At 42.2% G+C, this 264,086-nt stretch overlaps 3 protein-coding genes, 1 non-coding gene and 1 pseudogene across 6 annotated transcripts; 2 read left to right on the top strand and 3 right to left on the bottom strand.

The window, feature by feature from the left end:
• The first annotated feature begins 23,113 nt into the window (after nt 1-23,113).
• Nucleotides 23,114-77,117, top strand: SLC6A20 (solute carrier family 6 member 20). Of its 3 annotated transcripts, none has more exons than XM_036758343.1 (11): nt 23,114-23,274; nt 39,556-39,696; nt 43,823-43,914; nt 58,354-58,581; nt 60,510-60,621; nt 62,928-63,201; nt 64,713-64,875; nt 65,889-66,093; nt 67,324-67,483; nt 70,924-71,089; nt 75,468-77,117. In XM_036758343.1, the coding sequence occupies exons 1-11, from the start codon at nt 23,145-23,147 to the stop codon at nt 75,615-75,617; spliced, it is 1,821 nt and encodes a 606-aa protein (XP_036614238.1). In that variant the 5' UTR covers nt 23,114-23,144; the 3' UTR covers nt 75,618-77,117. The 3 variants fall into 3 exon arrangements, with proteins under 3 accessions (XP_036614238.1, XP_036614239.1, XP_036614240.1); XM_036758344.1 differs by having other exon boundaries at nt 60,510-60,620; nt 62,960-63,201; XM_036758345.1 differs by lacking the exon at nt 60,510-60,621 and having other exon boundaries at nt 62,960-63,201.
• LOC118850049 lies at nt 36,954-37,900 on the bottom strand (annotated as a pseudogene).
• A 9,474-nt stretch (nt 77,118-86,591) lies between the features above and the next one.
• On the bottom strand, nt 86,592-138,029 carry SACM1L (SAC1 like phosphatidylinositide phosphatase). The gene is made up of 20 exons (XM_036759769.1): nt 137,768-138,029; nt 121,368-121,465; nt 118,629-118,703; nt 117,060-117,187; nt 113,663-113,812; nt 112,818-112,877; nt 110,477-110,510; nt 108,404-108,505; nt 105,865-105,950; nt 104,686-104,772; nt 103,850-103,918; nt 103,682-103,761; nt 97,250-97,348; nt 95,867-96,005; nt 95,372-95,441; nt 95,181-95,253; nt 94,607-94,700; nt 94,422-94,514; nt 93,181-93,238; nt 86,592-88,496 (listed from the first exon to the last, which is right to left on the bottom strand). The coding sequence occupies exons 1-20, from the start codon at nt 137,797-137,799 to the stop codon at nt 88,360-88,362; spliced, it is 1,764 nt and encodes a 587-aa protein (XP_036615664.1). The 5' UTR covers nt 137,800-138,029; the 3' UTR covers nt 86,592-88,359.
• Nucleotides 138,030-138,212: 183 nt separating this feature from the next.
• On the top strand, nt 138,213-138,285 carry TRNAR-ACG. The gene has a single exon. It is a non-coding gene; the product is annotated as a tRNA-Arg (tRNA).
• Nucleotides 138,286-149,369: 11,084 nt separating this feature from the next.
• LIMD1 (LIM domains containing 1) lies at nt 149,370-223,016 on the bottom strand. The gene is made up of 9 exons (XM_036759783.1): nt 222,733-223,016; nt 220,454-222,313; nt 183,358-183,459; nt 159,608-159,675; nt 157,758-157,820; nt 155,543-155,673; nt 154,277-154,328; nt 153,212-153,280; nt 149,370-151,087 (listed from the first exon to the last, which is right to left on the bottom strand). The coding sequence occupies exons 2-9, from the start codon at nt 221,961-221,963 to the stop codon at nt 150,950-150,952; spliced, it is 2,133 nt and encodes a 710-aa protein (XP_036615678.1). The 5' UTR covers nt 221,964-222,313; nt 222,733-223,016; the 3' UTR covers nt 149,370-150,949.
• Nucleotides 223,017-264,086: the final 41,070 nt, after the last annotated feature.

Below are 264,086 nucleotides of genomic sequence, written 5' to 3' on the forward strand. Positions count from 1 at the left end.
GAACTGGACCATGATAGATTATGGTAGCCTAATTAGTGGCTAATACTCAGAGGACTTTTGGTTAAGATGGATGTGTGAATGGTCACAGGATCTCCTTGGTCAAGCATTTTAAGCATTTCCTGTGTGCCAGGTACTGTGCTAAGTGCTGGGGATACAAAGAAAAGCAAAAGGCAGTCCCTGCCCTCAAGGAGCTCACAATCTAGTGGAGGAGATGACGTGACAACCACATACAAACAAGCTAAATACAGGATAAATCAGCAATGTCATTAACAGGAAGGTTGTAGAATTAAGAGGCATCACGAAGGGCTTCCTATAGAAGGTGGGATTTTAGCTGGGGCTTAAGCCAGGAAGCAATGAGGAGGAAGAACATTCCAGGGAAGAGGCAGGAAATGGAGTGTCCTGCTCAAGAAACAGGAGGAGGCCGGTGTCAGTGGATTGGAAGGGGAGGTGGGGGGAAGAGGCGGTGCAAGGTATGAGAAGACTGGAAGGTGAAAAGGATGGTCACTGACAGCTGAGTGGAGGATGGACCAGAAACGAGGCAGGCAGACCAACCTATTGTGAGGTGGTAAGGGCCTGCACTAGGGCAGTGCTAGGGGGAGGGGGGAAGTTATAAAGGTGCTGTAAGGATAAAATTGACAGACCTTGGCAACAGATTGGATATGGGAAGGGGCGGGGTGAGAGGGACACCTAGGTTGCGAGCTGGAGGCACTGGGAGAAGGACGGTGGTGCCCTCGACGGTCAGGGTAAGGAGAAGGGAGGGTTTGGAGAGCGGTAGTGGATGAGGGGCGTCCTTCACCCTGTAAATGTTTACCCACTGATATCGTACTGCAAGGGGAAGTAGGAACAATGTGAACAGGGGCAAAGGACCCACATGGCACCCGTGGAGGGCACCCTGCCCCCCTGTCCTCTCTGGGACCTCCCCCAAAAAACTTCTGTTACATTTAGGTCTTTCGATTCTCTTTGGATTTTCGGTATCTCTTTATACTGTTTCCTACAAATCACCCTCAGCCGGGTTAATGAAGACTCTCCTAGACTGCCCCCCAAAGATTTGTGATTCCCTGAAGGACAGTCATTACTCCCCCCCACACATACACATAAGCATCAGTGCCTGGGCATGTCATTCGGCTTCCTCAGACTGCCCTTTCCTGCCAATCTCCATTAGAAATGGCATTAACCCTGCTGCATCTAGCCATTCATATCAAGCTTGTTAGAATTCCGTCTAAAATAAAAGTAAATGGCTCCGAGGGAGAGTTGGAGAGGCTCTCACCTTAGGTAGAGTGCTGAACATAGAAGTGCTCATCTCCTTTTGGAGCAACAACTCCTTCACTGTTTCTTTATCTCAATCAGGCTGGGGGGGGGGGAGGAGGAGAGGAGAGGCAGAGAAACACAGAGGTGGGGAGAGAGAGGAGAGAGAGAGAGAGAGAGAGAGAGAGAGAGAGAGAGAGAGAGAGAGAGAGAGACAGAGAGAGAGAGAGAGAGAGAGAGATTTTTCTAGATTCCACAGTCTCAAGACATTAAATCTTAGTTGAACTATTTTTGTGCTTGCGAAATGAGGCATGTGTGGTGTGTGTGTTCTGCGAACATGGGAGTGAGAGAGAGCCATTTCTCTTGGATTAAATGAGGGAGTGAACCCCAAGCCCCACAATAGGGCCTTGTCTGAGTCCATCAGGTGGTCCCTTACCAGACATAGCATCACAGCAGGGCCTGAACCATTTAGTTAAATGGTTCAGCGCACTTTGACCCCCCAAAATATTTTCAGAGGTCTCCGACATCTATTTTGCTCATACAAATTACAGTTTCCAGTTAATTCTGATTGCCTCTGCTGGGGAAATAAAATCAGAAATTTAGCCAAAGTCAAGGAAAGAATTTAAGGATTAATCAGACGTCTCTCTGCTACCCGCTGTTTGCTTCGAATTTCTTAACGAGTGGCTGTGACCCATTTAAAGTAGGTTGTCTTTGGGGTGGACTCAGAAAGAAGTCCTAATAGTTTTTCATTAAGCCAACTTTGTCCATAAGTTTCAGACGAGCTCCCCTGAATGCAATACATCCCCCTTGTAGCAGCCCCCACTGTTTACTGTTCTCACCAGTAATTTATGAGAACATAAGCATCAGTTTATGTAAAAAACATTCGAGGCCATGCTACATTACTTTCTCCAGGGGGTTTGGGGGTGGGGGGGTGGGTAGGGGACGTCCAGATTAGGGACAAATAGAAAGGGAGCAGGATGGAGAGACAGTGTTTCTAATTTCTTTTAGATTTTTGTTTAGATTTTTGTTTTTTCCTTATCTGTGTATATATATTCTCTCCCCTCTCCCAGCAGAAGTTAAGCCCCTTGAGGACAGAAATTATTTCCTTTTTGTCCCCAGGGACTAGTATAGTAGGTAGGGTTAGGACACAGCAGCAGATGGCACTTAATAAGTGTTGGTTAGATCAGATCAAAGTGAATTGAAGTTTCCTCTAGCCAGCTCCCATATCTTTCAGGCCCTGGGCATCCAGGCCAACACTTACTTTCATGGCTGTTGGAAGCATTTATTTTAGTCTTTGCATAATGTTTTACACATAGAGGATTCTTTGACTAGGATTATTAAAAAGCTCTTCCAAAAATCGCATTCTTGCTGATTTAAGTAGAATGAATGAAGTTGCCTGTTCGTTTTTCTAAAGTCTCCCAGAAAAATCAGGAGCCAAGCCAAAAATAGACTCCTGGCCGGGGACCCTCAGGTGAATCCCAGCTGCCTTCCACTGATCAAAGGCCACAGAGCCTTAATTTAAGACGCTCCTCCCAGGCCTTTTAGGCCAATTAGAGAACTGCAGAAGGCTGGGTTTGTTTTCTTACCCTCTTTTAGGTGTTTCAGAATATTTGTCTATAAGACCTATAGAAACAGATCAGTATTCCCCACGCCATTTTGTGAAGGAAGAAATTAAATGATAAGAAATTTGTACTCATGAGGATCAGAGCATAAGAGATCATATCTTGCTCTGTCCTCTCATTTTACAAACATGGAAACTGAGGCCCAGAGAGGTTATCCCAAGGTCATATGATTAGTAAATGGTAAAACTTGCTTCTTTTTGTAATTGTCTTCTTGTCTTTCTCTTGTTGAATACAGCAGCCTGAGAGTATGTGATTTTTAAAAAAAGGCACATCTCCCACTTGTCCCTTTAGCTTTGTGGGGTGGCGGGAGAGGTGAGGAAGACCCCCATGACCTCCCTCTTCTCTATCTACAGATCCTCCCAAGCTCCAGCTTTAGCGAGGAAAGCCCACACTCCATACTCACCTCCTGATAGCTTCCTCCCTTCTGACTGTGTGGATAGAAAGACAATTCCCAAGGTCTTTAGAAACTTAGACCCACTTGGAGGTGGCCCCGACAGGGCTGCAGTATCACGACTCCAAATCCAGTGCTCTTCTTTGCTCAACGTCTTTCTTCATTTTTGGAAAGCCAGTGACTATCAATCACAAACCCACTTGGATTTGTATACGACAACAAGGATATGCAACACCAGAAAAAAATGTGTCTCATGGAAAATATGAATTAAATTGTCCTCGAATCAATTCAATTAAATAGACGTTACGTACCTACTGAATGAAAAACAGTGGGCTAAGCTCTGAGGCCTTGTCCTCAAGGGGCTTCCATTCTTCTGAAGGGGAGGTAGGGAGACAAGATGTCAACATGTGTACATGAGCATAATATGAAATGGGAGGGGGGGAGATGAGAGAGAAATCAAAGAACTCCAGGCAAATTTGAGGAGAAAGTCTTTGAAGTGGGAGGACTGAAAAGCCATGGCCAGTCTCCTACCCTTATTTCCAGCTTTGTACAGTAAAGTTAGAGCCATTTTCAGAAGCACCTGTGGTTAAAATTATAATTTCTGTGCTAGAGCAAAAGGAGAGCTCAGTCAACCAAAAAGCATTTATTAGAAGTTTACTATGGACAGCTAGGTAGCACGGGCCTGGAGTCAGGAAGGCTTGCGTTCAAATCCAGCCTCAGACACTTAATAGCTGGTTGGCCCTGGGGAAGACACTTCACCCTGTTGGTCTCAGTTTCCTCATCTGTAAAATGATCCAGAGAAGGAAATGGTGAACTACTCCAGTATCTTTGCCAAGAAAGCCCAAATGGGGTAAGAAGAGTCAGACATGACTCAACAACAAAATGCCAGGGGCTGTGCTAAAGGACTGGGAATACAGTCCCTGTCCTCAAGAAGATTACCTGTAATGGGGGAAGACAACAGCTGAAAAACTGGGTGAGACAAGAAAAAGATACCTACCCCAGGGACAAAATAGAGGAAGTTGGGAGTATGCAGCCTCAAGGGGAATGAGACATGGCTGGCATGAGAACCATTCTTAAGTGGAAGTTCTGGGACAAGCCATTCCATGCTGGGATGGAGACAGTTCAGCCCAGCTAGAGAGAGCCTATGGTTAAATTTTCAATGTGAACATTCAGACCTTAGACTTTGACAAATCAGGGCTTGATTTATTGTTTTGCTGATTGTCTAGACTTTTAAAAAAGATAGAGAAAATGTTAACAATGCAGATTGAACTTACAAGTGTGTCCTGCACACATTTTTTTTTCCTGGAGAGCCGGTTGTTAAACACTTTTTTATCAGCATATTACTGAATCAAAGGAAAAAGCTGAGGAGGCAGAAAGTACTTCTGTTGTGTGAAATTCTAAGGTTACAGGGAGGCTTCAGAAGAAGAGCTGGGGGCATAGCAAAGAAGTAAAACCTGGAGAGGAACGAGCTTGGGATCTCTGAAATACTCGGGCCCTCAAACCTTGGTGAGTTTGACAGTCTCTGCTGATTATCCCTAAGGAAACGCACCGGCACAGTCTCTATGGTTTGAAGACAATTTAAGAGAGCATCCTCAAGAAACTGGAAACAATCCAACCCAAAGATCACTGATGCGTACAGATGGTCAGCGTATAAATCTTTTAGAGCTGAACACAAACAGCAAAATGTCATTTTATTCCTAGTTGCAAAAGGTGCTTGTTCAGGTGTGTGAAGCTGCTGAATTCTGACCTGACTCTCCTCGAGAGCCTGACCCCAAAACCGCCTCCTTCAGGAAGCCTTCCCTGATCCCCGCACCCATCAGGAACAATCTTCGCTCACAGAAGGCACCTTCTATTTTCAGTCATGCTTCTATTGCATTCCCTTCTCATGGAATGCTACATCCTAATGCCCTCCACCCCATGATGGGCAGGGACTGCATCTGATCTAAATTTTGCCCCAATATCAGCATCTCTCAAGTTCCCCAATTGCTAGCATTTATGCAGAGCTTTGAGGTTAACAAAATGCTTCATATGTATTAAATCATTCGTTCCTCAACAGCCCTGGGAAGTAGGTATCATTATCTCCATTTTATACATGGGGAAGTGGAGGTTAAATGACTTATCCAAGGCCACACATCTAGTATCTGAGGCTAGATTTGAACTCAGGCCTTCCTGACTCCAGGTCCGGTGTTCTGTCCACTATGCCGCCTCACCTGTCCTTCTTCTGAGAAGGTGCTCAATAAATGTTGAATGAAGGAATATTTGACTCCCAGCTATCCGAACGAGGCTAAAGGGGTCATTTTCTCAATTGAGGGGCGGATCCATCACATCCAGCCACATGTTTAAATGCTTCTTCCTATTTGTTGGTAGCACTTCTCATCGGATGGATTCCTCTTTGGTGGAAGTCCTTCATCCCCGGGCAGGCAGTGACGATGCTCTGGGATTCTGGAAAGAAGTCAGCCCTCGTATCGGGCACTGACCATAGAGCTGATCTCAACCAAAAAGGACCAACATCGGAAACCAAAAATGGCCCAGCCAGTCCTTCGCCATCCCTTCCCCCCACATTCTTCTCTTTGGGCTCGCCTTGCTTTTAACCAGGGCTGTCTAAGGAAGTCTGATATTATAGCGGAGGAAGCGCTGGCAGCGGGTCAGGGGTCGGGAGAGGGACACACGCAAATGCCATAGGTCAGATATTTTAAAGAAATGACTGTTTACTGCACGGACGGTGGCTTTGATGAGTTGCCTCTTACCACCTGAAAGGAGCATCTGGGCTTCCATCTATGAACCACATTGATGAGATCCTTCACTGTCGGCGAGAAGGAAATCAAAATGAATCATCTCTCGGCCACCCTGATGTTTATAGAGCCTTTTGGTTTATGATGCTCTTTCTTCACGATACCTTGGCAAGGGAGGCAGAGTTAATATTATCAGCCTCACAGCTATTGTTACTTCCACAAAGCTAATGATAAACGAATGAGACAACATTTACCAGGCACTCGCTACGCGTCAAGCACGGGTGAAGCGATAGGCAGCTGATGATGAAGTAGATAGAGTGCACGAGGAATCAGGAAGACCTGAGTTCAAATCTGGACTCAGACACTTATTAGCTGTGTGACTCTGGGCAAGTCCTTTAAACCCTGTCTGCCTCAGTTTCCTCAACCATAAAATGGGGATAGTAACAGTATCTTCTTCTCAGGGTTCTTGTGAGGATGAAATGAAATAATAATTGTAAAATGCTTAGAGTGCCAGGCACATAGTAGGTGCTAGAGAAAGGCTAGCTATCATCATCATCATCATCATCATTGAGACATTATTACTACTACTATTACTATTAATACTACTGCTACTATTACTACAACAACTACTACTACTACAACTATTACTACTACTATTACTTTTACTACTACTATTTCTACTATTACCACTACTATTACTACTACAACTACTGCTACTACTACAACTATTACTTCTACTTTTACTACTATTATTTCTACTACTACTATTATTTTTATTACTACTATTTCTACTATTACCACTACTATTACTATTACTACTCCTGCTACTATTACTACTACTACAACTATTACTACTACTATTACTATTAATACTACTGCTACTATTACTACAACAACTACTACTACTACAACTATTACTACTACTATTACTTTTACTACTACTATTTCTACTATTACCACTACTATTACTACTACAACTACTGCTACTACTACAACTATTACTTCTACTTTTACTTTTACTACTATTATTTCTACTACTACTATTATTTTTACTACTACTATTTCTACTATTACCACTACTATTACTATTACTACTCCTGCTACTATTACTACTACTACAACTATTACTACTACTATTACTATTAATACTACTGCTACTATTACTACAACAACTACTACTACTACAACTATTACTACTACTATTACTTTTACTACTACTATTTCTACTATTACCACTACTATTACTACTACAACTACTGCTACTACTACAACTATTACTTCTACTTTTACTTTTACTACTACTTTTACTACTATTATTTCTACTACTACTATTATTTTTACTACTACTATTTCTACTATTACCACTACTATTACTACTACAACTACTGCTACTACTACAACTATTACTTCTACTTTTACTTTTACTACTACTTTTACTACTATTATTTCTACTACTACTATTACTTTTACTACTACTATTTCTACTATTACCACTACAATTATTATTACTACAACTACTGCTACTATTACTCCTACTACAACTATTACTACTACTACTACTGTTACTACTATTACTACTACTGAACATACAAACACTTCCTGCCTAAATAAAGTAGGACATGTGAGACCTTCACCAAACTGAAGGATCCCAAAATAGGAGTTCTGGAGCTGAAAGTGTTAAGTCCTGCAGGACGTGGTGTCTGGTCATGCTTTATCTCTCCTTTCTCTGAACTCCACAACACTTAGTCAATCAACAGTCATTTATTAAGGCAGAGAAAGAAGGTGTTAGGGAGGGTTAAGAGTTAGTCTAGAATCCAAGCCTCCTGATCCCAAGTCCTGGGTTCAACAGAGGTACTGTCCACTCCTTCATTTCTTTCTGAGCTTTGCTCCTGACTCTCTGGATTTCTTTCTCTTATAGTCTCACCCCGGCAGACCCCTCTGCCTCCCTAACTTCTTACTCTGACTGGTAATTCCTCCTAGAACCCCCACATTAAGGAAGTGCCCAGGCCAGCCATGTTCATGCCTTCATTCCTCTCCCACACTCTATTTTTGACTTTCTGAATTTCTTTCTCTGTTAAGCCCCATCTTGGATGTTCTTACATTAGAATGTAAGCTCTTTGAGCATACAGACTGTCTATCTTTTCTTCTTGAATTTGTATTTCCAACATAGTACAATACCTGGCACACAGTAAGAGCTTAATAAGTGCATGTTGACTTGACTAGTCTCTCCTAACTTGCTATTGGTTATATAGAAAAAAAAATCTGTAAATGTATTCAGGACTAAAACAGCTCCTGGCCCTTTGGTGAATGGGAACCACACGATATATTACTTTTTTGTCCTTTTTAAATTGGTAATCGGGGTTAAATGACTTGCCCAGGGTCACACTGCTAGTAAGTGTCTGAGGCCAGATTTAAAATGAAGTCTTCCTAAGTCCAGGGCTGCTGCTCTATCCACTGTACCACCCAACTGCCCACACAGATTGTACTACAATCAAGAGAGGCATGTTCAAATCCTAGCTGACACAGGCTTTGTAACCATAGGTAAGTCACACTACCCCACCTAACCTCAATTTTGCAAAATGAAAATAACTATTTGTATCACTTATTTCATAGGGTTGTTGTGTGTAAAGCAGTTTGTCAAGCTTACAGCACGACATTAAAAAACATGATTTTGTTTGTTTTGTAGTTGTTGAGTCATTTTCAGTCATGTTTGATTCTTCATGACCCCATTTGGGTTTTTGGGGGGGCAAAGATACTGGAGTGATTTGCCATTTCCTTCTCTGGCTCATTTTACAGATAAGGAAACTGAGACAAACTGGGTTAAGTGACTTGCCCAGGGTCACACAGCTAGTAAGTGTCTGAGGCTGGTTTGAACTCAAGAAGATGAATCCTTCTGACTCCAGGCCTGGCACGCTGTGCGCTGTGGCGCCACCTAGTGGCCATTTCTTTACTTTTAATATTCTATCTCCCAGCTCCCTATCATTGTAGAGGCTGTTTCCTCTCTCCCCTTCCCTTCCTTAGAAGGTGGTTCCTCTTCTCTGTCTCTTAGAATCCCTCACCTCCTACAAAGCTTATCTCAAGCACTGCTTCCTGAATGATGCCTCTCTTGATACCCCTAGATGCTACCACCTTCCATCAATTCACTTATATTTACTTTGTATACATTTCTATGTGTATGTGCAATTAAGCTTCCTGAGGTCAGAGATTGTTTTGTCTTTGTATCCCAAGTATCTAGCACAGTGCCTAGTATATAATAGGTGCCGAATAAATGTCTGTTAAAAATTGCATTAGAGTTCAAGTATTTAAGTTACTATGGAAGTATTTTCTAGGAAAGGTGATATTTATGATCTCTGTTGGCTTTCTCTGACTTTAGATTTGTATTCTTAGGTAGTTATGGCGATAATGGGGAACACCAACTACTTTATTTCTGATATGTGTCTAGAAAGGCACTGGAGCTATCTTTGAGGAAATTGGCAGAAAACCCAATAACATCCTAGGTTCTTAAAGCCAGAAGGTGCCTTAGAAGTCCAACTCCAAGTTCATCAACTTGGGTCTTTCTGACTATCCTCGTGTGGGTTTTGTCAGAGGTAATATTAAGAAAACACCTTACCTCCCCGGAAGACTAAACAGGGGCTTGAGATGAGAAAATCACAACTAGTAAAACTAACAAATCTGCTTCCTAAATAAAAATCACCTCTAATGTATTAAATATGACATTGTTTCCAGTACCGACAGTCTCCTGGTGATCCTTTTATAGAGGGACCCTAGCTTCTTGATGTCAGCTTCATCCTTAGTGACACAATCATTGTAGCCTACAATGTTACCAGCTTTGTGGGACACCACACCTTACTGATGACTCACGAGGAAATTTAAGTCCGCTGAAATCCCCATGTCCATTTCATATAAACTGGCGTTATAGCATACATTTGGAACCTGAAGGGATCGTTGAGGCCATCAAGTCTGGACACGTCTCCTCCATTCTTCATCAGTGAACTGTGTTTACCAAACCAAAATGGAGACGTTTACATTTGCCCTTATTAAATTTCATCTTTTCAAATGCAGCGTGTCGGTTAAAACAGTCATGCCCTTTCTGGATCCTAATTCTGTGAGTCAATGTGCTTGTTATTCCTTTCTGTCCCATGCCATCTGCAGATCTGATAAGCACGCCTTCATCCAAGTCATTGATAAAAAAGGGGGGATTTTCAGGAGTTAAAGTTAAGTCCATATGGAATCATTTAAAAAGAAAAATAATACAAATTATAAAATGCAGTTTTAAAAAATAGTCCCCAAGAGATGTATGTGTATGTATACAGAGAGAGAAAGACATAGGTAGAGATGGATTTTTGTACACATACTTGTCTCACTAAGTTAGTCTTTTCCCCCTGTATGAGTATGAGTCTGGATATCCCAAGAGTTAATACAAACTGTCATTAATCCCCAAAACAATATATTCTTTGTGATCTCCCCCTAGTGGCCAGTTTACAATAGATCATCTCATCCGGGCCATCTGAAGAGAATGTGATGGAACCCAGAACAGAGGTAGAAATTTTGAATTGAAGGATCCATCGATATAATTGTCAGACCAGAAAAAATAATGAAATAACTGAGTAGGAGGTGAGACTTGAAGCTGTGACATGAGCACTTGCTAATGGAACAATGGCCCCAACCGCCCAGTGTAATAACAACTTTGGTTGGGCAGATACTATCCTTTCCGGCCTTATTATGTATTATACCCCTTCTCATACTCTGTGGTTCAGCCAAATTGACCTTGCTGTTCTGAGCACGTGACATTCCATCTCACATCTCTGTGCTTTCGACCATCCCTTGAATGTTGTAGCTCCTCACTTTTACCTCTCAGAATTCCTAGTTTCCTTTCATAGCTTCCCCTCTGGGATTGCTCCCCCAATTTATACTGCTATAGGGTCTCTATAGGGGTGACTGTTACCTTGGGTTCTAGGAGTAAGCCTATGGATGACTATTTCTAATGCTATAGCTCATGAGCCCCCATCAGTGTGCATTCCATTAAAAAAACATATACTATACTTTAGAACATCTAGGTGGCACAATGGATAGCGTGGTGGGCCTGAAGTCTTCCTCAGCTAAAATCTAGCTTCAAACACTTCCCAGCTGTGTGACCCGGGGCAAGTCACTTAACCCTGTTTGCCTCAGTTCCTCATCTATAAAATGAGCTGGAGAAAGAGATAGCAAACCACTCTAGTATCTTTGCCAAGAAAACCCCAAATGGGGTCACAAAGAATAAGACACTACTGAAATGACTGAAGAGCAAAACACTCATTTAGCTCTTAGAAAAGATATTTACTTGAATGGTATAGCAAGAACAGGACAAAACATTTTCCTTCCCTTCCTCCCTCCCACCTGGAGCACACTCTTCCAAACTACACAGTGAGTCCATGGAGAGAAGGTAGGAACAAATTTAAGGTACTATAATAATAGCAAGGCACATATGTAGGGAACACACGGCCGTGGAAATGCATGACCGCAGGACAGCAGGGTCTCAATGTCCTTTCTTTCTCCATAGAGGCCTCACAGCAAGGAGTGGTTTGGGTGATGAATGAGTAGCTCTGCTGTTTGGCTTGGCTGCCTCCTGGAAGGACACAGCATCTCTTCTAGAAAGGTCTGTCTGCTAGAGTCCCTGGGCTTCTTCTTTGATGGGCAGCTGCAGTCTTCATCAGTTCTGGTTCAACTGGGTGTTACTGTACTCTTTCTACTGCAATGCTCTTTCAGAAAGGACAAGCATCTTAGTCTAAGAAAGTCAGAACACTCTCCTGTTTGACTCTCTCAGGTTTGTCACATCCCAGGAAGGATTCTGGCCTCTCTTATTTGATGCTTCCACCTGGTTCAGAGCTGGAGTCCCTTAGTGAGGGAGTCCACTCTTCCTGATATGGACCAGTCAGTTAACATTTCCCTCATTTATGTTGGTGTCTCAGTAGCTAGGGGAAAAGGGATTGAAACAACTGCTTCCTTGGGCAAGTTCATTGTTTTTACTGTTCCATTCATAAAAAGTTGAGCTATTCAAGCCTCAGATCCCTTCCAAAGTGTAGAATGATTCACTTACACCTGAAACAGCCTCACCTTCATAATTTGTTGTCTCTGACTTTGTCCTTCATGACCTTTGAACTTGCTGAAGCATAAATGGGGCTCAGTTTGAGCTCTGCATCCAACCTTAGCCTATTCTTTAGTTACTTGTGCCTCTCCTCCCCCCTCCATATTGTATTTATTTTCATGAGTATGAGAGACAGCATGAAGAGGGAAAAGAAAGCTGGTCTCAGCCAGGAAGATCTGGAGTCAAGTCCTTCCTCTGATGCCTTCTGTGTATAGTGTGATCCTGGGAAAATCACTTAACCTGTCACTGCTTCAAGCAACTTTCACTTATATACTTAAATTCTTCAATTTTATTTAATGCAATTTTAACAGACATTTATTAGGCACCTACTGTACACTAGACACTGTGCTAGATACTTGGGATACAAAGACAAAATAATCCCTGACCTCAAGAAACAATTCTACTGGGGAAGATGACACACACATAAAAGTATATACAAAGTTAATATAAGTGAATGGATGGGAGGTGGTGCATCTAGGGGTATCAAGAGAGGCATCATTCAAGAAGCTTTGTAGGAGGTGAGAGATTCTAAGAGACAGAAGAGGAAGCACCTTCTAAGGAAGGCAAGGTGAGGTGGCATTATAAATGAATTATAAATTTGGACTTCTAACTGAAATGTAATATCTTTATGGTAAATTTCATGTTATGGTTTGAAGGTTTTTATAACTGCTAAAAATATCTTAATGGATTTTTGGAGGTTTGCAGCTAGGATTAGGATTAAAAGCAAACAACCTCTTCTCCTTGTTTGGAGGTGATAGATACGTTGTTCTAGCTATGATTTTACTTCCTAGAGAAAAAACAAATTTGAAGCTAGTTTGAAATAATTGTTTGAATAAATTAGTAGCTAAGTTGCCTGAATTATAATAGACTATGCAACTTAAGAAGTAAAAGTTTAGCAATTAATTGGTTATGTATAAGGAAATCTGTTAAGGAAAACATTCAGTAGAGAGAAGATATATAAAAAGAGAGTATGGGATATGACTGGGAAATAAAAATACTGGAATTGAGCAAATAGAAGCAAGTGAGGGAGCGGTATCAGATCAGAATATGAAAGGAAAATGAGAAAGGTCCTGTTTTGAGGGGCTTTAATTGAAGTCCACTGGAGAGATAGAGAAAGAGAAAGAGGAAGAGAGAAAGTTTAGGTAAGTATGGTCCAAAAGGTAAAGGGGTTTGGAATTTAGTAAAGAGAGATTTGAGAGAGTTTTTTGATCTCTTCAGATAAGAAGGGTATGAGAAATGTTACGTTTATTTTTGTGATATGGAAAGTATAGTAATAAAATTGCAGCATAAAATTCCCAAACTCCAAAACAGGAAGGATAGGAGTGTAAAGCTGCCGTGTCAAGACTTTCCCTATCTCTTGCCCAGGGTTGGAACTGAAAAACCTCCAGGAAAGGTGAGAGAGTAAGAGCTAGATTGTGAACACAAAAGGAATTGATTTGGTTTGGGGATTTTGGCTTTTCTTTCTTTCTTTCTTTCCTTCGTTCCTTCCTTCCTTCCTCCTTTCTTTCTTTCTTTCCTTCCTTCCTTCCTCCTTTCTTTCTTTCCTTCCTTCCTTTTTTCTTTCTTTCTTTCTTTTTCTTTCTTTCTTTCTTTCTTTCTTTCTTTCTTTCTTTCTTTCTTCCTTCCTTCCTTCCTTCCTTCCTTCCTTCCTTCCTTCCTTTCTTCCTTCCTTCTTTCCCTCCTTCCTGTTATTTAAAAGATAATAATGGGATAGTTATGGGGGTCAATATGCAGCTGTAGGGAGCCTTATGTACTATGTACTAATAGTCCTTTTGTACTATTTGAGTTTAACACACTGGGCTAGGGATTACATTCTCTCAGTGTCATTCAACCCAATTCAATTCAAAAAGCAATTTTAAGAATAGATCTTTAAAAAGTAGCAGAATATAAAGTAAATCTTTATAAATCATTAACATTCCTATATATCACAAACAAACCCTGTAAAAAGAGATAGTAAGAGATACCTTATTTAAAATAACTCTAGCCAATATAAAATACTCGAGAGTATACCTGCCAAAATAAACCCAGGAACTATATAAACAAAATTATAAAATAAAATTTATATACACAAAATCAGATTTAAATAATTGGAGAAATATTAATTGTTCATGGATAGGCAGCATCAATATAATAGAAATGATGATTTAATCTAAACTAATTTATACATTCAATGCCATCCCAATTAAACTAAAATTATTTTACTGAATTAGAAAAAATAATAACAAAATTCATTTTGAAGAACAAAAAAATCAAGAATATCAAAGGAACTAATGAAAAAAATTTAAAGGAAGGAGGCTTAGCAGTACCAGGTCTTAAACTATATTATAAGGCAGTAATTATCAAAATTATCTGGTACTGGCTAAGAAATGAAAAGGTGAATTAATGGAACACAGTAGACATACAATTTAGAGCAGCAAATAAATACAGTAACTAGTATTTGGCAAATGTAAAAACTTAAGATTTTGGGATAAGAATTCATTATTTGGTAATAATTGTTGAGAAAACCAGGAAGCAGTGTGGCAGAAATTGAGCATTGACCAATATCTTGCACCATTTACCAAGATAAGGTCAAAATGGGTATGTGATACCTATAAAGAGAGATATTACAAGAAAATTTAAAAAACATGAAACATATTACTTATCAGACTTATGGATAGGTGAACAATTTATGAATAAACAAGAGATAGAGAATAGTGTGATGTGTAAAATGGATAATTTTTGATTGCATTAAATTAAAAGGTTTTTGTACAAATAAAATAAATGTAGCCAAGATCAGAAGGAAATCAGGGAAAATGTTTATAGGGAGTTTCTCAGATAAAAGTCTCATATTTCAACTGTGTGAAGAACTTTGTAAAATCTATAAGAGTACACACCATTCTCCAGTTGATAAATGATCAAAGGATATGAACAGACAGTTTTTAGATAAAGAAATCAAAACAATTTAGTCATATAAAAAATGCTCTAAATCACTATTTATTAGAGAAATGCAAATCGAAACAAACTTGAGATATCATTTTATACCTAAAATGATTGAAGGGGAAAGTGACAAATGTTGGAGGGGATGTGGAAAAATTGGGACACTGATTCATTGTTGTGGAATTGTGAACTGATTCAACCATTTTAGAAAGCAGTCTGGTCGTTGTCCTTCATTCTCGAAGAGGACCAAATGACATCACTATGTTAGAGTTACAATTATGCCCAAAGAGTTGGTAAACTGCCCATACCCTTTGACCCAGCAATACCACTACTAGGTCTATCCAAAGATGATAAGGGAAAAAGGAAAAGAATCTACATGTTCTAAAGTATTTATAGCCGTTCTCTTTGTAGCAACAAAGAACTGGAAATTGTGGGAAAGCTGGAATGGCTGAACAAGTTGTGGTATGTGGTTGTGATGGAATACTACTGTGCTATAAGAAATGATGAGTTCAATGATCTTAGAAAAACTTGCATAGACTTACACAAAATAACAAAGAGTGAAATGAGCAGAACCAAGAGAATGTTGTATAAGAACAACTATGAGCAACTAAGATTACAGACACTCAAATCAACTACAAAGAACATATGAAGGAAGACACTGTCTGCATCCAGAGAAAGAATTGATAAATAGTAGTATGTATAGTGTCAGGATCTTCATGCCAAGACCACCCCTCTCTTTTCACTTCTCTCATTTTACTATGAGGAGACACCCTGTCTTTCAGAGCTAAGGCCCAACAAGTAAGTTGTGTCCTGAGCATAACAATGCTCTGTATTCACCCTCTGGATGAATTCTGCTGTAGCTAAATCACAGAATTGGTTCCTGTCAGCCCCAGGTGGTCCCTGAACTCAGACAAGCACCTGCAGGAACCATGTCATGAAGCTCTGCTATGAATGAAACTTGCCTCATTTTGCTGTTATCCCTGATTGCCACAGCTACACATCACTACCTGGGTCTTTGACTAGAGGCTACTATATGGATCAAGGCTTAGCCTTGCTGCCTTGGGTCTCCTCCTAGGAAAGACCCTGGCAACCACATCTACTTTGCCTTTTCCAGCAGAATAAAGAAAGCTTTTGGCTTCTAATCTCTGTGGCTCTTTGGCTTATTTTGTTTTAGTTTTTAGGCTTAACAATTGGTGTACAACCTCTCTGAGCTCTTTGATATTTTCAGGTTTAATAGTTGTTGCATAACCTCTGTGGCTCTTTGGTCATTTATTTTGAGAGTTTGACAATAAAATGATTTTACATGCATACACACACAAATATGCACATATACATATGTGTGTCTAATGATAACCATCTCTAGGGCGGGGGGAGAGGGAAGAAAAAAGAAATTTACATGATAACTTAATTATATATTTAAAAGAAAGAGCAAGTTGTATATAATAGATTTGCAGTTTCATGTGCAATCATTTTAAAAATTATACTATGTTATAGAAATTGTTTTATTCCATAAATTAAAAATAAAATTAACAAAAACATTTTTTAAAAAGAGTAGGTTTGACCAAGTCGCTCCCTTGCTTCATGAGTTCCCTATTATCTCCAGGTTCAATATAAAGTCCTCTGTCTGCCACCAAAAGCTCTCCATATCCTGGTCCTTAACTACATTTCCAATCTTCTGGTACCTTGCTCCCCTCCAGGAAGCTATGACCCAGCTGCACTATCCTGCTGGTAGTTCCTTGAACATAACACTCCATCTCCCATCTCTTTGCCTTTATTATTATTATTAATTATTACTACCTTAGTATTATTATTAGCTGTTCCCCATACTTGAAAAATTCTTCCCCTACCCCCTCACCTCTGCCTCTCAGTTGCTCTGGCTTCCTTCAAGACTCAACTCAAATCCCACCTTCTGTCCTTCTCAGCCTCTGTCTCCCACCCCTACCCTCACTCCTTTAATATCTTCTCCTTTGAGATCACCTTCTAGTTACCCTCTAGGTAGCATATCTATAACTAGTTATTTATATGTTGTTTCTCTCATTAAAATGTCTTCTTGTTTTCCTAGAGTTTAGTACAGTGCATGGTACATAGAAATAAATGCTTGTGGATTGATTGAAACATCTAATAAGCACCTGCTATAGTCAAGGTACTACACTAAATGAGGAAACTGACTCCAGGCCCTGAACTCCATCCACTTAACCACCAGGCACCTCTAACTAGTGGTCAGAAAGTTACAGGGATGGTGAATGGGGCTATAGGGGAGTATATTGACACACTCCATCCAGTAACAATGGCAGAGTTGATTCAATTATGTTTCCAGAGCAGTAGGAGGAAAGGATTGGAGCAGGGGAGAGCACCCAAGATTTGGTAAAGATACTTGTAGGCTATAGAGAAGATGGCCAGATAGTCTAGACTGAAGTCAAGCATAGGTAGGGTTTTTCTTGAAAAAGTAGTATGAGAGAATCAGCTACCGATCAGGAGAGAGGAACACCAAGGCTGAAGGAGAGCTGGTTATGTTGTGTCTGAGTTTCTGCTTTTTGCTCCCTGATTGGATCAATTGCATTTACCATCCATTTTATGGCAAAATGTTACCACATAAAATATTGTCAAATGAAAAATTAAACCAACAACTTTGTCTGGACTCAAGGGATGAGAAAGGTTTCATTAGGTACCATCTTGATAAACCAGGCTCATACAATGGTCAGCTTTGACCTTGGCTTCTTCCTCCTACCATCTGCGTTTGGAGCAGTGATTACCCTCCATTTTTCACATGGGGAAAAGTTGTGGAGGCAAAAGATTGACTGTTGTGTATGAGGAAGGTCAAGTAGGAATGTCCAGTTTGGATGGAGTATAGAGTATGTGATGGAATGTATTGTGAAATCTGTTGGAACCAGATGATAAAACACTTATATGTCAAACAGTGGACTTTGTGTTTTATCCTAGAAACAACAGGGAGTCATAACAGCTTCTAGAACAGGGTAGTGCCATGGCCAGATCTCTGCTTTAAGAAAACTAATTTTGAAACCCAAAATTTTATAAAAATAAATGTTAAAAATTGTCTTTACATATAATTGGAAAAAATAAAATACTATTTTAAGAAAAGAATACCAATTTGCCAGTTGTGTGGGAGATCGGTTAAAGATACTGGATGCAGGGAGACTAGTTAAGGAAGCTAATCGAGAAGTCCAAATGAAAAGCATTGAAGGCCTAGGCTAGGGTGGTGAGTGTCAGTAGTAAATGGAAAGAAGAATGAATGTAAGGGATGCTCTGGAGGGAGAAAATAAATCATGGCAATTAATTGAATAGGGGTGATGAGGAAGAAGTTGTAAACTTTGGTGACTGGAAGGGTTATACCCTCAACAGAAATGGGGAAATGACCATGGTAAATATTATTAAATCCATAAAAACAGACAAGTGGGTGGGGTGATGGGAAGAAAGGTTCTTTCACTGTTACTTGAAATTAGAGTATGAAGGGCAGGCATGAACATAGCCAAAGGTACATCCCATCATGCTTTGAGGACCTGGCATCATCATATGTAGAAAAAGCACCTGGTCTGGAGTTAGAGGACCTGGGTTTAAATTCTTCCATGTATTGCCTGAGTGACCTTGGACAAATCTGTGCCTCAGTTTTCCCATTTGTAAAGTGAGGGGTTTGGACTGGATGGCCCCTGAGATTTCCTCCCAGCACTAGATCCATGAGTCTACTGAAAAGAATTCTGGTGATCCCAGATGTAGGGTCACTGAAGTTGACGGTAGATTTTAAAGACCAAACACACTATGTAGTATGTGAAAGGTGAGGCACCTTGTTTTAACAATCCAGCTAGCAGCTGCCATGGGGACGTAAAACCAACAACAACTAGCTCACAGAACGATGCAAGCCCAGGTTCTTTTGGTCTGCTTTACTAAGGAAAGCAATGTTAAGGGGTTAACAATCTCAATTTAATCCAGCATACAGCTATCATTCACTTAGTTCAGGGGAAAAAGCCAGTACCCTGAACTTCAGAGAAAATATAAACAAATTACAAACACACATTTATAAACAGACCAAATGCAATTCATAGTTACTAACATTTGAGTTCAGCTGGGAGCTCGAACGGCTAGCAGCTCAGAGCTCCGAAAAAAAGAGAAGCCAACCCCTGGTTTTATATATCTTGTTCAGGGTCAAAGGTGAGTCACACATGTGAGTCACCCACGTGACCTAAAATGGGCACAAAAATGCAACTTATACCCACGTGGTCTAAAAGCCTCTGATGCCTCAAACATGTCACTCAAACCCATGTAAACTAGGCTTTCCCTTGAGACAATGAAGTCATCAGAGACTCCTAATTTAATCAAGGGAGCAAAGGCCAAACTCTTCAAGGGCACTTGGTTGAATAAGTGCTAAGAGCCCATCTTGATTCCCAATACACACCTGGATGTATCATGGCTAATCATACCACTCTTTTGGATGACATATCCTAGACCCTGATCTTTGCATGATCCTGCTACTAGCATTCCATATTCTATCCACACTTGGAATGTCCTCCCTCCTGGCCTTCACCTCTTAGAATTTCTAGTTTTCTGCAAAGCTCAGCTCATGGGCTGAGCTCCAGTGATCTATTCACTGTGCCACCAAGCTGCCCAGTAGGCACCTAAATGCGAATAGATGTAAGGGCAGCTAGATGATGAACTAGATAGAGTCCCAGGCCTCGAGTCATCATCCTGAGTTTGCCTGGGCAAGTCATTTAGCCTGTTTGCCTCAGTGTCCTCATCTGTAAAATGAGATGGAGAAGGAAATGACAAATCACTCTAGTATCGTTGCCAAAAAAGCCCCAAATGGGGTCATCTGGAGTCACGAGTTGGGCATGACTAAGCAACAAGTTGACTGATTAATACATCAAAAAGACCAGATGAATGAATCCTTTAAACCTCCTGGATGTTTCTTATCTGTTCTTGGATGAACCTTGACCTAAGACAGGATTCTAGTGATTCACCACACCCTCGCCAGTGATTCAAGGTTATTGCAATTAGAGTAATCTGGATTAGATTAGATAAGATTAGACATTGCATTTATTAAGCTTAGGGTCCAGTGTGCGGAGCACTAGGAATACATATGTAAGAAAAATACAGTGTAGTTGGGGGAAAGGCAATGCCTCACCTTCCCTATCTCTGCTAGGAATCAGACAATCCACATAAACTTGGCTTTTATAAACAAAGATCTGCTTGTTTATCCCTCATGAGGTCGAGGTGGGCAGAAAGGCCAAAGAGAATGTTCAAAGCGGCTTATCCTCAACTTTGGTGGCCCACACGAACAGTGGGGAAGGGTTTGTTCTCATTTCCCTGGCAGGAACCTTCTCTTCTGAACAAGCTGTTCGCTTCAGCAGCACAGCGCAGAGCAAAGGAAGGAACCAGGGGATCTGGGTCCTAGCTCTGCCTCTGCAGCCAATGACTTCACCTTCCCCACCTTCTTGGAGTCCTAGATAAAACCCCAGGGGCCGTCCCCCAGTCATCCAGATCTATATCTTGCCACTGAGGCTGGTAACTTTGTACAGCCCTCCCTCACATAACTCTAATTCACTCGCAAGTCCTGGCATCACCTCCCAGGTTGTTTTGATCCTCTTTGAGATCAAAGGACAAACAAGCAATTACAAAAACAACAAAAACCACAGCTAAAATCCTACCTTCCACAGGAAGTCTTTATCATTGCCTTCTAGCACTTTCCCTCTGCTGATCACTTCCTATTTACCCCGTACATGTCTTCTTTGTACTCTATTTGCATATTCTCCCCCCCCCCTTAGACTGTAAGCTCCCGGAGGGCAGAAACTGATTGACCTTGGGTAAGTCATTTCCCCTGCTTGGGCCTCAGTTTCCCAATCTGAAAAATAAAGAAATTGTAAGAAATTATGACTATGAGAGTTGTGTTTTTATTTTAAAGAGGAGAGATATAGTGAACTGGTGAGGGGGCAAAGAAAGCAAAACCATAAGGAAATAGACTATTGTTGTGTTGTTTTATTAGAAAAAGACAGTTAAAGGAAAGTGAACTCTGAGTAATTGTAATGATCAACCTTGGTCCCAGAGAATAGATAGTGAAGTGTACCTTTCTCTCCTCTTGCACAAGAGGTAGGGGGCCATGGGCACAATATTGGGTGAATTTGTTGCAGATATTATTAAGTGATCATTCAATAAACATGTATTAAGTGCCTACTATGTGCCTGGCACTATACTAAGCACTATTAATTAAGACTCCATCATGCTATCAGTCAGTTTTCCTTAAATATTTTTCTTTGTTACAAGAGAAGGTTCAATGCCAAGTGGGGGAGGCCATCTGAAACATAAGATATCAGAAAAAAAATTTTCTAAAGTTCAAGAGTTGGACAAAATAATCTCTAATCCCTTCTGCCTTGAACTTTTGGCTATAATATTTGCCATTCTTCATTACTACCTATTGCCTTTTATCAATTCCACACTCCAAGCTGTTCTCCACCTGGAATGGGTGTCCCAAAAGTCTTAGTGCAGATTTTTAAGCTTTGGACATCTTGTATAGCACTTTGTAATCTGCAAAGAGTGATGCAGCCATGTAGTGCCAAGTTAGGAAGACTCATCTTCCTGAGTTCCAATCTGGCTTCAGACACTTAAGCTGTGTGACCCTGGGACGAGTCACTTTACTCTGTTTGCCTCAGTTTCCTCATCGGTTAAATGAGCTGGAGAAGGAAAGGGCAAACCACTCCAACGTCTTTGCCAAGAAAATCCCAAATGGGGTCACAAAGAATCAGAAATGACTGAACAACAACAACACTCTGTAAGGAAATGACTTCATTTCAGTATCACATTATTTCATGTGGGCATCACAATGATTCTAAGGTCTGTAGGACAAGTATGATCACCCCCATTTTGCCGGTGTGAAAACTGAGGCTCATAAGGGCTAAAAATATGTTGCCTGTGGTCACATAGCTACCAAATGTCTACGTAGGTGTTGAACCCAGGTCTCCATGACACCAGGTTCAACATTCTAGCCTGTGGATCCTTGGTCAAGTTACTCACCTGTCTTCAGACCTCAGTTTCCTCATTTGTAAAGTAAAAGGTTTGGACAACATGATCTCTAAGTTTCCTTCCAACTTGAGATCCTGTAAAGTTTCATCCCTGGAGAGATGAAGGGCTAGAGTCATGATGCTAGTTAGTGGGAGCTGGGTGGTGCAATGGGCTGGAGTAGTAGGGTAAGTCAGAAAGACCCGAGCTCAAATCCTGCCTAAGACATTTAAATAAACTTGGGCAAGCGACTTGAATGGCTCTTGGCTTCAGTGTCCTAATTTGTAAAATGGGGAATAGCCAATCATGGCATGGCATCTGCCTCACAGGGCTGTTGCGAGGATCAAGTGCCTTTGAAAGACTTGAGCCTGTTTAAAAGTGCGATATAAAAGCTAGATATTATTATTACTGACCAAACAGGCTTGTGGTGAGGGAAACACTGTGCAAACCTTAAAAGCTGCTGGGGGAAGTACTGGGCTTGGTGCTGCGAGACCTACGCTGTTTGCTTTACAAAAAGTAGAAGGGACGGGCGTCTCAGAAAGCCTTTCCGTACCATGAAATGCCACAGAAAAGTGAACCCCCAAAATGGGCACAGTCGCCTCCAGGCCTGCCCTCTCACTGCCCCAGTGTTGAAGGAGAATGAACTTTCCAAAGGCTCTCCAGTTAACCAGGCCAATGAACAACCCAAACTCCAAGTGGCTCTGGAAGTTTTTTCTAGGACAAAGTTGGGGGCGAGGGGGGCGGGAGGGAGGGGGAGGGAGCCAGCTCTTTCATCCGAGTGTCCCTTTTATAGCATTGGTGGACCAGCCTGGGGTGGGGGACGGAGGGTATTTTATAAACTATTTACCAGCATTCCTACTACCGTGCATGCCCGTTAATAAGATTAGTAATTAAAATGCTTGATGACAATTGGCAAGTGTGTTTTCCTCTCTGTGTAGTGGGTTGGGCTGGTCTCAGGCTGGGCTGGAAGAGCACCTGAGACAACAACGAAGACACGCGGGCTCCCTGGAACCCAGACACCCGCGAATACCCGCGCAAGGAAGCCTCTAAGAAGCCTCGGGAGCCTGTATCCAGTGCGCAAGGAGCCGCTGCTAAGCGCGCTGGGAGCCGCGATGGTGGAAATGGAGAAAGCCCGACCTCAGTGGAGTAACTCCTTAGAGTTTGTGTTCGCCTGCATTTCCTATGCAGTGGGACTGGGGAACGTCTGGAGGTTTCCCTACTTATGTCAAATGTATGGAGGGGGTAAGTGAGATTTTCGCTTGTCCTCTCCGTGTTGGAAGGTTCCAGACATGATCGTGCTGCTAGTCTTTTATATGCAGTTGCTGGGTTGGTTTGTTGTTTTTCCTTTTTTAAGCCGAGAAGTACAGGTGTCCATCCTTCATCCCCCTTACCCGCTGGCTCTAAGTCTTTCTCCCCTTACCCTGGAGTTCTTTAACTTCCCTAAATAAACGTAGACCAAACAACCGCTCACCACTCTTCCCGTTCTTTTCAGCTAAGCTGTCGACAAGAGAAAGAAGAAAAAACGAATCTTAATAAGGTTCTCCGTATGCAACTGACACTTCCCTTCCTCTCCCCCTGGAGATCCAAGTCACTGCTGTTCTTAGAGCCCGGGGTGGCGGAGTTGGGACTTGGGGATACAGGTCGCTTTAATGAGCAGATGAAGGAGGCTGATATTTAAATTACAATGACCAATAGAAATATTGGATAAACCCTTACTTTCGGGGATAAGAGAAGAATGGGAGTATAGTCTTGGCTGCTACGTTGCCTTCCCTACTTTGAAACTTGGCCCCCAGCCTCCAGGACCCTGGCCAGCGGGCACTAGAGCCTCCTGCCAGCCTTTGAAAAAGAAAATAAATTGCATTGATCTTAATCCAATTTTTAAAAATTCAGTAAAGAGTTTTGGAATTTGGTGGGGCTTTGGAGTTCTAGAACACAGAGAAGGCAGAGATTCTCAGGCTTCTTCCACACATGTTTTCCGTACCATGTTTTTTTTTTTTGTTCCCTCTTTTGCATGTTCCAGCATAAGGAGAACAGCCAGCTCCCCCACAAGGGGCTGAAATAATGTTCTGACATTTCATTGAACAACCTATAATCTAAAGTAATCTTAAACCACAACATTCTCCAAAATTAAGGCATGGAATCTAAAACCCAAGCCTATACTTTTGTATTTGAAAAGCACAGATGATTGCAAATATCTAGGAGGTTGTATGGTACATTAGAAAGGATGCTGGGTTTGGAGTTCAGAGCATATAGGTTCAAATTGTGCCTCTGATACTTATCATCTGTGTGACGTTGGGCAAGTCATAAGTGTCCCTGAGCCACAGTTCTGGAAAATATGGGTTTGGACTAGATCAGGGGTTCTTAACCTGGGGTCCATTGGTTCTTTGTTTCAGGATGTCTGTGAACTTGGATGGCAAAATTTACATCTTTGTTTTCATTCGCCTTTGGTTTCCTTTGTATATTATTTTGTGCATTTAAAAACAATATTCGAAAAGGTCCATAGGCTTCTCTAGGTTACAAAAGGCTTCCAAGTAAGATTAAGGTCTCCTAGGCTAGATGAGCTCTGAGGTCCCTTCCAGTCTGAATCTATGATTCTGTGATTTACCCTCATGATAGGAAGTGATTCTAGGTCCCCATGGCCCAGCAACATAAAAAAGGTCAAATCTCAAAATTTGAGATAGATTAAACATTCACGCAATGCAGTTACTGGAACTGAAAGGATGTGACAAGCTACTCCACACACTTTTTTCTAAATCCTCTGTTAGCTGCATCTGTGGGTGAATGAGTCCAGGGAGATATGGGTCTATTTGCCCATCTTTGGGAGGCATTGAAATAAAATTCTGAATAAGAATGACATGCTACCTGGGAAACTTCAGGACCTCATAGCCCCTCCTTGGGAAAGGACCTAAGATTTACATCTAAGTATAAACCAAAGTATTTCACTGTTGTTGATTTGCAGGTGAAGGTAATCTGAGCTTATGGAAATAGTTCAAGGATCAACCTCCGTTCTTAAATGAAAGGAGATTACCTGACCTTTGTACAAGCAATTAGTTCTTGCCTAACTTTGGAGAGAGAGTAATACAGAATGGAATCAATTTGTACCACTAGATAGGGAGTCAGGAGACCCACGTGTGAATCCTGACTCGTGTGCTTTGTGACCTTGGGTAAGTCTCTTCACCTGTCTGAAGTGACTTATCTGAAAAAGACTTCTCTGAGTTTTTTCAGAAAATCATCTATAGAATGAAGGGGGTGCACCAGTTCATTGCCAAAATCTCTTCCAGCTCAAATATTCTTCAGTTCTAGGGGGAGAAGAGGAAGAGGTAGGGAGGTAGGGCTGTTCTTCAGAACAAAGTCTGAGGTTCTGTCATCCAGTGCCTGCTAAGGCGGTAATTTTTTCATGCATAGCTGTTAGTTTTTCAAGAGCCACCTCCTGCAGGAAGCCTTCTCTGATTTTCCCTGCTCCTGCCCCACGTAAGTCATGACCCCTTCCTCTCTGGTCTCTCATCCCTTTTAACTTCTCCATTACCTATGGCATTCTATGACTTGTGTCTGCTTACATCCTCTTGCTAGACTAAAAACTAGCAAGGACCTTGTCTGAATTCATCTCTGTCTCTCCAGCACTTAGCATAATGTGCTGCGTATAGTAGGTGTTTTAACCAATGTTTGATGGATTGGAATTTTCTGGCTTCACTGTAAGATCTAAAATTGTTGCCAGGTTTATATGGAAGTATCAGCCTGGTTATAAATGCCCTTACTTCCTCTCCCACCCCCACCCTCATGCCCTTGTATATAAATTTCTTCTGGAGTCAGAGGACCTGGTTTCAAATTCTACCTGTGATGCTTATATGATTTTGGATTGCTTCACTTCCCTGGGCCTCAGTTTCCTCATCTGTAAGATGAAAGGGTTTGGAATCAGAAGAGATGGGTTAAGATCCTAACAGCTCAGTACAAAGAGAATCACTTCCCATCTCTGGATCCCAGTTTCCTTATCTGTAAAGTGAAGGGGTGGGCTAGACGGACACTCAGGGCTCTTCTAGCCCTTGGTCCTTTAATCCTTCCTCTGAGGGTGTCATTGAGTACCTTGACTCCAGACACCTTTCTTTGTGCCTTGGGCCCCTTTAGCAGAGTCTGGTGTAGCTTGTGGACTCCTCAGAATAATGTTTTAAGTGCATAGAATAGAATGCATCAGATTACAAAGGAAACCAAAAGTTAGTACAAATAAAGATGTCGTTTTCCCCTATCCAGTCATTCTCAGTCATGTCCGACTCTTCATGACCCTTTTGGGGGTTTTCTTGGCAAAAATACCTTAGTGTTTTGCCATTTCCTTTTCCAGCTCATTTTACAGATGAGGAAACTGAGGCAAACAGGGTTAAGTGACCTGCCTAGGGTCACATTGCTGGTAAGACTCAGAGGCAGGATTTGAACTCAGGAAGACAGTCTTCCTGACTTCAGGACCAGCGCTCTATGCAATATGGCACTCCTTAGCTTCCCCTGAAATCCATCCACAGACCCTAGGTTAAGAACCTCTGATCTGGAGGGAGAGAGATGCCATTCTTCCCCAGGCCTTTGCAGTAGAGCAGCCAGCACCGGCTCCAACACGGACAGCTCCATCATGTTTTCCTTTGGAAATAACCTTTGCTGGAGACCTTGGGGCCATATTCTGCAGACCTGCTGACTTGACCAAAAAGGGATTTGATGAAGCCTTGGCTAGTTGATTTTTTGAGGTCACACTGATGTTCTTTATTTGGAGTTTAATCTCCAGAATTAACATTCCTTCCACTGGGCTGGGCCTTGGAAGGCCTGTGAAGGGATGGAAACCCAAAGAAATGAACCCTGAGCTCTAATCCATATTATTCTGGGAATTATGTGCTGGCTGTGTGGCTCACAAACAAGTCCTTTGTTTGGAGGCAGCATTAGGGGAAGGCCCACTCTGCAAGGCAGCTGCTTGCCACTGCCTTCAAGCTTCTCTCAATCTCTCTTGTGGTACGCTTGCATAAGCTTTTTGCTTTTTTGGCTAAGAGTGGGGTTACAAGTTCTCTGGGTTTGAAGCTATAGTAACAGTAACAGCTCACTATTACAAAGGCAACCTGGTTAGTTTCCATTGCATTTTACTTTATACGTTTAAAAACATTAGAGATCCATAGATTTCATGAGTCTGCCCAAGACATCCATGACACACAAAAAAATGAAGGACCCCTGGGGTTGGGACTAAATCTGTGGTTTCACTCATATAAGAACCTTGTGGTGGGAAGAAAAAAAAAAAACTTTCTCTCCCAATACAGGTCAGCACTTCTCTGCTATCCTAGATCACTAAGAAGTTCAGTGACTTGTTCAGGGTCACACAGCCAGTATGGCATCAGGATGGGACCTGTGCCCAGATCTTCCAAGCTCTGGGACCTGCTCTTTCGATAACACCAGGTTGCAGGATATGTGTCATTAAGCCTGTCTTTAAAGATAAGAGTGATTGCAGTGTCCTGCATCATATGTCTGAAGATGTGGTCCAAGGTAAAGTCAATAGAAAATGTATGTGTGTGAGAGACATCAAGATAGACAGAGAAACAAAGAGAGAAGGCGTAGGGGAGAGAAATCAGAGAGAGGAAAAGAAGGAGGGAGAGAGTGGAGGAGATGGAAAGAGAAGGAGGGAAGGAAGGGGAGAGAGAGAGAGAGAGAGAGAGAGAGAGAGAGAGAGAGAGAGAGAGAGAGAGAGAGAAGAATCAGGGACGGGATTCTTGGTCAGGATTGGGTTGAACTGGGTAGGGTCCTTTTCAACTCTAAGGCAGATGAGAGGCATAAGGAGGTATAATTGCAATCCAATCTAGTAACAAATTTAATCTGTCGAATGATGAATGAAAAATAATTAATAAATATTAAGTATTTGTATGCTAGCTAGTGGAGAGAAAGATAATACTACAAATAGTCCCTACCCTCGAGTAGCTTATGTTCTACTGGTCACACACACACACACACACACACACGTGTTTGTATGTATACATTTGTACTAATATACAAGCACATACATATGATAATATATATTAATGAAGAGATAGGTACTGGCCTTGTGATTTCATTGACATAGGGAATGTCCAGATGAGGAATCTCCCTCTACCAGAGCAAATCAAAACCATTCTGAAACTTACGCTCTTGGAGAGTTGCCCAGTGCATTGAGAGGCTATGTGTCTTATGCCAAGTCACACAGCTAGTATGTGTAAGAGGCCAGGTCTTCCTCCTCTAGAGCCAGCTCTGTGCCTTCCGTCCCCCTTACCTCCACCTCTTTCTGTCTCTCTTCTTTGTCTCTCTGTCTCTGTCTTTCTCTGTCTCTGCCTCTCTCCCTCTGTCTCTGTTTCTCTCTGTCTCTGTCTCTCTCTTCCTATCTATGAGTCAGCTAGGTAGAACACTGGGCCTAGAGGTAGGAAGACCCAAGTTCAGATCTGTCTTCAAATACTTACCAGTTGTGTGACCCTGCGCAAGCCACTTAACTTCTGCATGCCTCATTTTCCTCATCTGTAAAGTGGAGATAATAAAACTACCTGCCTCACAAGTTTGTTGTGAGCACCAAGTTGAGACGATCTTTAGCACAGTGATTGAGACAGCATTAGGCCTATCTAAATGTTAGGTATTAGCTGTTTAAAGAGAGCATTATTGTGGTTGCTGTTGGTCCTCTTACTACTAATAAAGGCTGGAGGACCACTTGGCTGGTATGTTGTAGAAGATGATGTCTGTCTGAGGTCCCTTCCAACTCTGAGACTCTGTGAACCCAGAATAAGTGAGAGCTGGCTGGGATAATTTGTGAAAACTTCCTAACCGAAAGTCTTGCCTTGAGCCCTGAAGGAAGTGTTGTCACACACCTGTGTACACACAGCCCTATTGTTACCAAGAAGGAATTAATTGGATCTTGTTTATTTAAGCTGGTTCCCTAATTAATAGTTTGTGTATCTTCCTGGTATAATTTTAATCACAATAGTAGCAATTATAGAGCTCTTTAAGGTTTACAAAGGGCTTTAACATATTATCTCATTTGACTTCTACAACTCTGTAAGGTAGGTACTATTATTATCCCCATTTTATAGACGAAGAAATTGAGGCTGAGAGATTAAGTGCTTTACTCGGGGCCACACAGCTAATAAGGGCCTGAGGCAGGATTAAAACTCAGATCTTCCTGAATCCAGGTCAGTCTGACATTGTTTTCACTGCACCATCTTGTTGTTGTTGTCGAGTTGTTTCAGACTCTTCATGACTCCATTGGGGTTTTCTTGGCAAAGATACTGGAGTGGCTTGCCATTTTACAGCTAAGGAAACTGAGGCCAACAGGGTTAAGTGACTTGCGCAGGGTCACAAAGCTAGTGAGTGTCTGAGACTGGATTTGAACTCATGAAGATGAGTGAGTTTTCCTGACTTCAGGCTCAGCACTCTGTCTACTGCCCAACCTAGCTGCTCCAATTTGCCCAGAATCACATAGCTAATAATAAAACCCAGATTTTCTTGATTCTAGGTCCATCCTTTTGTTCACTGCACCTAGCTACCTCTAAATAGGCAGTGTTCTAGGTAAAGTGCTGGACTTAGAGTGAGGGAGACAGCTTTGAATCCTTCCTCAGGTACTTACTATGTGACTCTGGGCAAGTCACTTCAAAAAGAAAAAAAAAATCTCTCAGTGCCTCAGTTTCCCCTGTAAAATGAGAGGGTTGGAATTCAAGATTCCTTCCAGTACATTATCCTCTCGACTTCATGTGACTCTAATGGAAAAGACTTCCCATGATGGAGATTCAAGAGCGAGCTAAGAATATAGGAGGGGGAAGTAATCTTGGGATGCTGGCATTTTCTCTCTCTAGAGGGATTTTCTATGGGGCTTAATATCAGATTGAGATGTGAAGGTCTCTGAAGCATCTTTGGGCCATTCTGTGGTTTGAAATCTATGGCTGGGATCTAAGTTAGGGTTAGAGTTAGTGGCTCAGTATAGCCACATCGAATGACCCTGCACCCATCTCCCTCCCATCCCCATCACACACAAACACACACACACACACAGAGAGAGAGAGAGAGAGAGAGAGAGAGAGAGAGAGAGAGAGAGAGAGAGAGAGAGAGATTTCTGGATAATTAAGCCCACACCCAGAACCACCACTAGAGATGACAGGGTTGGGTCCAATCAGAGTTTGGGAGCTCCCCTATCCCAACTTTGGACTCACTGAAATCTAATTAAGGTAAACATTTGGAGCATCCTTGAAGGAGGCAAGGAAAGGAGGAGATATCACTAAAGAGTGACAAGCCATTTGAGGGGAATGGTAGACGGGGATGGAGGACCTGACTGCCAGGATATGGATCCTGTTTGTATAGGGGCCAGCCACTCTTCTTACAGGCATCACCTATAAGTGATGCGATGCCTTCTTCCTGGAGCTGCTGCTGCTGAGGTTTGGTGGAGGGGATGCAGGGACCCCGCCCCTCAAAGACTGGAGTACAGGAGACGGTTGTCTGGAATGAATTCACAGACTCAAGCATTCTTTAAGTCAAAGCGGCAAAGGTTTATTGTGACGACAATATAGCGAACGCAGCTCCTTAGGGAACTTGCATACCTTAAGGAACTTGTCACTTAACAGGAACTAAAGCTTACATGGGAAAAGTAGTGGATTAACTGACAGATATGCTAATTGGGTGATTTACAGCCTTGGTCATGGGCATCATTTACTACTGGAAACTGGGAGAAGGGGCTTCTCAGGGGTGTATTCTTGCAGCAAAATAGCTTTGAGAGTTCACGTGTATATTTTGGCCTATGGATTAAACATGATAGCTTTGGGCATCAATACATGATAATTCTGTGGTTACAAGATAATCCTATTTTTATAAGATAATTTCTTCAAAGGTCAACTTGTTCTTGTGATAGGGAAAGATAGTTTGTTTTACTGGAACCTGCTCATGAGTGATTAATTGCTAGGCATAGTGTCCTTGGACTGGGGAGAAAACTCAGGGACAGCATTTCGAAGCTAGGGAGAAGTGTGATCTTGGAACTGGAGTCCAAGCACAAACACCCAAGCAGCCCATCATTGCCACCTTTCTATGTCATTCCAGCTGTCTGCTTTCCAGTAGTAGCATGCGGTCCCTCCAAAGCATGAGGTCGATGGGGACTATAGTGTGTGTGGATGCAACAAGCCAGTGAGCTAGAAGTCAGAAGACCTCATTTCAATCTGTGCTTTTCCACTTTCTAGCCATGTGATCTTGAGCAGATTGCTTCTTTTCTCTGAGACTCGGTTTCCTCAACTGTAAAATTCAAGTGATAGTACTTATACTGGATTTATCTCAAAGGGTAGTTGAGGGAAAGGTCTTGGTAAGCTTTAAAGCATTAGAGAAATAGGAGATGTCTTTGGACACCCTCTAGGAACAGTTCTATCTGGACCACACTGACCGAACTTCTGATTGGAGCAAGTGACCCTACTTGAGCCCCCTAGGAGGTTTTACTATCTAGAAGGAGAGTGGAGGTTCCACCTCAATTCTGCCATGTCTGGATCCCTAGATCAAGGCTCAGCACCAGTGCCATCTACTTTCTGAGGACTCTTGCTTATTCTTCCTGTTGTTAGAACTTGCCCTACCTCACCCCCACGCACCCCTTGCCCTTCCTTGCCCCAATTCACCAAGTTTTTCTCAAAGGATCATAGAATCAGACCTGGAAGGGAACTTAGATGTTACCTAGTCCAACCCTTTTACAGATGAGAAAACCCAGGACTAAAGTGAAATGGTTTGCCTAAGGTAACACAGAATATACCAGGATTTGAATCCAGGACTTCTGATTTTAAACCCAGTACTCTTTCTACTGTACCCCACTGACTTTTTATTTTCATATACCTTCTATTTCTTTATCTGCAAACATGTTTTATCCCCCAAGCAGAATGTAAGCTTCTTTGAGAGCAAGGGCTGATTCACTTTGGTATTTGTATCCCCAGGGCTTGACACGTAGGAAGGAGCACTTAATAAATGTTAATTGATTGATTCATTGATTGCTTTGTGTTAGCCCAGTTGAGGAAAGATGCCATTCTCAAAGTGGGATGAAGGGAATATGGGCTACTGCATATGATCAGAATCATATAACTCCACAGGTTGAAAAAAAAGTAACTCCACAGGTCAATTGGGCATTTATCTTGTGACCTTTGGCATGCCATGACTTCAGGGACTTTTAGAGCAGTGGAAATAGGAAGAATAAAACTAAGGCAGGGTGACTAGGACTTTGACTCAGGATGCTAAAATTTAGAAGACAGCCTTTAGTGTTTTAGTAATGTAAAAATAACTGAGCTTAATATCTAATTAGCAAAATTAGTTAAAAGCATAACCTCCAAGAGCTTTCTGCACTGACAGCTGTCTTCCCCAGGGGCTGTACTCACGTGAGTTCCTCCATAGCCCAGCTGTGTCCCCACCCCGTTGTGATTTGTGCCTCTTGTTCCAGGCACAGAAAGTACTAACTGCAGCTCTCGGCATGGGGTGGCAGTGATCTGTAACCCCTGGACGCTCCCTGGTGGCAGAGAGCCTTGGATTCCAGCCAAGTGCTTAGTGGATATTGTCCAGCCCCTTTCTCAGTTGCTAGCTGAAAGACTCTCACTTTTATTTCCTTGGCCCTGTCTTTCCTGGCCTGGAGCAAAAGTTCAATCAAGCTTGCTATAATCAAAAGTGAAATGTTTCTGTGGACATAGGAGCAAACCTCTTGTCAACCACCACTTCTGCCCACAGGAGTGTGGACTCATGGGCCAGGATACACCACTGCCCTTTCCACCAATGAAAACTTGGTAGAGACCAAGCAGGACCCAGGACAGAAGATGACATCAGCCACCTTCACCCTGTCCATTTCTGTGCCCAGGCTCAGCTGACATCACTAGTATCCTCTCCTTCAGACAATTGTGCTAATGTCCACATGGAAGGATGTAGGAACCAGCCCAATTGCGAATAAAGGGCACATAATAGCCATTGAGAATAAATAACTATTGACAAGTTTAAAGGAGAAGAGATGCCAGCACAAACCCAAGTGTATGTAAATCTATCTCATAGTAAATTCCTTTTATTAGATCTGTGTTAAGACCTCTCAGTGAGGATGCACTCTACTGATGCGCATCTGCACCCTGTCGTTTAATCCTTTTAAAGAGATAACTGACACACTGAGAGACTGAGTAATTTGCTTGGGGTCAATTGGCAGAGATCCAATGTAAACCCAAATCTTCTCATTCCAAAGACAGTTCTCTAGCCACCAGTCCATTCTGTCATTAATTTCTGTTATTTAATAAAAGGTTGTGTCTTAGAGAGGGAAAAAAATCTCACTATTTCCATGCCCAGAGGATAGGTAAGTTTAATTGCTGAAATGACCCATCTCTTAAGAGTCACCACAGCTCACCTGGTGGCAATGTGCGGAGAGTGCCTCAAAGGCAGTAAGCGTATGAGATTATTCAAAAAGCTATTTGGTGACAATATACACTGGTGGTTCTCAACCCTTTTGGTCTCAGGATCCCTTCATAATCTGAAAAACCCAAAGAATTTTTGTTCCCTTGGGCTATATCTAGCAATACTTATCATATTTGAAATTAAAGCTGATAAAATTTGAAAATATTTATTAATTAATTTTAAATAATAAAACAATTACATAACATAAATGAGATTTTAATGAAAAATAACTATATTTTCCAAAACAAAGACAATCAATGAGAAGATTGGCATTGTTTTATCTATCTTTAGGAGTCTCTTTAGTGTCTGGCTTAATAGGAGACAACTTGAGTCTCATATCTGCATTCAATCTATTGTGAAGCGAAATGTAGTTTCATTTCAAATATATGAAGAAAATTGGGCCTTGTAGAGCTATATAATTGAAAAAGGGAGAAGGCAAATAATGTAGTAGTAGTAGTAGAAGTAGTAAAGTGGTTTTGACTTTGCAGACCCCATGAAAGGTCTTTGAGGACCCCAAGGGATTCAGGGACCATACTTTGAAAACTGCCCCTCAGTGATATCTAGAATGTTTTCAGCTAGCACAAAAGTAATTGAGGGGTGGGGAGTGCTCAGAAGGCACTCTTGATAAGAAAGTGTTTCAGTAAAGGGATAATCTGGCTCTTCTAATCCAACCCTTGGGAAGGAAGTAGAAAAAGAAAACAGGTAGAAAGAAGCAGAGCCAGTATTTGAACTCGGGTACCACCCCGACATGTATCTCACCAGGTCTCCCTTCGTGACCAGGGGCACACATTTGTGAAATGGTTTATTGGAGTTGGAGAAGGACTCTTCAGCCAAGGACTGTCAATCAGTCAACAGTCAACAAGCATTTGTTAAGCACCTACTATGTGCCACACACTGTGCTAAGAGTTAATGAGAGAAAGAAAGGCAAAAAGAAAGTCCCTACCCTTAAGAAGCTCACATTGTAATAGGAGAGACAACATATAAACAACAAACAAAATATATACAGGGTAAATTGGAGGTAACCTCAGAAGAAAGGCACTAACATTGAGGGTGGTAGGCAGCGGCTTCTTTTTTTATTTAAGAAAAATGTTATCATTCTCCAATTGATAAATGGTCAAAGGATATGAACAGGCAGTTTTCAGATGAAGAAAGTAGAGCTATATATAGTCATATGAAAAAATATTCTGAATCATTATTGGTTAGAGAAATGCATATTAAAACAACTCTGAGATACCTACGGAAAACTATAGGACTATGAGAAAGAAAAAAACAAAAAGAAAAAAGAAAATAGTATCTGCATTCAGACTCCAAAATTCTTTCTCTGGTTGTGGATAGCATTTTCCAACATGAGCCTTTTGGAATTGTCTTAGATCATTGCATTGCTGAGAAGAGCTAAGTCTATCAAAGTTGATCATTACACAATGTTCCTGTTACTGTGGACAATGTCCTCCTGGTTCTGCTCACTTCATCCAGCATCAATTCATGTAAGTCTTTCCAGGGTTTTCTGAAATCTGCCTGCTCATCATTTCTTATTCCATTACATTCATATACCACAACTTATTCAGCCATTCCCCAATTTCCAATTTTTTGCCACCACAAAAAGCATTGCTATAAATATTTTTGTACATGTGGATCCTTTTTTCTTTTTCATGATTTCTTTAGGATACAGACCTAGTTGGTAGTGGTATTGCTGAATCAGATGGTATTGCACAGGTTTATAGCCCTTTGGGCATTGTTCAAAATTGTTCTCAAGAATGGTTGGATCAGTTCACAATACCACCAACGTTATTAGCATTCCAATTTTCCCAGATCTTCTCCAACATCTATCATTTTCCTGTTCTGTCATGTTAATCAATCTTGTAGTCTTTCCCTTTTGTTCTGATTCTTCTTTCACAACATGACTAATGTGAAAATATGTTTAATGTGATTGTACATGATAGCCTATTTCAGATTGCATGCTGTCTTGGGGAGAGGGGAGGGAGAAAGGGAGAAATAAATTTGGAATTCCAAATCTTTTAAAAGTGAATGTTGAAAACTAAAAATTAATTAATTTTTTAAAGAAAGAAAAATTTTAGTAATATATTAATATTTGGGCAAAGTTATTGCAATGGGTGTGAAAGGCAGACAGACTGTTAAAGGCTATAAGAAAACAAAAAGAGTTTTAAATAATGAAAACATTAAAGTGAGCATCTGGAATTTAGGTTAATGACTAACAAATCCATAAAAGAAGTTAAATTTGGGGCAGCTAGGTGGCCCAGTGAGTAGAACACTGCCCCCCCCCCCAGTCAGGAGGACCAGAGATCAAATCCAGCCCCAGACACTTGACACACTTACTAGCTGTGTGACTGTGGGCAAGTCACTTAACCCTGATTACCCTGCCTTCCCCCTCCAAAAAAGAAAAAAAATAAGCTAAATCTGAAGATTAGATCCCATATTAGCACCCACAGTATCCCTGGAAGAACTTTACTTTTCTCTTTCTTTTCTAATAAATCCCTTACTTAGCTCTTTCCAAGGAACGACACTCTCAAACCACAATGATTAACTTAATTTCAAGGTCTTGGGAAACACTATCATAAAGAATGTAGGCAGCAGAAAATAAATATTAACTAAAATTTGGGGGAATTTTACTCAGGAAACATCTATATTATTTTACCTGAATTAATTACAGGATCTATGGGCATCCTAAATACTGAGTTCAAGAAAGGTTTATGATTTATAAGTTTTACTAGTGGAAATAGTTTAAAATGAGCACATGGAATACTATTCCTACCAAATTTTTCCCCCATAAGTTATATTTACAATAAAGCCATAATGAAATAGTTCATTACACTTGTTTATTACACATTAAGGGAGAGAGCAAGGATGTCTATAGGTCTGATGGTTTAGCATCCAGTTTCTTGTTAGTTCGTAGTTTTAATAAAACAAGCAACACGTCCTCCCAGTGTTCAGGACAATGCAGTAATGATATAAAATTCTCCAAGGAGAATCAAGGTCAGTGGAAATCACGTGAAATACTGGTTCACTTAGGAATAAGTGCTACATTAAAAACAAATAATACTATGCATGATCTTTCTACTGAGCTCGGTATGAGAAACTAACAGTAGAAACAGATCTTCTGGCAATCCTGTGAACTCCTTGAAGTTTGGGAGATGTGTCAGCAGGCCACGGTCACGGCTTACTCCTCAACAAAAAACATGCCTGGAAGAAAGGGTATTCTTCAATGCAGGGGAAATGAAAGCAAACCTGGATATATCTGGCTGAAATTAAAAAAAAAAACACCTGGTGCTGATGAGAGCATAAATATTAAGCAGAGCCATAGTGCTGGCAGCAGCAAAGAAATGGATTTTGGATCGGGCTGATTTACATAGCTCGTTTTCTCAAATTGTCTTCAATTTAAAAAGTGAAATGCTTCATTATATCTTGTCAGAAATAACTACAAAGATGACAGAGTCCTACACAGTTTAAAGACACAAAGAGGATGCTGAGTGACTAGATGTCACTCCAGGAGCGGACTTTTAGTAAGTTGGTCCTGGGACAGATACCAAGGAGTGACGCTTGAAGGAGAGGAACACCGCGCAGTTGGCGGATGAACGGAACAACGTCCCATTCCGACACGGACTCTGAGACCCCAGTGTTTTATCTCCCACTGCTTCTGCCTCTGTCTTCACAAATGGCAATTTCAAAAGCACAAAGTCCTCTGGCGATTGGATCTGTCGGAAGGAGACCCTGGGGGGGGGGGGGGGGGCATATATCTAGCTTCTCATTCTGTTCCTGAATATATTTGATGTTTTCATAAAGAACCTTCTCATAAAGTGTTTCCATGCGCAAAAAGATAGTACATTCCGTCAAACAAGCTAAATAGCCTTCCAGGTAAGGTTGGCTCCCAGGCTTTCTGCTTCTGCACAAAGGTTATTTGGAGTACCAACAGTTTCTTCAAGCTGCTGCCTGTCAAGCCGGTTCTCCGGCTTGTCAGGGGACTTGGTCTGGAACTGGCACCGGCTGCTACTGCTGTAGCGTGATGAAGACTTTGCCGGACATGGGCGCAGGCTGAGGCTTCTTGAAGGGCTAGTGGGCTGGGCCAGGCTTGGGAGGACAAGACAACACAGGTCCCCTCAGGCCCAGGCGCCGACTCCAAATCCTCCCTTTTAAGACTTCGCCCAGCTCAATGGGAACCTCTTTCCTTTTCAGGCACCCAGGGCCCTGCCCCTCATCCAATCAAAGCCTACTCTCAGGAAAGGAGCAGACAACTCATTTATACTTCATAAGAGTCATACGGTTTGGGCCAAGAAGGGATATTAGAGATTGTCTAGTCCTACCCTCTTCTTTTTACACTTGAAGAAACTAAGGCCCAGAAAAGCTGAATTTGCCTAAGCTCATGCACCTGCTTACGGTCAGAGTTGGTATTCGAACCTGGGTTCTCTGATTCCAAGTCCGGGGTTCTTGCCGCTGGTGAATGCCTCATCTCTCCTAAGGGTATTGCATTTTCAGTCCATCATAGAATCAGTCCACACAGAAAGGCTCAATTGGGGTCATCTCTGAAATAATACCTAGTAAGTAAACACCTGTTATTGTTCAAATTTGCCCAGACCAAGAAATGCAGCAAAGCTATTGGTCCGACCTAGTGTTTGAATCTATTAACTTTCCCCACAAACCCATCGCTCTTCCAAAGTTCCATACACTGATGAAGGCACCACCAGTTCTTCCAGTTTTCCAGGTTCATAACGTCAGTGTTATGTTCCTCACTCCTCACTCTCCCCACCTATCAACCCCCGTATCAACCTCCGAATCCTGCTGTTTCTGCCTCCACATCTCTAAAACCCAGTCCATTGTCTTGACTCACATAAACACCCTTCACTTCTCACCAGATTGTTGCAACAGACTTTCAACTGGTCTCCCTGCTTTACGTCTCTCCCCACTCCATTCCATTCTCCACACATTCATCGAAGTGTTTTTCCTTGCCCATCACACCCCCTTACAGAGCCCGACACATAATAGACACTTAGCAAATGCTTATTGTCAACCGATTGCTTGATCTAGGATTCCCTTAGCATCACACTCTAGTCACCTGACCTTACTAGCTTTAGACCAATAATATCTTGAGTAACTGAGAGGAGACATTAGTTTGATGATTTAACAACCGTAGAAGTAGAAACCCTGAGCCCTGCATGACTGCCTCTTTTTTAAATTGGTGATGAATCTCCTGCCCCTAAGGCACGACGGATTTCCCCCTAGTGCCTCATTTTTGCATGGTAGAATCCCTCTTTTCCTTTAAAGCACAGCTGGAGGCCACCTCCTTCAGGATTTTCCACCTCCCCAGTGGGAAACACCCTTTCCCGCTGGAAATTACTTTGCACTGCTTACTCCTTAGCCCAGGATCAAAGGCTTTCCCTAACCTATACTTCACACCAATGCATGTATTGGGTGGTTCCTGCACATAATGAATTTTATTTTCCTTCACATAGTTATACACTATTTCTATATCCTTCCCCTTTACATACCTCCCACTCTGCTCAAACCAGACTACTCATTGTTCTCCAGACACATTTTTCCTTTCTCACCTCTGTGTCTTTGTTTATACTGTTCCTTGTGGCCCTTCCCCAGTTCAAATACTAACTCTCCCATACTGACCCTCTCCCTGCTAATCTGAAGTAATCTCCCCTGCTTTGAACTCTCATTTCACTGTTCTCTTGTATATTCCGATGTTTTGTGTTGTATTATAGTCCTTTCTGTCACCCCTGCTACAAGACTGTAAGCCCATTGAAGGCAGGGACTCGATCATTCTCATCTTTGTATTTTCCTCAGTACCTAGGAGAATCCCAGGCAGTCAGTGGTCAGTAAGCATTCGCTGAATTGAGCAGCAATTAAATTCATGTGGTCATTGCTTAGAGCTGGAAGGAACCTTAAATGATCGATTAATCATCGAATCCTCTCATTTGACAAATGAAGAAACTGATCCCCCAGAGAGGGGAGGTGACTGAGGTCAGAGACATTGCAAATAGCAGAGCTGGTATTTGAAACTAAGTTCTCTGCCTCCATTTGAAGCCCTTTTTCCAGGACACCACACTTGGTTCTCCTAACTGAATGGCAGAGATGACTTGTGCTTATTTTCTCCTGCAGGTGGGTTCCTGGTCCCTTATCTCATCATGCTCATTGTGGAAGGGATGCCCCTTCTTTTTCTGGAGCTGGCAGTGGGGCAGCGTATGCGGCAGGGGAGTATCGGGACGTGGAAGACAATAAGCCCCTATCTTCAAGGAGTTGGTAAGTCCCCCCTGCCATCCTTGCATTCTTGTCTTGTTTGCCTCATCATGGCAGGTATAGGCTGCCACAGGGAGTGCCATGCTCAATCTAACATAGAACATTGGGTTTTGTGTCTGTAAGTATATCTGCTAATAGTGGAAAGTCCCAAAAGACCAGCTTGGATATAATAAAGGGGAAAGGAAGGGATGAGAATGGATAGTAAGGGAAGGGCTGGATCAGAAGAAAAAGAGAAGGCTGGCTATCAACAGAATTGCTGAACTAAGCAGTCATTTGGATGCTAGGTGAGAATATTGGGGATGAGAGAGAATGTGTGACTTACTTGGTAAACTCAACCTCCCAATGCACCTGCTATGTAACTTATAGCCATAGATGGTTGCCTGTGTCACCAAGAAATTCAGTACCTTGCTCAGGTTCACTAGCATGTCAGAAGCAAAATTTGAACCCATGTTTCCTAACACTGAGGACAGCTCTTGCCACTAGGAAAGAAAGAAACAAGCATTTATTAATCTCCTGCTATATTTCAGGCGCTTGACAAATATATAATCCTTGCCACAACCATGGGAGGTAGGTGCTATTATGATCTCCATTTTACAGCTGATAAAACTGAGGTAGGTGGGGGTGAAGTGATTTGCCCAGGGTCAAACAGATAATAAGTGTCTGACTCCAGATTTGAACTCAAGTCTTCCTGACTCCAGGACTAATGCTCTATCCATCCCCTCCCCTAGTGGCTGCTGTACCATGTGCTAGTAATACTAACTCATATTTCATATAGCACTTTAAGGTTTGCAAAATACATTTCTCACAACACCCTTGAGACAATGAAAGTATTATTATCCTGATTTTACAAATGAGGAAACTGAGTCTTTGTGAGACCAGTCAGTGTGCCTAGGATTACCCAGCTATTGTGACTTTAGCTCAAATCTCTTGACTACGACTCTAGTTCTCCTTCCTTTATGTGTTTCCCCCTCCCAATGAGGAAGCAGCACTGCTACAGTGGGAAAAGAATGCTGGGTCTGGAATCAGAGGGCGTGAGTTCAAATCCCAGCTCTGCCATTTGTCAGTCACATCTTTTCTGGTCCTCAGTTTCCTCATCTCTAAAGTAAGGAGGTTGGACTAGTGATCTTGGGGTTCATTCAAGCTCTAGATTTGGCATCCCATGATTCCCTTCTAGCTCTGAGTCTAGGACCCTAAGTTCCCCTAAATGTCTTCCTGGGAATGAATGCTAGCAGATATAAATAGGTCAGTGAAAGAGCTCTCATTGCCTTGGCTGAAGAAATATGCCTCCACATCGAAGGCAAAGCCTCTGCCTCTGCCTCTGCTATGGTTGTCACTGAGTGACCTCTTCGGCAACCAATTTCTCTTCTATCCTGCCACCATTTTGAATAACCAGCTCATGGTCCACAGGCAAAGTGGCAGAGGAGTATTTCAGGTGGATCCATAATTTACCAGTAGCAGAAAAAAAAGTAGGCGATCCCAAGTCAGCCTGGATAGACTAGCCCAGGCAATGGGGGAAGCCCCCAAAACCCCTTCTGAAATCAGGCTGTATTTCATCATCAGTGGTCAAAGTCAATATTCTGCTCACCCTGTGCTCTAATTAGGAAAGAGAGTAGAAACAAACAGTTATGCACACCAACACTTGCATAAAATATTCAGGTAAAAGGCTGTGTCAGCTCCCGTGCCTGCTGCAAAATAAATCTACCTCTATGGCATTGGTGCCTGAGAGATCAAAGTGACTCTCCTCTGAATGACTGTTAATTTTTAACACTTGGATCTGTTGTTTTTCAGTCCATATTGAGCAATAAGTAATTATTAATAATAATCCCTAGCATTTATATAGAACTTCATATTTTTCAAAGAAATTTACAAATATTACTTCATTTTAATCCTCACAACAATCCTGAGAGGTTAGGTGCCATTAATATCACCATTTTACAGTTGAAGAGACTGAGGCAATCCGAAGTTAAATGACTTACCTAGAGTTACACAGCTACTAAGTCATGTCTGAACTTTGAACTAGATCTTCCTAATTCTAGGTCCGGCACTCTAGCCACTGTACAACTCAGCAGCCCACCTAAAGAAATCAGTAAAATAAGTACTGTGATAGGAATCCTCACCAAGAGCCTACATCTATACCTTGGCAACTTCCATTCATTATTCCTAGGTCTGTTCTTTGGAGCCAAGAAGGGCAAGGAAAATCCCTGTCATGTGACAGACATTCAAATGCCTGCAGATTGCTCTAGTGCTCTCCAAACATTCTTTTCTCTACATTTCTGATTCCCTCCACTAGTCCTCGTATGTTATGTCCCCTATGTCTTTCACTGTCCTAATCACTCTCTTTTAGACACATTCCAGCATAAAATGGGGCAATCACAACTGAACAAACATTCCAGATGTGGTTAGTCTTGGACAGAGTGCAGTGGGATGATCACCTCCCTCACTGTAGACACTAAGGTCTGATGACTGTGGCTTCAGATTCTGGCTGCCCCACAGGATGTTTCTGGTTTCATTATTCAGCATGTTTGCTCCTTCTCTCACAAACTGAATAAGTATGACATCTGTTGCCTTCTTCCAAGTCATTGGTAAAAATGTTGAATAGAATGGGAATGAAGATAGATTCCTCGAGCACTCCTTTAGAGACCTCAAAAGGAAACCATTACTCGCCATTCTTTGGATTAAAAATTGAAATCTACTTAACTATGTTATCATCCAGCCCATTTCTTTCCATCTTGTCCACAAGAATAGGAGGTAAGGCTTTGTCAGATGCTTTTCTGAAATTCTAGTATACTTTGAGTGACCCTTTAACTTAGTAACATTACCAAATGAGGGCAGCTAGGTGGCACAGTGGATGGAGCAATGAGCTTGGAGTCAGGAAGACTCATGTTCATGAGTTCAAATCCAGCCTCAGACACTTACTAGCTATGTGACCCTGGGCAAATCACTTAACTCTGTTAGCCTCAGTTTTCTCATCTGTAAAATGAGCTGGAAAAGAAAATGGCAAACAACTCCAGTATCATTGCCAAGAAAATCCCAAATGGAGTCACAAAGAATTGGACGCATCTGAACAACAAACCAAAAAATGCAACAATCATAATTAAGATGATAATAATAAAAGCTAGCCTTCATATAGAGCTTTAAGACTTGCAAAGAGCTTTACATATTTGATCCTCACAAAAATCCTGTGAGGATTGTTATTATCCCCATTTCACAGATGTGGAACTTGAGGCACATCTTCTTGATGAAGCCATGTATTTTGGCTTTTAGTGCTCACTGTTTTTCTTTCCAAAAGCTCACAAACCATTCCTTTAATATGTTCTAGAAGGAGAAGGAGAATTGGCCACAGTTTCAATAAACAAATATTTATTAAGCACCTGCTGGGTTACTATATGTAAAGAATCATGAAAGGCATTAGGGGGATATGAAGAATACAAGACAGGGTCTCTGTCTTCCAAAAGCTCGTGATCTCATTAGGAAGATGAAACACAATACAGTGGAAAGAGTGTTAGCTCTGAAGTCAGAGGGCTCAAATCCTTCCTATGAAGCTCAGGACCCATATGACTTTGGGCAAGCCACTTCACCTCTTTGGGCCTCAATCTCCCAACCTGTAAAATGAAGAGATTGGATTAGATGGCCTCTGATGTCCCAGTTCTAGAGATACAGATCATATGACATGTAAAAAGTAAACTAAGAACATAAGGTATTATGTAAATGTCCAATGGGTGGCACAAATATGAAGCAGGATGGTTGTTTTGAATATTGAGACATTGCCATGAACTGGGACGGTCAGGTTGCACGGAGGCTGGAGGCTGGAGTTAGGATGTGAAGGATGTATAGAAATGATGCCGAAGAAGAGAGAGGAGAGGAAAGGAGAGAGAAATCCTGGGAAGGGAAATGGTGCAAATGCTGGTGCATTACAAGATAAGAATGCATAAGGCGTGCTTGGAGTAACAGGGAGTAGACCCCACTTTGGCTGGCTCATTAGTTATGTGGGTTCCCTACAAGCTGACAAGCTCTGTAGGCTCATCGTGGCCCTAAGCCTTGTAGGACCAGTGCCATGTGCACAGCCATCATCCTGCCTGCAGAGCAGAAAACCAGCCCATCAATGCTTTGTCCTTGATCTTGCTTTCAGGCATGGCCAGTGTGGTCGTCTCCTTCTTCGTCGCCACGTACTACAATGTGATTAACTCCTGGGCCTTTTGGTACCTCTTCCATTCATTCCAGGTAACTAGGGAAGCTTTGGCACATGCACCAAGGCTAGGGGATAGAGTCCTACAGAAGCTGAGATCAGGGTCTATCCCTGATTTGTCCCCTGGGGAAAGGGAAGCATAGCATTCATCTGGACAGCATTATTATATTAGCAGCAGCACAAGGAGAATACTCCAAAACTTCTATTGCAATAAGCTGAGGGCAAAACACAATGTAATGAGGGGGAGGGATCAGAGTGGGAGGTCTGGGACAAGTGTCTCCATTTGAGGATGGATGGGCCCCCAAAGGAAGTCCTCCCCACACAGTTATATTTTTGTTTTCTCCATAACTTCTGGGGATTCACTGGTGCAAACTTCTTGCACATGGCTCCATAAAGGATATTTTAAATAAAGGGGAGTAGGAGAGAGTCTATGAGAAGATATCTGGAAAATATAATGAAATTTCTATCATCAAAGGGATGTGATGACCTTTGCTGCTCCCATGCTTTTTTCTTGTGGTCCTTCTCTGTTTTCTGACTTTGGGTAAGACGGGCTTCTTATCTCTTCTGTCCCCTTCCAGAGGCTAAAGCCAGCCCTCAGGGATAATATTTGTTATTTATGTGGGCTCCTTTCTGTCTCCCCATAGGCTTTCCTTCCTCTGACTGAACCTCTGCTTTTTCACTTCCCTGCCATGATACTGATGCCTATTCCTCACCTCCAATTTGATGGTTCGACTCAACAAGGCATTTATTTCCTATAGTAACAATAATAGGCAATACATTTATGATGTAACATATTATACATTATATAATACATAATATAATATTAAGATAAGATGTGATGTGATATGATACGATACGGTATGGTATGATTATAATATAATATAATATACATACATTTATATAGTGTTTTAAATGTGGCAAAATGTTTTGTGTATATTCTCTCATTTGAGGCTCACAATAACCCTGGAGTGTGGGTATTATTATCCCCATCTTACAGAAGAGTAAGCTAAGATTTAGAGGATGAATGATGGCTCATGGTCATACAGCTAGCAAAGTGTAATAAGGAGGATTTGAACCTAGGTCTTCCTGACTCCAAGTCCAGTGCAAAGGCCCATTAACATCTCCCTCCCTTTTCTTTTTCTTTTTTTCACCCAGCAAGGAAACAGAAAACAGGAAATACATTGTAATAGTCACTTGAGAGGAAGAAAACTTGGTCTCCTTTCCTTCAAGCCTGATCTAATGACAAAATGGACCAGCCTTTGGGCTCAGTGAGATTTGAGCAATCATAGATTCATGGCTAGACATCTCTGAGTGTAGCCTTGAGTTTTCTAGTGTCTTAAAAATACTCACATGCCTGACTCAGAAAACCCATACTTAGAATCTATATATTTGTCCCTTTGACAAAGTGATTAGGTCTATACTCCACAGAGAACAAATAAAGAGAAAAAAGACTTACATGAACAAAAATATTTATAGTAGCTCTTTTTTTGGTAGCAAAGAATTGGAAACTGAGGGGATGTTCATCAATTGGGGGATGAATGCTGAACAAATTATGACATACGACTGTGATGCAATACTATTGTGCTGTAAGAAATTATGAAGGGGATGGTTTCAAAGAAACTTGTGAAGAGTTATGTGAACTGATACAGAATGAAGTGAGCAGAATGAGGAGGACAATTTATATAATGATATTGCAATGATAACCACCTTTGAAAGACTTAGGAACTCTGATCAACACAGTCAAACCAAACACAGTTCCAGAGAACCCATGGTGAAACATGCCATCCATTTCCAGATAGAGAGTGACTCAGAGTGTATAGTGAAGTGAATATTCTTTTACATACACATACATATTTGTAATAGGTCATGGGTTCTGTTTTTTTTTCACTTCTCAATGGGTGGGGGAGGAAGGAGAATTCAGAACTGAAAAAAAATTAAATTTAATGAAAAACAAATCTATATTTACATGAAAGTGGGCTCACCCCTCTGGGCCTCAGTTTCCTCATCTGTAAAATGAGGTTAGATTAGGTGACTTCTGAAGTCCCTTCCAGCTTGAGATCTATGATCCTATAAATCTTGGGCAATGCTATATAATAAAAAGCACACTGGATTTGGAGTCAGAAGACCTGGGTTAAAGTCCTAGATCCAATATTTGTAGGCAAGTCCCTTGATGTGAGTCTCAGTTTTCTTATTTGTAAAATAGGATTAATAATATTTGCCTTATATACCTGTGATGAGGATCAAATAAGAGGGTAATATGTCTTTTATAAGATAATCTCACTTAGTAACCATAAAACACAAATATCAGCTATTATTTCTCCTCCAACATGGAGTCTTGGTCAATTGGAGCTTCTATTTGAGCAGATCCTCAAAAAGAAATTAGCTACTCTGAGGGCAATTTTCTTTGGAGTTGTCTTTAACCTCTTTGTTGATCCACTAACCCAAAATGAAATCTCATGATAATGAGCTACCACTCTGAGAAACTGTGCATACTTTAGCACACACATTACAAGCACCGAAGATTGTTGAACTTTATGAATCATTTTAATATTTATTTATTCAGTCAGTCGTAAGTAGAGTCTTCGTGGAGGGACTCCATGTTACTGCAATGCTTGGAGTCTTGTTGACTGGGGCAAATTATTTGAACTATACTTCTCAGGAGGCTGTGTGTGAGATTCGCAACATGGAGATGTCACCCAGCATGAATGCTGATTGAGTAGATAAGCTTCCAGTGCACCCAGTTTTCAGAGAGGATGAGAGTCTCTTGGGGAGTCTCTAAGATGCAGTTTTCAGTAGCTGGAAATGCAAATGGGAGAGATGTAAACCTATGGCAGGTGAAGTAGCAGAAAGAAATACAGTCAAGTTCTCTTCCGCACAGATTTAGAAAATGTAGCAGATGAAGTCCTGATATAGAAATACAAGAAATAATCACAGAGAGTGATTTTATTGCCAGCCCAGCTTGGCACAGGAAGACCAATAGTGAGGTCTGTAGTCATGGGGGATAGGGTCTAGCCAAGGATGGCTATTGGGAGTGCTCTAGAGCAGGGAAAGGTTGTATGTCAGGGCAAGAAGGGCCAGACACAGCATAGAGGAGTCTGATCTTATGCAGAATGCAGGAATAGGCATTAACTGATAGCTCTGTCACTCACTGCCCAGATCACAAATGTAGAGTGGACTGAAGAGGGAACTGTGCTGAGGGTGGCATTGTGTGATGAGAAGGTGTTATGTGTCCTAGGTCCTAGGTACTAAGCAGGGGACAAACTCAGACACAATCAGCAACTGTGTGGCTATGATGCCAGGAGTGAATTGAAGTATCACTTCCAGCTTCCAGCCCAGTCTGAAGCCTGTACAGGAATAATCTAGGCAGGAATCCCAGACCAAAGGAGAAGCTGCTCTTCTTTCCCTTGAACCAGTGGATCCTTTCAGTTGCTGATGATGGCTGAGTCCAGTAGTTGTCTACTGAAACTCCAACTGGGGCAAACCCACAGACATGTTGCTGCAAGCAACTTGCAGAGCTCAAACCAGAAGGCTAGAAATTCAACTTTGCCCTGGCCTGGACCATTTTAGGAGTGCTGAAAACTTGTAGGCCATCAGCAAAAGCTGACCCTGAAATCTTGGAGCAATGTAAAACTCAATATCCCAAGAAAGAAGCAGCAGAAGCAGCCCAAGCATTTCATAGGAGTGTATAAAGCTTGGCCTTAAGATAAAGTCTGAAGTCAGGATGTAGGCAGGAGCAATTTAAAAAAAGATTCCATCAGCAAAAACTATTGTGGTGATAGGAATACTGATGACATCAAATCAGAAGAAGAGAATAATGCCCAAACATATACAAATAAAGCCTTAAAGGAAAATACAGCTTGGGCACAAGTTCAACTAGAATTCCTAGAACAGATGAAACAAGACGGTTTTTTAAAGGCATTTAAAATGTTTTTATAAATAGAATGAGAATGCCAGAATAAAATATTGGAAAAGAAATCAAATCTATGGGAGAAAGAATTGGAAATAGAATTAACAGCTTGGCATAAGAGGTTTCAAAACCTTATCCAAACAACAAATTCTCAAAATTAGAACGGACCAAATAAAAGTTAATGATTCCATGAAACAAGAGATATTACAACAAAGTCAAAAAACTGAAAAAAAGAGAAGAACATGCAAAACACTTTATAGCAAAAAGAACTGACCTGGAAAACAGATAGAGGAAAGATATTTTAAGAATCATTGGTCAACCTGAAAGCCACACCCAGGTCAAAAGAAATCATATTTCAAGAAATCATAAAAGAAAACTGCCCATATATCTTAGAACCAGAGGGCAAAGTAGGAATAGAAAGAATGCATTAGTCTCTTGGGGAAAAAAAGCCTCCTAGGAACATTATAGCAAAAATCTAGAGCTTCCAGATCAAAGAAAAAAAAATACTGTAAGCAGCCAAAAAGAAAGAATTTAAGTACTGAGGAGTCATGGTCAGAATCATACATAACCTAGCAGTCGCCATTGTAAAAGTGCAGAGAGCTTGGAATACAATATTCCAGAAGGCAAAGGATATAGACTTACAACTCAGAATAAGTTGCCCTGCAAAACTGAATACAATCCTATTTGGGGGTGGGAGTGCGGCAGGGATTGGTCTTTAATGAAACAGAACACTTGCAAGCATTCCTAGTGAAAAGATCAGAGCTGTGTAGGAACTTGGAAGTGCAAACACAGGAGTCAAGAGAAACACAAAAAAGTAAACATGAACAAGGGCAAACTTGACAATTTAACATGGGGAGATGGTATATGTGTCCCGATCACAGAGGATATCTAATTCAACAGAGAGTCTGAGAGTAGTTGTGTTATGTTTTGATGATTTTAAAAAGAAGAGTGGAAAGGGAAGGGAAGAGGAAAACATTCTGGGGGGAGGGAGAGAAGGAGAGAAGAAAGATGGGGACAACTATGTCACATAATCGAGGTGTACAAGTAGAAGTCTATATAACAATGAATAAGAGGAAAGGGAAGTAGGTGAAACTTGAACCTTACTCTCATCTGAACTGGTCAAAGAAAGGAAATATACACACGCAGTTGGGTACAAAAACACATTTCACTTAATAAGGACACAGGAGGGAAAGGGGTAAAAGGGTAATGGAGAGAATAAGAGGGAAACTAGACTAAGGAAGTGATAAGTCTTAAATAAAACAATTTAATTGGCAAAATTGATAAAAAAAAAAAGAAAAATAAATTCTGGAGAGATTTTAGGAAAAACAAATACATTAACACACTGTTGATGGAGCCATGAGCTAGTCTAGCCATTCTGGAAAGCAATTCAGACCTATGCCCCCAAAGCTATTAAACAGTGAATAATACCCTTTCATCCAGTGATTTCTAGAGCAAATCTATACTCCCAAAAAGATCAAAGAAAGGACTGATATATATAAAAATATTTATAACAGCTCTTTTTGCAGTGACAAAGAATTTGAAATTGAGGGGGTGCCCATCGATCTTCAGTCATTGAAGAATGGCTGAATAAATTATGGTATATGAATGTGATGGAATATCATCAGGCAGGGCATGGTTTCAAAGAAACTTGGGGAGACTTATATGAACTGATGCAGAGTGAAGTGAGCAGAACCAGGAAAACAATGTTTACAATAGCCAAATATTGTAAAGACAAACAACTTAAATAGACTTAGGAATTCTGAACAATGAAGTGACCGATCTCAATCCAAAAGACTCATGATGAAACTTGTTACCTGCCCATCTGACAGAGAGGTCATAGACAGATGGAGACACATTATTTTTTAAAATGACCAACGTTTGAATTTGTTTTTCTTGACTATACATCTTTGTAATGGGGTTGTTTCTTTTTTTTTTTTAATTTTCTAATTGTGGGAGCTAGGAGAAAAAGGAAAGCAAAGGAAATGGGTAGATATTCATTGATTGAAAAAAAAAGTTAACAAACAAACCAAAAAGACCGTGGTGGCTGTATCTTGAGTCACAGCATCTAGTCTGGACTTGAATGATAATGACCAACCTTGCACCTTAAAATTTCAGTGTTTGTCCAATTGCTGTGACAAGAATCTAGTACCCTCTAACTGCCACTGTGCTGAGAAAAAAAGAGACATGACTAAGCAGAGACTAATTTGCACACTAGCTTCTAATACCCTTCAGTAAATGAACTGATGTGCCTCTCTCCTGCTGTGTTGAGGAGGCAGAGGAATTAGAGTTAGATCCAAATTAGTGTGAATCCTGAAAAGTGATAGCATTATTCGAGTTGACGCTGCTTTGTTCTATTTGGGCTAGGACGAATTACCATAGTTTACATAATTATGATTTCAAATAGTGTGAATCCAAATACATGTGACCACTTTATGAGATTCATTAGCAATTAACTAGTGCTCCAGAGAGACCTTCCTTGTTTTTCCTTGGCATGCTGTTTTATTAAATTCCTATTGTTCTGATTTCCTGAATCAGCTGCTTTGATCTGCCACTGTTTACTTGTTTTGTCCAAAGGGTGCTTCATAAATGTTCTTTGATGATGACGAATGTGGGTTTAAGCTAATTCCATCTCTAATTCGAGATTGTTATTAGAATTAGTCTATGTGTTTTCCTTGACAAGAACTATTGAGAGTCAGCATGGTGTAGGGCAGAGGTTCTTAACCTTTTTTGCATCATGTACCCCTGGTGAAGCCGTTGGATTCTTTCTCAGAATAATATTTTTAAATGCATAGGATTACAAAGCAAACCAATTCTTTTGAAACATAATTATAAAAATATTCTTAAGAGCACTGAAAATCAGAAGATCTGGGTTATAGCCCTGAAAATCTGGGCAAGTCACTTTTACGTCTCTGAACTTTGGTGTTCTCATCTGTGAGATGGGCGTAACAATTATAGATTCCCAAGGTTGTTAAGAATCGCTTTGAAAACCTTCAAGCCCTCTGTAGAAGTGGGCTAATGTTATGCTCAGGGCTATATCAGGGATTCTACTTGAATATCTGCCTTGGGGGTAGAGGAGCAGAAAGTAAAAGGAATCTGGAATTTCTGCCTCCCGGAGCTCAAAGAAAGTGACAGATTTTACACCTCAACACCCTGGGGCATAAGGAGAGGCAAGCACCCCCGAGCAGCAGGAAAAAGCAATTTCCGTCTAGGAAAAGTGAGGGAATCTGTGCAGTGCTACGAGATACCTACAGCAGAAGAGAGTGAAAGAGATGTTGAGTCTGGTTACACTATGTGATATTACTCCCTTTAAAAAAACCCAAGGGAGCTGCCTGTGCTTCCGGTTTATGTACTTCACCATGATCTCCAGGGGATGAGCTGAGACATTGGCATTGGATGCTCTCTAGAAAATCCAGAACCTATATACCTACACAAAAGTCTTTCCTTGGTTCTTCATTGTGGGGTGTCTTCATTGCAAGGGTGTCCTGAAGCTCCCTCCAGCGCCAAGAAACTTAAAAACCAGGGCTTGATTTATAGTTTTGTTTATTGTCTAGCCTTAAGAAAGTAATGGAGAAAAATGTTAATAATGCGGATTATCCTTAAGTGTGTCATGCACATTTTAATACCCCCTTCCAAGAGCCAGTTGCTAAACATTTACCAGAATACCCATGGGTGGACGTGACCTTCTTGGAAACACTGCCAGAGTGCAAATTCTGAAAGGTTCTCCCACGCTGGAAACAGCAATGTACCAGCCAGTATGTCTAAATTCAAAGAGCCTTATTGTAATGAATTTTTCAGCTAGAGAAATACTTAAAGATATTCTACTAAGTTTTAAAGAGGTTGTGATCTGCCTTTGGTGGAGGGAGTGCCCATAGCTAATGATGATGATAATGGTGGTGATGATGATGATGGTGGTGATGATGGCGATGGTGATGGTGATGGTGATGATGCTGATAGTGATGATGATGGCAATGGTGACAACTTCTTGGAGTATTCCAGTCTAAGAGTGGCTGGGAGTTGGAGTGGGGGGTTGGGATTTGATGGAAGAGGACTAGAAGGGAAGGCACTAGCAGATGGAGACATTTGAATAGGCTCCTCCTGCAGAAAAAGAAATTTGAGCCAACAAAGGAAGCTAAGAGTTGAAGATGAGGAAGACAGAGCATTCCAGGAATGGGGAACAGCCAGTGTAGACATTGACAGGGGGGATGGGCTCCTCATGTTTGAGGAGCAGCAAGCTGGTCAATGTGGTTGGGCCATAGACTGCCTGGAGGGGAGTAAGTTATGAGAAGACTGGAAAGGGAGGAAGGGGCCAGGTATGGAAGAGGCTGACAGTGGGCTTCATATGTATTGAAATGGCAAGATTTGGCAGTGGATTGAATGTGAGATCAATGTGAGTGAGGAGTTGAGGATAATGCCGAGCTTGTAGGCCTTGGTGATTAGGACACTTGAGTTTACAGGTCTAGGTGGTGACTTGAACTACTAGTAATGGGGGGAGAAAGCCAATTTCAATAACTTCACTTTCAGTGAAAGAGAGTCCAGTCTATGACAGCTGAAACACATTCATCCTTCGAGAACTTTATTTTGGTGAAATGAAAAGAGACAGAGAAAGACAGGTGAGCTAGTTTTCTCCCAAGTCATTGCCAGTCATTCTGACCTATGTCTTGCCATTGGACTTCAATGACTCTGAAAGAGAGAGTGAGGCTGATGACTTTGTTCAGCTCTGCCTCACTTAAATTCAATTCAAAAATGAGTCGAGACATCATCCCTGATGTCATTGGTCCTCTTTGAAAACGAAGTACGAACCATAACAATAGCCTCGAGGTCCCTCAACATCCTGGTCTCCTTCCAGCTCATCACTGTCCTTCCTAAGCTTCTGGGTGAGGACTCAAGCCAGCAATTAAGATTACATTACAATATGGCCTTCAAATTCCCAATGAAAGATGTAGTCAAGAGGGGTATGTGTGTGTGGTGGACAGGATATAAGGAACAAAATAAATCCACAGAAACCATCTGCAACCAAGAAGAATTGATAATAAAGTAAATTCCATTAAAATATCTACAGGGATAAGAAATGGACCAGTGAAGTTAGAGCCAGTTCATATGTTTTTGTTGTGGTGTTATTTTCAGTTATATCTGACTCTTCATGATCCCATTTGGGATTTTCTTGGCAAAGATACTGGAGTGGTTTGCCACTTCCTTCTCCAGTTCATTTTACAGATGAGGAAACTGAGGCAAGCAGGGTTAAGTGACTTGCCTAGAGTCACACAGCTAATAAGCATCTGAGGCCAGATTTGATCTTCCGTGTTCTTGATTCCAGGCACAAGCTTTATCCACTGTGCCACCTAGTTGCTTCATATGTTTATATGGTTAGAGAGAAGTAATTGCTAAATTTTCAATGTGAACATTTACATCTTGAAATATGGCAGATGCTATAACTCAGGGCTTGATTTATTCTTTTGTTTATTGTCTACACTTCAGAAAGTGATGGAAATATTAATAATGCAGATTAAATTTAAAAGAATTTCAAGCATACATTTTTAACTGGAGAGCCGGTCATTAAATATTTACCAGCACAGCCCTGGAATGGCCCTTTGTTTTCACTAATGTAGGGAACTCCCAACTAAGCAAATTCCTTCAACCAATACCATTCAGCACCTTTTCTATAACTTATAGTCTTGGAGAGTTGTGTAGAGCACTGAGAAATCCAAAGAAGTTCCCAGGGTCACCCAGCCAGTATGTATGTATAGTGGAGGCTGGCATAAGGGAGGGGTTGGGAAGGGGGAGGACTCAAACTCAGATCTTTCTGGCCTTAAGACAGACTCTCTATTGTCTATTCAACACTGTCTTTCTATAGTCCTACCAAGAGCAAAAGCATGAGATGCATGAGTTAACTTGAGATACGTGTAAGATTTATATAAATGCAACTATAAACCATTCTTTATACAAATGAAGGAAGAGAATGAGACTTAGATTTTTGCACTTGGCTAATGTGTGAATTTGTTTTGCTTAACTATATGTATTTACGATAGGAATTTTGTTTTTCTTTTCTTTTTTTCTTTTCAATTTAGTGGAGGGGGGAGGAGGGGGAGGAGGGAGATAGATTCAAAAAAAAGAAAAAGAAAAGTTGGTTATTTATTGAAGCATTTAAAAAAAATTCACAGGAGAGAACAGAATGAGGGCCAGAAAAAAAAATAAGTAGGACAGTTTTGAAAGTCATATATTCATTTTATTATTATATATTTATTATATTATACAACATATTATATATTTATTATTATCATATATTTGGAAAGAATTTCCCTCTTTTGTTCTACATCATATATGGAAATTTTCATTTTGTTTGGTGTTAAGGTCAAAATTTAAAAAATAAATTGCAAGAAAAAACAAGTGAAGGAAGACAAACAATTGGAGAGATTGTTTGCTGATGTGCTAATGTAATAAAAATCATGAGACTACCTAAATTAACTTTGAGATATATTGCTATACCAATCAGATTACTAGGGGTACATTTTTAGAATTAGACAAAACAATAATAATTCAGCTGAAAAAAGAAAAGGTCTAAAATCTCAAGAAAAAAAATTAAAAGCCATAATGAAGAGGGCATATCATTACCAGATATCATGCTATATTATAAAACAGCAGTCATATTAACTATTTGGGATTGCATTAAAACAACAACAAAATCAACAACAGAAAAGTTGATTAGGAGAACATACTGGATAATCAAGAAACAAACAACAAAAAACAGGTACCCAGTATTTGAAAAACCCAAGAACATAAATTATAGAGGGAAGGACTTCCTATTCAACAAGAACTGCTGGGAAAACTGGAAAGCAATTTGGCAGCTATTAATTAGACCAGCATCTTCCACCATATATCACAATAACCTAAACAAATGATGTGAGACTTGATTACAGATTACATCATTAAATAACCACAACTACCTAGAGAGCCAACTGTGACTGAGAGAGAATTCTTAGCTACACAAGTGATAAAGGAAATAAAAGAAAGAAAAGATTATGAAGGAAAGAAAATAGGCAATTTTGATCACATCAAATTTAAAAGCTTCTGCACAAACAAAATCAATGAACAGAATAAAAAGAGGAACAAGCTAGAAAAGTGGGGAAAATATTTTCATCAAATATCAATAAAATCTGATATCCAAGATATGGAAGGAGTTAATAGAAATATATGACATCATAAGAGCCATTTCCAATGGATGAGTAGACAATGGATATAAGTAGGGGTGTGTTGGAGCCAGCTCGTACAGGATTGGAAGAGACAATTGTCAAGTTTTCAGTGTGAGCGTTATGCCTTGGAAATCCACAAACTCAATAAAGCAGCATGTGATTTTTTTGTTATTGTTAATTGTCTAGATGTAAGAAAGTGATGGAGAAAATGTCAATAATGAAGTTTTTTCATAGAACTGGTTTTTAAACCAGTTGTTAAACAGCACACCCCTGGATATAAGCAAAGTTTTCAAAAGTATAATTACAAACTCTAAGTAGCTATTTGAAAAATCTGCTCCAAATCATTAAAAGTAAAAGAAATGCAAATTAAAACTCTGAGATTTCCTACTGCACCCTGAAAATAGACAAAAATGACAAAAAAAATTCAGGAAGAATAAATGTTGTATGTGCTGTGGGAAGACAGGTGCATCAATTAATTAGTAGTGGGTCTGTGAATTGGTCCAGTTGTTTTGGATATCAACCTGGAATTGTTTAAGAAAAGTGATTAATCAATTCATGCCTTTTGATCCAACTCTGTGTGTATATATCATGAAGAAGTCAAAGACAGATGTACTAAGATATTCATAGCCTTGCTCTTTGCATTAGCAAAAAAAAATGGAAATGAAATGTGTCCCCATCAAATGGAAAATGAAAAAGACTTTGGTATATGAAAGCAATAGAATATTATTGCATAGTAATATTTGAAAATAAGGAAAGATTCAGAGAAATATAAGATCTGTTGGACCTGAGGCACAGTGCACTAAACAGAGCCCTAACAACATCTTATGTAATAACTACAACAATATAAATGTAATAACCCCATTAAGGAATTAAAGACCAAGGAAACAAAAACCCAATGATAGTCCTAGAGATCAGATGATGAGACACACCTCACTCCTAACCACCGAGAGGCATAATGACTAGAGCACACTCTGTTTGGGTGTGTTGCTTTTCTCTCTCTCTCTCTCTCTCTCTCTCTCTCTCTCTCTCTCTCTCTCTCCTCTCTCTCTCTTTTTCTTTCTTTCTTTCTTTGTTTCTTTGTTTATTTCTTTCTTTCTTCCTTTCTTCCTTCCTTCTTTCTTTTCTTCTTCCTTTCTTGGAAGGCTTGGAATACGATATTCCGGATGTCAATGGAGCTGGGATTAAAACCAAGAATCACCTACCCAGCAAAACTGAGTATCATGCTCCAAGGCAAAATATGGACTTTCAATAAAATAGAGGACTTTCAAGCTTTCTCAGTGAAAAGACCAGAGCTAAATAGAAAATTTGACTTTCAAACACAAGAATCAAGAGAAGCATGAGAAGGTAAACAAGAAAGAGAAATCACAAGGGACTTACTAAAGTTGAACTGTTTTGTTTACATTCCTACATGGAAAGATGATGTGTTTGATTCATGAGACCTCAGTATCATAGCAGCTGAAAGGAATATGCATATATATATGTATATGCATATATATATACATATGTGTGTCTATGTATGCATATATGTAGGTGTATATGTGTGTATATATATGTATGTATGTATATATACATACGTATATATATATAAAATAGACAGAGGGCACAGGGTGAGTTGAATATGAAGGGATGATATCTAAAAAATAAAATCAAATTAAGGGATAAGAGAGGAATATATTGAGAGAGGGAGAAAGGGAGAGATAGAATGGGGTAAATTATCTCGCATAAAGCAGTTCTATAGGAAGGGAAGAGGGGGCAGGTGAGGAGGAATGAGTAAATCTTGCTCTCATTGGAGTTGACCTGAGGAGAGAATACCATACACACTCAATTGGGTATCTTACCCCACAGGAAAGAAGGAGGAAGAAGATAAAAAGGGGGGACAATAGAAGGGAGGGCAGACAGGGGGAGGAGGAAATCAAAAACAAACACTTTCGAAAAGGGACAGGGTCAAGGGAGAAAATTCAATAAAGGGGGATAGGTTAGGAAGGAGCAAAACATAGTTAATCTTTCACAACATGAGTATTGTGGAAGGGTTTTACATAATGATGCATATGTGGCCTATGTTGAATTGCTTGCCTTCTTAGGGAGGGTGGGTGGGGAGGGAAGAGGGGAGAGAATTTGGAACTCAAAGTTTTAAAGACAGACATTCAAAAACAACAACAACAAAAAAGTTTTTGCCTGCAACTAGGAAATAAGATACACAGGCAATGGGGCGTAGAAATTTATCTTGCCCGACAAGAGAAGAAAGGAAAGGGGGATGGGAGAGGAGTGGGGTGACAGATGGGAGGGCTGACTGGGGAACAGGGCAACCAGAATACATGCCATCTTGGAGTGGGTGGGAGGCTAGAAGTGGGGAGAAAATTTGTAATTCAGACTCTTGTGAAAAGCAATGCTGAAAACTAAATATATTAAATAAATTAAATATAAAAAAGTATATTAATCCGTATCTGTAGAAAGCTTTTCCTACCAGTGTATTTTCTCCTATGATTTCCAGCTGTTCTGGGTCATGCACAAACAAGTTCTGAACCCTCCCCTCTGGAAGATGAATAAGGGATATTTGGATGAAAGGAGATTGTTGGAATGGTAGCTATGTTCAAGTATTTGTCTCAGGGAAGCAGTGACCCACAGCCCTTAGTACCAACATCTCAAGTCCACTATATCCTGGGACAGTCCAAAATCTAATCCCCATTACTTTTTTACAGATAGTTAGTTAGAGCCTGCAGGGGGCTTATCTGCCCTATGCTGACAGTAGATACTGTGTATTGCCTCTGCTTCTCTACGCAGCTGGGTATTTTTGTCTGGTCCTCTCATCACTGATTGACTTGCTGCCTTTATTTTTTTCTCATCAGAATCCTTTGCTACTTTTCCATTTGATCCATCCCTGTCTCCTTCTTCTTTCTGAGTTTAGCTGGATTTGCCCTTTGATCTTCTGCCTCCCAAGCATGATCTTCATTCTTTGCTCTCTTGACAGATTCCCTAGCTCTTTGTCCTTTTTCCCTCTGAGCTCCCCTCTTGGTCTCAGGCCTGTGTACGAGACAGCTAGGTGGTGCAGTGGGTAGAGCACAGAGCCTGGACTCATGAAGACCTGAGTTCAAATCTGGTTTTGGATACTTACTAGCTGTGTGACCTTGAGAAATCACTTAGCCTGTTTGCCTCAGTTTCTTCAACTGCAAAATAGAGATGATAATGGCACCTATTTCTCAGGGGTGTTCTGAGGATTAAGTTAGATAATATTTGAAAAGCACTTAGCACAGTCCCTGGCAAACAGTAGGTGCTGTATAAATGCTTCCTATCTGCCCTCCATGCCCACCTTCCTCTCCCACATCTGTACTTTATTCCTCTACTACCCAGTGCTTTATATAATAATTGTTTTGATCCCAAAGGATCCCTTGCCATGGTCCAACTGCCCATTGAATAGTAACCGCACGGGTTATGATGAAGAATGTGAACAAGCCTCATCAACTCAGTACTTTTGGTACCGGAAAACCCTCAATATCTCACCCTCCATTCAGGAGAATGGGAGCATCCAGTGGGAACAGACTTTGTGTCTCATCTTAGCATGGCTGGTGGTATATCTGTGCATTCTGAGAGGCACAGAGTCAACTGGCAAGGTAAGATCTGTGTTTGTTACAAAATGACACTGGGATGAGGGTTCAAAAGGGTCCATTTGAGCTTAAGGGAATAGATTACAAGCAAGCAATTTTGAGTACAGAAGGTCATGGGTTCAAATCCCTTCTCTGACACACACAACTTGTATGACCATGGACAAGTCAACCAGCCTCTTTAAGCCTCAGATTCCTCATCTATAAAATGAATAATTTGAACTAGATGCCTTCTGAGAGCCTTTCCAGCTCTAGATTGCCAACACATCTCTCTAACCAGCCTCAGGAAAGTCTAAGGGGTAAGCTGGCACCAGGTAATCAGAGGTGACAGATCACAAGGGTGTAGACTTTGTTGACTTGAACCTCTGACCCAAGTCCCTTGATTAGTTCAGTAAGTCAGGCAAGAAGTGCCTGATAAGAACAAAGTTCAGTTAAAAACCTCATGTCCTAAATTTCCCCTTCCCATCACACAACCTACAATGAAAGAACTTAAGATGTTTCATATTTTGGAGCAGAACGGCGATCTGGCCAATCCGTTATTCTATGTCTATAATGGCAGAAAGGGAAATTTTATGAGATGTCATGATTGCTGTCTGTGAAGTGACCCCAGAAATATCAATCAGTTCCTTTAACACTCTGTTTTGGAGCCATAATGTGAATCAGCTGTGGCATTTGTAAATAGAGGCTTTGGAACCAGAAAGACTGGATAAAAAGAAGTCCTGGGTTCAATATTTACTAGGTGTGTGTGTGTGACTATGGGCAAGTCACTTAACCTGTTTAAGCCTCAGTTTCTTTATCTGTAAAATGGAGATGTTACTGGATGTATTACTTACCTCAAAGGACCATATGGCATTCCAGGAACCTATGTCAACTATAAACTTGAGTTTTTTATAGTTCTATCTTCTTTCATATCATTGTTAGATTAATTAAATAAGAATCATCTTGATTCTAGAGGAGGTGTCTCTCTAGCTTTCTCTCTACAGAAGTGCCCAAAATTTATCCCTACCATCTTTCCTAGATGTAAACCAGTTCTCTATTCCAGACAAAACATTTCCTCCAATCCTAAAATGACTCAAAGAATTCTATTAGACTAGTCAGGCTAGATTTCCACTACGGAATTGCTAGTGACAGCAGCAGCAGGAACATCAGCAGCAGCAGCAGCAGTAGTAGTAGTACAAGTAATAGTAGTAGTAGTAGTAGTAGTCATCATAGTAACACTAGTTCAGAGTCATGATCAAACTCATGCTACCCACAAACCCTATTTTTCACATTAATATGAGTATTCCCTACTTCGAAAAAAACCTATATAGGAAACCCCACAGATCCCTATAAATTCTAGGCCATTGTTAACATTCCCAAAGGATTCTCCATTTTACAAATTATTACATTTGTTATATTTTTTTACAATTTTACTATTATTAATATTACAAAAGAAATATTTAGTAACTTATTGCATTTGCTAGAATATTACAGCTGTTAACATTACAAAAAGATTCTTATAAATAACAGAGCTTCACTTATTCCAGTATTCTCATAGGGTCATAGATTTAGAGTTCTACAAATGGAGAAAACGAGGCACAGAATAGTTAAGTGATTTGCCCAATGTCACTCAGCTAGCAAGTGTCTGAGGTGAAATTTGAACTCAGGTCTTCCTAACGCCAAATTCAGTATCCTATCCACTACCCCATGCATGTTAGTGCCGCCTCTAAATGAAAATCACCAAAGCAGACCATAAAATAGGCCTGCAATGAAAATCCAAATCCATGGGGAAATAGACCTCTACTGACCAAAATTCACTCTGTAGGCAACTCTTAGGGCTTCACTGGAGGCATAGCAAGGTTTCATTTTCCCTTTCTTCTCCCATGGCTAAAGGGTTGGGGGCTGGTAACAAGACTCCTGTCTATAAGGGGCTAACCTAGATCTTCTGGCTCCTGTAGGTGGTCTATGTAACTGCATCCCTCCCTTACTGTGTTCTCATCATCTATTTGGTTCGGGGTCTCACCCTGCATGGAGCCACCAATGGCCTTGTGTACATGTTCACACCCAAGGTAAGGATGAACCTTCATTTCCCTTGATACTTAGCTTTCCAGTTGCCCACCCTCCCCACACATACATATACAATCCTATCGAACATCTTTCTATGTATTGTCTTCCCAAGGATCATCTTTACACAGGTCATTTTCAGATCTATATATCCAGCCCTGACCTTTCTCCTGAGCCACAGGCCCATATCACTGACTGCCATTTGGACATCTTGAAATGCACGTCCCATAGGTATCTGACTCACCACATCCAAAACCTTTACTCTCAGACCTCGCCCCTTTCCAAACTTCCCTATTTCAGTCAAAGCTGCCATCATCCTTCTAGTCCCTTAGGCTTACAACCTTGGTATTATCCTTAACTTCACTCTCATAATCACTGCACACCCAAACTATTGGCGAGTCTTCTTATCTACCTTTATGACATTACTCCATTAACACCCCTTTCTTACCACTCTGGTGCAGGCCCTCCCTACTTCATGCCCAGAAGACTGCTTCAGTCTCCTTCCAATTAATTTCCCTTTCTCAAGTATCTCCTCCCTCCCATCCATTCTCCACTAGGGTAGGTCTGATCAGGTCACCTCCCTACTCAATATACTAGAGTGACTCTCTATTGTTGCCAAGACCAAATATCATATGTTCTGTTCACAACCTTGCCCCTTCTTATCTTTTCAGTCTTCTTATTATATTAAATATTATCTGTGGTTCTGAGAAGCCAGCCAGCCAATGAATAAAGGTCAAAGGGCCAGCTTGCTTCCATTTTTAGGATCCTAGGCAGAGAGAAGACTTCTCTTCTTTCTTCAGTCCTCTCTGTCTGGGGCTCTCAATAAATGAAGGAGTTGGATAAATAAATGGTCACAAGATCCTAGGACTTGAGGCATAGAATGTATCTTAAAGATGTTCTAGTCCAACTCCCATGTTTTCAGATGAGGAGACAGGACCAGGAAAATGAAGTGACTCTGCTCAGGATTTGAACCTAGGCTTTCTGACCCCAAGTCCAATGGTCTTTCCCCCATGTCATTATAGTTACACAGACATTGCACGCTAAGGGGCTAAGAGAGAAAAGACACAGGAAATAGAAGAGGAACATAGACAGGGAAATGATAGGGCAGCCAATCCAAACCTTACTGATTTGGTGTTTTGTCTAATCCTCTAAATAAGTAAGTGGTACAATGATAGACTGTGGAACTTGGAGTCAGGAAGACCTGAGTTGGAATCCTGCTTTAGACACTTGGCAGCTGTGTGAACTTGATGAAGTCACTCATCTGGTCCCAGCCTCAGTTTCCTCATCTGTACAATAGAGACAATGATGGGACCTACTTCACATGGTGGTTGTGAGGATCAAATAAAACAACACATATGCTTTGCAAATCTGAAAGCACCTCCTAGCTGCTAGCTATTCTTGCTAATATTACCCCTCTCCTCTGTGCAAAGATCAGGTGGGAATCAGCACTATGGATTTGGAAGAGATTTTGCAGCTTATCCCCAAGGTGCAGCATCCTTGGCAAGTTGTCATCTAGCCCTTGGTTCAACTCCGCACAAATTAGGAATCCCTGCCATAACTTCTTGGTGCATACTCATCTCTCTGCTACTAATGCACCTTCTGGAAGAAAGGAGGTGTACTTCACGAGGCATCCCAGTTCCATTTTCAAGTTGCCCTGTTCTTAGCAGATTCTCCCTTTGGAATAGAGAGCCTCAGGGGAAGGAGCTTTCCATAGCTCCATTTTGCCCTGGAGAGCCAAGGACAGTGGTGAGAGTGCAGTGAGGACTGTCTTCTGGTATATAAATCCTAGGACATAAGGCTTCCATTTGCTATGGGTTCTAGCTTCATTGTGGTTGGAAAGAGGAAGAAAGGAATGTGGTGGAAAGATTCTGGATCTTAGGATCAGAAGCCCTGGATATGTGCTCTAGGTCTGCCACTTTCTAGCTGTTTCATCCTGGGCTAGTCCCCTAATGGCTCTGGACCTTCATCACTTAGTTTTCTCACTCCCCTACTCCAAAATCTGCCATGGCTCCCAGTTTCATCTAGGATAAAATATAAATTCCTCAGCCTGGAACTGAAAGCTCTCCAAAATCTGGCTCCTGCTTACCTTTCCCAATTGATAGCACACTATCCGAAGAATGTCCATAATTGGGTTTAGATATTCCCTGAGGGCAAGGACTGGGTTTTTAAAATTTGTTTGCTTGTTTTTTGCGTTTCTTTCTGTCCTCAGCAATATGGTGCCTGGCACATAGTAAGCATTTAATAACTTCTTGTTTATTTACTCTTATGTTACAAACCCTGGTGCCAAGGCAGCCAATGTGTCCTTATGCTCTGATCAGCTTCTCTTCCACCTTTGACTTTGCAGCTAGAGCAGTTAGCAAACCCCAAAACCTGGATCAGTGCAGCCACACAGATCTTCTACTCCCTTGGCCTCGGGTTCGGCAGCCTGATTGCCTTTGCCAGCTACAATGATCCGTCCAACAATTGCCAGAAGCATGCCGTCATTGTGTCCCTGCTTAACAGTTCCACGTCCATCTTTGCCAGTATCGTCACGTTCTCCATCTATGGCTTCAAGGCCACTTTCAACTACGAGAACTGCATCAATAAGTAAGAACAATGGGTAGGTCACAGGGTCATAGATTCAGAGGAAGAAGAGACCCTTAGAGGCTATCTAATCTAATGCCTTTATCTTACAGATTAGTAAACTGAGGCCCAGAGAGGATGAGCAACTTAGGATCATAGGATCATAAATTTAAAGATGGAGAGGACCTTGGAGGCCATTGGATTTATTTACCTATTTTAAAGATAAGGAAATTGAGGCACAGAGAAGTTAAGTGATTTGCCCAGGGTTAGTAAGTATCTGAATTTAAATTGGCCAAGGTCACATGGCTAATAAGTAACAGATTCTGGATTTCAGCCTTGCATCCTGGGCCATCTCCAGTCATCCTGGTGAATATCAGGTCGCTGGACCCAGATGGCCCTGGAGGAGAAAGTGAGGCTGGTGTCTCCAGTATTCTTTTCACTACATTATTCTGTCTCAGACCTCTATTGTCCTCATGTACCACCTGGAGGTTGTTGCCAACCCCCATGATTATAGTAAACTCAACTCTAGCCTTCCCTTTCCCTCTCCTCTGCCTTTCCATTGAACCCCAGGACCCCTCTTCATTGTTAATCAATTTTAGCATCAGGAGATTTGGAGCTAGAAGGAACTTTAAGAGGGCATTGAGTCTAGCCCCTTCATTTTACAAGTGAGAAAACTGGAGAGGTTAAGTGATTTGCTCATCATCACACACAAGTGACTCAGCTGGGATCTATCTTCCTGACACCAGATCCAGTGCTCTATCTACCAAGCTAGGCTTCTTCCCAATCAATGTGCTGGGCACTATTCTAGCTGAGGATACAAATACAGAAATGGACAAGTACCTGCCCTCAGGTACTTTCATTCTATCAACAAAGTTCCCTTCATCTCTAAGTCCTCCTCATTCCCCTCACATTCTTTCTATTTTCTAGAGTTCAATGCATCCTAGCCTTCTCTTGAAGAAGTCTTGTCTCCTGAAATGATCTTCAGAATTGGCTACTCCTTCTCTCCCAATCCCTGGCACACTGGACCAGTTGGCATGCTCCATGTGTCCTATGACCACTCTCAGGCTCTCCCTCTCAACAACTACCTCTTCTTACACTTACTACCTGTGTGACCTTAGACAAGTCATTTAATTCCCTGGGCACCAGGGTCCTCATGTTTAAAATAAGGGAATTGGATTGAGCAGCCTCTGAGCTCCTTCCAGCCCCAAATCTGTGATTCTGTTATCTTATGTCACAGCTCTGATTATGTGTCATTATTTGGGGGAGGATGAGGAATGTGTCTGCTGAGTCACATAATACAAATGTCTCTACATTTTGAAGGTACTTCTTATATAAATAAGTCAATAATCAAATCACAGGGGGAGGGTATAAAAATCATACATCCCCTTCCCCACTACAAAGCTAGAAAGGGCTGATGACATGGCAGCAAAAAGTCCTTCTCATCTTCCCAGGCACTGTAACCAAACTCTTCCACTATAGTGGGCTTTATAAAGTTCATATAAGTGGCAACTAACACAGTGAACTTGACTCTCCAGGGTGATCTTGCTGCTGACCAACACCTTTGACCTTGAAGATGGCTTTCTGACCTCAGGAAATCTGGAGGAGATGAAAGCTCACCTAGCATCTGCCTTCCCACAGGAATACAGTGAAGTGTTCCCACAGATTAAAAACTGCAGTTTGGAATCAGAACTAGATACTGTAAGTGCTGTTGGTATGGTTTGTGTTGTCTTTTCCACGATGCCTGTTGCCATAAGCCAAACCAGAAACCTCATAGACCCTTGTGAGAAAAGGTGAGCTCTGTCAATCATGAGCTCAAGAGGTTGATTCTATGTTTGTAAATCAAGAAAGACTAGAAATTTCCCACTAATATCATTCTTTTTTAAATCATCTTTTATTTTTATATTAGTTTAATATCTATATGTGTCCTTCATCCCTCTCTTCCCTATCCAGAGAGGTATCCTTTAGGACAAAGAATAAAAAATAATAAGGGGGAGAGCAAAACTAACCAAAACATCAAGTAGGTCTGACAGTATATGCAACATTCCATACCTATAGACTCCAACCTCTGCAAAGGAGGGATGAAGGCTCATTTTCTCATCTCTTTTTGGAGGGCCAACCTTGGCCAATAGAATAACTCAGCGTTCAGATTTTTTCATTGGTGGTGTTCTTTCCACTTACACTGTTGTAGTCATTGGGCACACTGTCTCCCCGGTTCTGCTTCCTTGACTTTGTATCAATTCATACAAATCTTCCTATGTTTCTCAGTATTTCTCATAGTCATTGTTTCTTACAATGCAGTAATGGTCCATTACATTCAGGTACCATAGGCTAATATTGTTCTCAGTGGAGAACAGAGCACAGGCTAACATTAGACCCTGACAATCAAACCTCAATCCCTAGGATCATGCCATGCTTCTACCTAAGAGTTCTCAAGATGATAGATAACTTTGAGCTTCTAGCATCTCGAAATTCTGCAAAGCATTATTAATTCTCATTTTTCATATGATTGGCTCACTTAGGCATAGTGCCGTTGAAAGATGTGTTTAGAGATAAAAGACAAAATAGACATGTAGCTCAAGGACTCATAAAGGAATGTCCTTGGAACCCAAAGAAGCCCAGGCTGCTACACGTTGAGCTCCACCCCTGTCCATTGGAATGATAAGTAGTGTTGGCACTCCTGACATAACGTGGCATCTTCTTATTATTGGCAGGCTGTCCAGGGGACTGGACTGTCATTTATTGTCTACACTGAAGCCATTAAAAACATGGAGGTGTCCCAGCTGTGGTCAGTGCTATACTTCATTATGCTGCTGACGCTGGGGATAGGAAGCATGTTGGGAAACACTGCCGCCATCCTCACTCCTCTGACAGACAGCAAGTTTATTTCAAGCCACGTGCCCAAGGAGGTGATCTCAGGTTAGCCTTTCACTGGGTACAATGTACTAAGGGCAGGCAGATCAGTGGCCTTACACTATAAAGGACCGTCCAGATGCAAAGTCTTCCAAAGTGATTAACAATCACTTCTTAAGCAGTTACTATGGGCCAAGCACTGGGTCAAGTGTTGGGAATACAAATACAAACAGGAAGAAAGGAAAATTATGTTCCAGTGGAGGGAAGACAACATAAAGAGAAACTAGGGTGGGGGAGAGGTGAGGGTACTCGTCACGAGGGCACAGCAGAGAAGAAAGCTCCTGGAGATTCGGCAGTGCAGCTTGGAGAGGGCAGAGGAGTGGCTGCTCTGGGCATCCTCCTTCCAGTGAAGGTTCTGGGAGTCACAAGCCAATCAGAGGGAGAGGCCACAGGGCAGAGTGTCCTTCCAGTACGAGCACTAGTCGGGGATGGAGTGAACTTCCAGGGGAAGAGGCCATTGATTTCTTTGAGAAAGTCCTGTGGAGTCAGGAGTATTGCCTGGCAAAACTCTTCTCTCTGGCCCTCACTTTCCTCATCTATAGAATAAGAGGGTTGGGAAAGATGGCTGTTGAGGTCCCCTCCAGTCCCAGATCTGTGATGTCCAGAATTATTAGAAAAGAGTAGCTGGGACCTCATTGATGCTGGGGCTGAATCCTTGCAGCTGAATGTTAGCAATTCACACGAGTAACCAAATGACCCTTGCCAAAGAGGCCAGTATTTATTCAGGAGGGGAAGAACCCTGATGGGACTGTCCCAGCCAGTAAATCTTAGATGAACTGATCGGCTTCAACCTTTCTGCCTCTACAAATGTATTGGTATAATATGCCACAATAGATAGATAGATAGATAGATAATGGATGGATGGATATAGAAATAGAGGTGGCAATAGATAGATAGATAGATATGGATGGATGGATGGATATAGAAATAGAGATAGCAATAGATAGATATGGATGGATGGATATAGAAATAGAGATAGCAATAGATAGGAAGAAAGAAAGAGAGAGAGAGAGAGAAAGAAAGAAAGAAAGAAAGAAAGAAAGAAAGAAAGAAAGAAAGAAAGAAAGAAAGAAAGAGGTAGTGGGTTTGAAGCTACAGATATTGCCTAGATGTTTGTCGTGTCAGCCAGCCCTTGGATGGATCACAGCTGATCCATTCAGTGGGCCTGCCTCCCCAAGACTCCTGAGAGATGCCCAGTAAAATGAGAAAGTTGAGAAGCTGCTCTTGTCTTCCCAGGTCTTATATGCTTCATTAGCTGTATCGTTGGGCTAGTGTTCACCTTGGAATCAGGAAGCTACTGGTTTGACATATTCAACGACTACGCTGCCACCCTCTCCCTGCTGCTCATTGTGCTGGTGGAAATAATTTCTGTTTGTTATATTTATGGCCTAAGAAGGTAAGATTCTAAATCCCTTTCCCAGACTAATCAGCTAATCTGGGTAAAAGGAGGTACAAAGAACAGTAACTGATTCACCCAGTTGTTGGCTTTTCTTCCTTTTTTTCTTCTAAGCAGCCTGTGGGGCTGGAAGTAGAGAGAAGTCCAGGGTCACCCAGCTCAGAGAGTCAAGAGTAGGGCTCTGACCCTGTCTCCTAACTCCAGGTCCAAAGTTCCCTCTCTATGCTTTACTGCCTGTAAAGCACCAGAATTTGGAATTCCTCAACACCTCAGGGAGGAGAACAAGCTATTTCCTAATAGAAATTAACACTGCTTTTACATCCAAATAATTTTCTGTTAATTCACCCCACTCCCCAGATTTAATTGTGCTTGATATTCCCTCTGCTTTTCACTTACTCCAAACTTGTTAGATATTCTGTAACATGGACTGATGAGAGCACCTACCTCCCAGGGGTGCTGTGAGGAGGAAATTAGATATTTGTAAAGCATTTTGCAAACCACAAAGTGCTATATAAATTCTAGCTATTATTATTATTGTTGTTGCAATTGTTCAATCAATTGACAAGAACTTATTAAGCACCTACTATGTGCCAGGCACTAGGGCTACAATGATAAAGGGGGAAACACTCCTTGCCCTCAATGAACTTTTATTCTTTCAGGGGAGACCACATGTATACTTATATGGGGGAGAGAGAGAGAGAGAGAGAGAGAGAGAGAGAGAGAGAAAGAGAAAGAAGAAGAAGAAGAAGAAGAAGAAGAAGAAGAAGAAGAAGAAGAAGAAGAAGAAGAAGAAGAAGAAGAAGAAGAAGAAGAAGAAGAAGAAGAAGAAGAAGAAGAAGAAGAAGAAGAAGAAGAAGAAGAAGAAGAAGAAGGAGGAGGAGGAGGAGGAGGAGGAGGAGGAGGAAGAGGAGGAGGAGGAGGAGGAGGGAGGAGGAAGGAAGGAAGGAAGGAAGGAAGGACGGACGGACGGAAGGACGGAAGGAAGGAAGGACGGACGGAGGGAAGGACGGAAGGAGGGACGGACGGAAGGAAGGAAACCAAATCAATGATTTCATTGGCCTGGGAAAGAGATTCTCCACTCTTCCTGTCGAGAGGGGCACCTGCTGTGCAACTTTTCATCTTGGAGGGTTGCCTGAGACACTAACAAGTTAAGTGACTTGTCCAGGCTCACACTGTCCATATGTGTCAGAGGCAGGACTTCAGTCCTGGACCCAGATCTTGACTCCAACATGACTCTTACATGACTCCACTATCCAACACTGCCTCTCATGTTCTCAACCTCTCCATCTCTCCCCCTCCCTCTCTCTGTCTCCCCCCTCCCTCTCTCTCTCTCTGACTGTCTCTCTCTTTCTCTCTCTCCCTCTCTCTCTCTCTGACTGTCTCTCTCTTTCTCTCTCTCTTTTTCTTTCTCTCTCTCATCTATCTATATACATGTATACAAATATTTGTATAAGAAGTATATTTATATAATATGCAAATATATATATATATATATATATATATATATATATATATATATATATAGAGAGAGAGAGAGAGAGAGAGAGAGAGAGAGAGAGAGAGAGATTTTGGAGGGGGAGAAGTCATCTAGAAGTCTTTCATGCCACAAAGTAAAGTCTACATGGAGTCCTAAGCTTTATGTTGAGTTTGTGTCTATGGCCAGGATGGGTTCCAATCCAGTCAGGGGCAGAGTCCTGAAGTTCAGAGTAACAAATGTCACTAGAGACCCCCTTTATACAAGTTCTTGTGGCTTTGTGACCACAACCTCTCCCCAGCAGGGAGGCTCTTTTTACTTCAACACAAAAACTTTCTGTGGCCACTCTAGAAAGGTACCATGCTCCTTTTAAGTATAACCAACATTCATGATGGGCAGCTAGGTGGCATAATGAATAGACTCATCTACCTGAGTTTAAATCTGGCCTCAGACATTTACTAGCTGTGTGACCCTGGATAGATCATTTAACCTGTTTGCCTCAGTTTCCCCATCTTCAAAATGGAGATAATAATAGCACCTCCCTCCCAGGGTTGTTGTGAGGATCAAATGAGAGAATACTTGTTAAGCCCTTAGCACAGAGCCTGCCACAAAGTAAGCGCTATACAAATATTAGCTACCATTGTTATATTGAAGTAAAGATACCATTTTTCCCATTCAGGACCCCTTGAAGTCTGTTCCCACCCCCAGGTTAAGAACCACTGGTTGAAGGATCTCTGAGGTCCCTTCCAGCTCAAAATCGTGTGATTGAATTTAATAGGCAATGGTAACTTGAAGAACCCTTCATCGATGGTTTTAATTCCCTATTTGTTCATCTCCCTAACCCCTCCAAATTCCCCAAGCCAGAGGTATTCTCAAGCAATAAACTGGGTCTCTTCTCAGTCTGCTCCCTGGTGGATTTGCTTACAAGCAGTGACACGGCTGGGGTACATCCGCACCAGGGAGGAGAAAGAACAAAGGTCTGAGCCATCTGCCAATTGGCTAATGAGGCCTTGGGTCACTAAGGAGTGCCACTGTTCTCTCTCTCTGTTTCCCTTCCAAGCCATAGCTTTCCACCTGAGCTCTTGCAGAGAGCCCCATTCAGAATTTATCTTTATCGGTAGGCAAATTCCTCTTGAACGTCCCCAAGTAGATGATTCTCTTCATTGGTTATTTGAGTTGTTAATACCAAGCCACATCCTGGGTACAGCACTTCCCACCCACCCCATCCCCGTGCCAAACTAGGAAGGGACACAAAGCTGGACCTAAATATAGATAAGTGAGAAGACTTGGGCATGGATCCTTGTACAGGGTGTCCTAAAGTCTGGACACATGGGCAAAAATGCATGTTTTGAAATATTTGGAGTATTAACAGACCTTAGCCCCCTTGACTTCTTTTTCTGGGGTATGCTAAAGGAGAAGGTGTACTGAATGAAAATCACAGATGCAACACACTTGATTGAACGCATAAAAAGTAAATGTGCTAAGATTGACGGCGATGTGGAGTTATTGCATCGAGTTCATGTGAATCTTGCAAAGCCCATCAACCTTTGCATCGCAAATGATGGGAGTCATATTGGAGATGTTATTTGTTAATATTCCAATTAAATAAAATGTTGTTAAAAATTTCATTCATTTATTTCTTCCTCTCCCTAACCCCTCCAAACTCCCAAATCCAGAGGTATTCTCAAGTAATAAACTTCTTAGTCTGCCCCCTGGTGAATTTGCTTATGAGCAGTGACATGGCTGGGGTACATCCACATTTTTGCTTTGTGTCCAGACTTTAGGAACACCCTGTATATGTGTGTGACACAAATATAAATGAAACGTTTGGTGGTATCTTCCAAAACAAGCATAAGAGATTTTTGATTGTCTATTGGGCTGAGCCTCTTCTCCTTTCCCTCAGCTGGGATGGTTCAGACCTTCTCTCTTCCCTACTCCTTATTTTCATTGTCTTTTTTTTCAATAGATTTGGAAATGATCTTCAAGTCATGACAGGGTACAAGCTAAACTGGTATTGGAAAATTATGTGGGCTATTGTAAGTCCCTTGCTTATCATCGGCCTGTTTATTTTTTACATGACGGACTATATCCTCGCAGGAACTCTGCAGTACCAAGCCTGGGATGCAAAACAGGTAATTCTCCCTTCCCAAGTGGGTCCAGATGATGAATTAGCTCCCAGCCCAACTGAGTCCTGGAGAAATCAAGAGACCCGCTCAAGGTCACACACAGGCATTTTTTTCCACAAAACTAAGAAAAACAGCCTTTTCTCTTAGGGTATAGGGCCTTCAAATTAGCTTCAGCAAAAGACAGACGCTTCTCACTTTATGTAAGTGGACAATTCCATTGACTCTGTGCTAGGAATGGAAATTTGCCTCCCAGTATAGGGAAAGGAGAGAAAGAGAAAAGAAGGGGGCCATGCACCCATGGAGTGCCGAACCAAGGGGCCGGAGTGGAGGGAGAAAGACAGAATAGTCCTGTACTGTCAAATTAATAGGGGGTTTGGGGAATGCAGATTTCTTTTAGAATTTTTTATTTAAAGTTGAATTTGGGTAATGAGAATTTATGTAAAGGGAGAACTGTCTATACAGCCTTCCTGTCTTCAGAGTAAAAGCCTTGGGTCTCAAAGTCTGTCTAAATGCTTTCCAAAAATGTCTTTTTTCTATTTTTTTAAAATATTTCTAAAACCTAATACACAATAAGGAAAGAAAAAGAAACATCATAAACTTAAACATTAAAACTTAAACACAAAATAAGAAAAGAAAAAACATGTCACGTGCACAGCAGAATGTGAGAGGACTCAGAATATATAGCAGTAAGTTTCCATTTCAAGAAAGCCTATGTAATAAATACTACGCATTGTGTTGAGAGCCATCCATCTTTTCTTCGCTTCCTTGTAAATTTTCTTTTGTTCTCTGCTGTGAACTTTTTACTTTGTTCTTTTTCTCCCCTTACTTCCCTGCCCTGAGAAGGCTACAATTAAGCATGGATATACTTATATATAGATTCCAAAATGTTTTACACAATTGCTTACCATCTCAGGGAGGGGGGAGAGGAAGGAGGGACAGAATTTGGAACTCAATACTTAAAAAAGCCCACAAATGTTAAAAAAATTGTTTTAACATGTAATTGGGGGGGGGGGGGATAAAATATATTTTTAAAAATGCCTTTCCAAGCCTGAATGTCCCTTTGAGAAGAAGGTGAGCTTCTTGGAGAGCATAGTACTGCCACCTACTGACCAATTTGGATTTCTGCAAGAATTTTTCAAGCAGCACTCTCCATCAGTGGTCCAACGGGTCTGTCTCCCCAACCTTGGAAGGGATTCCCAAGTTGGATTCTGCTCCAAACAAGGGCATAACTAAATTGTGAAACAAGGTACACCAGGCAAAACATCACGATGCCAAGGAAAGGCATCATGGTTCCAGTGGAAGGGGTGCTGCAATACAAGGACCTAGGGTTAATCCTAGCTCCACCTACTGACTGACACTGAACAAACCGCTTTGTCTGGTTGAGCTTCCATTTCCTACTGTGGAAAATGAAGAGGGGTGGCTTAGAGAACTTTTAAGGTGCCCTCCAATTCTAGATGGAGGATCCTACAAGGCGGCTTCTCCCTCCAGGGCAATGGCTTAAGGAAACCATGATTCTGGTGTGCTCTGTTAGGAAAATATGAAAGATCAGCTCCATTCGAGGATCCCTTGTCTCTGCTCCCTCACACTTCAGACCAGTATTTTATTATACGTGCTCCTGGGAACGTGCTCACATTTCTAAATCACATCCATCTCTCCTCAAATGAGATATTTGCAAAGAAGCAGCTGTGTGGTAGAGCACTGGCCCTGAATTCAGGAGGACCTGAGTTCAAATTCAGCATCAGACACTAGCTGGGTGACCCTGGGTGAGTCACTTAACTTCTGCCTGCCTTGGTTTCCTCAATTGTAAAATAGGGATAATAATAGCACCTACCTCTCAAGGTTGTTGTGTGGACCAAATGAGATAATACTCGTAAAGCACTTAGTACAGTGCCCGGCACATGGCAGGCATTTAATAACTACTTGTTTGTCTTCTTTCTTTACTAGAGCACTTTGCAGTTACTGGCACATAGTAGGTGCTTAATGAACACTCGTTTTTCTTCTTTTTGGGGTTTTGTGCCACTGATCTCTCTCAGTTGTCTTCCTATCTAACTGGCCCTTCTCAGTCCCTTTTGTTGGGTCATGTATATCACGCCCTCTAATTGTGGCTGTACCCCAAAGCTCTGTTCTGGGATATTCTTTTCTCCTTCAATACCTTCTCACTTGGTATCCTCACCAGTTCCCTAGAGTTTAATTATTATATTTAGACAGACGATTCCCAGAACTACATGTTAAGTCCTAGACTCTCTCCTGAGATGCAGCCATGCATTTCCAACTGTCTATTAGATATTCCAACCTCAAGCATTCCAAACTCAGCACATCCCAAACTGAACTAACCCCCAAACCACCTCCCTTCTGGACTTCCCCATCTCTTTCTCAGGCAGCACCACCTTAGTCACTCATTTTGCATTATTCTCTACTCCTCTCTCCCTCTCCCCAAATATCCAATCAATGAACCCATGTTGTTATTTCTAGTTCTACAAAATCCCTAGTATCCTGTTCCCTTCTTTTTCCTCACATATCTCCCACCTGAATTCAAGCCCACATCTCCTCTCATTTGGACTATTAGAATAGCTTCCTAACTGGTCTCCCTGCCTCAAATCTTTTCCCGGCCCAATTCATTCTCCACACATCAGCCAGTGATTTTCCTGAAGTGCTATTCTGAACATATTACAAACCTACTCAATAAACTCCAGTGGCTCCCAGACTTCTAGGAACAAGATTAAGGACTAACCTCTAACTTAAAACTACCCGAAGACTAATTTTTCAAATCTCTCCACAATCTGCCCCCAATTTGTCTTTTCAAATTTATTACGTATTATGCCCTCCCATATTCGTTCTTGCTATTACTAACCAGGGCACTTTATCACCCATCTCTGAGCCTTTACACTGGCTATGTCCCATGCCTGCAAGGTACAAACTTACATCTTTGCATCCTCTCATAATTTCACGTTTCCTTCAGAACTCAGCTCAAGTGACAGCTTCTACAAAAAGCCTTTCCTCCTTCACCTCAACTCCTAACACTCTCCCCCTAAATTTTCTTTACCTTGCATTTATCGTCTATGTATTCATTTATGTACATATTGCTGCCCCACCCCTACCATGTAAGGTCCCTGAGGGCAGAAGTTGTTTCATTTTTGTCCATGTTTCCTCAGCAGTGCCAGGCACATAGTAGGCATTTAATAAACGCCTGCTCCAAGCACACATTGTAATATCAATTAAGTTGGGGCTTTCTTACTGTTTTAAAATAATTAAATGTCTTTGATTGAGTCTTACTAGGTGCTAAGCCCCAGGCCCAAAGCCCTATTAGGTGCTAAACCTATGTGGGTGTGAACTGGTAACTAAGGTGGGGCCCCAGGTGGGGCTAACTAAGGGAGGCCTGATTAGATCTTTGCTTCTAAATTTGCCCCAAACCCCTAATTACTAGGTGCTAAGCCTATGTGGGTGTGAAGCTCCCAGGGTCCTAAGGGGAGGTGCTAACTCCAGAGTCAATCATAGAAGCCTAAGTTCTGGTTGCTCAGATGACATTTGATAATGTCTGAAACTGCATAAAAAAGGGAAGAGAGAGCCATTTGCTTAGGGCTCTCACTCTTGCTGGTGCGCTGATGCAGAGACTCCGGGGCAGCTGTAGTTAACAGCCCTCCAACTCGTAACCCAAATGTTGGGACTTTGTTGAACTCTGGTAACTATGTATTGGGATTTGAATCAGACAAGGTCTGTCTGTTGATGTTTGTAATTTGTTTGTATTTTCTCTGAAGTTCAGGGTACTGGCTTTTTCCCCTGAACTAAGTGAATGATATTTGCATGCTGGATTAAAGTAAGTTTGTTAATCCCCTAATGTTACTTTCCTTAGTAAAGCAGATCAAAAGAACCTGGGCTTGCATCATTCTGTGAGCTGGTTGTTGTTGGTTTTACACCCCCACAGCAGCTGCTAGCCGGATTGTTGAAACACACATCTAACTTCCCGTTTCCAGCTAATTGCAGGAACCTAGTTTCAAAACTAGGAAAGACCTTAGGGGCCAGTCCCCATCATTTTATGGTAGGACCAGGTGGTTAAATCACTGTCACAAGGACACACAGCCAAGTGGCAGCCCTAGGGACTACCCTCAGGATTTGACCCCAAATTCAGCACTTTTCTCACTGTATCCTGCTCCTCAATACTTCTCACTAGAATTCTGGGCAGAAATCCTCAGATTTCAACCACCAGATTCCCAAGGGGCTCTCAACATGGTAAGACATCAGTTACTCATGGCAAGACATCAGTTATTAAGCGTGTCAGTTGCCAAGGTACATTCCATGTCATCCAAGGTGCGGAAAGAGTGGCAGTGTTTCCTCTCCTCCCTGCATTGCTTTTGCTTCCTGGTCACATTTTGTTTCTTGCTTTCAGGGCCATCTGGTAACCAGAGATTATCCTGGTCAAGCCTTGACAGTGATTGGCCTTCTTGTGGCCTCTTCCCTCATGTTCATCCCCCTGGCGGCTTTGGGAACCTTCATCATGAACAGATGGAAAAGAGAAAACACATCTGCTATGGTGTGAGCAGCAGGATTCCCGAAGATGTCTTTTTGGAGCATTTGAAAGAACTGTGTACTCAGACGTCCGTTTTGTGTAGTTCACATTTATAGATTTACTTTCTTTGGATGCCTTTTTATTTTTATTTTTTAACATGCCAGTAGTACTCTGGAGAAAGTCTCTCAGCTTTCAGGGCTTTTAAGGAGGAAATAAGACCATATGGCCAAAGGACAACCATTCAAGAAACCCCACAAACTACTCATGACTTCCTCTCATTTGTCCTTTCCAGGAAGGTTACTTAGGACTAATTTGTTAGCAAAAGCACCTAAAGGAAAACAGGCTCTGTGAAGAGATTTGAAAGTGACTTCCTTATCATTTGTGGGAACGTATAGTCAGTATCCTCTGTTTATATGGGATCTGGTTGAATTCAAGTTTTCATTTTTCTCCTCCGGGGAAAAAGGCACAGCCCTAGGGAAAGTATGTTAAGGGAACCCAGGCTCTTTGATCAAGTTAGCATATTTAAGAATAGTCAAGAGAAGTACAGATGTCCTAGGTACAAAATCTTTTAGAATATAAACAAATAGGCAGTGTCCATTCTGTAATAGAGCATTCATTTCTTTTGGAGATTTAAGATGAAGTATGAAACTATTTCAGTGGTACAAGTAAGTGCCAGGTAAAGAAATTCAACCTACCAGCATTGCCAGGCTGGCACCTCTGCAGTTTGTAAGTTTTAGAGATCTAGAGCAGTAAGAGGTTCGGGTTACACAGCCAATATTTGTCAAAGGTGGAATTCGGACCTAGGTCTTCATGACTCTGAGTCTGGTTCTCTTTTTTATGCCATGGATGACTTTTTGAGGATTTGTCCTTCTGAATTTACCAACATGGTGTCAACAGCAAGGTCAGCTGGAACACAAAGCAAGAAGGTATCCATCTGGGTGGCCACTGGGAGCATCTTCTTTTCATTAAATCCACAGCTTTTTTCTTTTTTTTTTTTGGAGAAGTGGGAGGATTCTCTGGTCCCTTCCTGGACAGAGTACTCCCCCATCTCTAACAAGTCTGACTCTGCAAGCTGTCCCTAACTACTTGGGAGGGTCTGCCGTAGAACCCAAGGCTGATCCCATATCATGATGAGGCATCAGAGAAAGTTGTTAGTCATTTGGCATAAAGCATTCTCTAATACAAATAAATAAGACAGCCATGTGGCCTGACATAACGTAATACAAACCAATTATTGACCAGTATTTATTAAACACCTACTAACATTCTTATCATTATCATTTCTGCTCCATTTTTATTGTGATGAACTAGGAAATGATCATAGAATTAGGATTGTAGAATTTAGAAAGGGTTTCTGTGGGTAGATTTTGTTAAGGACATTGAAACTTTGGGAGAGACCAAAGTCCACACGACAACTTTTTGAGAAACTTACTCAACATTCATCCAACACATACTTGCTGAGGACCTAATACGTGCATAGGTAGTAAGGAGTATCCAAATATGAATAAGCTATGATGCTTGTCCTCAAGGAGCTTAAACTCAGGTAGGAGAGATAAGATAGGCACAAATAAATACGAGATAAGTAGAGAGGTCTCAGAACACAAGGGAAGCACCATTAAAGCTCCAAGGAAAGAGTTCCATTTGCGGGTGCAGGAATCAGGAAAAACTTCATGGAGGATTTGAGCTGGACCTTGAAGGATGATGGCATTTTAACAGGTAAGGAGGAGGGATAGAGGGGAAGGCATACCAGGCATTAACAAATGAAGGCACAAGCACTGGAAACTGCAAAATGTGTGAGGAGCAGTGAGTGGTCCGGTTTGGTGGTAGCATAAGCTATTTGAAGGGGGAGAGGGTGAGATAAAGTCCAGAGGGGAGACTGAAGCCAGTTGTGGAGGGTATTTGAGGCCAGGATCAGACCAGGTCCTAGGTGTCTATTTTGCTGGTGTCTATTTTTCTTCTCATGGGATATTCCTCTGGAGCAAGCAGAGGCACTAGAGATTCAAGTCTTGGTCTTTCTGTGTTTGAGAGTTAAATTGCCTTCTGCTCTTTGGATGCTTAACTCATCAGCACTCCTGGTGCCAATGCCTTGATGGTATATAAAAAGCACATCTGCTGTTAAAAATGCATGAACGAATCCTTTCTTGTGCCCGACTTTCCCTCCTCCTTGATGCCTCCTCATGCTGTCACTTCAAGCATCAAAAAGTTTCAAATTTTGGGTGGAGTGGTAGACGGCTTTGAACATGACAGCACAGTTTGATCCTGAATCCACTGAAGTCTTTCCAGCTCATCCACACCTCCTTTGCTTTGTCTTGGGGGATCCCATTCATCCTAAAATCATGGTCTTTCCCTTCCATCAGCTATTGTCAAGGACTGGACACAAATTTAGACTCTAAAGGAAAATGTTTTGTTTGTAAATCACGTCAAAATGAGTACTGCCCTCCAAAATTGTCACCTCAATAAAAACCCCTCTGGAATAGCCTGCAGAGAGAGTTTCCCAGCCACACAAGAAAAAAGAAAGTGAGATTGATGGGAGAAGAGTCAGGAAACTTGGCTTCTAGGTCTAGCTCAGCTGCTCGTTAGCTGTGGGATCCATTCTGGCCCTTAGATTTCTCAGCTAGAAAATGAGAGGGTTCAACTAGATTCTCTCTAGAGTGCTTTCCTACTCTGAAGTTCTCAGATAATTAGAATCAGTTTTAGTACTTGATTGTTAGTTTCTCTTTCTCTCTCTCTTCCCCCTATTTCCTTCTCTTCCCTCCTCCCAATCTCTTCTCTCCCTTCACACAGTCTTCAAAGTTGAAAGAGATTTCAGAAGCCAATCTGAATCCCAATCCATTGTTGAGTAAGAACCCCCACTATAACATGCTTAGATGGTCAAAGCCCTCCAGTGAAGAGGAGCCCAGAAATTCCTGGGGAAGCCCATTAGCACTAATTATTAGGAGGTTTTTCCTTTCAATAAACCTACATTTCTTTGTAACTATTACCCATGGCTCCTCATTCTGCTTTCTGGGGACAAGTAGTCTAAGTCTTCTTCATAACGACCCTTCAAGAACTTGAAGACAAATAACATGAACCCTCCAAGTTTCTTTTCTCCAAACTAAACATTCCTAGAGAACCAGTCTTGGGTTGTGCTGGAGGTGCTGTTGGGAAGACTGGGGTTTGAATCTTGCCTCAGAAACTTGCCAACTGTGTGACCCTGGGCAAGTCTCTTAACCTCTTTAGCCTTAGTTCCCTCACCTGTAAAATGGGAATAGCACTTACCTCAAAGGGTTGTTATGAGGGCCAAATGCATCATCTGGACAAAGTGCTTTGTAAACCTTAAAGTCCTGTGTCTTTTAGAAGTCCCTCAGTCGATCTCGATACAGTCCATACCATACCGGTCTTCCTCTTCTGGATACTACAAGTTCCTCTCTCTCTTCACTCTCTTCATCTTCTTTGTCTACTACCCCTTCCTTCTCTGGCATCAGGCTTGAGTCAGAAGCTCCCTCAGCCAAACTGGAGAGCACTGCGGTAGTGCCCGTAAGTGGCCGAGGCATTCCGGGGAGAGGAAGTGATGGGGCCGGGCACCAGGGGAAAGTTCTATGCCAGAGAAGCCAGGCAAAAACCAGATAGACATGAGTTAATCTTTATGCCACCTGCCCAAGTGCTTTGAACATAATTGTCTGAGAACCATCAGCGATGGCTGGAATTTGAAATTCCAGAAGTTACAAGATTGCTCAGAATTCAGAATGTTATGGGTACATCATGGAGTGGGAAGGAACTCAGAGGTCACCTCATCTAACCCAGACACAGAGAGATTAAGTCACTTGCCCAAGGTAGGCAATGGAAGAGTTGGGATTTGAACTCATGCCTTTTTGATGCCAAATCCCCAACTTTTCCCCTATAGGTTCTAAATAAAAATGTCTGGGATTTCAATTTAGCCTTTCATTTCTGCCATTTCTAACAGCTTTAAAAGAATGAGATTAAAGCAACACTAAATAAAGAACCCCCAGGTCTTCCTTGAGTCATGCTTATTTAGAAGGTGCCTGATATCCCCTTCCACACCACACAAAGGTGGCCACGGTCAAGGTAATTGTAATCATTTCTGTCACTGCAAGACAAAGGCGTAGGCCTGATAACTTAGGATAGGAAAAGAAGAGGCCAGCATTGGTTGATTATCAGAGTCGTGAGTTGCCTCTTACTAGTTGTGTGACCTTAGGCAAGTCACTTAACTTTTAAAAGTATGTTTTCCCCTCCATAAAATGGGGATAATTAATACTATTTACACTGCTTACCTCACAGGGCTGTTGTGAGGGTCAAATGAGATAACATATGTGAAGATGCTTTGTAAATTGCTTAAGGTATTTCATGAGTGGGGTGTCTTATCGCCCCAGGCACATCCTAACCTAAGTCTGTAGCAGACAGTACTGGCTTCCCAGAGACAGGGAACAACCTATTTTTCAACTTAGTTCTAAGAAACCTTACAGATAGAACTTTCCTAAATTTGTGTTTATTAACAACTGACATTGTAAATAAATCCTATATAAATGTTTTGAATTGCCTGATGTTCACTGATTGCATTCTTGGGAGACATCACCAGCCATGACCTCAACATCTGTCTGTCCCTGTAATTACACTAGACAAAAGCACTCACTGTATCTGAAAATGACCGCCTAGGGGGTCAGAGTATTAAGGGCATGAGTAAAACTTGGGAGGGAATGGAGGGAGGGTGCAGAAACTTTCTTTACTTTACCTTGGATGATTTTAACTAGGAGACAGTATACTCTGAATTTCTACAACTTTCTGAGGACCAGAAGACTGATCCTTAGAACCTACATGGCACCATTTTTTTTTTAATGGATGAGAGTCACTTGAAACAATCATGGCTTTAAGTGTGCCTTCAACAAATTCATTTCTGAGCGAGTTTAAAGAAACATAACACAGCAAGAGTGTGAATGATAAGCCATTTTTACAAGATGCTTCATGAGAGAAATCAGAATTATTTTTCCTGATTTAGATGGAAATTTAATTCAACAAACATAGTAAGTCCCTATTATGTGTAAGGCACTAGGAGGCAGATGGGACACTTTGATCTTGGACCCACAACCAACCCGTTTCCCGTATCTTGAGGAGCAACAGGAATACATGGGGGTAGAAGCGGCACTCCGTATAACCATTCTATCTGCCATGTAATAGGATTGCTTAAATTCAAATGTCTTTGTAGCTTTGGTTACTTGCAGGATGAACATGAAAACTGCCAGGAGGGAGCTAAAAAGCAGCCAAGTTTAAAAACTCCCAGGTGAAACCCTGGGTCAGGGCAAGAACCAAAGGATATTATTATTTTTTAAATTTATTTTGTGACTTGCCCAGGGTCATACAGCCAAGTGTCAAGTGTCTGAGGTGGTATTTGAACTCAGGTCCTTCCAACTGGAGGGAGAGCAGGTGCTCTATCCACTGTGCCACCTAGCTGCCCCATATATAATTTTTGAGAAGCCTCCAGGATACATACTCTAAAGGCTAGTCTTTACAGACATTTCACATTGGTTAGGTTATTCTGTGAATTATTTTTATTATGCAAATATTAATATCACAACCTTCACTAACTGAGTATACCAATGAGGCTAGTTCACTTACAGGATAAAAGAGAAAGAGCTCAGAAAGACCTCAGAGGCCAGGTGGTTCAATCTCATTTTACAGATGAGGAAACTGAGTTCCAGGGAAATTGTGTGGCTTGCCCGAGGTCACATAGGTAGATGTCAGAGGTAGGTTTTGAACCCCAAACCCTAGGACTCCAGTAAATGCTCTAGCCACTGAACCATGCCATTTCCTGACTGACCATTCTTTGAAATCAGGATTCCTGTCCCTACCTCCCCCACCCCGCCCCCACCCTTCCACCCCTGGCCTGGAATATGCTCCTTCCTCACCTCCAGTTCCTAGAATTCTCTGCGTCCTCTAAGGCTCGGCTCATCTCCTACTGGAAATCTTCCCTGATGCCATGTTAGTGCTCCCTCCCATAAGATTACATATGAACTTGGGGTCCCCCCAATAGAACACAAGGGTTTCAAGGCCAGAAACTATTTCTCATTCTGTCTTTGTATTCCCAGCGCCTAAACAGTGGCTTCCACCTAGTAGGCACTTGATAAGTATTTATTAGATTGGATTAAATTGGTTTGGTTCATGTAAGTCCATAGCTGGCTTGGACCAGTTATGTGTTTGCCTCAGTTTCCCCAACTGTAAAATAGAGATAACAATAGCACCTACTCCCCACCCCCAGGATTTCTGTGAGATCTAATGAAGTAATATTTGTAAAGTGCTTTGTATAGTACCCAGCATATAGTAGGTGCTATATAAATGCTAGGTATCATTATTGTTATCTATGATAACCTAGAGGTCAAATTTGGTGATAAAGACAAAAGGAACTAGTCCCTAGGAATTTCTATAGGGGGAGATCTTCTGTAATATATATATATATATATATATATATATATATGGGACCAAGATGACCATAGTAGAGTCTTTCTAGTTTGGTAGAGCCGATCAGAGCTCACATACCACTGACATAACCTGGATCACCCCTATATGGTGCTGAGATGCCAAAAGACTTCAGGGGAGGGATGAGGACATAAAATATTTAATGACAAGTCTGAATGCCATTTTACTCGTTTCTTGTAACCTCCTGTAGGTGGAGCACTAAAAGGGCAATTGATACTGAAAATGTATACCTGAGCTCATGACCAACATCATTCAGTTTGTAAGAGGATGTACTGAGAGCTAATAAGCATCTGGATCAGTTAACCTGGAATATTATTTAAATGAGTATACCCGAGAATTAATTATTTAAGCCGTTGTTTCCACCTACCCCCACTCAATCGATCTATGAAGGTGAATCATTCAAGGTGAGGTTCCTCCAATAAGCCTGATTCTAAGGGGCTGCCAAAGGTACTCATAGACTGTCAGAGCAAGAAGGGAACCTTGAAAGTCACTCATTTTATGGACAGAGAGAAACTGAGTCCCAATAATATTCCATTATATTCATGTACCACAATTTGGCCATTTCTTGATCCAGTTTCTAATGCTTAGCAGAATGCCTGTCACATAGTAGGCACTTAATAAATGCTTGTTGACTTGACTTTCCAGTTCCTTGTTACAACAAAAAGTACCACCATAAACATTTTGGTATATGTGAGACCTTTGCCTTTGACATCCTTGGGTATACGGCATGCCTTTTCCTGTAGAAGCCATGACACTGTCTCCTTGTAGTCACTACTTTACTATATATTGAATAATCACTCCTTAAATAAAAGTTCTGGAATTTGTGCAAGAATCTAAGTCAAGCTCAGTAGCCTTTAGTTCGTAGTTCTCATTTTTTTAAAAAAGGGAACATTGTTTATTTGAGTCTTCTCTGCTCCCTCTCCCATTCTCCATGATTTTTCAGTTGACACTGATTCCACATTCCCTTTGGTTCTCTTGATAGGCAGGTAGCTCATCTGGGTTGGGCCTGCTGATTCTAACCCAAAGGCAGCTGGGAGCTCTCTTACGATCTCTCCTTACCCTGGGTATCAATTTCCCATTCAACATCTTTGCTTGGTCCTCTCTGACCCAGAGATCATCCTCTTTGGTAGGGGAAAAAGAAATGAGTCTAGCAGCTCACCCTCCACCCTACCGAGAGTTATATAATCCCACCCACCAGAACAGGAATTGCCTATGTCCCTTCTTTGATGCTCTTTTCCCCAGCATAGCTAAAACAAAAACTTATTTTTAAAAAATCTTCCTTTAAGGGTAGGACTCTAGAAGCTATTCTTCATAGAATGTTTTTGTTTTCATCCTTCATCTTTACTATAACATTCAGAGCTAATTAAGTGTACAGAATTTTCCCCAAATTTAAATGGTCCCTTAGACTTGTTTTTGTTTTTATTCCACCACCACACTTTTTTTTTTTTACCTCCATTTTCTTTTAGTTGCTATCAACGTGCTTCTTATGGCAGGGGTCTCCTATCTACCCTCCCAAGTCAAATTACAGAACCTGGGATTCAAATCAGATCCTCTGACTTCAAATCCAACCCTCTTTCTCCTGAGCCTTGCTGTCCCCCCTCTCCCATTTAGTGGTCAGTTTGGGGTGTCTTCTGGGAAAAGGAAGGGGCCAGGTTGTGGAGGGATCATTTCAAGATGAATTTCATCTCAGCTCAAAGTATTTACATATTATTTAAGCACTTCCTGACTTTCTGGAAGGACATGCACTCCACTGTTGGGGAGGAAATTTTTGCCTTAAAAAACTGTTAAAGTTCCTCCACTGACCTCCTTAGATTTTCATTTTCAAGATGTAGCCACAAGCAAATTACTCCTAATGATTGTATATCTAAGACAATGCCTCAAGAACAGGAGCTTTCCTTGACGGATACTTCTTCCACCATAAATCATAATCTCTATAACACAAGGGGTACTGAGCACAAACTCATGACCACATGGCCAACTGGTAACAATCGCAAATTCGGCAAGGCTGGTCCTCAGACCATAGAAGAACTGAAGCCTTTCTAGGCTTGCCAGCAGGTCTAGGTAGAGTTTGCCCTCTGCTTGCATATCCTTGAAGCAGTCCAGTGTCACCTCTGCACCACATGATAAGGCAAAAGAGAAAAAAGACTTTAGATACAAATAGGCTGTTAAAATAAATAGAACACTTCGGTTCCACATTGCTAAAAAAAAAAAAAAATCAATGCTTTTCTATTTTTTGTACACATTGAAGAATTATGCTGTTTTCTCAAATGCTTACAAGAAACTACTATGAAGCATTTTTGTAAAGTGACAGAAATGAATTTGATTTGGGGTAAATGTACCGCATAGTAACACTGCCCTTTCTGAACAGAGAGGAAGGCTGAGCCAGAAATGGGACTTAAGAAAGGAAGGCATGAACAGAGGGCCAAAAAATGATGGATGGCAGTAGATTCAAATAATCTTAATAGAGGTGTGTGGTGGCTGGAGGGCTGATCTACACACTATAATCAAATGTTTGCTGCTCTCCCATGGTAAGATTCTTATTTAAAGGCTATTAAAACTGACTAAATGATGGGGTTGGATCACAACTGGGAAAAGGAACAGTGACCCCAACTTGCTCCCTAAAATGCCCATCATTTAAAAAAATACCAATATTTTTTCCAATGATGCTTTATGGCTATGAGTCACGGAACACTACTCTTTCAAAAGAATCAAAACTGCGGGTGACAAAAGGGCAACAGAAATATCCCAGGTGGGAAAAATATAAATGCTATGGAAGACTGTGTCCAAAGCTTAACTATCAATTTTATAATAAATTTTATTCATTTATTGACTGAATCAAACTTACTGCTCATTCATTAATAGGACATACAATGTGTGTGCGTTGTGTAAAGCCCGAGTTTCATTTTGGACACGATGAGTTTGAGATGTACATGTGTGTGTAAATTAAATCCTGCTCTGAGATGTTCAATGAAACTAAACCCAACAGCCTTTTTTAATGGAGGAAAAGGTCCAACACTGCAGCTCTTGGTCATTCTCCACAGCCATCCTCTACTCCAATCCTCCAGGAAGGATTACACCCAGGAGGAGCTAAGCCACTGGATTCCAACTCTGACCCATGAAATCTACCTTTGAAAAGGGCCTGTCATTCAAAAACAGCTTCACTCACTATCCCTGACTATCCAGATGCTCCCCCGTATGTGCTGTCTTCCCTTATTGTAACGTAAGCTCCATGGGAGCAGGGACCATCTCATTTTTGTATTTGTGCCCCCAGTGTTTAGCACAGTGCCTGGCTTGTAGTAAGTACTTAATCAATGCTTTTTCATTCATAAACTTGGCTCTGACATAGAAATCCACAGGAATGGATTCTAGAATTTTGTTTACAAAATACTAGCTAAAACAGCAAATACACTAGAAGCCATAGGCAAGAGGAAGGGGCAGCTGGGGGGGACAAAGCCTAATTTGTGTTCTGGCAGGATAAGAAGAGAAGGATCCTGGGAATCAGATCCAGGCTAAAGTAGGGTTCGGGTCCTAGAAGAAGTCAGGCATGATCCCTTCAATCCCCAGTAATATGATCAACAGTTCTTCCTGAAGAACAGGGAGCCAGCTGGTGGGATTTAGGAAAAGAATGTCTGTCCTCCTGATCCAGCAAGCCCCCATCAGGGCAAAGTGAGATCAGATTTGTCTTTGGAGTGGCTGTTCTGCACGCCGTAATTTCTCCTCTTGCCCCTGGCCCTGTAGTTAAGGCCTGAAAGTCAACAGGGCAGTACCACTTTTCATTTGACATGGCAGTGATGAGGCTCTTTAAAAGGTAGGGGCTTGGCTGAGGTAACACACTAAGACTTATTCACTCTAGAGTATAAATCAGTCAGACAATCAATCAGTGTAAATGACTGATATCTGATCATGTCTATTTTGATAGAGAACAGAGTTGGAAGGACAGAGACTTCTTGAAAGTAGAGAGATTATTACTGAGGGCAGAAATGAGAACAGAACGAGGAGGCTGAGGGCCCTCAAGATGGGAGGTCTGACCTTGTTCCTGTTGAACTGTACACTGTCTCTTAGAAGCTATGCATCAAAGTCATTCTGTCATGTAGAGCTGAATGGGAACATCACTGTTAAGTCACATGAAATGTCAACACAGCTTCCAAAGAGCATGATTCTGTACAACCGACACAACCAATGGTATTTAAAAAGAACTTTGTTCCAGAGAAGCAGGAATCATTGTACTGTTTTATTAATGCAAAAAGAAAGCCTTTGGGGACATTAGGACATAAGTCCTCCCCTTCGAATATGTGGCCTGGGGCAGGGGAAAGCACGTTCACAAGCTGGGGGATTAACGTATTCATAACTTATCAGTTGGAACCTAGCTTGCTAAAAACAAAAACAAGTACAATCCATTTTACAGAATGAGTAGCTGAAAGAAGGAAAGGAAAATGTCATTGTCACAATCTCTCCGCTATCTTCTTGATTCCACCTATAATTTAAAGGGGAAAAAACCCCATGGACCTTCAAATTAACAGTACAGGAACAACAATATCAGGAGTTAGAAAAGAAAGTGAAATTTTATTACCATTTGCAGATATACAGTATATGAAATAAAACCACTGTAGAATTTTGACAGAGACACCCTAGAAACTAATAAACCCAAATTAATCCATCTCTTCAAAGCAGCCAGATTTGCAGTTCAGATTTGGTCTTTGTTGTCCTTGGTGAAACAAGTGTGTAGCATGAAACGGCTAAAAGCTTTTGGATTATGTACTACAATAGACACAGGCAGATCCCATAGTCCATCGGTCTTTGGAGCAAATTACATTTATTTACATATTAAGAACAGGTAGCCCACTTGTAGCTTGGTCATTGTGCGCTCTGATGACTGATTTCAAACTACGCAGGATTTTTCAACTATTATTTCCATTACGGATTCTAAAAGCAACAGTTTCTTGTTATGAGTGCTAACAAAAGGTAATCTCGAAACAAAGGGGTTTTTAGAAACATTTAAAGATAAAATGAATCAGTACTCTTGAAACAAGGAAACTGTACATATTTTCAAGCACAACATTGACACACTGTAGCAGTGCATTAAATGAATTATCTCTTAAGCGGTGACAACTGTCCTATCTTACATAGTTTTAGAATGTTGGACTTCATAATTGCAATTCGAATATGCAGCTGTATTCACAATTAGAACTACGCATAGCTTTGAAAGCATATTTCCTGTCTGTTTTTGCACATCAAAGTTGGTCCTTGATTAAGAGAAGTTGGAAGTTCTAAATCTGAGACACACATCCATAACCAGCAGAAGTCACGAGCATAGTCAGTGGTGTCAACACTGACTGCCGTGGTGTCAATAATGGTGTCAACCACTGACAACCACAGATGGAAACGAGGCTGCTGCCCCCAATGCAAAGAGGAGGCCAGGTCAGCCTTCCAGCCCCTAGGAAACCTCTGGGGAAGGCTCAGGGAGCACATCTCCCCCACTGTGGCAACTGCTCAAACACAGGACGCTTTGGGCCTTTAGCTCAAGAGTAAAACACCACAAAGAAAAGAGATTTTACATTCCTCTTTGATTTCATGTACATCTTTAGAAAGAAAAGAGAATTCTACCTAAACTTTCTCATCACACTGAAGCGGTCAGTCTAACTCCAATGACAAAAGCATTGCCAGGAAGGTGTGGCAAGGAAGCAGCACAATTGAAACGTTCACTGGAATCTCCAGAGACCCCGGAAATGAAGACTTAGAAGATTTGAATCAAACTATCAGATGAAACAAGATTAACCTTTTCATAGAAGTTATTAGCATTTAACAAGTTCTAGCTCTTAACGAAAGTCCACAAACATATGTCTGTCAATTGTGATTGGTTCTGAGATGACGAGAATGAAACTCAGCTAGAAAAATAATTTTACTATTTTAAATAGTGAAAGAAGCTCCATTTAGTTTATACATTACCAATACTGCACCAGTTGGATAAAGAGATTCCTCCATCTCTCCATTCTGTTCAGCAGAATCCGGGTTGAAACTCTGGCAGGCTTGAAGCCAAAAGCATCACCACAGCTTTGGTCTGCATCGTTCTACTCATGAGGGTCCCATTCCCAACTGATGCACTATTTAAAAGATCATTCTGAAGACGGCTGTAACACCAGATCTCAACTGTATGTCACCATCGCTAAATAAAGTATAGGATTTGCTTTTTCTAAAGATAAAAAAGCTAAGAAGACACCCTGCTGGTGTGGAAAGCAGATCAGTAAAGACTCCAATTCTGAAATGTGGAATCTTCCAGGCCAAGCCGCTTTCCACAAATACAAATTCAGTCTATCTTTTCTTTTTGGACCAGTTTTGGAGCATCGACAAAATCCTTGCCATTGTAAATGATAATTAAAAATGTTCCAATGCTTGCAACAGCCCAGAAGAGCACATAGGCCAATGTCTCTGTCCATGTGTCACCTGTTTATATTTTTAAAAAGAAAGAAAATTATTACAATAAAGTCACTTTTCAATAATACCAGACCTATGTCAGTCCAGCACATTTATCCAATTAAAAGTCTATTAGCACAGTCATAATAAGCACATCTAATCACAAGCTAATTAGCATGGTCTTTTTAAAATTTAAAATGACATTTATATTATACCTCACAAGTAATTACTACTTTTAGAAGGTATTATAAGAAGCTATTTAAAGAATTTTACTTCAAACATAATGGATAATGACTGGTTATCAAAAGGTCAACAGATGCAACTCATTTTATACATGTATTCCTGAAAAAAATATCAAAAGTATAAACTACAATCCAACAGCCATACCAGGCCCAAAGTAGAAGGTCTGTTTTACTTGGCTTCCTATCTGAGGTTGAAACTAGTGTTGCTCTGACCATGAAACTAAGGAAACACATGCACATCTATGCACAGAGGGGAGGACAAGCCAGGTGTATATCCTGGTTTCGTATCTAGCAGGCTTTTATCCATCATGTGGTACTTCCTGTATCTTGCTCTTTTTAAAATCAACAACTGATAAAACACGCAATCAGACACAGCATATATAAGCATAAAACAATTCAATGAGAAAGCCAGTGAGATACTGCCGTGTTCAACACAATCGATACCAGTTACTTATCACGTTGAAAGCAAGGCAAAATTCAGTACCTGATGTACACACGATTTGATCTGGAATGAATTCAAGTCCTCCTTCCAGCTGAGAGTGGTCTCCCCTCCACAGAGGATTCCCAAATCTCCTTCTCTATCTATCTACATGTAAACCCACCTTCCTTATCTCTTCTCTCAGCTCTAGTTCCATACACCCAACCCCTAGAGGCATTACTCCAAACATGGAGCTCCCAAATGCCAAAGATTCCGAAGGTTCCTCCTGCTGCTTCTCTTCCTTTTTCTGTCAAGCACACCCACTATTCCCCCAACTTTACAGTTTAAAACCTTGGAGTCACCTCTCACAACCAGGCACAGAGCCTGTGAGATTCTTCCCCTCCTCCCAATCCCTATGGCCATCACCTTAATCTACTCCTTCCTCTCCCATCTCAGTACTGATGCCGCAGCTGCCGCCCACATGGTCTCCTTGTTTCTGGCCTCTCTTTGCTATAATTCTGCAAATCACTACTACTCTAACAGTCTTCAAATGTTCCTTTCATTATCATTCCTTGGCTTAGAATCGTTCACAGAACCCTACTTTTCCATTTGGCAAAAGTCCCAAGTCCTCAACAAGGCATTCCCAAACCTCTGCACCAGCTGGCTCTCCCTTACCTTTCCTCACTTCCTACTCCTCCTCATTAGGACCCCCCTGCCAGGCCTATTTCTTCTCTCTTCCATATATTCTATACGCCTTTCTTTATGATTATTCCATAATGCCTTCTCCTCCCAAACACTCCAAATCCCATCTAAGCTACAAGCTCCATCTCCTTAATGAAGCCTCCAGACACTCCCATGTCTCTTTCTACCTGAATCCTATAGTGTTTATAGGAACTTAGCATTAAGTTGCTTTCCTGCATTTTTCTCTGGATGTTTCATTTAATTAACTCTCATCCTTCACACTAGAATGAAATGGTTGGGTCTGCCCCTTCTACCCTCCATTCATATCTTGCACAGGACCTGGTACAGTGTTGAGCAATGACTGGATGCTTAATGTTTTTAGATGGAGTCAGTATTGTTCAGGTGACAGCTCTCCCCTGCGTGAAGGGCTAAACCTAGCTTAGGTCAGCTGTCAGGAGGATTTGCTGAATGCCCCACAGAAGTGGTAAGAGTTCCTGGCAGCAAGGGCTATTGCATTATCTTTTAAAGAGTCAAGTGGATAGACAACAAAGAGCAGCATGAAGCAAGGGGTGAGTCATAGACAGAAGAGAGGACTGGCTGGCATGCATTGCCTACCGCTCTTGTTTCCCAGACAACACAGGTGATGTCACCCTTCTGGGCAAAGGAACCTGAGAAAAGCTAATCAAAAAAATCTATGCTTCTACATTCTGAGGACATTGATTTCTTCTCGTCACTCCATCCTATCATAAATCCTCATTAGTCAAGTCAACACAGTCTTTCAACTGAGAGAGAAAAATGTTACAAAACTGCCCATTTCTTCTAGGTTGATTAATTTTGCCTAATTTAGTATGGATTACACACACACGCGCACACACACACACACACACACACACACACACACACACACCCCTCTCCCAAATAATTTCTACCTATCTAAATATATGTAAGTGTGCGCCTGCATACACACACGTAAAATATTCAAGCAGCCTTTAGCCACAAAGATTCCGTCCATGTGCCTAGGCAAACTGATTGATGGACAAAACCCTTACTGGATCAATCCATCCATGCTGACTATCACCCCCTAGCTCTCCTGCCTTTTGTGGCTAAATCTCTAGAGGAGGCCACTTCCTCTCCTGTCGCTCTCGTCTTAATGCTCCACAATCGGACTTCCAACCTCATCATACAAACACCAGTCATCTCTTAATCCCCAAGTCCACGGCCCTTTCTCCATGCTCACTGTCCGTGACTTCTGCACAGCCATCGACACTGTCAATCATCTTCTCCCGAGGGTCTTGGGTTTCCTCCTACCTCCAGGCTGCTCCTTCCCAACCTCTTCTCCTGGATACTCATCTAGGTCATGGCTGCTTACCATGGGTGTCCTACGAGGTCCTGTGCTAGGCCCTCTTCTCTTCTTCCTCTACACTATTTCACATGATGACTCAGCTCCCGTAGATTCAATTATCAGCTGATGATTCTCAAATCTATTGATCTAGCCCTAAGTTCTCAGTTGACCTCCAGTCTCTCACCTCCAAGTGACTATTAAGCATTTCAAAATAGATATCCTGTACACATCCTGAACTCAACAAGTCCAAACCTGAGCTCGTTATCTTTCCCCACAAACCTGCCCCCAATCCAACCTTTCCTATTACTGCTGAGGGCACCACCATCCTTCATATCCCTTGGTCTCACAAACTAGGAATCACCCTGGACTCCTCCCTCCTTCTCACCCCCCATATCCAGGCTCTTGTCAAGGTCTGTCAATGTCACCTTTGCAGCATCTCTCGAACGCACACTACTCTCTCCTCTAACACTGCCCCCACACCTGGTGCAGGCCCTCATCACCTCAGGCCTGGACCACTGCAATAGCCACTGGGGGGGTCTGCCCACCTCAAGTCTCTCCCCACTCCAGGCCATCTTCCTTTCAGCCACTGAGTGATTTTCCTAAAGCACAGTCAGATGATGTCACCCTTTTCCCCCTTACTCGATAAACACCAGTGGCTTCCTATTGCCACTACTGCTCCCTCTCCTACCTTTCCGGTCTTCTTACACCTCATCCCCCACCACAAAGACTCTTAGATCCAGGGACACGGCCAGGGACAAGACACCCTGTATCTCAGCTCCAAGCACTCTCTCTGGCTGTTGTTCCCTCATGGAATGCTCTCCTTCCTTATCTTCCCCTCCTGGCTTCCTTCAAGTCCCAGCTACCATCCCACCTTTTACAAGAAACCCTTCCTGATTCCTTTTAGTTCTAGGACCTTCCCTCTAGGATTATTTCCTATTTATGCTGTCTATAGTGTGTCTGTATGGAGTTGTTTGTATGTTTTTGTTTTTCATTGGACTGTGAGCTCCAGGACAGGGTGTACTATCAATTAAGTTGGGGCTTTTTTATGTTTTAGAATGATAAATTAATTGTCTTTGACTGAGCCTTACTAGGTGCAAAGCCCCAGGCCCAAACCCCTATCCACTGGGTGCTAAGCTGATGTGAGTGTGAAGTCCTCAGGGTCCTAAAGGGAGCTGCTAAGACCACAGCCAACACTAGGCGCCTAAGTTCTGGTCACTCAGGTGACGTTTGATGACGTCCAAAGACTGCATAAAGAGAGAGAACAGAGCTGTTTGCTAGGGGCTCTCACTCTTGGAGTGCTGATGTGGAGATTCTGGGCAGCCCTCCAGCTTGTGAACCCAGATATTGATGCCTTCTTGCTAACTATGAATTGTATTTGGTCTGTTTATAATGTATTTTTGTGGTTTGTTTGTATTTGCTCTGAAGTTCACCCTTTTTCCCCTGAAGTGAATGATATTTGTATGTTGTTGCTAACCTTCTAATGCTACTTTCCTTAGTAAAGCAGATCAAAGAACCTGTGCTGGCAGCATCCTTGTTGGGCTTGTGTTGGTCTTTCACCCCCACAGCAGCTGCTAGACGAATTGCTGCAACACAGGGACATTCCTTTGCCTTCCTTTATATCCCCAGGGTTTAGCATAGTGTCTGGCACACGGTAGGCACTTAATATGTCAAAAAATATAGGTCGCTCAATCATAAATATAAAAATAGGTCCCCTATTCTTCTCTTAGATGCTGACTTAACTAAAAGGGCAGTTTTTCCACTTAACTCTACCAATAAAATGGTGAATTGCTAGCACCATATCAGCCATAATCAAAAATGGATCTGTGACATCGCTTCTTTGGGGAGTTGAATCTCTTTTCTATTACTACAGCTAAAGAGCAAATTGATTAGGCCTTATTAAACTGAGTCAAAGTTAGAATAGATTTAAGTCTTGTTAAGATGCAGCAAAATATGTACATATATGTATATGTATATGCACATATGGTAATGTAATGACTTAAAGATTTAAGGATGGAATAAGAATGGACTTACCAGCCATAAGCAAACAGATAATGCACATTGAAAAGGCAACCACCATGATAATAGGCAACTGGGGAAAAAAATACAACCATTTAAGAATTCTACCTATCTGGTGTGAAGTCAACTACACACATTTTACGCTGTGCCCCACATTTCCTCCCCTCCTCCCACAAGAGAACTCAGCCTTGTTAAGTCTGAAATCAGTAAATTAATGACTCATTTTTTAAAAAGCCTTCTATCAATGGGACATGTAATCTTGGCTCCCAAGGTTTTTTGGTTTTGTTAAGAACTCGAATTTGAGGAGTTCCGTCCTGGTCTCCTAAGTCAAAGAATCATAGGATTTTAATGCTGGAAAAAACAAGTCTTCTCATATATTACTCTCATGTTACAGATAAAGTAACAGAGACCCAGAGAGGTTGAAATGCCTTAAAGGCAAAATTGGGACTAAAACCCAAGTCTCCTGGCTCCTAACCTAGTGTCCTCTCCACTACATCATTCCAAGTAATAAGATTTTTAAAAAATGGTTTCCACCAAGTCCTCTGTCCATAAAATGATAGAAAAGGCCACATTTACCATAAAATGATTTGTCTCAGCCTCCAGGATTGGACACTCCCTTCCTACTGGTTAAGCTCTGTCTAAAGCGACTGATAGCAAATCTAGAGGGATTCAGACTCCTACACACACAGACACACAGGCCTGGCTATGTGAGGAGATGGCTAAGTGGAGAATAACATGAGGGACAACAAGAAAGGCCCACCACTCCAAAATATTTGTCTTGCTGCTCTAAATTCAGAAAACTGAAATTCTACTGTCACAATATCCTCCTTTCCTTTGGGTTTGGTTTTTGAGTCTTAAGAGTTCTCTATTAGAATGCATATACCCGTGGGGAGGGTGGCCACTCCAGGGGTAGAAACTTGTGGACCTGTGGCCTTCTAGATCCTTAAGTGTGGCCTTTTGACCAAATCAGTCTCTGCTGCTGGCTGCCACCAAAAATAAGAAGCCAACACAAAATTCCTTTAAGCATGCACATCTTTATACCATAACAAAAAGTGTATAAGAGGGCAAGAAAAAAGAATGAAGACATAATAAAGGGTTTGTATAATCCCATGAAGGGAAATTTATATACGAATTCTTTTTAGTGCAAAAGATGTTTTGAAATCAAAAAGTTTTGGCAGTACCTTAGCAGAGTAGGAGTTACATAAGAAACGGAAAAATAAAGACAATTTCCAAAAGAAAAATGTTAATTTCCTTACAGCCAAGAATTTCCAATCCTTCTGTATACGTAGTGGATTATTATGCTCTACTTCATCCACTGCATAGTTTCCAAGAAATAAGTCTATGGAGTCCTAGAAGAGAGACGTAGATTAACTCATAAACATGCCCAAAACAACCCCATCATCCTGTGGCCATCTAGATCGCTCTTCAAAGCCCTCCTTACCTGTCGAAAGCCATCTGAAAAGTTGTTTTTGTAGTAGCGCACAAGTGAGTTCCAGCCATCCAGTACCAGCCCCCACTGAGTTCTCTTCCCAGTTCTATGTAAGAAAAGTGATTTGAGGATTATGTTTTTAACATGTAACATTATATAGTTTCATAAAAGTAGAAAGGAGAAAGATATGCAATAAGCCAAGTGAGCAACACTGCCATAATTTAGTTTATAAAGAATTTATATGTGTACACACACACACACCCCACTACTCAAAGTGAGAGAAACATTCAGGCCCCTACATCCAACCTACTGGCAGATGGGGATCTAGCTAAGTCACGAGTAAAGGAATAAGTAGGACTTGGACACTCCATGTTGCCATAAATAACACAAAAAAATTGAAAATCAAAATAACATAAGTTCAAAATAAAATCAATGATTTCTTAGCTCAGCCTATGAAGACAATTCTCCATGTGAAGTTGTTTTTCGATAAGATTCTGATGTGGAAAGTTACTTTGTTCAAAGGAGATCCTAAAACGCAGCAAGTAGGTGACCTTATAGGACCAGAGTTGTCTTTAGTGTGACTTGCCTGGTAAAATCAGTCTTCAAGGCACCAGTTCCGGCATATTGTTTGGCACAAGCATTTGCATTATCAGCCCATGCTGTGAACAAAAAAAGAAAAGGAAAAGACAAGTTCAAGTGACAAGTGAAATTCCTACCTACCAAAGGGACTATATTTCAAAGTAAACAACTTTCACTTCTGTCAAAGGGGCTACCTACCATTTTTGTAAATTTTTTCAAATTCAGCTTGTTCTTCAATCCTCTGTCCTACATGCAGAACACCGATTCTCTAGATTCCATACAAGCAAAACATGGAAGATGGGATTTTAAGGAGAAAAAGTGCAGATATTTATTGTCTCAACAAAATAACACACACTCTCTCTGTTTCTCTCTCTCTCCGGGTAAGAGGAAAAATGAACATAAGTGTGATACAGTATGACCATGCCTCTAGGAGTGCACCACCTTCTCCCCCAAATACCTTCCTTTACTACTCACTAGATGGTCAGACTAGAATAACTAAAGTTACTACTTATGATTTACTTGGTCATGAAACCAATGTGAAATATATTTAATGTGCATTCATGATAAATGCTGGTGCAACTTGGAAAGTCAGGCTCTGTTTGATCACTTCTCCAAGGTTCAACAGAAGACCGAGGCTTACTTCTTCAAGAACAGGCCTCTGCAGTCAGGCATCACCACTTGGAGAAGCCCTACCTGGAGCTGAGCTTGCAGAGAGCGGCGGGCCAGCAGGCTCTGGATCACATTGGTCCTGTCCAGACAGTCCATACAATTGCTACGGAATATTCCATCCTGATTTGTCACCACTTTGCCATTAGCGTCCACTAGAAAATAACTAAAACATTTGTGTATAAGCATCTCTATGGCTGGACAATTATCTTGTATAGATACAGTTTGCCTTCTGACATTCCCTAATATTTCAGAAAAGTTCAGTTGTCCAAGTAGGCTAGGCTAAAATGGATCTTGTAGTAGAGAGAGGGGGTGTTCCCATGGAAAAAAAGGAAGCAGTAAGAAGGGGTGTGGTCTCTGATGAGGAAGCCTTCACTAATTTGTGGTAGCAGTGAGGTAGGAACCCAAACACAAAAGAGGCACTGCGTCCCATTTCATGACAGATGTAATAAGAATTCAAAATTTTAAAAGTCGTGATTGTGTGTGGTGCCTCCCATATTGATCTATGTGGATGCCTGCACTACCTACTTCACTAAGAAAGTAATGCCATATAAGCACCAGAAAATGGAAATGCCACTCAAGCACCAGTTTTAAAAAGTTAAATTGTCTAAAAGGAAATTAGATTTAAGTAATTTTAAATGGTAGCTTCACATGTAAAAATCATCTGAAGTGTCCACATTTTTTTGCAACTATTCACCTAAACACACTATGCAAGTAAAACAAAAGGGTATATTTTAGTTACACATCTTCTAATTATCTAATAGTTATGGAAAGACCAACAGATGGCTTCTTCTAGATGGTTTAAAAACATGACGTGTTTTTATTGAGTCGTTTTCAGTCATTTCTGACTCTTCAGGACCCCATTTGGGATTTTCTTGGGAAAGATACTGGAGTGGCTTGCCATTTCCTTCTCTAGCTCATTTTACAGATGAGAAAACTGAGGCAAACAGGGTTAAGTGACTTGCCCAGGGTCACACAACTACTAAGTGTCTGAGGTCACACTTGAACTCATGAAGATGAATCTTCCTGACATCAGGCCCAGAGCTCTATGCACTATGGTGCCACCGAGCTGATATGTGCATAGGAAATCATAAATTGACATTTATACAGTTTGCAAAATGTTCTATTTAACGTTTCTAAGTTGAATATTGCCACAACCCTGGGTGGTAGGCATTGCATGTGTTATTCCCATTCTACAGATAAGGAAACTTAAGGTCAACTAGGTAATGTGGCAGTAATGGAATAAGATCCCAGCAAACTCAACACCATCTCCATCACACTGTGTGGCACCGCCCTCATCCATAATCTGACATCCTAGTTGGGTAACTAACTTTGGAAAGTCTGCCAGCCAACTGCTAACGGGGAGTTAGGCCCTGGGTACGTCACTACAGCAAGGCAACAGCAGCTTACCCAAATTCATCTTGAAGATCAGCTACTTGGTCCAGCAAAATGTGCAAACGATCCCACCTCATTTTACTACACTCCTTGTGGAAGTCAAATGCAACGTATCTATGCGAAAGACGAAGGTATTCAGAAAATAAACAAAACCTCTCTTATTAGCCCTTCTATGGCAGAACGCATATTTCCTGGGGAAAAGAAGAGTAAAGGGACTGTCCTCCTAGCCTTCCATTCACCCCTGGGGAAAAAGAACCTCGTGCCCATGATGGGGATGCATGTTCCCCCTTTCCTTGTGTATACGTAAGGCAAACAGAGGTAGAAGACCCGGGTGAGGTGATGTTCTGGAGAACCGACAGCAGAAGGCTCAAGCGAAACCTCTGGGCCTGAGGCCTCCAGATGTGCAGGGCTAAGCACAGTGGGGAGGCCCATGCCTATGGGAAAGAAAGTCTCTCAACTACTCCACAGGCATTGACAGCAGCTGGTTCTCTTTCCCACCAGGACATCTGAAAAAAGAGATTGATTAAAATCCCACAACAAATGAGATTGAGTTCAATCCAACAAGTATCATGCAAGGTGCTATGGGGAGTGCAGAAAGGTGGCTCCTCTTCTCAGGAGGTTAAAATCAGATTAAACAGACTGATCAAAGGTTCAAAAGTTTCAGAAATATATGTTGTAAGAGAAAATAGGATTGTCATAGAATTTTTAATATGTAGAATTCTATTTACAAAAATCAAATCTGATAACAATGTTGGCAAGTTTTAATTCGTGAATAGGAGCTAAAAGTGTTGGTAAGAGCTGCCTGTCTGTGCCCAAAAGGCTCTTTAAGGAGCTGAGGGTCCCAGAGGAGAAGGGCAGCAGGCATGCAGGGACACAGAGCCTCAGGGCAGTCAACCTGGGTCCAGTTCTCTCTGACAGGGAATTAAACCACATTGGGAGACAGGCAAATGCAAGGAAGGCCCTTGTTCTTCCTTCCTAGGTTCTTTTCTAGAAGACCTTGCATTGGAGATAAAAAGACGGCTTTTGTTTCCAGAATGAGACGATGACAGGGTCCTGCCACCTTCCTGAATGTCTACAGCATAAATGACTTTTTTAGAAATTAGTTTAGAATTGATTTAACTGAGATGTTGATATGTGTATAGAGGCTGATGAGAACTTCAAAGACAAGCCTGATGCTCCTAATTTCCACCACTAAAATGAGGGGATAATCTCCCAGGCTGTTTGTAGCTCTAAAAGTCTATGTCTACAGGAAGTGAAGTCGGAAGCACAAGAAAATAAGAAGGCTTCTGTCTAGAAGAGGGTTTAAATCTGTCCAGGTAAGTATTTAGATCATTAACTAGCTCCTAAGTGAGACTAGATATTCGTTTCATTCCTACTCAAAATAGTTTTATTTTCAAATAACTAATTATATAACTTAGAAATGTATATTTAGAAACAAAGACCTTACTTTCTTGAAGGAAAAGTTATTTCTGTTTCAAATTTATCTCATTTACTGCAAAAGAAGATATATTTGGACTGTGCCACCAATTGAGCAAGATCACCTTCTAGCAACAACTACTTTCAACAGCAGGCATGACTTAGGCAGATTCACCACATTCCCTATATGTGCACATGCTGCCTCTGGAAATTTATTATAGATATTGTGCAAGTAAACAAACATTCATTAAATGCTTATTAAATATGCCAGGCTCTAGGGATAGAAGTGCAATGACCCAAGTATAATGAATATCACACAAAGTCACTTGAAGAGAGAGCCCCCTAACAACTGCACGGGATGGTTTAAGGAAGGCTTGAAACAGAAGGCGGCACCTGATTCTGAGGAAGATAACTCCCCCGTGCTCTGCTTCAACAACAGTCACCTTGACTTGACCCTCAGACAACTGTCTTGTACAACAGCTTTCACAGTTCTAGTGAATCCCTTCAAGGCGAACCATACCTGTGTCAGTCACAATTACCTACGCATGTTTTTAAATGGTCCAGAAGGTACCTGCTGACCTTCTATTGCTTCACTAGAAAAGTCTAAGGTGTGTAACTAAAATGAATTTGAATTTCTTGTCTTCATGTTCTTACTTCCCACTCTGATGCTCAGGCATTCTAGCTTCCAATCCCATCACTCAAGCACAATGACTCTCCCCAAGGTCATGCTAAATCCAATGATCTGTTCTCAGCCTTCCTGATTTGAGGGTGGTGCTGGACACTGCTCCCCACCCTCCTTTTCTGGATGCCCTCTGCTCCCTGCTCTTTTTCTGGATGCCCTCTGCTCCCTGCTCTTTTTCTGGATGCCCTCTGCTCCCTGCTCTTTTTCTGGATGCCCTCTCCTCCCCTCTTTTTCTGGATGTCCTCTCCTCCCTGCTCTTTTTCTGGATGCCCTCTGCTCCCTGCTCTTTTTCTGGATGCCCTCTCCTCCCTGTTCTTTTTCTGGATGTCCTCTCCTCCCTGCTCTTTTTCTGGATGCCCTCTCCTCCCTGGGTTTTTGTGACACTGCTTTGTCATGGTTCTGTTCCTCTCTATGTCAGTTGGCCTTCTTGGCCTCCTCTGCTCATACCCCACCTTCATGTGTGGGCGTATTTCATGGCTCTCTTGGTCCCTCTACTCTTTCCTCTCTACCCAGTCTTCCTGTGGTCTCGTCATGGAACCCCATGGCTTCCATTCTCTTCTCTGCTAATAAGCCCCACCTCCATCTCTGAAGCTCCCTTTCTCCTGGTCTCCAGCCCACCATCCAGTCCTGCATGTGCCTCCTCCAGGGAAGGAGCATGTCCACATACAGCACATGATCTTTTCCCTCTAAACTCACTATCCTCCTAAGCTCCCTATTTCTGCCAAAATTCTTCAAGTCTCCTAGTTTTGCAATCTCAGAGTCATCTTTGCCTTTTCACCCCCTTACCTACCATATACAGGGATTAGCTGCCGTTTCCCACATGTGTCCCCTGCCATGCACAACTACCCTAGTTCAGATTCTTATCACTTGTCCCCTCATAATCACAATAGTCCCCATTTCATCCCTCTGCCTCCAGGCTTTACTCACCCTCCCCTACTCTAGAATGTTCAGATTCTCCATTTGCCTCTGATAAAACACAAAGTCCTATGTGGCATTAGAAGTCCCTCAGCCTGGCTCCAGCCTGGCTTTCCAAGCTGAGTGACCCATTGTTCTAGACAAGCTGGCCTGCTTACTTCTCTAAGTACCCAACTTCCCTGGTCTGTGCCTGTGCACAGGCTGCCCCCCCCCCCCGCCCCCACCTCCACCCTATGCCTGGAGGGCTTTCCCTCTCCCCCTCAGCCCCAGGGAACTCAAGGTCAAGGGCCCCCTCTCTCCAAGAAGCCTTTCCTGACTGCCCTAGTGCTGAGTCTCCTATTTATCTTATATAGATTCTGAATTTAAATGGGAACATGTTGTCTCCTCCCACCGTAACACAAACCCCTTGAGAAACTCTCATTTCTGAACTGCTATCCTCAGTCCCTGGCTCAGAGCTTCCTTACTGACAAGCACAAGCTTCCTCAGGTGCCAGCCTATACTTACAGGGCCCTTAAGGAGGAGGTCAAGTCTCTATTTCAGTGTTTGCAGGCTAACGAAGGTGCCCCTCTTTTCCCTCTTCCTGAAGCTATGTGGAAGGAAATACAGGAAGACATTTCTTTTAACTACAAAAACTTACTTCTTCACAGCAAATGCTTCCTCAGCACCATTTAAAATGGGCAACTCAACCCAATTCTTCTCTTCTCCCACTTCATCCATCCTTGGGGCCCCCCATAACCCCTAAGCCCCCCCAAAACTGATCTGGTGGTGAACTGACATGTAGTCCCATGTCTAAGAACCTCCAGTAATGGGCAATTCTGATTCTGTGGCCCTCTTGAAACAAAGCCTTAATTAAGGAAGGCTTCTCCTGAATTGTCAAAGTTCAACCAGCCTTCTTTGATCAGTCCCCTGGAAGGACTTTGTATTCACTCAGCATACGTTTCTATGTCCTTATTTGCCAAAAGGTCTTGTCCCAGGAGAATGTAAACTACTTAAGGGCAGGGTTTTTTTTGGTTGTTTTGGTAGCCTCAGTGCCTGGCCCACAGAGGGTGTTCAGAAATGTTTGTTTATCAAACTAAATAAACCACCATACCTGAAAGCCATTTTGGCCTTGAGCAGATATATTAACTTTCTGTTAGAAATAAGCATATTAATTTAATAGAATCAGAAAAACGTGACTTTTCTTCTTGCCTATGCTCTTGTGCACACGTGACTATGTCAGAGGTCACGGAAAGCTGAGGCTCTGCCTCTGGGGACCAACCATTCCCTCAAACATTTACTATGTGCAATGCACAGGGGGAGGAACCCTCTGAGACGCCTAGACCTGGGCAGGCAAATTCCAGGGTCTTGTGGCTCATCTCTGAGGCTGTCCCAGCTGGCAGTGAGCGCACATTCCAAATCCCTTCAATCACTTGGGGGGAGGAACAAGCACTTATGAAGCACTTACCATGTGACAGGCAATGAGCCCGTTACAATTATCATCTCATTTCATCTTCGGAGGGAGGTGCTGTTCTAATCCCCATTTTACAGATGAGGAAACTGAGGGGGGCAGGTTATGTGACTTGCCCGGGGTCACACAGCCAGCAATTATCTGGGGCTGGACTTGGACTCTGGTCTTCTTGACTCCAGGCCCAGCTCTATCCACTGAGCTGCCTCTATTTAAAACATTATTCTGAGAAAGGGCCCATAGACTCACCCAGGCTATTAAAGTGGTCTCTGGCACAAGAGGTGGAGCCCCCTGGGGACCAAAAGCACCAGACCCTCCTTGTGGGCAAACCATGAGGCCTTGAGGAGCTGCCATGGCTCCCAAAGGAAGAGCTGCAGTCCTCAATGAGCCCCAAGCTGCTCTCAAGTCTGGGCAGACCCTGCAAACCCACTGCTCTCCCCAAACATGCCGGCCTCCCCCCAGTGTTTTCTGCCTTTGCAAGCAGCCTGGTTCTGGCCGTGGGCAACCAGCACAGCGCTCGGCCCCTTCCCACTGTCCTGAGTACCACGGAGACTGCTTTGTCTGCCCGGGAAAGAAAGAGAATGGCGTGGCCCAGAGAGACAAGCCGGAGGCACTAAACCGGCAAACTGTGCTAGCTGGGTGCTGATGTGTAGACCAATGCCAAAGAGCCCCAAATCACGGATAGTTATGATTCTTTGGCCCTCTAAAAGCACTCTGAGTTAAAGGAAGGCTTCTGCTGATATATCAAAGTTCAATCAACCTTCTCTAACCAGGAGCTAAATTTTGATGAAAACGAGAAATAAACTAGGGTGCTCTCCATGAAATCTTGGATAAAGCTATAAAGATAACAAATCAACACAGATAACTAGAAAGAAGTTTTTCTGTGTGTCTAAACCTGTTTTTACTGAGTGGCTTCAGGATGTTAAAAAGGCCTGAATGAAGCAACATAAAAGAGAGACATCAGCTGAATCCTCAGTTCTAAAACCTTTTGGAGGAAAGGGTATACTGATAAATGTCACATAATCATCCTTTCTACTCACTGAACTGAAAAGAGTAAATCACCTGAAAGATGGGGAATAGCTCATTTTTTTTGTACTTTTGCTTAAAACAGACTTCCTTTGCTTCTGTATCTATTTTGAAATTATGCGGAGAAGCATCAGTGTTATGAAGCTCATCCCTTTCCTAAGACCTTCACAAGTCAAACACATAGCTCAGACAGGTACATGACTGTGCCTCACACCTAAATGTGTGTGTGCATGCATGCATGCGTGTATGCATGTGTGTGTGTCTCCCTCTCCTGTACTTTTATAGCCCACACAGAGCATAGGGAAATATGACTTAATAAGAGATAAGCTGATTTTGCTATGTAAACCTTACAAAAAAGACAAAGCCTATCTGCTTCAGGTGTATTGCAAGAGAGGAATCTTGCCTTTACCTAAAGAGGAGACCAACTACCGAGGGAAACCAGACTACGTTAAACTCTTAGGTGCTGACTGTGCAAACTGGGTGGGCTCTCTGGCCTTCTCCCAACTGCCTGATTGGCAGGTCTGCCTATTACCATCCTCAGCAACATGCAGTGATTAGGGAATAGGAGAGGAAGCCCCCTCGCCACCAGATGTGAGCAGTTATCACAAGAGCCTGATTATGAAGGATGGGAGCTGTGATTTCTGTAACTGTGTTCTCCCTGTATCCATGATGATGGTGGTGATGGTGATGATGAAGAAGTACTTCTTAACTCTCTGCCTTTTATAACTTGGTAAGCATAACCTAGTCTAACTGACAGAATCTAAGGTGGCGGGCAGTCAATGAAAACATCTGAAACCTTCAAAGAGATCAGCTTTGCTCTTCCATTCAAGACAGGCATAAAATGAGAAATGAAAAATGAAAAATGACAGCAGCATCAATAGTAATGTATGTTGTGCCTTCAAATATCTGTTTAGAAACAAGCACCAAATGGACAAAACAAAGGCAAGTCTCAATTTACACGTACCTGATGTTTCCATTTCCCAAGGAGGTTACCATTTTTGCAAATGTCTGTTCAAGTGGCTTCTCTGAGCCCTTCTGGTTAACCTGTGAAGAATTTAAACACCAATAGCTTTCTTTCAAGTTTGCTTAAAAGCAGATGTTGGGTTTTTTTCAAGATTTTCTAGATGCATACCAGGTTAATAATGACTTGTTTTCCATAAGTAATTATCTGTGAGTCAAAATGCCTTTGAAAACCATCCATCTGAAGGAAAAAAGGAAAAGAATAACAAATTTACTACCTGGTTGTAAGATTCATTACAGAAATTATTAAGTTTTTAAGAGTATCTGAATTTTCTGCTTACATTACACTGACTAAATTAAGGACCTGTCTTCTAATTCTCAATTAAGCTTATCTTCTAAAAGCCCAGAGAATCATTTCATTAAGAATTAATAATGGTTAATAAGAGATGTGTTATACATTATTCCTGTCTTCCATCTAATCCTGAATGGGCACTAAGTAATCTAAACAGTGGTGGGCTCTGAGCTTCCATACAGTCTCTGGAATCTAGACTAGAATCCTTTATGGATAACTCTTTGTTGGCACAGTGCCTTGAAACGTCATGCTGTTGATACACAGATTATTTCATTGGCTCTTCTCAACAACCATGCGGTGGCCAGGCAGATCCTATTCCCAACTAACAGATGAGAAAACTGCGGTCCAAACAAGATAAATCATTTGTTCACTGTAACACTCCTCATCCCCAAGTAAGGACTAGAATTCAGGTCACCAGGGCTATTTCCCATGACACTATGCTAGTTCTGCTGCAAAAGCTTGCTGTCTTAAGGTCTGTGTGGTCATTATAGGGAAGGGGAATTTGGGGCCTAGTCACATACTCTACATTTCTTTCCTTCTGCTGCACGCAGGTTTTAAGGAGATACAGAGACCCTCCCCTCTAGGCCAAAGGGAACTCCCCCCCACCCCGGCCATGAGGTTCCCATTTTCTGACAATAAGTGAGCAGGCCACCTACCTGATTGGCCACTTGGTTGATCTGTGGTTTTGGCTTATACTTGAGGTTTGGTCTTTGGGACCAGAAAAAGGGCATGGATCCTCTAGTCTGAAAAAATAAAAACAGAAACAGAAATGGGAGAGGAGGGGGAGATGGTGGTGGGGATCTGTTTCTCTTTTCTTTCCTCTCCATTTACTCCACCACTTTCCTCCCCTTACCTTCCATGAGACAGAGAGGCTGAGTCAGCAAGTCCTCCTTGAGAGGCCACCAGAGACCTTGAGTAATGGCCTTGTGACAGGCTCTATGCCTGTGGTCTAACGGCCAGCCTGTCTAAGGCAAAGAGGCTGGTCATAAGCCTAACCACAGGGGACAAGCGTCTTCCACAGACACTCTTTAAAACCATCCACTGAATTGTGGCAGAGTTGTGACTGGCATCCTTGACATCCTAAGGTGATTTTCTCATTCAATATTGATGCCAGAGTTACCTCAACATTGTCCTGGCCAAATAAACCACCTAAGAAACATGACAGGCATTCTAGCAGAGATACTCCTAAATTAAACACACTGTGTTCTAAGACGTCAGATGTATCTTTTTTAATAAGTCCTCATCTCTACTCCACGTATGATCTTATGTTATACTTTTACCTGTTTCCTCTGTAATCTAAAATAGACTACTTTCTTCAAAAGGAGGGGAGGACAGGCTATGCCTTGTACCTATACAAGATGCTCTGAAGAGTGGCAGCCCATGAAATGCATGTTTTAGGCATCCTTACATGAAAGCCCAGTCTTATTCACCACAGCTCTAAAGCAACAAGGCATTTAGGGTTCCTAGGAAGGTGACAAAGTGTTTGTCACAAATGAAACCCAGTGCCTCACTGCCCACTTGTGGACTGACCTCCTGGGTCACCTAGGGTAAACACAAAGTCAAAGTTAAGTGAATTTACTTCACTTCCTCTTCTCAGCTATTTGCCCACCGTCACTTCAGTTTTAAAAGGCTCAAGATGAAATAATAGAAATGTTTGTTCTCTCCTAAGTTCCTGCAGCCCCATTCTGCTCTGAGGGCTCCAATTTCAGCGACAGGGAAAGTACAAAGTAGGTAGGGGTGGCTTGTTTCAGCACTTTATTTAGCAATGAGTCAACACTAAACCAAACAGGGGTCATGCATGCCACAAGGACAAAGCAAAGCGGTCTTGTCCCCACCTGGACAAATGAAGCTTTGGTCCCATTGTAGTGCACGATTTGCTCTGTTTCAACAAAGTTGGCAGCATGGCCTTCGGAATCTATTCCTGCATGAGAAAAAACAGAGTTAATTAGGAAATAGCCACAGATCCACGCTAACTCAAGTAACTGGGGAGAGAATCAGTCGGAATTAGTGAAAAGTATTCATTATAAAACTGATTTTGGGAAATACAGTTTTATTATAGGTAATACAGTATTTTGAACAGGAAATTAAGCTAAAATCTCATTTCATCTAAGTCTTAAAGAGGTACAAACATAATGGCCACATTTTCTGAACCAAGAACAGACAGCCTGGCAAAGTCTTTGGCCATTTGGTTTACAGGGACAATGAAACATGGTATTTGGAATATGGCTGTCTTGACAGATCTGCCAAGCTTGGTTACTTATAAGTGGCTGGTTTAAAAAACATACAATAAGGAAGCCAAGGGAGTCATTAATGCATCAACACCTTATATGTATGACTGCTCTGATTCTTTTCTCCCTCTCTCCCAACTCAATCTCAGGCCCCTGCCTCACCCCTTCTGTTCCCATGACCAACACTTGAGTACAGACACAGCGGCTAGATGGGTCTTGTCCTTTCGTTCTCTACCCCCTCCAATCCATCTTCCTCCTCACTCAGACCTGGCCCTTGTCTGCTCAGACCCCTTCAGGGCTCCTAAGTCTATGGGTCCAGGTCCTCCATCCCTGGCTATCACCTTCCTTTCCAATTTTAGCCCAAATTACTTCCTTCCATGCACTTTACACTCCAGACAAACTAGACTTCTCACCAACCCTGCTACATGGCCCATTTTTCCACTTGTGTTTACATTGTCCCCTATGCTTGAAATGTTCTCCCCATCCCATATTACTAAGTAACTATAGTAGGAATTATACATACTTAAACTATTCCTACATTTAACCTTGGATTGGATAAGACACTGTCATAGTCAAGGAATTTATGAGATTGCAAAAATGTAGGGTGGGAAGACACACGTTTGAAACAATTAAAAAACCATTAGGTGTAAACCATGCTAAACTAAATGTAATGAAAAGGGAGTCCAAGAAGAGTGTTAAATTACTGACATAAGTCAGAAGTCAGGACAACTTTTAATAATTTTTTGGTATTACTGCCAAGAACATGTGATTTAACTTAAGGCAGAATATTTTGGTGAAGGAAACTTATTAACAATGCCAGTTGGTAAGCATGGTCCCAGGCCTGCCACTCACTAATTATGGAACCTTTGGGGGCAGGTCCCTTTTCCTTCCTAGGTAGCCATGACCTCATCTTTCAAATAAGAGGGTGGGCGATAGGCTAGGTACTCTAAAGCCCCTTCTGGCTCCTGATGTTCTTGAGCTCTTTTTAATGACACACAAGGCAAATGGTGCTAGAATTTTAAACACCACCATACATGTAATGTCCTAATAAGGACAAAAAGTCATGGCTGTGATTGGCATTTCTGGAGGGAACGCCCAGCTGGGTGAGCTTCCAGGACACTGAAGCACTGAGGCAGAGACTATATACAACCAAGCTTTCAAGCAGGACGACACAAATTTGAAACAGCTAACAAAAACCCAGATATTCCCACAGGGCAAAGGCCAAAGCAACTAGTAACGGAAAGCATAAGTCATGATGTAAGGCTAACACAATTCCTTTTTGGTAAATGGCTGAATTCATGGAAGGTAATTCTAGTTTTGATCCTGCTTTCATGCTCACAGTAAAACACAAGAATCCTTCTCTTCTAACAGTGAAGAGAAGCCTAAAGTTGAACATTAAAGCCAGCAGTATAATCAAACAAGTGAGCATTTATTAAGCACCTGCTGCATATCTGGCACTGAGCTAGATGCTCAAGATACAAAGACAAAAAACTTCCCACCACAAAACTTTCTGCCTTACACAGAAGCACAGAAGATGTAGGTATGGACCTAACCTTAACCCTGATCCCCACCCTGTACCAGCTGCCCAGCCTGGTTTCAGCTCCAGGGAACAAGCCACCCCTCTCAGGATAAGCTTGTCAACCCTAACCTCTTCACCTAGTTGCCAACTCCAGCCTTGACACCACACCCTTTGGCCTCCTCTCCCCTCCTCCCAATGCCTGGACTCTTAAGCTCCTTCACTCTCTGCCCTGCCTGGTTTCACTTCCAAGGGATAAGATGCCCCCATACTCCCTGGTGGTCCTCCCCTCCCAGCCAGCTTTCCCCGCCTCCTTTGGTGGGTTGTTTTCCCCTTTAGATTATAAGCAGAGCAGGGCCTATCTTTTTATTAATTGTATCTACAATGCTTCCCACCCAGTGAATAGTACATAGTAGGCATTTAATAAATGTTTATGGGTTTCGATTAGAGAATCTACCTAACTATGACCCTGAAGCACAAGATAAATAACTAGAGAAGTTACCTAATAACAATGAAAACAAGCTGAACATGCAAAATTAAATTTGTCAGCTCTAAACAACCCAAGAGCCCCATCATGGTTTCCTCCCTGTAGACGGTGACTTTAGGAAGAGCCAGAGAGACAAATCTTACCTCTCACATAATAGCGCACGCCAGCTCGAAAACAGCTCCTCCTTGAGATGAGAATCCAATCAAAATATTTTCCATTAATGGAACAAGAGTGCATAGTGATGACTTTAAAAGCATTAAGAAAAACACAAAACAGAAATGACACATGAACATGTTCAGGTTTCATTCAAATTTTGTTGTTAGCACAGGACCTTATTTTCAAAACTGAAAGGACAAAAAAAAAAGCAGATCTTCATGAGACCTTCCTTACAAATAGTCATAACTCTTTACTTTCCTCTTTGTGATAAACATTGCATGCCTATTTTTAAGAATCTGGTGGGCCTGCCCTTCACCTCAAGTCCTACAGTGACGTCTCCTCCCAGGGTGGTGGGCCCAGGTTCTTCAAGGCCATGTGAGCAACACTCAAGTTCTTCCAGGTAGGACATCAAGCTGGAATTAACATCCAGTGGCCAGCTTCATGGAGTTGGAAGAGCTTTATCAACTGAGGTTGGCCATCACAGAGTAAATTACCCCACCAATCAAATCACAGGGTTTTTGTTTGTTGGTGGTTTATTTGTTTTTATGCATGAAAGTAAATTAAACAACCCAGCTTAGGCATTTATAGCTAAACAAGGAAATATTACCCTAATTCATGTAATAATTATTTCAAAATACTATTTAGGGGAGGTGGTGTTTTGAGGTTTGGGTTTTTTTTTAATTTTTTATTGATTTACAAATAAAAGAAAAATCAGCAATTAGGTAAACCTTCAGAGAAAATAACACATTTCCCCAATTGAGCCTCCTTACCTATATCTTAGCTTATCTGTGTGAAATGGCTACTATATATATCATCTGCTTTGGGGGATAAGGCTTGAGGAGGGGAAGAGTTCACAGCTGTAAGATGCAATGCTCTCCCTGCTATCAGCTTGCCTAATATCCTCTCTAGTTCCCTAGAAGAGACTAAAATATTAAATTCATCAAGGAAAAGAGCCCTACTTTGAAAATCCAGCTGCCAGCTCATTAGCTCCAGTACATCCATTCAGGAAAATGTGAAAGCAATTTTAAAAAGAAAAAAATGGATTATCCAATATGAAACTAAAAATAGTAAGCATCATACCTAGCTACTGAACATGACAACACCAACTAGGTCACTATTCACATACTCCATGACAAAATTAAATCGGCTACAACAGCTGGTGTGCACATAAGAAAAAAAGCAAAGCAAATGAAAATTTATGGAGCAAGCTCTAAGTTGGGCAAGGCTATGCGGAAACAGGAATTTAACCTAGGTTTGCTCTATTAAACATGAAGCATAATCCCCATGTATACAAACACATGTATATGTAAATAAATTTATATGTATATACATATGGGGAGGAGGGCGGGAGAGAGAGAGGGAAAGAGAATGAACACAAACTCAAATTCAAATCTGGCCTCAGACATTTACTAGCTGTGTGACCCTGAGCAAGTCACTTAACCCTGTTTGCCTCGGTTTCCTCATCCGTAAAATGAGCTGGAAAAGGAAATGGCAAATCACTCTAGTGTCTTTGCCAAGAAAACTCCAAATGGGGTCACAAAGAGTTAGACAGGACTGAAAGAAATGAACAATAACAACAATTCAAGTCATTTAGTAATCATGCGATCTTGCTGGGTCACAAACTCTCTGGGCCTCAATGTCCTCATTCATAAAATGAGTATAATAATGCTCTGCCAGGCTGGAAAAAAGTTCCAAGGGGCGGGGGGGGGGGGGGGGGGGGGGAGCCAATTTTTTTTTTTTGACAACTCCGGATGTTTCTTTCTAAGGAAATTGGGGGAAATATCTTCAACTAAAACTTTTTTTCACTTTCTCCAGATCCTTCTCTATAAATACCCACAACAATTTTGACGGGCGATCAAAATAAGACCCGATCCATCTATGTCTACAGAGTGCGCTATTCTCCAATTTTGCATGCTGATGTTTCCCCACCAGCAACACTTTGTGATATCAATTCTACATAATTATACTGAAAAACAGGTATTTTGTAATATTTTCTCTAAATGGATGATGTGGATAAAAATCTCTAGATTGCTAAAAATCTCACAATCGTGTAAGGATACAGCCAAATAAGACAGGGAGAGCAAACCGATGGACCTGAAAGTTTAAAAACAGATGTTTTAGTCATATTTTTAAAATATAATATAGTAGCTCAATTTTCAACATAGAGATTTAACACACAAATGAGACCGAAAAGCTGTACAATATTTATACTTACCCTTTCTTCCCCCTGCCTTCCCTGCACATTATTAGAAAACACTTCCCACATGCTATTTACTGGTCAAATCACTTTTATCAATAAAGGATAAGAAAAATAAATTATGCAATTAGGTTTGTCTTTTTGGCACGCCAGTGTCACTCTCCCTCCACTGTGCCTCCTTGTCTACATCTGAGCTTATGTGAGTGAGGATGAGGAATGACAGACACTATTCACTATCTCCTCGGAGGGAAAGGTTTTGGAGTCAATGTGAGAAAGGTGAGGTAGGGTCCTCTGAAAGATGCAGGAACATCTTCTACCGCTACTCTCTTCTCCATTTAACCTATAACCACAATCTAATAAAAGGTTCCTCTCTTGAAACTCAGCCTCCCCACCCTAACTCTGCCAGCACTCTCCCCTGCAGCACCTACATCTTATGGCTGTCTGCCTGCAGCCCCCAGGACTAAAGGGAATATGGCAGCTGTGGCTGCAAATGCTCCAGCTGTTACCAAAGGCACGAAGTCAGTGCTGACACAAAAGAGGGCACAGGGTGGCTCCATGTTCTAGTCCTTCCTATACCAATATCTTCCCAGTTCCAGAATACCCAGACCCAGGGCTATCACTGGGTTCAGAAGGTTCTAGACTGAAAATACTGAGCTTTCAGCAAGCAAAGTGGTTGTCCTTGGTGCCTTAAGTTGATGATTACTTGTGATTTAGTAAAGTAAAAGCTAACTATTCACAGAATAAACCTGGAAAGCTAAAGGAGGTTTTTTCTCACTAATGCTATAAAATCCAAATAAGTTAAATATACTATCATAGTGATTGATTATATTTAAAGGGAAAATACACACATACACACACACCCCCAAGCCTTCCATTCATACTACACAGACTTATGTCCTTCTGTTACCCATTTGGTCCTGGAACCCTTTAAGTATCTGTTACCATGAGTGTTTCTCAAGATGACCTTGAGTTTACAAATGTTGAGCTAATATAACAATAAAGAGAATAATATGGATTGCAAAACTAGGTAGAAGAAACTCTAGGAATACCAGTGAAGCCTCTAATACAAAGAATAATTTTTTAAATTCCCAGGTAGTGGTGCTCAATGGAATTCCTGGTCCTAATTAACTGGGCTAACAATGTTAAAAACAGATTTAGAACAACTAGTTTTTCAACTATCTCAAATTTTTAACAATAATAAATATTACTTAAAAATCATAGGCTTGGGGCAGCTAGGTGGCACAGTGGATAGAGCCCTGGAGTCAGGGGGACCTGAGTTCCACTGTGGCCTCAGATACTTACTAGCTACGTGATCCTGCGCAAGTCACCTAACCATGTTTGCCTCCCCCCAAACTAAAATAACATAAAAATAGTAGGCTTTGAGAGAGTCTAGAATGAATCAAACAAAGTTAGCCACCAAGAAAAGAAGATTCCCTTCATGGTCACTGAGTTCCAATTATCATTAAAGTTTGTCCACCACTGATGACTCATTATGGAACAGAGGTAACCCTGAGTTCTGGCAAACAAGGAAGCGTGATCTACAGCACCATCTAATCTAACATGCCCAGCTAACAATAAAAACAACAGATATCTTACAACAGATGGAGCACACTACAATTTGCAAAGTGTGTGATCTCATTTGAGAATACCAGGTGTGACTGGTATTATCATTAAGAAGGTTGACCAGCAGCAATATTTTTAGGCACGGCAACTCATGAAAAATCTCCCTCTGCCACCGAGGCACTGGAATCAGCACAGACAGACCAACAAAATCAATGACCTTCTGAAGAACTGTTAGAGCTGAGGATCTAGGCTCATCATTGGCATTTGTTACCAACGGAATGAATCAGTTTTTAAAATCAGAAAAATAAAACAATTAGACAAACGCCTCTGGTTATACTAAATCAATCTTGAGACACGTTTCATAATTTCTACAAAGATCGATATGGCTGTCCTGGATGGGGGAAGAGCACAGACATCTGGATTTTACTGAGTTCACTAGAAAAAGTACAGTTATCTACTTATTACTCTGTTTCCAGTGATTACATGGTCTATGCTTCTTGTTACTTTTGAAGTCAAAGACTGCCAAGTTTCTAAGGTAGACCATATTCTATATACAAGATTTGAGGGTGACAGACTCTTTGTCTACTGACCATCTTAGAAATGTGTTAGAATTATTAACAAATATCTCTAGCACGCATTACCTCTGGCTGAGCAGATAATTCTCTAAGAAGATGACCGTTCCATACAAATCGCTGATCTGCCTATTAGAAGACAAAAGTCATAAAATGAAAAATTAATCATAATCTAATAAAGAGGATGCCAAACTCCTATGATAATCATACGGCACAATGGAAATTAGGGTTTTTTTTTTAAAGCTACAGTGTTAAGAACTTCTCCACAGTTAAAACTCTGAACTACTTGGTTCCTCAAGCAAATCCTAAAATTTACCCTCAGTAGTACTTTATCAGATAAAGAATAGTCTTTCATTTTTACAAAACGAAAGCAAATTCTATAGCTGTTTTAGCTACATTTAATATAAACTGTAAGTTTTACATACAATTTAAAATTCCTATCAGTAGTAATGTTCCTAATTGATAACAAGTGTAATGTAATTACCACATATTCCAACATCCAGAATTCCAACCGGCAGTAGGAAGCCCTAAACAGACTAACTAGATAAATAAATCACATTGCAAGTTTAACAAACTGCACTGTGAAATGACAGGCTTAAACTACTTCAAAGGCAAAAGCAGGAGGTAGGAGTAAAGAGTCATATTATGTAAGGTTATTATGTAAATATAATTATGTAGGCATTACAAATGAAAAATTGGAATTGGTATTTTTAGATTGAACTCTCAGGTGGTTAAAGAATACATTACTGGTAACCTCCTTTCAATTCTGTGAAATGAAAATACTGAGAAGGGTTCTCTTCTAATTGGCTACCCTACATATGCATTTTAAACTTGCATTTCCAATCATCTTCACCTTAACTATGCAAAATAAACTGATCATGACCAAGAAAATGGCTACTCAACAAGAAACTCACCCTTTCCAACAGACTCATTTCTTGAAATTCTGGACTGGTGTTGGATAACCGCTGTAAAGTATGTGTCAGATCATATGTTGTTGAAAAGTAAAACCCATCCATGCTCAAGACGTGGTTTATCATTGAAAGGAAGGTCTTGTTGTCCTGTAACTGGGGATAGGGATGAATGAAACAAGATGGTAAAGGGCTCTCATTATGTCTAAAGAAGAATGTTTCAGGAGGAGAAAGGAACAGTTAAACAAATTTTTATTTTAAGACACTCAGTCTACAAGTGAATCAATATTTTTGTGGGATTAAATTACAGAATGGGAGTGTGCAAAAAAAAGGGGAGAGAAAGAAGACAAAAGGAAATAGGTGATGATCAAATCAAAGGTAAACAGTGAAGGAACAATAACTCCCGTAACCTCTCAGGAAGAAGAGAGTCTATAAACGAACAAGAGAGGAGGCAAAGGGAGGGACTGAAATGGGGGAAAGAAAAAGGAAAATCTTGTTTCGGTAGTGAGAAGGTGTACCTCTGATGAGGGTTTCCATGGGGAAAGAGACAGAGATCCTATAAAGGAAGATGGGGACCTTACAATGGGTATAATCTGCAGTGATCTATTAGTCAGAAAGATCACTCACCCACCTAAGAAGAGGGGGCATCAGAGCTCCTAGGGGCAACTGACACCCAGAAGAATGAGAGGACACCCAGCTAGAGAGCAGATTTCATGGCAAATGGGAAAAGGTGGGGGGACGGGGAGAGAATTAGCATGGACAGGGCAAAGGGTAATAATGATCAATACAATCAGGAACGTAGAAAAATTCCTACCACGGGCAAAGTTCTCTTGAAACCTTCAGGATAAAGCACAATATAAAAAGAGGGTGAAGAGGGGAAATGAACATAGAAACTATAAGAAGAAACCCAAAACTGGTACTTTAGAAGTTTTAATTCCATGAAGAACATGGAGACTGAAGAAAGACTAAGTGAGTATAAGGACCATGAATCAAAGAAAAATAAAAGCCTAGAATAGATAAAAAGGTAAGATAAATAAGAGAGTGAACAAGGATAAATCCTTTTAAGAAAAAGGTACAGAAAATTATATTTAAAAAACAATGATCAAAACAAGTTGAGGGGGAGGAGAAGAAGGGAGATTTTACTTTATTATTTAAACGAGAAGGAAAAAGAGGGGACGAATCAATAACTAAATGAAAGGAAGAAATACAAAGGAACTAATAAGTAAAACTCCAGAACAATACAGGAGGGGAAGGGAGGTGTTGAGGAAGAGGGGAAGAGAGCCACTGGGGACAAGGTTGCCTTAAAGTAGATTAAACCAAAATACCTGAAGAGACAAAGTATTGACCTTACAGAGGAAGAGGAAGAAAAGATCCTAATTCAGAAAAAAAAATAGTATTAGAGATACTTGAAAGAAAATATAAATCTAACTCTCATAATGTGAATAAATTAAGTATAATCAAACCCAAAAAAGTGACAGAGAAGAAAACAAAATGTTACAGTTTGTTGCCTAAAAGAAACACATGAAAAAAGCAAAACATACACAGAACAAAAATGAGAGGCCAGGATAAAATTTACTACACATCAAGTGAATCCAGAAAGCAGGAGTTACAATCATGCTATCAGACAGAGAAAAAACCAACATTTGCAGCATAAAAAGAGAAAAACAAGGTGTACAAAATTCATTGTTCCTTCTTCGTCTATATGCTTAAATTGGTCATCTAGCTGGAAGTGACTAAAGTATGTGGTCCAAGATGTGAATCTCAATCTAGCTCTTGCCAAACTGCTAATGTTTTTTTGCCAAGTACATTTGCTAAATAATGCAACTTTCCTCCAGTTTTTATTTTCTATAAGTTTTCAAACATTACTTTTGGAGGTATGCATTTAGTTGGATTTCTGGTATATTTATTCTATCGATGTACTTTCCTATTTTTTGCCCAGTATAAGAGTTTTAATAATAACCATTCTGAAAAATCAAGTTTTAAAGTCAGAGTGCGACACTACCTTAACCTGCCCTCCCACCCCCCAGTTTTTCCATAGCAATTTTATCTAATTCTATGAAGAAACTTGTTGGTATTTGGACTGGCATTATAGTAAATGTCAGTTAATTTGGGAAACATTGCTATTTTTACTACATTAATCTAACCTATCTACAAACACTAAATGACTCCCTAAGCATTTAGATATTTCAGTCATTCTAGCTGGTAAAATATTATTGTCTTAGATGTTTCATTTAAAATAATTAATAAGTTAATAGTATATTTAAGGACCCTATAATTTCCTAAATGACATATTAAAAATCAAAAGGCACCTAGACTTTAATGATCATGTTGGTTATGGCAAGACCTCACAAATTTGTATGCCAAAAAAGAAACTATTATATGATGTCTTGAGAATAATGGAAATTAAGCATTATTGAGCAGTCATATGAACACAGGCCTTTTGTTCTTTTAAAATGTGCTTCTCATGAAAGTCTTCCCTTCCAAGAGCCATCTCCCCAGTAAGACTGTGAGCTCCTTGAGGGAAGGAACTGAGTCAGCGCTTCTAACTAACCCCAGCACTGATCACAGAGCTGTGCACACAGTGAGCATATAATAAATGCTCTTTTATTCATTCAAGTCCTAAATTTAGAACATAGATTAAAAAATCTGAGATTGATATTTAAAATATGAAAATAAGAAGGTCTCAAGGCCCAATGTTGAAAGTCTAATGAAGGGAAAGGGTTTTATAACAGCAACTTAACCCGCCTGGGCTGTATGGGCTGTAATTAGTAAGATATTGCTGTCTTACTCATTCTTAAACTTTGGTCATTTAGAGAAAGCCACAAGTAAGATTATTTAGAAGCAAAACAAAGATATCTTCAACTCATCCAATTTTTTCACTGTCAATGAAATAGTACTGATTTTTTTTTTAAAAAAGCTAAAAAAAAGTTTGGAAATTTATCCTATTAAAAACTAAGGTTTTTTTTTTTTAGGAGTGATTTTTCTTTTAAAAAAGACAGTAACTAAAAACAAGAAAAAGCTCTGTAATCTTAGTTCAAAAAAAATGTGATTTAGTTTACAGTAGTTGTAAAACTATGGATATTACATAAAATTAAATCTGGGATGAAGATGATCAGCAAACAACTACATAGCATTTTGTTATCCTTCATGGTTAAATGAATGAGTGTACGAATGTAAAAGCTATTGTGAAACAAATGTGTGGCACAAAAGTAGTACAATAAAATTAGTCTCTTGTAAACAATCTTAAAAATGCCCAAAGACCAAATATTTTAAACTGAACTTTAGGGAATGCTCGATAATTAGATTAAAAAGTCTTGGAAATTGTTTCTCACTGATTTTCCTACTTCCCCAGTCTTCAAAAAAAAAAAAAGGATAGAAATGTTTTTTATTAACAGGCTCCTACCTGAATATCAGTTAAGTGCAGCATAGTCTTCTTATAGGAAAGGATATCAAAATCTGTTGCTTTCCATATTACATGATTGAAAAATTCGCCTATTTTTTTCTTTTTGGTAATTACAATGAGATAACTACCTACAAAAGCAAAGACACATGAGCTATTCAAAAAGCAATGCCAAGCCATACAAAAACATCTTAGGAATTCTATGTTTATGAACATCTGAGAGACAGTATAGTAGAGTGAACGGGCAGAGGTGGCCCCGATAGCTGCCAGCTGTGAGATACTGGGTAAGTCACTTCTCCTCCAACTACTGGACCCAATAAATTCTCTACGTTACAGAACAGGTACCACCTGTTCTGCATTGACAGTTTCCTTACCAGTAGTTCTGTATCTTGATGAAACAATGGGCTAAACATCCCTCCTCCCCAAAAACAACCCAAAACATGAACTATCCATTTTGTCCATTTAAATGTCAAATGAAAGGTCACAGTCCCCCTCGAAAGAGAGCACAACATGCAGTAACCTAAGCAGACTATTATTTGGAAAGGAGAGACAAGGAAATCTGTCCCTTCCTTCAGCGCAGGGCACAGAGGACGAACGGCCACTTATTTCATGCAATTTGCTGCCCAGGGCACACAGGTTTGTTTGCGACATGGCTTAAGACATAAGAAGGACCCATGACTCCATCTCGATGATCCAATACCTCTGTAGCAAGATAGCCAACAGCCCATGTGCCCTCATGCTGACCCTTTCCTACAGAGTTTTCACAATAGTGGGTAAAGGTGTTAGAGCTTGTGGACCATGCTGTGTGTCCCCTGGCTAGGATTTTCCATCTGAGCTAGGTACAAGTTCAGGTGGAATGGAAAGTCTGGGTGGAAGGAAGAAGGGTTTGATCTCTCTTTCAATGGGAGATACATTATTGTATATCTGGAATGGGTTAAAAAGATAAATCCAACGGGCACCTAGGTGGCACAGTGAGTAGAACACCGGCCCTGGAGTCAGGAGGACCAGAGTTCAAATCCGACCTCAGACATTTGACACATTTACTAGCTGTATGACCTTGGGCAAGTCACTTAACCCCAATTGCCCTGCCTTCCCTCCTCCAAAAAAAAGAAAAAAATCCAAGTTACCAAGACTAACTAGGTGCAGCAGCCCCCAGTGTGAACATGAAAACTGTAGGAAGTTACAAAGAGGGGACAGAGTTGGGAAAGCCCCTATGACCTCTAATCAAACCCTTATTCTCTGTACCCATTCCACTACTATAAATCTTTTTTTTTCAATTTAAATTGAGAAAAAAAATATCTTGGGATTCACTAAGAATTTGAAGTTCACAGCCTAAGAATTCCAAAATTCCTGATTCAAATTAAAATCCCAAAGAAAATGTTTTAAAGGCATAAATCTTATATATGGCATTACTTTCAGGCATCAGCCTCAAAGTACAGTGATCACAAACTGCTAATCTAATATAGCAAATTACTACCCAAGACCCATACAAAAATGCAGATTACCTTATAATCTACTAGCAGCAACTTCTATTAATCCTCTCACTTGTACAATCCAGCTAATTTTTCTTACCTGCTACCAGTCGGATTGTGCCCAAGATACCAAATATTGTTCTTGTAACAGCTGATGGAGGAACATCTTTCTTCACTAGAAGGAAGGAGGAGAATCAATCAACAAGCTTTTATTAGGTATTCACTGTATTAAGTGCTAGGATTACAAAGAAAGATAAACCAAAGTAGAAACAGAAGACACATCTCCCTACTTCTTTTAGAAGAGTGAGACGTTCATGGGTGTAGAACACTGCAAATATTTTCAGACTGTTTTAAAATCTTGACTGGTTTTCCTGATTTTTCCTCCTCTTCCTCTTTTTCTTTTAAAAAATTCTTTGTTATATAGGATGGCTCTCAGAGAAGAAAGCAAAGGAATAGCGAGATATAGTAAGGCAATATACAAAAGACAACAATAACATTTATTTGAAAAAAAAAGAAACCAAAAGGCAAAACCAGTCCCTACCCTCAAGATGCTTACATGTAAAAAAACAAGTATCCACATGCCACATACAAAGATGGAGGGTCATTTTGGAGGGGAAGGCCCTAGAAGCTGGTGGAACTGGGAAAAGCCTCCTGCAGGTGGAGTCTGAGCTGCATGTTGAAGGAAGTCAGGGATTCTGAGAAGTAGAAGTAAAGAAGAGTACCCTAGGCATGGGGGCCAGCAGTGCAAAGCCATGGAGATGGGAGATAGTGTAGTGTGTAAAGAACAGCAAGTGGACCGTAGTGTGTGCGGAAGGGAGCAATGTTTAAGAAAACTGACAAGGTCAGAAGGGGCTGGACTGTATCAAGGGGACTCATTTCTGATCTCAGAGATCACAAGAGCCACTAGAGTTTACTGAGTAAAGAAGGGAGAACCATGGCCAGGCCCATACTTTAGGAAAACCACTCTGACAGTGAGGATTGAGACTCTAGGCAGAATGATCAATGAGAATGCCAACAAAAGACAATATTTAAACATCTGGAATTCAGATTTAGTTTGGTTTCAAATTAGTTTAATTAAATCATCATCATTAAATTAAAATGGCCCCATTTGGGTCAGCTACCAAAGGAAAGTTAATTCCACCAGCCTAGAAGAAAGTGCCAACCATAAGAATTCTTCAGTTGATTTTTGGTAATTTGTGGGCCACTTCCACACCAGCTTTATTCATCGGCTTTGCCAAAAGCTACTAGCCAGCAGCAACTGGAAAACAGATGGGAGTGAGGCTTGCACCTTAATCTCACCATGCAAATGATGTAGTACTCATGGCCAAACCTGCCTGAGCTTAAAACTGACCCCAGGAACTTGGACTCCAGATTCTTATCAGAATCCAAGTCACAGGCACAGGATTACGTGGGTTCAAAAAGAAAGTCCTCACCACAGGCATGCAGGGAAATCATGGAATTAAGCCTGCTGAACTATTTTCAGTTCCGGGCACACTTTAAGTCTGGGAGTGTCCATCAGATGACAAGGACAGTTCTAAAAGGTCTCATGACTTTCCACCTGACAAGGGAAGCTGCAAATGGGGAGATTTAAGTTTGATAATAAAGAAAAAGTTTCCAGACAACTATTTAAAACTAGAACAGAATGCCTTGGAAAACTGTGGTTCCCTCTCACGGGAAGTCTCCACCAAGCAAAAGTGGATGAGCACTTGTGGGATGTTCTGTAGGAGTGTTTTTGGTGCTGAGACAGGCTGGACTAATTGGTCTCTGAGGCCCCTCCCAGCTATGAGACTGTGATAATAAAAGATTGTGGTCTTCAACAAACATTTCCATTTGCTGATGCTCTTCATGATGTGAGAAGGGATTCTGGAAGAAAATGTTAAGCGCTAATGACATTGTTTTTATATTAGATATAAAATGCACAGATAGATGCACACCTGTATCGTGTAGCAATTCCTCAATGTGGAAATAAACTTAATTTCCTCTATTTTTTCCTAAGATTCTTCTAAGCCCTCTTATTCTGAGGATACTCCATACATCCAGCATATAGGTTCCGTTAATAGAGCAAAAGGTGCTCAGAGGCCCAATTAGTTTGGAAAGCACCATTTAATGATCTCATTTCTGTATACACATTTAAGCTTTTCGCCTCCAAGTTTTGTATTACAAAGCTTAATTTGTTAACAAATTCATAGTTTGATACAGAATCTTCTTTTTGCATTCTGCTCTCTATACAGAAATGCTTTTTTAATGTCTAAGTTCATAATAATTTTTTAAATTGTTAACAATAATTCTAGTTAATCTACTAATAAAATATTTAGTACATTTAACACCTAGAAAAGAAAAGCAAGTTCATCTCTTAGATACAAGATTGAAATATTCACAGAGAAGTAAGCCTGGCTACACAACAGTTTGTCGACATCGATGTGGCATCCGTGAGAAGGATACGAATTTTCATTTACTAACCTCATCATCAGTGGTCCTATATAATCATAAAAATGTTCAAATAAACAAAAACATGCTAAAATCCTATCAGCTAATGCTTTATAAATTACACTGGAGGAATGGTTGTCAATTACAACAATTTTCCTCATATAAGCACAGAAACAATTATATTTTTAAAAGATCAACTCAATAAAAGAAACAATCTGAAATTCTTCTCAACAATATTTTTCTTTTAGATACTATACTAAAATTATCTAAATACAAATATGTCTAAATATAAAAACATATATATAAAAATATAAGGCATCTTTAGAAAGCCATCCTTACGCAATTCAAAACTGTTTGGAATTTTCCTGACTGTAACATTTTAAGCAGCCTCCCCTCCCTGCTCTCCACATACCTGTGAGGGTCACCTCTGTGGAGACACGATCAATGGCAAGCACGTCATCCACTCTATCATCACAAGGCTCTACATAAAATTTTTCGGGGGTCACGTGCCTGAGAAGAAATTAAGAGCCAATAAGGAAAAAGAACTCATTTTAAAGTGTTTTAAGTTCTTTCCCACCACTTCACAGTTAATAAGAGCTTCTTTATTCATGGTGTCATTTTTCCAATGTCTTAATGAAGATTTACAATTTGCTGCAGCTTTCTTTCAATTATTTAAAACAATCAGGAAGTACCAAGGTTTTAATCATCTCCTGAAAAGGTACTGATTTACTTCAGACCTGAGCCCCTTAATGTCCAACCTGATTTAGTACCAGAACCATTAGTAGAGAAGTTTTAACAGAATATTTCCTTAAAAGGTCACTGTAATTTTTTAAAAGCATCAAGTGAAATTAGCTTAATATAGGATCCATTTTCTTGGGTAACTCAAGTGAACTCAATCTTGCTGTTCTTGAGTTGTTTTCACTTGTTTCTGACTCTTTGTGACCTTATATGAGCATTTCTTGACAAAGACACTGCAGTAGTTTGCCATTTCCTTCTCCAGCTCATTTTACAGATGAAGAAACTAAGGCAAACAGGGTTAAATGACTTGCCCAGGGATACACAGCAAGTAAGTGTCTGAGATCATATTTGAACTGAGGAAAATGAGTCTTCTTGACCCCAGGCTTGGCACTTTATCAACTGTACCACCTAGCTGCTACCTATACGACCCTGGGCAAGTCATTTAACCCTGTTTGCCTCAGTTTCCTCATCTGTAAAATGAGCTGGAAAAGGAAATGGAAAGCCACTTTAGTATCTATTTGCCAAGAAAATGCCAAATGGCATCATGAAGAGTTGGACACAAGCAAACAGCAACTCAATCTACTTGCATGCAAACCATACCTGCATTCAACAAATATGTATTGGCTGGAGAATACTAGGAGTCCCTGAATTGTGTTAGACACTGCATGAAGATACACAGAAGAACAGAGAATGTCCCTGCTCAGATGGTGATTTATACATATTGGGGCATCCAACTCAAACAGAATGAAGGCCTGAAGGCCACATACTGACTTGAGAAAACCACAAATTGACATTAACTATATTGTATTGTATTTTTTTTATTTTGTTAAACATTTCCCAATTACATTCTAATCTGATTCCTGCAGTACTCAGTTCTGTTAGCCCCCTGCAGGCAGGTGAGTTTGATACCTCGGATTTACAGGCTAGGACAGCCAAGACATTTGCACAAATATGTTTAATGCAGTACAATGGGAAAGAGGCACTGATAAGAAGTGCTTCCAAGAAGAGGTTACTCCAGCTATAAAAGATGAGAAGCCTTCAAAGGAGGCTAGAATTGGATTTTGACAGATGATTTAAAATTGGACAGGGGGTGAGAGAGGTAACTGTGAACAAGATCACTGTGATGGGAAACTTCTGGACATGTCATGATGGGTTCTGAATCCCAGGTGAAAGAGTGAGGCTTTCCAGCCATGTGACCATTTCACCTAACCCTTCCAAGCCTCAATTTTTCATCTGTAAGATGAGGAGGTAGGTCTCTGTGATGTCCGAGGTTCCTTCCAGGTTTAGCAACATATGATTTTTGTTCACGGTAGTTCGAAGGTTTCTGAGCAGGAGTAAGGTGAGGAAGGTCAGAAAGCAGGTGGCAGAGAGTGGCATCATCAGAGCTACACTTTAAGCAGTTTAACGTGGGAGCAGGAAGACCAGTTGGGAGTCTACTGCAGGAATTAGTATACTGCCAAGCACATCTCTAGACTCTTCAACATCGTTCAATGTACGGTCGGCACACTGACGATCCACGATTGTGTCAGTGTGGCATCTCCTTCAAATGACATGTATTAAAACATCTACAATGGGGGAGGTTAGTCTTCGAGAGCTGTTTCAGGCTCAGAGAGGTTAATTCACTTGCAGAACATATTCTGTGTAAGTATAAATTGCACTGATTCAGCCAATCACACCAGGCATTACACACAGCACCATATAAGAGAGAGTGAGGCAATAATCCAAATAACACTGCCTCAAAAAGCTCACAAAGTAAGAACACACACTAAAAAAACCAGGAAATTTGGGGAGCAAGCAGTGTCTCCAAACCTTCTATGGTTGTCACTCTTCCACATTTTAAAGTACCTTTGATATGAGACTTAGCCCTCCCCGCCCCCCACAAACATCAAAATAACTTAGACATTTCAAGACAGTCTGTAATGGTAGCAGATATAACAAACATCTTGCCGTGTTACTCCAGGAAAAGCAATGTGGGGGAGCTTTCAGACTGCGATTCGTACTTTGCTGCCTATCACTGCACAATTTGTCTCTTTAAATGGCTCCAATTTGTTGTGTGAATCAACGTCTTGTTTTGTACACATCTGCACACTTCTCCACCTACAATTCCCTGACAGCAAGGACTGCAGCAATTTTATCTTTGAACCCCAACAGCTAGCATGGTAGCTTCCATATAATATAGGTGTTCAATAAAATGTTTGTTCAAACAAAATGAATAGAACAAAACCCCTCCGAACACTGCAGAGTTACTTGAATGTTAAAGTCACTCTCATTTGTCCCGATATAAACAAACACACGTAAGTAGAATCCACAGGAGCCCTCCGCTCTGGCTCCAATCCACCTCATTTCACATCTCCTACATTCTGGAAAAAATGCAACAAGCCTAGGTCAGCTCAGCTTTTCTATTCTGGATGCTCATTTCCTGACCCTTGCATTCACCTACGCTGTCTCCAAGACTGAAATGTAATCCCGCCCAGGTGTGCCTTTAAGGAGCCTTATCTTCCTTCTCAAGTGATGTGGCTCCTACCTCCCAAGTTAAGTTTTCCCCATGCCCTATACCTATTCTCAAATTGCTTGAACTTACTTTTCTGTGCACATGTGTATCCTTTTAGCAGAATATAAACTCTTTAAGGAGAGGGATTATTTCTTTTTTTTTCTTTATATCTCTAGCTCCTATAAAAATTCCCAGTGCACATTAGGTTTTAGTAAGTGCATGATAAATAGAAAAACAAAAACAAGTTACACATGTTTTGTACAAAAAAATACTGCTGCTTCCAGCCAACAAGAATTATCAGTTAATAATGGCTAACATTTATTCCGCGCCTATTCTATGCCAAGTGCTTTACAAATATTATCTCATCTGATTCTCAAAACAACCCTGCTGGGTAGGTACTAATATTATTCCCATTTTATAGATAGAGGAAATGAGGCAAATAGAGGTTAAGCGACTTGCCCAGGGTCACACAACTAGGAAGCGTCTGAGGCCAAATTTGAACTCATGTCTTCCTGACTCCAGGTCCAGTATTCTATCCATCGGCCACCTGGCTCTGCTCAATTGTAGTGGTCTAATGGGAAAAAGGCTTGCATATAAGAGCCGGGTAAATAAGGTTCTAGTCTCTCAATCTATAATTAACCTCTTGTGGGACCTTGAGGCCCAATTGATTAATCTCTGACCCTGAGCTTCCATATCTACAAAAATAGGAATAAAAATTCCTATTTACTCCACAGAGTTCTTGTGAGGATTAATGAGAAAAGATGTAAAATTGTTTTACAAAGAATGAAGGGCTAAGCAAGTATGATATATTTTTTATTGTTATTAATAAAATGATGTCCTTTATTTCACACATTAAACATAAGCCACCAAAGTATGTGAAAAGACTCTACTAGAGGAACTAGAAAGAAGTTATTTAATTCAAAAGAGAACCATGGTCTCTAATTATCAGTTTAAAAATGCAATTAGGTATTTCAAATTTTTTTTTTTGTCATTTGTACATTCTCAAGCTGGTTTTAATTAACTTCTCAGAGCCTCAGACCGCTCAAAGACTTCTCAGTGGAGGGCATTCCCACACTGACAAAATTCCTTTTAACATAAAATAATTCTTCAAAACAAAATGACAAAACTTTAGTATATCATCTTCCCTTATAAAACACACAAGCAGCTTTTAGAAATATTTTTAAAATTTTATATAAAAAGTCAGTCAAAATTCAATTCCATAACCATTTATTATTTAGTCCCTTCTATGTGTTACTAAATGAGACCCACAATCAACCACGCATTAACCTTGTGCCAGGCCCTGGGCTTAGCGCTGGGGATACAATCCCTACTCAAATGAGCTTACGCTAATGGAAGATAAGTACATACATAAACGTATACAGCATAAACATAAAATGAATAAATGCAAATATTGACAAGTTCAACACAAGGGAAGGCACTAGCAGTTGGAAAGCCTTCATGAAGAAGATGGCAGTTGAGGGGAGCTTAACAGAAGTTAAGTTCTGTCTTAAAGGAAGAATGGGATAGGATGCATGCCATTGCAGAGGTAAGAAGGGAGGGCACAACATGCATGTGGGACAGCCAGTGCAAGGCACAGAGACCACAGTGAGGAGCAAAGAGAGGACCATTGGGCTAGTGTGGGAAGGAGTGCAATGTCTCACGGCACCAGAAAGGTAGGTTGGGTCCAGATTGTGAAGGGTGTTAAAAACGAAACTGGAGGTCCTAAACAAGATTCATAATCACTCAAGAGTTTGCCCTTACTCCCCACAGAGGAAAAGCTGGATGAATAAAGAATGTCTACTGCCTGGACTATTACATGTAGTTGGGTCAGTATATGTATATTAGAGTGACACTGCTACGGACAGTAAGCTGAGTCCAGAACGGAGCAGGAGGAGGAGCACAGGCTGGACTGCCTTTGTGAAACTGCACAATGTGTGTAAAGACCGCAGATTTATCCCCGAAATGTGGGCCCTTCTTGTGACACCCATATTCTGTTTTATGGCTAGGAGTCATGTGGCACATCCTACATTCTCCAAAGAACTCGAGTTGAGGGTCAACCCCAAGGGCAAAGAAGTTCACGGTGGGGATGAGCAGAGCAGAAATACTACAAATGAGGAATTATGCAAACATGGTTACAAAGGAAGTCCTCAGTGAAGTAAATGGTCAGGAGAAAAGATGGGCAGGTACAAACTAAGAACAAGACAGAGCACAGTCATGTTTATTACTATGTTTCAGGCATGGGTAGATGGGTAGCCCATATTTGCCCACGTCTTCACACTACAGCAAGAAGATCCCCAGCATGTTGGGTGAAGCCCCTGTTACAAGTTTACGGTAGCCTAGAGTAGGATGGACAGCAATCTGATCACTGAAGTGAATGCCCAAATCAACAATATCACACAGTTCCACAGAATCACTGTGATGTGTCCAAGGCCCAGGCTAAGTGCCAAGGCCACAAAGAAAAAAGTGAAAAACAGTCCATCTCTGCCCTCAAAGAGTTTACAGTTCTGCATAGCCAAGACAAATGGACAATACATATTCTGATCAAAAAACACGGTTAATAATGATTAATAGAAACATCATAGTTTATTATAAAAAGTATAAAACACTTTAATGCTAAAATCAATATTAACATATCATCAGGTAGGTAGGAAGAGTCTCAAATGTGGAGATATACACATACTTTTTTACCATAACATTTATCCTGAACAACCTACAAATTTAGGTAACTGAGCTTTAGGTAGAACCAAAGATTTAGAATATTAAAATTCCATTGAAAGAATGTTATTCTCTGTCACACACACAAAATTAATCTGATGTATCACTTATGAGTTCTTATGAATCACTTTTGTTTAAATAACTATAACCTGATGATATTATTATGAACCACTTCTGTATAACTATACAATGAATCCTCCTTTTAAGTAGTATGAACAGAGAAATTAATTTTCCAGATAAACGAAGTATCCCTCTAAATGCCAAAACATTTCATCAGTTTTGATGGAAATGTCTCTAAATATTTTATGTTCTTGCCTTCTTCAACCACACATACAGAACACATCACCAGCTTGTTCTTGCATTCCCTTTTCGAACAGCCACGATCGTACCAGACTGTAATAAGGCGGTACCCTCAGGGTTAGCCAGTGACTGCCAGGCTTCGTGAGTTTGCTACTTCCTTCCACTAATGTCGGTTACCACTTCACACTGCTGTAGGTGGACACTGATGGCTCTCACAGGTCACTTTATAACTAAGTGAGGAGCACAGAAACCAATTAAACTAAGCAAGGATGTAGGCTCCATGATGCCTCCTAGACCTTTGTCCTTCACTTTCAGGTTCTTTGCTGTGTTTCTGAGAGATGAATACAGTTCAACATGGGCTGTGCTCCTGTTACCCTTTGCAAAGATTATTCAAAATAACCAGAAACCTATTTTCTAATATACTTCTGGATAAAGACTAGCACGGCAGGCTCGATACAGTGCTTGAAGCAGGATGTTATGTCTCCTTCCAGAAGTCTGAACTCTGCTGGCTGCTTACATGCAAGAGCATCTAAGCTCTTAACTTAATATGTTATTGGCATTTAAAGTTGACTAACTGGAAACTATACTTTCTTATAAAAACAAGCACTAGGTTACTTAGCATAATTGCTGCATTCCAAAGTTCACCCATAAAGTAAATCTCTGAAAGGTGAATCCTACATCTTATTTTCATTATAAATAAAAATCATACAGGGCTATGTTTCCAAAGTGGGAGAAAATCCCCTAACAAACTTGTTCTGGCAAAGCTCCCCCCAGGAGCGATGTGTTTTCTCCTCGTAGCTGAAGCCTGCACCTCTAACTTCCTTTGGGCAACATTCTCCTGCCTGTAGGATCTCCTCCTAGGCACTGGCCACCCTCTAAAGCCTTTCTCTTTCCCTCTGTCAGATAACAGGAATTACTCTTATCCCTCAGTACCTCCAGCTCCATCCTCACAGCAATCTATTGGCTCTTTCTCCCATGCACAACACTTGTAAGTGTCTAGCAGAGCTAGGATGCCCATTACACTTTCCTCACAGATGTGAGGGAGATTCTTTCTCTCCATTCCAGAAAATCACACTGGTTGGCTACCCCTATAAATTCTGCTTAGCAGCCTGGAATCATGGAATTTACCTAGCTAGCTTTACAAACGCCATCTAATACTTGTCTCAGATGATATCACACTAGGAAATTTAAGGGGAATATATTTATTACAGAAGAAAAGACAGTTAAGAAGTCCCAAGTTTTTATGCCCAAAGGGCTATAAAAATGTGCATACCCTTTGACCCAGCAATACCACTTCTAGGGCTGTATCCCAAAGAGATCACACAAGTGGGAAAGGGACTCATATGTACAAAAATATTTATAGCAGTTCTTTTTGTGGTCGCAAAGAATTGGAAATCAAGGGGATGCCCATCAATTGGGGAATGGCTGAGCAAGTTGTGGTATAGGAATGTAATGGAATACAATTGTGCTATAAGAAATGGGGAAGATACGGACTTCATAATAACCTGGAAAGGCCTGATATGATGCTGAGTGCGGGGAACAGAACCAGGAGAACATTGTACACAACCACAGATGTACTGATTCTGTGATGACTAACTTCAATAGACTTGGCTCTTCTCAGCAATACAAGGTTCAAAGGCAGCCCCAAGGACTCATTATGGAAAGAGCTATCTGCAGCCAGAGAAAAAACTATGGAGTCTGAATGCAGATTGAGGCAAACTATTTGCTCTCTTTTTTTTTGGTTTTGTTTCTTCTTTCTCATGATTCCTTCCGTTGGTCATAATTCTTCTTTACAACTTGACTTCTTCATATTAATGTTGTTACATTGTGGTGAATTTTCTCAAACCAGACTCACTGGAAAGTGGGATTCAAATAAAGATGCTGGAATTTTTCCAAGGAAACATCTGAACTAAGTTGCTCCATGTAGGTGGCTCTGATTGCTCCGCCAACCCCCCCCCCCCATACTATTCCATTTTTTCTAAAGGAAGGTCTCAACCTTAGTTTTGTTTTTGGGCGTCACTAATCCTCTCAGATAAGGTGGTAGAGGGTGGGAGCGGGGGAGGAAGAATTACAGAGAATGATAAAAATCTTTTCATTGAAGACAACAGTTTAAAACAAGACTTGAAATTGTAGGTAGCTAGGGCAATGGAGAGAAATAGAACCATATTTCCTAATCTCATCAGAACTGCCAAATTTTATACTAACTGTAATATTTTATGTGTTCTTCCACAAAAATATGAGTTAACATGATATCAAATCCCAGCTATAGTTTGTGGACCAGCATTATTTTCACTTTAGAAACACAAACTGAAGACTTAACAAGTAGTTCCAAGACACGTATACAAAAATATTTGGTCAACGGGGATGTTGAACTGCATGCTCAGTGTCCTAGGCAACTTTATTGAATAATTCTCTTTCATATTATAAGAATAAAGTCCTTTGAGAAGTGGAGGGAATGAAATATTTTAAATACTTTCAGATATAGCTGATGTATTAGTTGGTTTTATTGAACATTTTTTTTTTCTTTAAGAAAATCTTTATTACAAGAAAAGACCTGCTGGATAGGGGACAGGGAAGGATATATCTAGAAATCAAAGTGATATGAAAAACAAAGGCATCAGTAAAAAATAAAGATCCTTTATAATATACTATCATATTTCCACAAGATGCTATCAGTACCATAATTTTTCATAAAGATCAAGACAAAAAATACCATCAAAAGAAATTGTATTAAGTCACCGAAAAGCTAATGATAGTAATAGCCTACCCAATTTTTCTCCTTTGCCTGACCTAAACAAGCCACCAGTTAAGAGGGCTAGTGCATCCAACTCTGTGAGAGTTTACAACAAACCTTCTGAGAATTTTTTATTTCCTTTTATTAAATTTCATTATTTGGGGCTGAGGGCTGTTTCTCCTGGATATTTGGCTGATAAAGCCTGTCTCCTGTTAATATTGCCCTCTCCTGGTTAAAACTTGACTCATGAAATGATAGCAATAAGGGAAGATTTGTTTAACATTTCTGAAATAAGAATGAAAAAGAAAGGAAGAAGGGAATATGACATCAAAAAAAAATTTTAAACCTTTCAAGAAGAGGGTTAAGCTACTTGATTTGTGGAAGGATCCTCCTGTATCTGACCCTTTGGTTATCTTTGTGACACTTAAATCTCCCTCTGTTAGCTCATTGTGAATTCTTTAAATGTATACATTTTTGCAAACTCAGTGTTTAAATCTGTAACTTAGTTTGTTAATAACTAAATAGGTCCAATTCAGTTTGTTTAACTCTAATGACATTTGAAGAAGCATAAGTTTGTAACTCTGTTTGACTAGACCTATGTGACCTTTATGGCTTAAGAGGTCATAAAGATTGCTATATGTCAAAAATGATTTCTTTGTCTGACATCATTTTTCTCCATAAAAGTTTTTTCCAAACCCCAATATTGATTCAGGATGCATAAGCATAATGAAGCCTAGGCTTTGACCCCTGGAATTTCTTCACTGTGATAAAAGTTATCTGAAAGCAGTTGCCTATTTCATGAAGTCAGTGGGAAATATTTTTCCTATATCTGGTTGAAGAAAACAAAGGCAGTAGGTACCAAGTACTAGCTGTCTAAACTTAACAGAAGGTCTTGATCTTTCTTTCAAGAAAGGATTCAAAAACTGATTCAGAATTCTAGCTTCTCTTGAAGAATTTTTGTTATGAATTTATTTCAGAACACTATAAAATCACTTATGTGCTGTGGGTTAAGTCATGTCCAACTCTTCATGATTACATTTGGTGTTTTTTTGGCAGTGGAGTAGTTCATCATTTTCTTCTTCAGCTCATTTGACAGATAAAGAAACTGAAGCAAACAGGGTTAAGTGACTTCCCAGGGTCAAACAGCTAGTAAGTGTCAGAGGCTGGATTTGACCTCAGGTCTTCCTGACTTCAGGCCAGGTGCTCTATCCACTGCACCACCTAGCTGCCCTTCACTTATACGATTAACAACTTTCCTACACTGATCTTTAGAAAAGCATTTTGAATGAATGAACAAAGCATTTATGACGTGCTTACTATATACAAAGCACTGTGTTAAACACTGGGGATATAAATAGAAGAGTAAGACAGCCCCTGCTCTCAAGGAGCTCACATTCTAATGGGAAAGACAACACATGGAAGGTTTGAGTTTTGAATCTGATGGAAAGGTCAATGGTCCCTAGGGGGCAGCAGCAAAGCAGATGTTAATTAATGACTTTTCTTTAATGTAATTTCCACTGACAAAATAATATCACTTTCTGATATTGAGCCACTGATAGCACCAAGGACTTTGGTGGCAGGAACTTTCTTTTCTGGGTCTCCAGTGGCTTTCCTAAAGAAGCAGTTGCCAGGCAGCACCTTCAAAGGATGATGGCTGGAGGCACTGGGCTGGGAACATTGCTATTCTAAAGGCTCTTAGGCCCGGGTTCCTAGGGATACCTCCATCAGGGTCTAAAGGGAGACTGCGATCCAAGTGGTGGAGGTGGTGGTTTGACCCGCTACACAGATGCCGCTTCCTTTCCCTCCCTGTGGGTGCCCTACCAGGCTGACTTGTCTGTCCTGTGGGTGGTAGCTGGTTGGCAGCTGGTAGAGATCACTGGCCCTTTCTCTGTGGGGAGAGACTATCTCTGATTATCTTCAAATGGTACTAAAGATTAAATTATTTTGTTTTGCTTTTGAGGGTCATTGTCCAGAAATGGTCAAAAAATTACAAGGAATACAAAAAGTGAGGTTATAGTAAAACATTTGGGATATTGCAAAGAAACTAAAATATTTTATTGCCCAACAGCAGATGTAGTAATTCCCATTTTGCAAGTTGTTCCATAAGAGCAAACAAATTTCCAATCCCGTCACTTTACAGATAAGGAAACTGAGGCCCAGAGAAATGACTTACTCAAGGATACAAATAACTAAGAGGGTCAGAATTTGAATCCAGACCCTCTTGTTCCAAATCCATTTCTTTTTGCACCATACCATGTTGTCCCCTCTTTTAGCTGCTAATTGCTAATCCTTGAGCAAAGAAAGCCATCTATTTCATTTCAATCCAAATGCTGAGCATTATTTTTATGTAGGACATGCTTCTCATAATTGGTAATAGCATCAACCTCAAAATAGATATTTTCTGCTGTGCACTTATATTCTCATTTATTTCAGGCAGCCCTGTGACAAGTGCCCTCTTCACGATTCAGCAAAGCCATGAGGATTCTATATTATCACTTATTACCTATATCTAGTCTACATATTACATTTTTATGTAAGTCATAGAGAAAAAAAAACTTAACGAGAAAAGTTTACTCAAAAGCCTTTGAAGCATGAAGAGCTAAATAAATGTCTCAACTATCAATTCTATATAATAAACAATCATAAGAAAAAGTGCTTCAAACTACGACTACTACTACTACTACTACTACTACTACGAAAAGTGCTGATGCCATTATTACAGAAGTTTCCCCTCAAACTTATTAAATTAGCATGAAGGATAAAAGCCAGAAATAGCCAATGTAAGAAGGTCTGCAGGAAGAAGATAATCACTGGCTGTGAAATTTGTATGTGAAAAGTTACTAAAGTGGTCATACCCTTTGACTTTAAAATCTCACTACTAGATAGATATCTCAAGAGGTCAAAGACAGAAAGAAAGGTTTCGAAATATTCATGACAGCAAATAAATTGGGACACACACTGCTTGGGGAGTGACTAAACAAAATGCAGAATATCTAAGGAATAATAAATAAGAAAGAAGAGGAATTCAGAGAAACACAAGATCTCATCATAGAAAAGGAAAGTAGAATCAGGAGAATAAAATACCCAATGACTACAGTAACAACTAGAATTCTAAAGACACCAGAAGCCAATCTTGGTGCCAAAGGCTAGCTGATGAAACACATCCTTCCTTTATCTAAGAAGTGAGGGGACAGGGTGTGGAATGGCACGTACAGACTCAGATGAAATCACTATGTCAACTGTTCTTTCTTAAGTTTTATTTTGTTGCAGGGGAAAGTCCCATAGGGCTCAGGATACAGGGGGCTGCTGGCCCTGGTCCTTCCACGGGCCAGCCTCGACAGAGTTGGGGAAGAGGACAGGAAGATGCCTCGTGGTTCCAAGGGCTGTTGGTGCTGGCCTTTTTGGTAGTCTCACATTGTTGCATATACACATGCCAAAATGAATGATGTTAGTGGTGCAGTAAACAGTAAGACCTCTTGGATCCCTAGGCTTTAAAGGATGGGAAGGATTTGAATAGGAGAGGGAAAGGCAGTTCTTGTTCAAGAGAATGACCTGAGCAAAGGCTGGTAGTCCAGAATGAACACGTCCCACTGGAGGTGCAATGAAGAGACTAGTCTGGCTCCAGGCAAGGATGTGATGAGAAGGTACAATTAATGAGAAGTGGTACTGCACAGGAGAAAGAGAGCAAGCTGGTCTTGCCTTTGATACCTCCTGGGTGACCCTAACCTTTTCAGAGTCCCAGGCAGCTCTCTATACATGAGTGGCAGAGAAGACACAGCTCTGCATTAGGAAAGGAAACTCCCTCCGGTGGGTCAGTTGACATTAAGTGCTTCAGTGCACCAGGCACTCTGCTAAGTAATGGAGATCCTTACGCTAATGAAATCTGAGAGTCAAGTTTTAAAAAGTTATGGTTCAGTAGAAGAAGAGAGACTGTGGAGAACTCCTTAACGCAAGGCTCCTAATTTTGAGTTTTCGCTGATGTGCAGTGAAGCCATTCAAAGATTCATAGAGGCAAGTAAAAAGACAAAAAATCAGTGAATGTGATGAGAGAGGCAGGAAAAATGAAAGATTAGAAGACCAGCCACTGCATAGAGAAGGGGCAATGAAGAGGGAGAGACTTAAAAATCATCATGAAAATGACTGACCAGAAATCAGGGGAGGGGGTACGTTGTGGAACGGAAAGAGAGAGCTGGATGTGAGTCTCAGCTCTACCACTAACTACCTAACTGCATGAATTTGATCAAGTCACTTCAATCTCTGGGCCTCAGTTTCCTCTTCTGTAAATATGGGCAGGTTAAGTGGCACCATACTGCATAGAGTTCTAGGAAGACTCATCTTCCTGAGTTTAAATCTGGCCTTGGCCACTTCCTAGCCATGTGACCCTGGGCAAGTCACTTAATCCTGTTTGCCTCAGTTTCCTTATCTGTCAAGTGAGCTGGAGAAGGAAATGGCAAACCACTCCAGTATCTTTCCAAAGAAAACCCCAAAAGGTTCACTCATGAAGAGTGAAACAGGACTGGACAAGAACAACAAAACCGAAAGGAGTGGATGAGACTAACTTCAACATCCATTTTAGCTCTTTTTTAAAAAGAACAGCCAAGAGGTCACAAGCTCAAGATTAGAGAAGGATTTGTCAGTGGTGCCAAAGATGGAAATAAGAAAGTTATTATGGAGACCTGGTTTAAGAAAGAAAGTAAATTCAATTTTGAGTATTATGCTTATTGTTACTACCATTTTTAATACAGCAAGTAGTTAAACAATTCTTTCAGGATGGCAAAGAGCTTGACATATCTCATTTGACATGCAGGGACCTCAAGTTCATTGATCACTTTGACACAAGTTCTTTAAGAAAAGGTTTCCACAGGAAATACTTCCTATGATCTTTTTTTGCTAATCTGGATACATTTTACTTTTTAGCAATACAGTTATAGGATGAATTTATAAGTGAATACAATTTCCATGAACAGAATGTTACTTAAAATGCTACCCAGCTTGATATTTAAACAATAGTGCTGTTATAAAAAATAAAACAAAAATTATCCTTTAAATTATCTACTTTGTAAATTCAGATTTTAGATAGGGGTCTATCCTTAATATAATCTCTTACATGTATAAACATTTATTTTTGCAAACCATCATGTTTATGCTCCAATTCCACTGGCTATTTATGGTTCAGAGGGCCAGATTTACTTCTAGGATGCCTCACTCAATAAGGGAAGATTAATGCTGTACTTCCAGAGAGTCTATGAAAGAAGGCATTATGGGCAAAGTGAAAAAAAGCAGAGGACCTAATAGTCAAAATAATTTGATGAAAGAAAAACTTGTCCACAAAGTAAACACAGTAATGTAGTTAAGGGGTTGGAGGGGGATTAGGGAGAATATATATATAGTAACCTATTAAGCAGACAAAAAAAATTTTTTAGAAAGAAGTTCATTTAATAAAACAGATAAAACAGAGTGACTTTTGTTGAGTACGGGACTTTAAAAAAAAAAACCACGAAAAGTATTTATGGTCTCCTCTGACAAAAAAAAGAAAAAACAACCAACCAACAGCCAAAGCAACAGCTTCTACCACTCAAAGGCCAAATGCCCTTGTCCTTTTTTTATTCCTTTCCCTGATGCCAAACACTTAAGCTATGGATGAGACTTATTGAAAACGACTGCATTTCACAGTCCCTCCATCCGCTTTAAATCAATGCCACTCAACGATGATTTAATGGAATCTGTAGTTTAGCGGGAGTTTATAAGGGAAAAAGCTTCCACGAGGCTTAAATACTTTTGAGAGGTGGTATTATTTGACATCCACTCTCTTATCCCTCAGTAATGATCATCATCCGAAACAATGACATTTCCTACGTGCAACTAGGTCGTAGTCAAAGAATAAGCTTAAACTCATTCAACCACCAAAGGGCTCACCTTTCAGATAAGGAAATACGTGAGAAGCCAAGGTGGAAGGAAAAAAAGGCATAGTCAGTTTTAAGGCCGTAGTGGGAACAAAACAGAAGTGATACAAAGCTCAGAAAATGTATCATTCACATCACAGCCACAATGTTGCAGAAGACTCAATAAACCCCACACCTGATTTTCAGCTCCCAACTTTACCTGTATAAGACAGTGCTGAGAAGCTCTCCCCCATCCTGCCCACCCTAGAGGGCCAGCACACCTTATCTCTGATAAGTGATATTGACAATTCCATGCCAGCTTCCCAAGCACATCCGTGTGTGTCTGTCTATCTTGTGTTGCAGGCACCCAATCGACATGGCTAAGAAAATTCCAAATATCTCGGAGGCAACTTATTAAGAAGATATTCAAATACCGGCCTCAAAGTATGTGAAAGGTCAGGAAATTATGGATTGTTCCTTCTGGTGTTTTTGGTGAGGCAGGCCAAGGAGTTTTGTAAAGCCAAGGAATACAGAAGAACTTAATTTTCCATTCTTTTTTCCCTGAGGGATCATTAATGTGTCTTGTCCTGTAAACGCAATAAAAACCTAAGATAAAAGTATCAAAAAAACCCCTCATGACCAAAAATCATGGACAAAGGAACAAGAACAAGACGTTTATTTATAGCAGCACAAGCCAGGAATTTACAGAAGTCACTGACCAAGTGGCCGGGTGACCCCGGGCCTTAGTGTCCTTCTCTGTACCATGACAGGTATGGACTGGATGGCCCCTGGGTGACTCGCAGCTCTGGGGAACGTATTAGGCCTAAGGGCTGGGAGTCAGGGGATCCAGGTGCCAGGTGTGCCACTGACGCTCTGCCTGCCCCGGCCTCAGTTTCTTCCAGTAGAATGATGGATTTTCTGGCCGAGCTGGATGCACCGGTGCTGGCCCATGCAGATGGGAGGGTGGACGGCCAACCACACCGGGACCTGCTGGCCTGCCCTCTCGGAAGTGAGTCTGGAGAATGCTCCGCAGCATCAAAATCAACCCATTTAAACAACGACGTTGCACAGCCCGGAGTCAGACCCCCTGCACTGGGGTTCCTGGCCTCACCCAGGCCGTGCCCAGGGAGCCCCTGACGTTCCCGGGGGCTTGTTTTTAAGGGACCGTTTGCAAACTCGGATATGAATCAAAAGTCACTTTTTCTTCCTCTGGAATGAAGCAGACTACTGAAAAGCGGAAAGGAATAAAAAAGAAAGAGAGGTGGGAAGGAGGGAAAGGGAAGAAAAAGGGAAAAACAGAATGAAAAGGAAGGAGAAAAAAATTAGAAAGGAAGAAAGAAAGGAAAAAAGGGAAGGCAAGGCAGAGGGAAAGAAGAGACCCCGGAGGGAAGGAAAGACAGAGGGGAAAAAAGGAGAAGGAACACGAAAGGAATTAGAAAGGCAAAAGTAGGGAGAAGAAAGGGAGGAGGAGGAAGGGCCGGAGGGCCGCTCAATGACAGGCCGGCCCCGGCCCCGCACAAGGGCACGCACCAGCGCGGCCCCTGGCTCCGGCCCTCGCCCGGCAGGGCACTCCCTCCCTCGGGCCCCGGGGCCTGCTCCTCCGCGGCCGCCGCGTCTCCGGGCTAGATGCGACTCCCTCGGCACCCCAAGGGGCGGAGGCGGGGACCGGGGCCAGCCCCCGGGGCACCCGCCGTCCAGGGGGAGTCCTCGGAGAGGAGACGGCCTGGTCCGGCCCACCCGCGTCCGGCCCGGCCCAGTCTAGCCCTGGCCGGCCCTGCCGGCCGGGCCGTACCGGGCGGGGCGTGCGCCCCGCGGCTGCGAAGCGAAGGAGGAGGCGGCGAGAAAGGGCCCCGGCCGGCCGCCGTCCACGGCCGGGCCAATGAGGGAAGGCGGCCCGACCCTGTCAACTGCCGCCGGTGCCACCCCGCTCCCGGATGCCCAGAGCTACTTACAGCTGCAGAGTCTCGTAGGCCACCGCCGCCATCCTGCTCCGCCGCCGCTCTGCTCTCAGGGGTCCTGCCGGTCACCCTCGGAGGCGGCAGCCGCAGCTCCCAGCCCGGCGCTCTGAACCTCTCCTCAGCCCCACCCCCGACCCGCCCATCCCAGCCGCGGACGGGGCGCGGACGGGGACAAACTTGGCAAGAGCCTCAGAACGCGAAGAGATTCTTGGGCGAAACGGGGTGGTGGGCAGGAAATGAAGGAGCGAGGCGCCCCAAAGAGCGGAGTGACGCAAGCCGCGCGCGGCGAGGATTGGTTGCGTGCCTGCTCGCTGGCGAAAGGAAGCCGAGGCTGGCAGAGGGGGAAGGCGCTTCCGCGGGAAGTCTAGCGGCTGGTTGGAGCTTAATGCGACTGCGTGCAGCCTGATAAGGAGCCGCTGCGAGGCGTCGTGCATGTGCAGGGCCAGTGGCGCAATGGATAACGCGTCTGACTACGGATCAGAAGATTCTAGGTTCGACTCCTAGCTGGCTCGGCGCGGATTTTTTTCACTGGTTATTTTTAGGGGAGCGAACTTACGTTCCCTGAGTCGAAAGAAAAATCAGGAACCTGCAACTTTAATCCTTGGATCAGTGACGTGAAATCCTCATGCACGCTATGAGTAACCTGCCCAAGGCTTGGCCGCAGTCAGAAGCTTCGTTTGGTTGTAGCTGGCCTTGGCCAGCTCACCCAAGTGACCTGGCTGTGCACCTGGGCATGCCTGCATTCATTCCACCCTTCAGATACTGAAATGGAACAGTGTCTGCCCTCAAGGAGCTTGCTGTCTACTTGGGAGCTACATGGTGGGCGCTAGATCCACCCATCAGTCAAGACTTTTAAAGCGCCTACTGTGTGCCAGGCGCTGCACTAAGCACTGGGGATACTTAAAAAAAAAAGAATCAAAAAATAGTCTGCCCACAATAAGCTTACGTTCTACTGCAGGTTGGAGGGCTAGGTCCAGCAATCAATCAATCAACATTTATTAAACACCTACTATGTGCTGGGAACTGTGCTAAGGGCTAGGGATATAAAAAGAAGCAAAAGATGGCCCATGCCCTCAAGGGGGTCACACTCTAATGGGGAGACCACACGCAAGCAAATGTATACAAAGCAAGTTATGTCCAGGATAAATGGGAAATAATTAACCGGGGGAAGGCACCAGAATTAAGAGGGGTTGGAGAAGGCTTCCTATAAAAGGACGGGTTTTATTTGGGACTTAAGGAGGTCAGTCTGGAGTCTCTTGCAGCTCCAACTCTTAAAAATAGTAATAGTTTTTTATTTGGGGAGGCTTGGTTCCTGTAAGGTAGTCAGCATGTATTTTTTAAGCGCCTGCTCTTGTGGGGGGCTGTGTTCAGCATTTTCCCAAGGGCGAGGCGGCCCCTTTCTCTACGGGCTTTGCAAACCCTGTTTCGTTGATGTTCACTCGTTTTTTCAGTCTTGCCCGACCTCTCTCGGACCCTGTTTGGGGTTTTCTTGGCCATTTCCTTCTCCAGCTCATTTTACAGATGAGGAAACTGAGGCAAACAGGGTTAAGTGACTCTCCTGCCTCCCCCCCACCCCTTAATAAATAACATTTTGCTTTTAATTTCCTTCTGCTGTTTGGTGGAGTGGAGGGAAAGCTCAGCTTTGTGGGGGAGGAGGGTCTGGGTATATATAGTAGTTCTGCTCCTCTTCCTGCTTGTGTGACCCTGGGGACGCCTAGGACCTTTCTCCATTCTGTTTTCCTTCACAAAATGATGGCCTTGGATCAGATGACCAGTCACACCTGTGTCAATGCCTTTTTCACCTTCCCACGCTGGGCCAATGCAGTGAGGTCAGGCAGTCATAGGATCTTTAGAGATTAATCCAGTCCAAGGTCTGTCTTTTACAGTTGAAGAAGCCAGGGCCGGCAAGTGAAGTAACCCAGCATCCTTCTCTTTCCACTCCCTGAGGTCTAGGCCTAGCCCCTTTCCCTGCTGCCCTGAGCATCAGAGTCATCTCAGTTCTAAGCCTCAGTCCCCAGCTCTGTAAAATGGGGAGAAGCATCCTGGCTATGGCCTGCTACACAGCTCTTGTGAAGGGCAGATGAGGTGGAGTTCAGAATGCCCAGGGCTCCTGACTGATGGGAGTCCCTTTCAGGCTCTGGCTGAAAACACCAAGCCACTGAACATCAGCCTCAGCACAAAAAATCTGGGATAGTCCTGTCTAGCGCCCAGCACAAGGCTGTGGCCCAACCTACAGCTGCCACCTCCCTTCCCTCCACCTCCTAACTAGCTTGGATCTCAGGAAGCTAATGACTTGTTTGCAGTTCTATAAAAGATGGAGTATAGAGATAAATATGCGTCCCTCTATAGGGTTAGCTGGGTGGTACAATGGTTAGAGCACTGGGCCTGGAGTCGAGCAGACCTGAGTTCTAATCTAGCCTCTGACAGGTACCCTGGGTAAATCACTTAATCAGTCTCAATTGTAACATGGGGATAATAACAACATCTCCCTCCTAGGGTTTTTTGTGAGGATCATGAGTTATTTGTAAAGCATTCAGCACAGTGCCTTGCATGCAGTAGATGCTTAATAAATGCTTCTTCCCTCCCTCCTAATAGCTTTATGATTTATACCACACAATCTAGAGCACTTCATCTTGTGTTCTTTTATATGGTTTTCATTTGCTTAGTGTCTTAGTCATTTTTCCTCAGCTAAGATCCTTATAAGGTTCTGGAGGTTATACTTAAAGTCCCTTCCAGGTCCTCCATGTATAATGGCACCTGATACTGGAGCCAAGCTGCAGACACACACTGTTAGGGAAGGACTGAGGGAGCCAGGGTCTCACTGCTACAGGAGCCTCCCTCCGCTTAGCACCCAACTATCTATCTGTCTATCTGGCTTGTCTACTGTCTTATCAATCAATCTTTCCGTCCATCTGCTTCTCGCTCTCTCTCTCTGTCTCTCTGTCTCTCTTTATCTCTCTCTCTCTCCCTCCCTCCCTCTCTCCTCTCTGTGTCTCTGACTCTCTGTCTCTTGTCTCTCTCTTTCAGTCTCTATGTCTCTGTCTCACTTTGTCTCTGTCTCTCTCTTTAGATAGATAGATAGATGGATAGATAGATAGATAAATAGATAGATAGATATAGATACAGATATATCTCAAGCTTACATTTACCTCTTTGCAGCTCCCAGCCACTGCTCCTGTGAGTCAATCTGGGGGTGGGTGGGGGTAAACAGGACCAATCAGAGCTGTCCTTTCCATGACCGGCCCCTCACATAGCTGTCATTTCCCCTTGAGCCCTCTCTTCCTTCAGTGATTCCCCACATGCCGTGGGCTCAGGTCTCATCCCTGCTCTGGCTGCCCTCTTTGGGAAGAACTGAGCCCAGTCCTCAAGGCAAGGCACAGTAGCACCATCACATGAGTGTTTTTGGCTCCTGGTTCACATTGCCAAATCCCAGGGAGCTGTGGTCCACTAAAATCTCCAGATCATCCCCCCCCCAACTCCTGCTGTCCCCCTTCTTGAACTTGGGAAGCTGATACTGCCTCTAGTGGATGCTAAGCAGTGCTGGATGTGGGTTGTCCATCTGTCGTCCCTCCCTCTTGCTCAATGATCAGCTGATTTCCTTTTCCCTCAACTCCACTCTGGTCACAAAACCTTAGTGACAGGCTGTTAAGAAATGACATATACTAGCGATAGCATATTGCTTGCCTTCTCAAGGGGGGTGAGGGGTAGGATGGAGGGAGAGAATTTGGAACTCAAAATTTTAAAAAATATAAGTATTGAAAACAATTTTTAAAAAGAAGTACCTCTTACATTTGCATGTGCCCTGCATCTCCAGTCTAAGACTTGTCCTCTTGGGACTGACCTCTGACATCCAAGCCCTGGGACAATGCCGAGTACTACCCGTCCTGTGGAGGCCTGAAGAGGGCCTGGCTTCATGAATCTGATGACATTCTTATGTTTCATTTACCTGAGTGATGCTTAGCCAGAAAGATGGGTAATCTAACCCACAGTGTGGCATGCTATTCAGAATGCCAGGAAACCAACCTGGGATCATGTAAACATCTGCTTTGTTAGTAAAATCCAGAACGTCAACGTTCATCTCTGGGGGCTGTAGCCATGGTTACTGGCCCCAGACACAAGGAACAAGTGCATCTCCTCAGGGCTGCTACTGCTACTAACATTAAACTCACAACTCCAGCATGGCTCTAAAAATGGAGAGATTCTGGCGTCTTCTGTGAAAATGTCAAGCATCGGACAAAGTCAATGGGATTTCAATGCAATGACCAACTATGATCCCAGAGGATGGATGATGAAGCAGCCTCCTCCCTCCCCACCCCACCACCAACAGAGGGGGGTGGACTTAAGACTAAGAATGAGGCCTATCGTTCTTTACATTCATTTTTCTTAAATCCCTCCCTCTCTTCCAGATTCCCTCCCTCCGTCTAGCCCTTCCCTCACCCATTGAGAAGGCAAGCAATTTGATCCCCATTATACAGGTGAAGTCATGCAAAATAGATTTCCATATTAGTAATGTTGAAAAGAAAAGCAAGACAAATAAAAGAAAGTGAAAAAAAGGCATATTATGTTCGAATAACAGCCAATGTGGGAATTTGTTTTGCTTTATTCTGAGTTACTTATTACAAGGGATTCTTTTTTTTTTTTCCCTTTCTTCTCCTGGGGAGAATAATGAAAAGCAGAGAGGAGGGATTAGGATTAGGGATTAAAAGAGGGCTATTAAAACTTTATTATATACATACACACACACATATACATATACATATACATATATGTACAGAGAGAGAGAGAGAGAGAGAGAGAGAGAGAGAGAGAGAGATGAGATCAGAAGGCAGGTCAGAAAGAAGCAAGACAAGCACAACTACTTTGAAAACTATCGGTTGAGCTTACTATATACTTAAAAAGAAAAATAACGTCATATTCAACCCATATATAAGCCCTACTGTTTCATGTACAATCGTTTTTTTTTATCCTACTACTTCTATGGAAGTACCTGCTTTATTTTATGTTTGCTAAATTAAATTAAAATGAAATTTTAAAACAGTTAAAAGCAAATGTGATTTTAGGCTTCATTAAAACAGGCAAAAGGAGTTAAGGAAGAGGAAGACCCCATTTGTACTCTGTCCTGATCCAGTGTTTTGTTCAATTTGGAGTGATATGTTTTAGGGACAGGTTAAGAAACTGGAAATTCAGGGAAGGGCACCTGGGATGGTGAAGGGTCTCTGGTTTGTACCGTATGTAGGAAGAAGGGACATTTAGTCTGGGGAAGAGGAGGCAGTGCAGTCATGATTGCTGCTTTCTAGTACCTGCAAAGCTGTCCCATTGTGTGACTTGCTCAGCTTGACCCCACTAGAAACAATGGGTAGATGTTGCAAAGAGGTAAGATTGGTTTTGGAATATTATTTCTTGTTGTTCAGCCATGTCCCTTTCCTCCTCCAGCTCATTTTTTTTTACAGATGAGGAACTGAGGCGAACAGGATTAACTGACTTGCCCGGGGTCACACAGCTAGTAAGTATCTGAGGTCAGATTTGATCTCAGGAAGGTGAATCTTTCTGATTCCAAGCCCAGTCCTCTATCCACTTGGCCACTTAGCTGTCCCGGGTCTTAAACTAATTCTATGCTATCCCAAAGGAGAAAAGAGAGACCTGGGGGGATGGGCACTCCCTGGCAGAAAGTCTGCAAACAGACTGGATGGTCACTTGTTGACCATATTTAGAGGACATTCTTGATCATGCCCAGGCCCAACAAGGCCTCCCAGGGCCTTCTCTGCTCCGTAGTTCTTTTTGATAAAGATGGAATGAACCAATTCAAAGTGTACATGCTGCCAAAGTGAGCTCATGAACCAGCCATGAGAGATTTTGAATTTAAAATTGCAATATAAGAAAGCATAGCCTGCAGAAGAAATAATACGTATATATTTTTTTAATCAACAAGGAAGCCAAGAATAACCCATGTAGTCCTTGCTGCTGAGGGGGCTGAGGCTGGGGGAATCTTTTGAGCTCAGGAGTTCTGAGACACAGTAGGACTAATGCCAATAAAGTGTCCAGTCTATGCCTGGCAGCAGCACAGTGCACCCCTGAGAGTGGAGAGTAGGGGGGAAGGGTACCTGAGGAGTGAAATGGCCCAGACCAGAAAAGGATTAGTTCGAAATTGCAGTGGGATTGGGCTGTGAGACACCTCCGACCAGGAAAATATCCATAGAACCAATCTCAAAAAAATCCAACCTGGAAAGCCCTGTCTTTACAAGTCAACTCTGATGACTTTCCAGCTGCCCCTTGGAAGTGGTTGGTCTTATCCTCAGTGTTTCTCTGTGCAGGTCAGTTGGCACCAGGGACTCAGGAAAGAATATAGATGCCCTTGGACTTTGGGACAGGCTGGAAAGAAGTCCTGAGTCAACTCCAATAGAGAAATCTCTTCCCTGATGTCAGACCTCAGGCTTCTTTCATGCACACAGTTAGGGTCCTGAGGATCCTCTGTGCTCTATACAGGATTTTGTATGAACCTAAAGTTCAGGGTCAGTTTGGACATGGGAAGGATATAGGAAAATATGAGTCCAGGTGCAGCTTCATGATCCTCCAAACAGGTGGAGCCTTGGGAGCACTCTTATCAATGACACTTGATCCCCTGGCCTTACTGCTAGAAAGTGGCATTTTAAATGTGTATCACCTGTCAGTCTAGCATTTAGTATAGTGCCTGGCAGAGAGAAGGAGTCTAATAAATGTTTATTGATAAATGGAAAGAAGAGAAATCCCAACATTTTATGATATTAATGGCCAAGCTTGAACCCAAAGAAGAGACAAGAAAATGACACCTTCCTCCCTTCTCTGCAGAAGCAGGGGAATATGGGTGCATATAAGAACAGACTCAGCTGAAATGTTAGAGAAGTGAATGGCAAACCATCTCAGTATCTTTGCCAAGAAAACCCCAAATGGGGTCACGGAGTGTTGCACATGACTGAAATGACTCAACAACAAAACTTAAAATATTGGTTAATTTTATCAAATTGCTTTTAAAATTCTTTGTTACTGGGGATGAGTGAGGGAATGGAAGCAAAAATGGATGTTAACACAAAAGACATAGATAAAAATTTAGAAATTTATTTTTACAAAAAGTATTACCTGTGACTTCATCAAGACATTTCATTTGCCACTGCCTACATGAGGCCTTTTCTCAGTTATAAACACGCTGTCCCTTTTGAAATTCTTTTTATTTATTAGTGTGTATATTATATTCCTGCCCAATGCCTGGAGCATAGAAGGTATGTGATGTATATGTTGAATTGAAACAAATTGAATCACCAAAAAGGAAAAAAGTAGACAAAGGAAGCACATCCAACCTCGACGGAGTCGCATTTATTTATTTGAGTAATTCAAAATCGGGCCAGGTTTTCCAATGCTCTGGCCCTATTATATCATAAATATTTAACAGCTTAAAAAAAAGACAGCATCCATCCACCCCTAGCTGAGATTAGTTATATCACCAGATGGACTAACAAGCTTTTTTATTTTATTTTTTTTGGAACTGAAATGTTCTAGAAACAAACAAAATGAGTACCATTCAGTATTGTAGGCCCTGACCAGCTTATTTCAAGCTGTTGGGGTTTGAAAAGTGTGAGCATATGTACATATATAGCAGACCTGCTGCATCGAGAATGCCGATTACTTTAAAGGAAGAAACAGCAATTTCAGGATTAAGAAACAAAACGAAACAGAATATTTTTCCATTCCTTCACCAAGCAAGGGCATCAGGGCAATGGAGAATCTTAACCAAGGGCAATGGAGTAAAAGGAGCATCTGACTTTGAATGAGAAGACATGAATTTGTGTTCTGTAACTGGGAGAGATGGGGGGGGAGGGGAGAGAACTCTTTCTGAGTCTTAGTTTCCCCATCTGAAAAATGGAAATAATAATACTTAAATCACCTACTTCCCAGGATTGTTGCAAGGTTCAATGAGATGGGAAGCAGCTGTATTAAGCCTGAGAAGTGTTCCTCAATATAATTTGTTCAGGGGTGTAACTTTCATCAATGCCCCTGTTCTCAGCCGTCCCAATAACAGTCTTCCTAATGAACTAAGTATTTTTCTTCTCTACAAAAGCAGGCTCAGAGCTTGAAATATTCAAGAGTCACCAGAGCTTGGGAGCCTTCTGAACACGTTAATGACAGCCGCCCTCAATCTATCACACTCAGCATCTGTAGGTGGAGGTATTGGGTTGCTTCACCCCCTTGTGGGTCTTGGCCATCATCTCAATAAAAGGGAGTAAAAAGGAAAGGATCACTGCTAAGAGTGAGATCTTGAAGGTATATAAGCTGACTCTGTGGGATTTATGGGAGACACCTTAAAGATATAGGACAGTTGTTCCTATGGGAACACAGAGCCCCAAGATGGGCCTGCCTAAATCCCCCTCCAAAGAGCGATCTTCTGCAGGAAAGGACAATAAATGTGTTAGGAAAACAACAATAACGTGGATTAGTACTTTAGGATTCTACACTTCACACCTGTTATTAATTTTACAATAATTTGAATCATGCTACAATAATAGAACAAAAGATAAACACCGAGGAAAATACTTCCCCTCACAGTGAGCTTTTCATACTCAATATAGAAATTCGTTCCCTCAACTCTGCCAAGTTCTGGCTCAGAAAAAAAAGATGTCAAAGACATAGCATCTCAAATGAGAAAATATGTAGAAAGAGCTCACCATTAATGCCTGACAACAGTAGACACTTAATAAATGCTTGCTCCTGCTTCCCCTTCATTTTGTCTTTTCTTAAGAAAAAGATTTCACTCAAGAGTAATTTCAGATGTTCTAGAATAACCTTGGATTTCTTGGGTGGCCCTTTGGGATTTGCTCCTGAACAAAGGAAGGAGAAAAATAAAGGACCTTTGTTTATGAACAAGGCTACAATGGGTCCATCAGCCTGCTGATGTTCTGCTGTGCTGGCCTTTCTAAAGAACCATGAGATTTCAGGTGTCCATTCTATTTGTACACATTTGAGGATGAAAGAGATACAAATTACCTTCTCAAGATCGCTGTGTTTTCCCAATCACATCAATAATGGCCAGTGGTCCACCCTGTTAATATCCCTGTTAATTTCAATCTTTCTTTCCTTAGTACTGAAATACCCGAGGAGGCAAGCCAATAATGGATCTGAAGAGCAGATCAACACTCCCCACAGCCCGCAGAAGCCTCTGTTCATTTTTATTCTACCAAGAATTCTGAGCCCAGACCTCCACACTCTTTAGAAAGCTGCTGCAGTAAGTCAGATGTGGCATGGCAGAAATGTCAGCACTCAAAGTGCAAGGGGGAGGAGAGGCAAAGATCTGGAAGGACCAGCTTCAACATTTAGAGGCTAGCAAGACTACATTTAATAAGAAATGTTGGTCAACATCAGAGAGCAGGATTCTGCTTCAGTATACTACAATTATATGAAGTTCACTATGAGAACTAATCTGACTCGAACCATCCGAATCATTTTTAAATGCCTCAAGCTACGAAATGAACAGACTGAGAGGTGGCCACAAGCTCTGAGTCAAGCAGAAGAAGAAGGATTAACAAGGTCCATGTAATTTAAATGGAAAGCACCAGTATGAATGACTGATACCAGACCATAAAGTCATAGACCAGAGGATCTGATACTTAAAATGGGGGGGGGGGGGCAGCGTGCTTTAGGAGATCTGCAGTCTAACCCCCTCCTTTCACAGAGGATGGAACCGAGGGCTAGAGAAATGAAGTGACTTGTCCCAAGTCACAGAGATGGCAAATGGCAGCTGCCCTTTTTTTGCTACATATAAATACAAGTCAGGTAGTTACCATGTTATATGTGTATGAGAGAGCATGCACATACACATGTGCAGACATACATATATGTACGTGCATACATATGTGTTTTATGGCACACATGTGTGCCATGTTCCATGTATATACTACATATGTATGCACATATACATGTATAAACAGTCACATGCAATGCCATGTTGCATATATTTGTGTATATACATGCATATATAGATGTGCATGTGTGTACTTATGTATATAGACTGGACCTTTTATTTTTTGGGCAGAGGGAATGATGAGTGAAGAAACTCCCTGAACCCAAGCAAGTCTACACCTGTCCTACAACTTACACAGTCCTTGAAAGTCGCCTGAGGGCCTTTGACTCTGGTGGAAGTGGGAGTGAAAGGACATAGGGGTCATGGGGAAGGGAGAAAGAAAGAAGAGAGGGAAGGAGGGAGGAAGGAGAGAGACCGAGAAAGAGAGAGAGGGAAGGAGGCATGGGGGAGGGAGGGAGAGAAAAGAAAATCATTGAGGCATCTTTTTAAAAAATGCAGAGAAGAGACAAGAAGGAAGATCAGTAAGAAGCACAGACAAGCAGGACAGCCCTAAAAGCATTGGTCTAGTTGGCTGTACTGCCTATTTTTGGAACTTTAAAAACAGCCATGGGTACTGATCATCAGTGGCTTCTTTGGAGAGAGCATGAAGGGGAGTAAGAGTTCATACTAAGCCAAGCACTGGGTCCGGCACTGAAGACAAGGGTTCTTCTCCAAGTCATGCAGCTCCATCTTTACCAAGGGCACCTCACAACTGGGGGACCCCAAGGAAGCCCCCTCCCAGAGGCATTCCTATCAATCCTCCCTGTAAACTTTCTTGTCCCAGGAAGTAAAGAACCACATCAGCAGAGCCCAGCTGGCATTGGAACCAAGAAGGACCAGAAAGTCATTTTGCCTTTCTGTGTATCACTAGCACTTAATATAGGACTTGGCATATAGTAGGGACTTAATAAATGCTTGTTGACTGATTGCCTGACTCTCCCTTTTGTTTACCGAGTTAATTCTTAATTTTTAAAAAATCACCTGTTTTAAGTGAATAATTACCTAGTCAAGCACAAATTCTTTTTCTTTTTGACTATAACCCTGAATCAGTTGTATAGACTCCATTCTGACTGGAAGAGGACCAAAAGTCTTCCTGTTAACATGCATAGCCAGTCGGCAGTCCCGAGCTAGAGCAAAGAGTTTGAAGGGCTTGTCCCTAAAGTTTTTCAGTGACCAGGGACCCAGGATTCATTAGAGTTGAGTTGAATGACCCTGGAGAGAGAGATAACACAAAAATGCTCTCCCCTAGCTATTTAGGGGTGCCATCAAAACAAACCAACCAACTCCGATTCTGGACTCAGAGCTGTATGTATCTTGCACGTATCTGTCGGCTCCTCAGTTAGAATGGAAGCTCCCTGAGGGCAGGTACCGGTTTTACTTTTTCTTTGTATCCTCTCCCCAGTGCTTAGCACAGCCCTTAATCCATCAATACCTGCTGACTGATTGGGCTCAAATTCTGAGGTTGCTACCTCCTCCTTGCGTGACTTTGGACACATCACTTCACATTTATGGGCCTTAGTTTCTTCCTCTATAAAATGAGGGTATTGGACTAGATGATTTCTAGAGCCCATTGTCTGAGGAGCCATCCATAGTGTAAGGAAGCAGTTATATAAAAAGTATCCCTTATACTGGTTTCTTCAAAGCTAAAGCTTGTAGATTTAGAACTGGAAGGGGCTTTGGAAGTCATCAAATTCAACTCTTTTATTTTACAGATGAGGAAACTGAGGCACATGGTGGCTAAGTGACTTGCCCAGGGTCATACAGCTGGTCAGTGTTGGAGGCAGCATTGGAACCCAGGTCTTCCTGACCGTAAGAGTATAGCTCTATCCACTAAATGATGATGCCTCTCTGAGGCTATGGCACTGAGTATCATAGCCAGCGGTTTCATGTCTGAGGTAATTTTCTCCAAGAAGATGGGGAGCATGTTCCTGAACAATCTGGTCTTCCAGAAAAAGGATCTTGCTTTATATCCATAAAGGTGTTAGCTCTTAGTCTGACTCTGGAACCCTGTGTAAACCCAAATACAAAATGGCAGCCAGGCTAAAGAAAAGCCTCCCACCCTCCTGCCAATATCCATTTCATAGCGACAGGAGCCTTGGAGCTCCAGGGCCTAACCCTGAGGACCTGGCATGAGCTGAATGGTGCCTGCACCAAGCTCTTCTCTCATGGTAGATTTGGCAGGAAAATTCTCAAGGCAGGAAAAAAGAAGAAAGGATCTACATGGACTCCTGCCTCTTGGGAGGTTTTGAGGGAGGGGAGTTGAGGGAAAGAGAGGTCTGAAGAAATTCAACAAAATGTTAGACATTCATCAAAGCATTTACTATGTATGTGCTAGGTGCCAGAAATAGAGATTTTGGTGCTAGGAAAACCAGTGAGAGGCTGGCATGGCATGGTGAACAGAAAAGTGGCCTCGAAATCAAGAAGATCTGGGTTCAAATGGTGCCCTAAAAGTCATTCAAATCTAAGTGCATCAGGAAATTCTCCCGGACCCTAAGAGGCAGAGCAGGGGCAGATCTGCACTGGTACAAGATGTTTTCTCACCAGACACTCCCAAAATATGGGTCCAGTTGAAAAAAACTACTCTGAGGACAAAATATTTCTATGGTCATCTTTCTTGGCTTCATAAAAAATCCTGGCTCTAGTTTACATGGTTGGCAAATCCTTCCTATGTCACCAATGAAAATGTCACCTATGCCACCAATGTTATGTATGTCAACAATGAAAATGTAGAGACTGCCTCTCTTTGTAACACAACGACCACTTTCAGAGATGACTAAAGAAGACCGAAAATCTCACTTCTGGGGCAAAAGGAAGATCTGAAGGTTGCTTTATACATGGTTCTTATTTTCCTAAGAAAAAAGAATGACCGTGAAGGTCTGTTATCAATCTGTTGGTGTCCTGAGTGGGGAATGGGGGGAGATCTTAAAATAGGCTCAACTTGAATCACCTAGAAGAATGCACAGTATCCTCAGCAGGCAGGTCTCAGGATGTCTAATTGCGGTTTCCACGAATGAATCCCCCTGTGCCTTTATAATGATGCATTCTCCCAAGTAATCTGAAGACCTCCCGAGTAAGGAGGAAGGCACTTGGAAGATAAATGTACCAGAATGGATAACGTTTCACTTTCCTGGCCAAGGAAAAACAAAACCACGCGCGCGCGCGCACACGTATCCTTTTCCTTTATCGCCTTTCCACCTCCCCCAACCCAAACATACCCCAGTCTCTGTAACCAAAATCATGATTTGCTGATTAGACATTCCCTGCTGCTGAGGCAGGGAAACGGCACCAAAATTGGTTCTGCCCAAGTTAGACTAGTAGGGATGCTGGTGTGTGGCCACCGAGGTGGCCCCCTTCTCAATGTGCTTCAGATGGCAGGCGTGGCAGAGCAAGTGGTCTTCCAGAGGGTAGCACCGGTGGCCGTCTTCGTCGTTGAGTTCCATTCCACAATCCTAGAGTCAAGGTGTACGATTTAGTCGGGGAGTGGGAGAAACTAAAAACCATTGATTGGCGCTCCACAGCTTCCCACCCTAGGAGGCCTGGTGGGAGAATCAGGACAGAGACAAAGCTCCATTTTTAAAAAAAATGTGCAGAAGAGAATGGAACAGGGTCCAGAGGGAGACAGCTAAGCAGGGCAGCTTGGAAAGCAGCATGTGGGATTGATTATATACTTAAAAAAAATAAAAGCAAGCTGATTCTCCTTTTCTTTATTCTACTTTGTATATGGAAGTGTTCTCTTTTTTGTGTGTTTACTAAATTCAGAATAAAAGCAATAAAGTTTTAAAAAGAAAGACGGAAGAAAGGGAGGGAAGGGAAAAAGAAAGAAAGGAGGGAGGAAAGCAAACAAGCAAGAAAGAAGGAAGGAGGGAAAGAAGAAGAAAGGAGGGAGGAAAGGAGGAAAGCAAGCAAGAGAGAAAGGCAAGAGGGTGGGAGGAAAGAAGGAAAGAAAGATGGAAGGAAGGAAAGAAAGCTGGAAAGGAAGAAAGAAAGCAGGAAAACAAGCAAAAAAGAAAGAAAGAAGGAGGGAAAGAAGGAAGGAAGGAAGGAAGGAAGGAAGGAAGGAAGGAAGGAAGGAAGGGAGGGAGGAAGGAAGGAAGAAAGGAAGGAAGGAAGGAAGGAAGGAAGGAAGGAAGGAAGGAAGGAAGGAAGCTCCCAGAGACTGGGTGTCTAAGAATTTCTGGCTTCTTGACCAGCTAGTAAATCTCTCCACTTTTTCCTTACACAAAATAATTGCTAATAAGCTAACATTAATATAGCACTTTAGGGTTTTCAAAACACTTCACACATTAACATAATGTGAACATTAACATATCCTTTTGATCCTGATAACAAACTCTGTGAGATAGGTGCTATTATGTCCATTTTACAGATGAGCAAATTAAGGCAAAGAGAGGCGAAATTGTCCAAGATTACACATCTAGTAAATGTGGGAGGCAGGATTTGAACTCAGGTCTTCCCAACTCCAAGTTCAGGACTCTATCCATTATGCCACTAACCAAGTGCTCTCGTCATCTCCTATGTTCCTGCTGCAAAGTTCTGCTGTTGCGCTCCTTCCCCTGGATTCTGGAGGCACCACTGTGGATGCTTCTGGGGGCAGGCTCAAGATAAATGATGCCACAAAGATGGTCAGTGCCTGAATCTGGCCACTTCTGAGTCTGCAGCTGGCCTTTGCAAAATGCCTTCTTCTAGCTGGGAAGGCTGCCCCTGGGTGACTACTGAAGGGCTGCTCCCCTTTGGAAGAGCCCACCCTGAGCATAAACCACGCTCTCAAAACATGCCTGGGGCAGCACGGGACAGCCTGCAAAGCCCTGAACTGGGAAACAGGAAGAAGGAGGTTCAGATCCCACCTGTGCTACCTTGGTTATTTGTGTCACCATGTGTAAGTCACGTAACCTCTCTTCAGCTTTCAAATCTCCAAAAGGGGAATCATATCTGCAAATATCTATCTCACAGGGTAGTTGTGAAACTCTAACATCTTGCAAACCTTAAAATGATTTGGGAATTTCAGTTGCTGTTACTTCGATCAGTGTGTCCTGTGTAACAGAGAGGCTTTAAATATGCTCCAATGACTGGCTTAACATGCTTGGCCTTTGGCACAAGATAGGTAACCAGTCAGGTTTTTTGCATTTTTTCTTTGTCAATCCCAAGATTGTGCTGTGAGATCTGACCTGCCTGTTGTAAGAATACACAGACAGCAGGGTGGGGAAGATTATGGTTCTCCGGATCACGCAGGGTTTCAAAATCATCTCCCTCAGAAACTGGATCCACAAACATGATCCAAAACCTGAAGCTTGGCCAACATGGCCCGGTAACACCAATACAGCCTGCCCTGGTGTTCACCACACAGGGACCAAGAAAGCTCAGGTATATTAAAAACAATGACAAATTTCACACTTGTGAGCTGGCAGAGGAAACAAAATCACCCCCAAAAGCAAACATTCACTCCTCTGTCCTGTTTCCTGCTGGTCACACTATTCAGAATATTAATTTTGGGGGATGGGAGATTTTTCTCTCCCTCTTGTTTTTCTTTTTTTAATCAAGCCGCCTAGCCCTTCCCAAGAAAGCAGCTGGCCTACCTCACAGTGATAACACTCCACGTGGTAATCTTTATCCATTGACACAACACGGATGGTTTCGTCAGAGCCCTGCATCAGAAGGAGCAAGAAGGAACATCAGATACAGGAAGAACGTCAGAGCAGAGATGCTCAAAGACCGTGGGAAGCATGTCAGGAGGAAAGGGGCATTTTTCCTCCTGGGAGAAATCCTGGGCTCACAACAGAAAAATGCAAACATATAGGCCGTGAACACACTTTTAGGAGAAAAAAATACATTACTTTCTCTTGAAAACTAGAAGGGAGGGGAGGAAGTGACCTGTGGCTTTGTTTAAAATGGGCCTTGTGAGAGGAGAATGGGAAAATAGGCAGTTGGGGCGTTTTACAAATAATAATAATGATGATCTTGTGATCTTTTCAGTTCCTTTTTCTCTCTTCTACTTATTATATTATATATAATATATAAATACATATTACTGGGCATTAATGTCTAAGAGAAAAAAGGACCACTGGGGTCAACACTTCCTATGGTTGGGCTGCTTCCTTCTCCACAACTTTTCCCATGGCCTTGTTTCTGAGCTGGTGGAAAATTAAAATAGTCGAGGGGTGGAGGAGAGGAGATGGGACCCCTGTGTTCAAGCCTCCTGGATGGACAAACATTCTATTTGTTACCAAGTTAGGGTTTCCCACGGTTTAAGAAGAAAAGATGACAAGAGGGCTGAGAAGAAGAAACCAGTTGGGCTTTATGGAGACCTTCACGTCTAGGAAGAAAGACCCTTAGGTAAAGGCTGGAGAGTGGACTCTTTCTTTATCTCTTCCTAAAGGTGTTGTTGTTGGGTTGTTTCAGTCATGTCTGACTCTTCGTGATGCCTTTGTGGTTTTCTTGGCAAAGATACTGGATTTGTCATTTCCTTCTCCAGATCATTTGACAGATGAGGAAACTGAGGCACATACGGTTAAGTGACTTGCCCAGGGTTACACAGCCAGGAAGTATCTGATGCCTGATTTGAACTCAGGTCTTCCTGACTCCAGGCCTGGAACTCTATCCACTGCATCACCTAGCTGCTCCTCTTCCTACAAGTATCTTACCTCAGATGGAAGAATAGGGAGTCCACATGCTGCACACTTGGGTGCCAATACCCTAAAAAACACAAGATGCAGAATACTGGTAATGAAGGACCAAGGGCCAAATCTTCTTCTGGGCCAAGCTTCAAAATCTTCCTGAAGCCTTCCCAGATGAACAGCACCCATGCCGTCTGAACTCTTATTCCAAAGTCCTTCTACATCTATGAATAGGATCTGCCCCTATTTCACTATCTGTCCTGTGCTCTTAGATTGACTTGGGATTGCCCTCCAAGAGTTCAGTGGATGTACGACTTGCCTATCCAACTAGAAATCCCTGTCTTCTTTTGTTTTGCCTAAAATGGAGCCGTCCCTTTGGTGCTAGTCAATGAGTAAACAGGCTATCTGTTTACCACACTTCATAAATCACTCCATTATCTCATCAATGTGAGTATTCCCTCCACTGGGAGACTGAAACTTCTTGTTGTCCAAATCTTCCAGGAACTCCCCCATATAGGGCCTACCCAATGGGGTAGGAGCCTTCCTTTAAATGGCCTGACCTTACATTGGGCCCAATGGAGCATGCTTTGTGACCACTGTTACTCCTTGCTCTAGACAAATGAGTAATCTCTCTTCTTTTCTGGTTCTATGGCTCTCAGATGGCATCCTTTACAGAAACTGCACAATCCTTTGTGGGGAATAAAGATAAACAAACTGCCTAGAGGAAGCTTGTTTAAGGCCTGGCCAGAAGGTTGAACTATTTGATCACAAAATCTGAGAGTTGGAAGTGACCTCAGTGATTATCAAATTCAACCCAGATCTCAAATCAACCAATCAAAAGGAATGCACTATTACATGCAATAAATGACCTCTGCTTAAAGACCTTCCCAAGGGGAGGGCATCTACCACCTCCGGGGGCAGTCCATTCTACTGGCCAATAGCTTTTACTGAGTGACATCAAGCTTAGCTTGGTCAATTTCCATTCATTGGTTCTGGTTCTGCCCTGTGGGGGTAAATAAACCAAGTTTAACCCATCTGCTATGGGACTGCCTTTAGATACCTATCGCATCCCCCACATATCCCCCATACAGAGCTTTCTCCCCTTACGGCACACCCAAAAGGTGAATATCTGTTCTAAAATTGGTAAACACTGCACATGCAGTGTTTAATTGGTCAATAGATAAGAATAAGAAGAACCTGACAGTGCTTCTTAAATGCTGAGCTCAGTCCACCTCTCTTTTTGAAGAGACTAACTCGTTTTACCCTTGGAATCATTCCCTACTAGGTCCTTACTTGTGGTAATCTCGGACACAGTAGATCTTGTTCTCCGTGTCTACCGTGAACGGCACCCCATCCAGACACTCGTTACAGATCACGCAGCGGAAACAGCCTGGGTGATAAGACTTTCCTAAAGCCTGCAGGATCTAGGAAAAATAAAACAGAGACAGGGAAAATGATGGGATCTGTTAAGAATTAGGGAGGAGGTGAGAATGAGCAAGGAGAGGAGAGACAGGATAATGAAATGAAACAACACGAGAAGCAGTTCTGAGCCATGGGAGACCCCATCTTTATACTTCACTTTGAGGAAGAGTTCACATTGTTGGAGGAGGGGAGGGAAGGGAAGGCAACATAATGCTGAGTGTACAAACAGCTAGAGCCTGGAAGAAGTGTGGGAGGACCCGGTTTGTTAATCAGTAGGGGCCAGGCTTCTCAAAGAATCTTGGAGTTGAATGACCTTTGTGGTCATCCAGTTGAATCTCCTGTTCCATGCAGAAATCACTTCTACAATCTGAACAATGAAGTTATGCACCTGCTTTGGGACCAAATTAGTGACAGATGTTATGTAGAGTCAATAAAAAGCCAAGGGAAGCACAGGAAGGGGCACAATTTGCAAATTACTCCTATAAAGAAATGCCATCATTCATTCATTCCATCAACATAATATAAGGATTGATTAATATGGATAATAGATCAGGCCCTGGCTAAAGCAAATGTAATCCACTGATAAAGAATTTGAGAGTGGTTGGTTTTAATATACTACAAGCCTTTTCCATGATGCTAGTAATAAGAAACAACTAACCTTTGCCTCTGAGGTGAACTCTTTTATGGAAAGTCTTGACTGGACCGTCATGCCCTAGAGGTTAGGATGACCCCTGAAATACACCCAAATCCAAGGACTAATAATATGCTCTATCCTAACAGAGTTCATCTGCTCATAAAATGCTTTATTCATTCACTTCTGTTGAAAGAATTCTCGAGTCAGAGGACCTTCATTCAAATTCCACCTCTGAAATGTATGGTCTTCCTGACTGTAGGCAAAGTCACTTAGCCTCCAAAGCCTTGGTTTGCTCATCTGTAAATGGAGGAGGGGGGATTAGAAGGCTTCTGAGCCCCCTTATAGATCATACCTCTAAGTCTATAATCTTATGATTGAGAGCACTTTTCTACCTTCCCAAGCCCAGGGCAAAAGTTACTGGCATTAAATTATCTAGGGGATCTAGATTAGACTCCAGGAAGGACTTTCAGAATCTTAGACTTGTGAGACTAGAACATTGTTGTATTTTTTTTTAAGAGCTTGTGGAATGGCTTTCTCTGATGATGGTATGAATGAAATTCATCCTGGAGATTAGAGGAAGGAATGACTTTTTGAAGTCTCCATTAACCTGTCTTTTTTGAAACAGTTGGGAACCAATGTATGAAAATGGATAAGGGCTCTCCAGGAATTAGAGGGTTTGAATTCTGGGAGTCTACCGAACCCCACAGAACTTGAACTGATCATAAATATGATCACAAATATGCTGAAGGTCCTACTGCCTTATTGCTTTGTCTGGTCAAAAAGGAAACCCTAGAAATAGGCAGAAAGACTGCAATGGAATGCAGCTCCATTTTTTTTGCTGAAGTAGAGAATTCTATGATGACCAAAAATAACTATAGTTGATCAGCCTTGGGAAATTCAATTTGACAAATATTTCTTAAGCACCTAATATGTGCCTGGTACTAGGGACTGAAAGCATTCCTAACCTCAGGGAGTTATAAGATAACCTACCAGGTTAGATCTCTCATTTGAAATCACTGTTACCTGGGAAAGAGACACAGTCTACTGCTTCCATATTCAAAGTTTTAATGGAATCCAAATGCTTAATTGTGTAAGTCTATTTTCTTGCTCAGATTCCAACTAAGGCAAGCCTCACTTAAATCCAGTTCACAAACAAGTCAAGACATCACCCCGTATGTCACCGGTCTTCGAAAATGAAGGAGAAATAACAAACCAAGATTACCTGGGAAATGTCTGTATAGACCTAACCACTCATGGCTGCTTCTGTAAGGTTGGACTATGATTAAGGCCAGATGCCCTGGGCTCTGTTTTAGCTTGTGTATTTTGCACCTTCAATGGAACCAGTTGCAATAAGAAGTCAAGACATGGTGACGTCCTTCACTTGTGTATTCTTGGACCTAAGGGCATGTTCATTCCAAACATCACTGTCTTTCTTTGGCCGTCACTACTCACCATGTCCATTATCAAGTGTCCACATACAAAACATCTGTCGGCAGATTGCTGGAAACCAGAATACTGCAAGGGAAAGAGAAAACAGAGTTGTGTCTGCACTGGGATAGGTAAAATGAGTAGGTATAGGGGCCACAGCTTCTGTGAAGGAAGCCTGCCTTCACAAAATGCGCGGCAGTACTATGTTTAAATTTAACGATAATATCCAGAGGTAGCACGGCATAGTGTATAGAGAGCCAGCTTATGGGTCATGAAAATGTGAGTTCAAATCTCACCAGGCCACATACTTACCATACATTAGTGTTTTTAATTTACATCTGTGCCAATGGATAACCATGTCTAAGACAAGCCACTGGGGAACCCAGTGCAAGTCATGATGTCTGAACCATCCGGGCAAATTTCTAAGACAACTAGTACAGCTCTCTAGAGGTCACAGAGTAGGTGCTACCCTGCACTGGTAGAAAGAGTTTCCTCACTTGGGACTTCCAATGAAATCACAAATAAAGCAAACAAAAATACAGACACAGACAGTGCTTTACACAGTTGCTTTACATATGTGATTTCATTGGATATTTATATCCCAAGAAGTCATACTACTGACATTATTATACCTATTTTACAGATGGGGAAACTGAGTCATGGAGAGTTTTTATGATTTGCCCATGATCACACAGCTAGTAGGTATCAAAGGTAGGATTTGAACCCATCTGCCTGGCCCCAAGTCTAGCATTCTATTCACTATACCATTCCACCTCTCAGACTACTTAGAATTTCCTCTGGAATAAAGAAACTTGCTCATTACCTCTCAATGAGAAAAAAAATTATATCAGTTTTATTAAACTATACTGGAGAACAAAGTTGTTTTGGTTTTTCTTCCCTGATGAGACACCATTTGGGCTGCCCAGTCTATGTAAGCCAAACTATTGCTAACATAGTTCAAGTTTAACACGAGAAAGGGATATCACGCGATAGTGTTTCCAATCTGCACCTGTACCAAGGTGGAACCACTCTTCTTTCTGTCTGGAACAATGTCTAAAACAAGGCACTCAGCCCAAGCTGCTGGTTGGAGGGCTAGGAGTATCGCCTCTCATTTTGACATAATGAGGATGCCTGCCTTATCCAAACATGAGGGGGAGTTAGGAGAGCTGGGTTCTAATCCTGACTCTGTTGGGTGGCCTGGGACAATGACAACAGCTGATACATGTGAGATATATGAAGAAGTTTACGTACTTTGTCCCATCTGATCCTTACAGCAACCCAGTGAGGTAGGTGCTATGAGGATCGCCATTTTATATATGAGGAAACTGACTCTCAGAAAAAGTGAAAGGAATGTGTACACAGTCACACAACTAGTACGTGCTGCAGATGGGACTTGAATCACATCTCTCCTGACTCCACGCCCAGTCTGCTTCCCACAATCCCATGGGCTTCAATGGACGTCCCTTGCCTTGTGTATAAAATCAGGACGTTAGAATAGATGATGCCTAAAGACCATTCTGGTTTTTCATTTCAATATGGAGTCCCTGGCCTTAACAAAATGTTTGAGAAGATTTAGAGCTGGAAATGATCTTAGGCCAGCCCTTTTATTTTACAGATGAGAAAAGTGAGGCCGAGGGAGGTTTAATCATTTATTTGTTCAATGTCACACAGCCAGAATTTGAACCTAGGTCCTCTGACTTAAAATTCAATGTTCTTTGCAAGTAGCTCCTAAGGACTGCCTGGTGGCATCATAAGAAGGTGATGAGTTCACAGGGGGCTCTCTCTGTTTTGTCTTTTCCTCAGAACATCCTCTTTCTCAGGGTTTCTGTAGGAATAGATAAAGGAGAGGTCATGGGGTGAAGGGACTCACTCACCAGGAAGTCTTCTTCACAGAATACTTTGCCATTGACAAAATAAAAGGCTTTACCCCTCAGCTTCCGACCTAAGGAAAAACACAGAAGCAGAGTGGGAAAAAAAAAAGGAAGGATAAGTACAACAAAGAAAACTTAAGTAAAATGAACAAAAGCAAATATCTCTCAGATGGATTCAAATACAAGCGAGCTATTTCTTTTCTCTTAATTGAGTCTTGCAACCTTTGGCACTATTTTGAAACCAGACTAAAGTTGAGATTTTGAGTGAGGCCGACAAACATTTTGGCACCAAGGTCCAATGGCCTTGTCATTCAGACCTTCCAGTGTGATATATCATCCTCCCAGCACTTCCTCCCTGCCCCTTAAAAAGGAGCTGGTGAAATATTTAGCAGCTGTGTGGGCCAAAGGAAGCACTCAGGGGTGAAGGAAGCCCAGAAAAACACACATATCCTTTGTAACAGCTGCTGCTGTCTAGCAGTTTCTTGTGATCATGTGGTAGAGTAAAAATTTAACACATATTCCCAAGGAATGATCATTGAGGGAATGTGCTGAATGGGGAAGTCATGCACATAAGCTGAATGATTTTAAATTTGCCTTTCTCATTTTCACATCATATTTTTTTTGGAGCTGAACTGTAGAAAACACACATTGTGATAAGAGCGATTGCTTGCCCTCTTTTAATTTTATCTAAGTTAAGGGAGAAAAGGTTTAAAGGTGCTCAAGGTCTCTGGTGAAAATGGAATATTATAGTTCACATGCTTCTCTACCCAGCTACTGAAAAACGGCTCATGTAGAAGGCAACTCCATAGGTACTATTATGAGACACTGGCATCCCCAAATAGCTCTGGGTAGTTATGCCAAATGCATGCCAACATAAACAGAACAGATGTATATCAACTTGGGATAGTTGAAAGATTCAGTTCTGGCGCAAGATAAAGGATGGATTCCAACTCCAAAGTTCATCTCTCTCTATATCTAGGCTCTGAATTCCATTCCCTCCCACCTTTTCCAGAACCTTATTCTATCACTCATTTCAGCCTCCTCCATCTTGAATTTCTTTTCATTGCCATTGGTTTCTATTCATTTAGCAGTTTCTTAAATAAAATTCCTTCTACTATTTTTTTCCCCTAAAGATCATTCATTTAAAAAAAAATTTAAAAAAAGATCATTCATTTATGACTCCTACTTTATGGGATAGTAGACTTAGAGCTGAAAGGGACCCTTAGAGGCAATTTTATCCAACTTATTTATTTATTTGCCAATGAGAAAACCAAGTAGTTGCCTTAAGTTAGAGTGAGAACCTTAAAGCAAATGGGTCACCTTGTATTTAAGAAGTTGGGAACATAGATTCTCTACTGAAACACAACCTTTCCTGGATTCTGAACCAAATCCAAGCTTGTACTCATTTTCATTCCCTTGGTTCAACATCAACTTGGGTTATTAACTTGGTTAGTTGGGTACTAACCAAGTTAACAATCCAGGAAAGGATCCCATTGGCTCTATCCTCTAATGAGGAAAAGAATGCAGGAAGGACATGGCTATTTGCTCCACATGATTCTAACTTAGGAGATGACGGCTCACTCAAAAAGAAAAGTTGTTTAGAATTGTTCACCATTTTTTTTTCATTTGTAGAATATCCAAAGACAGCCTTCTCAGGATCTATGTCTTAAGGTCAAATATGCCAAGAGGTGATCATTGAAAACATGAGAATAGTTGATTTACCCAGAAGATAGGATGAAGAGCAAAAAGGCTGGAAGTATAGATGGCAGCATCCTATGCAAGGGAAGTTTTGTCTCCATGATGCATTGTATACCAGCATCACACAGAGGAAGGGCACTTGGCCAATGGGTGGATGCAAGTTTCTGGCAAGTAGGTTCATTGGTAAAGTAGAGGAAGAAAAAACAGTGGTCATGGCACTGGGGACACTGGTGGGAGTCTTGGTCCTCCACTGGGCCAATAGGGAGAGTATTTTGATTCGTAGGAGAGTAGAGGGCAGGGAAATGAGAGACCAGTGTAAGGGGTTCCAGAAAGGTGGGGCTGGATGGGCAGGAGATGTTGGCCTAGCTACCATCCCCTTCTCTCAGTCTCCCATACCCTGGTATTTCCATCTTTTCTTCTCTGTGGGTCTCCCGTCCTCTCCTTGACTTCTTCTAAGTCCATCTTTCCCTTTTTCTTTCTTCTCCTTGACTAGCCACAATTTCTTAAAAACTGAAGCATATTTTATTGTTTTTCTTCCCTGAATAAAAATTGTATCATTCTATTTTCCAATAATTTATTGATATCTTTATTTTTATGCCCGTTCCCTGCTCTGTAACAAAGAAAATAAAGCAGAATAAGCAAAGAATAAAAGAGGAAAAAACCCTCATTCAGCAAATTTGCATCCGCAAGAACTGGGTTTGATATTGTACGTAATGATCCACACCCAAAGTCTTTCACTTCTGCAAAGGAGGGGAAGAGGCACATTTTCCTATCTCTTATTTGAGGACAAGCTTGGACATTATAATTATTCCACAGCAACCTGTGATTCTTAAAAACAGTCAAATCAAACATTCTTCTCACACTCCCAAAAAGAATATTGTAAGTTGCTTTTTCCTTGGGTGTAGGATCATTATAACTATTACATAGCAACCTAACTGTGATTCTTAAAAGAGCTGAATCAAACATTCTTCTCACTCCACCTACCCCCCCCCCTTAAAAAAGAATGTTGTACGTTACTTTTTACTTGGGTGTAGCCCTTCATTTATTTATTTTTTCCTATGGGCCAGTGGCCATGGATACAAAAAAAGAGCCCCACTCCTGGTATAAGGCAAAGAATATTTTGTAGATGAAGTGAATGCCAGTGGGAAAAGTCAGAAGGTGGTAAAATAGCCATCTGGACCTCCCTTGAGGACCACAGGAGGATGATCATTGAATATCAGACCTTAAAAAAAAATCTTCTCTTAAAAAAGATCTGAATCTTCTCAAGAATATTTAAAAAGACTATCAGACCTTACAGATGATCTCACCCATCACTCCACATTTTTCTTTTGTTTGACAAATGAGGAAAGTGAAGTCCTTCGGTGACTCATCTGGGACCACAAATCCTAGAGGCTGTCCTTTAACCCATATCTACACCCCCACTCCCACTCTGTGCTCTTTGTCCTATAGCAAGTCATCTAGAGCTGGGAGGGACCTCAGAGGCCACCTAGCTCAACCCCCTCATTTTACAGATGAGAGAACTGAGGCTCAGAGAACTTTAGTGGTTTTGCCCAAGGGCACCTAGCTCAGTGCTTGGTACAAAGTAGGCACTTATTAATGTTAGTTGGCTAGACTGGTAAGTGACAAGCGCAGGCTGTAAAAACCGGGGTATGCCTAAAGACAGAAGAACTTTCAGCTCCTCCAAATTACCCCGAAAATAAAAAGGAAGAGGGATTGAGCTCTTTCTGTGTGCTCCAGTGGGTGTGACTAAGAATGGTGGGTAGAAGTCACAGGGAGGCAGATTTCAGCTCGATGTAAAGAGTTTTCTAACAATTACAGCTCTTTGGAAATGGAGAGGGGGCCCAGGAAGAAGGGAGTAGTGATTATTATAATAAGAGCTAAGAGTTGCATAGCACAGGCATCTACCAGCATTTGGTCCTCACAGCAGCCCTGAGAGCTAAGGCTGGGAGAGTTGAAGGAGCATCTAAGGCAGGATTCAAACCCAGGTCTTCCAAAGTCCAGAGCTCTCTATGCACACCAGCAAGCTGTCAGGCAGCAGTGGTGAGTTCATCATCACTGGAGATGTTTTAGGTCTTGCCTTGATGACTACATGTTGGGGACCAGGAAAGGCAGAGGCTTCCAAACTTACGGAATGTGAGGAAATTTTTTAAACCTGAAAACATTTTGTAGACTCCAAATGATCCTGACAGTAACCTACAGATGTTTAGGAAAACCCAGGGTGAGATATGACATCCCTTGCAATAACTTCCTAGTCCCCAGGTCAGGGGTCACTGAATTCATGCTGCAAGGGAATGAATGTAAAACCTCTATGGTTCCCTTCTAACACTCTGGTTCTGTAAAGAAATAATGGGAAGCTGGGGATTAAGGGCTGGGCTTGGAGTCAGGAAGACTCGAGTTCAAATGCCACCTTCCTAACTGTTTTGAATCTCAGTTTACTTATCTGTAAAATGGCATGCATAGAGAGTGCCCTGGACTTGGAGTCAGGAAGACCAGGGTTTGAATCCTGCCTCAGATACTCACTAGCAAAGCTGACCAACCTGTAAATGGTAGCTGGAAATGAAGCGAGGGCATTTCCAAGAAGCAAGCCTGGCCTTTTGTTGCACGGGAGAACACTAGAGGGTGTAGTGAGACCTAGCTATGGATCACCCAGCCTGGTGATCCAAGCTTGGCTTTGCCTCACATCTCCTCACTAACAACAAGACTGATGTTGGAGGGGGGAGGACGGAGTTTCTGACCCACTCACTGAGAGGAGGAGCAAGGCCCCGAGGAATCTGAAGTGGGAACCTGTTGTTTGATCCGGGTCACGTTATCTCTACCCGGCAGACTGGGCTAATTCCCATGGTGTTGGGTCACTGCACAGAGCTCCCTGGGGCCAGAGACATCCTGCATGATGTCACTATAGGATGAGGGGGAGAGTAACAGGCTCCGCTTTCCCCTCGGCCCCAGAAAGATGCAGGAAAGCCCACAAGTCACTGGTAAGGGTCATGAGGCTGTGTGCCAGAGTGACTGTGGTCTTAAAATATTTGAAAAGGATACTTGCACCAGGAAAGTCTCTCAAAATGTTTTTTTAAAAAGCAGACTTCCATCAAGACCAGAAGTTGTATATGTGTGCACGCACATATGTGTCTATGAGTGTATGTATTTGGGGGGCTGTGATACTGTGCTTTGGTTTGGTTTTTTTGTAGTCCAGGCTACGCCTGTTCAGGCCTTCACCTTTTACTCTTTCTCCTAATATTCAGAACCAATCTTGCTCTCTTCCCTCCATCTGTCACGCAGTGAAAAGAGTGCTGGATTGGGAGCCAGGGGACCTGCATTAAAATAATCATTGTAATAGCTAACATTTATTAAGCGCCTACTTGGTGCCAGGTACCGCGCTGTGTGCTTTACAAATATCATCTCTTTTAAGACTCCCAACAATCCTGGGAGGTAGAGGCTATGATTAGTCCCATTTTACAGACGAGGAAACTGAGACAAACAGAAGTTAGGTGAGTTGTCCAGGGTCACCCAGCTAGTAAGTCTCTGAGACTGGATCTGAACTGGAACCTTCCTGCCTCCAGGCCTGGTGCTCTATCCACTGCACCCCATAGCTGCCTCAAATGCTACACCTGATACTTACTACTTGTCCAACCCTGGGTAAGTCCTATAACCTCCCAGAGTCTGCATTTCTCCATGTGGAAGATGAAGGGACTGGATTAGATGGTCCCTTCCAGTTCCAGATCTGTGATTCGACTGTTAATAGAGCTTTGAGCAGGATGAGGGATGTGAGGGGATCAGTGCACAGAGTTCTGGTCCTGGAGTTGGGAAGACCCGAGTTCAAATCCAGCCTCAGACTAGCTGTGAGACCCTGGACAAATCACTTCACCCCTGTCTGCCTCAGTGTCTTTATCTGTAAAATGGACTCAGATGGTGTCTAAGGTCCCTTCCTATGATAAGTGAACAGTATCACTGGTCATCTGAAAAAAGAAACCTGAACTGTCATTATGTACAATACATCCTTCATATTAAACTAAGAAATGAACGTGTGCCTTCTTCCTTCCCCGCAACCTTCCCCAAAAGGTCAGTTCTCTAACCAGACTATAAATTCTGTCTTATCACCTCTGTATCTCCCTACATTGCCTACACAGTGGCCCTTACTTAGTAGATACTCAGGATTTGTGGACTGGATCATTATCACATCATTCTAGAACAATCTACTACCAGAGAGGCTAGTTCTAATCAGTTCCAAGGAGCAGCTCTTAGGAGAAAGGAGTTAGGTCTGATTCCTGCACACCTATTCCACACTTATTAGCGAGGCCCCCACCCTCTCTGTGCCTCAGTTTTCACATCTGTTAAAATTGGATAATCCTAATCTCTGTGGTATTTACCTCGCAGGGTTGTTGCAAAAACGGATGACATACTGTATACAAAGTATTTGTAACCCTCAATATGCTATATAAATGTCTACCATTATAATTCATAAATTATATACCACATTACATGTGTATAGATATAATATGGTAAATATATTATAGAGTAAGGGTATGTTAAGAAATAATTTTGTGAGTTTTTTTTAATGATACATAGTCCTTACTAGTAAATGGAAGTTTGTAAAAAGCCTGGTGTCATATTCCAGGAAGCACTAAACATTTTCATCAGCCCCTTCAAGCTGCACCTCCTAAAAGCAAAGATCAAAGCCCAAATGCCAAGCCAGACCCTCATCAAGAACACAAAGCCACCACCATCTTGGATTGTATTCAGCACCCATCTATTGTAGACTCCAAATAGGAAGTGGTGAGAAGGACACACAGACACTTCCCACTGAGTCAGCAAGCGCTGATGCTTCTGGACAAAGGCCAAAGATGAAAGAAAAATCAAATAACAGGCCAGGGAGCAGAAAAAAAAAAACACCAGAGAAGGGAAAGAAAGGAGCCCAGTGGGGAATGGTGCCAGGTTCCACAATGCTCTCCCCAAATGACAAAATGTGCTTTAAATTGCTGACGCCTTCTAACCTGGAAGCCTGAGTCTTTGTAGCTGGCACCCTCCCAATATGTTTAGAAGCAGGGCGTTTAGAGCTGGAAGAGGCCTGAGATGCATCTGCCTCAAATTCAGTTCAATTCCACAGGTGCCTACTATGTGCCCAGCACTGGGCTACAAAGCCAAATACAAATTCTGCCCTCAAAGGGCTTCTAATCTCCTTGAATGAGAAGAGAAAAAAACAGAGGCTAAGGGTCTCAAGTGACCTTTCCAACCAAGGTCAGAGGTAGAACTGGGATTAGAAGCCAGGTTTCCTAACTATAGGCTTAGACAGGCATAACTTGTTTTTTCTAAGGATGTTTACTGTTAGTGACTCAAAGGAAACATAGGGTAACAAACAAAAGGTGAAAGTCCCAAACTTACAGAAAGTAAGACCTAGGGAGGTTTTGGGGTACAGTGGAGAGGATGCTGGACCTAGAACCTAGATGGGATCTAAGTTCAAATACCGGCTCTCCCACTTGATGCCTGTGGGACCTTGGCCAAATTACTTCAACTCTCTGGGCTTCCTGTAAAATGAGGGGATTGGACTAGGCCTTTGAGGCCCCATCTAGGTCCTCCCTGAAATGTAAGGGACAGAGGGCATGCTAGCTCTGGGCCCCACTTTAGGAATCTGATGACTGCAGCATTCATCCCCTTAATGCTCCCAGAGGCTTTGCCCTTCCCTGAGAAACTGAAGGCTTTCCAAACCCTCAATAAAACATAGAAAAGTTCTCTCCTGGGATTCCAGAGTCTGGATCCTCCCCCTAATTAACAACAAGTAATTATATAGCACTTTAAGATCTGCAAAGCTCAGGTGCCCTAGGGAATATAAGCTTTTGATTTGAAAGGGGCGGCAGAAAGCCTCCAGTGTGAGAGTTATTAACATGCACCACACGGTCCATGACCTTATTTAAAAAAAAAAATTGGCTAACTATATCGAATATAATTGGCTTCCTTTGTAACAGGGGGCAATGGAAGGGTAGGCACTGAATACTTAGCGTATTCAAGGTCGGTCCAGGATTGATGGTACCACACCACAAAGGTCAAAGAACACCCTACAGAAAGGGGTGGTTGGGCCACCAGAGCCACCCCCATAGGGAACCTCTCACAGGGCCTCTGCTAGAGTACTGATGACTGGACCCACTTGCATTTGATGAGGTGTGTGGAGGGCCGTTAGATAGGCTGGCAAAACTATCCTTGAAGAGCGCTGCGGTGGGGTATGGAAAAAGGAAAATGGCAGATCCCCACAGCACAAGGATTTAGAGAGGTGGTTGGATCTCAGGGGTGGGAAACACTTTGTGGTTTCACCGAAACATAAATTATATAAAAGGATTGTCAGATAAGGTAATTCAGGACTTCTTAGACACTCAACAATTGTGCCCTCGGGTACACAGGAGCCATTTCTGTGCAGAAAGGAGGCCAGGGTGTGCCAGAGCCTGCTTGAACTGACTTGTGAGGACGGATTGTTAAATCTTCAGCGTGAGCGGCTACATCCGGGAAATCAGCAAATGCTACAAATTAGGGTTTGGTTTATTGGTTTGTTGACTGTCTAGACTTAATAAAGTGATGGATGATGCAGAATAGACAAAAGGCACGTCAAGCTTTTTGGAGAGTTAGTAGTTCAACATAGCACATCCCTGGGAGGAGGGAGCCAGCCCTAAGGGTCCTTCCTATTTGTCCCTGAGGCTATATCTTTGCCAGACTGCTAAAGGGGGTCCACAGCACACAAAAGTTATGAAATCCTGTGGCTGCAAAACTCTGACTCAGCTCCTTAGCAGGACTACAAAACCAGATCCCTGGTTCATCAAGGCTATACATTAGATTCTGGGCTCCCATGAAGCCCCATCATTATCATCATCATCACCACCACCACCATCATCATCATCACCACCACCATCACCATCACCATCACCATCACCACCATCATCATCATCATTACCACCACCACCACCATCATCATTACCACCACCATCACCATCATTACCATCACCATCACCATCACCACCATCACCATCATCATTACCACCACCATCACCATCACCATCATTACCATCACCATCACCATCACCACCATCATCATCATCACCACCATCACCATCATCATCATCATTACCACCACCATCATCATCATCATCATTACCACCACCATCACCATCCCCATCATCATCAGCATCATCATCAATGTTGCACTCTTCCTGGTGAAAGGAAGCATGGAGTAGTGGGTAGGGAGCTAGCCTTGGAGTCAGAAATTTCAAATCTTGTCTCTCCTACACAGAGGCTTTATGATGATGGGAAAATCATTAAACCTCTGGATACTTTGAGTGAGTCTGTAAGACAACAAACCTCCTAAAGTACTGGGAATCCCCCACTGGCCCCTTTAAGACTCAAAAGGATTTTGCAGACAGAGGATAAGGGGGCAGAGAAGATGAGAAGTGATCCCTCTTTTATGTGTGTTCTCTTCCCCTTGATTTAAGGGGCTGGGTGAAAAACACTAAAAACACAAGGATTCAGATCATCCATAATGTCTAATCTTGGTTCCAGGGAAATGACAGTGAAATCCACCTCTGATCCCTCAGGAGAGAGGGGATGGGCTGCAGGCAAAGTGCTGTAGACGCCCTCAAGTGAGTGCCCTTGCTCAATTTGGCTTGTTTTGCTGTTTTTTCTTTGTTATAAGAGAGGAGAGAGGGGGAGAGAGAGGGAGAGGGGGAGGGGGAGAGAGGAGAGAGAGAGAGAGAGAGAGAGAGAGAGAGAGAGAGAGAGGAAGAGAAAGAGAGGAAGAGGGGGAGAGGGGGAGAGAGAGAGAGGTCCCAGGAGCAGGGATGCAGTGAAGATGATATGGAGAAGTGACAGTTTTGTAAGAAACAGTACAAAGCCATACAAAGTTTGTTGTTTTTTTTTTTTCCAATCGGCTACATACATTTAAAAAAGTAGTACAAGGAATTAGACAAATTTCAGTGATAGATGAATGAATGAATGAATGAATAGGGATAGGGACTGGACCTGCAATCCTTATATAAGGAACTTCCTGAGGAGGAAACTCTCCACCAATGTAAATTGGCACCTCTTTTGCCATTTGTAGTCTTAGAGAGTTTCCTGGACCAATGAGAGATTAACCGAATTGCTTAAGGTCACATAGCAAGCATGTATCAGTAGCATGAATCACTTTTTCAGGGCTAGGAATAACTAAACAATTAACTAATTAGTGAATATGTAAATAAATAGTATTTCATGGGTCAATTTCCTTAGCCTCTCAATGCGGGCATACATCAAGAACTGGATTCTAGAGGCCATAAGCACAGGGATCTCCCATGAAATCAGAGGAACACGTACAGGGGATGCCAGGTTTTTTGTTTTGTTTTGTCTTAGTTTCTAGTTCAGTCCTAGCTTTCAGTTCTCATTTTGGAGAAACGCCTTTTTTTTTCTTTAAACCACATCAGTGCATAGCGGTTTGTGCATCAGCAATAGCAGCTTGGTAATTTTAAATTCAGAAGACTGGGCTAAAGCATATTTTAAAAAATAGGCTCAAAGCATTCTGGGATCGATCCAGAATCCTACCCTAACAGTTGGGAGCCCAGGTGACTCTGAAAAACCCAAAACCTGTCTGGAGTATGGCTTGTTCGGTGACAAGCACAATGACCAAGATTCACTTTTCTGGCCACAAACAAAGGTAGAATCAGAGCTTAACATGGACGACATCATCCAAGAGTCCAGTGGTAGCAGGCTAGGGACAATGATGCTCACTCCATTTTATAAGGAGAAAAGTGAAACCCAGCATTGACCAGAAGTGGCTCTGCTCACACTGAGTTATGCCTGGGATTGACAATACCAAGCCTCCCTCCCCTCCATCCTTTCCTCCTGTAGCCAGCGATCAGTAGTTGCATGTTGTTTTTCTTATCAACATTCCTGTTTTTCATTGTAAACCGTAGGAGCATAGAATTTGTAGATGTAAGGGACCATAGTGATAACCTACTTCAAATGTCCTCATTTTCTAGATTAAGAGCGTGAAGTTCAGAAAATTTAAATGATTTATCTAAGAGTCACCCAGAGGGGTGTCACAGCGCATGCAGAGTGCCGGGTCTAGACCCAAGAAGACCTGAATTCAAATCCCACCTCAGACATTTACTAGCTGTGTGACCATGGGCAAGTCACTCAACCTCTGTCTTGCCTTAGCTTCATCAGCTGTAGAACAGGGATCATAATAGCATCTACCTCCCAGGTTGGGAAGCTCAGATGAGGTAGGAACATAGTAAGCACTATGTAAATGCTTATTCTTAACCAAGTTCATACAGGTAGTAAGTAGGAGGACTAAGATTCAACTATCCCATGCTGCTCTGGGGCAGAGCTTCACTTCTCCTCTGTCAGTTTGCTCCCTTATTCCAAAAGCTGCTATTCTGATTGGGCAGAGTCTCAGGTTTTTCTCCCCATGTCAGAATCAAGCCTCTGAAAGCTTTTGCTAGCTAGGTCCAATTTGTATTTAAAAGCTGTAATTGAAGACACGAGAGGCAGCGTGGTCTGGTAGATAGAGAACCATCTGGGTTCAAGTCCTGACCCTGACATATGCTGACTGTGTGACCCTAGGCAAAGATTGAACTTCTGTGGTCTCTGGGGGATTCCCTAAGATTGTAAATTGCAGGGGAGCTGTCAATCTGTCTTGGTGGAGGGAGTTTCTCATCAGAGATTGCCTGGGCCAATGTCATCATTAGTCCAAGTCCTACCTAACCCTACCCTAATCAAGGCAACCTTCTGCGAAAGGTTTTAATAGGAAAATAGTAAGTGCCTAAAGGAAAAACCATGGAAAGAATGTCATCAGAGATGGAGAAGCACTGGAAAACTGATGGGCCAGTCACCGAGAGAGAATGAAGAGTTACTAGTGGCCTATGCATGTGCTCCTCAGGTAACCACACAACGTCAAGACAGTGAAATAAACACACCCAGGACAACAGATGAATCCCTTGTGCTGCATGTCCAGGAGGACATGAACGAAAGTTGCCCAGAGTGGGAAAACATGTATTTATTGGGATCGGCCTCACTGGAGTGACCTATTTGTATTTCCAATGTTAAGCATATCCTAGGCACTTAATAAATACTTAGTGATCTATTGATGAGATTCCCGATACATTAAACTATCAAAGAAGGCTAAATATCAGCAAATATTAAACTCCCCAAAGAGAATAAAGGACAATTTCTCACTTCTCCCCTGGTATTTGGAGGAGGGAGTATGGAGTCAGAGCATAAGGGTTGGAATCCCAGTTTTGCTACTTACTAGCTGTGTGACATTAGGGGCATCCCAACGTCTTTGGACTAGATCAAAGTTTCTTAACCTGAAATCCATAAATATTTTTTAAAATATACTCTGATAATTGTATTTCAAAATGGTTGATTTCTTTTGTAATCCTGTGCATTTTATTTATGGATTTAAAAACACCAATGCAAAAAAAAAACAAAACCCAAACATCAATGCATTATTCTGAGGAGCCCATAGACTTCACCAATCACTGCCAAAGGGATCCATGACACAAAAAGACCAAGAACTTGGGCACTATGTGGCCTCCAAGGTCACTAGCAGCTGAAATCCAAAAAAAGAGCGGGGATCAATGTCAGTGTGTCATTACCCATTATGAGGATATCTAGACCAAAGCAGGTAAGCTCCAAGAAGCTTTTTTTGATACACTTGTTTTCCCTCCATGCAAAATGCAATTTTCCAAGACCTGTATTTTTTCTTAGAATTGCTATTATCCTGGACTCCAAAGGGCATGGAAGTCACACAGTTCATGTATCATTAGTCCAAATTCATCAAAGAAGCCATTGTTGTTATTGAGGAAGCTACAAATGCAAATAGCCCTAGTGGTTATGTCTAATGGGGAAAAATATGCAAATGATTTCCCCCTAAGACTAACCATCCGAGAAGGCTAACACTTTAGCCTGTAGGACAAAGTTTAGACCCCTATGGGGTATGGAGCAATGGCAAATTAGTGTTTCTTATTCCCCACTAGAAATAAGCATGATGAAGGCAAAGACCACAGCACCTAGCACAGTGGATGTCTTGCAAAAGTAGAGATTTTGATAAGGACTTATCGGATGAGTGACATTAATCAATAGTTTACTTATATATTAATAAAAACTAGACATCACCTGACATGAATAATGGATTGAGCCCCAGGGGTCTCCCATTAAGGTGCCTTAGGTCCTCAGCCTGTATCAATCAAACTTTTCCTCATACCTATTTCATAAAAGCCAGCATCATCAATCACCAAAGGATTCGTATATTCTCACTCGTACCTATTAATCTATAGCATCCCACCAAGTCTTGACTGTACCTCCACTTGAAGACCCCCAATGAAAGGGAGACCCCTCTATTCCACAGGATCAGCCACTGGATCAACTCTAGTTGTCAGGATATTTCACCTATTTCTCCTTCATCAAGGAGAAATTTTCCTCCCTTGCAAGTCCACCTAGATCAAATCCTTGCAATCCCACCTAATTACTCCTTGTTCTCCTCTCTGCAGCCAGAAGAAATCAAATCCCAGGTCTATTTGTCATCCTTCCAGATACATAAAGACAGTTATCATGTCCTCCTTGTGTCTTCCCTTCTCCAGGCTAAACACTCTCCATTCCTTTAACTGATCCTTATATGACAGAATATAAACTATTTTAGAGTAGGGATTGTCTCATTTATTGGTAATCACATTCCCAGCATTTAGCAGAGTGCCGGCACACAGTAGGTACTTAATAAATGCTTGTTGGGTACTTAATAAATGCTTGTTGGTTGATTGGTTGACATGGAATAGTCTTCAGTTCTCTAACCATCCTAGTTACCTTCTTCTGGAAGTAACTTAGTTTAACATAATTTTTTCCTAAATGTGACATAATATTGTGGTGTAACCAAGGTAGGGTCAGTCAATCAGTCAACAAGTATTTATTAAGCATCTACTGTGTGCCAGGCACTCTGCTAAATGCAGGGAGATGATCATTACAATTGTTCTGCCCACTTTGCTTTTCTTTATTTAACCTGTGAGAATGTTAACCTTTTGGCTGCCAGGTCATGCCATGCCATGGTGGCATTTGGCTGGAATGGAATGGAACACAAGGAAATAGGTGATCTATGGAGTCTCCTGCTCTTTGAAGTGATCATTTAATCAAAAAAGTTTGAGAACTCCTCCTCAAAGTACAATCTTTGTGAACCATCGAGGTGATACTTTGAATACTGAGGCACTCTTCTCTTAAGCCTGCAGCTACACAAATTACTTAAGAGTTAGTTCCCTAAGGCACTCACATCTGTACTCTTTCCCTATGACCATCAAATCCATATTTAAAAGAAATGTCAGCCTTCCCCTAAGGTCTGGAGAAATGCCACAAGCGGGATTTGATGAGGCTTTGATGGCTCACAGAGCTCCAGAAAAGGTCTGCTCATGAGCCCAGGATCTGTGCTAGTTAAAGACCTCATGGCATATGCCAAATTTAGAACACTTAGATCATGGCTGCACACAGAAATTTAGAATATGTAGATCATAGCTGTACACAGAAAATATGTTCTGCAAAATTCTAATTACTTTATTCTGAGAGGCAAGGAAAAAAGTAAAGAATATTTCCAGACGCCACTCCAAGCTGCCTCAGGGGTCCAGGAATACTGAATGCCAAATGGTGATTGGGTTATAAAGAAAAGTGAGAGCTATGAGACCTCAGCTGATCAAAAAGACCAGAAGAAAATGTTATTTGAGCTCACTGCAGGAGTGAACCAATAGCTTTTTCAATTCCTTCTGAAAAACACTTTGCTTATCTATGGAGTAGTTTCTGAAAATGTAAGAATCTATCAAGAGGTACTTGAACATGGTAACCCACCTATAGTAGGCGGACTGCCCCTCAAATAGGCCTCATAGTTAGTCAATCCATCCATCCATTAACAAATATTGGGGTTCTCTTTATCTGTGTTTGAGAAACAAAGGTTAAATGGGGGGAGGGGAGGTAGATGCATTAAGTCAATCTTCTGCTTGATTTTTTAATTTCCGATCATTTACTTGTTTGCTTATTAAAATGAACAGGGATGACAGATGATAACATGCTAAGGAAATAGTAAATTTGGTTCTTGTTCTTATCTTCACATTCTTTCCTCCTAGCCATAAACTTCCGTCCATCTTATGGGTTTTAAATTTTCTCTTTTTTGCCTTATTTCTTTCCTTAAATCATCACTAACTCTTTTTTTTTTCCTTTTATATTCTTGGTCTACAACTTTCCCTCTAGGACCCACTGACTCATGGAATTCAAACAAACACTGAGGGTGATCAATTACTGGGGGTAAAAAGGAATGATCAGACACATCAGGGCTATTTCTGAGATGAGAATCTAAGAAGGAATACGCCTATAATCAAAGTTGCTGGCGCATGAGATTTGTCTTGCTTAATTTCCTTTTTATGGGGGAGCCCCAGGGTGTGCACGCAACTTCTCATGTGTGCAGTTATAACACTTTCTTCTGGTAATCACTTCAGTTTCCCCTCTGATAGGGCACTCACTGATATTTCTACCATACCAGAGGAAGTTGGAAATGGCTACCTGATGGCCCAACACACTTGCTTATAAATTATTCGGACATACAGAAAAGTCAGAGTAAATGATGATAATGATAGCTGACATTTTTACAGTTCTTACTTTATATCAAGTACTGTGCTGAGCACTTTACAAAGATTATCTTATATGAGGTAAGTATTTCACGGGTAAGAAAACCGAGGCAAACAGAGGTTAGGGGACTTGCCCAGGGTCACACAGTTAAAGCATCTGAAGCTGGATTTGAACTCACTCGGGATTCAGCGGTCTATCCACTGTGCCTCTTCTACTTCAGTATGTTAATTCCTCAAAGATCTGAGATGCTGTGGATACAGGCAGTCTCTCCATGAAAGCAGATAGAGCTGAGCCTCCAATCCCAAACTTGTTCATGAGTTACTGTGACTAAAAATTTACCAACTCTGTGGCCAGCTTGGTGATAAGCCTTAAAAAACTGCTTATTAAATGAACACAGAGGCTGGCTGGTTCTTGGACAATATACACATGATACCAGTCTTGTACTCAGAGGACCAGTGACAGAGCTGGAATGGACCTTAGAGGCCCTCAAGGCCAATGCCTAAATGTTACAGATGAAGGAACTGAGGCACAAAGAAACTGTCACTTGGCCAAGGTTGTGTGGCAAATAAGTATCAGGATAGGAACCCAGGTTTTCTTGACTTCCAGTGCATTATATCCCTTTGTTACTCAAAGCCTTTGCTTACTAGAGATCCTTCACTATCTCTTCAAATTAAGCCCAGGGTCACCTCCATACCAGCCACAAAGAAGTACACCAGGACCTCATTAATTGAGACTGGATTTAAGTTTGGCTTTTGCTAAGTAAATACATAGAATAAACACTATTTCAGTTGAAATTTTTAGACTTAAGAAAGGAAATACTTTTGAGCACAATGAAACACTTTAAGAGCACTGTTTTATACCTAAAAGGTTGATGTGCTAATTGTGTTATTCTTTTCTATTCATTGAAGTAGGTCCCCTAATATTTCCTTTGCTTAGTTCTCAATTCAGTGGGACAAAAATGTATGAAGTGTCGACTATGTGCAAGGTACTAGAGATATAAAGACAAAAAACAGTCTCTGTCTTCCACAAGTTTGGTGGGGTGAGTGTAGGGGTGACTGGGAAGGGCATCCTCCAGAAGGTGGGATTTGAGCTGAGTCCTGAGGGAAACCAGAAGCCAGAGGTGAGGAAGGAAAGCATTCCAGGCATAGGAGACTGAGAGAGAAAAGGCACAGAGATGGGGAATGGGGTGATATGTGCAAGGAACATTAAGAAAGCTGGTAATGCTGATTCCAGACTACTCAGAGGATAGTAAAGGGTCAGAAAATTGGAATGGTGGGAAGTAATCAGGCTGTGAAGGGCTTTCGATACCAAATAGAGGACTTTATACTTGATCCTGGAGGGGATGGGGAGTCACTGGAGTTTGTTGAGTGAGGGGAATGGCGTGACATGGTCAATCAGTCTTAAGCTTTAGAAAACCCTCTAGCAGTTGAGTGGGGATGGACTGGAGCGGGGAGAGATCTGAAGAAGGGAGACCAACATCTATCACCACAGTCTAGCCATGAGAATTGAGTCTTGAAGAGAATACCAAAAGCCAGAGGTGAATAGGGAGTTTGTTTCAGCAATGGGAGGTGGCTTGTACAAACAGAGAGGCAAGAGATGGCATGTCGAGTTTGGGAAACAGCTGCCAGTGAAATGTGTCTGGAATGTAGACAGTGTGAAGGGGAGCTCAGGAGAGCAAGACTAGAATGATAGGTACAGGCAAGTAGTGGAGAGCCTAAAAAGCTAGGCTAAGGAGTTTGAATTTTATACTAAAGCCAACAGATTCATGGAAGGCTTTGGAGGAGGGAAATGACACAGTCAGGCCTGAGACTTATTATGTTGGTAGCTGTGTGAATGATGGATGGTAGAGGGGGTGAGAATGGAGGTGTGGGAGCAGCTAAGAGGCTCTTAAAATAGTACAGACAAGAGGTGACAAGGGCCTAGGCTAGGGTGGTCACATCCTCTGAGACAGGATGAGTAAAGAGACAGGGATAGATGGGAGATACTGCAGAACTTTGCACCTGATTGGATATGGGGAGCTTTCATACCTGGGTAATTGGAAGGACATACACTTCAAACTGTCCTTAATGTTTCACAATTAAGACTTTCCACTGATTCTAACAAGCCTTCATCACAGTTAGATCAATTCAGCAAGGTTCCACTGCAATTCAAATTCATTATTTTTAAAGGTCTTCCCTCTCTCCCTTTTTTCTGGGGTGCACTAGAGGTGGCGGGGGTATAAAATGGAATTCCTTTACTCTATTTTAGACTTTTTTTTAAGGTAGATAAAGGAGAGGTCATTTAGATTCCAGATGCCTGTTCCACTTAAGTCATCATGTTTCCAAAATGATATTTAGGACCATAGGGTTTAGATTTGGGAGGGAGCATCAAGTGTATCTCATTTACTTTACAGATGAGGAAAATGAGTCACAGAAGTTAAATAACTTATCTAAGGCCCACGGTGGTTAAACAGCAGAGACTAGATTTGAACCCAGATCTTTGTTCAAACATTTTGAAAAGTCTCCGTGCCCCTCCTTGCCACCCTGCTGCCATTTCCTGCCCACTGGTCCTTGGCACTGCTGCCTTAAATAGCTCACATTTCCATAGTGTGGTTGGCAAAGGGCTTTACATGTTATCACATGTGACCCTCACAAAGACCCAGGGAGGAAAGCGCTATTATTATTTGCATTTAGAACGTAAGGATATTTTACACGGGGAATGTTTTATTCTCTGCACTTGTATCCCTAGCACCTAGGACAGTGCCTGGTACAGTAGTCCTTAATAAATATTTGCTAATTGATTTTACAGATGAGAGAACAGAGGGTCAGAAATGTTAAGTGACTTGCCCTAAGCCACACAGCCACTAAGCATCTGAGGTGTGATATGAACCCAGATCCTCCTGATTCCCAGGGTGCTGCTTTCCCCACTCTACCAGATGCTTCTCTCTTGTTCTGTAACTGGGTTCTTGATTTCTTGGTGTCCTGGACCCCTCTGGGAGGTTGGTGAAGTCTCACACTACTGTGATTCTATCTCCTCTTTACCCATCTTTGTGCCTTTGGTTTATTTCTCTTGTATTATTGCTATTACTAGCATTTCTAGAACCCTGCATAGAGCCAAATACTACTGCAATGCAAACAATGGGCATCCTTGATTTACTCCTGTATTTATTGGAAAAGGCTGCAGTGTATTGTACTACTGTGGCTTGTTGCCTACATTCATAGAAGAAAATACTAAATTTCAGTTAGAGATGAAAAAATAAAGATATAATTTTTTTTTCCATCCAAGTTCATGGGTCTCCTAAAAGCCAGGCTAAGAACCCTTCTATCAGATCACGGAGATACTGATTTGAAACTCACTGCGGTAAGTACTATGGGACTGTGGTTGGTTCTTGTCTCTAACTTCCCCAGGGAAGGGTGGTATCTACCCTATACTGAAGGATCTCCAGAAAGGGGAGGACCCAATTTCTCTTGGGAATCTATTCCCGTGTTTTGTAACCCAGGCTTCCCATATGGTAATCAGTAGGGCAGGGAACCTGGAAACCCATTTACAAACTGTTAACACATCAGCAGTCATGAAAAAACACCTCCAAAGCAAAGCCAAGTAAAACCCTAGAGCCATGAACACTGGCACGGTGAATGGGCTACACCTTAGCTGCATTTGCTCCTCAGCCCTGAAAACAACTAACTGTTCAACAGCAACTAGGTCCACTTGGAATTAAAGCACATATGGCCTTGCTTACTTGGGAAGAGTTTGCCCTGGGTGATGGCTAAGGAGAATTCCACTTGACCTAACAAGTGCAGCTTCACTTCTTCCTTCTCATTCTCTCTCCAGCCACAAGAAAGGCGCCAGCTTCTCTTGAGAGACACCCTTCAACACACGGTCTCCAGAAACACAATGTACATGGCCTCCTGCCAAAGCAATTCCTGCCCTCTCTCGTTCGGGAGGGCTTGCCAACAGCTTCCTGCAATAGTGTCTGGTGGTGTGACAGTCTGATACACATGCAGCATGCTGGGAAGGGTGCACAGATACACGCAGATACACACAGCTCACGTCCCTCATGCTGACGGGTGTGAGGCTGCCTGCCAGAGGACAGAACTGAGAAAGGAGGACGTTTTACAAAAAGCAATAGAAAAGAATGAAAACATCCACAAATCAGACAACTGTTATGGTGTCCCCTGTGGACATTACCCATCCTCAATATGGCCAAAGTGCATTTGGGTGAGTGAGGAGTGAGCAAATTCAAGAGGAAGATATAGGAAGGGAGAAAAATGCCAGAAGGGCATGGAGAGCAGGGAAGCTTAGATTGCTTTGTGCCCCAGATCTCTCTGGCAGTGTCTGGGGATGTCTGTGGATCCCTTCTAAGAATAATTTTTCTAAATGCATAAAGTAATAAGATTGCAAAGAAAAACAACTATATTGAAACAAAATTATTGAAACATTTAAAAAATAAGTTTATGGATCCTATATCATGAACTCTCACATAGGAGAAAAAGCACAGCACCAGATGTCAAAAGGAATGGGTTCTGCTCCTGATTCTGCCCCTAATGGGGGTGCCATGCTAGAATGGGAAGGGCATGGGTTCTGCTCCCGATTCTGCTGCCAATGGGGGCGCCACGCTAGAGTGGGAAGGGCATGGGTTCTTCTCCTGATTCTGCCACTAATGGAGGCGCCATGCTAGAGTGGGAAGGACATGGGTTCTGCTCCCGATTCTGCCACCAATAGAGGCGCCACGCTAGAGTGGGAAGGGCATGGGTTCTGCTCCTGATTCTGTCCCTAATGGAGGCACCATGCTAGAGTGGGAAGGACATGGGTTCTACCCCCGATTCTCCCACTAATGGAGGCACCCTGCTAGAGTGGGAAGGGCATGGGTTCTGCTCCTGATTCTGCCACTAATGGAGGCGCCACACTAGAGTGGGAAGGGCATGGGTTCTGCTCCTGATTCTTCCACTAGTGGAGGCGCCATGCTAGAGTGGGAAGGGCACTGAATCTGAAACCATAGGATCATAGACAAAGAGCTAGAAGGGAGCTCGGAGGCCACATAGTCCAAACCTTTCATTTTACAGATAAGGAAACTGAAGCTCAGAGAGTTGACTTCAAATCACAGATTTAGAATTGGAAGAGAATTCAGAGACTAAGACCAACATCTTTATTTTAAAGTAATCTTGAGGCCCAGAATAGTGAGAGAGATTTGCCTAAGGAACACAGGGAATAATCACCAGAGGAAGGCCCATTGATTATTTCCATTGTACCATGATCTGAGTTCAGATTGTGGCTATAATACTGTGTGATCTTGGACAAGTCATTTCAACTCTTTAGGCCTCAGTTTCTTCATCTGTAAAATGGGCAAGGTAGAGTCAATGACCTCTAAGGTCCCTTCCAGTTTTAAATCTATCATCCTAAAACGTAGCCTTGTGATTTTGGGCAATAACAGCAAGAATTCACATTTACATAGTGCTTAATGGTTTACAGACTGATTTCTTTCTTTCTCTTTTTTTTTTTTGGTTTTTGGTTTTTCGGCAGGGCAATTGGGGTTAAGTGACTTGCCCAAGGTCACACAGCTAGTAAGTGTCAACTGTCTGAGGCCAAATTTGAACTCAGGTCCTCCCGATTCCAGGGCCGGGGGCTCTATTCGCTGCGCCACCTAGCTGCCCCTACAGAGTGATTTCTTCATAACAACCCTGGAAAGTATGTAGAATAAATATTAGCCCCTTTTTATAGAAGAGAGGCTCATAGGAATGAAGTTATTCCATTTCAGTAAAAGTGACTGAGTGAAAACAGTGTTGTATTTAGAGTCTGAAGTCCTGAGTTTGAGCACCAGCTCCCTGGCCATTTAATAGCTGTGTGATCGATGACGAGTGAGTCACTGAAACTCTCTGAACACCAGTTTCCTTACTCATAAAATTAAGAAAATAATGCGTAGACTACCTACATCAGAGGACTGTTCTGGTGAGCCCTGCTTTGTAAAACTGAAATAAATACGATGATTGTTTTTCCCTCTGGCCTAGATCACACAGACCAAGATGCAGACCCAAATCTGGGAACTCAGAAGTCCAATGCTGTTTCCACAGCATGCAACCTCCATTCAACCTGGGCCTTATTTTCTTCCCTTGTGCAATTTAGGGGCAGAACTAAGAATCTATGGTGCAATGAATCACAAGACACACATGGAAGGACCAGTAAAAACAAAGAATGGCGTAAAAGGAAGAGTTGCCATAGTTTCGCTTTTAAAAACCAAATCTCAGGGGACGAGAAGAGGTCGATTCAAACAAAGGGAAACTAGCTATCAGTGAGCAGTAAAAGACGGGGAACAATCACAGTCCCAGGCAGCTGAGAAGGATATAAATCTTCCTCTCGACAGAGAGTAGGGGACTATGGACATGGAAGGCAGGGCACACAATCAGATGCCCTTCTATTGATTTAGCTCAGATGCTTTTCTTTCTTATAAGAAAAGGCTCAATTGGGGATGAGGGTGAAACTTTATCTTTAAACAACAAAAAAAAGTGAGATGATGAGTCACCTGCATAACCAAACTCATCTCTCTAAGGTTACCAGACACACCAGAGAGAAAGCACTAGCTTGCGAGCCAGAGCAGGGGTGTGCCGGAGCCAGAGTGTGATAGAAGCGAGAGTGTGGTAAGCAGAAGCCCAATGAATAATTTTGCTAGGATTCAATAAACATCACTTTGGTATTCGGGGAGGGCAACCACCATCAGTTTAATCAGTTGTTCAGTTGAGAAGAGCCCCCACCAGAGCTGCTGACTACAACATAGGTATGATATAGACACCTAAGGACCCACATACTCTTTCACATATCCATGCCAGCAATCTAAATGCCTCCAGGGGAGTGACTTTAATCACACAGCGATCCTATACATTTCCTAATTTAATAGTGGAGCTCTTTGACATCAGATTATTCAATCATTTTGGTTCTTTTGCCTTAGCAGTGGCATAGAAAGCTGGTTCTTTGGTCCACAGACAGAATCACAATTCTTCAGCTGAAAGGGACCTCAGAGGCCTCTCATTTTACAGAGGAAGAAAGTGAGAGCCAGGGAAGTGAAATGATTTGCTTCACAACATGTGTATTAAGTGTTAGAAGCAGGATTTAAACCTGGGTCCTACTTCTAGGGTCAGATTGGTAGAATCACTCACCTGACAACAACCACCACCTATTGTGACAGTAGGTGAAAAGTGTGCTGTGCTAGGCAGAAAGAGATGTAAAGTTTAGATAAGGTATGACCCAGGCTGGGCCCTCATGGAGATTATAGTCTAGAAAAAGAACAATCTACAAAGAGATAACTAAAATACAAAATATTACATAACAAATGTTTTAGAAAGGTACAAAATGAGGTGCTCTGTGATGTGCTAGGGTCACAGCGGTTTTGTCTTTCTTTTGAGAGCAAGTATGAAAGCTATAATGAGTATTATTTGAATAGGGAGGCAGTGGCGAAAACACTGAGTTTGGAGATAGAATGCCAAGGGTTCAAACTGGGGCTCTGGAGAAATCACTTAACCCCTCGAGACCTTTTCCTGTTTCTTCTTAATAAAAGGAGCAGCTTGGACAAGATGGCCTCCAAGGTTCCCTCCAGCTCTAAATCTATGGTCCCATGATAATATCATTAGGGAACTGGAATTTTGTCAGGGTGAAAAATTCCCTCGTAGGAGGGGGCTCCTCCCCCAATGCTGATCAAAATAGTCAGGGATTTATTAGATGAGTTGCTAGGGAGTTGCCTAAGTCACCAAAGTGAAGTGATCTGCCCAGGATCCCACAGGATTTGAACTTCCCAAGCCCGGGGTCTTGGTCTCCTTCACCATGCTGCCTGAGCCCTAGACTGTAAATGAAGTTTTCTACAAAGCATGAGAAGAGAGTAAGCCTGGGTGCTTAGGGGAGAAGATTTTTTCCTGTCAGACTCCAAGAGAATCCTGATGGCCCAAAGGAAGATCAGCTGCCTAAACTACAACCCGAGTGTCACTTTTAGGCACTGCAGGGAATCCGACTCAAATATCTTTGCTGGGAAATGGAAGAAGGAAAATGACATTCCTTTCATGGAGCGCCTAGGCAAAGTTGAAGCTACACTGAGTGAACCAACATGTCACTGTGAGAGTCATACTACTACTACCACCACTACCACTACCCACCTGGGTGATCTTGTACAAATCACTTCACCTCTGCGGACCTCACTGTAGAGTGCAGGGGTTGGACCAAATGATCTCTAAGGTCCTTTTGGCTCTCAAAGAGATGATTCTGGGACTGCCTGGAGCCCTCCTCACTCAGGCTCTGGGTCTTTTGTCTTCTCTGACTGCCCCCTCCCCCCCACCCCAAGGGCCTGTATGCAATTAAGAGCCAAGAAGAAAGGGCACAGAAACATTAGTTTTATTTACACATTAGGATCATCTCTCCTCCTCTTCTTCCTTCTGCTCTCCCCCAATCTCTACCCCCCTAACCTCTGCTTTGACAGATGGAGAGAAACTTACTGCAGGCCCCACAGGTGAAGCAGCTGTCATGGTAGAGGTTCCCCATTGCTTGGCAGGCCTGGTTGGCTCCAAAGACGCCCTTATTGCATTTCACACATGCTCCTAGAAGGGAAAAAGGAAACAAGACACTGTGAGAGAGGGAAATCAAAGAGAAGCAGTATTATGAGACAAGCACGGTCTGTCTCTCTTCATCATAAAGGGGTCAACTATTATCAAGTCCAGTTGATTCTTCCTCTGCATCCATTCCTTACACTCTACTCTCACAGTCACCGCGGTCTAATCCAAATGATCACTATCTGACATCTAGATTATTGCAGCAGACTGACTTGTTTTCCTCCTCACCCTCACTCTGCGACCTAGCCAAACTGTTCTTCTCTCTGTTCCTCATAGACAATAAACCATTTCCCACCTCCATGCCTTGGCACTGGTCCTCATGTCAACATGTCCTTCTTACCTCTGCCTCATAGAGTCCCTTCTCTTCCTTTACGACACAACTTGGGCACCATCTTCTACCCGAAGTTTTACCTGATTCCTTCCATCTACTAATACCCTCCACTCAAACTATCTGAATTTAGTTACTTTGTATAGATTTTTAAATTAACTATACATATGTGCATACACACACACACACACATGCATATATATACATGTGTATATATACAATCTTCAACATTCGAGCATTTAACTTTCATGACTTCAAGCATTAGCAAGATTTCATTTGTAACCTCATTTTCACTTTCAAGTTGGCAACCACACAATATTCATGACTATGTGCAGTAGAGAAAAAAATGAAAGGTCAATGCACAAGTTTGTAGCCACAAAAAGGAGGAAAGTATTTATAAAAGTGCTCATGAATCCACTCCAGAAAGTGCTAAAGTAACCTCTCAAGACAGTGATGAGGGAATTGAAAAAATAGACAAGTGGCCAAGTTTGTATGTAAATGAGATGGTGGTCACCTGAGGCTGAGGGAGCATCTGGCCTGGGCCACTATGTCCTGCCCCCACTGGCCAGGCAGGGGAACTTGGAGGGGGCTGAGGATTCTCCCCAAGGTGTGTGCTTTTCATCGGGGAACAGTTAAACCACGGAACCAAAAGGGAGATTAGAGAAAGCAGAATTGCCCCTTTCCCTATCAGCCTCTGCCCCTCCCTGTCCTGTCTGAAGTGGCCTTTCCTCTTCCCTGTTACTCCCCTTCATGGTTTCTGTGCTAGGAAAACTGCATATTATCAGAATTAAGGTTTGGTTATAAAGAATTATAGGCAGAAAAGTGTATTTTCAGCCAATTTCTAATGAAAGATTACAGTTTTTCATGGTCAGGGACCTCTCCACCATTTCCCAAAGGTTTCCCAAAGGTCCCAATGCTCACTTTTTTACTTTCATGCCATTTTTTAGGAACATTATGCCTGTGAAAGTTGTATATGTACTGCATATGTATTTGTCTCCCACATTAGTATATAAACTTCTTGAGAGTAGGGATTATTTTATTCTTTGAACTTCTAGCCTCAGCATTTAGCACAGTGTCTGGCTCATAGTAGGCACTTACTTTTTGATTGAGTCCAGCTCAACACCAGTGTTGTAGACTGTGTCTTTAAGAATAATTAGCTAGGATATAGCTTAGAGCACACCTTCCTGGGGGATATGGGAAGACATCATGATATGGCGTAACTGGAGACATCTTCCCATTTCTTAGTGTTTATCTACAAAGGAAGATAATTCTCCTTGGCCTAATGCCAACTGTTTAAACATGCGGGTGCTGAGAGCTCCCAGGCATTTAATGAAGGAGTTCCTAGAACTGCATTTCTTCTGGAAATGTCATGGCCCCATCATCTTGTTACTTTGAAATTTACTGACCTCCAAAGCACAAAGTTGATGAAGCTGAATGCTCTATAATCTTCATCCCACAGATTGAAAGATTGGCTACCTCAGACACTGAACTGGTTCCCCAGTAGGGGTTTGGGAGAAGAGATGGATGGAACTGTATATATGGGGGGCGGGGGGGTGGTGTACTACTGGTTTTATAATCGCCAAAAGATGCTCCTTTTTCGCACATGTAGAACAAAGCTCCATGAAGCCGGTGGAAGGAAACATGTTACCCTGCACCCACCCTCTCCAAGCTGGAGTAGATAGGGTGCTCCCCATTGCTGTGACATGGATCAAAGGTACTGTGGTTCCTCTTTGCCTGAGAACCTACAATCGGGGAGATGAGCAGAACCAGAACACTGGACACAGTAAAGCAATATTGTATAATGATCAACTGTGAATGACTTAGCTATTCTCAGCAACACAATGATCCAAGATAATTCCAAAGGACTTATGATGAAAAATACTATCCACTTCCAGAGAAAGAACTGATGGAGTCTGCATGTAGACTGAAACATACTTTTAAAACTTTCTTTTTCTTTTTTTGGCCTGTTTTCTTTTACAACATGACTAACATGGAAATATGTTTCACTGCACATGTATAACTTATATCAAATTGCTTGTCTTCTCAGTGAGGGAGTGAGGAGAAAGAGAATTTTGAACAAAAAAATTTTTAAATGACTGTTTAAAATTGTTTACATGTAATTGGGGAAAAAATAAAATATTTTTAGGGTACAAAAAAATACAATCAATCAAGAAGCATTTATCGAGAACCAATAACATGTCCAACAACTGTGTTCAGCGCTGGGGATACAGAAAGAAATATGACACAATTCCTGCCCTTAGGGTGCTTACATATAAAAGCTCACATGAGAGGTAGTGGGGAATTATGGGTAGAGAGCTAGCCTTGGAACCAGGAAGATGTTGGTTCAAATCCCGCCCTCTGACACACACTGACTGTATGACCATAGGTGACCTCCCTAGGGCACTAGGAAATTCTCTGTTACTATATCATTGCAAACAAAATATCATTCAAAGATGATGTCAATCTGCCCTGGAAGAGGGAGTGTCCTCATCTTGAACTTCCCAGTATCAATGAAACCAGAGGTCCGGTCCCTATCTCCATATAAAGTGGATTGATGATTTCGGTGAGGAGGCAGTAGCAAATCAGGAAAGGCTTCCTCTGTAGGAAGGCATGCTTAAGCTAAACTTTGAGGGAAGGGAGGGATTCTAATCCTGTTCTAACATAACTTATCTGCTGAATTTCACCCTCTTCCCCTTCATACATCCTCTACTGTGGCCAAACTAAATATTTAGCTGGTTGTCCAACTGAACACCCCATCTCCCCCATGCACACATCCACATGAACCATTCTCCTTGTGCCTGGAATACTTTCCCTCTTCATCTCTGCCTTGCTGAATCTCCATCTTCCTTCAAGGCCTGGTTCTCAAGCTTCAAGGTTTCCTCCCTTTAGCCTTTCCTCAACCCCTTGTTGAAAATGTTTGCTTCCTCCTCAGAATCCCCAGAGTGCTTTGTGTGCTCTCTCCTTTACCCCATCCTTCTCTAGTTAGTGTTACTCTTATCCCCCCACACAACATATCCCATGAAATAAAATATAAGCTATTTTCCTTTCATATTCATATTCCCAGCACCTAGGACAGTTCCTTGTATACAGAAGGCCCTTAATGAATGTTTGTGGAATTGAAATGAATTACATACACTATTCCTGAGCCAAAGAAACACACTCATTTGGGGTTTCACGTTTTACTTTATTCTTAGCATAGCCAGGGACCCAAAGCCATTAGAGAATGTTTGGAAATAAACTTTTTAAAGGAATAGTGAAGTTTTATTGTTAAGCCTTTTTTTGAAGGCCAGGTTTATGCCTCCAGAAATGCATAGTGCTAACAGGTAAGAGCCATTTTGACTCTTAACATGTGTCATCCTTAGTGCTGTTAGCCCTGGGGGAGGCCTGAGCATGGGGGTGGAAGGGAATAGGAAATGTGACAGCAAAAGGTGACCTCAATATAAAGGTATTCTAAGGTTCAAATGGGAGGATGTGTGGCACAGGACTAGAGAAGTACTCTGAGTCAGAAGGACATAGGTTCAAGTCTTGTCTCTGACACATACTAGCCGAGTGACCTTGAGTAAGTACTTTAAGTTTTCAGTGCCACAGGCAAGAGTGTAAGGTTGGAGATCAGGTGCTGTTTTATGATCTAGTGCCCCCAACTCAGTCCTAAATCCCCTCCCCAGAGGCACTTCTGTCCTGTGTTCCTTAGTCACTCTTTACCCTGGGGGATGATGAAGGTAACTGTTAGCAGTTCTAAAATACATTCAGCCCAAACAGACATATAATTGAAAGAAGAAATTAATGACAAGAGCTACTTTCTTACTATACCCATCTATTCACCTCTATGCACACTCCAACACCATTTACCCCCATTATTCAACTCTGTAATTCCAAGCTTAATCCACTATAGAAATATATTTCACAAATAGGTGAGTGACTGAGGCCAGTCATTTGTCACATGAGCAAAGAGTCACTCTTTCCATAAACCCAGAGGAGGGACAGTTCCGAGATAAACTAACTGACCAAAATAACACAGGGAAGGAATCCAAAGATTAAGATAAAAAATGTCAGTCAGCAGCCACTCCTGCCTTATACTGAGAAGGCTTACCCAAAAAGGCATCTAAATAAATGAGTCAATTTTATTAGCGTGAAATTAAAATCTGCATTTCCTTTGCTCAAGTTAGTGGGAATAAAATTATATTAAACTCTTCCACTAAAACACATGGATGGTACATTGCTATGGACACCTCGATTTTCAAATAACTTCTCCTTTGGACCCCTGTGGTAAGGAGAGTTAGGGCTGGAAGGGTCATTGGTGAGATCAGTTCAACTCTCCCAATTTGTCAGCAAAGAAAGGCCAGAAAAGTTAAGTGACTTGCCCAAGGTCACACAAATAGTAAATGGCAGAACTGGGACTCAAATACACATCCTCTGACTCAAATCTTTTGGACAAGTCACCTTCACAGGCCTCAGTTTCCTCATTTGTAAAAATGAGGGGGTTGAACTACATGGCCATTGAGATCCCTGCTAGCACTAGATGATCCCACAAAGACTACAGAACCACTATGCTACTCATTTAGGCCTAAATGCTCACTATTATTTTACCTCCATAATTTAGACTTTCCTCTTATGTACCAACCACAGGCTTCTTTCTACCAGACTGCTGTTACTTCCAAGCCTCTCCCTGACTTCATACTCCCTGCATGCACCATCTATGATGCTCCAGCACCCCACCATCCTGACCATATACTATGGTTGGAATGTTTACAATAACTTTGGGGAGGGGAGAGATAATAATAATGATGATAATAACTTATGCTTTATGGTTTACAAAATGCTTCTATATCTCATTCTAGCTCACAACAAACTTGTGAGGTAAATGTTAATAATATCCCCCATTTTATAGACGAGAAAATTAAAGAAACACAGATACTCATTAGCTGTGTGGCCAAGAGCGACTGACCCAAAGTTATAAAGCTAATAAGTGCTTAAATTCCTTCTTACATAAAATGAAAGGGGTAGGAGAATATGGGCACATCATTTTACCTCTCCAGGTCTCAATTTTATCATCTGTAAAATAAGGATGAGGTGGGCATTTGACTTCCAGTTTGACTTCTAACTTCTAGATTCCATGACTTTAGGACAGTAACAACATTTGTACTTAGCTACACAGTCTCAAACGCTAAGCAGAGGGCTAAGCACCCTTTGGGAATTTAAATATCCACAGCTGAGTATAGGTTCAATAATAAGAAATGTAGGGGGAAAATCACCAAACTGCTTTGTGAACATCTATTTTATTGATTTCCTCTATTTTATCTCCATCATTTAGACATTTAGAATCAAGCATCTACAGGCAGTTAGGTGGTATAACGAATAGAGCACTGGGCCTGGAGTCAGGAAGATATAGGCTCAAATCTGACCTCAGACACTTACTGGCTATGTGACCCTGGGCAAGTCACTTCACCTGGTTTGCCTCAGTCTCCTCATTTGTAAAGTGAGCTAGAAAAGGAAATGGCAAACTACTCTAGTATCTTTGCCAAGAAAGCTCCAAATGGGGCCATGAAGAGTCAGGCATGACTGAAACAGCTGAACAAAAACTGATGCACCTGGAGTTACGAAGACCCAAGGTATGAATCCTGTCTTTGACATTAGCTGTATGATCTTGGATGGGTCACTTCACCTCACAGCCTCAGTTTTGCTAGGTGTAAAATGGGAATTATAATACCTGCAATAGCTACCTTACAAGGCCCTGTGAAACCCAAAGGAGATAAAGTGCTTTGCCGACTTTAAAAATTAAAAGGTTAATTATTAGCAATATTATTGTTATTATGCTCTGTCATTAATACACTGGTCCACATAATGCCTTAGAAAAATTTAAGATTCTGGCTCCCTACCCTGTAAAAAGACCTGCTTTTACCTACGAAGGCTGGTAAGAAACTAGGGTGAGAGGGTCTGAGAGGGATTTGAGGGCACTGGGTCTGAGAGGCTCTAGGCTGGAAGAAGACCTACGTTTAAATTCTGATTCTCCTACTTTAAACAAGTCACTCAATGCCTTTGGTCATCGGTTTCTTGCTCCCTAAAATGAAGGGGCTAGACCAGCCAAATGACCCTAGAAGCATCTTTCTGAGGGCTCCAGGTCTAGGAATACCTTGGTTCAAACCCTGGCTCTATCACTTACTATGTGATTCTGAGCTAGTCACATTTGTAGGAGTAGGCAGTATTGGACTCCATGGTTCCTGACTGTAAATCTATGATCTTATTATCTCTATTGAGAAACCAAGCAGTTTAGGATGACAAAAGAGAGAGGAGCTATCTTGGCAATGAAATGGAAAAGGGAAAAAAGGATCTTATCCATTATACCCTTGGGGTTCTTCAGACACCAAGAGTGGCCACACCATGAGAAAATTGCCAACACTATTAGTCCAAGAAGCAGCTAGATGGTGTAATGGATAAAGCCCCAGGCCTGGAGTCAGGAAGACCTGAGTTCAAATCTGACCTCAGACACTTGCTAGCTGTGTGACTCTGGGCAAGTCACTTAGCCCTGTTTTCCTCAGTTTCTTCATCTGTAAAATGAGCTACAGAAAGAAATGGCAAACCACTCTAGTATCTTTACCAAGAAAATCCCAAAAGGAGGTTGTCAAACAAAAATAGTCTAAGAAGGATCTGGGAATTTGGGGAGGAGAGGCTCATCCCTGTCATGACTCTCCCCACCCAGGCAATTACTGTTCTCTCCTTCCCAGCAAGGCTGGGAGAGATTATATGGGTGCAGGGTATAATTCTATCAAGAAGCACTTTGATGCTGAGAGGCTGTCTGGGAGAGCAGGTGGGTCTGCCATCAACAGCAAATGTAGATAGGTCATTTCTGAATCCCTGATTACAAGTCTGAGAGCCCTAAGTCAGGCAATGTGGTTCCCTCTCCCCTCATTCTGGGACTGGTCCATCATTAATGGCCTCAACATCAGCTATAGGAATGAATGAGTGAATGTGTGTGTGTGAGAGACAGAGAAACAGAGACAGAAAGAGATACAGAGATACAGAGACATAGCAAGAGAGAGACAAAGAAAGCACAACCAGTTCTCCTTCTACCCTTTTCCTTAATCTAGAAGAAAGCCCTCAGGGAAGAAAGACAATAGAAGCTCATAGAAAATCAAATAAAATGCAGACTGAGCTCCCTGGAAAACCCTGGGCTATAAAACTTGTTTACATTCATATAATATTTTACAGGTACAAAGGGAGATTATTCACCTTATCTCATTAACTGAGAAGTCAGAGTAATCCTCTGTATGTACCCAGGGCCTTCATCTGAGACATTCCTAAGGTCAAGAATATGTGCAGATTTAAAAAAAAAAAATAGATTGATATTCACAAAATTGGTGGGAAGAAAGGATTGGCTCATTTGTAGGTTCTAAAGCTAGATTGAGGCACAGTGGAAAGAAGTTTGGGTTTAGAGTCTGAGGTTCTGGATTCTAATCCTGGCTCTGCTTCTTACTACCTGTGTACCCTTGAGCAGATGATTGTACCTCTCTGCGCCTCAGTTTCCTCATCTGTAAACATAGGGTGGGGGAGAAATGAATAGAATAGATGACCTCAGAAATCTCATCCAATATACAAGTACCTATCATTTCCCCAAGGACTTGGAGAAGAGGTGCCTTCCTTCTACTCCCACCCCATCTAAATGATGCAGAAGTGGAGGCCCAGAGTCAACTATAATTATCTAAGCTAGTCAGAAACCCAGGCTTCTATCTCTCAACTGGGGCTTCAAGACTCCCAGGCAGAGAAGAATAAGGACAACATGGTTTCAATTAGGGACCTCAGTTTCCCTCCTTATTTTTTACTTTTTATTTTCAAATATTTTATTGATGTTTAAAAAAAGATTATTGTCACAAAAAAATCATTGTCACTGCCTTTGTAACAATGAGATATAAAGTTCAGCCAAACCAATCAGTCCATTGGTCATGTCTGAAATGCATGCCTCCTTCTGCCCCATAGCCACCACCTCTCTGCTGGGAGACCAGAGGCATGTTTCATTTCACCATCACTCATGGTTGCTGCACTGAGCAGAGTTCTAATATCTTTGACAGTATTATGGTCATTGTATAAATTGCTCTGCTGGTTCTGTGTACAAGTCTTACAAATCCTCAGATTTCCCAAGGACTGCACTGAACAAGTGCTTCTGTTTTTGGGCAAGGGCCACTCACTCACTAAGTTTCCCCCAAATAAAGCCGCTGAATAGGGTTCAGCACCATGGCTAGTGCTAGACCTTTCCTTCCTTAGGGCAAAATGTAAATCCATAGCCCCTTCTGCCTCCCGGGATCAGGAAGTCTTGGCCACAAGTCCTCCCAACACAGGCTGGATGTGTGACCCAGTTCTTAGAGGCCCAGGAAACTCTCTAAGACTAGAAATTGCAGAATAGTTGCTGATTTGCGTTTGGTAGAGTGAGTTTCTAGGGCAGCTAAGTGGTGCAGTAGACAGAGCACTGGACCTGAAGTCAGGAAGGCCTAAGTTCAAATCTGACCTCAGACACTTACTAGCTGTGTGGCCCTGGGCAAATCACTTAACCCTGTTGGTCTCAGTTTCCTCATTTGTAAAATGAGCTGGAGAAGAAAATGGTGAACCACTCCAGTGCCAAGAAAACCCCAAATGGGGTCACAAAGAATCTGCCATGATTGAAATAATGGCACAAGAAACTACCTAAACCAACGCAATCACAGCTCCAATTAAGAAACAAATATGACATTGAAGTCCTACTCAGATGCCCCATGGTCTTGGAGGTAACTAGGACTCTCCAAGGTTATGCCAGGCCAGTACAAGAGCTGACAGGTCCCACCCAGTTGGAAAGGCTTCTTGACCCCTACAACCAACAAGGTGATAAAGGGCCTTGCGGGGCCCTGTCTGGAAGTGCTCAGGGTCACAAGATCATAGAGCTGCAATTACCTGGGACCATGAAGGTCACCCAGGCCAATCTCCTCATTTGACAGATGAGGAAACTGAGGCTGAGAGGCTAAGTGACTTGCCAAAGATTTCAACAGGTATTGTCAGAAGTTTGATTTGAACCCAGGTCCTCTGACCTCTCCAGGGAGTCAACATCTTCCAGTAGGAGAATTCTGACAAGCAACTGAATGTTGCCCATCCCAATCTTCCACTCCCACTCTAACCCCAGATGAGCTTTCTATGGGTCACATGGGCCTCATATAGTCTGGAGGGATGGTTATTTTTGGCCACCTCTTCCCACTTCCTGTCTCATGACTGTCTCCCTAGCCTCAGGTGAGGGCCAATGACCACACAGGATAATTGAGTACCTTGGCAATCTTTTTAGACCCAGAGGAAACAAAGTAGGAATGACTAATTTGATGGAGAGAAAGTGGAAATGAGGGATATGGCATAAGGCCAGAATAGGGCCTTATGGGAAAGGCTTAGGACAGTGACAATATCCTGGCACTCCAATAGATAAAATCAGTGACAAACTGAATAAGGTTTGGCTTTTTTTTCTTTTCAGTTTTCAAGGTCAAGTCTATGGGATTATGCTGTTTGGACTCCTTCTGGACATCTGATATCCAAAAGGAGAAGCCAAATTGAACTCTCTGTAAGAAGACTTGGACAGATCTGAGTGAAACTGGATGCAGAAATGGGCCCACCATGGCTTGGCACCAAGGGACATTCCTCCTCCCTTCCACGCCCTGACCCTGTTTGTCCACAATGCTAAAAATAACATGAACAGGAAAGGGCTTAGCAAAAATGCTTATTCCTTATGATGCTGGGCACTTGACCAATGCAAACAGGGAGAAAAACTATCATCTACCACCCCCTCCCATGATGCCCTTGGAGAAAAGCTTAACCTCATATGCTGCCCCTCCCACTTCTGTTCTCTTCCCCTCATGCCCTAATTATCTTTTTTAAATTACATTTACAAAATTGAACTTTGTGCAATTATAATGGTCATGCTTGACCTCAAAAATTAGCTGAGAAAACATACCTCTCTTCTCACCTTCACTGCAGAGGTGGAGCGGACTATAGGCATGGAATCTTGCATATAAGGCAGCATTGTTTTGGGTGGTTTTGTTTGAATTGCCTCTCTCTCTCTCTCTCTCTCCCCCTCTCCCTTCCCCCTTCCCCCCCACCTCAATCTTTTCTTTTTTACAAGGGCTGGCTCATTGGGTAGGGAAGAAGAGAAAATTAAAAAATGAATGCAATATGAAATAAGTGTTAATTGCTTAAAAATCACACAAAAATAAGTTACATGTTATCATTATCTTTTGTTTTTTACAACCCAATCATTTCTGGATATACCCCTAACATACCTCCAACCCAGTGTTTCTTCCCTTGTAACAAAGAAAAACAGTTAATAGCATATCCAGTTTTCTACAGCTACTTCTCCAAGAAATAGAGAGAAGTACATTTCTTTATCCATTCTCCAGGGTGGCCAAGATTTGATATTAAAATCAGACAGTGTTCCACTATGTTCTAGTCTTCATTTCCATTACTGTAACCACTGTTTATATTTTCCTGGTTTTGCTGACTTCACTCTGAATCAGTTCATACAAGTCTTCCTGTGTTTCTCTGAATTTTCATGTCCACTGTTTCTTATAGCACAATCATATTTCATTACATTCTCATGCCACAATTTGTTGAGCCATTTCCCAATAGACGGGCACTCACTTGTTTCTAACTCTTTGCTACCACCACAAGTGTTATTTTAAACATTTTGCTCTAAAGATGGGGCCTTTCCTTTTCTCTCTGACTTCCCTGGGATACATACCTAACAGTGGGAGCTCTGATTTAAAGGGTTAAAAAAACAGCACACATTTAAAGTGGTTTTTACCTCATGCCTAAGCCACAAAGGAAGTTTTTGAGGTCACTTGCATTGTGGGGTAACAATACCCACCTGCTTTCATCATTCCAAATACCTAGTTTAAACAAATTCTCCTGACTAGATTATAAGATTTAAAACTAAAAAGCACCTTAGTGCTCTAGTCTAATGCCATTTTACAGGGGAACTGAGGCACAGAAGAAGTGACTTACCCCAAGTCACCTGGATGGTAGCTAGCAAGTGATAGAGCTAAGATTTGAACCCAAGCCTGGACTGAATCTAGTGAAAGCACTGCAGCTTCATGAAGGCTGAAATGGAAGTTCCTTGTATAAGCATTTCATAACCTATGTAACTCAAAGGTGTGTGGGCACGGAAATCTTGGGGTTTGCCTAAAATTCCAAGTGATGACTCTGTACCCAGCACCCTTCCAGGCACTCCCTACCTCCCCATGCCATCTATTAAAACCTAAACAGTTTCATTTTTTCTCTGTATACCTATAGCCCGGCATATAGTAAGTGCTTGATGACATTTGCTGGTTTAGAGAAAGCTTCTGAGGGGTGGATTTAATACCTGTGTAAGGAAATGAATGAAATCTGTCCCATTGGGCTGGCCTGGGAGTTCCTGGAAGTCAGGAATGGGATGATTTGCAGGTGTGATGTCTATCGGCAGGTGTGATGTCTATTATAGGCAGGTGTATCAAACTCAGAAGGAGGGAAGCAAAACCATACATAAATCCCTTTGGGCGAAATATGGACTTAGGAAACCACATGTTGACATAGTGTATTATTCTATCTATTGTATTATTATTTATTTTGTTAACAATTTCTCAATTACATTTAACCCGGTGGTGCACCGGGAACCAAGGGCAGAGTGTCTGACATCTCTAGTGTAGCAGAGATTCTTAGGTACGAGTTAACTCTGAGGCCTCTTCCCACTTGGGAAATCCAGCAATTCTGATTGTTAATAATAAAATAAAAGAATTGTTTTCTATAGTGTAGCAGAGATTCTTAGGTACGAGTTAACTCTGAGGCCTCTTCCCACTTGGGAAATCCAGCAATTCTGATTGTTAATAATAAAATAAAAGAATTGTTTTCTATAGTGTAGCAGAGATTCTTAGGTACGAGTTAACTCTGAGGCCTCTTCCCACTTGGGAAATCCAGCAATTCTGATTGTTAATAATAAAATAAAAGAATTGTTTTCTATACCACAATGATTGTCTCTTTGTAAACTCTGTTTTGGGCCCTGGGATGGAACTATACTTACAAATTTAGCTATGTTCTAAACTTGGAAAGGACCTTAGTAGTCACTGGAACATGGGTCTTAGAGCTGAAGCCCTTAGAGATAAATGAGTTCAATTCTTTCATTTTGCAGATGAAGAAACTGAGCCCTCAGAGGTCAAGTGACTTTCCTGTGGCTATACTGGTGGTCCGTGGCAGTGCTCAGCATCAAGATCCACCTCCTTGTACTAAACGTGTCTTTGAATGTTCAAAAGGACAAAGAGCCTGGTCTCTTTTGCAAGTCAGGAGTAAATTCAGAAATAGAGGGGAGACAACAGAGATTAGTAAAAAAATTCCTTGATGATCATTGAACATTAGAATGTCTGAGCGACAGGGAGAGAGGCATGTTCCTAAAGACAAGTTAAGACTGAGAAACCGAACGTCCACATGATTTCTCCAGACCATTCAAGGCCCTCACAGATCCAATAAGACACCTGATGTCATCAGCCTGCCCAAGCTGCCAGCATTCTGCCTTGGGAGGAAATAAGCAACCTCAAAAAAGGCTGGCCTTGCAAAACCCAAATCTATGAGATTACATCACATCTACACCCCCACACTTTATTTTGTGCTGAGAGAGAGAGTGTGTGTGTGTGTGTGTGTGTTTAAAGTTATCTGGCAGAAGGCACTTTTAAAAAAAACAAACTAGAAAAGGTAAACTTGAGAGATGGCCCAGGTGAGGACAATTATTTTCCTAGCTAGAGTTGCAGATACATTGAGGATACTGATTGCCCTGTCCACAATGGCAGACGTGGGAGACTGGCTAACCTTTACCTAACGGCCCAGTGTTAGGTCAGCAGACTCAACAGCACTTCACCTTTTATGAAGACTCAAATTTAACTTGTTTTCCCAGCAATGTTTTGCCCAAAATAAACTCACGCCTGGAACCAGTAACAACTTAGCAACTCTTCTTTCTATCCTGGAAATCTGAAAAGTTACCTGTTTTGAGTTTTTTTTAAAGTATATTCTGTAACAAGAGGCCTCTTTTGGGGGGGGGGGCAGGGCAGGGTAGACAAAAGGATGAGGCATGGAAAACTTTTAAGTTCTACATCTGGCAAAGGAAAAAAAAACTTGCTGGCAGAATAGAAGGGGTCCAGAATCAAAGGAGACTGTGGAGACACCGAAGGAAGAGAAGCTAGCACGCAACAGGCTGCAAACTTCAGAGAAAAAAATGTTCCTAATTATCTGATTTTAATTGCTTACACACAGGAAGGCTGGCTTCAATTTGCTTAATCACAGTAAAATTTACAATTAAGAGAGCTTTAAATTTCAAGTAATGGAGTTTGGTTTTGTTGGGTATTTTTGTGGTTGTGGTGGTTGTTTTTAGTATACACACAGCTTCTGAGGAAAAGTCTTTCTGGCACTCACAGGATCTCAGAACTCAAAAGAATCTTAGAGATCATTTAGAAGAATCTCTTAGCGATGAGAGCCCATTGTAACAGTCTAATCAATGATTAGTGATGGATGGAGAGAGAGCACCACCAACCTCTCAGTCCTTCAGGCCCCCAACCTAGAAATCATCCTGGATACCTCACTATCTCTCATCCTCCCTGCCAATATCCAAGGCTTTGCCAAAGCCTATCGATTTCACCTTTCCATCTCTTGAATACGCCCTTGCCTCTCCTCTTGACACTGCCCCAACTCTAATGCAGACCCTCCTCATCTCATGCCTACACGTAACAGCGGTGCTGAGTCTGCCTACCTCTCCCCACTCCACTTCATTGTCCATTCAGCAAAACGATTTTCCTAAAGCTCATATCCGACCATGTCACCCCCCTTATTCAATAAACTCCAGTGGCTCCCCATTTCCTCCAGGACCAAATGCAAAATGCTCTATTTGGCATTCAAAGCCCTTCATAAGTTGGTTCTTTCCTACCTTTCCAATCTTCTTACACCTTACTGCCTGACACATACTCTTCAATCCAGGGACATTGGCCCCCTGGCTGTTTCACAAACAAGACACTCCATCTCTGGACTCCAAGCATTTTCTCTGGCTGTTCCCATGCCTAGAACATTCACCTTCCTCAACTCGGTCTCCTTGGATCCCCTGACTTCAAGTCTCAACTAAAATTCCATCTTTTGTAAGAAGCCTTTCCTAACCCCTCTTCATTCTAGTAGTACCTTCCTTCTGTTCATTATTTCTTATTTATCCTGTATATAGCTTGTTTTGTGTATATTTATTTGCATACTATCTCCCCATTAGATTGCAAGCTCCTTGAGGCCAGGGGCTGTCTTTTGCCTCTTTTTGTATCCCTTGTGCTTAGCATAGTGTGCCTGGCACATAGTAGATGCTTTAATAAAGGTTGATTGATTGCGACCTTAAACTGCCATCTGAAAGCCCTTTGCTGTTACTATCATGTAGACCACACATCTCTATCTTGTCCATATGGATATGAGAAGAGATTTTTCCCAGTGCTATTCTGGGAGGAATGCCACAGAATGTCCAGAGAATCGGTCCACTAAGTATATCAGGAAAGGAAAGGAGACTACTTTGATAGGGTTTTGTAACAGTAAAACTATGCTGGCTTCTCTCTGAGATCATGCAGAGCTCACAAACCACCTGATTCATGACTCCTAAAATGGTGCTAGAGTTCAATGCCAAGCTTACTCATTTACAGAGTGTAAATAACAGCTGACATTCGGATGGTGCCTTAAAGTTTACACCTTTTCCACGTATAGGCAGCTACTTGGCACAATGGATAGAGCACCAGGCTTGGAGTCAGGAAGATCTGAATTCAAAAATACAGCCTCAGACACTTCCTAGCCATGTGACCTTGGGAGAGTCACTTGAATCGATTTTTTCTTCTATAAAGGAAATGACCATTTATTTAGTGTTTACCATGTGCCTGATACTGCACTACAAATAGAGTGACCACTGACCTGTTAGGGCAAAAATCAAGATCATTGTTCTCCATGAAGAAGCTGAAAGAAAATGAATAGCTGAGTCCTTCTCTTTTTTCTTTGTCCTCCAGACCAAGAGTATGCCCATCTGCTTCCTTTTTTTGATGTTCCAGACAAAGGTTTAAAAAAAAAAACCAACCCTTTTTGTCACGGGGAGGATTTTTCTCAAACCTCAGCTCATTCTGAGCTGAAGCCTTCCTGATACTTCCAACTCTTTTCTATTCATCCTTGGTTGAGGACCCTACCTCCTTCCATCTTTTTTCCATGTCCTGATCCATCCTAGCTTCAGGTTATCTGGACCCTCTGTGGACACAATGACTTCTTTGAGCTGTCTTGTCTTCTTCAATGGGATTATTTGAGACTGGATTGTCAGAATTTTCATTCTTTTTCTTTTTTTAGCATCTCACATGCTCTTAAATCATATTCCCTTTTTGAGGACCTGAGAACCCCAGCAAACTGGAATCTGCCTTCTTAAAGGCTGGGGAACATGCCTGTCTATGCCCAGGGAGCCGCTTCTTCCACCACTACCAACTCTCAGATAACACAGTCATTTCCCCAGGGTTCCTGTCATGTCCACTTTGCAAACAGTTTTAAAAAACAAAACAAAACAACTTATGTTTTAACAGACAGGAAATAATGAGTTACCAAATTGGGAGTCATTTCTGAATCAGCTCTCTGGGTACAGTCAGTGAGTCAGTGGTCTGACTATACCACTGACCAGTTAGAGCAAAGATCAAGATCAATACAAAACTGGAGGAATGAATAAAATGAGAAGATAGAGTTTGCCATTGAGGTGATTCCAGCCTGACCTATTCAAACAAGCTGCTACACTAAAAAAGAGTGGAAATGGATAAGAAGGCAGACACCAACACAAATTACCACCATGAGAAAGTCTGTTAAAATGGAGAATTCAGACAAAACATAATGAGAATTTGGTCTGAAATGGAACTCATTACCTGTCCCATAAAATATTTTCTTCTTCTACACTCCCTTATTGCTGCCTAGAGGCCTCATAATAACATTAGTCTAGGAGGTCCTTGACAACAGGGACTGATAACCTAGGCAAGTCACTTAACCTCTGTCTGCCTCAATTTCTCATCTGTAAAATGTAGATAATAATAGCACCTACCTCATAGGGTTTTTGTGAAGACCAAATGAAATATTTGTAAAAATGTTTAGCAGATTGCCTGACACACAGTAAACACTTAATAAATATTTGCTTGCTTTTTTCCATCTTTCCTTTCCTTCCTTCCTTCCCTACCTTCTTCCTTCTATTTTTCCTTCCTTCTTTCCTTCCTTCCTTCTTTCCTTTCATTCTTCCTTCCTTCCTTCTTTCCTTTCTTTCCCCTTCCTTCCTTTTTCTAGAACAGCATCCCTGTCATTCAGGTTTGCAATCTCAATGTTATCCTTGAGTTCTCACTCTTATTTACCCTATATGTCTAAATCAGTTGCCAAATCTCATCATTTCTACTTCCACAATACCTTTCATATATGTACTCCCTTGTTTCCACTCACATGGCCACCTCTCTCATTCAGGCCTTCAACACTTCTCACCTGGACAATTACAATGGCCTTCTTCTTGGTCTCCCTGCCTCAAATCTCTTTCTACGCTAACTCTTTCTTCACACGGTTTCACAATGATTTTCCAAAAGTAGAGGCCTGACCCTGTCAATCCTGCCCCCCATCCCCACCTAAACTCCCATGGCTCCCTATTACCTCTATATCAAATATAAAATCCTCTGTCATTTAAAGGTCTTCATAATCTTGAGGCTGTGACTAAGAGGTAGGAGTCTAAGAGTTTCTCAGACTCAGTTGCTTTGTCTGTCAGCCACAAGCTATTTTTCTTTGTTACAAGAAAAGACTCAAAGACAATGGGTGAGTATATTGGGAACTGACCGTGATAATAAAAAGGCATAAATGTAAAATGGTGGGTGGAGAGAAAGATCATTAAAGAGATACACAACAAAGCACTAGTGAGCCCCGAAGAGCAAAGGTTACTAACGACAGGCAGAATCAGGAAAGGCTCCCGGGAAAAGCTGGAATTCAAGTTGGGCTTTAAAGGATAAAGGGGCAAAATGGCAAAGATGTAAATGATGGAGAGAGTCAAGGTTGGAGGTAAGAAAAGATCCTTAGTTCACTATAGATGAAGCTGTGAATTAGTCCAGTGGTTATGGAAACAGCTTTGAATTATGCAAGAAAAATTACTAAATTGTTTATAACCTTTGACCCAGTGATCTCATTACTGGGTTTATAACCCAAAGAGGTTAATGGAAGTGAGAAAAGGCCCACATGTATGAAAGTATTCATAGGAGAAATATGTGTAGCAAAAAGCCAGAAATAAAATTTGTGCCCAACAACTAGGTATGGCTGAACAAATTTTGGTATAGAAATACAATGGAATATTATTGTGTCACAAGGAATGATGGATATGAAGAATTCTGGGAAAGCTAAGTAGACTTATATGAACTAATGCACAGGGAAGAAAGCAATGTCAAAAGAACTATATGAATAACGACCACAAAAAGGAAGTGATAACATTTAAAGGCAACAAAACCCTGGTCAAGAACAATGTTCGTTCCAAATTACTAAAGATAAAGCATACTTTTCCCCCTGCTAATTACAGAAGTGGTGACTATCTTTTCACCTGGTTAAGTGGTTTTGCTTAACCACTGATCTCCACTTCACAAATAAAGAAACTGAGGCTCACACAGGTTAAGTGTCTTGCTTATGGTCATATAGCTAGTAAGTGTGACAGCCATGATTTGAGTGCAGCTCTTCCCAGTTCCCAGTCTGGGACTCTCTCCATTAGACTCTGTTTTAGAAATCCACTTTTCTCTTTGTTTTCTGAAAATGCACTTTATGGGGAGTCTAGCTGTGAAGTTTTGCTGTGTTAAAACAAAATATATTTATTTACAAATCAAGTATAGGGTGGCTAGTCAGAGCAGCATTCCAGGTATATACAAAAGCAGAGAGGAGGAAAGCACACAATTTGAAATTTGAAAGATTTAAAAACTCTGATGAACACAATAACCAACTATGAGTCCAGAGGTCTGATGGTCAAGAATGATACCCACTTCCACTTCCTAATCAAGAGGTGATGAAGCAGAGTGCAGAATGAGATATACATTTTCTATACATGGCCAAAACTGGAATTTGTCTTGCCTGAAAATGCATATTTGTTATAAGGTTTAAAAAAATTTTTTTCTTCCCCAATGGGAGCAGGTAGAGAGAGGTAGACAGGGGAGAAAAATTAATTTTTATTAGTTAAAAATTTTTAATTTTTAAATAAAATGTAGTTTGTTTAGGAAACAGAAATAACATAGATTGTATGGAGAGCAATAATACAAGATAAGTTGAATTTAACAAATTGTAGGTCTTGAATATTTATACATAGGAGTTTAAAACTTTATTCCATGGGCAAAAGAGAGGTAATGAAAATTTTTGATCCAAGGAATAACATAGACACATCTAGACCCCGAGCCAGGAAGACTTAGGTTCAAATCCTGGCTCTGCTGTTTTCCAGTTCTGGGTCTTTGGAGAAGTCACCCCTAGACCTTTCCAAATCTCAGCTTCTTAACATGCAAATTGGGGGTAATACTTATGCTCTCGAATTCATGGGATTGATTTGAGAAAGGTATTTTGTAAACCTTAGAGAATGATAGAAATACTATGTTTCTTCTGCAAAAAGGGCAGAAACCAGACTCTCAGCCTTCTCCACTCTGCATCTGCTACTCTGCCTGGTTTTCATCTCCATGGAACAAGATACCAACATGTCGAGTACCCCCTGATGTCTCCTTCCCCCTACTTTCCTGCATCCTTTTGTATGTTAACTCCCCTCATTTGAATGTAAACTCCTCGAAGGCAAAAATTCTCTTTCTTCTTATTAATTGCCCCAGCACTTAGAACCATGCCTGGCACATAGTAGGCACTTAATAAATGTTTATTAGATTGGATTGGAGAAATGTCAGAACACTAATCCATTCTGCTGAAAGGAGGGGAAATAAATTCTTGAATTTTCCCTATTTCTGGAAAAAAGAGCTAATTTTAGCTAGTTCTTAAAATATGTATCCATTGAGAGTCAATTAGGTGCCTATGAGAAGCAACAGAAGAAACTGGACACTTTCAGATTTCTAAACAGATAAATCTTTCTTCTGTCTCTTCTGGCATCAGATTAAGTCACCCACTTAATTAAATGCACTATTCTCTGACAAGAGTGTGGAAGGAAAGCTGCCCCATGAGCCAGGCGCCCAACATTCTATTCCAAGTTCAACTGGCAACAACGCGTGATCTAGTCAGTTAAAAAAAATGATCGAGTAACATTTCTCCACCAGAGACGAAAACAACAACTCAGAAGCTAACCTGGAGCTGCAAGTAGAAGGGGCTAGAGGATGGGACAGGGCAATTAAAGCAAAGAGGTTCCACCACTAGCTTTCTGTGAAATGTCTGATGGACACCCTGCTCTTCCCATTCCCTACAAAGAAATGAAAAGTTGCTCATCGGTTTCCAAATAATTGAAAATGGGAGATGTTTGAAGATCCACCTGGGGAACTTCAAACAGCTGGATGTATTCTGGTGGAGTCTGGACTTTATCCATTTGGAGAACTCTCAATGGGGGTGCAAATTCCCTCTACTGATGCCATTCCTTCAGTGACTCCCTTAGACCTTAGAGGCTTAGGAGTTACCTGGGGTACTTGAGAGGTTAAGGGACTTGGTTATAGTAGTGCTTCTCAGAGGCAGAATGTGAACCCAGGTCTTCAAGCCTAACATGGTATCAATTTGGGGGGCATCAAATAAACTATATCTTCATGGATTTGCAGGTGAGAGGACATCTTGTTCACTCATGATCATGCCTAGACCAGTCCCTTTACTTTCTTAAGCTTCAAATGTCTCTTACCTGTTGGTTTTTATTTTTGGCGGGGGCAGTGGGCGGGGCGCCTCGGTGCAGGGAGGGCATTTGGATTTTCCTAGCATAAGAAATTTCTAAGGGAAAAACTTCATCTAGCAAAAGGGCAGGTGTTCATCAACTTGGAGTCTTAGCAAGTTGCTTAGATTGCTGAGAGATAAATGACCCATCCAGGATTAGAGCCCCAGGACTTAAACCCAGGTCTTTATGACTACTATGAGAGCTACTATACCAAATTGTGGGCAGCTAGGTGATGCAGTAGTGGATAGAGCACTGAGCTTGGAATTGGGGATACTCACTTGATGAGTTCAAATCCGACCTCAGACATATATTAGCTGTATGACCCTGGGCAAGTCACTTAACCCCCTTTGCCTCAGTTTCCTCATCTATAAAACGAGCTGGAGAAGGAAATGGCAAATCAGTCCAAGATCTTTGCTAAGAAAACCCCAGCTGGATATGACTGGAATGATTGGACAACAACAAAAACAATTCCAAAGTGCCTCCAATATTGGGATAAAACCTGCAATTTCTATCTGAAAGGCACATTGTAAGGATCAAATAATCCTATATAATCCTATATAAACATTAGCTATTATAAAATCAACACCAAATATTAAGCACCTACTATGTGCTAGGCACAGTGCTAAGCACTGGGGATACAAAGAAAGGCAAAAACAATCCCTGCCCACGAGAAGCTCATATTTTAATCAATGAGACAACAGCCACCAAATATGCATGAATATAAATGACAATCTTCAGAGGGAAAGAACTGGGAGGGGGAAGGGAGAGAAAGGCCTTTTTTGGAAAGTGGGATTTGAGCTGATTCTTGAAGGAAGCCCTAGCCTGGAAAAGTGAGGTAAAGGAGTTCTTGGGATCCTAGATGCCAAAGCAGGTACCTTCTCCAGGTCACTGGGTTGCCTCCCCACAAGGGTAGGGAAAGGTGGACAAGACATCGGGTTATTCATTTGTTCTATGGTATTTCTTGAACAAATCAAGGACAACTGAGACATTCAGGACAAATATCATACTATTTCCCCTCTAGGATCATGACTTTCACAGGATCATGACTTTCATAGGATCACAGCTTTGGAGCTGGAAGGGCTCCTGTAAGGCTGTCTAGTCAAATCCTCATTTTACAGGTGAGGAAACCAAGGCAAGAGACATGATTTGGCCAAGATCACACAGGTAGTTGAAACCACAGGTCCTTTAACTCCAAAAACAGCTCTTTCATTTCTACCACAATACCTGCCTACATACATTCTTCTCTCTTCCTTTCTTCTCTGTGAGCAAAAATGATTTAGGGCATCATCACATTCACAAAAAAATTTAAAATCAACCCCCCACCCCCACCCCAAACAAGCTGACACTGCAGTGAGCTGAATGACATCCAAGATGGTATCCATGGATGGAGGGGAACAGACCCAGACTGTTGACTCCAGCACATTAACTGCCTCTAAAATAGCTCACTACTGACCAACAAAGGGGCCTCTATGTCTTCCCCTTCCCATCATGTGGAAAGGCCCAGCCTAAGTCACTGCTGAGCTTGCAGACAATGGGACCTTTGGAGAACAGCTGGCTCTGAGAAATGGCCCCATGAGCCACATGCCAGAGCTCCTCCCAACACCCCCAACCCCCAGCACAGCAGCCCTCTGTGGACACAGGGGCCTGCCAAGAGCTGTCACAGCTGAAAGCTGCTAGCACCATATCGGTTCTGCTTGTCCAACACAAGCTCCCCTTCTTCTCTTTCTTCACATTAACCTCTGCTCATTTCTTCTGGGCTTAAGAAAGCTGGGTTGCATCAGATGAACACAGTTCAGTTCAGACAACTGGCTGGTTGTATGCTATGGGCCTCCATTTGCTTCAGAGAGAGGTATGTGGCACAGGAAATACAGAGCAGGGCTTAGAGGCAGAAACCACTCAATCCACCATCACTTATTAAGCACCTACTATGTGGCAGCTACTAGGGATAAGAGAGCAAAAGGAAAACAATCCTTGCTCTCATGGAGTGTAAACAACACATGTAATATGGGTGCCTACTAAATACAAGGTGATAGGGAGAGGCATTAATTATTGGTGGAAGCATTATACAGAAGTGGGTGCTTAAGACTCATCTATAAAAGAATAGGAATTCTAAGAGTTAGAAATGAGGGATTAAGAGAGATGGGAAAAGGTTTCTTGGAGAAGGTGGGATGTTAACTGAGACTTAAAGAATGCTAGGAAAATCAGGAAGTGAAGATGGGGAAGGAAAGTATTCCAAGCATATGAGACAGAGTCCTGAGATGCAGTGGCTTGTAGGAAGAAAAGTAAGGAGGTCAATGTCACTAGTAGATGGAAGAGTACGTGGGGCTGAACAAGATGTAAAGAGGCTAGAAAGGTAGGAAGGTACCTGGTTATGAAGGGCTCTGAACACCAAATAGGGGACTTTGTATTTGATCTTAGAGGTGATTGGGAGCCAGTGAAGTTTATGGAAAGGGGATGACATGATCAGACAGGTCAATTTGACAGTTGAGTGTAGGATGGACTACAGGAAGAGGGAAGCATCTGGGGGAAAAGATGTGTTCAGTTTTGGACACACTGAGTTTAAGATGTCTACAGAACATCAAGTCTGAGATGTCCAACAGGCAGTTAGGCTGGAAATATGTTAGGGTGGGATAAGTAGATCTAAGAATCATTTGCATAGGGACGGTAACTGAGGCCATGTGAGGGGAACTCAGAGACAATGTAGGTTATAATCATTATTATTACTGTTGTCTGAAGCAATCAACTGGGTTTTATATAAACTACATTCTCAAGACAAATATGAGTTCTGAGAAACTTACAAGATTAGCAACAAATATGTGGGATTTGAAGAAATATAGGAAAACATTTTTTAACTGAAGGAGAGAGAAGATATCAGAACCAGGCAAACAAGCTACACAATGACTACCCAACATAATGAAAACAATGCTAAAATGAAGCTGGATTCAGATTAAAGGCAGAGAGATGTTAGGAGAGATACTAAAACACACCACTCTGCTTGGTAGAGTTAGGAGACATAGAGATGCTGTATACTCCATCAGACATAGCTGCTCTAAGTTGATTTTACTTAACTGTTGACATTTTGGTTGTTGTCATTGTTACTAAGAAGGGCTCTATGGGGAACCCAGATATTGGAATAATGAAGAACGTCTATAGTGGCAAAAAACTAAAGCCAACAATTACATTTTTTTTTAAAAATACAGCACATTAAAGAATTTTTTAAAAGAAAGAAAAGGACCTGGCAGTTCTGATTTCTTCTTTCATCATCACACAGCAATCCTCAGTAGCAAAGGAAACACTGGTTAGGAATTAAACATGCTTTAAAAATATGGCTTCAAGCAGAAAACTGGGAGAAAATCTTTACAACTAGTATCTCTGATAAAGGCCTCATTTCTAAAATATACAGGGAACTGAGCCAAATATATAGGAACATAAGCCATTCCCCAATTGAGAAATGGTCAAAGGATATGAACAGGCAGTTTTCAGAGGAAGAAATTAAAGCTATCTGTAGGCATATGAAAAAATGCTCTGGATCACTACTGATTAGAGAAATGCAAATCAAAACAACTCTTAGATACCACATCTCTCCTGTCAGATTGGCTAAAATAACAAAACAGGAAAATGATAAATGCTGGAAAGGATGTGAGGAGATTGGAACATTGTTACATTGCTGGTGGAGTTGTGAGCTGATCCAGCCATTTTGGAGAGCAATTTGGAACTATGCCCAAAGGGCTATAAAAATGTTCATACCCTTTGACCCAGCATTACCACTTCTAGGGTTGTATCCCAAAGAAATCACACAAGCGGGTAAAGGACCCATATGTACAAGGATATTTATAGCGGCTCTTTTTGTGGTAGCCAAGAATTGGAAATCAAAGGGATGCCCATCAATTGGGGAATGGCTGAACAAGCTGTGGTATATGAAGGTAATGGAATACTATTGTGCCATAAGAAATGGGGATGATACGGACTTCATAACAACCTGGAAAAACCTACACGACATAATGCTGAGTGAGCGGAGCAGAGCCAGGAGAACATTGTACACAACCACAGATAAATGGACTCCGTGAGGACCAACCCTGACGTACTTCGCTCTTCTCAGCAACACAAGGTGCAAGGACAACTCCAGGGGACTCACGATGGAGAATGCTATCTTCATCCAGAGAAAGAACTGTGAAGTTTGAATACAGATTGAGGTGCACTACATACTCGCCTTTCTTGCTTCTCTTTTGTTTTTGGGTTGTTTTTTTGGGGGGGTTCTGTGTCTTCTTTCTCATGATTCATTCCATTGGTCATAATTCTTCTCCACTACTTGACTAGTGTATAAATTAATTCAATGCGAAGTTATACATGGTAGCTATATGAGATTCCAGGCCATCTTGGGGAGGGAGGGGAGAAAATCTGGAACTCAAAATTATGTAGAACCGTGTGTGGTAAACTAAAAATAAATAAATAAATTAAAAAAAAATATATGGCTTCAAGTCCACAATGGGACTCTAGAAAGAAGACAACTGAACTAAATTAGCCACCATAATTTTACAATAAAGTTTCTACTGTTTTAGTCTTCCCATGCATCTTCTCAATGACATAGAAAATAATTTTACATGACGTCTAACTTCTGTTTGACCAAGGACAAGTCCACCTGATAGCACTCCACAATGCCTCTACATGCTAACAATAACAAGGATAACAGCAGCAGTGACAGCTAACCTGTATATACAGCTTTAAGGTCTGCCAAGTACATAGATCTCATTTGATCCTCACAGTAATCATAAAGATACTAGATGTGTGACCCTGGGCAAGTCACTTAACCCCAATTGCCTCCAAAAAAAACCACAAAAAAATTTGATCACTTTACTTCAATATAGCTTATTTCCTTTGTAATATATTTATTTTATTTTATGCATTTAAAACATTACCCTGAGAAGGACAGGCTTCACCAAACTGCCAAAGAGGGGTCATGAAGAGTAAGACATAACTGAAATGACTGAACAAACAAGAACAAAGTAGGTCTCGGGCAGGCTATAACATGGGGCACACTGACATCACAATTCCCTTGGCATTGGTCCCTACAGGGAGGCGGGCTCAGAGAATGAACATGAAGAACATACATGAGCAATATGTCTACAGGACCCCTGGGTGTGGCCCAGCCAGGCCCACCAACCTGCCCTGGTTCTTCCCTCCATCCCACCTCACCCAAAGCTCTCTGTGACTGATAGAACATCAGCGGTGCTGTCCAGAGGAAACCCACAAATCTTTCCTATTTTGGATCTGTTAAGTTGCTGGAGAGAACAGTTGTTCTCATTATCCATGGGCCTCTCACCCAACACATGGGAAAGAAAAATACAACTTTTACAGCCTGGGAGAATGAGCTCACCAGAGGGAGAGGTGCACCCCCATTGGTCCAGCAGTCACTGCCAGGTCAGGCAGGAAAATCATCTGTTGGATGGTCACCAAAAATGAGCCCCTAAAAATGTACACTAAAGTCACAAGGGGATCTAGACACAAGGGGGCAGAGAATGAGAAAATATTCAAGTTCCTCTACCCTCATTTTTACAGCAGGAGGAATAGAGTCATCAGTAGTGGAAAAACAAGGCAAAGTGCATATGCTACTGTAGTGGGATAGTGTGATGAAGTAGAATGAGAGCCTTATGTTTGAAGTCCAAAGACCTGGGTTCAAATCTCGATTCTGCCAAGTGTGACATTGGAAAAAATTACTTTCTCTCTGTGAGCCTAGTTTTCCCCTCTGTAGGATGAAGGGGGACTGAGCCAGATGACTGTCAATGTTCCTCCTGGCTCCAAGCCCAAGATCCAGTAATTCAGCAAACAGTGGTCCATCTGGGGTTCCAACGGGATGTCTGCATGATGGTCCACAGAACTTTTTAAGGAGGAGGGTGGTGGAAACCACTGATGGGTTTCTAGCCAACCTCCCAGAGGCCCAGCCTGATCCTACAGTGACTCTCCAGGGGAACTGAGCAGCAAACCTGGGTTGCAGGACATTGGCCAAACCAATCATTCCTGAAACTTAAAATAACTGAGCTGGGGACTTCAAAGCACTCCTTCTCAGAAACGCTCCTGGCATATGACAATGACTTATCTCATTCACGTCTCTCACATGGCTCCTGTTCTCCCCTGCAGGAGAGGGTGAACGTATTGACACGAACATCTATTGCTTAAGCTTTGTTCCTAGGGAATGTTTTAGCAGTTTTTAAAAATGTACCTAGACTGACTTGTTTCGTGATTTTAATCTGATCATTTTAGTTGTAATTGTTAACACACTGTCATAAAAAATATGTTAACAGTATGGCACAGTGGAAAGAGAGGTGGACTTGATATCACAAAGACCTGGGTTCAAATCCTGAATCTGATACTAGCTGTGTGTGCCATGGGCAACTCTTTTGTGAGCCTCAGTTTCCCTACCTCTAGAATGGGAATAATATCTATGGATACCTACTTCACAAGGTTGTTACAAGGGTCAAATGAGATCACGTACTTAAGTGCTTTACAGATTTTTCAAGTTTAAATAAATATATATTATTGGATTATCATACAGATAAAGTTACAACCATCACCCCTCACTCAAATCAACTCATGTGCGGTTCTCCTCCTGAAAGTTGTGGGCTGGCATAGACTTGGTGCTGACCAACATGTAGATTCAACCTGGCATGGTGGATAGAGTGGACTTAGAAGAATCAGGAAGACCTGAATTCAAATCCCACCTGAGACAGCGGTTGTGTGACATGGGGCAAATCCTTGTGAAATGCCCTCCATGGATGCAAGTCGGCACCTTCTCTGTAACTTAGCGTTAGAGAGTTACCCAGAGCACTGACCAGTTAGGTGACTTACCCAGGGTCACACAGTCAATTTGTACAAGAGTCAGAACTTGCAGTTTTCTACCCACCAGACCATGCTGCTCTTAATAAATGATAATAAACAACTCAACACTTAATGTTTTATAAGTACTTTTCTTAAAACAGCCCTGTGAGGTAGAAGGTAGTGTTATCCCTGTTTTACAGATGAGAAAGCCCAGCCTGAGAGAGGGGAAGGGATAGATAGTAATCTGCCTATATGTTGTGTCCTTCCAGCAGGAGGAAAGAAACAGGCATTGATTAATGCCCTGCTATGTGCCAGGCATTGTGCCGAATGCTTTACAAATGATATCTCATTTAGTCCTCAAGACAACCCTGCCAGAAAGGTGCTATCGTTATCCTCATCTTACAGTTGAGGAAACCAAGATAAGGAGAGTTGTTAAAGGACTTGCCCAGGGTCACACAGCTACTAAGTGTCTGAGGCTGGATTTGAACTCGGGTCTTCCTCACTCCAGACCCAGTGCTCTCTCTAGCTGCCTCAGTGGAATAAAGACTCTGAGAACAAGGACTGGGATTTTTTTGGTCTTTGTATCTGTAGCACCTTGCGTACAGTAAGCGTTTAATATATGCTTGTTGAATAGGATGAAACTGTCCATGCTAGGACTTAACATCAGGCCTTCTGAAGACACAGCTTGCCTGCCTTTCCACTATACCACCCCTCTATCTTAAGAAATGGCATAAAAAGTCCCCTCTAAGAAAACTGCCCTCCCCCCTTCCTCATACAGGGAGGGTCTATGGATATGGTCCATCAAATATACTGACGTATTGGTTAGTTTTGCAGAATCACCTTTCCCTTCCTTCTTTCATGTTTATTCTTTGTTACAAGGGCCAGCTCTCGGGGGAGGAGAGAGGTATATTCAGAAATGAAAGTAATGTAAAAACAAAAGATATATTGCAACTTAATATTAGGAAAGACTATTTTAAAAGTAGCCAAGCTGAATCGTCAGTGAGGAATAAACCTCCCTGACCCTTCTCCTGGCCAGCCCAACATGGTAATGGATCTGGTATTCTGCAAAATCCTGGCTCCTTTTCCTTTCTACCTTCCTCCTATAATGTGAGCCTTGGGAAAAAGCAATAAAAACTTAGCCATTGGGCCCACCGTGGACTAGCTATTATTTCTAGCTGTCCCAGGAAGTGAAAGAGCCCCCATTAAATAAGAGAAGCAGAAAGCCCCGAATATTGGAAAATCCTTCTACGAGGAGCGGACAGCCATATGTTGTTCAGCTCCTCCAAGACAGATTTAATCCTTCACTAATCCCATTTTAATGAAATGCATCTATTCAGGGCAAATGGTTCCTGGCTCCATAAACCTTTCCCAAAAGATTCGAGCTAACTCAGGAAAGAAGGCATCTCACACCATCTAGCACTTGAGTCTGGCTTTCAGGCCAGGCAGTAAGACGAGTCTAGATAAATAATGTTGGAATTTCACCAGACCATGGTCCTCTATTCTTGTATGGACACTCCTGCCACATAAAAGAATTTACCAGTCACATGTTGTAGTTATTTAAAATCCAAGCCCCTAATTTTACCCAATGACACAAACACCCACATATAACATCACAGACTCAGACCTTGGAAGTCAACTCTTCCAACCCCATTTATGGATGAGGAAACTGAGGCCCAGAGGAGTGACTTACCCAAGGTCACAAAGGTAGCAGGGAGAAGTCCTGGGATTTGAACCTAGGCTTTTGGACTCTAAATAAATGGCTATTTCTTATTCTGAAACACAAGATTCAAATAATTTAGGGTTGAATTTTTAAACAATTAACATCCAGGCATGCACCTGGGTTTTAGCATTGACTTTACCCCTGACTAGTTTGTAGACACTCTGAGCCTCAGTTTCTTTGTCTGCTAAATGGGGGAGATGAAACTGGAGCTCTCTACCTGGAAGGGATAAAATAAGGAGAGCACTTTGGACACCTTCTTGAGTTATACAGAGGTGAGCTCTCATTACTACAAAGAGTTTTGATAACAGTTTGAGTTTATGCTCTGGATTATTGAGAACAAGCACAGAGAAACTGAACAGGCCTATTTCCCCTCTCTCCCCTCCCCCGCCCCCTGCCCTCACCCCACAAGACAGCATAGCAAAAAAACCTAAAATTTCAGCTAAAAATTGAAGAGAACATTAAACAGCAAGCCAAGGACTAAAGAGGAGATAAGGAGAACAGCTAAGTGCCTCGGGTCTTCTGTGGGAAACAGATCTGAACTCCTCTGGACTCTGGACCAGGTCATAGCCGCTGAAGGAACCAGCTGCTAGCGTGGGGTGACCCATTCTCAGAGCCCCTAGAGGACCCTGTGCTTTGTATAACTCACTATGCTGAAGTCCTCAGGGATCAGAGATCTAGAACCAGAAGGAGTCCCAAGAGGCCAAATGGCCTTCCCTGATATCTCCAGACTTCTATGATCTTCCTCCCTTCTTTTTGACCTTCTTAATTTTTATTCTGAACCACTTAATAACATACTGTCTTGCATTATTCTCCAGAGGATGTGTTTAGGTTGTCAGTCTTAGCTTCCCAATGATATCGGAAGCTCATTGAGGGCAGGAACCAAGTCTTCAATTCTTCTCTATTACTCTCAATACTCTCCCACCCCCACCCCCCAGGATGCTCGGCAGATAGTATGAGCTCAAAAGGTACTTGTAGGCTTAAAAAACTTTTTCTGAATAAAATCAAGACTTTGTCTTTTGTCTTGCTGTGTTCAGTGACCTTGAAATACTTCCACAGCTTGGGTTGCAACTTGGGCACTTAGGCATGGGAGTTGATTATTTAACCTCTCAGTGGCCTGGGCAATTCTCTAAGACTCCTAGTTGCTAATGGGAGATGATCTGTAATGGTGAAGGGCCTCTGCTTACTGGAAGCTCTCCAATTCGATGAAATCACAGTCCAATTTTTTAAAAATTCATTCAATCATTGAACAAATATTTGCTGAGCCTATGAAGCACTGTCCTGGGTGCTGAAGGATGTTGATGTTCAGTTACTTCATTCGTGTCTGACTCTTCATGACCCCATTTGGAATTTTCTTGGCAAAGATACTGAAGTGGTTTGCCATTTCCCCTCCAACTCATTTTACAGATAAGGAAACTGAGGCAAACAGGATTAAGGGACTTGCCCAGGGTCACGCAGCTAGGAAGTGTCTGAATCTGAATTTGAACTCAGGTCTTCCTAATTCCAGGCTCTCTCTCTATCCACTGCCCCAACCAAGGTGAATAATCAGCCTAGTAAGCTTGACAGATACTAAGGGAGGGAGGGTGGTATAGAAGGAGGCCTGGGTCTGGGTTCAAATCCCACTTCTGATAAAAGAAAAACTAAGAAACAAGGGTGGGCAGGTAGTACGACATGCTGGAAAGAATACTGAGCCTGAGTTTGAGTTCTGGCTCAGTTACTTGCTACCTATATGACCTTGGACAAGTCTCTTCACTCTTTTGGGCCTCAGTTTTCTCATCATAAAATAAGGGTGTTGGAATAACAAGCTACAACCAGACTGGAAGACGAGAATCTCAGACTTCCTTGTCTAGTCATGGGGCCAGAGATTCTCCTGACCAAGGATTCCAGATGGAGGAAATATGGAGGGAGTGGGAGGGGGTAGGCAGTATTCATGACTCCTCTCCACCCCAATCCTCTCCAATAAAAACAAGTATGTTTGGATGGCCTAAAGTAATCGGGGTCCCTGCCTTTGTTTCTTGATAAGAGGTCAAAAGTTGTTTTAACAATTTCTGTATAACATGGTATCATGGATAAAGTGCTAAATTTGGAGACAGCAAGACCCAAGTTCAAATCCAACCTCAGACATGTACCAGCTGTATGTAAGTGTAAGTGTAAGTCACTTAACCTTGCTTAGTCTGAGTTTCCCTATCAGTAAAGTGACTATAATAAAAGCACTTAGCTCCTAGGGTTTTTGTAAGGATCAAATAAATACCATGTAAAGTGCTTTGCAAATTTTTAATTGCTATACAGATATTAGCCATTATTATTGTTATACACAAAAAGATCTCCAAGACTTGAACACTGGACCATCTAATGGAGCAACATCCTTTACACAAAACAGTTTGAACAGTCCCTGCAGGGTGCGCTGTAATGCAATTTGACTTGTTTTGATTATTATATTCTAGAGAAGTGCGATGTCCTAAGGAATCTCCATTTGTTTAAAGGGGAAGTGAGGGGGCAAATACTGCTTTAATTTGATAATAACATACCATATGTTAATAATAATATACCATATGATGATAATAACATACCATATGTTAAGAAAAGGTTGAGTCACAAAATCGAATATGTGCTGGTGTTTGATGAATACTTGATAAATTGAAATATGGGTTTTGCTATTTCAAAAAAGTTTAGAAGTCATTTCCTCCAAGAAGTACCAACCTCCAGGGATGGCCAAGCTGGGTGATGCAAGAGAACCCTACTCAGTCCAACCTCCTCATGTTACAAGTGGGGAAATTGAGGCAGCAGAAAGGGGAAGTGACCTTCCAACTAGCCCACAGCTTCTCTACCTGGAGCCCCTTGACCTACACTTAGAAGCTACCCTGAGAATCAGTAGGTCTCATCTTCTGACAATGGAAACCAAGACACCAGACCCCATAGCACACCCTCCTTCCCAAAGTGATGAACTCAGAGTCAGAAACACCTGGGTTCAAATTCTGCCTCAGACACTTACTAGATGTAGGACCAAGTCACTTATTTTCTCTGAGCCTCTATCTCATCACCTATAAAACGGGAATAATGATACCTAAGTGGCATAGTGGCTGGAGTGCTCGGCTTGGAGTCAGGAAGATCAGAGTTCAAATCCAGCCTCAGATACTTACTAGCTGTGCAATCATGGACAAGCCACTTAACCTCTTTTTGCCTCAGTTTCCTTACCTGTAAAACGGGGACAATAACAGCACCGAATCAAATGAGATAACAGTGTTAAAGTTTTTAGCCCAATGCCTAGTACATAGTGAGCATTATAAAAATGTTAGCTATTATTATTATCATTACATCACAAGGGTCCTTGAAACACTCAAGAGGGATCATGTATATGAAGGGCTTTGCAATTTTTAAAGCCACAGAAATGTCCTAATGCCACTAAATGCCAATCGCGCATGTTTTGGTTTCTTCTAATTTAGTCACACGCCCTAAAGCCACTGGAAATCAATGCTTCCACGGGATGTAGAAAGTGGGGTCCTATTAGATGTTTCTTCATGCCGGAATTCCGGAAGCTTTGCTAGGCTGTGAGGATATTAAACTCATGCCACTTTTTTTTTTTAAAAAGGGATGTATAAAATCCCTTAACTTTTCATTCCCAACTGAGATAAAGTGCTTTAAGTATTCTAAGCATAAAGGCAATGTAGCCCAATGAATAGGGCCAGTTTTGAAGTCAGGGAGATGGGTTCAAGTCTCACCTCTGAAACATCTTGGCTGTGTGACCCTGGACAAGTCATTGTATCTCTCAATGCCCCAGGCAACTCTTCCACAATTATAAACTACAGTAAGTTACCAATCTGCATTGCCTGAGAGTTAATTTCCACACTGGGAGTTCATTACCCTGATGAAATACCCAGTCCAAAGCAGTCAACAAAAAAGAGAGAAGGCTGCCTCGGAATGAAGAGATAGGAAAATATATGACTTGTCATTAGCAGTGTGTTAGCTGTCTAATCACTGGTGTCATATCTCTCCCAGCTGGGGAATAAAATTAGAGGGGTCCGTTTGTGGTGACTCATGTTGCTATAACCAGACACCACCTGGTTTCTTTATTAGAAATCGAAGGCTGTACGTTTAAATCTTAGAAAGAAAACTAGGAAAGGGGCAGAGTTTGGATCGCAGAAAGGGCCCTGGCCCTGGCTTTAAACTTTTGCCTTTCTATAAAAACTCACATTCCCATAATGCTTTAAGTTGTGCTAGATACCTTCCTCCCACCAATATGGGAGGTAGGTGTACTCCAAGTGGTTCTTACAGCAGCTGCTAAGTCTAAGGCAGGCTTGAAACCCAGGTATGCCAGGCCCCAAGCCGGTCCAACATGGCAGACAGCCTCTCTTTCTGCACGAGGGCTAAAAACTCCTGGATCCTTCCAAGCAGCCAGCACTGTGCACTCCCCTCCACACAACCTCCTCCCCCAGGCCCAGCCCATTCCATCCTGTCTTCTTGAATCAAGCTTAGGAAATTTCTGAGCAGCAGTTATACAGATGTTGGGGGACATCAGTTTGGCTCCCCTTAGAGAAGCTGGTCTGCAGTCATACTAGAGAGTAAGGGAAGGAGTTGAATGAGTGACCCCACAAGTCCAAAGAGCCCTGAAGATACTGGGAGTGGGGTGAGTAACTGTTTATGACCCTAAGACTCAGAATAAACAGGATCAGTTAAGAGGCCACTACTGACATCACCAAGGCCAGTCTCCTTGTTTTAGAGATGAGGCCTAGAGAGAAGCATTGATCTGTTCAGAACTGGAGCTGGCCTGCCCAAAGAAGGCCACTTTTCTTTCAAGTTGGGAAAGAAAAGAATTCTGGGAAGGGGGTAGGGTGAAGCAGGAGACAGACGGGGGTAAGGGGAAACAGGAATCAGTGGCCTGCCTGCCTTTCCCAATGAGGACCTCAGTGTCATGTATAAACTGAGGACATTATACATATTGACAGAAACACCAAAGAATCAGAGTCTAAACAGCAAGAGGGCACCTCTTTTACTGAGGAGGGAACCAAGGCCTAGGGGAATTAAGAGACCCTGCCAAAGTCTGATGGCTGGTGGGTAGCAAGGCCACAAACAAACCCACGTCCTCTAACTACACAATCATCATTCTTTCTATCCCACTGTGCTACCTCTGGGAAGAAGAAATCTGAAAAAAGGGAGAAACCAAAACAGGACTGGGGTGGAGAGGTGGAAAGAAGGAAGCATTCTCTAAGCCAAAATAGTAATTTGTACCTTACCACCTCATTTCCTGCCATTTGATAATAGACAACAAGAAAGACCAACTTGAGATTCTCAAGAATAGAACTAACCCATTTTTTTTTCTCTGTTCAGGAGGAAATTTATGATTGATTAAAATGATCACAAGGCAATGCTTGTGGTCACACAACATTTCATTCTTGAATACACTTTGTAATGAGCAAAGCACAGCCCCTGAATAAATTTTTCCCCCCACAAATACTAAATGCAACCAGATTCTTTCACTTTTTTTTTTTTTTAGAAAATAACTCAATTGTCTTTAAAAGTATATTTCATAGGATGACAGATTTACAGCTGGAAGGGATTTTTGTTGTTTAGTCATTTTTCAGCTGTGTCTGACTCTCCGTGACCCCGTTTGGGTTTTCTTGGCAAAGATACTGGAGTGGTTTGCCATTTCCTTCTCCAGCTCATTTTAAAGATGAAGGAACTGAGAAAACTGGATTAAGTAACTAGCCCAGGGTCACACAGCTGATAAGTGTCTGAGGGTGGATTTGAACTCGGGCACCCTTCACTTCAGGCCTAGTGCTCAATGTACTGCTCCACCTAGCTGCCTCAGCAAAGCCTTTCACAACAAGAACTGGGCTTTCTTTTTTGGTCTTTGTATCTGCAGCACCTTGAGTACAGTAAGAGCTTGTTGAGTAGGTAGAATTGTCAATGCTGGAACTAGAAATCAGGCCCACTGTACCACCTAGCTGCCCAGGAAGGGATATTAGAGGCCATTAACTCCAAACCCCTAATTTTGCAAAGGGGTTAAGTGACTTGCCCTGGGTCACATAGTAAGCGCCTGAGGCAGGATGTGAACCAAGGTTTTCCAATCTCTAAGACCTCACACTTTTTTTAAAAAATTATTCCTATCTCCTCCCTAAGAAACCCTATGGGGCATAATGATTATTCTCCCCACTGAGGACCCAGAATGTAAGTTTAGACTCCTGGACACAGAATACTACCATTGTATATCAGTGGACTCTTACGGGTAAACTGAAATAAAAGTGAAATAATACAGTGGAAAGTAAACTCTTTACATTCCTGCCCTTTATGAATTGTCTCAAGGTGATTTTTTTGGTTTTGTTTTTGAATTTTTTTCAGTCTTATTGTCCCTAGTCTAGCAGCGTCTGACTCACAGGAGGCATCGGAATGCTTATTGGATGAACATAAAATATATAGTTGGCAATAGAAAAAATGTATATTTGCAAAGGAAAAGGATCATGCTATCAGAGTGCACCAGGTGCCCTTTAAAAAAAAAACAACAAAGCAAACACACACCCACACATGTAGAAGGTTCTGTAACTGTTAGGTTATGGCAAGAAGGGTGTAATTCAGTTAGTTACCAAGGAGTGCACCCTGGGAGCCTGCTCTCCCCTCCACTTCCACTCTGCGATGATGATAATGATGGTGATGGTGGTGATGATGATGATGATAATTTATAAACAGGACCAGCCTGAAGAATGAAGTCTAGTCCCCTGAAGGTCCTTGCTGAGCCACCCCCAGGCCCCAACCCCATTCCTATCCCTATTTTCCTTAAGGGAATTGGACTTCTTTCAGTGGAAATGGGTTTTCCTACCTAATTTGAACAGGGAAGGAAGTGTCTGTTCTCCACCTCCAAGAATCTAGTTTCAGAAAAAGCATCAGCCTCCCAGAATCCCCTGATGAGAAAGAAGTACTGTGCCCCCCCACCCCAACCCCGGCCCATGTCACCTCCCTACCCAAATGGGAACTGAAACCAGATGCATCTGAGCCAAAAACAAAATGGAAAAAGAAAAAAAAAACCTGTGCTTTTAAGCAAACTCACAAGTCAACTGTAACGTTTTCAAATTTCGAGCAACACAATCTTGGCAACTTTGGGTTTGATTTGCAAGCATGAGAGCAAGTGGAGTGTCTACTAGGGCAGGAGTGGGGAACCTGTTGGTCTTCTAGGTCCTTAAGTGCAGACTTTTGATTGACTCCAAATCGTTCTTTTACAATTTGTTCTGTAAAATTTGGATTCAGTCTAATGGCTGTGCTTAACGACCTAGAAGGCAACATGTGGCCTTAAGGCTGCAGGTTCCCTGCCCCTGCACTAAGAATCCAAGGCAGAGTGATTAACCTGGAGTCAGGAGAACCTGGGGCTGAATCTTGTCTCAGAAACTTACTGTGTGATCCTGGGCAGATCACCTAACCTCTCTCTGCCTCAGTTTTGTCATCTCTAAAATAAGGGGGCGGCATCCTTTCCAGCTCAAAATCTAGGATCCCTCCATGGGAAAGCTTCAACTTTTCCACCAGTCAAACAGATCTCTGCCACCATTTTGGCTTTTCTGCAGAACCCATAGAGGGATCAGTAGACGGCCCACCACGTAAGAGCACCACAACCTACTCAGCAGGTGCATGCCTGCTGTCTCCTGTTGCTGGCAAGGGGTTCTTTGTCCACTAGAAGCCATCTATATGGAACAATAAATTCCGAGCTGGAACAGATTCAGAGGACCAGAGAATTAGAACTCAGGTCCAGTCCAAAAGGACACTAGAAGTCCTCCAAGTCAACTCTCACATTTTACCAGTAAGGCACACTGAGGTCTAGAGAGCATGATGGCCTAGCCCATCCAAGTCCAAGAATGTTTTATTAGAAGTATAACATAAAATCCCCTGAATTGAGCCCTCCTGGCTCTTTTTAAAGTAAGTGAAAATGATCTTGGCTCTAATTCCTTCTCAGGACTCAGGTATCCCAATTACAAATCACACCTGCATGGTTCACTGAGCCCACGAGGGCCCTTTCTGGTTTCGTACCAGATGGAGAATGCACACACGCACACAGGAGCGGGCGTGTGCAAGTGTGTGCGCGCGCGCACACACACACACACACACACACACCCCAATAAACTGGACCCCCTGGCAAGGAAGGAGTCAGAATCATATCCAGGGGTCCTTTCCCCTGAGGAGGGTGGCCCTGTTATCCCAAGACGTGAATTACACTTGCAAATTCATTAGCAAAACTCCCAGAAAACAGCCAACTTACCAAAATAATCCTCCTTCGGATGAATATCCATCTCCTGCTCCAGACGCTGGGTGAGTGCTTCTAATTTTAATTCGACTGCAGACAACCCTTGCTCTGGGAGTGGAAGGAGGGTCTGACAGGGTAATTTGACTTTGGTAGAGCTGGAGTTCTCTGGATGGACACTCCCTTGACTACTATCAGGTGGCAAACTATTGGGCCCCTCTCTAAAAGAAGGACCAGGAGCATCAGACGCTGGCCCTGAAGAGAGGTTGGGGAAACCCAACTTGGGATTTGTGCCAGAATCCCTGCAATTGGGCTGGGGAGTCTGACCATGAGGGACTAAGTGGTCGATGGACTTAGGGTAAGCAGAACCAGAGGGCTGATAGTCAATACTGGTTGGCAACGGGGCAGGCACTGAACTTGAAATGTAGGATTTGGGGCTCCCATGGTACCAGAGCTGAGAGTCCCCAGTGGGTTTGGCCATACCACCAGGAACATCCCTTTCCATCCCAGCACTTTTTTTGGATGGATCTCCCTGAAGTGAAGTACCTGAAGCAGCTAAGGTGGCAGGTGCTGAGAATGAAGATGAGCGATGCTGTGGCAGGGCCAAGGGGGTCGCTATTTCTGGGGCTGCTGGAGGAGCTCTAGAATTGAGTGTGTGGGAGAAGGAAGATGACCGCTGTTGGCCAGTTGGCTTCTGCTCAGAGTCCCGGCTGAGCTGATGGCCCTCACTTCCACTGCCATCCTGGCTACTGTACCCACTCTCAAAAGACCTGCAAGAGTTTGGTGATGGCTGGCACTGGTACAGGTGAGGGTCAGTTGGGGTTTTGGAGCCTGGCCAAGAGTTCCCCATACTTGGCCTGATACTGGTGAACTGGCTGGGCTCCTCTGCCCACTTCTGCTCAGGATAGTTGTCATAGTAATCTCCATGAGAGAGAGAAGAAAAAGCCCCCTGAGTAGGGCCAATACCACTAGTGCCCCTGGAATCTAGCCCCTGCAAACCAGATGCAGAGGAATTCCCTGTACCATTTCCATAACTAAAGTCCTGGCTGGCTCTCTTCTGGCCCTCAGGCTGTAACCTGGCCCGCTGACCCTGAGGCAGAGATGAGTGTGACTGACTTGGAAAGGCCAGCTGACTCACAGGGCCTGTTGCTCCGGGCCCAGCCCCAGATGCCAAGGCTGGTGCAGCAAGAGGGGGTTTGGCAGCTCCATCCCCCAGGGCTAGCTTACTGCTCCCCCCTGCTTCCCGGTGGGTGAAGGGTCCTGTAGCAGGGATCTGGGGGGCTAGCCGGCCACCTCCATTGAGGGAGCCACTAGCCCCCTGCAGCAGGTCCTCCTGTAGCAGCTGCTGTTGCTTCTGAAGGTGGATCTTAGCCATCTTGGAGGCAAACACCCTCCGGGTCTCTTCAAACTCCGGGTTGTTGCCTGCTCCCTTGTCCACTCGGAACAGACCATCCTTAGATGCCTCGTACATGTTGAGGTCCTCAATAAATTTACTGGCCTCAAGGCCCAAGTCTTCGTACTTCTCCATGTTGTCTCAGCACCTGGCTCTGTCCCCTGGCAACTGGTCCTTTGGTCCCACAGGGTGGGGGAAGAAAAGGGTTGCCGGGAAAAAACAACAACCCAATGGGGTGAAGGCTTGAGTCTCAAATAGCTGCTATTATCATGTGGCAAAAACCAGTGGCATGATTCCAGTCCCAAAAGGTTTTATAAGGCTGCAAACTCTTTGAGCGGAGACAATCTGGCCGACTTTCGCGCCCAGTTCTTCTGCTCCCTGCAGGGACATCCACAAGCAGGTGGCTGTTCTCTTCCCACAAACTTCGGGCACTCCGCTGCTCTCTGTCAGCCCCCGGCTGGGCTCAAACTTACTGTACTTTAAATCTTGAAAGGGAAAAAGACAAGAAAAAAACAATCGCATTCTCGGCCGTAAACCCAATGAGAAAGCAAACCCAGCCCCCTCACCCCCAAATATCCCCGCAGCCCCAAGGAGATGGGAGGGGGAAGGGGTGGATAAGGGACGGTGAGGGGCAGGGCAGTGAGATGGAGAGGAGGGCGAGGGTAACGGAAAGGCTGGGCGGCAAGAGGCAGAGCGATCTCGAAGCTCAGAAAGGTAAGTCCGGGCAAAACTGGGCCTTCCAAGTCCGGTCCCTCTTCCGTCCCTGGCAGGGCAGCAGCAGCAGGAATTTGGGGAGCTCCAATCTCGGCCAGATGAGTGGAGGGCGAGTCGTGGCCCTGGGGCAGAGGAAAGGGGAAGGAGGAGGAAGAGGAGGAGGAGGAGGAAGTGGGGGGGTGGCAATCACCAGCAGGGCGCCCTCCCCGCTTCTGGGGTGGGCGGCGTGGCCCGAGCGCCGGGCTCGGGGCTGCGTGCGCGGGCTCAGGCGCTGCCGGGGCGCGCGGGCCGGCTAGCGCTTTGTCCCCCCGGCCGGCGGGGCGTTCTGGGCAGGGCTGGCTCGGGCAGGCTGGTCCCGGGCGTTCGGGAGGGCTAGGCTGGGCCGGCTGCCCGCGGGGTCCCGCAGGAGCGCGGCTCTAGACGCGGAAGTGGAGGGCGGGCTGGTGGTGCGTGCCTCTGGCCCCGTCGCACTCCTTCGCTCCGCGGCTTTGTGACATTCAAGGCGTCCGGCAGCAACCTTAGCCTCCGCTCGCGGCTCCCACCCCCCTGGGGCGGGAGGAGCTGGGACGGGTGAGAGGGGGCGGGGAGACACTGGGCGGGCCGGGACGAGGGGGCCGGGGGCGGGGGCTGCCGGGACTGCCTCTCTCCGTAACTTGCAACGTGGGAGGGAGGGAGGGAGGGAGGGGAGCGAGCCCGCGCCTGCTAGCTTGGGGTGCCTTGGGAGGGGACCCCGGGAGGAAAGGGGCGCTGCTGGGGCAGGCCGGAGTAGGCTCTAGTACCGTGCCTGCCGGGCATAGGGTAGGCGCCTAATAAGTGAGTATTGATTGATTGAAATGGCAGTCCGACGTCCTAGAGCGGGGAGGAGACACCCCCGTAGAAACACACACTTCGTTGCGAGTCTGTAACAGAAGAACTTCCCGCTCCGCCGGGATCTGGGGGGTGAAATGGACCTTTTCCATTCTACCCGCCCCAAAGGGCCGCCCAGCTCTCCCCTTCTTCCTAATCTCTTACAAGACCCCGCAGCCGGTCTCTGAAGATTTGGCCCGTTCCGACGAGCGCGGAGGGAACTCCTGCGCTGTCCCACCGCCTTTTTAGCCTTTAATTCTCCTGTTGCAGGGACGTAGTCCCACCCCCTGTTAATGTGGAACCGAAAAGTTTCCTGGTTGGCCCGAAGCCAGGCATCTTTGCCAGGCTAGCTCAGAGGGCGGGAGAGCCAGAGCACTGACCGCCTGCTGCCCGGGAGAGGGGCGGCCCTCTGAGAAAGAGGGAGTAGGTGTGGCCACAGCCTGGCGGAGGCCAGGAGGCTGGGATCCTGCCTGCTGGTGCAATCGAAACGTTACAAACCTGGATCCTCAGAGATGGACACTCACACCCATACAGAGAGACCCTGGACACAGAAATGGGCAAGAGGACTGTCTCGTTTATTCGTTCAAAAATTTTTGGACGTGTTTCAGGCCTGGTAGCGATCCTGGGCAAGCCACCCAACTTTCAACGCCCTGACAACGTTTCAAATCTGAAGTTTGCGTAGCCGTAGCCAAATTATGTTTACAAAGCCCCTTCTTCTCAGTGAGGTAGGGAATATAAATGCCTTTAAATCACACACACACACACACACACACACACACAGGACACCTCTCTGAGGTATCTTCCAGCTCTGGATATAAAGAACTCACGATCCATGATTCCCTTAGCTAGGGGACTCATGGTTTAGATTTAAAACGCCTCTGCAATTTCTAGTCTTAAGAGTTTCCTGCCTGACTGAGAGGTTACATGACTTCTGGGTCCGGCACAGTCAAGTCTAGCATGTCTTTTGAAAACCTCCCGACATACAAATCTTACTGAAGGACCAGCCTAGTCAAGTGTAAAACTCACCACCAAAAAGCTGGCCATCAATGCGGACATTTTTACAGGTCACAGCAGTCTGCAAAGAATGGTCCGCAGAAGATGTTTGGTGCTTTGATAAATGTTTTGGGGACTGAATTGTTGAGTTTTGAGCCTCTACCCCACCCCAGCTTATGTCTGTTATTCTTTTACATATGATACTTTATTACCGCGTAATCAGGAAGAGCCAGTCTTTAAAGCAGGAGTTCTTAACATGGAGGCCACAGACCCTTTGATTTCAGTGAGTCTAAAAACTTAGATATGAAAAAAAAATGCATCTTTATTTCAATGTAATTGATTTCATTTGTAATCCTACGCATTTTGCTTTGTGCATTTAAAAACATTATTTTGGTGGGCTTCACCAGATTTGGCAAAGGTGCCCATGGCATTAAAAAGGTAAAAACTTCTGCTTTAAACATTTAGCATGAGGTTCTGTTTAAGAAAACAATCCAATCTGGATAGTGAAAACACAGTGACTGTGTGTAGCTGTCCAGGGTCATAGCCAGCATGTATCAGAGGCAAGACTTAGATCCAGGTCTTCCTGTGTCCAGGGCCACCTCTTTCAGCTACTATGCTACAATGCTTTTCATAAATAGATATATTAAGTGCACTTATATGTTTTTAAAAGACCTTTGGTACTTTGAAAGACCTGTGATTTCATGGGCACGGGTGGGCCACACAGATCACAACTTCCCATACATCCTTTGTGGACCATTCTTTGCAGATTGCTGTGACTAGTGAAAATGTTTGCGATGATGCCCAGCTTTTTAGTGATGACTTTTAAACTTGATTGGGCTTATCCTCCAATAAGACATGTTTGTTTGTCTTGAGTTCTTTGAGAGGCCAACCTAAAGATGAGCCCCTCTGAAATTACCTGGGCTGTTCCTCCCACAACAGGCACAATAAGCCTGATGCCAGGCTCAGGCTTCTAGCCTTTCCATCCTGTTAGAATCCCCCAGAGTCTATGCTTAGCTGGAATCAAGCACTCATTTATTAAGCACCTACTATGGCCAGGCACTGTCAGAGACCAGGGTCAATTCATTTCTATGCAACATTTCTTGAGCACCTATCATGATACCTGAAATATCCTGTTAAGCATCACAGAAAATGAATAAAGTAAATGCCAAGCTGCTCACTGCAAATATAATCAAGTATGTATTAAACACCTACTATGTGCCAAATACTGTGCTAGGTGCCAGGGATAGCAGACAAAAAATAAAATAATCCCTGCTCTCAAGAAGCTTACATTTTATCAACTATAGGCTGGCATACTTAAAGCAAGATTTCTTATGTGTGTGTGTGTGTGTGTGTGTGTGCATGTATGTATCTTATATAGATACATATATTCATCTGTGCGTATATATTTATATAGGTGTGTGAATATGAGTTGTGTTACATGTGTGCACAATTTTTAGAGTCAACTGCCTCGTGTGTAGCCTATGTGGGTATATCATTCCTCTCTACCTGCTTGACTCAATAATTCTTTCTCATCCCTAGTTTTAAGGTAATCAAGGGGTATTAACTATATTTCCTAATTATTTATTAAAATATTTTAAAACTTTCATTAATAAATTAATTCTCTCTGGAGACCCATCCCTGTTTATTTGTTTATTTATTTATTAAGGAAACTAGAGAAATCCCTTTTCTCATAAGCTTTCACTTTCACTCAATATCAAACTCTCTAATCTTCGAAATAAATATCGAGGTGAATGGTGATACAGTTTATTAACAGTGTAACGAATGATAGACTGTATACATAAATAATTACTTTCAATGAGTCAATTTAAGAAAAATCACAGCTAGTTAACCTTTCTAACCACCACTGCTATAGCCAGCTTCTCAACTCTGGAAATGCAATTCCATCTTGAGTTTTCTCATTTTACCAATTGAAGTTTCTTTTCAAGAATTCTCTTCATTATGTTTCTTCACAAGGTAAGAGTTAAAACCATTCTATTGGGAAAGTTTTCTTAATCCTTTCTCTCTATTCCCCAGTCTCTCCAGTTATTACAGATAGTTTCAGAGTGACACAAAATTCCATTGCCTACTAAAGATAAGGTATCAATACCTATAGTTCTTTCTAGGCTCCACTCCTGATTTGCCAAAACTTTTTCTGCCATGCTACAAAAGCCCCTTCACCCTGAAAGTTCACTGCACCCTTGGCCTCATTCTGAAAGTTCTCTCTGCCTCTAGGGCTTTTTCCTCTGAGAAACTGATTCTTCCCAGAACCTTAAGGTAACTGTGCAGGCCAACCACATCTTCATTCTCCTCCAAGCTCCCCTCCTGACTCTCCATACTTTCTCTACCCACACCCTATCTGGATTCCCTTCTCTGTAGCGCACTTTCCACATCCCTTTTATGTGTTGTCTTCCCTCATTAGAATGGAAGCTCCTTGAGGGCAAACACTGTCCTCATTCTTTCCTTCCTCCCTTCCTTCCTCCCTCCCTCCTTCCCTCCCTTGTTTCTTTCTTTCCTTCCTTCCTTCCTTCCTCCCTCCCTTCCTTCCTCCCTCCCTCCTTCCCTCCTTTGTTTCCTTCCCTCCTTCCTTCCTTCCTTCCTCCCTCCCTTCCTCCCTCTCCCTCTCCCTCTCTTTCTTCTTTTCCCTTCCTACTATGTGCACAGTGCTTGGCACATAGTAAGCACTTAATAAAAGCTTGTTGACTTATTTGTCTTGACTTGTAGTATGGGCTATTGAAGCTGGTTACAAATTGCCATTAAAGGTCACCATATTTGGGTTTTATGTAAGCCAGATGTACAAAGACTGCAACTTATAAAAAGGCTGTGGCCTAATTCAGGCGCTAGTAATTTTTAAAAAAATCAATGTTAACATAATAAATCTGAATTCCCATGAATCAAAAAATGGGCTGGTTTTTAAGGGCTTACCAACAGTGAACATTCCTACACATTCATCTGTTAAAGTCCCTCCATTTATTCAAGACATGATTAGTGCCTACTTCTCAATCATGCCCCTAACTGAAATGATCTTTCTTTCTTCAGATTTCTTAGGGGACTTAGACTGAACCTCTTTCTGTAGGGAGCTCTTGCTTGTAAATGGTTATTGGTGCAGATGTTATCTCTATGACCTCTATGACCATTTAGATTAGAAGCTTTTGGATGTCAGGGCTGGGCTGATGGGATACTGGCTCTGGGAACTCCCTTGCCTCTCCTTGAATCTTTCCACTTGATCTGTCATTTGCCAAAGGCCATAAGCTTTTCCTATGCCCAAATCTCTGTTACCTTCTGATAGCCTCCAGCTACTTCCCAACCTTGATCCTATCAAAATCCCATTCTCTTGGTTCCCAGTGCCTGACCTCTAGTCACCTCAGCTACTGGCCACTCCCATCAAGATCCTTATATAGCTAATAACTGTCTGAATCCAGATTTGAACTCAAGTCTTTCTTAATCTAGGCCCACTGCTCTATTCATTGTGTCACCTAGCTACCACTTGGATTGTCATCTTCTCTGCAATTTGTAGTCTTAGTCGCCTGGGTCACCAAGAGGCTAAGCAACCTGCCTGGGGCCACTCAGCCAGTAAGTGTCTGAGGCAGGACTTGAACACAGGTCTTTCTAACTCCAAGGTCGGCTCTCTCTCCATTATACGACTAAGCTCCTCTGCCTTGCACATTCTTCTCCTCCTCCTCCTCCTCCTCCTCCTCCTCCTCCTCCTCCTCCTCCTCCTCCTCCTCCTCCTCCTCCTCCTCCTTCTTCTTCTTCTTCTTCTTCTTCTTCTTCTTCTTCTTCTTCTTCTTCTTCTTCTTCTTCTTCTTCTTCTTCTTCTTCTTCCTAAATCACACCTGACTATTTGTGACCCCATTTGGGGTTTTCTTGGCAGAGATACTGGAGTGGTTTGTCATTTTCTTCTCCAGCTCATTCTTCAGATAAGGAAACTGAGGCAAACAGAGTTCAGTAACTTGCCCAGGGTAACATAGCTATTAAGTGTCTGAGGTCGGATTTGAACTCAGAAAGATGAGCCTTCCTGACTCCAGGCACAACACTGTGCACTGAGTCACCTATCCACCCTACTCATTGTCTAGTGAAAGTTAAAAAAAAATCCAACACAACATTCCTTAGGGTTTTGTGCAGGCTTGCTAGGGTTTCTTGAGGGTATTTTCTAAATGGGAAAATTATGATGTCTTTTCTATTTTAGCTTTATGTTTTAAAATCATAATTCCCATCTTTAGCCTATAGTGGAGTATTTTTCCCCAGATGTAGTCAAGGACCTTGCCAAAAAATAAGCAGTGTGAAGTTTCTACATTTAAGTAAACTATTGAATGCATTTGGGTTTTCTTTGTTTGTTTGTTTTACCAGAGATATAGAAAAATGATGTCATCAGCCAAAGGATGAACAATAAAAATGAAATAGCAGGTTCTATCCTCCCCCTCCCCCATACACACCAGCCTAGATTGGGGCTATAATCAGTGTATCGCCATTTACCTTTCTGATCCTTGGGCACCTCTCTGAGACTCTAAATTACATAGGAGTTCCTGATGTGTCTGGGTAGAGTGAGTTTCCCCAAGAGGAGTCTCTTATATCAGTAAAATCACAAGTACGGCCCAAATACTCTCACACACAGTAACAGATCTAAGGGAACTCTGTGAAACATTTCCATGGGTGTCCAGGATTGGAACTCACCACCTTCACTCTTTATACCCTAATGTAACCTCAAGAGGCTGTGGGTTATAGTGGAAAGAATCCTAGATTTGGAGTCAGAGGACCTGGGTTCAATTCCTAGGGTTGCCACTTATAGCCTGTGAAATAGAGCAAACCATTTTCTCTCTTTGGCACTGGTTTTCCTCATCTGGAACATGATAGACCGGATGACCTCTAAAGTTCCCTTCCAGCTTGAAGCCTAAGTTCTGACTTACTTTCTGCATGGCCAGGGGCAGGTCACTTAGCCTCAGTGGATCTCAGTTTCCTAATCTATAAAAAGAAAGATTTGGTTTCTAAGGTTCCTTCCAGCTCTAAATCTATAATATTTATGGCTTGTTCACACACACACACACACACACACACACACACACACACGTACATATATACTATATACTATGTTTGCTGTATGTATTATATAGTATATATACACATATGATATGTGTGTGTGTATGTACACACACACATATTATACACACATATAAATACTCACCTCACAGGGCTGTTGATCAAATAAAATAACATAGACAAGCAATTTGTGAATAACAACTACAATAATAACTGGCATTTAAAGAGAGCTTTTGGGTTTGCAAAGCACTTTGTAGGTTACCTCATTTGATCTTCAAACAAGCCTGTGAAGCAGACAGAGCTATTATTATCACCTCCATTTTACAGATGAGGAAACTGAGGCATAGGTAAGGAATGTCTGAGACAGGATTTGAATTGAGGTCTTCCTGACTCCAAGCCCTAGGCTCTATTCACTGCCCCCCATTTTTAGTGTTCTATATATTGTTCCAACATCCTCATGTTCTAGCTGAATGGAAGCTCCACGTAGACAGGAGCTGGTTTTTGTCCTCTTTGGTTTTCTCTTTTTATCCCCAGGGCCCAACAGAGTACCTGGCATGAAGAAGGCGCTTAGGATATGCATATTGTTTTAATGTTATCAATAAAAATGTTAAGGTGATAGGTTACAGAAGAACTCTGATTTTTTTTTTGTTGGGGGGTAAAATATTTTTGTCTATCATTCAGAGTTTGATGTTTAATAGGGTCTTTTTTTCCCTATAAAATGTTCCTTTCATAGGACCAAAAAAAGGCAAAATCCCATTCAAGATAAGTTAGTGAAAATCCCCCCAAATTACTGAAAAATCTAAACTAGATTTTTTTTTCTTCAAAAGAACAATAATTTACACTATACATAATGCTGATCTAGCATCTGACAGCTTATAACATGTTTTTGGCATACATTATTACAAGTATAAGTCTGCCTGACACTTGAATACTTAACAAACCTCTGATCTTGCCAGTATGGATTCTCCCTTCCCCTGTGCAGATCATAGCTCCTTAATACTTTCTGATGTGCCATGATTTTCATCCACATCTTTCCATAAGTCTCTCATCGTACATCTTCTCAATGGTCTGGAACCTCATTCTACTTCTTTTAACATCTCATGGATATCAATGCCACACTTAGCCCATCTATCTATTACCTCATTCTTGACAGAAAGGCAGCATGGGTCAGTGGATAGAGTACTGGATCTGGACCTACCAAGAACTGGGTTCAATTCCTGCCTTAGTCATTTCCTAGTTGTATGACTATAGAAATTGCTTAAATTCTGTGAGCCTCAGTTTTCTCATCTGTAAGATAGGCATAATAATATCAGTAATATCTCTCTCATGTGGTCACCTCAAGAATCAAAAGAAATATATGTGTGCAAAATACTCTTCAAACATTAAAACACAATATAAATGTCAGTGATAATAATTATTGCTACATGATCAACTTATCTCCTCTTCTGGTCACAGGTCCATCAATCAACAAGAATTTATTAAGTGCTGACTTGATGGCCTCAGTCTTTTGCTCTATTTCTTGAAAATCAGCAGGATGCCCGTTTCTCAAAGCTTTTGTTTCAGGAAGAAGGTGAGAGGACAGACAAATCTTCCTGAAGCCTGAAGCTTCTCTAGGTATCCCTGGCTTTCACTGTATAATTACTGTAAATATGAACAGAAGTAGCTGAAATTCATGCATTTTCCCGGTAGCTTTTAATGTGCCTTTGTTTTGTTATTTCTATTCTGGAAGGCTGCCTGAAGCCAAGCTATTGATGAAGATAATGACCTTGCATTTCATGCTGGGCCTTCCATCCCTATGGAACTCTGCAATCTTTACAGATTTCACTGGCTGATCGTGCCAACTGGGGCTCTGGCTCGATGCCAGTCAGCCACCAAAACTGACTCAAATTACAAAAACTGAAGTGCGTGCTTTTACTTGGTCACACAGCCCTGGCCCAGCACATCCTGTGGCCAGCAGGGAGAGAAGGAAGCTGCAAACAGGCCTGTAGCTATGCACCTGGTACAAATATAAGCAAATAGGTCTTTGGGTGCTTGGCTTTGAGACCCTAAGTAGAAGCTAACAGAAAACCTGAATCCAGATACTGAAGATGAAAAGGATCCTGGGGCTCTGATTCCAAATCCTACAGCAGGTTCTTATTTAGTCAGAAAAGAAGGCAGCATGGACATGGCATTGTGGGAAGGACACTGGATTTGGAGACACAGGACCTTAGTCCAAGTCTATGTGACCTTGAGCAAGTCACTCAATTTCTTGGGGCCTCAGTTTCTTCATTTGTAAGATGAGGGGATTGGATTTGATGGTCTACACCATCCCTCACAGCTCTAGTCTAGAATGGTATCACAGATGCAATCCAAATACTTCTGTACACACCAACAAATCAAACTCTTTGTAAAATGTTTCCATGAGTGTCCAGAATTTAAACCTACAGCCTTCACTCTTTATACCCCAATGTAGTCTTAGGAGGCAGTGTAATATAGTGGAAAGAATCCTAGATTAAGAGTCAGAAGATATGGGTTCAGCTCCTGGGTTTTCCACTTAGAACTTGCATGGTAGAGGAAATCATTTTCTCTCACTGGGACTCAGTTTCCTCATCTGTAACATGAGAGGGTTGGACCCAGATGACCTCTTAAGTCCCTTCCAGCTTGAAGCTTAAGTTCTGACTTACTTTCTGCATGGCCAGGGCAGGTCACTTAGCCTCAATGGATCTCAGTTTTCTAATCTATAAAAAGCAAGGTTTGGATTTGAGAGCCTCTAAGGTTTCTTACAGCTCTAAATCTATGATCTCAAGAATATAAATACATACACATATTTGTATGTACATACAATATTTATATGCATATACACATATTTATATACATATACTATATACATATACACATATTTATATATATACATTCACACATTTTAATATATATACATATATATACACATATAAGTATATACACATATATACTACAAAACATAAATACCTACCTCACAGGGCTATTGATCAAATGATATATGCAAGTATTTTGTGAATATTAACAATCACAATAATAATAACTAGTATATCTTCAGAAATCCATTGGACTTCCATGATCTCTTTGTCCATCTTAAAAATGGGCATAGCCACTTTCCTAAAGCTGGCTGTTAAAACTACAGTGGGAACAATTTCTTCTGCTTCCATCATTGCTTAAAGTGACAAGGAGAAAGGCTTGTCTCTGAGCAGAACGTGGCATTTAGCCAGGGAAGGAAGAGTTATTCTGATCCTCTTCTTTGTTGAGAGGTAAGTAAGGGTCTTAGTTCATGGAACAGAGCATCAACATAGGAAATAAAGGAAAACTCTGTGGTGGTTGTGCCATGTGACTGATTTAGTTCCATTTCACCAAGGACAGCAATAGTAAACGTAAAAATGGAGTTGCCCAAACGAGCAAAGTGTTAGGGGCCAATACAGGTAGTGAAGCCTCATTTTTATTGAATAGCTCAAGAGGAGACATCCCAAGAAGAGACTAAGAGCAGGGAGAAAAGTAATAGGATTTGAGGATCGTATTTGTGAACTGGGAAAGACCTTATGATGATCTAGGTGAACCTCTTTATTTTGCCCTCAAAGGTTAGTTAAGTAAGGTCACACAGGTAATTCCCCCTTGGATCCTGTATCTTCAAGTCTGGCACCCCTTCAATAATACCACACTATTTTCTTGTAGAGGCATTGTTAGTGCTTGAATAATGGAGGGAAACTGAAAATTGCTCATGTCCTTCCTTTTGCCTCTTATTAATGAATCAAATTCTCTAAACTCAATTTAAAAACATACACAAAGGATGTATAAATGTCAACCAGACGTATGGCCGTCGCTTTTGTTTTGGGAAATTGATATTTCTGTGAAAGTGGTATTACATGCCAATGACATTTTGTTGTATGCTAGAAGCCAATATGGTATGGTACCAATTACACTGATCTGGGTATGCCACAGATTTAATCATGGCTCCTGGAACCTCCCACATAGAGGAAATGCTGACAGTATAGCAGGATCAGGACTAGACCGTAGGGAATGGAGGAAACAAGCTTTTATTAAGCACCAACTATACGTCAGGCACTGTGCTAATATTGTCTCATTTGACCCTCACATCAACTCTGGGAGGCAGAAGCTATTATTATCCTTTTTTGACAATTGAGGAAAGTGAAGCAGACCAAACTTATGCCCATGGACACCCAGCTAGTAAGTGACTGAGGCTGGATTTGAATGCAGGTCATCCTGACTACAGGGTCCAGTACTCTAACCATTGAACCACCCAGCTGCCTATTAAAATGGGTGTTAACAGCTTTAGGCATTGGGATACCGTAGGCAATGGCTGAAAATTGGTCACTGTCTACGAGAGACTTTGCACCTTCACCATGGGACTTGACTTTATCACAAATTAAATATCCATGTGATGGACAGTAGAATTTTCTAGCATTAAAAATATGAACTTATTTGTTGTTGTTGTTTGGTCACTGAAAAGTCGTGTCCAACTCTTGGTGATCCCATTTGGGGTTTTCTGGGCAAAGACAAAGGAGAAGTTTAGCATTTCCTTCTCCAGCTTTTCTTTACAGATAAGGAAACTGAGGCAAACAGGGGTCAGTGACTTGCCCAGGGTCACACAACTAATTAAGTGTGTGAGGCCAGATTTGAACTCAGGAAGATGAGTCTTCCTCCAGTCCCAGCTCTGCACCATGTAACTGCCCTTATGCATTTATAAAAAGCAGTATTAAAATTTCTCCTTCATTCCATCTCCTTGCATATTGTCCATGGGTCTTATCAATAAATATTAATTAAGTACCACTATATGTCAGACATTGTGCTAGGTTCTGGGGCTATAAGAAAAAAAATGAAAACACCCAAGGTGTTTGCATTCTACGGGGAAAAGCAACTTGTAAGTGTGTGTGTGTGTGTGTGTGTGTGTGTGTGTGTGTGTGTGTAAAATATATACTAAATAAATGCAAGACCAAATTTGGCCATGGGGTGTGGTGTTAATGTGATTAAAGATCTCCTCCCTCCCCCCCCCCCCATTTAATAGGTCTCAGGTGGAGCTAATTAAGGAAGCTTGATTAGGTGAGGCTTGTTTGTAGGCAGGCCCACACCCTTTTGCTACTAGATTGTAAGCCCCAGGGCCCTAGACAGGGTTTATGTACCCTGTGGGTAGCCATTAAGCTCAGAGTAGAGAGAGCTATGAAGAAGACAGGACTTTGAGAGGATGGAGAACTGGAAGAGGTGGAGAGATGGAGAGACAGAGAGAGAACTGGAAGCGTTCTGAGACCTGCAGGGGCTTTCAGAACTGCTGGAGGAGAGGACAAAGGCAGGCAGACAGTTAGGATTCATGAATGAATGTTTACAGAAAGGCCCTAGCAGAAAGGAAGGTTACAGGATGAGTTGGTTCCTTGTGGTGATACTGTGTTTTAATTTCCTTGCTGTTACATTGCGGTAAACTTGCTAGTTTTGGAATATAATTACTGCTATGTCAAATTGGGCTTATTGGTTCTGGGATTTGATCCTCTGGTGTCTGAATAAATGTCTTACTTCTTCTGCCTTCTACACAGAAAGTCTCTCATGCTTTGTTTCCGAATTATGCAGGCATATTCATGGTCACCATCGATATCATGAATCCTGCCTCACTGATCACATGGGGGGAGGGGGAAGAGCCCCAGCAGCTGGGGGCATCAGGAAAGGCTTCATCTACAAGGTGACTCTTGAATAGAGAAGGAGACAAGGTATTCTAAGAATCTGAGGTGAGGAGGGAGAAGGTGGGATTTGAGCTGAATCCTGCTTAGTGGAGAGGCAGAGGCTGAGGAGGACAGAGCCCTCTAGGTTTGGCAGACAGCCAGTACAAAGAAAACTTGATCCTAGATGGAGCATTATCTAACCCTAGTCTCCCCACTGCCACTTCCTTCCAACAATGTTTTAAAGGATTTCATTGCACTGGAAAAGAATACTGTCTTAGGAGTCAGAAGACCTGAGTTCAAATTCCATCTCTAACATTTGCTAACTTGCATGACTCTGGACAAGTCAACTCTGAGCCACAGTTTCTTCATCTGTAAAACGAGGAAGTTGACCTTCCAGATCTTGATTTATGAATAGGATCATGACTAATATTTGTTGTTGGCTCACATTCATAGAATAATAATAATAGCTAACATTTATATTTATATATATAATATATATATAAATATATATATTTAAGGTTTGCAAAGAACTTTGTATACATTATCTCATACATATGAACATTCTATAAATTATTCATTTGACTCGGTCATGAGGAAAAGATGCCAAATTTTGATGAATTATTGGAGATAGTAAATCACTTTAAATAGAGCATCGCTGCTGGAGTCAGGAAGACCTGAGTTTAAATCTAGCCTCAGACACTCTGGGCAAGTCATTTAACCTCTGTTTGCCTCAGCTTTCTCTTCTGTAAAATGGGGATAATAATAGCACCTACCTCTCAGGGTGCTTGTTAGGGCCAAATGAGACAATATTTGTAGAGCATTTAGCACAGTGCCTAGCCCTTAGTAGGTGCTATATAAGTGTTGGCTATTAATGTGTTGAAAACTTAACTAATCCCAGAAAAAATCAGCACTCTGATAATAGATGAAACAGACAACTGGACCATTGCAAATTGAGTAACCTATGTAACACATATAATTTCTCCATGTAGAATTGAACTTTCCCTTATCCAGTCATTTGGTAGGATTTAGGGGTCAGAAGATATTAAAAAAAAAATCTACAGACCTGAGAAGGACTTGAGGAAAACCTGATAGAGCCTGGACGATGTGTGACTCAGAGAGCCACACGTTTTGGTTGTTGAGAAGCGCTCTGTTGTGGCAGGGCTCCCTCGAAGAGTTGGGTTTTTCAAAATGGGGAAGAAAAAGCTGCCCGGTGGATTGTTGCCTGTTTGAGTACATGCCTGTGAACATCTTCACACCCCTTTTCTTCCCTTTCTTTAAATGGAGCTTCACCTAGTAGGCAGGAAAACTTCCTTCTTGTGTCTTGGAACCCTGTGGTAATCTGGTGAGGCCTAGGGACTGCCTTCTCAGAACCATGAGATTAAATACCAAAAATCCAGGATTTCAAAGGAAATCAATTATATTGAATTTTTTGTTGTTGTTGTTGAGTTTATGACCCCATTTGGGGTTTTCTTGGCAGGGATACTGGAGAGATTCGCTATTTCCTTCTCCAGCTCATTTTATAGATGAGGCAACCAGGAAAACAGGGTTAAGTGACTTGCCCAAGGTCACATAGGTAGGAAGTGTCTGAGTCTGGATTTGAATTCAGGAAGATGGATCTTCTTGACTCCAGGCTTGGCACACTATCCACTGCACCACTTAGCCGTCCCCATAATGAATCAGAGGCATCCAAATGGAACAATGTACAGAACTCTAAACATGGAATCCAGAAGACCTGTGTTCAAATTCCACCTCAGACACTCACTAGATGTCTGACTCTGGGCAAACCACCTTCCTTCAGTTTCTTTATTTATAAAATTGGGATGATAATAACATGTATCTCCCAGGGTTGCTAGGAGTATAAAATAATATTTATAAAGCACTTTATAAATCTTAAAGCATTCTATGAATGCCAACTATCATTATATACTTATGAAAATTGTTTTTATCATTGACAATCCAGGTTAAGAACCTCTATGCCAGAGACTTCAAGGGGAGGGTTGCTTCTTGATGAAACAAAGCAGGAAGTCAAGTCCTTTTCCAATAGCCTTGGTCTTTAGGAGAAATTAATGTTTGAGACTGATGTTGAAAACAGAGCCCAGATTGACTAGTGCCTGGCTTTAAAATTCTACTGTCCAGATTTAAACCCGGTTCAGTTATGAACTCCTGAGGTAATGACATATACTTGGAAATAGCTGCAGACAGGAGTGTGCTGGAACCAGCTCAAACCAGCTCATAAGTGCTGTTAAATCTTCAGTATATTGTTTTCTTGATTGTTTAGACTTTAGAAAGTAATGGGTATGTAAATAATATAGACTAAACCTAAAAGTGTGTCATGGTTATGTGCAAAGAGCCAGTTGTTAAACACTGAGTTAGCACACCCCTGCTGTTAGCCTATAGTTAATAGCCTGCTCCTGATTTAAATACTCTGTATTTTAGAGAATTTCTACAATCCTGTTACAGTGCAAGGTTGTGACACTGACTCATAGGTTGCATCATTAAAATGAAATAAAATTGTAAAAAGCCTCACAAAGTGCATGAAAAAACTGACATGGTTCTTTGCCCTCAAAAAGTTAACAATCCTGAACTGAGAGGCCGGATGCCTCAAAGCAGTTACAAGTTTTAGAAGGACTGCAAAGAATAAACAGCCATCCAACGGGAAGTCAGCCACATCTGAGCGTACAATTTGGGGCCTCTACTTTTCCCCTTGTCACCATAAATGTCTATTTTGTGCTGAAATCTGTTTCACGGTTTGATTTCCTCTTTTCACAGGCCCTCTCCTCTGAGAAGCTTAAACATTATCACAGACTTAAAAGAAATGTTATTGACAGAAAGACACATGGCAGATTGAAGGAGGGTTTGGCATGTTTCCAGGGATGACAGACGTACCATGAGAAATTACATCAGACACGTCCCTGGAGATGTATGCATAAGCCTGGAAAAGAAGGTGGGCATTTCACATATAGAGAACAAGAGACAAGGGGTGGACATTTTGAAGGAGACATTGGTACCCTTGTTATATGAAAAGAAGCTGAGAAAGACTCCCCAATGTATTGGGTGGATCTTTTATGGAGGGATTACAGAAAGACATGGACCAAAGTCACGTAAGATGGGCTAGAATCTGGCACTGCCAGGGGAAAACACACATGGTAAAGATGGATGCATTGGATGGACGAATGGATAGATTCCACCATAATGTCATGGCCATACCACACACTAGAGGAGTAGATTATAACTCATTGGTGGGGTGGGGATGGGATGTGCCTCCTCTTTCTACCACCAACCCTTCTTCTGATGGGATTCTGGGTACCACAATTTAAGAAGGATATTGATTGATAAAGTAGAAAGTGTCTGAAGAGGACAACCAGCTTGGTGAACATACCTGAGTCTATGTCATGTGAAAATGGGCTGAAGGAACTGGGGATGGTTAGCCTGAAGAAAATAAGACTCCAAAGGGACATGATAGTCATCTCTGAGTAGTGTTTGGTCCCTGATGACACAACCAAGGACAATGAGTGGAAGGTACAAAGGGGCCATTTTAGACCTAGTGTCCTTTGTAACAATTACAACTGACCAAAAGTGGAATGAGATGCTAGGAGAGGTGGTAGTTTCCCTTGCCTTGGAAGTCTTCAGGAAGAGGCCAGATGGCCACTTGTTGGCTAGGGGATTTCGGGGATTCCTTCTGCATATGGGTTGGTCTAGATGGCCGCTGAGGCCCCTACCGACTCTCAAATTCCATGATTCAGTGAGGTGACATAGCTATGGAGTAATGCTATGCTCCATGTCCATTCATGATTCATATCCCAGAGAGGGGCATGACTCAAAACAGATGGGGGAGAATCTACTTACTCTAGGGTCATTAGATCATAGACAGGGTTGGAAGGTACATCAGACGTCATCTAGTTACATATTATTATAAGTTCAGGAGCCCCAGAAAGGCCCCACCCAGTGCTCATTGACTCCCTAATGCCTGAAATGCTATAATGGAGGTTAGAGGATCATTCATGGGAACATAGAATCATAGGTTTCAAAATGGAAGGGACGTTGGAGTCCATAGAGTCTGACCCCTTCACTTTACAGATTCCTTAGTTTCCTATGAAAATGTAATTATCTATAGGAGAGGTTACTCCATCAGACACCATTAATCATTTAAATATGATTACACTTAGCAAGATTTGAGTTTACCCCATCTTTGGAGGCAGAGGTGAGAAAGAAATTGTTTTGGGAGGGCAGACCTGAAATGGGGGCCAATGCATGTGGAGGCAGCGGTCTACAGTGGGAAGAGCCCTGGGTTTGGAATCAGAGGAGCAGGGTTTAAATTTCTGCTCTGCCACTTCTATCTTTATGACCTTGGAGAAGTCACATTTCTATGGCCCTCAGTTTCATGAATGGTAAATTAAAAGTGTTGGATTAAATAACTTGGAAGGACCTTTTCATCTCTATAGTCTATAATCCAAAGGGGAGATTGATTTTAGAGACCTATCTCACCATTTATCCTAGGGCTGGTCCCAACAGAGGGGTAATGATGGCATGGGGCATCTTTTGGTATAAAAAGGATGAGAACAGAGCCCACTCACCTTAGAAATACTTGGAATACACCATCAAGGCAAATAAGTGTTTTTGTTGTTGTTTAGTCATTTTTAGTCACGTCTGATTCTTTACTACGCCTTTCAGTTTTTCCTGGCAGAGATACTGGAGTGGTTTGCCATTTCCTTCTCCAGCTCATTTTATAAATGAAGAACTGAGGCAAACAAGGTGAAGTGACTTGCCTAGGGTGACACAGCTAGGAAGTCTCTGAGGCCAGATTTAAGTCATGAAAATGACTCTTCCTCACTCTAGGTCCAGTATTCTATCCACTGGGCCACCTAGCTGCCTCTAAATAAGTGTTAGAGACCTTCCTTCTTCATATTCACTCCAGGTAATATGTCCTACATAGTATGATTAAAGAGCAGGGTCGGGTTAGAGGGAATCCAGAGTGAGGCTACACTGCGATAGTATCTTAACTGAAATTCCTTGTCCTTTGGACAAAATTAGCTCATGCTGGTGTCCTGGAAAACATTTAATCATGGTGTGTGTATGATGACATTGTCTCCCCTTTCCAGCATGTATTTGTGAGCAACACAATGCTGTATTAAAAAAAAAAAAAGAAACTATTCCCACATCTGGATTCCAACTTTGAGAGGAAAATGAGAAAAACCAGAAGCTGGAAGGGTGGACCTTTTGTACTTTTTTATTTCCTAAAACATGAAATCCCACACTCCAGAGTATGACTATGAGAGCACTATGTACTTCAGTGTTTCATAAGCCTCAAATCAAATTTATCCTTACAGGAGACAGAGAAAGAAATATATCCTTCTAGATTCTAAAAATATGTTTCCATGAGGGCTGTAGCGTAGATTAGAATTCCACCTTTGGACATAAGCTGCTTGTGTGTGTGTGTGTGTGTGTGTGTGTGTGTGTGTGTGTGAAAGAGAGAGTGAGAGAGAGGGAGGGAGAGAGACAAAGAGAAAGAGACAGAGAGAGGAGAGAGAGAGGGAGAGGGAGAGAGGGAGAAAGGGGGAGGGGGGAAGGGAGGGAGGAAGAGAGAGAGAGACAGAGAGACAGAGAGAGAGAGAGAGAGAGACAGAGAGAGAGAGAGAGACAGAGAATCTTTCTGCTGTATATCCTCAGGGCATGCACTGAGAGTAAAAGGAATGAGAAATCCTATCTTTTCCCAAGGAAAGAAGGAAGGAATAAGCTCAGATGATGAACACCTGTGGTTCCCTCAGGGGAAGCAGATCTAATTTTAAATCTCTGTCTCTACAACATCCCTTCAACAATGGAGTGACCCTAGAGAAAAGCAAGGAAGCTCCCGGGTTCTCACTGTCCTTCCCTTCTCTTCGCCCCAGTAGTGCAAGGGCGCTGAGAACATCAATGTCCCTGGGGTGCAATTGAGAGAAACTGACGGAGGCTTTTTATTTTTATTTTTATTTTTTTTTAAATTTTTTTTTATTTTTAGTTTACAACACACGGTTCTACATAATTTTGAGTTCCAGATTTTCTCCCCTCCCTCCTCCCTCCCTCCCCAAGACGGCATGGAATCTCATATAACTACCATGTATAACTTCACATTGAATTAATTTATACACTAGTCAAGTTGTGGAGAAGAATTATGACCAATGGAATGAATCATGAGAAAGAAGAGACAGAACCAAAAAAAAAAAAAACCCAAAAACAAAAACAAAAGAGAAGAAAAAAGGCGAGCATGTAGTGCACTTCAATCTGCATTCAAACTTCACAGTTCTTTCTCTGGATGTAGATAGCATTCTCCATCGTGAGTCCCACGGAGTTGTCCTTGCACCTTTCGTTGCTGAGAAGAGCAAAGTATGTTAGGGTTGGTCCTCACAGAATCCATATATCTGTGGTTGTGTACAATGTTCTCCTGGCTTTGCTCTGCTCACTCAGCATTATGTCGTGTAGGTTTTTCCAGGTTGTTACGAAGTCCGTATCATCCCCATTTCTTATGGCACAATAGTATTCCATTACCTTCATATACCACAGCTTGTTCAGCCATTCCCCAATTGATGGGCATCCCTTTGATTTCCAATTCTTGGCTACCACAAAAAGAGCTGCTATAAATACCCTTGTACATATGGGTCCCTTTCCCTCTTGTGTGATTTCTTTGGGATACAACCCTAGAAGTGGGATTACTGGGTCAAAGGGTATGAACATTTTTATAGCCCTTTGGGCATAGTTCCAAATTGCTCTCCAAAATGGCTGGATCAGCTCACAACTCCACCAGCAATGTAACAATGTTCCAATTTTCCCACATCCTGTCCAGCATTTGTCATCCTCCTGTTTTGTTATTTTAGCCAATCTGACAGGAGAGATGTGGTATCTGAGAGTTGTTTTGATTTGCATTTCTCTAATCAGTAGTGATCCAGAGCATTTTTTCATATGCCTATAGATAGCTTTAATTTCTTCCTCTGAAAACTGCCTGTTCATATCCTTTGACCATTTCTCAATTGGGGAATGGCTTGTATTCCTATATATTTGGCTCAGTGATGGAGGCTTTTTAAAGCCAGAATCAGGCCAGCAGCTGTGGTTTCCAGAGTCACAAAGTGTTGGAACCAAAAGGTCTAGCTGTCCCAGTCTTCATGCAAAGATCTCAAATGAATTGTATGTGGCAGCTGAGTGGCTTTATGGACAGATTGCTGGAAGACCTGAGCTCAAATCAGGCCTCAGACACTTGGGAAGTCACTCTCTACCTCAATTTACCTAACTGCAAAATAAGGATAATAATAAGCATCTATCTCACAGGGTTGTTGTGGAGATCAAATGAGATTACATTTGTAAAGTACCTTGTAAACCTGCCTATATTAAATTACTAAATGTACAATATTAAAGCTAGTTATTACTAGTAGTAGTAGTGTTGTACCAGAAGCAAGCGAGACACAACACAGAGTATAAGTTTTAAGTGGAGAATTTATTAGCCGGCGGCCATCGGGGTACGGCACCACAAATCAATGGCAAATGTGTTGGGATGATGACTTGGCTTATATAGGATATGGGGGGACAATGTGGGGGAGGAAACAGGAACAAAGGTCCTGGCTGATCAAGAGATTCAGTCAGGTTATCATACTAGTGGGATAATCTCATTTACATTCCTAGGTGGAGTCACGGAGCCCAGGGATATCTGCTAGACAGGGTCGGCCAGGTTATCCTTCAGTGGGGATGGTCCTATCTACTGACATTCCTTGGTGGAGTCATGGAGTCCCAGGGGGTTTGCTAAATGCCAAAGATATCTGAGTCCATTCTTTCTGGGGGTGCTTGTCAGTAGCTAGGGGTTTCTCAGGGGTTCCTAATTTTCCTTGTATTACAGTAGTAGTAGTGGTTGTAATAGTAGTAGTAGTAATGGTAGCAGCAGCTGTGGTAGTCTATATTTGTGTATACCTGTTTGTCTTTTCTTTGCCTTTTCCTATCCTTAACAAATACCAGTTGGGGCCATTCTTCCTTCAGCCTACTATGTCTTCCAGGTGGGCGTTTTCCATTCCCTAGGTCTTATTCAGCCAAGCACATGGATGGACCATCTGTCATCTTTCTGTGGACCACATGGCCCATCCATCTTTGTTCAGCACCACATAAGGCTTGTGCCACATCTGACTCTTGTGTAAGTCCAGGTTTCTTATTCAAAATATTTGCCAAGTGAGGCCTGGGATATGGTGTACTTCACAGTTTATTGGGGAACAGCTGACCTCTCTTCCCAAGCCCACGTCCAGAGCCAACATTCAGAGCTGTCTGTAGCTGACAAGAGAACAACCAAGTCAAAGAATTTGTTTTCCTCCCTCCTGGGCAATTTATTGTACATCAGCCATGTCCTGGCTTGATCTGGACGGGTCCAACTGCTTTATCTTCCCATCACATTTGTCCTCAAACCCAAGATTCCTTCCCACCCAAGGTAGATGTATTTCCACCCCCACCACTCACCACTATAATCATGTGGTCCTTTTTGTACTCTCTAAACACTATGGATAATATTCATTGCACATCCATTTTGTTTTCAGAAGATGCATCTCCGACCCAACGGGTTGTGATGCCAGTTGTAAACTCTTTTATTCTTTCCACATTCTTTAACACCATTTGCAAATGTAATATAGTCCTTGGCAAACTAGAGACATACATGTTTGTTTGTTTGTCTCTTGGTTTGGGTCTGATTTTGTCAGGAAAGAGAACTCCTGGTGTAGAAATTCCCCCCACCTGTACTGACTAGCCACTCCTCTGTATCTCAGCCTCTTAGGGAATTGCCTGAGGGCACTGGGAGGTTCAGTGACTTGGCCTTAATCTTACAGCTGGTATGTATCAGAGATGGGACTTGAAGATAGGTTAGTGGAGGGCAGAACTCTGAGTCACAGGACAAGAGTTCTAATCTTGGCTTGGCTACTGGCTACCTGGGTGACCTAGACCAGCCATTTAACTCCTCTGGTTTTCACTTGATTCACCTGTAAAATGAAGCATTTGGGTAGGTGGCCTCGAAGGTTCCCACCAGCTCTAAATCTCTGATCCTATCTGGCTCTATGATCCCGTGATGTCTTCCTGATTCTAGCAGCAGCTACTCTGTCCATTGTCCCATGTATGTATGTATGTATGTATGTATGTATGTATGCGTTGTAGATATAGACAGATATAGATATACATGTACTTAGCTGAGTCAGCTAAGTGGTGCAGTGTAGAGCACATTGGACCTGGAATCAGGAAGACTTGAATTCATATCCAACCTCAGACACTTATTAGCTGTGATCATGGGCAAATTAACTTGTCCTCAGTTTCCTCCTCTGTAAAATAGAAACAGTAATAGCACCTATCTCCCAGGGCTCTTGTGGGGATAAAAATAACATATTATTTGTAAAGCTCTCTAAGGTTTGCAAAGAGTTTTACGAACAGTAGCTGATATTATTTGTAGAGCTCTCTGTGAACCTTAAAGAGCTATATAGATGTTAGCTATTATTATCATACACACATTACTGTTCTATGTATAAATATCAGCAATTTTTTTCTCAAAGGAGCAAGCTGCCTATTTAATAAATTAAACAACAAAAAGAAAGAGCAGCTTATAATTGCCTTGGGATTTTCTTTATGTCTCAGCCTAGAAGCTAGGCAGTAGCGTCCTGAATCAGAAAGAACACTCTTCTGTCTCATGAAGACCACAGGAATCCAGGCTCTTTCTCTGGGATTTTGAACTTGCCCAATCAATGCTAAGCCATTTTCTTTCATTGTAATGCCAACAGGTCATGAAGATGAATCGTCCAACTGTAGCGGTATATAAAGGGCAAAGCATTGGCAGCGTACAAGAAGTTGCTGGCATCTCAGCAAATTGTGACCAGGTGCTATATCTTGTAAAGTCATAATGGAGACATTAGGGAGTAAATTAATTGAATGGGGTGGAAGAGGTGGGGGGAGAGGTGATATGATCAGACCTCCACTTAAGGAAGATAACTTTAGCAGCTGAGTGAAGGATGGACTAAAGGAGAGAGAGAGAGAGAGAGAGAGAGAGAGAGAGAGAGAGAGAGAGAGAGAGAGAAGCATAGAAGCATGGAGGCTGACCAGCAGGCTATTGTAATAATCCAGGTCTGCACCAGTACATGGGCAGTGTCTGAAGAGAGAAGGGAGAGTGGGGGTGGGGGAATGATAGTGAGTTGTTGAGTATGACACCAAGGTTGCCAGCCTCGGTGACTAGGAAGACAGTGATGCCTTCGACAAACAGAATTCATTATCATTTGGAGAGAATGATAATGAATTCTGTTTTGGAGATGTTGAGATGGCTGTGGGACATCTAGCCCTAGATATCCAATAGACAGCTGGGGATACAAAAACCAGAATTTTAGAAAGAGGTTAGGGCTTGATAATTAGATCTGAAAATCACTTGTATAGAGATGATAATTGAATCCATGGGAGCTGATAAGATCACCAGATGAAGTTTAGTGATCAGAGGGAGGAGAGAAGACGGCCCAGAATAGAGCCTGGGAATACCCACAGTTAACAGGCATGGCATGGATAAAGATTCCACTAAAAAGACCTGGAAGGAGTGGTCAGATAGATGGGAGGAAAACCAGAAGAGAACATCAAGGAGGAGAGGGTGATTGAGAGCATCAAGGGCAAAGAGATCAAGAATTAGGATGGAGAAAAGGCAGTTGGATTTGACAAGGGTAATTTGAGAGAGAGCTATTTCAAAAACAAACACCTCATCGATGCCTCTCCCCCATCACACCCCAATAATAGCTGACAAAGACATGCAAGACCCTTTTTATATGTTATCTGACTTGAGCTTCACAACAAACTGACTTGAGCTTCACAACAAACCTTTAATCCTAGGTATTATATTGGATTATTATCCCCATTTTGCAGTTGAAGAAACTGAGGATGACAGGGAGTAGGTGATTTGCTCGTGAATAGGGCAGTTAGGTGGCACAGTGGATAGAGCACCAGGCCTGGTGTCAGGAAGACCTGAGTTCAAATTCAGCCTCAGACATTTACTAGCTGTATGACCCAGGGCAAGTCACTTAACCCTGTTTTTGCCTTAGTTTGCTCATCTGTAAAATGAGCTGGAGAAGGAAATGACAAATCACTCTAGTATCTCTGCCAAGAAAACTCCAAATGAAGAGTCAGACACGAGCAAACAGCAACACGACAATTTTTAAGGCAGGCTTTGAAACCTGCAAGTTCAGGGCCCTATTCCCTATGCAAAATTCCCTACCCTACTTCAATGCCTAGGGCTATTTTCTTTTAAGTAAAGTCAGAGATTCATTCCAATTCCTTTTTTAAATGGCTGTAAAACAATCGGCGAACAGTCTTTTTTTTTCTTTTGTTGCTGTACAAACATATTCCAAAGGCATTGCCAACAACAGGGACAGTTGCCAGGCATCAGACTACTCATTGTTTTGAGACTTGGAATAGTCATGGTTATAAATAAGACCATTAGCTAGCAGTGTTTAAATCCCTTCACAGTAGGTCAGGAGAAGCAGCAGAGCAGCAATTTATTAGCCAAGGCCAAGACCAAAAGTCCAGGAACTGAATGGGAGGCACAGCTTGTGGAATCAGTCAGGCACCTAGGCTCAAAGGAGACTTTGGGTCAGATCCAAGGGGTGGGGCTTCGAGGATGGGGAGGCTTTCTCTTTCAGAAGGATGGGTTCACTCGTCCTCTGGCCTCCTCTGGACTTCCTGCTAGGTGAGGACACGCAATTGTAGGCAGAGGGAAAGTCAGACATTTTTAGGGGAATGCACACCCATCTGGGGCACCAAATTTAACCACACCCAATACAAATCCATGCCTTTATTTTGGTTAGCTCTCATGTTAGAGGCTGCCATGTTGTTTCTCCAGCCTCACTCATTTTCCCCTCTAGTTGGCTCTAAATCTCGCATCTAAAATAGTTAGCCATGTCTACTGTTGCTATCCTATTAGCTTCCATACTAAGTCCCCTTACTCTATCCCAATCAAGACAATTAAGAATTCCTTAAAATTCAAACTTATCTTCGTCTTCAAGATCATTCAATATCCGGCCCCTAACTATATCTCTACTGTCACGGTACCATAGGATTTATTTTTATTGATTTATTTTTTGGGGGGAGGCAAGCAGGGTTAAGTGACTTGCTCAGGGTCACACAGCTAATAAGTGTCTGAGGTTGGATTTGAACTCAGGTCCTCTGGACTGAAGGGCGGCCAGTGCTCTATCCGCTGTACCACCTAGATGCTCTAATGAAGCAAAAATGATGGTAAGGAACCATAGGTTTCTAGGGGGTGCTCGAGACCCCAAAATACTGATACGCTGGGTCCTACCAAAAGAATTCGACTCAAGTCTTCTCAGCTAAGGGAAAAGACAAAGTTTATTAGGGATTCACCATAATGGGTTGTCTTAAGAAATCCCACCCTTTGTGACGCCTGTTTTCACAAGCAGGCCAGATTCAATCTAAGCTGAGCTAGATTGAATCTGAGCACCTTCATGGAGGCAAGATGGAGATTATATACACAAAGATTGTGGGAGGGATGGAGGGGTGGTCTGGGGTGACTAGAGGAGGGGTTTAGGGAGGGTCTTGAGGAGGAGTCTAAGGAGGACAAGATGAGGTCAGACTCCAGCAACCAAGAGAATAGAATTAAGGGTGGGAAGTAGCTGAAGGCATGGATATTGATAGTATCAAGGGTGGGAAGTAGCTGGGCAATGAAGGGCCAGGCTAGGTAGAAATTTGAGCCTAATGATAATGTAGGGCTTATGGCCTTAGGGGAAGGCCAGATCTAGTTGGAAGATTCAAGGGGGCTCCCAGAGACTGTATTCCAGATTCAAGGGGGTTCCTAGAGACTGTGCCCTCATCACTAGTACCATAAGATTTGGAGTTGGAAATAACTTCTAAGATCATTTAATCCAACTTTTCTATTTATTTTTATAAATGTTTTGTTTCTCTTTATTTTAAAGATGGCAACCTGTCCATAGTCACACATTTAGTAAATGGTATAATCTGGATTCGAACCCAGGTCTTCTTACTTTGGATTCATTAGTTTCCCGACTATATTGTACTCCATTGTTTTTTGTTTCTCCCTTCTTAGTCTTCATGCTAGTCATTATTCCTTGTTAATTTTTTTGGGGGGGGGCAGTTGTTTATTTATTTCTTCCATTGTGCTTTTTAAAAATATTGCCCATATAGCCGAAGGAAATTTGTTTCCCTCAGGAATTTGCAACCCTCACCTGCTTATTGATTCTGAACCTAACTAGGAAGGATGTTATAAGAGCAAATCAGTGACTTACAGAAGGTGAAGTTGTACTCATCATCTCTTTAAAGCTACTCCAATTTCCTTACCACCAACATCAGCTCCACACTGTTGCGCTTCGTGGCCACTTGACAATATTGGCTGGCCTGAAAGGGGGAGCAAGGGGCAGAAAGGTCAACATGCAGCAAAATTGATGGGATGGCAGGATAGTTAAGTTTATCTGCATTTTTGAGATTCCTCAGAATAACAAAGCCAATGGCTAATATTAATAGTAGTGCTTGGGTGGTCTAGGAACTTACCAATGAAGAAAACTTCATTACCAATACACTTCCTCTGAAACTCACAATCTTAAAGACTTGCTGGAGGCATTGAGAGGTTAAGTTCCTTGCTTCCTTGCTTCCTTCCTTGCTTGCTTCCTTCCTTCCTCAAATATTCATTAGCTTGACAAAGCTGCAACCAGCAAGACTGGCACCTAGAGAGAACACTAAAAGTTCACCTAGTACACCCCCAAATCAGTTTTTGAAGAAAAATTCAGTTGAGCGAGGATGGGGCAGAGAAACTTTGAGAAACATGAGAACTCATGCCACAAAGCTCTGTAGGGGAAGAGACTCAAGAACACTAGAGGTCCTGGATCACTTCAAAGCTGCTGCTGGGGAGGCTTTGACAGGAGGAGGGAACATACTATCTTATAGTTTCCTGTTTTAACTAATTATTCTTGCTATGCACAAATGCCAAGCACAGTTGTTTCTACCTGCTGAAAGATACAAGCCTGGTGCTCTAAATTTCAATATGCTTGGACAAAGTCCCAGTCACCCCACCCTAGCGAAGGTTCTGCGAAAATCTCCTATGCGTTGGTCCCTCTGTGCCCAACCAAACCCACCCCCACTCCCCCTCACCCTCCCCAACCCCCGCCAAATCCACCCCTTCCCGAAATCTTACAATCAGCCTGCTTATTGACACTCGATCCTATAACAACCCAACCCCCATACTGGACCTCCATATTCTGGGACAGAAAGTGTAGGACCATCTTTGTCCATTGCCCTCTTCCTCCCTCTGCTTCCAGCTTCATGGGGACGTAGAAGACAGCATAGGGCAGTGGTATAGTAAGAAAGAGCTCACCTCTGATGCTAAACTCACTACGTAACTTTGCGCAGGTTCCTTAACCTTTCCATGCCTCAGTTTCCTCAACTCTAGGATGAGGGAGCTGGACTGGATGACCTCTCCACGATCCGGACCCTCCCCTTTAGACTCCCACCCCAGGTCGTTTCCAAGAAATCTTCTGTCCTGCTGTTTGTGTTACACGCAGTCTCGGCTCCCCGCGGCTGCCCCTTCACAGCTCAAATGAAAGTCCAAGTGTCCCTTCCTTCTTGTGGCCTCCCAACAACAGCCCCTCTATTTTCTCTCCCACAGACGTGTCCATATGTTCCTTCCCTTCAGTCGCTTCCTCCAGCCTTCCATCAATCTATCGATGTCGCTCCAAGCCCTTGTATGGGGTGCGGGGGACCTCTATTCCCTTCTCTCTCCTCATATGTCTATGACAGGCTGTCATTCCCATAGGGTGTCCCTGCAAGGATCCAGCAAAGATAAACATTTCCACGGCACGGTGTGAGCCATGAGAAGGGAACGGAGCTGTGACTTTCATGTCTGTCCAGACCAGCTAAGGGAGAGGGAGGCAGGAGGTCTGGTGTGCCGAAAGGGGCTGGGGCCTTGGCTCGCCACATCTGCGGCCTGGCTCCTGGAAGTCCCCTGCCTGTCACTAAGCACGGTCTTCGAGGCTTGTCTATTTTTATAACACGCTTTAAAGCCATTTTCAGAAGGCTTTACTTTTCAGCCAGGACCCCCTTCAGTATTGGCAAAATATCATGTCGGTTTTCCAACTAAGGAAATCAAACTTTTGCAGAGAAAAGAACACTGGCTTTGGAGTTGGAGGATTTGGGTTCAAACCTGCCCCTGTTACTTACTGCCTGGATGACCTTGGACAAGTCATTCCTTTGGGCCTCACTTGAAACCCAGAGGGTCGGATGAGATGAGCTTTGAACTCCCTTCTGGCTCCAAATCTATGCGATCTAAAGGAACAGTTCTAGGCTTCAGACTTCAGTTAGTGGAAGGATGAGGATTAGAATTCACAGCCAATAACCACCCTCCCAATTTATTTCAACCCAACAAACCCTCACTGAGTACCTACTATGTGAGACGTGCCGATGCTCAGGACTGCACCTTCTCCCCCAAGGCAGATGTTTTTGGACTTGCTACTCGATCCACACAGAGAGCGTTTTAGTTGGAACAGTCTCAGCACTGGCTTCCAAGACCCCCGTGGGTGTTACTAGAATTTGGAAGTGGCTGCAGGAAATGTCAGAGTTTAGGTTAATGGGATAGCCTGGTGATTTCAAAATATTCCCACTCACCACTTCTAAGTCCCTAAGCGAAAATGTGTTTAGGCACCTTTTGGCTAGTGAGCAGGGGAAGTCAAGGGCACGAGGGGAAGACCACCCCATGGATGCTTATGACAGCTTTGGAACTGGTCTCCTGTTTTTTCTGTTGGCTCCAATTTGTCCCTGCTCTCTGCTCCAGTCTATCAAAGGAGATGAGGTTTGATAGAGATAAATGAAAAGGGTTTTACTTGGATTTAAAATAATTTCAGGATAAGATTGGGAGCATTTCAGTAAATCAACAATCAAGCATTTATTTAGCACTTATTATGTGCCAGGTGGGGCAGCTAGATGGGGCAGTGGATAGCCAAGAAAACCCCAAAGGGGGTCATTAAATAAATTCAACAATAAAAATCACAAGAACCACCATCACCACAACAATGCACCTAAGAACTGAGGATACAAAGGCAAAAATAATCCCTGCCCCCCCAGGGAGCTCACAATCTAACAACTGTGTACAAACCAGCTATAGACAAGATACATTGGAGACAATCATCAGAGGGAGGCATTAGAATTAAGAGGGGCTGGGAAAGGCTTCTTGTAGAAGATGGGATTTTAGATGGGGCTTAAAGCAGTAGTGGAGATAAGGCAGGAGAATGGTCCAGGGGTGGGGGACAGCCAGAGAAAATGCCCAGAAGTAAGAGATGGAGAGTCTTGTTTGTAGAACATTTGTAGAGGAGGCCAGTGTCACCGGATCAAAGAATATATGGTGGGGTATAAGGCGTAAGAAGATTGGAAAGGTATTTGAAAAAAGATCTGGAGGCTTTACTAGACTACACTCAAAATGAGTTAGTGCTGTGATAGAGCAAGAAAAAACCTCATGCATGGCTAGGCTGCTCTGAGAAAGGCAGAGCGCCCAGGCTGAGGGAGGCAGTAGGTCTGCCGTGCTCTGTCCAGAGCAGCCCACATCTGGATTAGGGTGCCACATATTCAGGCCCTTTATGACAATGGAAATAAAAGTCCCCGCTTCTCCTTATGAAGCGGAGGAGTGACTAGTCCATCACATCAGCGGTGAGGGCATAAGAGGTAACTCACACAGGAAGTGGGTCCATGTTCCCTGGAGCCAGCAATGTAGTTGTCTCACCCACAATCCACCACTCAGACTCTGCTTGGAGTTGGACACAATAATTGGCAGGACCTTAAGGTGCTCGGGCCACATTGGCCACTGCACATTGCAAAGAGGAAACACAAACTGTCATCTTCCCCACACAGGTCCCCAGACCTGGACCTTGATGGCTTGGCTCAACCTCAGCTTCCAAGTGAGTCTGCAGCAGGAGCCCTGCCAAGTCAGAGTATGAGCTGATTTGAAATGGGGAACTAGGCCTCCTGGCCGCCTGGAGCATTGTTCCCTGCCTGTGGTCACCAAGGGACATCCTGTTTCTGGGAAGGGAAAAGGAAAAGGGAACAGGAGCATAAATTCGTGGAAATCGGGTTCCATGCTATGATGGAAATTCTATCCCCCACCTTCCTTTTGTGTCTCTCCGATGCAGCCTTTTCCTGAGTAATCCTGGGCATTCTTTGCTTTGAACAGACACCTCATTCCAGAGACTCTTCCTTGAGCAGGGGGCAGGAAGAGGGAGGTGAGACTTTGTTATTTGTTTTAATGCCAGAAAACTGTGAACATTCTAGACTTTGGGCATATCACCTTCCTCTTGGATATGGCTTGGAGCCCTGAGTCTTGCCTTCCCTATCTCTTGCCTGCCCTTCCCCCCCACTAGAAGGGCAGAGAGGCAACAAATGTTGTGAATTTAGGAAAAAAACTTGACCAAGCTCAAATATCCAATATTATGACAACTGACAAGCTGAAATAACTCATATTTCCCTTCCCCCATTCATGGGTATCTGGCAGACTTAATTATGCTAGACTGAACTTACACAAATTAGTCTAGGACAGTTATGAATGATTCCATCAGTACAGAAACATCCTCCAGAAATGCTGATGGTTACTCATGCAGTCTTAAATAGTGCTGAAGCTATCTATGGTCACTTAGCTAATAAGGGTCAGAGGCAGGATTTGAACTGACTTCTTGACTCGAGGTTATAGCACTAAGTTCTCATGGCCTCTCAGGATGGTAATAAGGCAGTTATTGTGATCAGAAACAGAGGAGAGTGAATCACTGTCAGCATGGTGCCCCCAGAGAGGAATCCTCACCGATTTGCAAGATTGCTTCACTTGGCTCTGGAAGGAAGCTGTCTGACAGGTTTCCAATAGTGATCGACAGAATTGGACACAACATGGAGAATGCCCTGGAGTTGGGTGAGTTTGCTACCAGTAAGTTTAGGCAGTGGGGACCACTGTAACCACCTTCAGGAAAGGCAGCCACACTTTTGATCTATATCATTGTTGTTCAGTTGTGTCCAAATCTTCATGACCCTATGGACCATAGCACATCAATACCATCTATGGGGTTTTCTTGGCAAAGACACTGGAGGGGTTTGCCATTTCTTTCTCCATTTCCTTCTCCAGTAGATTAAGGCGAACAGAGGTTAAGTGACTTACTCAGAGTCACACAGTGAGTAAGTATCTGAGGCTGGATTTGAACTCAGGTCTTCTTAACTCCAGACCCAATGTTCTATCCACTGAGCCACCTGGCTGCCTCAAATTTAGCTGACCTAATTAGCTTGTCTCAAGTGAGGGCTGAGTTTTCAAAGCAATCCAGGGACTCTGCAGCAACGGAAATGATTTTACACCTCTGAAAAGATGGCATGTTTGCCATAATACAAATGTAGTCCCTTCTCCATTCCTTTTAATTTGATTGATTTGACCCCTGGGTATATTGGGCTGCTTTCAGCTCCCATCTTGGATGGGATAAATTAGAAGATTCATTCATCCAGAGAGTATTGATTGAGCTTCTATCATGTGCTATTAGGCACAATTTTTGCAATGGGTGAGATACCCCATGAGGATTGTTTGAGGGAACTCGGATGTTTAGCTTGGAAAAGACACATTTTAGGGAGGTCATGATGGTGGTTTCCAAGTACTTGAAAGGCTTTGCACAAAGTAGGGGCTTAAGAATGGGATTGGATGAGTTAAATAATCACTTATTTAGCAGGAGTAAGACTTGGAAGAAATGGGAAATGGGTCAGTTAACGCTTGTATTAAGTAATGAAATATAAGACATGGCCCCTGCCCACAAGGAGCTTCCAATCTAGTTAGGGAGCCAAGAAACAAGAAATATTTGAGTACCAATTTGAGGCAATATAAGAAGACAGACTTAGTTTCTGCATTTCTGAAAGAAGATAATATGTATGAGGCCTAGAGTAGGCTGGGCCACCAGACAGTGGCTGAATGACCCAACCACATTCAGATATACCTTCAAGCAGCTGCATTCTTGAAGTGACAAGGGTCACAGGGAGAGATCAGGCTGTTCATAGGATAAAGCATTTTGTTGGCTGTACAAAAGACATTTATGTTCCATAGACCATTGTTTAGTTAGGCTTAAGGAAACTAATTAAAGGAAAACCTAAACGGATGAAAAATGCCCACTGGCCAGATTATGAAATTCAGTTGTATGTAGGACAACCCATAGAGTTAATCTTCAGGCTACATATTTTGGACAGACTCTGAAGATGGATGATGAGCTCTAACTCATGTTATATGAGGGATGCTCTGTGGCTCCAAGTCACAGAATTGCACCGTTCCCAAAGAATTACAGTTAGGGGTCAACGGAGAGGCGCCTGATAGGCTCGAAAGTCAATGGATCATCAATGAAAGCTGGGAAGCATAAAACAAAGAAAACAGGAAAAGCATAGTGAAGAATGCCCTTAGATTTATGATGGGAAGAGAAGTTCCTTAAGAGTTGGGATTAGTCAAGTCTTTGAATTCCAATTCATAGTCCCTGGCACACTGTAGTTATCTGTTAAATGCTTGTCGACTGATTGACTGACTGATCTCCGTGACTGGAGGCACTTCTCAAACCGACCATTCCTCCCTTCCTTCCTTCCTTCATTCAATAAGCATCTTTAAGCTCCCCCACTGTGCCAGACTGGGCTAGGTACTGGTGATAGGGAGAGAAAAAAGAAACAAGTCTTGCCCTCAGTGAGCTTCAATTCTATGTATACATACAAGTAGATGCAAAGTAATTAGGAGATGATGGTGGGGGGATGGGAAAGGCCTACTACAGGAGGTGTCACTGGAGATAAATAAGATTTGAGGGAGGCTAGGGTGTCTAAGAGGTGAAGGTGAGGAAAGAGTGCATCCCAGGCATGGGAACAGCGTGGGAAAAGGGACAGATATGGGAGGTGAGACATCATGTACAAGAAACAACAGCAAGTGGTTCCATTTGGCCAAAACCCAGAGTGCCTAAGAGCTATAATGGGTAATAAGACTGGGAAGGTAATCAGGATCTAAACCGGGGTGAGGAACCTGTACCCTTGAGGCCACACTTTGGCCTTTTGACTGAATCCACACTTCACAGAACAAATCCCCTTGATAAAAGGATGTAGATTGTGAAGAGCTCTAAAAGTCAAACAGAGGAGGGTTTTTTGTTTGTTTGTTTTTTGTATTCTAAAGGTAACTTGGAGTCCCTGGAGCTTCTTGAGCAGAATAGTGACAATCTGGCTGGATTCCAGAGGGGAGTGGCATCAGAGCATCACAGATTTAGAGCTGGAAGAGACCTCAGAAGCTCGTTTTTAGGAAATGGAGGGCCAGAGAGATTAAGTCACTTGCCAGGTGTCATCTCACCAGTGAGCGGCAGAATAAGGATTCAAACTCATGTCCTCTGATTCTAAATACATCACATTTTTCAATGCACCATGTTGCCTTGCTGGACACAGGGAGCTCGATTAAGAGGCTTTTGCATTAGTCTGGGGTAGAAGTGATAATGGGCTGAACTAAAGTGTGAATGGACAGTAGGGGACAGGCACTGTCCTTTGGTAAATAATTTAATATCCATACTATTAGATATGTTGATATTCACATTATCTAAAAGATTGATTTGCTATCCACATAACAGATCCTTGAAGAGATGCAGTGAGTATTATTAAAATATAATATATGCCTATACAATATCCATAAAAATGAAATATTTGGATGTTTCTAAACAATGACTTTGCTGTTGTTCAGTCAATTTTTAGTTATGTCAGACTCTTCATGACCCCATTTGGGCTTTCTTGGCAGAGATACTGGAGTGGTTTGCCATTTCCTTTTCCAGCTCATTTTATAGAAGAGGAAACTGAGGCAAGCAGGGTTAAGTGACCTGCCTAGGGTCCTACAGCTACGTCTACTGTGCCACCCAGCTGCCCAAAACAATCATTTGACTTTGATGGAGATAAAACCTTGTTTTTGTAGGCATCTCATAAGATGATAGCGATTACAGCCCATTTAACCTGTGTATCTCTTGTCTATGGGCTCTGATAATTTGTGTGTGTGTGTGTATAAAACCAATGTGCAGGGGGCCTTCCTTTGTTTCTCTTGACACCAAAGGAGCACACCCCTACTCAATGAATGTTAGAATGTTAGTTCTTTGAAAGGATGCTGAAGTCTCCAGGCTGCTGTGACCAATTATACTCACATAGGGAAGGGGCCTGGGCATTGAAGATACTATGATCTAGGGGGCTGGGGAGGCACTGGAGTATCGAGGCTGAGGTGACTGAAGAGAGGAAGAACAAAAGCTATTTGAGAGGAGTCCAGCCAGGTGGAGCCCTGGAGAGATCCCTAAGACTGGAGTCAGGAAGACTAAGAGTCCAAATACAGCCTCAGTAACTTCCCTTGAGCTGGGCAAATTACAACCTCAGTTTCTCCAACTGTAAAATAGGGACAATGATAGCACCCACCTCCCAGATTGTTGTGAGGATCAAATGAGATAACATTTGTAAAGTCCTTGGTACAGTGCCTGGCACATAGTAGGTGCTTAATAAATGCTGTTTCCTTTCTTCTTTGTCTCACCAGCATCCAGTGTGGTGCCTGGAACACAGTAGGCAGCTAATAAGTGCTTGCTTGATCCATATGACTGGCCTGCCTTTTCATTCTTCTTGTCACACATCTCTATGGTCATGCTGTTTCTCTGTGAGTAATTTTTGGTTGGAAATCTGTTGCCGCCTACTCCCACTTTGTATGTGTCTCTCCAATGCCCTTCGGGTGATCCTCAATTTTAATTTTTCAGAGACTGCAATTTTATGACTGGTAACCATCTGGCATCACTGGAGGAATATTGTTTGTTTGTTTTTTTTAAATGAGCCTTTGTTTCCAAGAGAAGCTCTTTGCTGGAAATGAGCTATGATCCAGCCTGGACCTGGCTTCAAATATCGCCTTTAAGGCTGTTATGATGTGCAGCTAGTCATTACTGGCAAATGAGGGGGTCCATAGATGGCCTCTGGGGCCTCTTCCAGTGCTTGATCTGTGATCCTATGATCCCTGGAGATCCTAAAGAACAGCAAATTAGAGACCCTCCCCACTGGTTATCCCAACGATAGTTCACATCTAGGATCTGGGATGCCCTCCATCCCACTGTTGGCCACTCCCAATCCTGCTTAGCCTAAATCACTGAGCAAAACAGGCTTCAACTCATTTAGAGAGAGGGAAACTCTCCTACCCTTGCCTCCAGTTTCCATGGCTTTCCAAATGCATTCTTTTGCTTGGCAAAAAAACTTAACCCACCCCATTTCTCCTGGGAGAGCAAAGGGTGAGGGGCCTCGGGGGAAGATCACTGGCTCTTTCAGAGGATGCCTGGTTCAACTCCCCCTCATCTGAAGGAGGAGGAAGCTGACTGGCCAGGAAGAAACTCTCCAGGATGAGACCACAAGGAAGAGCTAAGGGAAATGTCACCATTTCAACCCAGAGCCTGAACAAATGTGACCCTTTCAGAGGAAGGAATTTGAAGCATTTCCCTGGTTTCCTGAAGGACATCTGAGAAGGCTTTCATGGACAGGACTGAAAGAAGTCCATTGGCACAGTCGGACCTTTCAAAATATCCCCCAACACCCTCAAAACAAACACAATATCCCCAACAGCAGCAACAAGGGAATGAGAATGTCTAAGTGACCAATGAGCCTCATGGCCCACCTCAGAGTCTCATTTTATGCGGTTTCTGTGTGCTCAGGGGATGGTGGTGGTGAGGTGGAAGGCCTGAAAGGGAGGTGGGGGCAGCAACAGACTCCTTAGAACCAGAATATATGTTCTATCCAGAACAGAGCTAGATTATTACACACACAAATTGCTGAAGTAAAAATCATCTGTGCTTAGCCAGAAGGATCAATAAACAAGTATTTATTAAGTGACTGCTGTGCGCCAGGCACTGTGATTGGCACTAGGGGCAAAAAGAAAAAAAGGAACCAATCTGGCAAGAGGCTTATATTCTTCCATTGCCCTGGATACTTCTCACTCATTTCTGGAAAGAAATGGGATTGATTTGGGGGAGGGTGCACAAATAAGTAAATTATTATACACACATGTACATGTATGTATATACACACGTATGTATATACACATACACATAAATGGAGAGAGAGAGAGCGAGAGCGAGAGCGAGAGAGAGAGAGAGAGAGAGAGAGAGAGAGAGAGAAGGAGAGAAAGAGAGAGAGAGAGGGAGGGAGAAAGTGAGAGTGAGTCAATCTTAAGGGATTTCTGGGATGGAGAGAAAGGACTCCAAGGACATGTATGAGGAAGAACAAGAGGCTAAGAGGCTTGAGCTGGCTGGAATGTATATAGTTTGTAAGTCTGGAAAACAGGCTGGAGCCAGCTAGGGGAGGGCTTTGAGAGGTAGTGCAGGGTAGTGGTTAGGGCAATGGACTTTGAGTCAGGAAGGCCTGGGCTGAAGAAATTCCAACTCAGATACTTTACTAGGCATGAGACCCTGGTTCTCTTAACCATTTAGCCTCGGTTTTCTCATCTGTAAAATGAAAGGGGCAGTCACTTCTAAAATATGTAGAGAACTGAGTCAAATTTGCAAGAATACAAGTCATTCCCCATTTGATAAATGCTCAAGGGATATGGACAGGCAGTTTTCAGAGGAAGAAATTAAAGCTATCTATAGTCATATGAAAAAATGCTCTAAATCACTATTGATTAGAGAGATGCAAATCAAAACAACCCTGAGGTACCACATCACACCTACCAGACTGGCTAACATGACAAAACAGGAAAATGATAAATGTTGGAGAAGATGTGAGAAAGTTGGAACACTAATGCATTGTTGGTGGAGTTGAGAGCTGATCCAGCCATTCTGGGGAGTAATTTGGAACTATGCCCAAAGGGCCATAAAGTTGTGCATACCCTTTGACCCAGCAATACTACTTCTAGGACTATATACCAAAGAGATCATACAAATGGGAAGAAGACTCACATGTACAAAAATATTTATAGCAGCTCTTTTTGTGGTGGCCAAGAACTGGAAATTGAGGGGATGCCCATCAAATGGGGGATGGCTGAACAAGTTGTGGTATATGAATGTCATGGAATACTGTTGTGCTATAAGAAATGATAAGGAGGTGGACTTCAGAAAAACCTGGAAAGAATTACACAAACTGATGCTGAGTGAAGTGAAGAGAACCAGGAGAACACTGTACACAGCAACAGGCACAGTGCGAGATGACTGACTTTGATAGAATTAGCCCTCCTCAGCAGTGCAAGGACCTAAAACTATTCCAAAGGACTCATGATAGAAAATGCCACCCACATCCAGAGAAAGAACTATGGAGTCTGAATGCAGAGTGAAGCAGACTCTTTTCTCCCATTTGTTATAATTCTTCTATGCAACATGACTAATGTGAAAATGTGTTTAATAGGAAGTATGAGTAGAGGACATATTGGACTGCATGTCATCTTGGGGAGGGAGAGGAGAGGAAGGGGGAGAAAATTAAAACTTATGGAAGTGAATGTTGAAAACTGAAAATAAATTAATTTTTAAAAAACAAAAGGGGCAGACTCAGTGGCTTCTAAGGTCCCTTCCAGCTCCAAACCCTATGATTTTATGATCTCACATAAAATAGGAGTTGGTGGCAATAGGGGGCCAGTGGAGCATTTTGGAAAAACAGGTGATCTGGTCAGATCTGTGCTTAATGAACGGCACTTTGGCCACTGGGCAGAGCCACTGGGACATAGGTAAAGAGCCTGGGTTTAGTCCTGCCATTAAATCTGTAATTTGGGGCATACAAAGATGGAACAGTTTGACAGTTGCCCCTAAAATCCAATCTGAAATCCCGAAGCCCATCTTGGGGCACTTCCAAGTCAGTTCCTCCTTGCTCCCCACATGCCACACTTCAAATCGATTATTCCTCTGCGCCGTTATCTCTCCTGAAGTAAGGCTGTGAAATGTCAGCAGTAAAATGAGGGGGTTACAATAGAGGAGTCCTAAAACTCCTTCCAGCTCTGACACTCGTGATTCTGGGTGCTAGGAAAACAGCCCTGCTTCGAATCTCAAGGGAGGTGAAGTCCTTCCCTATCAGGAATTCACAACCTGAGAACTGTGTTGGCTTTACTGTAGCTTCAGTGGTGAGACCTCCCTCTCTAGGCAAAACTGGGACAAGGCTGACCCCCTCCCACTTCCAGGGTCCACCTCACCCTCTGCCCCTTCTCCTTTCACTTTAAGCTTTATTCCCCTAGGGTCTGGCTGTAGACTCAGATGTTAGCTAATATCTAAGAAGTAAGTTGATGGCTGGATCTCTTGCCTAGAACTAAAGTGTTAACTATTAATTAAGAATTCCCAAAGCAGTCTTCTTTTGGGTAGGGAAGTCTCTAGTTTTGAAAGCCCTTTAAGTCATGAAGAAATAACTCCACAATCAATACTAGAAGGAGAGGCAGCAAGGGAGATTCTTGGAAGGGGATGGAGGAATGGGGGAGAGGACATTGGGGAAAAAAGAACTCTGCTCTTAGAGGCAAAAGATCTGGGTTTGAGACCAAGTCCTTCTCCTTCCTCAGATAAACCAGTTAACTTCTCTTTGCCTCAGTTTCACAATCTGTAAATTTTGTTTCCACAGAACTGAAGGTATACTTCCCCCCCTCCCCCACCCCAGCTTTAGCAGAAACCAGGCCTCAGGTCAGATAGGTGAAAGGTCAGAGGCTTGTACCACATGCTTAAATGAGCCATTTGAGGAGAGCATGACTTAGGCAGTCAGGGGAACTAGAGAGGCCAAACCAGTTAAACCAGTTCAAGCTTATCTAGGGTCTGGTCTTGGTCAAGAATCCAGGCCTACTGATTTGCATAATTTGCATATGTTAAAGAGGGGAGGTAGGGGAAATAAAGAATGTAGATTAATCCTCAACTCAGACAAGGAAAATCTAATTAACTTCACTTCTGCTTCTGTATCCTTATTATCCTACCTATATAAACTGTAAAACCTAGGAAAACTATGCAAAAAGTAAAGAATGTAAACTAACCATAACTCTAGCAGGAGTGGAGGAAATGGTTACCCCCCTCTTCCCCCCCCACCCCCACAGCTGTATCAGTGTGAGCGTTCCCAGTGAGCACTACACCCACTCTCTGGAACATAATAAATGCCTTCTTCTGCCCACTCTGGTGCTGAGTTCTTTGGGTGAGAATGGGCAAATCACATGGATTTTCCTAAGGTTAAGGAAAGGAAAGGAAAGCAATGAGCAGCGGAAGCTGGTCTGGGGCTTACTTCCTGACCCTGCCTTGGGGAGTCCTGTGATCCCCACTGCAGTGTTAAGAGGGCTACCACTTGGGATTTCCCTAGGGAACCCTGTGGTCTGCACAGCCTTCTTAAGGGGACATCACTTGGGTCTTCCGGCTCTGTCTCAGGAGCCTTGTGATCTTACCCCCATTCTAAGGGGTCATCACTTAGGTCCTCCTTAGGGTCTGACCCCTAGGAGCCCTGTGATCCCCACAGATTAAGGGGGGCTACCACTTGGCCTTCCTCTGGGAGTCCTGTGGTCTGCACAGCCTTCCTTAGGGATTATCACAGGGTTCTTCCTCAGCACTTTGGCCCTGCCTAGGAAGTCCAGTGATCCCCAAAACTGCGTTTCTCACAGGGATTGGGGTGTGGATTGAACTAGATGTTCTTCCGTCTCTAAATCCTACAATACTCTGATTCTTCCTTCAAGATGTAGCTCAAACCTTACATGCCCTTTCAGACTCTTGTGTTTAACTTTATGTGTATTCTCTTCCAATCTATTCTGTATATACTTACATGTGATCTTGTCATCTTCTTCATTAGGATGAAGATGCTTTTGAGTGGGAATTGTTTCATTCATTATGCTTTGCAGGGCCTAGAAGAGTATTTGACACATGTTAAGTGTTTAATAAATTCTTGTGTTGGCAGACTTTGAGGGGACAGTGCAGAGCCCAGGTGAAATGTAGTAATCATCTGTTTCCAAAACTGCTTTACTCTTCTCAGGAAGTTTAAGTCTTGCTTTCTCAGCAGAGGACAATAGTAGTTAGTACTGCTGCTTGTTTACTTTTCAAAGTCTGGCTGTCGATGCTTCTTTGTATTTTATATTAAGCATTTGTGTGCACATGTGTGTGTGTGTGTGTGCATACAGAATAAATAACTATCCCATGCCTGATTCATACTATACATTGAATACCTTCCTACTCCTTTTTTTGGGGAAACTCAAGGCAAGAGGCAAAACCTAAAGTAAATCCTCCCTGGGGCACCGGCGTGGAGGCTGTACTCCCTCAACAAACATTTATTAAGTACCTACTACATGCCAGACCCCGTGCTAAGCATTGTGCTGTTCGTTCAGTTGTTTCAGATATTTGTGACGCCATTTGGAGTTTTCTCGGCAGAGATACTGGAGCGGTTTGCCATTTCCTTCTCCAGCTCATTTGACACACGAGGTAAACGGCATTAAGTGACTTGCCCAGGTTCACACAGCTAGTGAGTCTCTGAGGCCAGAAGAGTCTTCCCGACTTCAAGCCTGGTGCTCTAAGTCGCTTCACCACCCGGCTGCCAAAGCATTGGGGATACAAAAAGAGGCCAATAATAATTCCTGCCCTCGAGGAGCTCCCAGTCTAACCTGGCAATAATGAGTTGAAATGTGAAGCTCTCTCAGGACTGAACCTGGTCAGACTGTGCACTGTGCCTGGTCTGGAGCAGATGGGCCCCTCGGCAGACACTGACCCATGGGTCCAGGGTTAGTTTTTATTGCTTAGATAGAATCATAGGATGTAGAGATGCAACAGAACATAAACCCCTCAGTTTGAGCTAATGTCCCACTTCAGACATGTACCAGTTGTATGATCTTTGCAAGTCACATGGCATCTCTCAGCCTCCGTTTCTCACCTGTGAAATAGGAATAATAATGCCTGCAGGACTTTTTGCATAGATGTACCAATGTAAAGTGTTTTTGTGGCCAGGGATTGAAGACAGCAAGAATAAAATGGCCTCTCCTGCTTCCAACCTTTCATGTGAGTGTCTCAGGGCTAAGGGGTAACAGTGCTTTGAGATGACTAATCAATCCCTTTCTTGGTCCCTGGGCAGAAAGAGCTGGTGACTCACTGGGCCTTTAGATCTTTAAAACTATGCCTCAGGGATGTCTCATCCTAGACCTTCCCTCGTGCCTGGGGGCGTCCTTTCCCTGGAACGTCCAACCACCTCTGTGGCCTTCTCACTATGGACGATCCCTCCATGATATGGAGGCCCCATCCTGGGCTGCCCTGTCTTCATTCCCCTCCTGCCTTTCCAAACCTCAAAATTATGCCCCCACATGGGGACCCTAATCTGATCCCACCTTCCTCCATTAGTATATAAGCTCCTGGAAGGCAGGGATTATCTTTCCTTAGCTTGTTTTTGTATCCCCAGCGCTTAACACAGGGCTTGGCACATAGTAGGGCTTAATAAATGCTTTTTTGCTTTGTCTAATTATGTTAAGTTCCTGAATTTTGTTTTAAGGCCTTTTGTCAGTATAGATTAGTGTTTTTTGTTTAGCAATTCTTTTCTCTCTCTTTTTTTTTTTGGAGGGGGGGAAGGCAGGACAATTGGGGTTGAAGGACTTGCCCAAGGTCACACAGCTAGTAAGTGTGTCAAGCGTCTGAGGCTGGATTTGAACTCAGATCCTCCTGACTCCAGGGCCGGTGCTCTACTCACTGTGCCGACTAACTGCCCCTAGCATTTCTTTTGTGTGTAGGAATAAACTGGTATCTCCTACTTGATTCATATTGAACATTGAGTGTCTTTCTGCTGGACCTTTGGCGACACCCTGGACTTGAACCTCAAGTAATTTTTCCCTAAGGAGCTGAGACAGGAGATGTGAACAAAAAACCGTGGGAGAAGGTAGCCTAATCGCTCTCATTACAGGGCAGGACTTTTCAGTACGGAACCTAGCCCAGGGCATGAGCTTAGATCTAGAGTTGGGGGTCCCTGAGTAGCTGAGTGGGAGGGGAGAGTGGCCCAGCCCCTTGGGACCAGTGGCAGTTCTTAAATGTTAGACTTTGTAAAC

Source organism: Trichosurus vulpecula, chromosome 5 (assembly GCF_011100635.1).
Source record: "Trichosurus vulpecula isolate mTriVul1 chromosome 5, mTriVul1.pri, whole genome shotgun sequence".
NCBI lineage: Eukaryota > Metazoa > Chordata > Mammalia > Diprotodontia > Phalangeridae > Trichosurus > Trichosurus vulpecula.

Coding starts and splice junctions, on each gene's coding strand:
- SLC6A20 (XM_036758343.1), top strand. CDS start 23,145: ATGGTGGAAATGGAGAAAGCCCGACCTCAGTGGAGTAACTCCTTAGAG. Junction 43,915..58,353: donor ACCTCTTCCATTCATTCCAG/GTAACTAGGGAA, acceptor TTGATCCCAAAG/GATCCCTTGCCATGGTCCAA. Junction 64,876..65,888: donor TGGAATCAGAACTAGATACT/GTAAGTGCTGTT, acceptor TATTATTGGCAG/GCTGTCCAGGGGACTGGACT.
- LIMD1 (XM_036759783.1), bottom strand. CDS start 221,963: ATGGAGAAGTACGAAGACTTGGGCCTTGAGGCCAGTAAATTTATTGAG. Junction 154,329..155,542: donor TGTGTCCGAGATTACCACAA/GTAAGGACCTAG, acceptor TGTGTTTTTTAG/GGTATTGGCACCCAAGTGTG. Junction 153,281..154,276: donor TCCCTATTCTTCCATCTGAG/GTAAGATACTTG, acceptor CTTCTGATGCAG/GGCTCTGACGAAACCATCCG.
- SACM1L (XM_036759769.1), bottom strand. CDS start 137,799: ATGGCGGCGGTGGCCTACGAGACTCTGCAGCT. Junction 97,349..103,681: donor TTGGGAAATGGAAACATCAG/GTACGTGTAAAT, acceptor TCTTTCGCATAG/ATACGTTGCATTTGACTTCC. Junction 96,006..97,249: donor GATCTTCAAGATGAATTTGG/GTAAGCTGCTGT, acceptor CAAATGTTTTAG/TTATTTTCTAGTGGACGCTA.